This window comes from Phacochoerus africanus, chromosome 14, assembly GCF_016906955.1.
Source record: "Phacochoerus africanus isolate WHEZ1 chromosome 14, ROS_Pafr_v1, whole genome shotgun sequence".
Taxonomy (NCBI): domain Eukaryota; kingdom Metazoa; phylum Chordata; class Mammalia; order Artiodactyla; family Suidae; genus Phacochoerus; species Phacochoerus africanus.
The window spans coordinates 59461678-59693792 of record NC_062557.1 but is presented as its reverse complement, the minus strand read 5'-3'; the positions used below and the strand labels follow the sequence as shown (position 1 = coordinate 59693792).

The 232115-nt window shown below is 62.3% G+C and overlaps 10 protein-coding genes and 1 long non-coding RNA gene across 24 annotated transcripts; 4 read left to right on the top strand and 7 right to left on the bottom strand.

Moving 5' to 3' along the window:
• The first annotated feature begins 9903 nt into the window (after positions 1-9903).
• SLC5A10 (solute carrier family 5 member 10) lies at positions 9904-60093 on the top strand. Its single transcript, XM_047758477.1, has 15 exons — positions 9904-10042; positions 13048-13119; positions 13297-13401; positions 13746-13805; positions 14406-14510; positions 18149-18254; positions 18474-18554; positions 19776-19981; positions 25139-25274; positions 53300-53407; positions 55540-55690; positions 58902-59070; positions 59202-59417; positions 59615-59672; positions 59785-60093. Exons 1-15 carry the CDS (start codon positions 9929-9931, stop codon positions 59889-59891), a joined length of 1794 nt encoding a protein of 597 aa, XP_047614433.1. The 5' UTR covers positions 9904-9928; the 3' UTR covers positions 59892-60093.
• FAM83G (family with sequence similarity 83 member G) lies at positions 19949-45494 on the bottom strand. Of its 2 annotated transcripts, none has more exons than XM_047758475.1 (5): positions 44877-45494; positions 33782-33949; positions 27509-27633; positions 25683-26904; positions 19949-20494 (listed from the first exon to the last, which is right to left on the bottom strand). In XM_047758475.1, exons 1-5 carry the CDS (start codon positions 45399-45401, stop codon positions 20093-20095), a joined length of 2442 nt encoding a protein of 813 aa, XP_047614431.1. In that variant the 5' UTR covers positions 45402-45494; the 3' UTR covers positions 19949-20092. The 2 variants fall into 2 exon arrangements, with proteins under 2 accessions (XP_047614431.1, XP_047614432.1); XM_047758476.1 differs by lacking the exon at positions 44877-45494 and adding an exon at positions 34325-34510.
• Positions 60094-60096: 3 nt separating the features above from the next.
• On the bottom strand, positions 60097-80426 carry GRAP (GRB2 related adaptor protein). Of its 6 annotated transcripts, none has more exons than XM_047758486.1 (5): positions 80205-80426; positions 74606-74703; positions 70571-70693; positions 63102-63270; positions 60950-61285 (listed from the first exon to the last, which is right to left on the bottom strand). In XM_047758486.1, the coding sequence occupies exons 1-5, from the start codon at positions 80280-80282 to the stop codon at positions 61100-61102; spliced, it is 654 nt and encodes a 217-aa protein (XP_047614442.1). In that variant the 5' UTR covers positions 80283-80426; the 3' UTR covers positions 60950-61099. The 6 variants fall into 6 exon arrangements, 5 of the variants coding, with proteins under 5 accessions (XP_047614440.1, XP_047614443.1, XP_047614442.1 ...); XR_007131931.1 differs by having other exon boundaries at positions 61195-61285; positions 61847-63270; XM_047758484.1 differs by lacking the exon at positions 63102-63270 and having other exon boundaries at positions 60097-61285.
• Positions 80427-94082: 13656 nt separating this feature from the next.
• LOC125113963 (uncharacterized) lies at positions 94083-95006 on the bottom strand. The gene is made up of 2 exons (XR_007131650.1): positions 94820-95006; positions 94083-94343 (listed from the first exon to the last, which is right to left on the bottom strand). It is a non-coding gene; the product is annotated as an uncharacterized LOC125113963 (long non-coding RNA).
• A 2215-nt stretch (positions 95007-97221) lies between these two features.
• On the bottom strand, positions 97222-105698 carry LOC125113911 (proline-rich protein 2-like). The gene is made up of 4 exons (XM_047756833.1): positions 105254-105698; positions 105101-105202; positions 104781-104838; positions 97222-97375 (listed from the first exon to the last, which is right to left on the bottom strand). Exons 1-4 carry the CDS (start codon positions 105696-105698, stop codon positions 97222-97224), a joined length of 759 nt encoding a protein of 252 aa, XP_047612789.1.
• Positions 105321-168759, top strand: EPN2 (epsin 2). Of its 5 annotated transcripts, none has more exons than XM_047758984.1 (10): positions 105336-105496; positions 141149-141915; positions 143161-143331; positions 156135-156247; positions 157345-157437; positions 157919-158093; positions 161557-161730; positions 161921-162007; positions 164570-164782; positions 166336-168759. In XM_047758984.1, exons 2-10 carry the CDS (start codon positions 141321-141323, stop codon positions 166632-166634), a joined length of 1920 nt encoding a protein of 639 aa, XP_047614940.1. In that variant the 5' UTR covers positions 105336-105496; positions 141149-141320; the 3' UTR covers positions 166635-168759. The 5 variants fall into 5 exon arrangements, with proteins under 5 accessions (XP_047614945.1, XP_047614940.1, XP_047614943.1 ...); XM_047758987.1 differs by lacking the exon at positions 105336-105496 and adding an exon at positions 123688-123736; XM_047758988.1 differs by lacking the exon at positions 105336-105496 and adding an exon at positions 127724-128005.
• A 735-nt stretch (positions 168760-169494) lies between these two features.
• Positions 169495-178123, bottom strand: B9D1 (B9 domain containing 1). Its single transcript, XM_047758990.1, has 7 exons — positions 177994-178123; positions 176590-176658; positions 174363-174474; positions 171765-171861; positions 171326-171388; positions 169989-170056; positions 169495-169778 (listed from the first exon to the last, which is right to left on the bottom strand). Exons 1-7 carry the CDS (start codon positions 178054-178056, stop codon positions 169636-169638), a joined length of 615 nt encoding a protein of 204 aa, XP_047614946.1. The 5' UTR covers positions 178057-178123; the 3' UTR covers positions 169495-169635.
• Positions 178124-178681: 558 nt separating this feature from the next.
• LOC125114991 (tryptase gamma-like) lies at positions 178682-181753 on the bottom strand. The gene is made up of 5 exons (XM_047758691.1): positions 181622-181753; positions 180466-180610; positions 180139-180386; positions 179665-179825; positions 178682-179175 (listed from the first exon to the last, which is right to left on the bottom strand). The coding sequence occupies exons 1-5, from the start codon at positions 181662-181664 to the stop codon at positions 178954-178956; spliced, it is 819 nt and encodes a 272-aa protein (XP_047614647.1). The 5' UTR covers positions 181665-181753; the 3' UTR covers positions 178682-178953.
• Positions 181754-192157: 10404 nt separating this feature from the next.
• Positions 192158-196696, top strand: MAPK7 (mitogen-activated protein kinase 7). 3 transcript variants are annotated; one of them, XM_047757116.1, is made up of 6 exons: positions 192158-192790; positions 193346-193511; positions 194103-195181; positions 195281-195870; positions 196155-196288; positions 196396-196696. In XM_047757116.1, exons 1-6 carry the CDS (start codon positions 192559-192561, stop codon positions 196550-196552), a joined length of 2358 nt encoding a protein of 785 aa, XP_047613072.1. In that variant the 5' UTR covers positions 192158-192558; the 3' UTR covers positions 196553-196696. The 3 variants fall into 3 exon arrangements, with proteins under 3 accessions (XP_047613072.1, XP_047613074.1, XP_047613075.1); XM_047757118.1 differs by having other exon boundaries at positions 192159-192790; positions 196399-196696; XM_047757119.1 differs by having other exon boundaries at positions 192703-192790; positions 193351-193511.
• A 121-nt stretch (positions 196697-196817) lies between these two features.
• On the bottom strand, positions 196818-199537 carry MFAP4 (microfibril associated protein 4). Its single transcript, XM_047757120.1, has 6 exons — positions 199450-199537; positions 199202-199280; positions 198878-199032; positions 198371-198467; positions 198094-198276; positions 196818-197953 (listed from the first exon to the last, which is right to left on the bottom strand). Exons 1-6 carry the CDS (start codon positions 199453-199455, stop codon positions 197706-197708), a joined length of 768 nt encoding a protein of 255 aa, XP_047613076.1. The 5' UTR covers positions 199456-199537; the 3' UTR covers positions 196818-197705.
• Positions 199538-213775: 14238 nt separating this feature from the next.
• RNF112 (ring finger protein 112) lies at positions 213776-223585 on the top strand. Of its 2 annotated transcripts, XM_047757115.1 has the most exons (14): positions 213776-218343; positions 218520-218560; positions 219116-219398; positions 219494-219700; positions 219979-220107; positions 220220-220324; positions 220712-220762; positions 221015-221071; positions 221150-221224; positions 221320-221437; positions 221590-221756; positions 221832-221885; positions 222007-222081; positions 222235-223585. In XM_047757115.1, the coding sequence occupies exons 1-14, from the start codon at positions 218290-218292 to the stop codon at positions 222703-222705; spliced, it is 1887 nt and encodes a 628-aa protein (XP_047613071.1). In that variant the 5' UTR covers positions 213776-218289; the 3' UTR covers positions 222706-223585. The 2 variants fall into 2 exon arrangements, with proteins under 2 accessions (XP_047613071.1, XP_047613070.1); XM_047757114.1 differs by lacking the exon at positions 213776-218343 and having other exon boundaries at positions 218454-218560.
• Positions 223586-232115: the final 8530 nt, after the last annotated feature.

Genomic DNA, 232115 nt, shown 5'->3' with positions numbered 1-232115 from the left:
AAAACTCCCATGTGACCTTGGTCGTAGCAATGACTTTTTAGATATGACACCAAAGGAATATTCCCTGAAAGAAATAATTGGTAAGCTGGAATTCACTAAAATTAAAACTGCTCTGTGAAAGGCACTGTTAAGAGAGTGAAAGACAAGCCATGGGCTGGGAGAAAATCTTTGGAAAAAACACTTAACTAATTAAAAAAAAAAAAAAACTGGTAAAAAGAACAATTAATCTCAATAATAAAAAAGAAAACAACCTGATTAAAAATTGAAGACGCCTCACCAAAAATACACAGATGGCAAATAAGCATATGAAAAGATGTTCTATATCATATGTCATCAAGGAACTGCAAATTAAGACAATGCGATATACCACAAACTTATTAGGCCAAACTCTGGATCACTGGCTAAATGATCCTAAATGCTGATAAGGATATGGAGCAATGGCGCGCCTTCATTGCCAGTGGGAGTGCAAAATGACCACTTCGGAAGACAGTCTGGGAGCTCCTTACGAAACTGAAAATACTCATTGTGTGATCAGTCATGCTCCTTGGTATTACCCGAAGGAGTTAAAAACTTATGTCCGCATAAAAACCTGCACGTGGAATTTCATAAGCAGTTGTATTCATAACAGCCAAAACTTAAAAGCAACCAAAATGTCCTGTGGTAGGTAAATGGATAAATAAACTGTGGTATCTCCAAACAATAGAATATTATTCAAAACAAAAGCAAAGCAGCAAAGAGAAATAAGTTATCCATGAAAAAATGTGGAGGAAACTAAAATGAATCTTATTAAATGAAAGACAATCTGAAAAAGCTGTATACTATTTGATGATAACTATATGACTAGAAAAGGCAAAACTATGGAAACTAAAAAGATCTGGGATTGGGGGCTGGTGGGGGGGATGGGGGGAGGAATAGATAGAACACGAAATATTTTTGTGGCAGTGAAAATACTCTGTGTGATACTATAATGATGGATATATGTCATTATACGTATGCCTAAATCCATAGAATGTATGGCACCGAGAGAAAACTCTGAACTGTGGACTTTGAATGGTGGTGATGTGCAGGTGCACATTCACCCGTTGTGACCAATGTACCTCTCGGCGGGGGGGGGGGGGGCCGGGGGGGGGGGGGGGGTACTGACAGTGGAGAGACAGTGCATGCGTTGGGGCTTGGGCCATATGGGAGATCTCTGCACCTGCTGCTCGATGTTGCTTGGAAAACTGCTCTGAAAATAAAGTATTTAAAAATAAAAAACCTTGACAAAAACTCTTAGACTGGTTTGACAAAAAACTGGGTGCCATGACGTAGCCGAGTTGGCTTGTAAAATTAGCCATCACATTGGGATATTGATTGTCATTCCCAGGGCAATCACAAAGATAAAAATGCACAGCAAAAGAAAGGAAAAGAGGAAAAAATTTAAAAAAAGAAGATCAAAATAGTAGACTAAAAATACCTGTGTAACACCACAAAGGGAGCAGTGAAGGAATGGAGGCTGAAAAAAAGATATGACGTATGGAAATTTGGCTGAAACGAGTGCTGCTTTGCTAGTAATTATATTACTGTAAATTAATTGGACTTTCCAATCAAAAGAAAGACATTGGCAAGATGAATTTTTTTTTAATGATCCAAATATACATAATACAAAAGAATTACTTTGTTTCCAGAAACACAAAGGTGAAAGTAACAAGTTGGGAAAAGATACACAATGGAAAGAGTAACCAAAAGAGAATTGGCTATACAAATATCAGAACAAGTATGGCGTTCCTGTCGTGGTGCAGTGGTTAACGAATCTGACTAGGAACCGTGAAGTTGTGGGTTCAATCCCTAGCCTTTCTCAGTGGGTTAAGGATCCAGCGTTGCCGTGAGCTGTGGTGTAGGTCACAGACTCGGCTCGGATCCTGCGTTGCTGTGGCTCTGGTGTAGGCCGGTGGCTACAGCTCTGACTCGACCCCTAGCCTGGCAACCTCCATATGCTGTAGGAGTGGCCCAAGAAATGGCAAAAAGACAAAAAAAATTATGTATCAGAAAAAGTAGAGGAGTTCTGTCGTGGCTCAGTGGTTTAACAAATCCAACTAGGAACCATGAGGTTGCGGGTTCGATCCCTGGCCATGTTCAGAAGGTTAAGGAACTGGCGTTGCTGTGAGCTGTGGTGTAGGTCACAGACGTGGCTTGGATCCCAAGTTGCTGTGGCTCTGGCGTAAGCCAGTGGCTGCAGCTCTAATTAAACCCCTAGCCTGGGCATCTCCATATGCCTCAGATGTGGCCCTGAAAAGACAAAAGACAAAAAAAAAGTAGACTTTAAGACAAAAATTCCCACAAAGGACAAAGAAGGACATGTGATTATAAAAAGGTCAATTCATTAAAACAATATAAAAACTACATACGTGGGAGTTCCCGTAATGGCACAGTGGTTAACGAATCTGAATAGGAACCATGAGGTTGCGAGTTCGATCCCTGGCCATGTTCAGTGGGTTAAGGATCTGGCATTGCCGTGAGCTGTGGTGTAGGTTGCAGACATGACTTGGATCTTGTGTTGCTGTGGCTCTGGCGTAGGCCGGTGGCTGTAGCTCCAATTAGACCCATAGCCTGGGTATCTCCATATGCTGTGGGAGTGGCCCTAGAAAAGGCAAAAAGACAAAAAAAAAAATCACATATGTGCCTGACAACAGAGCTGCAAAACACGAAGGAAAAACTGATAGAATTGAAGGGACGAATAGACAATTCAACAATCGTTGGTGATGGTTGGAGACATCAGTGCCCACTTTAATAATGACAACTAGATAAATGGTCACTAGGAAAATAAAGGACTTAAATAATGCAGTAAACCAGTTAGACCTAATGAACATGTAGAGAACACCCAGCAAGAACAAAATACGTATTCTCAAGTGCACATAGACCATTCCCTAGGATAGATCATACGATAAACCACAAAGCAAGTCTCAATACATTTTAAGTGACTGAAACCAGGAGTTCCTGTTGTGGTTGTGGCACAGCGGGTTAAGGATCTGGTGTCTCTGCAGTGGCTTAGGTTGCTGACCAGGTGTGGGTTCGGTCTCTGGCCTGGCACAGTGTGTGAAGGATCTGGCATTGCTGCAGTTGCGGTGTAGGTCATGGCTGTGGCTCGGATCCCATCCTTGGCCTGGGAACTTCCATGTGCTGCATGTTTGGGGAGAAAAAAAAAAGCGCCTGAGATCATACAATGTATGTTTTCTAACCACAGTGTAATGAAGCAGAAATCAGTAACAGAAGGAAAACTGGAAAATACACAAATACATGGAAATTAGCGAACATATTTTTAAAAATTCAGGATAAAAGAAATCAGAAGGTGCATTAGAAAATACTTCGAAAGAAAATACTTTTAGATGAATGAAAATGAGATTGTGTGATACAGTAAAAAATACTCTTCCGAGAGAAATGTATAGCTTTAAATGGCTACATCGAAAAAAGAAAGATCTCACATAAATAACCTAATGGAACCCCTTAAAGAACTGAAGATAAACCCAGAGTGAGCAGGAGGTGTAAATGGCAACAATTAGAGATAAGCAAAATCGAAAATCGAAAAACAATGGAGAAAGTCATGAAAGCAACAAAGGATCTTTTGTTGGAAAGATCAACAAAACTGACAAACTGTTAGCTGGATTGACTAAGGAAAAAAACAGCAAAGACTCAAATTCCTGAAAGCAGAAGGGCAGTGGGGCCATTACTACTGAGCTGACAGAAGCAAGAAGGATTAATTAGCAGGAAGCACACCAGCAGACTGGATAACCTCGATGAACTGGACACGGTCCTAGAAGCACACAAGCTGCCGAAACTGACTCCAGAAGGAACCAAGTTTGAACACACCTGTAGCAAGTGAGGAGATTGAATTAGTAACCACAAAAATTCCGACAAAGGCCCCGTACCCAGTGGCTTCACTGATGAATTCTGACAAACAGTTAAAGAATCAATACCAACTCTTCCTTCCAAAAATTCAAGGGGAGCGTCACGGACCAAATGCATCCTCCCAGAATTCCTCTTTGGAGGCCCCCAACCCCTAAAGTGACTGTATTTTGAGATAGGACCTTTGTGGAGTAATTTAGCTTAAATTATGAGGTGGTAACGTTGGGGCCCTCCCCCCTCCAGTAAGATTAGTCTTTTAAGAAGATAGACTCTCTCCCTCTGGCTCATTCTGCTCTCTCCCCCTCCATCCCCCCGCTCCCTCCCTCCCTCTCTGGCTCTGCGTTACCTGCTCTCTCTCCCTCCTCCCCTCCCCTCCCTTCCCTGTCGGGACAGGTGCGAAGGCAGCCCGTCGACCAGAGAGAAAGGGCGCTCTCACCAGGAAAGAAACAACTGGCCCCCTGTTCTGGGACTCCCAGCGTCCAGAGCTCTGAGAAGACAAATGGTTTTTGTTGCCACCCCGGCTGTGGTGTTTTGCCATGATGGCAGCCTGAACTAAGACAAGGAGAGGACACTTCCTGACTCCTTCTGTGAGGCCAGCAGTACCCTGATGCCACAGCCAAAGACATCACAAGAGAAGACAGCGTTTCCGGGAGAAGGAGGCGGCCCCATCTCTTAGGCACACAGATGGGCCCTCCTCAGCAGGCGCTAGCAGATCACGTCCAGAACCGTAGTGACGACTGTGCCCTGCTGCGTGCGGTTTACCCCAGGCATACAGGGGTCTACGTTAAAAAAAAAGAAAAACTCAATGTTCCAGCCACACTACTGGAACGAAGAGGGGATCCCCACACAATCGTCACCATTGATGCCAAAGAAGCATTTGAAAAACAACACATTTTAATGATAACAACATTCAGACTCACAACACTTAGGTTTCTCCGCCTGGGAGGAGTCCTCTGTGCAAACCCCACAGCTGAGATTGTACTTGACGGTGCGAGACAGACTCTTCCCCCCAACGCAAGAGCAGGGAAAGGAAGGTGTCGTCTCGCTCCGCCTCTGTTTGTCCTTGTGCGGGACGCTCCAAGCAGGGAGATGAGGCGAGAAACGCAAGTCCCACAGACTGGAACGGAGGACGGGAAACCCACTCTGGCCTCAGATGACATCGTCTCACCTGTAGAAAATCCTGAAGAACCCTCACCCCAAACCCAGTAGACGCCACGTTCAGCGAAGGCGCAAGATGGAAGACCGACCAGCGACCACCAGCTCTTTCCATACGCTGGACATTGACAGCCTGCCGGTGGGATTCCTCTTGGAATGACAGCCAAAGGACGAAATGCTGGGAGTGTCGCCATTTTAACGATACTGTCTTCCAACCCAGGAACAGGGGGTGGGTTTCCATGCATTTAGGTCTTGGATCTCTTTCAGAAATATTGTGAAAATTTCATTGGGTGGCAGCTCGTTGTCGTTTTGATCTGCGCGTCCCTGACAGCTGGTGATGGTGGGCATCTTTTCACGTTGCCCTTTGGGCATCGCTGTATCTTTCTTTGAAAAATATCAATTTAGGTCTTTTGCCCATTTTTAAGTTGAATTTTTTTTTTTAAATTGTCTTCTTAGGGCCGCACCTGTGGCATATGGAGGTTCCCAGGCTAGGAGTCAAACTGGAGCTGTAGCCACTGGCCTCCGCCACAGCCACAACAATGCAGGATCTGAGCCACATCTGTGACCTACACCACAGCTCACGGCAGCACTGGATCCTTATTCCACTGAGTGAGACCAGGGATTGAACTCTCATCCTCATGGATACCCGTTTGATTCATTTCTGCTGAGCCACGACGGGAACTCCTGTAGGAATTATTTTTTGGATATTAATCCCTTATACAGATTTGTAAATATTTTCTTCCCTTCTGTAGGTTGTCTTTCCACTTTGTCGATGGTGTCTTTTGATGTGCAGAAAGAAGCCTTTTAGTTTGATATAGTTCTCTTTGTGGGTTTTTGTTTGTTTTTTTTGTTTTATTCCCTAGCTTTAGGTGCACATTCAAAAAAATCATCGCCGGAGTTCCCTTGTGGCACAGTGGGTTAAGCATCTGGCATTGTCACTGGAGCAGCTTGGGTCGCTGCTGTGGCTCGGGTTTGATCCCTGCCCCGGGAACTTCTACATGCCATGGGAGCGGGGTCAGGGGGTGCTATTGGGGTGAACCAACCAAACCCAAAACCACCAAAACATTATTGACAAGACCCACGTCAAGCTTTTTTCCTATGTTGACTTCTAGGAGTTCATGGTTTCGGGTCCTACATTGAAGTCTTTAATTCATTTCAAGTTAATTTTTGTAAGTGGTAGAAGGTAGGGGTCTAGTTTCATTGTTTCAATGTGATTTTCCAGTTTTCCCAGCACCATTTATTCATTTGTTTATTTTACCTATGTGGAAAGTAACATATGTCTTTTCTATGAAAGGACATCTTGGTGACTCCGTTTTGCTCCGGTTTCAGCTGAGACGCCCTCCACCAACCCCCGCCTCTTTCCCTCCTCTCCCAGCAACAGTTTGTGTCACTTAGCCAACCGGGGAGAATGTGCACCCTGCCCTGACCAAGGGTAAGGGGACGGGTACATCCCCTGCTTTGGGGATAAGTAGGGGAGGGTCTTTCCTGCTTTGCATGCGCTTCCTGGAGCACCCGTGCCTTCTGCAGAAGTAAAGAGCCTTGTCGAGATCTCCCCGTGTCCACGTGTCTCACTTGCCGACGCTGACGGCCCGAGCCAGAGTCACTTTATTTCCCCAACGTCTATTTATTTATTTATTTGCTTTTCTAGGGCCGCATCCGCAGCATATGGGGGTTCCCAGGCTAGGGGTCTAATCGGAGCTGCAGCCGCCGGCCTACACCACAGCCACAGCAACGCCGGATCCGAGCTGCGTTTGCAACCTACAGCACAGCTCACGGCAACGCCGGATCCTTAACCCACTGAGCAAGCCCAGGGACCGAACCCGTAACCTTTTGGTTCCTATTCAGATTTGTTTCCGCTGCACCACAGCGGGAACTCCACAGCACCATCTATTGAAAAGACTGTCTTTTCTCATTAAATGTTCTTGGCTCCCTTGTTGAATATTATTTGTGCATGTTTGGGTTTGTTTCTGGGCTCTCAGTTCTGTTCCACTGACATATTTAGCTGTTTTTATGCCAGTATCACACTGTTTTGATAGTAGAGCTTTATAGTATGGCTTAAAGTCAGGACGTGTGGTGCCTCCAGCTTTGTAGTTCTTTCTCAGGATTGTTTTGGCTATTTGGGGTATTTGGGGTTCCGTATAAATTTTAGGATTGCTTGTTCTACTTATGCAAAAAAAAGGCCTTGGACTCTCAATAGGGATTTTGCCCTGAGTCTGCCAATAGCCTTTGGAAGTGCCGACGTTTTCAGCACCGTCACTCTTCTCTCTGTGAACACAGGGCTCCTTTCCCTTTATCTGCATCTCTTTCAGGCTCATCAGTGTGTCGTAGTTTTCAGAGTTGGGATCTTTCACCTCCTGGGTTAAGTTTATTCCTAAGTATTTTATTGTTTTTGTTGCTATTGTAGATGAAGTCATTTTCTTTTTCTTCTCTTTTTTTTTTCTCGGCTTTTTGCCATTTCTTGGGCCACTTCCTGCGGCACATGGAGGTTCCCAGGCTGGGGGTCGAATCAGAGCCGTAGCCACCGGCCTCCACCACAGCCACAGCAGCGCGGGATCCAAGCCGTGTCTGCGACCTACACCACAGCTCACAGCAACGCCGGATCCTTAACCCGCTAAGCAAGGCCAGGGATCGACCCCGCAACCCTGTTGTTCCTAGTCGGATTCGTTGACCACTGCGCCGTGACCGGAACTCCAGATGGAGTTCTTTTCTTTATTTACTTTTCAGATTATTTGTTGTTACTGTGTAGCAATACTACTGAGTTTTGTGAGTTTTGTGTTCTGCAACTTTACAGATGTTGTTGATTAGATTTAACAGGGGTTTGGGGGGGCGTGTTGAGGGTTTTTAAATGATTTTTATTTTTCCATCACAGCTGGCTTACAGTGTGCTGTCAGTTTTCCCCTGTGCGGCAGGGTGACCCTGTCACACATCCGTCCATCCCTTCTTTTGCTCACGTTCTCCTCCATCCCGCTCCGTCTAAGTGACTGGATATAGTTCCCAGGGCTCTGCAGCAGGACCGCATTGCTTATCCAGGGCTTTTTATACATATACGCATGTCGCCTGCAAATGGAGACCGCTCTACTTCTCCCTTTCTGGTTCTGAAGGCTTTAAGTCTGTTTCTGGCCCGGCCACTACGGCAGGGCCTCTGGTCCGTGTTGGACGTGGTGGGTGAGCTCCCTTGTCGGGCTCCTGGCCTCGGGCTTCCCTGCAGAATCTTCCCTTTGTCTCCTCCACAGCCCCCTCTCCCTGTGCCTGTCGGGCAGCTCCTCACGGCCTCCTTTCCCCAGGCCTTTTGATCAGAAGGTGGCGGGGGTTGGCGGGGTTGCCTCTACGCGGTTTGTGTCCCTCTGAGACCCAGGCTGAGAAGAGCGGACCAGAGACTGCTTTCAGCTGCCGCTGCTTTGGAGGAGCAGTGTTCTGAACCTGGACGTTATCCAGGTGGGTGCTTGCAGGCATGATACTTTTCTAGCAACAGCTTGGGCGGTAGAACCGTAGGAGAGGCTGGTCGGTTGGAGAAGAGCCCGCCTGACTTTGCTGGAAGCAGTGACGGAATTCTTGCTCCCTGTCTGGTCGCACACGTGAGGGTTAATCTTTAAACCCTCCGCCTTGTCTCCTCAGTAACAGGCACGGTCGGTTTCACAGGCCAGGGAGTTCCCGGTGCTGGCCGCTCACTCATTAACACTTCGGGGAGGGCTGCGGGTCCCGGTTAAACTGTGACTGCTTTGCCAAGTCACGGGCCGTGTCGCTGAACCCCATCCCGCTGTGCACGCCGATGCCGTTAGGGAGCGAGCATCTGAGCGGGAAGGACCCGGTACAACCAGAGCCATCAATGCTACCAACAGGGGGCACTGGGGAGCTCCCGTCATGGTGCAGGGGAAACGAATCCGACTAGGAACCATGAGGGTGCGGGTTCGTTCCCTGGCCTCGCTCAGTGGGTTAAGGATCTGGCGTTGCCGTGAGCTGTGTTGTGTAGGTCGCAGATGCGACTGGGATCCTGCGTTGCTGTGGCTGTGGTGCAGGCTGGTGGCTGTGGCTCTGATTTGACTCCTAGCCTGTGAATCTCCGTGTGCCATGGGTGCGACCCTAAAAAGCTAAAAAACAACAACAACAAAAAAAAACCAGGGAGCGTCTGGGGTCAGAGGTGGAGCCGAAGCCCAGTCCTGCCCCTCAAGTGGCCCTGCAGTGACGGGTGGCCAGCCTCCTGCTCTGCCCCTTGACGCGACCCACATGGCCCACTCTGAGCACACAACGGGACAACAGGCAGAAAAGCCAAGTGGTTCCCGCCCCCTGGCAGGTGCTTGCTGGGTACTGGGTCCCTCCGAGGTCCTGGACGGCCGTGGGCCCCTGAGAGGAGGGTCGGGTGGGGCTGGGCCTGGTCAAAAGAGAGCAGGAAATTGGGCGACAAGCCTTTGTGGTCCAGCAGGACGTAAGAGGAGCAGGACTGTCATGGCTAGACGTGGACACGAGACGCAAGTCACCATCCCCAGTCCGCCTCGGTCCTCGTGGCCCGATGGCTGCAGAGGGATGTGCCGCCATGGCAGCGGCGTCCCCAGCCCTCCAGGCCCCTTATCCCACGGACACGCTGGGCGAGCCGCCCGTTCGGTGATGAGCCCTTTCTTCCCGGGACTCCTGGCTGCCTTGAGTGCACGAAACTCCCTTCCCTTCCCAGGCCTCCCCTGAGGTTGGGGAGGCCCCTCCCCAGCGCTCCCCACCGCGGCGGGAGAGCTGCCCTTTGAAGCCGCTTCCCGCACACGGCCGCGCCACCGTGGGCTGGAGATGCTGCAGTCAGCTCGGTTTAATCATCAATTGCCTGCCGCCCGCCTGCCTGCCGGGAAGCGCTTTCTGCCCTGGCCTGGGCCTCAGGCCCTCAGTCGGAGCTGGCCCCTGCTGCAGGATGGCGGCCGACAACTCCTCCAGCGACCCCCACGCTCCCGGGCCGCAGCTCAGCGTGGCCGACGTCGTCATCGTCGCTGTGTACTTCGCCGTGAACATGGCCGTGGGCGTATGGGTGAGAGGACGGTGGTGGCTCCGGCCAGGGCAGGCGCCGGGGGGCGGGAACCGGCCGGCGCGTCCCCGGGCATCACACCATCTCCCTGGAGACGGGGTGCCATCTGGGCCCTCCTCCCAGCCCGGGGAGCTTCGTGGGAGGCCGTGGCCAAGCCCCTCTCCCTCCGGCGGCAGCTGCTCAATCTCTAGACGGAGGAGCAGGAGGGTCTGTGGGGGCAGCTGAGCGGGAGCCCTGGGGGCTTCTGGGCACCCACAAGCTGGGGGCCTGGGCACAGTGCCCTATCTTCCTGGCCTCGGCCCCGGTGTCACACGTGCTCATGGGGTGAACATCTCCCCGCAGGACACGTCACAGGGCCTCTTGGCTGCACCCACACCAGCTGGGCCAGCCTAGCCTAGTCCGCAGGCCGTGCTTCCCACCATTGATAAGAGAGGAGTGATTAGTCATCAGACTCCGGTGGCCATGCCCTCTGTACAGGCACTGGCACATCACCTGTCCCCCACTGTCCGGGGCAAAGGCCAGCCCCGTTTGCAGGTGACCCCCTGCCTGGTGAATCCCAGGGCCCTGCACAGAGGGGAGGGGCTCCTTCCTCTCCTAGCGCTGACCTTGGTGGCTTCCCAGTGGGAGGTGGACACAAGCCAGCAGCCTTGCATTTGCAGAGGTCAGGCTCCTTGTCCTTGTCCCCAGGGCCCTCAGGCCAGCATCCTGAGCCCTGGCCATGGCCTTCCTCTCCTGGGGAGGATGAGTCCCCTTTCCCGGCTCCCCTGGCCGGGGCCTAAGCCTGGGGCCCAAGAGCAGGAGCCTGGCCATATCCGCAGCTCCAGCTTCCAGGGCATCGCTTGGCTTTCTGGGCCTCAGGGTCTTGGTCTGTAAGGCAGATGTGTCACCTGCGGGGGCCCAAGTCCCGCGTCCCTGAGTGGGGGCAGGGGCCTTCCTACTTGAGCGGCCCAGGTGTAAGGGCCCCGCTGCCGCCCTTGGTTCTGTAGCGGGAGGTGTGAGCGCAGGAGGTGGAGCAGAGCCGGGAGCAGCAGCAGCAGCTTTGGAGTTAATGCAGTGAAGCCCAAGCAGCCCCATGCTGGCTGTCAGGGGGGCCGGCTCCGCCTGTGCTCCTGGAGCCCTTACCTAACCTCCTGGGCCCCTTTCCTCGAACACACCACGCGGTCTGTATAGCCCACATCTCACGGCTGTTCCGAGGAGCACAAGGCATCAGGGGATATGGACATCCGATGTTCCTGGGCGCGCTGGGGTGGGGGGCGCAGAGGGGGCCCGCAGTGGAGGCTTCCTGGGTGCCGAGTGGTGAGAGCCAGGTGCTGAGGGCCCCCAAGACCTGGAAGAGCGCTTTCCTGGCCAGCAGGCCAGCACGGTGGGGGGTCTGTTGCAAGTGCACCTCTAAGAGGGTGTCCTGGGCGTCAGAGGCCAAGCCCTCTGGCACCTGTGATTGGCCGACAGCCTTGCGGCCCAGGTCCCACCCCTCCCACCTCTCCCACTGCAGCTGGCACCACAGGCAGTGGGGCTTCGGGAGGTCTGACTGTCCCTCCAGGCAGACCCCTACTGCTTCCTGTAGCAGGAGGAGGTGCTGCTGGCCGGGGGCCAGGAGCTGGGCCCCGTGAGGAGGGGGCTGGGGCTGGGCCCTGCAGTGGTCAGACGGGGGTGCTCAAGACCCAGTGCAGACAGAGCCAGCTGGGCAGGTGCAGTCTGCAGAGGGGCTCTGAGGGTGGGCTCGGGAGGGGCTTTACAGAGGCCTTCCTGGAGGAGGGACCTGGAGCCGAGCCCTTGCCTCTCTTAGCATATCTGTTAATGAGTGAGAGAAAACCCATGTCAAACGAGCTCAAACGGCCATACTGAAAAGTCCAGCAACAGGGAAGGCTTCAGGTTCGGTGTGCTCCAGGGAGGCGATGGCTGCACGTCCCTGCGTTCTCTCAGCGCCCAGCCCTGTGTGGCTTTGTCCTCAGCCTCGTTTCCCTGGTGGAGTGAGATGTCCAGCCTGTCAGCTGAATCTGGGCTCAAATCCTGACCCCACTGCTCGCTGGCCAGCTGTCCTCCTCCTCTGGCAGCCTTGGCGTCCTCATTGCTAACATGGGGATGGCCACAGTGCCTACTTCATGGGGCTTTGTGAAGACCGAACACCTCACACAGGTGAAGCGCTCAGAACCAACACTGCCCCTCGGGCCCTCGGTGAATGTTAACTAGATCTACGTGGCCACTAGCAGGTCCAGGGCCCCAGCTTCCTCGCCCCTCCTTGGAGGCGAGGGGCAAGCTGCACTCTGCATCCTCTTAAGCCCATGACCGCCCAGACCAGGAATGCCATGGGCTCTGTGGCTTGGATGACTCCGGACCCCTGGAGCTGGACATTGGGTCAGGACCACTCAAGCCAGCTGCTGCGAAGGGAAGTGGAAATAAAATAGGCAATTGGCGATGCCCACTCTATCGTTGAAGATGAGCAGACATGTCAGGAGAAAGCAGGGGCTAAGAGCAGAGCTGCTCTGGAGGTTGTGCAGGGCACAGTCCACACAGCCGGACGTGGCCATCCTGCCTGAGACTGCTAGTCCTCAGACTGTGTGGCATTCCGTAGGCTGGACGACAGGCACACAGAGAGGAAGTTGGCAGGCGGCGCAGCTGAGGGAGAGGCAAGCCGCCGCCGAATCAAAAGCTTTGAGTGGCGGCAGACAGTTGAGCACAGCATCACTGGGGGGAGCGGGGAGGAGGCAGGAGGATCCAGCCCTGCCTGTGGATGGACGCGCGTCGGGCCAGGTGTCCCCACGGACTCCTTGTCCTGCCTGGGATCCGACAGGCACCCCTTTGCTCATCCCTCCAGCGGCTGATGAGCATTTGGGCCGCTGTGAACAGCCTGTACAAGTTCTGCTCGAGCACCTGCTCCCAGCTCTCCGGGAGGAACAGATTTCCTAGGTGCTGGGCTAATTTGTGCGTTTAGCTTTTTGGGGAGCCACCAGTTCTGCAGTCCCTCCAGCTGCACACAAGCGCCCCAACTTCTGCCTCTGTTCTTGCAGTCTTCATGCCGGGCCAGCAGGAACACAGTGAGCGGCTACTTCCTGGCGGGCCGGGACATGATGTGGTGGCCGGTGAGTGCACCCTGACTCCTCCCACTCCTTCCGGTGGTCAGCCGGCGTCTGCGTCCCTGTGGCCTCCGCACCCAGGGTGGGTCCCCAGGCTGGGGGTGGAGGGACAGGGCGCTGGAGGTGGCGGGCAGGGCATCCGGGTGGGCCTGCAGCCGGTGCCTTTTCCTCTCTCTCGTCCAGATCGGAGCCTCCCTATTTGCCAGCAGCGAGGGCTCGGGTCTCTTCGTCGGACTGGCGGGCTCGGGCGCGGCGGGCGGCCTGGCGGTGGCAGGCTTCGAGTGGCATGTGAGCCCGCAGAGGGCAGGGGCGGGCCGTGGGGGTGCAGCACCTTGCCAGGCCCTGGATGGAGCGTCCTCAGCCAAGCCCTCCACGGCCAGAGGGGCGGGTCCCAGGCGCAGGGTACAGCCAGCGTCCCGCCGGTGGCGTCCCCGGGGAAGCCGGGAAGCCGGTCCTCGGAGCGCCAAAGGGCACGTGGGGGGAGCCGTCGGGCTCGGCCCAGCCATCTGCTCACAGGGCTGCAGGGCGGGGACCGGGCTGCCGCAGGCTCTTCCGGCAGGTCAGGCCTCCAGACCCCTGGTCCCCTCCGCGTCTCCGTGCCTGCTGTCCTTACTCTGGCTCTGCCCCCTCAGGCCACGTACGTGCTGCTGGCCCTGGCCTGGGTGTTTGTGCCCATCTACGTCTCCTCGGAGGTGAGTCCGCCCCGCGGCCCCCCGCACGGCCCGGGCCTTGGCTGGAGGGCGGTGGTGCCGGGCGGGGCCCCGGCTTCCCTCACTGGCGGCTGAGTGAGCCCATAGCTCTCGGTTCCGGGCTTGCTGTTAGTCCAACGAGCATTCCCGTCGACCCGTGAGGACAGAGCCCCCCGGGCCTTGAGTGAGGGTTTCCGCTGCCCCTGCGTGCTGCATCGGGGGCTGATGCGCCATCCACCCCAGCACACAGGCTGCACACCTGGATGGCACCCCTGAGCTCCCCTGTCCTTGACTCTGCCGCTCCCTCAGCCCCAGCTGTGCGGACGCCGGGACTCCGCTTCCCGGATCTCTCCGTGGGTCAGCCACCTTCCCCATCCAGCCAGCGCTCCCTGGGATTGTCGCAGTGGCCTCCACACGTGTGCTCTGTCCCCAGCTGCAGTCCCGTCTCGGCCTGCCCCTCTCCTGTCCGTGCCCCTCGGCGTGTAATCAGAACTCTTAGCCTGAACGTCCAGCCCCGGTGCCGGGGCCTCGAGAGGCTCTCGGCCTTGAACACTGGCCCTGGGCTCTCAGCACGCTTAGCGCCTGTCCCCGTGGCCCCGGCAGATTGTCACCATGCCGGAGTACATCCAGAAGCGCTACGGCGGCCAGCGGATACGCATGTACCTGTCTGTCCTGTCGCTGCTGCTCTCCATCTTCACCAAGATATCGGTGAGCCGCCCACCCCTGGCTCGGGGACCCGCTGAGCCTGAGCCCCTGCTGTGGGGCCCTCAAAGGGACCCGACCTCCCCGACCCAGCTGGGGAAAGCGAAGCCCAGAGAGGCACACCAGTTACCCAGGTCACACAGCTGGTGCAGGGCTCCGAGGTAGGCTCAGCACCTGGGGACGCTGAGGGCAGACCACAGGCCTGGAGATTCTCGCTTTGCTCGGGTTCTGGATACAGGGTGTGGAGGTTCCAGCTCAGGCTGGCACCCAGTGAGCCAGAACTGCCCACTAGGGGGCGCCCAGAGCCCTTGGTCTGAGGCTGTGTCAGAGGTGGTCAGCTCCGCCAGCGCCAGCAGTAGGCTGACCCTCAGGCCCGGCCCCAACCCCCGACCCCCTGGCACTGGGGACCCTCCTTTCCCTTGGGGCCGGGCCTGGTCCTGCTGAAAAGCTGGCCTGGGCACGTCCTGTCCATGGCCCTGGATCACAGGCAGGGAGAGGAGGCTGCGAGGGCAAGGAGCTGGTCCCAGGCCTCTTGGGTGCGGGCGCCTGCCTGTCTGAGGCCGTGCAGCCGCTCAAGCTCTCGCTCTGCGAGGGCTCCGAGGTGGACTCGCCACGTCCCGGGCTCCCCACTCTGGCTGAGCGAGCCGGGGTGGACCCAAGCCCGGGGCTTTCCTCATGAGGACTGGCCTGCCTGCCCGGTGGCAGCCTGGGGGCACCCAGGCTGGTGCACTGGGAGGCAATGGAGGGGGCTGGGGGCATCCTCTGCCGCCGCCCCTGCAGCCCGGGAGCCTTGGCTGGGCCGCCGCCTGGGCGTGGGCCTCGGGGTGTCAGCAAGCAGGTGCTGCCTTCTTTCCTCCACGGGCCCCTCCTCTCCTGACCAGTTCTGCCTATAGGCTGCAGCACCGACCCCCCAGATGTGCAAACCTGCCTGTTTGTCGAGCACCTACTGTGTGCGGGGCCTGGGGGCAGTGACGGTGAACCCACTTCTAGCTCTCGGGGACCTTTGGCTCCAGGCAGGTGAGCTCGGCAGGCAGAGCCGTCCAGGTGCACTGACTGCCACAAGGGTGATCCCAGCAGCAGACCTGGGCTGAGGTCTGGACGGACAGAGGAGCAGGGGCCTGACTTGCTTTGCAGAGAGCGGTCTGGCCCTGAGGGGAGCCGGCGGGGCTGCAGCACGCGGTGCCTCGGCCCTGGGAGGGCACGCGGCGACGGCTGGATGGCGCAGGGCCTCGGGCTGGGCAGTGGAGACGCGGACACCTCTGGGCTCCCTCTGAACAGGCCCAGTGCAGGAGGGCCCAGCGAGGGGCTTATAAAGGGAGGCCCGGGGTGGAGACAGCAGGGGCGGGCGGGGTGTTTGGGGAGACCCACAGTCACGGCCAGCGGGTTGGGGGCAGGGAGTGCGGCCAAGGTGAGAGATTTCCAGAAGACTGAAGGGACAGCGATGGCCTCTGTGGAGACGGGCCAGGTTGGCGCTCGGGGGGCACGGGACGGTTTAGGGACAAACTCGTGGTAAGTGCTGGTGCAGGGCCCAGCCCAGCTTCTCTGCTGCTCGCAAAGGGCGGGAAGCGGGGTCCCTGCAGGGAGGTGGTCAGTGCAGGGCGGCACGTGCCCGTTGGGAACTTAGGGTCGTGAGAAACTGCGTGGGCCCCGGGGGATCTGCACGGCCCGCAAGTCAGCTCAGCCCAGCTCCCTCCGCATCCTGGGCTCAGGGCCCCTGCAAGCCTCTGGGATGGTGCTAGGAGTGGGGTCCGCCCTCCCCGGAGCCCCCAGGGTCAGCCCCACAGCCCGCGGCCCTGCCTCATGACTGACTGGGGGGCTTTGGGCCCTGTGGCCCCCGCTGTGGAGGGGAGGGGCTCCCTCAGATGTCTGCCCTTCCCCGGCCCCGGGGGTGTGCAGAGGCCAGCAGGGCTGGAGGGGGCCGAGCACAGGGGCCTGCATCTCCACTCCCGGAACCGTGTCCGTGTTACAGACAGGGTGACCCCGAGGCTCGGGAGGTGGGGTGACCCACAAAGCAGGGACGCAGACACAGGCTGTGCGGCGCTGGGCTTGCGGCTCCCAGCTTCCACCAGGCTGGAGCCGGCCTGGGCCTGCAGGAGAGAGCCGCTCACAGAGGGAGTGGTCAGGTGGGGCTGGGGGCGCCGCGGTTCCTCCCGTGGCCGCAGCGAGCCTTTGCGCTGCCGTGTAGGGTCCTGAAGGGAGGCAGCGCCGGGGTCCCGCCTCCACACCTCTGCCCGCGCTGTTCCTGGGCTGCCGGACTGTGCCCCTCTTCGGACCCGCTGCCCTGGAGGGACGTCCCTGCGGAGTGGAGCAGCCGGGCAGGACGTTGGGAAGGCTGTGTCCTGAGCAGCGAGACGCAGAGCCTGGGAGGCCCCGGCAGAGGGCCCGGGCGAGCCACGGCCTGGAGGCAGCAGGGCGCCAGGGCAGAATGGCAGCCAGTCTGGGGTGACCAGTCACCTGTTCTTAAAGGGACGCTTGGCCAGAGCCTGAAGGCCAGGCCCACAGACCAGGCTCCCCTCCGGGAGCGGTCTTGAGCGGTGGCTACAGGACAGCCAGATGGGAGGCAGGGCTGCTACTTTCCAGAGCCCCTCTGCTCCCAACGCCTGGCAACTGCTGTCTCTGGTAGCTGCCAGGCCTGAGCTGGGGAAGCCCCTTCTCTACCTGGGTCTCAGTGTCTCCTCTGCTCCGAGGGCAGGGCGCTTGGATGGCCCTTCCTGCGCTGACCTGCAGCAGCTGTGGGCTTCTCAGCCTGGGCTGGAAGGAGACCCCTGCTCACCCCACACACACACACACACAGCCAGAGTGGGGGGCCAGAGCGAAGGGCCACCATTCCCTTGGAAGCACCTGTAAGAGCCCCCACACTGGTGGGTCTCCTCCCAGGAGCGGCGGGGCCTGGAGAGCGTGGTCTTTGGAGTGAGACCCGGTTCCCATCTGGGCTGTGAGCCCCTGGGCCTGAGGCTCAGCAGAAGCAGGGGGTCCCCAAGCCTGGCTCTGGGGAGGGCTGGTCAGCTCCTAGCCGGGCCGGCGCCCCTGGGCCTTGTGCACGCCGTCCCCCGCACAGCAAGCTCAGCAGACCCAGGGCCTTGCCCAGGCTTCTTGGGAGCCTCTTGGCCCCAAAGGCAAGCCCAGAACAGCAGGTTTGCAAGCGGAGGGGGTGGAGCCCCGGCTCAGCCCGGGGTTCCCGCAGCAGAGTCCTACACCCTCCTTCCCAGGCCCCCGCTGCACGGTGCTGGGGGTGGGCCTCTGGTCTGTGAGGCCCATCCCAGCACTGAGGTCGTAAGGCTCAGCCCGGGGCTGTGACTCTTGTCCCTCGTGTGTCCAGTCCAGCCCCTGGAAACCAGCCTCAGCCTCAGGCATGGTCCTGGCTTCTGGGCACCCAAGGCCTGGGGCTCCTCCTTCTCCGTCCCCAGGCAGAGGGCTGGCCGAACAGCAGCGCTCTCCCTGGCGGGCCGGGGCCTTTGTCGACATGAGCGAGGTCTCTGCGCCCCGCCTGTCCGCAGCCGGGACCTCCTCCACCTCCCGGCAGCCCCCGGCGGGTGGGGGTGTCCCCTTCCTCGTCCGCGAGGCGTCAAGGCTGCAGGGCAGGTGGGTGGCACCCGGGCCCTGCATCCCCGGGGCCTCTGCACAAGCTCCCCTCCTGTCCCCAGATTGACCTGTACGCGGGGGCCCTGTTCGTGCACATCTGCCTGGGCTGGAACTTCTACCTCTCCACCTGCCTCATGCTCGTCATCACCGCCCTGTACACCATCGCAGGTACGGCGCCCGCCCGCCGGCGGGGGCGCGGGTGCGGAAAGCGCGAGGCCGGCGGGCGGCAGAGGGCCACCTCCTCCCACCTGGGATGTGGCCGGCGGGAGGCAGACGGTGGGCTTCTGAAGCTGGCCCTGCGGCCTCGGCCTCGGCCACAGCCCACCCCCCGGGACAGGGCGGGGGCGGGAGGCGGGGCCCCTCCAGCTTCCTGCTGTCCTCCCGCAGGGGGCCTGGCCGCCGTCATCTACACGGACGCCCTGCAGACGCTCATCATGGTGGGGGGGGCCGTGGTCCTCACGGTCAAAGGTGAGCGGCTGGGGGGGGTCTGGGTGCTGCCCTCTCGGGGCCCAGGGGTCGGCACTCACGAGGTCAGGTGGGAGACAGTCAGGCCCCGGCCGGCCTCCCGGGGCACCCGCCGCCCCATCTGTACCAGCTCCGGGCCACTGGCATCTGGCTGCAGAGCTGACTCCAGAAGTGGGCTTGATGGCGAGGTGGGGCTGCAGGCGGGGGTGCAGACATTTCGGAGGCTGCAAACTGCCTGGCGTCTGCCCCCGTTGTTTAAAATCACGTGACAGAGGCAGGGGAGGAGCGGGGGTCAGAAGGGCGGGAGAGCCGGTCTGGGAGCCAGGGGCCGCCGCAGAGGCAGCGAACCCCATCCAGCGAAGCGGGCGAGCAAAGCAGGACGACCCCATGGAGGGCGGCCAGAGGCCTTTACTTTCCCTTCCGGACTCAGATCTAGGACCTGGTGGCCGGGTAGGTTCCATCCCTTGCCTGGTGTTTGCTCGGCAGCTCTGAGAGCTCGCGCTGGCCTGGGCTCCAGGGGGCCTGGAGTCTGGGCACCGGGCTTTCTGCTTGGGAAAGGCGGGGCTTCTGTGAACCTGCCTCCTCACAGCCCAGGGGCCCGTCCCTGGGACCTATTGCAGGAGAGGGACCCGGGCAGCCAGGCCCATCTGGAGGGGCGTGGGGTGGGCACAGCCCCCGAGGCAGGCAGGAACCGCGAGGGGTGTGGTCCGGGCCCGAGCGGCTGGCGCTGTGGCCTCGGTGGTGCCCCTGCCCTCCCGGGACTGTTTCCCTTCTCGGTGCCCCCCGCCCCCCACCCTGAGCCATGCTCAGCTCTGCCAGTCAGGTCCTCCAGAAGGCCCTGGGTCAGGACGCTGGTCCTTCAGATGCCTCAGCCAAGTCCTCGGATGCCGAGGACAGACGTGTTGGCTTCTTTGAGTCGACAGTCAGAAGCCTGGCAGAGAAGCCCTTGCCTGAGGCCGACGGACACCCAGAGGCCAGCGGGACACTGGGTGCCCACATGCAAAAAGCTCATTTAATATTATTATTTTAAATACAAATAAAACAGTCCTTGGAATTCCTCTTTGAAAACCCCCCGCCCTCCATGCCTTTCCAGACACGGGGAAAGGGGAGGTGGGGAAACGTCGAGTTCGAGGCATCAGGAAGTTGCTTGTGAGACGAGGGCCATGGGGGCGGGAATCAGGCCACCAGCCACCGACCAGCCCCCCCCTCGCCCGCCCCCTCCAGCTTTCCAGCAGATCGGCGGGTATGAGCAGCTGGCAGCTGCCTACGCCCAGGCCATCCCCTCCAAGACCATCCCCAACACGACGTGCCACCTGCCGCGGGCAGACGCCATGCACATGTTCCGGGACCCCGCCACGGGGGACCTGCCGTGGACCGGGATGACCTTCGGCCTGACCATCATGGCCACCTGGTACTGGTGCACCGACCAGGTGAGCGTCCACGCCGCCGCCCCCGCCTCCCTGCCTTCCGGGGGGGGGGGGGGGGGCTCTGGAGGTGCGGGCGCCCGTGGGCGGGGAGGCTCCCAGCCCGGGCACGGCGCGCTAGGGGTCCTTGGGGTCCTGGGGGGCCTGAGCCCGCCGCTTCGAGTCGGATGAGGCCCACTGGCCCGCGCCCGTCCTGGCCTTCAGGTGCTTTGCCTGGGACAGTTTAGAGTACGGGATTCCGAAAGGACTAGGATGCTCCTCGGTGGCCCTGCCCTCGGCCAGGGGGCTGGCGTTTCGGGCCAGCCTCGGGCTCCCGGGACCCGCCAGCGTGCGGGGCACCGGGCCAGCCTTGGCCTGCCAGCGCTGTGGGCCAGCCACGGCCGGGCCCGCTTTCCTGCTGGAGCTCTGGGCGCCGTCGGCAGCGGGGCGGTACCGCGGGGCTCCTGGGGTCCTCAGCGGCCGCGAGAAGCCGTCTTTGTCCCTGGCCCCCGAGACTCCGTGGTGGTGGAAGCGCAGGCCCTGGGAAAGAGAGAGCAGAGAGCGTGAGAGCTGGGCGCCGGGGTCTGCCTCCTGCCCTGGCACCCGAGCCCGAGACAGGTTTCTTCCGCGCTCCTCACGTGGCCCGTGCGAAGGTCGTGCCAAGGCAGCTCCTGGGCTTCCCCGGGCCCCTCCCCTCTTCCGCCCACCGCAGGGGCCGACGGCTGGGTCCTGGGTCTATAGAGGCTGTACCCCGGCCCGGGCCAGGCTTCGGGGCTTCCTCCAGAGTCCGGTTCTAGTCGTTCCCAAGGACCCTCTCTGGGCAGAAGCCCCCGCCCGGGCCACTTCGGGGGCTGGGGGCAGCTCTGGGCGGCACTCGGGTGGAGGGGGCCTCGAAAGCCTCAGCGCTGGAGCCGCGGCCCTGAGGGCTCCACCCGGGGAGGAGCAGCCAGCCTGAGTCGGCCTGAGTCACTGTGGGCCAGCCCTGTCCACTGGCCAGACAGGGAGGTCCCACCCGTGAGGGGTGCTCTGCGTCTCCCCAGCGAAGCTGCTCGCTGGACACCCTCCTGGGCTGTGACGGTGAAAAGCGGGGCAGGCCTGTGTTCCCAGCCAAGAATCCCTCATAGGCTGCGCCCACAGCAGGGCTCTGCCAGCGCCCCTGTGAGGACTGAGGGCCAGCCTGGGCTTGGGTGGGGGGGTAGGGGCTGGTGAAAGGCGGCAGGGGGGCATGCTGGGGATGCCGGCCCGCCCAGGGCGCCTCCCGCTCCCTCCCTGCTCAGCGTGGGGCTGGCGCGGCGCTGGCATCTCTGGGCGGGTCGGCATTGGGGAGATTTTCCCATGAAGGCCCAGTGAGTCAGCACACGGCCTGGCCTGGAGGTCAGGGCTGGATGGGCCTTGCTTCCTGGGTGAGAGGGTCACCTGGGAGGGTGGAGGCTGTATCCCGCTGACCCAGGGGATCCAGGGGCCACTCCTGGTGTGGCCTTACGTCCCCATTCTCCTCCCGCTCGGGCTGGGTCTGCCTGGGGGACCACGGGGCCTCGCACAACGCAGGTACCACCCTCTGTGTCCTGGGGGCGTGGCGGGACTGTCCCCAGCCCCTGGCCAGGGCAGCCCTCAGGGATGCCCACAGTGTGGTCAGTGCCAGGCGGCAGCTCTGTGTGCTGGGACCATGGGCACTTTTCGTTTTCTTTAGGCTTTTCAGTATGTCCCAGCTCATCTATGAGGTGCAGGTGACACTCAGAAACCGACAAAACCAATGAGACAGGAAGCAGGAGGCCCAGTGGGCAGAGGGCACTGCTGTGCCGTCCCCACCCCCACAGCTGCTGTCAGACGTGGGGCAGGCGGGCACACAGACCGGAAGGGTCAGGGGTCCTGCCTGCTCCACTGCTGCACATTTTGTCACCTGCCCTTGCGACAGTTTCGGTCAGGCTGTCTCCAGGCAGCAGCTGGGTCAGTCCTAACAGAGGCCACAGCTCTCCAAGCTCCTTCCCCGGGGCCGGGCAGCGTCACCTGCCTGGCCTGTCACCTCATTCCCCCACGTTCCCAGGGGCTCTCCTGTTGCGTCACAGCTGGGCCACTTCGAGGCGTCCCAAAGGGAGGCGCCAGGGTCCAAATGCCACTGGGCCAGCACTGCTGGACCTCTGACCTTGGTGACTCGCAGTCAGCCAGGCGCAGCCTCACCCAGGCTTTGCAGCAACCCTGTGGGTCAGTGGCCATACCCCACCTGGCAGGTGAGGACACAGTGGTTCAGGGGGCTCAGGTGGCCAGGCAGCAAGAGGGAGCTGGCCTCCGACAGGGCCAGGCGGGGCCTGTGCAGAGAGGCTCTGGGAGGCAGCCACCACTGGTGCTGCAGGGCAGGTCCTGGCCCTGCTCGCTGGGGCACCGGGCCTCAGCTTTCCCAGCTGTGGAATGGGTGACGGCTGCTGCCCACCCACCTCCCGGGGCGGGCTGCCGAGAGCACGGTGTGAAGTCACGGAAGACGTGCTGGACTTAGGGAAACTCCTCTCCCGTGAGGACACGGCCCCAGGCTGTTGTAACCACAGGACATCAAAGCAGAAGGGTCCACAGAGAACCACATCTGGCCCCTCATTGTCCAGCTGGGAAGGAGGCCCACTGGGAGGAAAGGACCTGTCCCAGGTCTCAGGAGCTAAGGCACCCCTGAAATCAGCCTGTCCTCACAGCCCAGGCTGCCGGCCCTCGCACCTTGTCATTCGTTAAAAAGAAAAGCAAAGGCAATTTATTCTGAGCTTGCTACAGCGAGGGCGTCAGCCTCTATCACTCACACTTGGCACAGAGTCAGAGGCGGGCAGAGGAGGGGACTTTATAGGGGCCAAAGGGGAGCCTCAGGAGGCCCTGGTGGAGGCTGGTGGCCTGGGGACGCAGAGGCGGGCGAACTGAAACGGCGTGATTGGTCGGGGCTGCGAGGGCGTGTCTGGCTTTCTCTGATTGGTCCTAAGGTGAAAGTGGGGACAAAAGTTCCAGAAGCTGTCAGTTATTAATTAGGCCCTGGCCATGTGGGGCTGTTAGAGAAGCTTTCCTGCAGCCCCCTGCCTTCCTGCAAATCTGACAGCTGTTTGTGGTCGATACAAGGTGGCTTCCTGGGCAGGTTGTGGGTCGGAGTTCGAGTTCTGTGTGGTCCAGCCAACGGCCACGTGCTGTCGCGTCTCTCAGGTGACCTCTGTGTGGGAGGCTGCGTTCCCTGGGTCCAAGACTCCGCCTTTGTTACGGTTCTGAATCTTTTTTTTTTTTGTCTTTTCTATGGCCGCACTCACGGCATATGGAGGTTCCCAGGCTAGGGGTCCAATCGGAGCTGTAGCCGCCGGCCTACGCCTCAGCCACAGCAATGCCAGATCCGAGCCACATCTGCGACCTACACCACAGCCCAGAGCAACGCCGGATCCTTAACCCATGAGCGAGGCCAGGGATCGAACCCACAACCTCATGGTTCCTAGCTGGATTCATGAACCGCTGCGCCACGACGGGAGCGCCACGGTTCTGAATCTCGAGGTGAATGCTGAAAACAAATGGCTGGTGGCCCAGTGGGTTAGAGATCGGGCATTGTCACTGCAGCGGCTCAGGTTGCTGCTGTGGTGTGGGTTCAGTCTCTGGTCCGGGAACTTCTGCATGCTGCGGACATGGGGGGAAACTGCATGTACGCCTCCATCTTAAGGGGTAATCGCCTCTGATCCACAGTTCCTTTATAAGAGAGTTTACCTTTTTTTTTAGGGCCACACCCACAGCATATGGAGGTTCCCAGGCTAGGGGTGAATCAGAGCTGCAGCCGCCAGCCTACACCCCAGCCACAGCCACAGCCACAGCCACAGCCACGCCAGATCCGAGCCACGTCTGCGACCTACACCACAGCTCATGGCAACACTGGATCCTTAACCCAGTGAGCAAGGCCAGGGATCGAACCGGCAACCTCATGGGTCCTAGTCGGGTTCTTAACCTGCTGAGCCATAGCGGGAGTTCCACGTTTACACCCTTCACAGCATCTTGTGAGGCCTTTCCGTGGGTCTCCGAAGAAGCCCGTGGCACTTTCTCTGAGGGGCTTTAGATACAAATGGGCACCGAGGAGCCTCTGAGAGGGACAGTAACACAGACCCTCGCAATTCTTAGCCCCTACAAAAACCGCTTTCATGAAAGAAAAGGGTGTTTCGAGCGCAGTGACGGGAACAGGCTCATCCCCAACTTGCAGAGACCCTGGGCCTCTACCCTTGCTCCAGCAACACCAGCTGTTCCCAGCCAGCAGACATCAGGGGGGCAAGGAGCAGCTCACAGCTGGGAAGGACCCCGTCTCTACCCAGGCCACACCGGGAAAGAGAGGCCACGCCGAGAACGCCTCTGATAAAGAACGGCCACAAAGCACCATCCCCAGCTGCGTGCTTGTGGTCACGTGAGCCCAGGTTCCTCCAGGTGATGAGAAGGCGCTGAAGGACCAGCCAGGCAGCGGACGGGGGAAGGGGGGTCTCCAAGCGGACACCAAAGAAGATTCTAGTGCGTTTGCTTGGCCGCACCCTCCTCCCTCCCTGCCTGATTTACCAGTAAAACTTCTCTCTGAGAGCTCGCTCTGACCTGGCGCCCGGTAACTGTTGCTTCCCCAGGAGCTGCGTCCAAGAGGGAGATGCTAGCAGCCAGCTGGCAAAGGAGGGCGTTTGGGACTGAGGTTAAAATCGCAAATAATTACAACTTGCAAATTGCGAGAGGTGATTTAAACCGCAGAAGAGCAAAGGGGAAATACTTCTATTTAAAAGTGACAGATCGCACAGCTCTGTGACTGTATGAAACCCCCCCTGAATTGTATCCTTTACGTGGTGGACGGCCTGTGAGTTCTGTCTGGGTAGAGCTGTTTAAAGTCGCACTTTTTAGGAAGCAGAGTCGTAGCGTCAGCTGGCAGGTGCCGACTCCCCGCGCTGCCCCCCCGCCAACCCTGCAGATCTGCAACCCGAGGCCACGTAGGGTTTGCCTGAGGAGTTGCCCCACGGCGGCTCCTAGCATCCTTCCGCTGCTGAACGCAAGCTTCCCAAGTCCAGGTCTTAAGGTCCGGACCTCTGCCAGGGACACAAAGCACAGCTGGAGCCAGTGTCTGCCCCTGGCAGGGGCACGGGCGTGCCGGAGGTGGGGCTCTCCCTGAGGCCCCCCGGGGCCGTTCCGTGGGCCTGGGCTCACTCCCCCTCCCGCCCCCAGGTCATCGTGCAGCGGTCGCTGTCGGCCCGGGACCTGAACCACGCCAAGGGGGGCTCCATCCTGGCCAGCTACCTCAAGATGCTGCCCATGGGCCTCATGGTCATGCCGGGCATGATCAGCCGTGTGCTGTTTCCAGGTAGGACGGGCCCCGGGCGCTGGCGGGGCCCCGCAGCGGGAGGCCAAGGCAGGGGCCAGCTGCCTCCCAGCCCAGGGCAGCCACAGTCAGAGGCGCCCCCACGGGGCCTGACCCGAGGCTGGGCGAGACCGCCTCCTGCTGTGCGGCCTCGGGCTGAGGCAGAACATCTCTGTGCCGCCGCCGCCGCCCGGTCCCAGCACGCGTCTGCACCCTCTGGAGTGTGAGGTGGGTGTCCTCTCAGCTCCCGGGGGCTGGCGCAGGTGGCCTTTACAGGACGCCGGGGCTGAGGGTCCCAGGCACTGGTGACGACCTGCCGCGTGTGCAGCCCCGTCCGGCTGCCGCCGCCCCCCCCCCCCCGCCCCCGGGGAAGGGTGCCCGGGACCCCCGTGCGCAGGGACCCCGACCCACCTGTGCCTCCTTGTCCGCCGAGCGTGGGGCCTGCATCCTCGTCAGAGTGCCCGCCTCTTCTCTCTCCCGACCCTGGGCCCACGAGGAGCCCCCTAGGGGTCCGGCAAAGGTCCCCCGTGTCAGGTGAGGGGCACTCAGCTGTCGGCGGGGGGGCTGGGCCGGCCCGTTGGCCACCTGCTCTGAGTGGCGCCTTCGGAGCATGGCTGAGCGCTCCGTCACCTCGAAATACTCGTCTGACACAGAGGAGGAGGCCACCGAGGGCCGCCGGGGGCCAGGGCCTCGGCCAGAGCTGCCCGAGAGGCTGTCCTGGTCACTGAGGGTCACGTAGTCGTCGTCGTCGTCGTCCTCCTCCTCCTCCTCCCCATCTAGCCCATTGGGGACCGCCGCCCCCCGGCCGTCCGGGGCATCCGTGGACAGCTGCCGCTGCAGGGGGCCAGGGCCTGGGCCCGCGGTCCTGGGCGGCCCAAGGTCCGTGCTGTGCTGGGGCGCCTCCTCTTCCGGGCTCCCCAGGGCCCAGCCCGGGCCGCCGCCATCCTGGGCAAGCAGGTCCGCCACGGGGACCGTCCGGGGCTTGGGCACGGGAGGCCGTGGCTCGGCGTCGCCCTGGGGGAGGCCGTTCTGGGCGGGCACCCCGTTCGCGGGGCCGGCGCTGGAGTCCTGGCTCTGCCGCCAGGCCTGGGAGGTGTCGCGGATCTTGATGCGGTTCATCTGGCTGGGCTGGGGGTTCCAGATGTTGGGGTCGATGATGTTGATGTAGCCCAGGATGTCGCTGCCGGGCTCCGGGTCCGGCTCCACCCACGTGGGCAGGTACTCGAACATGTTGGCTCGCTCCAGGTCCAGCAGCCCCGGGTGGATCGGCGGGGGTGGCTCCGGCAGCTCCGCCGGCCGCTCGGCCGGCTCCGGGCCCCGCGCCCCCGGGGGCCTCGTGGCCTCCTGCTTCTCGGAGGACGTCTTGGCGAGCTCGTCGGCACTCTTGGCCTTGACCAGCGCGTACTTGGGGTTGACGAGCTTCTTGGCCATGGTGCCCGAGGGCACCAGCGGGACCACAGAGGGCAGCACGATGGGCTCGGGCTCGGGCTCCTTCTCCATGGGGACGCCCTTGAGGCTGACGCTGTGCGACGTGAGGTACAGCTCCTGGAACTGCCGGTCGAACACCTCCACCACCTGGCCGGACAGCACGGAGATCACGTTCCGGTCCGTCCTGGCCGCCGACCACGTGAAGCTGCAACACAGGGCGGGCCGCCTGCTCAGGCTTGGGGCCCGGGCCCCGGCCCCTGCAGCGGGCCTGAGCCAGCCCCCAGCCCCGTGCACCCACAGGCCAGGGTCCAGCAGACTGTGGCCACAGAAGGGACTGTGGAGAAGTGGGCAGGACACAGGGCACCAGCCTAAGGGGCAAACCTGATCTGGGACCTCCTGCAAGCCCCCTAGTCTGAGCCACTCCCCGCCTGCGACGAGCTCCTCCCGGGTGCAGCCCGGCCAGCTGGTGGTCATCAGTGGCTTTGCCACTGCCCACCCCGAGTGGCCCCTGCACGGCGGGGCTGGCAGAGCTGGGCCACGGCCGACCTCATCCTGGCCCAGCCCTGAGGGCGGCTCCCGGGGTGACCACCCTGTGGGCCTGGCCCCACCGAACCTCCAGGTCGCTGACACCCGAGTCTGGAAGAGCAGCCTCTCCTCGGATAAAAGCCCGCCTCTGCCTGCTTCCAAGACGGGCGGGCAGTGTGTGGGCGTGCCCAGCCCCGCTCACACCCTAGCATTTTGGGGACCAGTGAACTGGAATAACTGAGGCGCCACAAGGCAGGATTAAGGGCAGAAAGCCAGAGAGTCACCTGTAGGAGCCGCAGATGGCCCGGTCTCCGTCCACGAACATGAACTTCTGGGCCAGGGCGCCCTTGAACTTGGTGGCCGAACGCGTGAAGAACTCTGTCCCGCCGCTGCTCCGCACCCTGAGATTCTGCGTCGGGGGCGGGAGGCCGAGTTAGACGAGCTGGCACTGACCGCCCCCCGCCCCCGCCCAGAGCGTGGAGGTGGGAGCTTGAGCCCGGGGCCTGGAGAAAGGGCTGGCATGTGTGGGGACCTCAGGCTGTGGCTACAGTGGGACCTGACACTGGAGTGGGGGGGGCACAGGGTGGTCCTGGTGTGGCCTGAGGGGTCCACAGAGCAGCCCTGCAGGACCAGGATCCCACGCTGGAGGGGGACAGGCCAGGGGAGGCGCTGGGGAAGGCTGAGCTGACCGGAAAGAGCAGTCCAGGCTCAGCAGGACAAAGGCCTGGCGGCGAGAGCGGCGGCCTCTTTGAGACCCATGGGGCTTCGGGGGAGGAGGGTGGGTGACGGGGCCTGCAGAGCGGGCCCAGCCAGAGGCTGATGAAAGGCCCTGCGGCTGCTCGGGGCCTGGCATGGCCGGCAGAGGGCAGCAGGGAGCCAGGGCACCATTTAGAGCAGGAGTGGCGAGTTGAGGCAGCACATCAAGATGGGTTTTGGCGTCCAGAGGGAGTGAGGCAGGGGGCGGAGAGGGGACCCCTGTGCCAGGAGGAGGCGGGCCTGAGTCCAGGCAGGGGCAGCGGGAGAGAGCAGAGAGCTGGAGGCGGCCTCCACTCCAGCCCGCAGCCCCTCTGCTCCTGAGCCCGTGGCTTCTGTGACAGGCCCAGACCGCTCGGCTTGGGGCAGCCCTAGGGCAGTGCCCTCGGAGGTCGAAGGGCAGGGCCTATGGATGCCCACGGCCATCCCGTGGGGCCCAGCTCAGAAGGCAGGTGAACCTCTGCTCCCAGCCCAGCTCCCCGCGCCCCCTCGGCAGCTGCCTGTCTGCACACAGCCAGCTCAGCAGGAAGCTGGCCTCGGCCCAGGACAATTAGTGCCCGTGACTTTGTACCCAACACAGAGCACGCTGAGGGACCAGAAGCCTGAACAAAGATCCTGGAGGCGGAGCAAAGCAAGGCCTTCCCGCCACCTGCACCCGACCGCAGCCCAGCTCGCGGCTTCTGTGGGTTCCTGGCCCAGAGCGCCGCGTGCTGGGCCGCAGGCCGCCCCTCGGCTCAGTTCCCCTCTCACAGCGCCCGCCCCACCCACCCCAAAGCCTGCCCACCAAGGCCTCGGAAGCTCACACCTACATCCCCCCAGAGGGGCGGGGGCGGCCTGGGCGCGCCGGATGCTGTGTGACTCTGAGCGAGCCTCTGGGCCGCGCTTGGCCTGCCCGCACGCTGGGGGCTGGCCGCCAACTGCAGGCCCCTCCACCCTGGGCTCAGCAGCGGGCGGGGCTGTGTGCTCCCGGGCGGGCCCCGCCCCACGGGGCCTGGCCCAGATGAGGTAACGTCTCGGGAGCCAGGCCTGGGCGAGCAGAGGTGGAGGAGCCACAGGGTCCCATTGTCCCTGCGCCTGGCGCCCCCAGCAGAGCAGGCAGCAGGCCACAGAGGACATGTGGGGTGCTCTGGGCGGGTCCCCACAGCCTCTGGAGCTGGCTTCCTCCTGTGTGGGGGGGGGGTCAGGATGGCCAGGCAGCATTTCCCTGCTCAGGGCACTTCTGCCCCAAGCGTGTACGGGGCAGGACGCGGTTGGACCCGAGGGCTGGGGTGGCCCCAGCACCCCGAGCCTCCACGGAGCCTCCTGTGCTCACACCGGGCTGGTGGGAGGCCAAGGGACAAGCCTAGTCAAGTGGGTCACTCTCGGGCTCTGGTCCAACACGACCCCAGTCCTGGCGTGGTTACAGGCGGCAATGGGTGCGGCCTGGCCTCCCCACACCTCTGCGTTCTCGTCTGTGAAATGGGCCTTCCCCCACCCGCCGCTGCAGGGCTGCTGTGCTGTGCTCGGGACGGCCGGGACTGAGCGGGCTGTGCTGCGCAGCCTGACAGGCATGTCGTCCTTTCTGCTTGAGGGGCAGCGCGGAACCGGCTGGGAGGACCGGAAAGCATCTGGAGCGGTGTGGACTCAGGCCCAGGGAGGCCGGCAGTCAGCCGTTCGCTGTGGTCAGGTGCCTCGGGGGCGGAGGGACTGGCCCAGGCCTCCTGGTGCCCGGAGTCCAGCCCCCGGGGACTGAGGACAGCCCGCAGCTGCTCGCTGGTGGCTTTTTCACCCTCCAGGGGCCTGCTGGCACCTCCTGGGCCTGAGGAGGAGTGGGGAGGCCCAGAGACCTCCCTGGCCAGGCCTGACCGGTGACAGTGAGATCAGACCAGCTTGGGCACAGACAGCCTGTGTCCCCATGTGCTGGGCGCCGGGCCAGCCTCTGCCCTCCTCTCTCTCTGTAATGGGGCAGGTGACCAGCGCACCCTGGCCTCCCCTAGGCCGTCCTGAAGCTGGGATGGAAACACCGCTGGCGGCGGGGCCGGGGGGCTCCTGGCTCCTCCCTGGCCCAGGCCGCCAGGCACTGCGGCCTTCTGGGCGGGTGGATCTCTGTCGGGGCCGCCGTGCGCCACAGGCTGTTTAAAAGCCTCCTGCCCGCCACCCACCAGACTCCTTCCCGGTCACAGCCATTGCTGACGTCTCCGGACAAGGCCAAGGGTCCCGGCCAGGAAGGCTTTTGGTTGAAAAGCACTGCCCTGGGTCCATTCTGGAGCCAGGCCGGGGTCAGGGAAGGCAGGTCGGGAGAGGCAGGGCAGGGCACCAAAAGGGGGCCGGGGCTAGCTGTGCAGCCTGCAGCCTGAATGCCCGCCCCCGCCCCAGCCAGCGCCCTCCCCCGGCCACGCTGCCTGGCCCTTCCATGCTCATCAGAAACGGGTCCAGCCTTTGCCCAAGTGGCTGCTGGTTTTTCCAGTTTGGCTGCACAAAGCCGACTAGCTTTTCACATCAGCTGAGCAGGCAGCTCACAGCTCTGCGCCCATCCTAAGCTGTGAGCCTCAAGGCCCAGCCTGGTTCCCACCCGCTCTGGGCCTCGCTCAGCACGGTCCAGCCCCTGGTGTGACGGCCCTGGGCCTATTCCCCACCGGAACACGGGCACTCGTTTCCACACTTCCTGCCTGAGGAGTCAGGGGCCAGCAGAGCCGGTGGGCAGAGGCGCCTGGGGACAGCTGGGCACCGGGAGGGGCTGGCGACGTCCTCCCACCTCACCTGGAAACCAGGCGCGGGCTGGCCTGGGCAGCACCGAGGCCATTTCCAAAACGTGTGGTGTGAGCTCTGGGCTTCAGGCTGGGGGGCTGCCTGGAGGGGGAGCTGTGGGGGGGGGGGCGGTCCCCAGCCAGACCACAGCTCAAAGGGGGACAGGAAGCCCCTTGGCGCTCAGACCAGAGCCGGGGCCTCATGGGAGGGGCTGCGCCGCCCCCGACCAGAGAGATGGAAAGGGACTCGTTACCTAGAGCCCGACCCCCACGTGGCCGCCGCGACTCTGCACGGCAGCCCTGCCAATGAGTGACAGTCCTTCCATTTTTCAGACGAGGTAACTGAGGCCCAGAAAGATCACTGTCTCTGCCCAGTGCTACAGGGCAGGTGGCAGAGCTGGGGCCCAGGCCTGGCTCCTAGCGTTGCCCCCAGACTGTCACCTGGTACCCTGTGCTCACCAGCATGACCCCACCAGGCAGTGGCTCCCCCTGGGCCCACAGGGCCTGAGGGCAGGTCGCTGCAGAACCGGGCAGGGGCGGCGGGGGCCAAGGGCGGGCCCAGGGATTACCGGCAAAGGAAGTGCTCCCGAGACAGGCCCAGGCCCGGCCGGCCTGCAGGCAGGGAGGCAGGCTCTCAACAAGGTGACACTAGGCCAGGGCTGGGCCCACAGGAGCCTCTGGCCACCTGCCCAGGCAGGGAGGGGGCGGGCTCAGGGGTGAGAATGAGGCGGCCAGAGTCCCACGTGCTCTTCCTATGCTTTCCGGCCTTCCCACAGCATCCAGCTCCTGGGCAGGGCACCCTGTGGACCTGCCACCTTCCCCGGGGCAGGTGGGTGGCAAGCAGGAGAGGCTGAGCCAGAGACCCCCCCAGTGCCAGCTGCCCCCACCACGCTTCAGGCTGTAGCCTCATTTCAACCCTCATGCCCTCTGCCCAGGGTCAGGGTTACCGCCAGCAGCCATGCTCCTCCCCTCAGCTCATACAGCGCCTTCGAGCCACTGTCTCCTCCGCTTTCATCCTCAAGCCACGGCAGGAGGCATCCTACAGCCACGAAGCGCTGGGGGCGTGGGGAGGTGGGGCCCCATGCCAGGGGGTCAGCGGTCAGGACACCAGTGGGGGCAGCACCGGGCGGCCCCGCTGGCAGGTGCAGCCTCGGCCAAGGACACTGGGCCCCAAGGGTGTGTGGCCCCCTGTCTGTGCCAACCTCCCATGACTGGCTTCTAGGTTCAGCCCCGGCTGGTGGAAAGCCTCCAGGCAGGTCCCAGCCTTCCTCGGGCCTCGGTGTCCTTGTCTGTCCTGCGGTCGCCTGGTCTGGGTGGTCTTAAGGCCCCTTCCAGCTCAGGCATTCCAGGCTCCCGTGGCGTCCTGGGGCCACACGCAGATCCTAAGGCCCCTGGCTGGCCCGGGGAGCCCAGGGTTGGGCAGGGTAGGAGCCGGCCTCCCGAGGAGGGTACCGGGCAGCCCTCTGGGCCACCTTCCCAGCCCTGCCCCCCACTCCCTAGGGGCTCCCGGACAGTCCCAGGAGTTGGCACCTGAGATTTCCACGGGGCAACAGGTGGGGCGAGGCCTCTGGGGTGGCCACGCGGGGTTTGGAGCCCCACTCACCACGGACAAGCCCACTCCCTGCCTCTTCGCCCACACACCTAGGGACGCAGTGGGGGGCGGCAGGGGCGTGCAGATGCCCACTGGGCAGGGCAGGGTCACAGCGGGGCGGGCCGCTCGGTCTCCAGCACAGGCAGAGGGCTGGACGGAGAGCCCTGAGCTGCTGTGACCTGCTGCCCACAGGGCTGAGGCCTCTGCAGTCACCTGGCAAAGGGCGCCTGTCACCCCGGGGCCTCCGGGCATGAGCTGTCTGCCCGGGAGTTGATTCTTGGTGCTAATTACACAGCGGGCAGCGCAGCCAGCGGCCGTGGGGCTTGGGGTCAACCCACCAGGGAGACCACATGAAAAACCCCCGCCAGCCCGAGGCTCGCGGCGGGGAGAGCTCAGAGCCGCTTGAAGGGCTCGGCTGGGAAGGGGTCCTTGACGGTGCCTTCGTTACAAGCGTGGGAGCCCAGCCCCGTCACCCAGCCTGGCATCGCCCCAGGAACTCCGACCTGTCGGAGGCTGCGCTGGGCCAGAGGGCATGGCGCCGGCCCCCCACGCTCCTCATCCTTCCCTACTAGCCACGTGCGACACCGGGGCACGTGCCGCCGTCCCCGGATCTGCAACATGGACTGGCCGCCCTTCCCCACTGGCTGCTGTGAGGGGACCACGTCAAGGGCCCAGGACAGGAGCTGTACGAGAGTCAGCCGTCGTGGGCACACCGACCTGTGCTGGGGGTGGCGCTGCACGCAGTAGGTGCCAAGCACACAGCAGGTGCCAAGCAACGACTGGGCGGAAGAAGGGCTCCCTCTACCCCCAGGCAAGGCCCCGAATGCCAGGGCATCTGCAGAAGAATCCAGCCACACGGGCCGCCTGCCCCTCCGCTGGACCGATGAGACCTGGGAGGCCAGAGACGGGCGGCGGCGTGCTGCAGGACACACAGCAAAGCCGTGCGGAGCCCAGGCCCACCCGCCCCTGCACCTCGGCTCCACGATGTCCTCCCATGGACAGCCCTGCCCACTGCCCATTTCGCCTCCAACGCCATCAGAGCAGCCCTCCCTGTCCTCAGCCCAAGGGAGCACCCCCTGCTGGAGCCAGACCCTATAACCCGCAGGCGGACACTACACGGAGACCCATTTCGGCTTCAACCCCAGAAAGGACTCCCTGGGAGTCGGAGCCCTCCGGTAGGGCGTGAGCGGCCAGAGCCGGGGGCGAGCACCCTGGCACGGGAGGTGTGCCAGCAAGACAGATGAGCACTGCGGCACGGGCTGCTTCGACACAACCTGTCGCGCCTGGCGAGGGCCTCAGCGCCGGGTGGCGGGAAGTGTCCTGCCCCTCGGGGCATCCAAGCAGAGGCCACGGGACCCCTTGGTGGAGGCCTGAGGACCGTTGGACGCCACGCGCCTGGCTCTGTGCCCACAAGCCTGGGGCTCCCCCCACCCCATGCCTGCCGCCCGACCGCATGGCGGCTGGTGACGCGCGGCCCGCCGGCTCACCTTGAGGTGGCCCGGGTGCATGCGGGCCCGTGCGCACATGTGCAGGAAGTACTTGACGCTGCTCTCGTCCACGATGATGTACACGGCCACCTTCCTCTTGAAGCCAGCGTCCAGCAGGTCCTTGAAGATGTCCACGTCCGTGAACACGTCCATGACCACCGCGACCACCTGCGGGCGGCGAGGAGAGCAGACGGGCCGTCAGGCGGCGCCGCGGCGGCACGCCCAGCGCCCCCGTGCCGGTCCCCCCCGGCGGGCGCCCACACCGGCCCCGGGAGGTGACGGCCCCCAGGTTGCAGGCGGCGGACGCAACACGCAGGACACGAGGGTGGCGCCGGCTGGAGGAGGGAGCTGTCGTGACACAAGACCGCAGCAAACGAGGCCCGGCGGGCGGCGGGCGGTGGGCAGCGGGCAGGGAGAAAGCGCGGAAGGAGGGAGCTGTGGGAGCGGCCGCCTTGCCGAGAGCGGGAGTCGGGGAGGCCCAGCGCTCCCAGGCCATGGGGCGGCCCCCCGGCTGGGCCCGGCGTTTCCTGCTCACGACCCGACCTGGGACGCTGAGATGAACCAGAGGCATCCGCAGCCGGGAGGACAGCAGCAGCCCGGCCCGGGCGCCGAGGGGGCCCCCGGGCTGGCGTGGACGTTGGCAGGTGCCCTCGCTGCCGCCTCTCCTGTCTGGTTTGGACAGAGCCCAGACAGCACATGCGCCCTTCCTGTCATCTGACAACATGTGCCACAGCAGCTGACGTCAGCCCCCGGACGTCAGGGCGGGGCCCGGAGGTCAGAGTGCACCTGTCCCACTGCAGCCCGGCTGCTGCCCACCGCGGGCAGGGACACGCCCAGGCCTGGCAGTGGGGACATTGTCCCCGGCCGAGGCAGGAGGGGAGGGCCTGGCCCTCAGTCTCTGCCCTCCCCTCCCCGTCGTCAGCCCAGGCCCTCTGTGCTGACTCAAACAGAAGTCCCCCCGCCGCCCGCCCCCAAGGCCGGTGCCGTGGCAGGTCCTGGGTCTGAGACCCCCCCCGGAGGAGCCTTAGGCCGTGTGCTGGGCCACAGGGTGAGCTGGGCACAGTGAGGCTAGAACCCACCCGGGCCCTCCAGGGAGCCAGGCTCACCCTCGCCCCTGTAGGAGGTGGCCTGGCCGGTGGCCTGGGACCTGGCGGGGACATGTCTGCACACTCGGGTGAGCTCACCCAGCCGGCCCCTGCAAGCCCATGAGGGCTCCTCCCGGGCCCCAGGCCTCTGCTGACGCTGCCTGCACACCTGGCACCAAAGCCTGCTCTGGGGGCTCCTTGTGCCCTGCCTTCCTCAGACGCCATCTCCGTGTGGCCCTGTGACACCCAGCTTCTCTGGGCAGCTTTCTCATGGGGAACCAGCCGGGCTCCTTGGTGGTCGAGGCCCGGGGTCTCCTCCAACAGCTTGCCGTCTTTGGTCCCTGGAAGGATGCTTCAGGCAGGGCCAAGGACAGGCACAGCCTCGGTCCACAGGGGCTGGGACAGCAGGGGAGCCCCAGGGGGGCAGGCGCCAGCACCAGGTGGGGAGACGTGCTTTCTGACCCGAAATAGGCAGGGGTCTCGAGAAGGAGTGAGCGCCCCATCCCAGGAGGTGTTCAAAGGCCAGAGACTGTTTGGCGAGGGGGCAGATGAGAGGCCAAATGAGGTATGAAGTCAGAGCTGGTGGGTTCCCAGGGACCTTGGGCTTCACCAGTCAGGGGTGACGGGACTCCTTGCCCAGACAGACCTCACAGCCCCGAGGCCGCTCCAGCCTCCTGCGGGAGCCTAAGGAGGCTGTCACACCTCTCCCGGGAGCAGGCCTGGCTCCAGGCTCTGCCCACCGTGGCAGACACGGCCTTGGCCTGGACCCAGGCTGGGAGACGTGCCCCGGCAGGGCCAGCCTCACGTGCACCTTTCCCACGTCACCCTGGCAGGCAGGGTGCCTGGGCCAGGAGGAGGGCTTGGAACAGGTGCCAGGTGATGCTGGGGTGAGGAGGGGGCGTGGTGCCCCTAGGGGGGCTCCAGGCTTATCCACGGGAGGCTACAAGGTCCTTCAGAGGCCTCGAGGGACCTGCGTGTCCGTCTCTGGTTGGTATGTGGAGAGCGGGGGCAGAGGCTAGAACCCAGGACCCTGTGCCCACCTGCTGCACCTTCTGTCCCGTAGCCGTGGCCCCGGCCGGTCCCCACCGAACACTGTGAGGTGCCAGTTGTTTCACCCATTCTGCAGATGAGGCAACTGAGGCACGGAGGGACCCTCTCACTTGCTTAATTATCTGTCTGGGTGGCCTGGCTCGCTCACGCCTCGTCTGAGCCCCGTCTGCCACGCGCCTGCCCAAAGGAGCAGGTCGGGGCCCTGGGCGCCGCGGTTCTGGCCTCCACCGCCCCACCCACCTCCGCGCACCAGCACGGGCCCCCGGCGCCCCCACAGCTGCTGCCGAGACCCCGGGACCACACAGTCCCGCTGGGAGCAGAAGTGCGCTCACGAGGCCAGCGGGCAGAGCAGGGCTGCGGCGGGGAGAGGAAGGGCTGAGACGGGGTCTGCACTGGCCGCAGCCCATCCTCCCACAGGGGCCCGGACCCCCTCGGCCCCGCCCTCCGCACCCCTCAGCCACACACCCCGTCCTTCCGGCCGGGCGCCTTCCCCTCCTCCTCCCCGTCCTGCGAAACCCAACGCAGATGCCACCACAAGCAGGTGCCACGTCTATGTCAATGCCGAAGCCACAGCCACCCACCGAGTGGCATGTCCTCTCCCCAAGGCCTGGACCTGTGAGCCAGTCAGAGTGGGCAGCCTGCCTCCCTGCCACCCTGCGTGCCCACCCTCCAAGGCCACGGCCGCGCCTGCCGGAGGCTCAGCGTGCGCTGGCTGGGGTCCCTCCCCCCACAGGGCTCCCTGGCAGACAGGCAGGCCCCGCCGCCCTGGAGCCCAGGGGCCGCCGCAGACACGGCGCATGGGGGCAAGTCCTCGGCTCGCGCTGGGCCACTTTCAACACCAGGAAAGGCAGGAGGCGGGTCTGCACCTCCGGGCCTCACCCCAAGGCGCTGAGGGACACCAGACTGCCCCGGGACGCCACCTTGGTTTCCATGATAGCAGCGCCCACCTGCAGGCACGGAGCCCGCTCGGCGCCGAGAGCCGTGCCCAGCAGATGACGGCGGTCGTGCCGCTGCCCTCGCTGTACCACCCCTGATCCTCCAGACCCAGAGCACCCGCGGGTGGACGGACGGGCGTCATCAACATCTCTTGCTTACCCCTGTGCCAGCGGGAAGGGCTCACGGGAACACGGGGCGTGCTGCACCCTGTGCTGAGCGGGGGACGATGCCTTCACCCCCTGGGCTCCCACTTCCGCTTCCAGCTATGACGGCATGACAGAGCCTGCACTGCCACCCCACCCCTCCTTTAGCCATAAAAACCAGGCAGAAGCTATGAAGCCACGGCCAACAGGCAGGGCAGCATGTCCAGTGACCCCCTGGGAGAAGGGAGACAGGTGAGGTCACCTGCAGGACTGCCCCCGCCCCCTCCAGGCCGGGGCACAGGCAGAGGCCCTGCAGAGTCCGGCGGTCTCCCTGCGTTGAAGAGACAGGGTTTGCTTAGAGCCTGGCCGCCAGAATTTTCAGGACAGAAGAGAAGAGAGGGCTGCTGAGAGAGGGTGCCTTTGGCTGGAGGTCCAGCAGCACACGCCAGGAGGAAACTGGAACAGAACCAATGGAAAGGAGCGGCTGGAATGGTGGCCAGTGCCCACACAGGACCAGGAGTTGTCTACGTCCCCCAGCCAGGGTGCAGGCCCCTCTGACACTCAGTGCCCACAGGAGGACCCGCAGGACACACCTCACATGGTGGACAAGGATGCCAAGCTCTCTATAAAAGCCAAACAGTAAGTGTCTCGGACTTCGCAGGCCGCATGTCTCCGACACACCCTCAACTCTGCTGTCACAGCATGAACACAGCCGTGGACAGCTCATAAAGTACCCGTCTCTGTTCCATTAATTACAGAAGCAGGCGGTAGGCAGCTCTGGCCCATAGTTTGCCACCCCCTACCCTGGGCTAAATCTACTCTGTTCCCACCTAATAAAGCTTAATAGCCTCAGAAGTGTCACGCTGCTGCCAAGCAACCTAACTGCACCCAGAACAAAGGTCAAAAATATTTAAAGGAAAAATCAAAGCTCCCACAGCATCAAATTCGGCATGTCTAGTATCGGATCAAAAACTACCGGACACACAAAGAAACAGGAAAATAGTGACCCACATGAGGGGGAAAAAAAAAAATCTATCAAAACCAGCACGGAACGGATGCAGAAGTTAGAAGCGGCAATGAAACATCAACAGCTATGAAGGTGTTCTGTCAACAAAGTTACTTAAAGACACGGAAGATGTTTTAAAACAAACAAACACCAAGTTGAAACTCAAGAGGTGAAACAACTCAGCAGCCAAGGTGAAAAATAAAAGAACAATGCATTGGACGGGATTGACGGCAGATTCTACACTCTAGAGGAAAAGACTGCGGAACCCGAAGACCTGTCGGTAGAAATGATCCAGGATGACCCTGAGAGGAGACTGAATAACCGAAACCAGAGCGCCCGTGAACTCAGGTCGCCTCCAAAGGCCCGGGACCTGTGGAACTGGGGTCTCAGAAGGCGCTGGGGTGGAAGGCGGGTGGGTGGGGAGGGCCGGAGACCATTTGAAAAAGTGGTAATAATGCCATTTCCACATGTGATGGAAACTCTCCATCCCCGAGTCGCAGAAGCCTGATGAATTCTAGGCAGAAGAGACGTGAGGCGAACACACCAAAGCACGTCGTCGTCCCACCGCTTGAAATCGGTGACAGAGAAAGTGGCCCGAGGGAAGGACCGTCCTGTTTGGAGGAGCGAAGACAAGTGGCATCACCGCGAGCCGGAGGACGCGGGAGCCCGGCGCTCCGGACCCAGGGAAAGCAGCTTTCCAAGCCAAAGCCGAAACAAGGACCTTTGCAGGGACACGAACGCCGACTTTGCCCGGGCCGGCCTGCATTAAGCTGTCACCTGCACGGACGCTGAGGGGCTGCAGCGGCCCCCCGCCCACTGGGGTGCCTGCGGCCTGGAGACCGGAGCGCGCCTCTCCTGCCCCGGCCCCTCCCGCCCCGCAGGACGGAGCAGGCCTGGCTGCTGGGCCGGAGCCCTGGTGCGGGCAGGATGGGAAAGGCCGGGGAGGCCTCCTGGGCAGGCGGAGAGGGCGTCGGTGCACGTGGTGACAGGGCCTTCCCAAGCAGGGCCGGCTTGCTGACGCTTGCAGGGCTGTCACTTTTCCGGGGGGTGGCCACCATCCCAGGGCCACCCAGCCAGCGGGTGGCAGAGGCCTCCCGTCCCAGTGGGGACCCAGCTGGGGCTCCACCCACCACCCCCGGGAGCCCACCCTGGGTCCTGCGTCTGGAAACAAACCCCTGACCATCAGCACTGCCCAGAGAGCAAGCACCCAGGGCTATGCCTTCAGGGGGGGGCAGCAGTGGGGGGGTACACGGCAAAGCCCTCCCTTTGCTGTCACACGGGGAGCTGGACTGAAAGACCCGCGGTCCCCCCCCCCTCCCGCCGGCCAGGGCTCTGGCACCCTCCCTCTGCACTATTAAGACAGAAGCCTCATTAAGGCCAATTAAAGGAGGCTCAGGCCTCTTGAGCGCCAAATGGGTGCAGCGAGAAGGGGTCAAGAAGCAGAGGCGGGTCCCACCCAGAGCCGCCTGAGCCGGGGCCCAGCCCAGCCCAGCGGCGTGGGCCCTGCCCCGAGTCCCCGGCCGTCTCCAGAGGAACCTAGCCAGCCTCCTCGCCACAGCTCAGGAATGCTGCCGGGACCCGAGGCTGGCAGAGCGTGGCGTCAGGTGACCAGGAGGACAAGCCCCTCCCTCGTCCGGCCAGCCCCCAGGGGCCTCGGAGCCCCCAGGCCCCCAGGCCCCCAGCCGCAGGATCCAGATCACCCACAGCAATCAGAGGACAGCACAGGCCAAGGATTTTCAGGATCTCAGCATCAGAAATCCGAAAGTGCGTGAAACCTTAGCTTCTCCAGGGTCCAAGAGCAGCACAGGCTGTGGGCTGGTGGAGCATGCTGACTCCCAGGGACTGGCAGGAAAGGACTCCCCCAGGGTCACAGAGTGAGCCCAGCGGGGTGGAGGCTGCTCCATTCCCCCGAGCCCCCGCCTGGGCCCCCAGGGAGGGGTCACCGCTTCTCAAGCCAGACCCTCCCAGGGAGAGGCCGTCAGGACAGGGCTGAGGGCGGGCGGGGGCAGAGCCCTGTATGGACTGACCGAGCCCGACAGCCAGAGGAGGAAGGGGCCGAGGGTCAGAGGCCAGGCGGCTATCTCGGGGCAGGGTTGGCTGGACAACAGCAGGGCTAGGGCTTAGGCCTGGGCCCCGGGATGCCACCACCCCATGTGGCATTTAACCTGCGAAGGTACTTGAGCCGAGGGATCACTCGAGCGTCACGAAGGTGGCAGGTGCCGGCCACCAGCCAGGCCCTGCCAGGACGTGGGGGCGAGGTCCCAGGAGGGGGCGGTCCTGCCCCACAAGGAGCATCCTCACAGCTGCTACCTCCTTAAGACAAGGGCCAACCCGCATCTTTACAAATGAAGAAATGGGGGCCCAAGGTCAGGCAGCCAAGGCGAGGGTGAGCCAGCAGCCTCTGAGGGGACCAGCCCCGCCTCGTCTGGCCCAGGGGGAGGACCCTCGGCTGCAGGACGAGCCTGCAGCCCAGGACCCTGGGGGCCCCCTAGCAGGCCCTGGCCCACTCTGAACCTCAGGGTCCTCGTCTGTGATATGAGTATGAGGACGCCCTGACTCCTGGGGTGTGGGGCTCCCTGCCCGGGTGCCCCGGGAGCCTGGCAGGCACCCGGCCCAGAGGTGCCAGCCCTCTTTCCTGGCACAGCTGCTGCTGACTCTCCCCAAACGCAACGAAGACGCAAACACCGTTGGGCAGGAGACCTTTAGAAAAGACAGGGGTGATACCCGGGTTGCGTCATCAGATGCTCCCCCGCTGGCAGGTGGGCCCTGGGCCAGGAACTGCCAGAGCGGGCGAGAGGGACTCCCCAGACCCGCTGCAGGAGGCTGGGCCGGCGCCGCCCCTCTGGGCTCCACGTGCCCCAGGGGACAGCCGACTGGGCCACCCTTGGGCCTCCCATGGCCTTGAGGCTGGGCTGGTACCATGGGCGCGGGGACAGCGAGGGCCCCTCCTGGGCTGCAGGGGCCTTGGTGCCCACCGCCCTGTGTGCCCCAGGCCTTGGTGCAGTCAGGCTTCTGCCCCGGCCGGGACCTAGAAGTCTGGGGGCCTCAAGGAAATGCTTCTACTGCTGGGGGGCCAGCAGCGAGGCTCCTGACGGGCAGAGTCAGAAAGAACGGCCAAGACGCTGCTTCTCCAGAGGGAAGGGGGCTCCGGGCCCGCAGAGCTGGGTTCCGGGCCGGCTCCTCTAGGTGTCGGCTCTGTGACAAGCCGTGTGTCCTCTGTGAGCCCCGCCACGCCTCAGGTTCCTCGTCTGCACAGGGAGGGCGACCCCCCCGCAGCAGAGCCGGGAGGGCTCCAGTGCAGGTGAAGTGCCCGCTCAGCACCTGGTACAGCTGGCATTTAGTAACTGCCTCATTAAGCTCTTCTCTTCTCCTGGAGCCAAGCCGTGAGCCAGGCCCTCAGCGTGGGAAGGCAGGCCTGACAGAAAAGGCGTGCGGTCAGTCGGGCAGCCCAGAGCCTGGGCCGGTCCCGTCCTGCTGTGTGGCCTTAGGCAAGAAACCTAATGTCTCTGGGTCTGGCCCTGGCCTGGCAGGCAGGCTGGGGTTCTGGTCCAGCCTTTGCCATGCTCCCTCGTGCTCCCCAAGCTTCCTCGCCTGCGCCCCCCCAGGCCCCTGCCCCTGGGCCCCCAGTGAAGGGGTCGTGGAGGGGAGGGGAAAGGCAAGTTGCTAGAACACCAGGACCCTTTCCAGCTGAGGCAGCGCCCCCCCCCCCCAGCTCCGACCCAGCCTGGCCTCACCCCTCTCGCAGAGGCTGCAGCTGCCTAGGCGTGATGCTACAGGCCCAGGCTCTGGTATGCAGCTGGAACCCCATGGCAAGTTCACCCCCGGATAAATCACTGGTTCCCAGGCACTGGGGGAGGGGCGGGCCGATGACCTTCCATCTCTGGGGCCTGCTCAGGGCCACAGAGCTGGTGGCGTCAGACTCGGGACCCGTGAGCCTCTGTCCCAGAGGCGTCTAGGAGGCCAGGGCAGCAGGGTGGCAGAGCTGAAGGGATCCTTAATGGGCTTCCGTGCCTGTGCCCATTTGACAGATGGGATGACTGGGGCTCAGGGAGAGGCTGGGGCTTGTGCCAGGTCACACAGCGGCCCCTGGCTCCTGGCACTGTGGCCCAGTCACTCCATTCAGATCTCCTGGGAAAGGGGGGACCCGGCGTTAACGTTGACGGGAACACAGCTGCTGCTGGCGGCAGAGCTGGGATGGCTGAGTATACGCTGTGTCACTTCCCTGCCCCGGGGTCTGCCTACCGTGCTGACAACAGGCCAGCTGAGGAGCTGGTGGGCTGGGCCGCCCTGACTCAGCGCCAGCAGCCCAGCCCAGACGCCCCGGTGGGCAGGCGGCCAGTGTTTTGGCCAGGCAGCCGGATCCCCACCCCAGCGGGGGACAGGAGGCCCCTCCCCGCACTGATACAGGGGGCGAGAGGAGGATGTGAGGGGAGGGGGGAGAGGTGATTCACTGGGAGAGACAAGGTAGGGAGCGCTCCGGGCGGCTGGGCGGGCAGCTAGGCGGGCGCCCGGCAAAGTGCGCCGTCAGCATCCGTCAGCATCCATCAGCGTCACAGCCCGGCCCCCGGGAGCCGGGGAGGTGGGGGGTGGCAGGTAGCTCGGATAAGCAGCCCTTCCCTGCCCTGCCTGTCACTGTCCTGTCAAGGCCAAGGCAGGACAGGCAGGGGACCTGTCCTAGAATCTGAGGACAACGCAGGCCTGGTGCGTCCCCCACTCCTCCACCTAAGAGCTAACCAGGGACCCTGGCAGGGACTAGCCAGTCGGACCTCAGCTCCTACAGCTGAAAAACAGCAGATAACGCTACGTGCAAACAGCAGCTATTTTTATCAGAGTGGCCGAGGCTCAGCCGTTTAGGCCACGGGTCCCGGGAAGGATGTGGCAGGGAAGAAGCACGTGGGCTGGAAAGCAGGGGACTGGCTCCCCACGATGCCGTCGGGTGTGAGCAGATGCACGTCCTCCGTGCTGCGGTGTGTGTGCCCGTTTGAAAGAGCGGGCACTTGGCCTCTAGCGCCTCTGAGGCCCCGTGTTGGGTCTGCAGCTCTCTGCTGTCTGAGTGGGCAGTGGTCTCAGCAGCGAGCCCCACTCTGGGAGGGATGGAAGCAGGGGGCAGAGGCTCCCCTGCGGGGGCGGCAGGGGACACCGAGATTCAGACCTGGGAGGCTCTTCCTCCTGGCTGTGTCACCCGTCACGGCTGACGCCAACAGTCTTGTGGGGCTTTTGTGGGGAGCAGATGAAGTTAGGGGTCGCGTGGGACTGTGGGGGGGGGCTGGGTCTCAGTCCCTGCCAGAGAGATGAGAGATGCAGGGACGACGCCCAGCCTGGCCCTGGGCGCCCCGATACAGCCCCGTCGCTGGGCCAGGCCGTCTGTCTTTCTGTCTGGGGCAGATGGACTCTCCAGCCCTTTCCTCTCCCCACACAGTCTGGTCTGGGGTCTGCCTCGTCCTCCTCCTGCTGGGGAGGGGGGCCCGGAGGAGGAGGAAGCTGAGCACAGCGGTCAAGCCCCCTGCCCAAGGCCTCGGTTTCCCCATTTTGCAAAAGGGGGTGGAGGCTGGTAATGGGATCCCAGCAGGCCCTCCCAGGGGACTGGGTTCCACCACCTCAAGACAGGCACCTCTCTGCCCCATGGCAGGTGTGGGGCGGGTTATTCAGCCCTAACACTGTGAAGGCCCCTCCCCTCCCCCTCCTCTTCCTCCACCTCTTTCTCACGCCGTCACCCGATTCCATCCTCCCAGCTCTTATCCCCGCCACCCCCATTTCACAGACCAGAAACCTGAAGCCCCAAAGCTGCCGGGGATCAGGCCGAGAACCAGGCTCCCCGAGCCAGCCGGCCCCCTCAGGGCAGGGACTCCACCTTTCTGGAAACTTAAGCCATGACCACCTCATTGGCTCCTGACCCACTTCTGGTCTCTGCCCAAGAGCTCCCCTCGGCCCTGTCGGTCAGCCGGGATGGTCCCCAAAGCCACCACGTGGTCTCACGCGAGGCCTGGCACCCCGCAACCCAAGGCCAGGACACAACCCGCTGACCACTCACTGCTCTCTGCGGAGCCGCGACTGGCTTCAGCGCCCTCCACACAGCTCACCAGACAGGTGTCATCGTCATCCAGGCCGGGCTCTGACGCCAGGAAAGAAGCAAGGGCCTGGCTGTCAGTACAAGCGGCGCGCACCCCTTCTCAGAGTGTGTGTCGGCGTGTGCCCACACCGCACGGCTAGGCAGGGGTCACTCCAGAGGAGGTGCAGGCGATGCTCGCAGCCCCTTCAACCCTATTTGGACTCACTCCGCTTCCACCCCGAGGACTGCACCATCGCCAACACCCCCCCATCCCAACCTGGAAAAGTCCTGCCATTGCAAAGCTCATGAAGAAGCTCAGAGAGGGTGAGCCACTTGCTCTCAGTTGCCCAGCACAGCCAGGACACAGGCACATTTGAACTTGGATCTCCAGGCAGGCGCAGGCGGACTCAGGCTACTTCTCAGTCCACACCCCAGACTGTCTCCACCACCCCACAAACCGATGCCAGAGAACCCCTAGTGTGTGCAAGAGGGAGTTTCCTGCTTCTCGGGCCTGAATCAGAGCCATCCTGAGGGACAGTGAGAGAAAGCTGTCTGATTCGTCCCCCCACCCCACCCCACCCCACCCCACCGCACGCTGCACCTTCTTCTGGGGAACCTGCTCACCAGGTCTGGGGAGATCAGAAACAACCCCCCAAAACGCACAATGGCCCTTTGCGATGGGGCAGCCCGCTGTCACCTGCCAGAGGACTGGGCCCCCTGTCCCTCTGCGAGGAGGAGAAGGAGGGGCCCACACAGGCAGGAGAGACAGGAGCGGGCTGGGCTCTGAGGGGGCGCCCTGACCCAGCTTCCGCCCCCGGGGACTCACCTTCTGGGCCTGGCTGATCATCTTTCGCACCACCTCCTTGATGTGGGCCTGCCCGTCGATGGGGGGCTGCATGTAGACGCTGGCCCGGGTCACGCCGCGGTAGGCGATGGTGTCCGGCCAGCCCAGGTCCAGCTGCGGGATGGAGCGGTCCGACTTCTGGGGCCAGTACTCCAGCGAGGGCAGCGGCTCGGCCTCGGTGGGGGCCCCGTCTGCCGCGCTAGCCTCCTCGCCGCCCTGGCCGCCCCCGCTGTCCTCCGGCCCGCGGGGCTGGCCGCTGGCGCGAGGGTCCTCGGAGCCGGGGTCGTACACCTCGATGGTCTCCAGGATGCGCCTGAGCTCCAGCTCGGAGAGGAAGTCGCGGATGTTCTCGCGCTTCAGCACCTCGTAGAAGGCGTCGGGGCCGCGGGCCACCAGGGCCTCCAGCGCCAGCCGCTGCTCCTCGCTGTAGAAGAACTCGGGCTTGGACTCGCTGGAGCGCCAGTTGACGTGGCTGTCGTCCAGACACTGCACCTGGGAGAAGGCCATGGCGCGGCCGGCCGGCGGGACGCGGACGCTCGCTCGGCGGGGGCGCAGCGCGCTCTGGGGCTTCCCGCCGCCGCCGCCGCCGCTCCTCTGCGCTCGGGAGCCTGCGGGCGGGGCGCGCCGGGAGGGTCAGGTCAGAGGGCAGGCGGGACCGGGGAGGGGCGGCGGCGCGGAGGAGGGGCCGGGCCGAGGGGGCGGCCCGCCCTCCGCGCCGAGGGCCGGGGCCTGCGGGGCGCCGGGCCCCGCGTCGCCGAGGGCCCCTGGCGCTGCCCGAGGTCCTGGGCAGCTGCTGGGGGCCACTGGGGCAGGCGGAGACCACCCCCCCAGACGTTCCCAAGAGTGGGAGACCGGAGTCTGCCCTCGGACGGCCTCTGGCCCCGCTCGGCGGCGCCCCGCATCCCGAGGGCTTCCGGGAAGGGCCCGGGGGTGGGGGGAGGGGGTCGCCAAACCCCCGGGCGTCGCGGAGGAGGCTCCCGGCAGCGCGCGCGGGTCGCCCGGGGTCGGAGGCGCGGGCCGGGCCTCGCTTACCGGGCGGCGAGGGCGGCGGCCGGTGACTAAGTGCCGCCCCGCCCACCCCGCCGCCGCCACCTGCGGTCACGTGCGGCCGGGGGCGGGGCCGGAAGCTGATTCACCCCCCACCCCCGACGGACACAGACCTGGGGCGAGTGTGGGTCTGACTGCTCTGCTGCCACCAGCCCCAGGTGGCCGAATTCTGAACCGCTCAGACACCAAAGTCCAAGAGGTCCTGGAACATTGCAGTCCAGAGAGGGACAGTGTTCTCCCGGAGGACACTCAACAAGTCAACAGCCTTGGCGCACCCCCCCCCCCCCCGCCCCGCCTCTTGATGACCCTGGTCCAACCCTGTTTGTGTCCAGTTTCCCAGGTAGGATGCAAACTCCGCACAGATGCTCTGCTGTCCAGTTGTGGAAGTGCAGTTGGGGCGCTGGGCTGGGAGTCCCCAAGGCAGCTGTCCCGCAGCCTCAGCAGCCTTCACAGAGCCTGCTGTGGACAGAGCCGGTTCTTGTTCTAGGTCTCAGCCCCGCTCCCTGCTGAGAGGGCCCCCACCAGCACCCATCCTGCGTGCTGAGCAGCGCCCCGTCTGAGTCTTGGGGGTGGGGAGCAGGTGGCTGTGGGCTGAGGCCAGGCCCAGCTCTTGGCCCCGCGTCCTCGGGGCTTGGGACCTTGGTCATGGGGGTGTGTGGGGACCACATCTGAAAGCACGCTCCCAGGGCAGGGACAGCAAAGCCCATTAAACCTGGTCCAACAACAGCCCCCACCCCATCACAGGCTGCAGCCAGTCAGTCAGGCACCCAGCCCACCCCTTCCCGCCCAGCCCTGGATGGGGCTGCTCTGTGCCTGGCTGGGATTGGGGCCCTGGGGACACTGCTCTGTGCTGCTGAGGCCCCCCCTCGCCCCGCCCCCAGGACCCTTACTACCGCCTGTCTGTCTGTCTCTCCTGGGTCTGCCGCCCCAGCATCCCTGCGGCCCTGTCACCGAGCCCTCAAGTCCTGCCCTCCACCCTGGCCGGTGGGGGGACTTCACCCTGTCTGAATGCGGCGCCCCTTCCTGAGCACAGCCACATAGGTGCCCCCAGCTCCTCCCACTTACACGCACACACACCTGCATCCTCCCCACCCCACGTCGGAAGCAGGGGAGTGGAGGCGGGGGGGTTCCTGAAGGCTGATTTATAGTCTCTGCCGCTGGAGACCCAGACGAGGCCCTCTCTGGGCCTCCGCTCTCCTTTTGTCCTTCCCTCTGCACAGAGGCCCTGGGCTCACGCAAGGAGTCCTGGCTCTCAGCCGAAGGGCCTCCAGCCTTCCCCTTACCTTTCCATAGAGGTTCGCAGGAAGCTGTTAAAAACCCAGCAGAGAGCTAGCATGCAGCCTTCACCCAGTTCCCCCAACGGTGGCGTCTTGCCTAACGACCGTGTGACGACAGCAAGCCAGAGAGCTCGTTGAGAGTTCACCAGTTGTGTGTGTGTGCGTGCACATCCTCGTCACACGTGCAGGTTTGGGTAAAGCACCATCAGATGCAGAGCTGTCCCTTTGCAGCCGCACCTCCGTCCTTAACCACGGCAACCGCTCCCCTGTTCTCCTCTGGTGACTGGTCCAGGTGGGTGTGTATGGGCAGCTTTCTCTGACGGACTGGTACTCCGTGGTGTGCCAGTCTTTAGCATCTTTAGCGTCCACGTGTAAGTATTTATCTTTCTCTGTCTGACTTACTTCACTCGGGGTAACACCCTCAAGTTCCATCCACGTTATTGCAAATGGCAGGATGTCTTTCCTTCTCTTGGCTGCGTGATATATCCTTATACATCTAAATGTCGCATCTTCGTTAATCCGTTCATCCTAAGTGTCGAAGGCCTTAGATTGCTTCCATATCTTGGCTGCCGTGAGCACGGGAGCGCAGATGTCCCTTCGAGGTGGCGATTTCATTTCCCTGAACTGTATAACCTAGATGGGGTTGCTTGATCCCATGTAGTTTTTTTTATAACTTGTTTAAGGAACCTCCATGCTGTTTCCCTAGTGGCTGCACCAGTTTGCAGCCCAACCATCCGAGCACCAGGGCTCCCTTTTCTGCACATCGTGGCTGCCTCTTGTCATCGCTTCCCTCTCTGCTGATGGCCGTTCTGATGGGCACGCGGTGATAACTTATTGCAATTTCCCCAATGGTTGGCGATGCTGAACAGGTGCTTTCCATGTACTCGTTGGCCGTTTGTATGCCTCCTTTGGAAAAATGTTTGTTCAGTTCCTCTGCTTATCTTTTTTTTTTTTTTTGTCTTTTGTCTTTTTAGGACCGCACCTGCAGCATGTGGAAGTTCCCAGGCTAGGGGTCGAATCAGAGCTGCAACTGCTGGCCTCCACCACAGCCACAGCATCGCAGGATCCGAGCCTCATCTTCAACCTACACCATAGCTCAAGGCCACGCCAGATCCTTAACCCACTGAGCGAGGCCAGGGATCGAACCCACCTCCTCATGGATGCTAGTCAGGTTCCCTAACCACTGGGCCACGATGGGAACTCCTCTCTGCCTATCTTTAAATCACATTTCTGTGTTCTGTTTGTAGGTTTTTGTCTTCGTTATTGAGTTGAATGAGATCTTTACATATTTTGGATATCAACTCCCTGTCAGACATACAGTTTGTAAATATCTTCTCTCATTCTGTAGATTGCCTTTTCATTTTGTTGATTGTTTTATGTGCAGAAGCCTTTTAGTTTGATATAGTCCCACTTGTTTGGGGGTTTTTTTGAGGGAGGATTGGTTTTCGCCTTTTTTTTTTTTTTTTTTTGCTTTTGCTTTTTGTGTCAAATCCAAACAAATCATTGCCAAGGCCAACGTCAAGGAGTTCCCACCTAAGTTTTCTTCTAGGGTTGCTGGTCTTTAAGCCTTTTTTTTTTTTTTTCTTTTCCTTTAAGCCATTTCGAGTTGATTTGTGTGCGTGGTGTGAGAAATGGGTCCGGTTTGTTCTTTTGCACGTGGCCGCCGAGTTTTACTACCACCATTTATTTCAGCGACCGTCCTTTCGGAGTTCCCGTCGTGGCGCTGTGGTTAACGAATCCGACTAGGAACCATGAGGTTGCGGGTTCGATCCCTGGCCTTGCCCAGTGGGTTGAGGATCCGGTGCTGCTGTGAGCTGTGGTGTGGGTCACAGACGCGGCTCGGATCCCGCGTTGCTGTGGCTCTGGCGTAGGCCGGTGGCTACAGCTCTGATTCGACCCCTAGCCCGGGAACCTCCATATGCCTCGGGAGCGGCTCAAGAAAAGGCAAAAAGACAAAAACGATAACAAAAAACCCGAGAGAGACCGTCCTTTCCTCATCGTGTGTTCTTCTCTCCTCTGTCGTAAATCACTTGCTCATCTGTGCACAGGCTCGCTGCTGGGCTCTCTTTGCTTTTCCTTTGACCTGTGTGTCTGTTTTTGTGCCCGTATCACCCTATTTTGATCACTGTAGCTCTGGGGTTTGGCTTAAAGTCAGGAAATGTGGTGCTTCCAGCTTTGTTTTTCTTTCTTAACATTCCTTTGGTGACTCAGGATTTTTTTTATGGGTCCAGGCAGGTGGTTTGGGGTGGTTTTTCTCTATTTCTGTGGAAACCTGTGGAGATTACAGGGACTCTGTAGATCACTTTGGGGCCGATGGACATTTTACCAATATTAATTCTTCCAGTCCAGGAGCATGGCTTATCTTTCCGTTTTTCATGTGTCTTCTTGAATTTCTTTCGCTGGTGTCTTACAGTTTTCAGGGTACAGACCCTTCACTTCCTTGGTTAAATTTATTCCTAGGTGTTTTATTCTTTTTTATGCTACTGCAAATGGCCTTGTTTTCCTAATTTCTCTCTCATTGCTAGTGTAGAGAAACGCAGCTGAGCTTGTGTATGCAACTTGTTTCCTGAAACTTTACTGAGTTTGTTTCTGCAGCTTTTCTTTTCATCCTCTTCACAAGTGTTTTATACAGAGCAAACGCTTCAGTTCTGATGAGCTCTGATTTGTCAATCTTTAAGTTTATGGATTATGCTTTTTTTTTGGGGGGGGGGCCGCACCTGCGGCATATGGAAATTCCCAGTCAGTCAACAAACACAGCAGAGGGGGTCGAGTTGTAGCTGTAGCTCCCGGCCTACATCACATGCACAGCAACGCAGGATCTGAGCCGCATCTGCGACCTATACCACAGCTCACGGCGATGCCAGATCTTTAACCCACTGAGCGAGGCCAGGGGTCGAACCTGCGTCCCCATGGATGCTCGTCAGATTTTTTAACCACTGAGCCACGACGGGAACTCCTGGATTACGCTTTTGATGTCAAGTCTAAAACCATTCGCCTTGCCCTAGGTCCCAAAGATATCCTCCCATTTTTGCTCCTAAAAGTTGGATAGTTTCACTTTTAAATCTGTGATCTGTTTTGAGTTCATTTTGCAGTGAGGTGTGAGTTTAGGTTGAAGTTGAGTTGTTGGCCTAAGGATGCCCCCTGAAAGGACAGAGCCTCCTACAGAGAATTATTAACCAGGATGACACAGTAAGGGATTGAGAGAACTGGACTCAAACCCGGGTCTCTGTGCTCTTCCCCTGCTCCCTCCTGTGGCATCAGCATCTGGACTGGCTCCCAGGAATGTGCCAGGCCAGCCTGGGGAGTGGGGAGCACCTCGAGGACCCCTCAGGGTGGTGTGTCCAGTGACCATCTTGGAAGAGGGTCATTCAGTCAGTCAACAAACACAGCAGAGTTTGCTACACATTAGCCTGTGCTGAGCACTGCAGGGGTCCAGGCTCCTCCATGGGCCCCATGGTCATGGGCTATGGAGAGGCAGGAAGGACACAATCCACAGAGTTATTGGTGCCTTGGAGTGTGTGGCCCCAAAGCCTGGAGCTCCCCGACACTGTTCCCACAGTGAGTTGGAGGGATGGGAAGGATATTCCAGCAGGAAGGAGTCGTGGTCACAGGGGCCCAGAGCTGGGGGCGAGGGTGACCGATGGGCAGAAGACTATAGAGGCAGTTAGAGCCCCATGACTCTTCCTGCAGAGGCTCTGAACGGGGGAGCCTGGCAGACTGGTGGTTCTAGAAGTTCCTTCAGATGCTCACGGAGAAGGTGGGCTACAGAGGCAAGGTGGTGCAGTTCCCCAGTCCCCAAGCCCGATGGCTGGACTTGGCGTTGGCCGCGGGGAGGGAGGACGTGGGGGACAGGGAGAGAGCCGACCTCCGGCTTCTGGTGTGGACCCTGGCTGGGTGGGTTTGCTGGTGTCAAGGTGGAGCCCAGTGGGGGGCTCCGAGCCTGCAGACTCAGGTACTCTGCCAGGCCAGAAGCCCTCCCTGGCCTGGGGCTGCTCATGCCTAAGTTGGCACACACGGGGGACTTTATTTAGGCGGTGACATTTCTGCCCCTGTCACAAAGGAGAGGTTGTCTGTTCTTGCTGTTCAGCACACACTTAGGCAGGCAAGCCAGCAGTGCCCCATCCTGGGAGGCTGGAACGGGCTGAAATAGGCTGAATAAACTCAGCCAGGATCTCCTGACTCGGGCTTTTTGGGCCATTATGTGGCTGTGACTCCTCACCTGTCCCTCCCCAGAGGGCTGGGTCATCTAAGCGCCAGAGCCAGCCAGTCCAACCCCAGAAGCTGTCAGGAGGGGCCAGTCACTTGCCCTCTGAATGCTGGACCCCAGCGGCCCCAGAGTCCCAGGGGACCTCAGGCTCTATCCTGAGTCTGACTCTGTGTCCCAGGCAAGTTATACCCTTTCTGGTCCTGAGTTCTCATCTGCACAACCGGTGGGCTAGAGGTGGAACGGTAGGGCAGCTGGATCAAACAGTGCCTGAACTCCTCCATAACCCTTTCTGGGATCCTTTCTCCCAGTTCCTCCTCTCCTTCTGTGCCTTTCTCCTTTCTCCCAACCATTCACTCGTTTCCTCACTCATTCACTCACAGAGGTTCACAGAACCTCTCCTCTGGGCCCAGCCCTGAGCTGGGCGATACCTGGGAGAGCCAGTATCCCAGAGATCCGAAGCCAGTGCCCGCCCTTGGAAGCTCCCACATACAAACAAATGACTGTGATTCAACCCTAGGCCCTTGGGAGGAAGCTGGTCTGCCGTGGGAGGCGGGGGGTGGGCAGGGGGCGGGTGGCGGTTGCGGAAGCCTTGGAGGACTAGCCCCTGGCCAGGGCCACGACGCTGGAGGTAAACAGCATAGGGACAGAGCACCAGGAGGAGGAGACGCTTCTGCAAAGGCACGGAGGTGGCAGCGTGCTGGGCGTGTGTGAGAACACACAGGCGGGTCAGGGTGGCTGGCACGGGCAGCTGGGTGGCAGAACCTGGGACCAGTTGTCAAGGGCCTCTGATGTCCCAGGAAGGCTTTTTTTCCAGGACGCTGCAGGCTCTGGGGTTGGGGAGGGAGGGGTTCCTGAGAAGTAAGTGGCTTGAGCAAAGCCGCCACCTTGGGAGGATGGAGAGGATGGGGGGCAGGGAGGAGCTGGTGCCCAGGTCCCTGGGAGGAGTGTGCAGGCGATGGGGGCAGATGCCACTGGCTGGGGGGCCGGGGATGCACTGAGCGGGAGGGACCTGGGGCTCAGTTGAGGCTGCCCTAGCAGAGGAATGTGGGCCAAGGCCCGGGCTGGCAGGGAGGGCGTTGCTGCTCCAGCCCCGCTGGGCCGGAGGAGGGCATCTGAGACCCTCCACGGTGGGTTGGGCATCTCAGGAGGGACACTGACCTAGGAGGGCCCGGTCCACGCAGAGAACGTGAGTCACAGGTGCCTGCCGCAAGGACAGGGCCCCACACGGGCCCCTGTGGCCGAGCGGCTGCATTCCTGCCCCCTGTTCTCCTCTCTGAGTGCGGGGCGGGCCACTCCTGTTCCTGAACTTTCCCCATCACGGCCACCTCTCATGTGCTTGCTCTGCGCATTCCTCCGCGGGCCCTGCAGAACATCCAGAGGGGCAGGGGGTCAGAGGTGTCCAAAGAGCATTTCCCGAAGGAAGAAGAGCACAGGGGGTGGACTCTGTACCCTCCCCCAGAGCTGGGCGCCGGGGGGCCTCCTGCCACGACCCGGGCAGTGCTCCAGTGGCTGGCGGGGAGGCCGGGCTTTGGAATCCAGTCCGGGTCTGGGCTGAGGCTCAGGACAGACAACCCTTCCTCCTTCACTCAGCGGGCGAGGCTGGGCGATGCTCCAGCCCCTGGGCAGCGTCCGCAGCCAAACCACGACCCGTCTTTAGTCCTTGGCGCCCCGGTGGGCCAGGGGAGGCCAGGGACCAGAACTTGTGATGGGGGGTGGGGGGAGGGAGCTGCTGGGGAGGGGGCGTTATTCCAGATGGAGGGATGACTTCTGAGCCGCCCACGGGGAGGGCAGTGCTGGCAGGTGCAGCCAGCTCCTTCCCTTGGCCCAGAAATGGTGGGACAAGCATGGAACGCCGGGTTATTCTTTTCACGTAGATGATGTGGGCTGCGTGGTGCCGTCCGAGTGCCTGCGGGCCTGTGGGGCCGAGATTGGCTGCTCCAACATCGCCTACCCCAAGCTGGTCATGGAGCTGATGCCCACAGGTGAGGCTTTGGCGGGTCTGGGGAGGGACCCTGGGGACCATGGAGCCACTCTGGGTCCAGGGTGATGCCGGGCGACGTCCAGCTGGGAAGTTCTGCTCAGAGGGGAAGAGAGGAGGGTGACGATGGCAGAGGGTGCACACGGCACCCACCGCGCACCGAGAACCCTGGGCGCTCTCAGCATCCTGTCCGCTTGGAGGTGGGGAGGCTGAGAGCCAGGGCGACCTGGCCGGGCTCATGTGGCAGGTGAGCTGCAAAGCTGGGGTCTGAGTGTGGGTGGTCGGCGTCCAGGGCTTGTTCTCCTAACCTGGGCTGCCCCGCCTTCGAGAAAGGCCGCCGCTCTCCTTTTCGAGGCCTCCTGGGCACCAGGCCCTCTCCAGACTGCTCCTCGTCTGAGGCTATGAGGCAGCGTTTTCAGCTGTGCTTTACCCGTGGGCACACTGGGGCACAGACAGTAGAAAGTGACTTGTCCAAGGCTTGTAGCTTGTGGCTAAGACACAAACGCCAGCCTATCTGGCCCCAAGGCCGCTGGTGTGACTTTGCTCCAGCCCACCACGAGTCTGCAGCTTCCCATCCCTGAGACCCTGCGGGCACCTGCGAGAATGTGGGGCTGGTTTTGGCCCTCTCCACGTTCCCTGCCAGTCTGATGTGGGGTGGTGAGTTCCCTGTCACAGGAGGTATGCAAGCCAGGGGTTCGGTCCCACCTAAACCGAAAGAGGAGATGACTTTCCGAGGCCCTCTGCAGCCCGGTTTCACCTCCGGATTCCCAGTGTCCCCCATGGGCGCTCCCCGGCCCCGCCCTGCTCCCTCCTCCCTCCCAGCGCAGACCTGGGCTCTGCCACTCTCACTGGCTGAGATATTTGGGGCAGGTGCCTTCCCTGCCTGCAGCTTCAGTGTCCTCATTTATAAATCGGGGATAATGACGCTTAGCCACCCTCAGCAGCGTTGTTGCTGGGATTAAACCCAGCAGTGCAGGAAAACGGCCCCACACAAGGCTTGGCCACACCGTGGGCTTCCCACCTGCCGGCCTCGCCTGCCCCTTCTGTTCTGGGGGCTGCCTGAGCCCCCAGCGCTGACCCCATGACCCCTCTCCAGCGCTGTCCCCTTGAGCTCCCTGCCTGAGAAGTGGGAGGCGCGTCCGCCTCCCTGAGCCGGAGAAGGAGGGTGGAGAAAGGTGTGGAGGAAACGGATTTAACTCACCTTCCTCTGTCAGCCTAAGGGAACAGAGAGGGCCAGGGGATGCTTGGAAGTCACACAGCAGGTCAGAGGCGGAACCAGGGCTGGGCAAGCAATGACACCTATAAGGCTGAGGCCTCGGGGAGGCGGCTTTTCCTAGGGTCGGAGGTGGGGGCATGTGGAGAAGTTGGGGGAGGGCTGGAGGCAGCCGGGGATCTGCGGAGGTGGCGGAGGTGCTTCGACACCTGAAGAAAAACACCCGAAGCCTTGGAGACAGACTCAGACGGAAGCCCAGAGAGGGGAGGCTACCAGCCTGAAGCCACGCAGCACGAGGCCTCTGTAGCCTTAGCACCTCTCAAGCCCACAGCCCCTAGAAGGCTTCGCACGGCAGGGCCTCGCCCACAGCGAGTGGGCCCCTCACTCATTTTCCAGCCAATGACCAGATGGATTTTTCTCTCCTGTCTGGGCGACCACGCCTCCTCTTGCACGGAGCTGACCAGACAGGGGACCCCCGTGCCTGCCAGGGCGGCCGCACGCAGGCAGTAGCAGGAAACCCCAGGCCCTGGGCCCTGCCCAGGGTGGGGCCTCCAGACTGAGGGTCCCGGCCCCCCCCAAGGCCTGTCTCTGGACTGCTGTGCGTCCTGGGCAGCTCTCTGCCCCTCTCTGAGCCTCCGCCTCAAGTGAAGTCTGGGTGGGAGAGTGTTTGGTCAGCTGGAAGCTCCTGGTGGCCCGCAGCCCGCAGGGGCAGGCCGCAGAGGCAGGAGTCCCACAGTTGTCCCCAGCCTCCGTGTTGGGGGTCTCCGCCCCTCCCCCGACCCCTCCTCCCTCCAGGTCTGTGCACAGGGATTTGCGAGCGGCCAAGGCCGCCGGAGGGGCTCAGCCAGAGGGCCCTGGGCAGGGGGGCTGGCGGGGGCCGGGAGCCCAGGCAGGGTCACAGCGGCCCCGCGTTGTCCCCCCAGGTCTGCGGGGGCTGATGGTCGCCGTGATGATGGCCGCGCTCATGTCCTCGCTGACCTCCATCTTTAACAGCAGCAGCACCCTCTTCACCATGGACGTCTGGAGGCGGCTGCGGCCCCGCGCCGGCGAGCGGGAGCTGCTGCTGGTGGGACGGTACGGGCAGGGGAGGGGCAGGGACGAGGGCCTCCCCGGCCACAGAACCAGCCTAAGAGGCCCCACCAGACTGGGCTTTGAGGGATGCATAGGAGTTTGCCGATTGGAGAAAGGACGATGCTGGGAGAGAGAGGAAAGAAGCGGCTGGAACACCCTGTCCATGGCACCTTCTCCATGGCTCTCCTGCCCCCCCCCCTTCACAGCCACAGCCCCCATCTCGACAGCACCTCTTGTCCCTGAGGGAGTCTCGGCAGGGTGGCAGGGTGGCGGGTGGGGTCCCCTTCCCTAACCATCAGGAGATCTTCTTTCCCACATCTGAGCCCCACCCCCACCCTGATGGCTCCCAGCTGCCCCAGGGAGGGCCGGGGCCTGGGCTCTGGCGCGGCCACAACCGGGCCATAGTTGTCCCTCTGGCCCGGTGCCCCTGGCCCCGCAGAGCGTCTGCACATTTCCTCCCAGCCCTGCTTGTCCCCTCCTCAGTCACCTCCGTGACTCACCCGATCTTTCCAGACTCTGCTCTCTCTGCTCAAGTGGCCCTCCTCCAGGCAGCCCTCCCTGATAGCCCTGACTAAGGAACGAGCCCCCTCCCCTGGACGCCTCCCACAGGAGCTGTAGCCTGACTGCTCCCACAGCGCCTGTGGCCTTTGTAGGTCCAACCAGGGCCCTGATGTCCCTCCCCATGGGGGCAGGGGGGGCCAGTCTGGCCTGCCCTCCAGCCCCGTGCTCGGCCGAGTGCCTTTGGGTGTGACCTGGGCGATGGGCGAAGAGGAGTTGTGCCCCCTCTGGGGTGCCACTCGCCCCGCATTGCCCCTGCTCTGCCAGCCTCTGCTGCTGGGCTTGGCCAACCACACCCCCTCCTCAGGGCGGGGGCTCCCAGGGCTCCAGGCAGTCGTCCCAGTGACGCAGAAGAGCAGCCTGTGTCAGGGCACGCCGGCGGCAGGTGTGAGCTCGCAGCAGGCTCGCCGCCTCCTCGGGAACAGGGAGCCTCTCCCGCGGCTCGCAGCGGCCCCCGTGTCAGTACCCTGACCGCCCATCCCAGCCAGGGGGTGCCTGCCCCATCTGACCCACTCCCTCTGAGCCCCTCCACCCCTCGCTTCCCGGGAGCTGGGGCCCCGACATCCCCCTGCCCCAGGGTGTGCCTTGCCCCCGCCCCCGCCTGGACCTGCAGCCCTCCGTGCCCCCTGCTGGTCCGCGTGCCCGGCCTCCTGCTCCACCTGAAGCCTGAGTCCGGAGCTGGTCTCCCATCTACGCCCTTGACCTCCTTCCCACCCCGTCCACCCAGGGGAGCCTGCCCCGGGCCCTGCCAGCCTGCCAGGGGCACGTGCTGTGTGATGCCGGGCAGGCTGCTCACCCTCTCTGGGCCGCAGTTATGTTGGCTACCAGGTTGGTGGGGTGGAGGGGGCTCAGTGCTGGGTGCTGGGCCATCTTGAAGAAGCAGGACGCCCCCAACACCTCCGGCCTCCTCCTGCCTACAGCAGCACCATTCAAGCTGCGTTTCCAGCCCCGTAGGCTCCTATCTCTGGAGCCTCAATCCAAGGAGGGAAAGAGTTTGGGGCGGAGGGCACAAGAAGCCTACGGAAGATGCTGGGAACCCCACTGGTCTCCTCGGGCTGGGGGACATGGCAATCTCATGCCTGGAGCCCCTATCTTTGCCAGCCCCCAGCCTCCCTCCCTGGTACCCCCTCCCGCCCCTCTGTCTACCTCCTCTTATTCAGTCCACTGGTGCCAGACGTCCCTGGTGTCCTGCATCGAACTGGACAATTTAAGGGGTCCAGAAAGAGCTCAGAGCCCCCCAACCCTTGAGGACCCACCCCCTGCAACTGCGGCTGCAGCCCAGGGACAATAGAAGGAGCCAGGCGCCCTGATGGCCGAGTGGAGGGATGGGGGCTCAGGAGGACTTCCTGGAGGAGGAGGGCCTCGAGCTGGGCCTTGGAGATGAAAGGGTTTTGCTGGGGGAAGAGTTGAGAAGGACATTGCAAGTGGAGGGATCGGCCTTGGGTTTAAGGTCCCTCTGGTAGCCCGGTGGTGGCCGAGTCACAGGAGCAACCGAGAGGCCAGGAGCAAGGCCAGGGCCCCGCCCCCACCCTTCCAGAGATGCTGAGTCGGGGGTTGGATGCGGGGCCTGTGCGAGGAGGGCGCGGGCGGAGCTGTCTTTGAAGAGGGCCGCGCCTGGCCGCCCGCCAGGCGGAGGGTTAATTAGCCTGAGTCGAGGGGGCGCCTCCTTCCTCCACCCTCTCCCTCAGGCCTGGAAGGAGAGGCGGGCGGGCGGCCGGGCAGGCGAGCGGAGGACCCATCCCAGCTGCACACGTGGCCTCTTACTCCTGCTGCCCACTCTGGGGTTCCAGGAGGTCTCACCCATCACCCACCACAGGGACGGGAGCGCCCAGCAGACCCAAGACACAGGCGGGAGGCAGTCAGCCAGAGAGGGGCAGATGGACACCTTAGCCGGGTCCCACATGCTTACAAGGCTGCAGGGCCCCCTCCTCCTGGCAGCCCTCCTAGACTGAGGCTTCCCCTGGGCTCCCTCAGCACAGTCCTACTGGGGTGACAGGCTCATCTGTTTTCTTGGCTCCACTCTGGGTGCTGGGCAGGGGCCAGGCCCCCGCATCCCAGCGCCCTTGCTGCTGAGGGGCCCACGCCCAGCAGGAGGCAGGCAGGAGCTGGAAGGAGGACCCCATGCGGGGGAGGGGGGGAGAGAGGGGAGGGGCTCCACCCGAACCCAGAGCCCCAGGGACCAAGGTCTCCCTGCAGGGGCTGCGAGTCCACAGCCAAGAGCTACAGGGGGTGGGGGAGGTGCCCGCCAGAGGCCTCAGCTCCTTCGAAGGCCCGCCTGCCCCAGAGGAACCACCTGGAAGCCAGTCTGGCCTGAGTGTAGGGCTGGGCTCGTGTTTCTCGAGCACCCCTGTGTGCCAGGGTGCCACTAAATGGATGGGCCGGCCTGTGCCTCCAGCCAGGCGTGGGGGACAGGCAGTGGGCGCCTAGAAGCCGGAGACCCTGGGACCCCCGGGATGAGGGGGGCCAGGCAGGCCGAGTCAGGGGTGGCCCCCGTAGGTGGCCAGGAGCCATGGGAGGGTCTGGAGCGGGCAGGACTGGCCAGCCCCTGGAGCAGCGGGAGGAGGGCTGGAGCTGGGGCGGCAGGGGACAGGTGGTACGCAAGCCTTAGCGACCAGGAGGGGGTCTCGAGGGGTGGCCTGCCTGCTGCCGCCCGCAGGCTGGTCATCGTCGTGCTCATTGGCGTGAGCGTGGCCTGGATCCCCGTCCTGCAAGGCTCCAACAGCGGGCAGCTCTTCATCTACATGCAGTCGGTGACCAGCTCGCTGGCCCCCCCGGTGACTGCGGTCTTTGTCCTGGGCATCTTCTGGCGGCGGGCCAACGAGCAGGTGGGTGGGGGTGGGGAGAGCTGGGGCAGGTCCAGCCCGGGGGCGGGGGGGGGGGCGCGCTGGGGTCACTTCCCCGCTGCCTGGGCCGTCCGCTCTTGGCCCCCGCTGCCCTGCCTCCTCCTCCTCCCCAGGGGGCCTTCTGGGGCCTGATGGTGGGGCTGGCGGTGGGCGCCTGGAGGCTGGTCCTGGAGTTCCTGCACCCCGCCCCGCCCTGCGGCCACCCCGACGTGCGGCCGGCTCTGCTCCGCATGGTCCACTACCTGCACTTCGCCGTGGCGCTCTTCGTCCTCAGCGGGGCCGTGGTGGTGGCCGTGAGCCTGCTAACACCGCCCCCCGCGGGCGTCCAGGTAAGCCTGCCCCGACCCCTGAGCACTGAGGGGCGGCTCTGGGCCCCTCCTGACCCCTGGCCCGCTCTGCCTCTGGCTCCTGACCCGTAACCCCATCCGGCCCCTTTCGAACTCGGCTGCCCTCTTCCCCTCCTGACTCTGTCCTGTCGGGGCCCATTCCCGTCCCGCAACCCCCGACCACCCCCCATTCCCTGCAGATCGAGAACCTCACGTGGTGGACCCTGGCTCGGGACCGGCCCTCAGGGGCCAAAACAGGTGTGTGTGCCCTGGGTGCCCCCCTCACTCCCACCCCACGGCGGGGCTGGAGGCCAGGGCGCCCGGTGTGATCCGGCGACCTTCATCCCGCCCGTCCTCGCACCCCCTGCAGGTGACGGCCCGGCATCCCAGAAACGCGCCTTCTGGGCCCGGGTCTGCGGCCTCAATGCCATCCTCCTCGTGTGCGTCAACCTCTTCTTTTACGCCTACTTCGCCTGACGCGGCCCCCCCGGGGCCCCGGCTCCCACCAAGCGCCCTGAGGCCCGGGGAAGGTGGCGCCCCTTGGTGGGTCAGTGCCCAGGGCCTTGCTGAGCCAGCAAAGCAGGAGCCCTGACCAATTAAGGAGGAAGTGGGAGAAAAAAAAAGCCTGTGAAACTTCACAAATAGTCATAATTGGAGGCAAATGAGATTTTGATGAACAGCCTCAGACTCACTGTTTTTATTCTGGGTTCATGGGCCCAGGTCAGAGCAGCCCAACCCACCAGAGCTCGGGGCTGGAAGGGTCTCGGGCCCCAGCCCCCCGGGTTCCTCCCCACCCCACCTGCTCCTGGAGCCTCCCCTCCCCGGGCACAGCTCACCGCCCCTCCACCGGCCTGGCATGCAAAGCCCCTTCCGAGCTCCCTCCGTCTGCCTGGGCACCAGGGACCCCGGGTCCCAGCAGGTGCTGCTTGGACCTCCTGCTGGTGGCCCCTTCCCCAGGGACACCCTGCCCTTCCTCCAGCCGGGGCCCCACCGAGACTGCCTACCCCATTCTGGGTGCTGCTGGCCCTCCAAGCCCAGCTCTGGCCTCCACTGCCTACCGGGCCTGTAGCCCCCTACTCTTCCCGAGGCCCTGGGTCTGTGCCGAACCTGGGCCTGAACAAACAAGCAGGTGCAGCCACGTCTCCCAGGTGGCCACGTCCAGGGCTGGCCCCTCACAGCCAGTCTGCCCTCGGGGCCTCCCTGACTTCCTGCCCGCCGTCCCTCAGGGCCTCCGTGCCCCACCAAGTGTGTCTGGGGCAGCGGGGCCATGGAGGCCGGCAGGGACCCCAAAGGCTTCGTGGGGCTGCCCAGCAGTCCATCTCCACCTGGAGTCTGCCCAGCGAGTCCAGGACACGGTGTGCAGGCCCTGGCCACCTCCCCAGCAGCCAGCCTTTGGGGCTTTTGGATGGAGGGGCAGGCGGGCCCCAAGGCGAAGTCACCCACCCAGCCGTGGGTCCTCGGCTCGAGCCCCAGGTGGGTGGGACCTGGGGGAAGAGGATGGCCGGGCCTGGGGCTCCCCCAGTCCGGGGGCCAGGGACACAGCGTGGGCCCATCCCAGTCTGCGTGGAGCGCAGGAGGCTGGGTGGGCGGTCTGAGGCCCTGGGCTGGGGGCGCCCGTGTCCTCTTTCTGGCCCTCAGCGCCCGGTGGACCGGCGTCTGCCGGCCCCGCCCCAGGCCCTCTCCCGTCACAGGTGCACCGGCTGGACGTAGCTCCGAGGGAAGAAGCCGACGCGCCCGCAGAGTCGGCCCCGCCACCAGCAGGGGTCCAGGCGCTCCAGGACCTCGATGATGTCACCGCGGCGGAAGCTGAGCTGGGAGGGGTCCTGGGTGGAGAAGTCGAACTGGGCCTGGGCATAGCAGGCCCGAGGCGGCTGCGGGAGGAGGAAGTAGTCAGTGGGGCCCTTTGGGAGCCCCCGCTGGGCTGTCCCCACGGAGGCCCCAGAGTGATTCGACGGGTGGGGGCTTCCAGGAAGCCCTGGGGTTGAACCCACCTCTGTGTCCAGGTCCAGGCGCAGGCCACCCCACCACGGGCCTCCTGCCTCCTCCCTCCCGCCTCCCGCATGTCTGCGGCACAGACCCCGCGCCAGCACAGGACCAGCCACTGTCCCAGTGCCCAGCTGGACCACCACGGCCGGCGGTCAAGGGACCTGAGTCCTGGGCCTCAGGGTGGGACTTTGGGTGGGTCCCTGCCCAACTTGGGGTCTCTTTCCAGATTCTGCAGCAGCTGTGCTAACTTTTGACTCCAGGCTCCAGGAGCACAGGGATGGGCCTTATAAACTGTCAAGTGCTATGTAGCTGGGGGCAGAGTTTACTGCTCTTGCCACCGGCCAGGCTCTGAGGGGGAGGATGTGCCTGTGCCCTGGTTCCAGTCCTAGCTATGGCCCAAGGTGACCTTGGGCCAGTCCCTGTCCCTGTGGGACTGGGATCCCCACCTGCAAGTGGCAGGTGGACAGGGTCTCTTCGCAGGCACATCAGCCTGGCGCCGTGACGGTTGTGCCCAGCGCCCGGCCTTGCCTGCCCACCAGGCTCTCTGCTCTGAGCCTGCAGAATCTTATCCAGGACAGGCGATAGGATCCCAGACAGGCTGTAATTAGCGGTTCTCTGCCCAGGAAGGAGGAGGCGGCATGGGTCCCAGACCTCCGCAGTTGCCCACAGGGTGGGTGACGCCAGGGCCAGGCCAGGGCAAGGCAGTGGGTATGGGGGAGCCCTCCGGCGGCCCCCAGCTCCATCCTGGCCCCTCGTACTCCCCAAGGGCAGAGCTGGGAGGGATGGGGGTCTGGGAAGCAGAGGGATCCCCGAGACTGAGCTGGGAGCTGCCCAGGCCCCAGGACCAGGCTGAGTGGGCAGAGCAGGCTGTGGGAATGGGGCGGGGCGGTCCTCCTGAGGCGCTAGTTGACCCTCTGGCATATCAGGTCCCAGGCTCATCCTGCTGGCAGAGGGGACACTGAGGCCCAGGGGAGTGAAGAACCGGCCCTACGGTCACACAGGGCGGGCCAGCAGGGTCTAGGAACAGGGCAGGACTGGAGCGGCAGCCCCCCATGCTCCCGTGCTCTGCAGAACCCGAGTTCACCGGGCCACCCAGCATCCCGACCTCCAGCCCCGGGCCTCACCGACTCCCCCTCCCAGGGTAAACACGCTGGGGAAACAGCACATCGGGGCTAACGACCCCACTGGCTGGTGTCATCGTCCTAATGAGAGAGCTGGCCCCTGGGCCCCTTGATGAAAGAGCTGGCTGGCAAATTGCTGTTATTGCGAGGACGAGGGGCGGCGACCCCCTCCACCCTCCAGGACCTCGCCCAAGATCGCTGGCGCTGCCCCACCCTCGCCCCAGGCCAGCTCCTTGGGAGCAGAAGCCAGCCCTGACCCTGCCGGCAAGTGGCCTTGGCTGAGTCACGTGGTTCCTGAGCCTGTTTCCTGCCTGTGCTCCGGGGGCCAGGAGGCTCCCAGGAGGCTCCGGACCTCCACTCACTCCACGAACACTATTGAGCACCTGCTGTGAGCACCTGCTGTGGTCCAGGGGCCGAGGACCAGCCAGGCTCCGTCCGCCCCAAGTCGCCCCCTGCTCCTTCCTTTCCCCGCTCCCCCACCCGGTGTAGCGTCCCCAGGAGGGAACTTTACCAGCGGGGCAGGACTCCGCTCCTGACACCTGGGGTCCGGGGTCTGGCCTGCCCACGGCCGCCCACCCACCTTGACCACGGACTCCTCATCCCGCAGGAACACCTGCCGCTTCTTGGCGATCGTGGTTGTTCGGTAGAAGGCGACGAGCTCGTTCAGAGAGTCGAACTTCTCCTCCCACAGGTGGTACTTCCCCGGGACCTCACGCAGCACCTTGAAGTGTTGCACCTGGTCCCCGTAGCTGGGGGAGAGGGCCCAGGTCACCGCAGATGGACCCACAGCAGCCGGGGCCCTGCCCCCTGCCCACCACCCCCACCGGGTGGGCCTGGAGCCGGGAGGGGTGGGGAGGGGAGGGGGTCCTGCTTCCCACTGACCGGCTCCAGGAAAGACGCAGTCCGTCCCCCTGCAGCAGAGCGCGGAGTTAAAGGTGCCGGCCCTGGACCAGGCCGCTTCCTTGCTGTGTGACCTTAGGCAAATCGCTTAACTTCTCTGAACCTCAGTTCCCTCGTAATAACACCTCCCTCCGGGTAAGCGCTCATTTCCTGGCACCCTTCAAGGTCCCTCTGAGAGCGGTGATCAGCCGGTACCTCCTCCACACAGCAGCCCCTCAGCCTTGACACCCCACCCGCCCCTCCCAGCCCTACAGCCCCTACGGCCCCGAGGACTGAGTCCTACGGCCATCCGGACTCAGAGCAAAGGCTCAGGGGTATGGGAGGCTTCCTGTCCTCCCCACCCGGTCCCCTGCCCCCCCACCTCAAGAACCTTCTATGGCTCCCCATTGCCCTCAGGATAAAATCTGAAAACCTCAGTCTCAAGTTCTGGCTCTGATGACACCTCCAGCCTCTTTCCTTCAAACACCCTTGGATGCCGTCAAGGAGCCCCTTCTCACCGCCCAGCCTCCAGCCCAGCCCACTGCCTTCCCGCCCAGCCCGGCCCAGCGGGGCGGAGCCTGCCTGGGGTTGGGGGGGGGGCTGGGCACGAAGACTTGCCTGCCCCCTTCCCACCTTCCCACGCACGGCACGTTCCACGCCAGCCCAAGCCGGGCAGGACTGGGGCAGCCCGAGTTTCTGCCGGCCCACTGTCCTGGGCTTCCAGGGCCTGCGCAGGGGTAGGGACGCTGCCCACCCCCGCTGCTCGTGGTTCATTTCGTCCCCCTGAGAGCCCCGGGGCTGGTCTGCTGCCTTGCTACAGGTTAAGATGAAAGATTTAAGCTCGAGATGCGTTCCAGGTAACACCTTCTGGTCTGTGTGCCTCTGGGGTGGGGGAGGGGAGGGGTGGGGGGTGGGCCCCCCACCTGCCCAACTCAAAGGTCCACACCCCACAGAACCTCTCCCTCCCCTTTTTTTTTTTTTGCTTTTTAGGGCCGCACCAGCAGCATATGGAGGTCCCCAGGCTAGGGATCGAATCAGAGCTACAGCCGCTGGCCTACACCACAGCCACAGCAATGCGGGATCTGAGCCGTGTCTGCAACCTACACCACAGCTCACGGCAACGCCAGATTCTTAACCCCCTGAGCGAGCCCAGGGATCAAACCCACAACCTCATGGTTCCTACTCAGATTCATTTCTGCTGCGCCACAACGGGAATTCCTCTCTCTCCACTTTCCAACCTACCTCCAGGCCTCTGCATAGACAATTTCTTCCAAATGCTCCTTAAGTCAAACTCCTACTCATGCTTCAAGGCCCAGGTCCAATGGCCCACCTCTGCCAGCTGCCTCAGATGCCCTCGGTCAGAGTCTGGGGATTCCTTGGGTTCCTCAGCCCCTTGTACATCCTACTTAGAAGCTGCTGTTCGCAATGCTTGCCTGCCAGACACCCAAAAGCAGGAGGCAAGGAACAGGCCCAGGTCTAGCCCCGATGGGAGGGGCTGGACTCAGGGATCAGAGCGCCGAGGCCTGGACCCCCCCCCCCGCAGGCTCCGAGCTTGGAACCCGCCTCTCTAACACGTGTCTGCTCTCAGGGCCACCGGCTCCCCGCACAGAACAGAGGTCAGGAGACGCCCGAGGCTCTGTGACCAGGCCGAGCCACCGTCCCCAGCCCAAGACAAAGCTACTCATGTACCATCAGCAAGCGTGGTTCCCAGGTGACTAAGCCGCTGTGTTGCCGGCTGTGGGACATGCGTGTCCACGTGCCGAATGGAAGGAGGGGCACTGCCCCCCGCCCCGTCTGGCCGCCTCGGCCCTTGAGGCTGCCCCCGGGGCCTGGGGGTGTCTCTTAGCAGCGGGCGGGGTCGGGGGGCAGGGGAGGCAACCAGCAGAACAGGGACCCCGACTCTCTGTTCAGGGAGAAGGAGAAGCCTGGGCTGCAGGTGGCCCTGTCCTCCGGGGAAGGGCGAGGCCAGGGGTGAGCGGTTTGCAAACACCTCAACCCCAAATGAGCACAACTCCGAACACTTTGGTGTTTGAAGGTGACCTTCCAGTTACCCAGAAGGTCACCCAGACCCAAGGGTTCGATGTGAGAAGAAGCCAGGGAGTTCGAGAACCTTGCAATCTCGGCGTCTCAGACCTGGGAAGCCCTTCTGGTCCAGCCCGCAGCCTGTGGTGGGAGAGCGGGGCCCAGAGGGAGGGGACCCTGCCCAAAGCCGGGGACGGCGCCGCAGGCAGTACGGCTGCGTCTGTGACCAGCGTGGCCCTCCTGCTGGGCCAGCCCCTGTCCTGACCTGCGACCGCACCTCCTTGGGCCAGGCCTGAGGACCCGGCACCTGGGCCGTCTCCTCTCCCAGCCAGCCTGTCTCCCACCCCCCAGGCCCGGGTCCCTGTCCAGATGGCCACTGAACTGCCGGGATGGCCTGGTGCAGGCTGCCCCGCTGAGCTGGAGGAGGGAAGGGCGGCCTGAGGGGCCTGGCCTGGGCGTGGCCAGAAGCAGGAGGGGCGGGGGGGGACACACCTGGAGGTGCCACACGACCACGAGCGGAGCCTGGGGCGTGTGCGCGTGTGTCTGTGCTGTGCCCCTGGACCTGCACGGGTGTCCTGCTCTGTGGGACGCCCTGGACTCTAGGTCCCTCTCTGAGCAGCCATGGGGGTGTCTGTCTCCCTGTGTGACCCCCACACCCACCTGCCCGGGGCCCGAGGGCTGGACGGACTAAGTCAGGCCCGATGCTACCCGGTCCTGCTCAGCAGGTTTTTCTGGCCTGGTGGCGGCAGTAGCAGAGGCAGTGGTGGCCATGGTGGCCGCCCAGGGCAGATAAGCAAAGCTGGGGTAGGGTCAGGAGCCCCCCAGCCCCCGCCACCCATCAAGGCCTGTGACCCGAGCGGAGGCCTGGGTGCTACCTGCCCCACTGGGTCATTTGCCATCAGGCATGGCCCTTCTCTAGACTTTTCCCGTCCATGAGAAGGGAGGGGCGGCTGACCAGCAGACGGAGATAAAATCAAACTGACCTTGGCAAGTGGTGGAGACAGACTCCCCCTGGGACTTTGGGCCTCAGAGAAGGAGAGTGGAAGGGTTGGCCCTGTCCCTCGGGTCACAGAGGGTCACTGGGCTCGAGCTCTCTGCTGTTTCTGGCTGTGTGACTTCGGGCAAGCTGCTGCATGTCTCTGGGCTTTGGCTTCTTGCCTTCCCACTGGGCTTCTCGGGTCACTTCCTCCTTGTCTTTGCATAAAATTCTGCCCCCGCCACTCCTTTCCTGCTTCCTTTTCCCAAGAACCTTTATCATCTTCAAAGATTTTAGGCTCTTTACTGATATTACTCAATTCTGTACATAACACGAGCATATGCACAGGTGCATGTATATAGTTGCCAGCCCCCCCCACCCCCCGAGAACGTGGTGCCTGAAGGACAGGGAGCTTGTTCCATTTGCTGGTGGCCGAATCCCAGCACCGGGCGCAGAGCCCGGCATAGAGAAGGGGCTCAGTGACCCAAGGGGCAGAGCAAAGTCGTCATTGACCCCAGGGCCCCTCTGGCCTGAAAAGAAGCAAAACGTCTCACTTGGGAACAAACCACCCTTTCCGAGAGAGGAGCCACGGCAGCCCGTGCAGAAGTTACCCAGCTGTGTGCCCCAGCCCTGCCCGCTCGGCACCCGCTCAGGCATGCTCCCGGAGGTGGAGGGGACAGCCCTGTGTAAACTCATAAAGGACAGCCAGCCATGGCCACTACCCGTCAGCGAGGCGGAACGGAGCCCCAAGCCCCACCTCTGACAGCTTCATGGGGCTTGGCGGGAGCATGCGGGAGATGCCACATGTGTGGGGTCAGAGTCCCCAAGAGCCCAGCCAGCAAGGGCGGAAATGCCCTCACACGGATCCTGCTGCCGTCACCCGGTCCCCGGACTTCGTGACATCCAGGGTGACCGTCTCCCCGTTGCCGACGAGGGGCCGGATCTGCTGAGGTTGCCCAGCAGGTCCAGAGCAGGGCCGGGACGAGAGCTGGGCTCACCGCCCCCACGTCCCACGGGCCCCTCTCTAAGAGCCCGGGGCCGGTGGGGCAGGACGCGTGGCCCCGGGAGGGTCAGCGGGAGGGTTCTTTCTATAGCTGGCTTGGGGGAGCATTTACCATGTGCTGCAGTCACAATAAGCACGTTACAGGGTTGGGGGTGTTTTGCTGTTCCCCCCCACACCCCAGCATGAGGAAGTTCCTGGGCCAGGGGTCAAATCCAGGCAGCCAGTGACAACCCTGGATCCTTAACCCACTGCACCACCAGGGAACTCTGTACACGGTTGTTCGTTTTACAGACAGGAAACTGAGGCTGGGGGGAACCTGCCTAGAGCCGAGATTCTTGCTCACAAGTCCACTGTCCCAGCCACAGACACCCTGAGTCTGTTTCCTGCTCTGAGCCCTGTCCGTTGGTTCTCCAAGGGCCCTGAAAAGGCCCCTGAGACATAAGGGACCCCCCGGGGGACGGGGGGGCAGGACCCCCACACCCAGAGGGACCAAACCAAGGTGGGAGGGTGCCACCTGGTGGTGCTGTGCACACACTGCAGCTGCCGGGCCCAGGAAGCTCCTGTGTGTTCCCACCTGGGGGGCGGCTTGGCCAGGATGCTTGGGGGAGGCATGTGTGCTGGGGTTTCTCTGAGGGACACTCCCAGCCCCCTCTACCAAGACCGCTTTGGTGCTGGCTCTCTAGCTCGCAAACGGCTCCCTGGAACTAACTGCCCATCGCCCCTCCTGGTCGGACAAACGCATTGCCGTCCAAGCCCGCCCTCATTTCTCCACCTCCACGTCTTCGCACATGCTGTTCCCAGCGCCCGGCCTCTCCTCTCCATGCACCAAACTCCTACTTGTGCTTCAGGGCCCAGCTCAGATGTCGCCTCCTCCACCCTGTGCATTGAACTTTCCTCAGCCAGGTGTCATGGAGACCCCCGGCTCCCACACTCCCTGGGGTGAGTCCCCCGTTCTGCCCTATGTGCACACAAACACACGCACCCCAAGGTCGAGACGGTTGGGCTCACCTTGTGCCCGTGGGCGGCGGGGCTGCAGGCACAGGGAGGCGCCAGGAGAAGGCAGGGCCGAGGCACCCGTGGCGGAAGTGCAGGCCGTGGGATCCACTCACAGGGGAGGGAGAGGCGGGGTGCGGGTTCAGCTCAGGCTGCGGAGGCGGCCCGGGGAGTCCCCTGGGCTGTTTTGCCGGGCGACCCTGGGCTTTGGAGCTGCTCCCAGGAGCCACTGAAAGCCAGATCAGCCCGCCTGGCAGGTGCCATTCCCAGGAGATGGCAGGGCCCTGGAAGCCATCGCAGGGAAAACCCCCACTTCCTGCTTCCGTAGGGGGCCCCCCCAGACAGTGGGGGCTGGGCTGGGGAGGGAGGGTGCCAGGGGGCTCCAGACACCACGACCCCGGGGGTGGGAGATCAGGACCAAGAACTCCCGTGCCACCCCCCTCACGAGGGGACGCCCGCTTTCAGGATGCAGGAAAGAGGCTCAGAGAGGGGAAGGCCACTGCCCATCCAGGACAGCAGCCTGTTCCCAGGGGAGCAGAAGAGCCCGCGGCCAGTCCCAGAGCTGGGAGGGGAGCAGGTGAGTGCTGGGATCCCAGCAGCACTCCTGGCCTTGGTGCCCCCCCCCGCCCCCCCCCCGGGCACCTCCGGGCCCAGGCAGGGAGGCGCCCACCTCTCAGGCCCAGTAAGCAGACCGTGTGCAGGCTCCACGAGCTCCTTGCAGGACGGTGGCCACCTCACCCATCGCGGGGCTCACAGCGGCCTGGGGCGCCCGGAAACCGGAGCCCAGCCTGGGCAGAGAGGCCGAGGATGCCGCCCCCTCCACTGCCTTGAGGGTCCCCTGCGCCCTGTGCCCTGGCAGACTCGCCCCCACCTTACCCGCCAGAGCGACCCTATGTCTGCTTATCTTTTAGAAAATCACCCAGCCACGTGCTGGGAAGCAGCCCAGTCCTAGGAAAGCGGCCAAGCCATCCCCGCGAAGCCACAAAGCCCTGGGAGCTGCCACTGCCTGCAGAGGCCTCGCTGCCCAGCTCAGCCTTTGCCACGCCCTTCCTTCCAGCTGCTGCTGTGCCAGGCCCAGTGCCCACTGCGGCCCTGACAGTGCTGCTGCTGGGGGTGCCCACCTCACAGACCACACACCTGCTGCCTCCCCAGCCCCGCAGCCCCCACCCAGGTCCCAGCCACCACTGTGGTTCCGCCTGGCTCCTCCCAGGGCCCTGGCAGCCTCCCTGCTCACAGCAGCCAGAGGGTCCCAGACAAACCATCCCCCGACTCAGCCCAGCCCATCCCCCACTCGGTCAGCCCGTCTCTCTGGCCATGACATGTGACACCCCCACCCTTGCTGGCTCCACCCCAGTCACCTCGGGGGCTTTGCATCTGCTGTTGGCTCTGCCTGGAAGCCTCTCCTCCAAGGTGCTGACTCCCCGTCCCAGGCTCAGGACTTCGCTCAAACGCCACCTCCTCTGAGGCCGCCCCACCCACCCGACTCCTGGTCTCCTTTCATCATTTGTTCACGCTCTTTCTCCCCCGCTAGGACATAAACCCACATGGGCAGCAACTCTGGTTTCTTCACTGTCATCTCCCAAGTCCCTCGAACAGGCTGGCACGTGGCACGCAGCTCCGTGAAAAGTCCTTGAGTTGCTGCGTCCAGACCTACGGTTCGGGGCCCCGGGAGCAGGGAGGACGGACCAGCCGGGCCCTGGCCCCCCCCATCCCCACCCCTGGCCTCCAGCCTCATTCCTCCACGGCCAGCCATGTCCCCTGGGAGTGGCTTCTGTGCTGTCAGGAGGCTGCCACCAGCTTCAGTGCAGCCACGGTTCTGACGGCTCTGAATAATGACCCCTTTATTACTTGAAATAAGAGCGGTTGAGTGACTTGCCCAAAGTCGCACGGTCAGGAAATGGCAGAGACTCTGAACCCAAGCAGCCCAGCCCCAGAGTCCATCTTATCAGCTGTGCCCACGCCCGGGGAACCATGTCCTGGGTGCCCTGCTGCCCTCCTGGCCCCACCCGCCACCCTAACCTCCTGGGGACTGGCTGCTCTGGGGACATGGCTGACCCCTTGGCCTGGGTCATCCCGGACCCTGTGACGGTCACCTGCTTCCAGGAGCCCGTCGTTCCCTCCACACTCTGCCGGACTGGCCCTGCCCACCCTCCTTCTTGCCCGGCTCAGAACTCACTTCACCGAGACGGAAAACTCCCCTGGGGAACTCTCGCTCTCCCGGACCAGGAAGGCTCCCGGGTGGTTCCGCTTCATCAGAATCTCTTCCGCCAGCTGCCGGGAGATTCTGCCCGAGTACCACCTGCAGAGAGCGGCCAGGTGAGGTTACCTGTCTCCGTGCCAGCTGCCCACAGCATCCCGAGATGCAGGAGGTACAATGGCACCCACTTTTCAGAGGACCCCTCCCCCCGAGGTGCGAGAGGCAGGGGCTGGGGCCCAAGCCCTGCATCCTGGCTCCTGTGCCCAAGCTGTGCCCCCACTCCGGGCAAGCGCACACCCCTACGGGGACAAAAACCAAAGCGTGGTGAGCCCTGACCCGCCAGCCCCAGCGGAGTGCTTCCATTTCACGTGGTTGATTCTTAAAAGGGAAAACATTCTTTTAAAAGATGACCAAAAAAGGAGCAGCTCTGATCTGGTAAGGAAGGGTCTCTCCCTGGGCCTGCTTCACAGATGCACAGACTGAGGCCACCTAGACTTTTCCTCACAGGGTCAAACCAAACAGAACTGGGTGCCCAGGAAGTCGGGCAGGCCCTGGGGCGGGGGCTGGGGTCCCGCTTGTCTTCCAGCTCTGCCCATCCTGCTCTTCGGGCTTGCCCCCCCCTCAGAGGGGCCAGGTGGTCCCCCACGGGCTTCCTAGCCCCTGGGTTTTGGCCCAGCCCCTGTGTTGCTCGCACGGGGAAACTGAGGCCCACAGCCACCAGAGTTCCCCTGGGGGGACCTCGGCGCCCTGGGGCGGCCCGGAGTCCCCTTCTCTGTTCTGCTCCCCTCCCCTCCTTCAGCAGAGGCTTCCTGAGTCTGAGCACAGCCTTGCGGTCGTCGGAGGCGGGACTTTTCCTGCCGTATCAGGATGTTGATAGCCAGACCTCAAGCCAAGCCCAGAGGCGCAGGTGCAGGCGGACCCGCCGCCCTGCTCGCTCCGCCGCCCGGCCCCGAGTCACACGATGCACGCGTCCAAACTGCGATGACCCGCGGAGCAGGTGGAGAAACCCCCAGCCCGGCTGCCCCTGCTGGGTCCCTGGATCTGGCCAGAGGGAGCGCCGGTCACGGTCACGGTCACTGGCGCTAGCAGCTCCTTCCTGCACACTTTCCAGCCCAAAATAAAGTCCCCCCCGCCCCCGACGTGGCAGCTCAGGTGCTGCTTCCGGGCAGCCCACAGACCAGACCAGCTGACTGCTGCCCCTAAACTTGTGGGGACCTGGGCCCATCTCACGGCGGGTCCCTTGGAGGGGAGGCGACAAGGTGGTTGCCCAGGGTGGGGGCCCCAAGGAACTGCTGCGTGCTGGGCCTGGGTCTCTGGAGTCTGGGAGGCCTGGATGCGGCCTCCAGGTAGAGGCTCCGGGGGCCCTGGAAGGGGCACAGGCGCCAGTGCTGCTGTGGGGGCGGGGGTCCAATGGGGCCGCGGGGGCGGAATTTCCTGAGCCCTGGATGTCTCCAAAGAACCCGCAAAACCCCACAGGAGGCATGAGCGTGTGGGCGGTTCCCACCCTCAAAGCCTTTTGCAACCACAGCCTCAAGGAGGCCAGCCCTGCCCCCACTGGGTCCTCAAGGCCGCAGCAAAGCCGGCATGTCGGAGGCCCCCAGACCCGGCTCCCCTCCAGGCGGGGCCGCCTCGCTCAGTCCCCCTTTCACTCAGTCCCCCGGGAAGGACAGGGATCCCCCTAAAAGTTGCAGGGCAAGTCTCCGGCCTCAGACTCTCTTGCCCCGGGCGCCCCGCCCGCGGGCCCACAGCACTGGCTGCAAATCCCACGCTGCCTCTCGCCAGCTGTGTGACCCCAGGCACGCCACTCTACCTCTCTGCGCCGCGGTCTCTGTACCCAGGAGATGGGGACGAGAGCACCCAGCCTGCAGGTGTTCGCTGCCGCTGCTGCTGCGACCTCCCACGCGTCACCCCGTCTGCTCCGCTCCTGGCCGCACTCACGCTCTGCCTTCCAGGCCCAGCAGACCGTGCCCTCCTCCGGGAAGCCCGCCTCCACCCCCACCGGCTGCAAGACTGGGTCAGCACCTCCGTGGGGCCCACTCTGGGAGTAGCTTGTCTGCATCACGCGTCCCCTGGGGGCTCCATGGGCAGGTGGGGGTGATAGCGGCTCTCAGGGAAGGAGCAGACACAGGCCCCCTGGGACCCCTGCCCTGGCGCCTCCCCAGCACCCTGGAGCCCGCTGGGCTGAGTCAGGCTCTGAGCAGGAGTTCCCCGCTGCTATTTTGGGGTGGGCCGGGGCAGGGCGAGGTTGGCCAAGAAGGCACCTGGCCCGGCCTCAGGTGGGTTGGCTGGGGGCCTGAGCCATGGCCCTGCTCTGTCCCCCATGCAAGTGGCCGGAGCCGGGGCTCCAGGGCCATCGACACTGGAGCCTTCCATGGCTCCCTGCTGCCCGGGTGGAGACCCGGCATCGCCCTGACAGGCCCAGCCCCCAATCCTTCAGCTTTTCTTGCCTCCCGAGCAAACGGAAGGCGCTGCTTGGGCCTCTCAGCGGCCTCCCGCCTCCCAGCCCCTGGCCTTCTCGGGGCCCCCGCCTCCACCCGGGGTTCCCGCCGTGGCCGCCGGCCTGATCCTGGCTGGGCTCTTTCTGTCTCTCTCCCTTTAGGGCAGAAAGACTGGAAGGCCAGGGGGTGGGCACCTCCCCACAGTCACTCAGCCCAGAGGGACACTGCGGGCCTGGAGCCCGGGGCCGCAGCCCCTGAGGGAGCGGTGGGTCACCTGGAGCCCAGGCAGGGACCTGGGTAGGTTGAGCCTTGCGCAACACAGGAAGCAGAGGTGGTGGCAGCTTTGGAAATCACTCGAAGACAGATAAAGAGAAAATAACCTCCAGGCCCCACCCTGGCCCTGCTCCTCCCTCTGCTTCCACCCCACAGCCGCACGCGCGTGCGTGCGCGCGCGCGCACACACACACACACACACACACACACACACACACACACACACACGTGTCAGGGCTCCCAGCCTGCCTGGCCCTGTCACCTGCCTCCACATCTGACTGAGCCCCGCCCTACGGCCCCACCACCCTCCACCTGGCATTTGAGGCCCTCCTGCCAGTCCTGCTGCCAGGGGTTCTCCCATGTTGCTCTTTCCCCTCTCCCAGGAATGCCTTTCTCTGTTTTGACTTAGCAAACTCCTACACATCCTTCAAAACCTCGCTCATTGCCACCTCTTCTGAGAAGCCCTCTCTAGTTAATTACCTCAGTGCTGACTACCTTCCCTCGTCATCCTGTCTCTCCTGCAGGACGGGACTGCTCTGAGCAGCATCTCATCATGTGTCTCCAGCAGCACCCAGGCTGGGTCCCCTGGAGCCATGCCCAGGGTTTGGTGCATGACAAAGAGGCTATATCTTGGGGCCACCTCAGCCATCCCTTCACACATACCTAGTCTTTTCACAGACTGTGGGGCCGAGAACAGGGCATCCAGCGTTGAAAGACTGACTGGGGGCTTCCCTAAGCCGGTGGGTCCAGGCCTGGGGACACTGGGCCCCACACGTGACTCTTGCTCCAGCCCATCCCAGACTCTGCTCAGCCAATGTCCAGCTGCCCCCCACGCCGCTGCCCCAAAGGCAAGGCCCACAGGTCTGCCTCCTGCCCCTCATCCAGCCCCCCATCGCCCCTCACTACCCACCCCTGCAGGGGCTGAGCCAGCCCCTTGGGGAGCGCTCCTCAGAGATGCAGGTAGAGAAACAGGAACAGAGAGAGCACGTGCCGGCCTGAGGCCACACAGCCGCTGGTGGCCCGGCCAGCTGAGCGCCAGGGCCCTCCTGCACACTCCCTGGCATTCCAGGTCCTCAGGGCTGTGGCCTGGGCGGCCCCGACGCCACCCCGTTGGGCAGGTCTTCCCCTCTCTGTCCCCCCACCTCCACTCAGGGCAGAGACCGGGGGCCCCAGACAGATGGGGCGGGGGTGAAGCCTGGCGGGCAGCTCGGCTCGGCCTGGGCCAGGCTGCGTGGGGACGTTTGGCCGCAGGGTGACGGCGGGTGCCCTGAGGCCCCGGGGCGGGCAGAGCTGGGTCACTCACGGGTGGGGCTTGACACGGATGTAGTTCTTGGGCACGAAGCCCTCTGCGCCCCGGAGCTCAGCCTTGTACCAGTTGTGGTCATCTTCCATGTTCAGGATCTGCCGTGGGAGAGACACAGGCACCGGGTCACCACGGAGGGATGCCTGTCCCCTGCCCAGGGCCCACGCCAGCCCCGGGGCCTGCCTCCGGGTGAGGGCAAAGGTCACAGGGCCGCCCGGGGCTCCTGGGCGCCCAGGGAGGACAGCTGGGGACACGAGACCCCGCACCTGGGGTCCCCTGCCGAGACCCCGCACCTGGGGCCACTCCGTTCCCGGGCGGTGGCCTCGAGCATGCCCCCCCTCCCCCGGCATTTGACGCCAGGCCCTGAGCCGGGGGCAGGGGGAGGGGGTTCGAGGTCCCCGCCTAGTAGTGGTCACCTGGGGTCACTTGCATGGAAACAGCCCTCACTTCTGGGGCCGGGGGTGGCGATCTGTGGGGGGTTCAGGCACCCGTGAGCAAATGAGAGGCCTCTGGGCCGGGACGAGGCCTGGCGCGCGGGTCACACGCTCGCCCTGGCCCCACACCCCGCAGGTGGCCGAGAGGAACCGAAACCGGAGCGGGGGTGGGGAGCGGGGCCGGCAGGAGGCTCGGGCCAGCTTGCCGCGCTTCCCCTGTTCTCAGCCGAGCCTGAGACCGACATCAGCAAAGGCCACTTCACAGGGGAGGACACAGGCCCAGGTGGGGGGGTGCGGGGGGAGAAGCAGGGCCACGCAGCGGGGGGTCTTGAGACCCGCCCCCCCCCATTTCCTCCCATTCGTCCTCCTGCGTTGTCTCTGGGCACCTGCCCAGGGGCCATCGCCCCGTCAGTCCTGGAGCTCAGCCCCCAGTGGGGACATTTGTTGAGACAAAGACTCGAATGCAGAGCAGCAGCCGCGGGAGACCCAGACAGGCGGGTCGTGCCAGGAGGAGGCGCGACATTCCCCGGGGCCCAGACCCCACCCTTGCGGGCAGGCTGCCCTCCCTTGTGTGTCTGCCGGCCCGTTGAGCCCCTTCCTTCCTGCCCCACAGTCTGGGCAAGGCCAGCGGCCCCGGGGACAGACAGAAGCAGGTGGCTGACTCAGGAAAACTCTTGCTGAGAACAGAACAACGCAAAACACAAAACTGTCCCCACTTCACGGGACGCGTAGGGCGTCAGGCCCACTGACAGAGTGAAGACTTCAGGCCCTCGGCCGCTCGCCTGCCCCTCGCGCCCCATTCTTGGCCTCAGTCTCCTCATCTGTAAAATGGGCCCCTCTATGCCCTGCACTGCGGATGGCAGTGTTTGGTGAACTGCAAAGTCCCGGGCGGGCCTCTGAACGTCATCCATCCGTGTTTTGCTTCGTTTGGGGTGTTCGTTTGTTTGTTTTCCTCTCACCTCTGCTCGAAGGAAAGACCCAGGAGTGTTCCTGGAGCTGACCTGTTCAGCGCCCCCAGGCCGTCTGAGCCGCAGGGTTCCCCATCCTCCCGGTTTCCCGGTGAAACCCACAGCTCGGCCTGCCGCCAGCTTTGCCCCCGCGCTGCCCTCCTCGTGTGTGCTGTCCTGTGCCACTGTCCCCTGGCCCTGTGACCAGAAACACCCGCCATGTGCCAGCTGCTGTGCCCGGCCCAGGGACTCAGCAGGCAGCAAGGAGACCACGTTTTTGTGGGCAGACGCGGACAGTAACCAAGGGAGGGAACGACAGACAGGGGATTTAGCGCAGTGGTGCCTGGGTGAGAACAGACATCCGGGTGAAGACTGCCCGCTCTAGGTCAGGCGGGCGTTCGAGAAAGGCCTCTCTGAGGAGGCGACCTGGGAGCTGAGGCTCGTGTTACAGGAAGGACTAGACATGCGAAGAGGTGGGGAACAGTGTCCAAGGCAGAGGGAACAGCCAGAGCGAAGGCCCTGAGTAGGGGGCAGGTGCAGTCCCTGGAGCAGGGAGGCCAGTGGGTCTGCGCTGAGGAGGGGCAGTGCCAGGTGGTGAGCGGAGGGCGAGCAAAAGGTCTTTTCTCCCGGGAGACAGCGCGGGTTTTACTTTCAAAGCCAAGAGGAGCCGTCAAGGCCCCTGGGGGGTGGGGTCAGGCCCTGAGTCAGGGCTGCTTCTTGGGGACAGGGAGGGGCTTCCGAGCAGGCCCAGGAGAGCAGCGGGGGCCCTGGACTGGGGTGCTGAGGAGGGCTGACGGGCTGGGTACAGATGGCGACGAAGGAGCCGAGGCAGCCCAAGGGTCCGCCCGAGTGCCAGCAGGTGGAACAGCTGCGGGGAGCAGGTGGGGGAGCTCAGGGTGGGCTGTGTGGGGCCCGAGGTGGCCGGCTGTCCCCAGGGAGGCTCCAAGGAGGTCGTGGGCTCCCTGTCTGGGTTCTGGGGGCCTGGCTAGGTCCGAGAAGGGAGGGGGGTGAAGCCTCCACCACCACCCATCTCCCCCCTCCAGCTGGGCCCCAGAAAGGCCTGCCCCGTGGGGAGGGGCCTCGCTCCAGGGCAGTGACTTTTGGGACTGATTGTCCCCGATGCTCAGGAAAATACGCTCGGGACGGACAGGCCGTGGGGCTCAGCCGCCAGCCCCCCGCGCTGGCCCTGGCCTGGGGGCGGGGACGCAGGGTGGCATCACGGTCCCGTTTTCATGGTTACGGAAAGCAGACCCCAGACTGGCATGAGGTGGGTGCAGCATCCTGGGTGTGTAATTTAAGGGAGCTCCGAAACATGCAGGGATCGAGATAAACAATGTTTTAAGGCAAAAAATGTGTTAAAAAATGAAACACGGCAAACATTCTGAATATGGTCATGGGGGAGCGTGGGGGGCGGGCAGCAGGTGGGCGTTTTCTGTACCACCTTCTTGGTTATTCCGTAAATCTAAAGCTGGTCTCAAAAACAGTCTTAGTTAAGGTTTTAATTAAAATTTTAAAAGGAGTTCCCGGGTGGCTCAACAGGTTAAGGGTCCATGTTGTCACCACTCTGGCTTGGGGCTGACCCCTGGCTCCAGAACTTCTCCATGCCATGGGCGCGGGGCAAAAAAATTACTGCAAGGCATTCCTGTCGTGGCTCTGCAGTTAACGAACCTGACTGGCATCCATGAGGATGCAGGTTCGATCCCTGGCCTTGCTCAGCGGGTTAAGGATCTGGCGTTGCCGTGGGCTGGGGTGTCGGTCACAGAGGCAGGTCAGATCTGGCGTTGCTGTGGCTCTGGTGTAGGCCGGTGGCTACAGCTCCGATTGGACCCCTAGCCTGGGAACCTCCATGTGCCGCCAGTGTGGCCCTAAAAAAAAAAAAGCCCCCCCCCAAAATTGCAAAAAATCCATCAAACTCTGAAATCAAGGCAGGATTTGACCCGGCACCTGCAGAGTGGCCAGGGAGGGGGACCCCCCCCTTGCATGTGACCCTGGGAGGGGTGCTTGCTCATCTCTGTGCCATCTGGGAAAGGCAGAGGCATGGAGAGGAAGGAAGGGCGACCTTCTGCTGGGCACGGTGCCCGGCGCTGACGTGAGCTTATCAGGCCATCGTGCGGTTTTTCTTCTCTAGGCACAAATCCAGTGTGTGAATGTCTGTTTCCCTCTCTTCAAACTAACGTCTGCGCGTGAGCCTTGGCTCTGGGTGTACACACACGTGCGCGTTCTGCGCTTTTGCGACTTAACGTTGCTTCAGGAGCAGTTTTATGTCAAACGCCGCCCTAAAGAGTGGCAGCAGGGCCTGTGGAATATTTTATGCCATCGCCGGTGGGTGGATTCCACCCCCGCCCCCGCCTGATTCCTCTTCTCCTTCCCCCTCCGGCCCCACCCTCCTCCCCCAGCTCGGTGCGGGGCTCCCCTCTTTGCAGAGACCCCATCGAAAGCTGTCCCCTGCCCTCCCCCACGGACCCTCTGCCGTCACCTCCCCTGTGATTTCCTTGTCCCTTTGCCACCTCTGGACACCTCTCACCCTCTGGAATGTCAGGGCCAGGAGGGCAGGGACAGGCTTGTCCCCTGCTGTACCCTCGGCACCTAGGACAAGGCCTGGGGCAGAGCCGGGGCGCAGCCGCTCGACAAGTGTTTGTTGAGCAAAGGAAAGACAAGGCAGCCGTTTCCTGGGTCATTCCTTGAAAGGTCCCCTCCCGGTCTCCAGGGACACAAGGGGCAAGTGCCCCTGGGGCGGGGGCGCATCCCTTCCGGCTGGCACCTCTCTCCTTGTCCCGTTCTTTCCTTGGGCCCCCAGGTCTCTCTGGGCACCTGCTCCACGCCAGGCACGGTTTTCTATCCCTGCCTCGTGAGCCTGGCCAGACGTGGACCCAGCAGCCGTCGGCTCCAGTGAGGTCTAGTGGGGACCCCGGCTCCCCCGGGCCGGGTCGTGAGCTCAGGCTCTGGGAGGGAAGCGGGCCACCATGGCCTCTACAAGGGCGGCCTTGGAGACCCCACAGGTCCACCCCATCCACCCCGCCCATCGCCCCAGCCTGTTCCAATGTCCCCCGTTCCTCTGCCGCCTGAGCCCCAGATCTGGGTTGAGACCCCGAACTGCTCTCCAATTAGCAAGTGAAGCCTCTAAGCTAGACCTAGACTTCAGAGTCTCACGCCCTGGCTAGATGGCACTGATACCAAGGCTGCCCTGTCCCCAGCTGGCCACGCGTCCACAGCACCCCCCCCCACCAGCCAGGGGGACCCAGGCCCAGCATCCTGGCCCAGAGAAGGGGGGCTTCCCCAGGAAGAGACTGTTCTTCTTGGAACCATCAACCTCCCGACCCCAGACCAGCCCACTCCGTCTCCAGAGGTTTGGAGCTCAGGCGCCAGGTCAGAGGAAGGGGGCTCCCGTCTGACTGCGTACCAGGCAAGCCCAGCCACCTGCCGTGGCCTCGTTGTGTCCCCTGTGACATGGGGCCTCCACTGCTTAAAGGGCCACCGCTGGGCTGGGACCTGGCTCTGCAGGTCAGCACACAGGAGACTCTGTCCCCTCCCTCGCTTGAAGCTTGGAGTCCAGACAGGGCCCCAGGCTCAGAGGTGGAGAACGCCCAATCTCACGCCCACTGTGCTGCTGCCCAGATTGAGGCTCGAGCAGGGGACTTCCTGAGTGTGACTTGGTGGCAGCTCCAGCACCCGACTCGTGGCATGGCCGCTCCTGAGTCAGGCGCCTGAGCTCTGCTCCCAGATGCCCACTTGTAAGAAAGACTCTTCCAGCGGGCGCGCCTGGAACCCATGTGCTGCTGTTCCCCACAGAGGCCCCCGCGCGGGGACGAGGCTCATCTTCCCATTTCCCACCTGTGGGGCGCCTGGCTGGCCCCGGGTCACAGGTGTTTTTGCCCCGTGGGTTCGTGGGTGTGCTTAATTTCCTCGCTCTGTGTCTCTGTCTGCCCATCTGTCTGTCTGTCTCCAACTGTCCTTTCAAATTCTCCCCTGGGAAACTGGCTACGATCTCCTCGAGTCCTCACTGGCCCCAAAGGGAGGATCCCTGAGTGTCTGCCCATTTCCCAGGTGAGGAAACTGAGGCTCAAAGCGGGGAGGTGGCTGGTCCAAAGTCACAGAGCAGAGAACCAGCGAAGCCGGGCCCATTTCCTCCAGACACCTGACTGTGTTTGGGGGCCTGTCCAGGCCCCGATGTTAAGCCCCCCGCCCCGTGCGGGGCCCGCTCAGCTCTGGCCGCCCTACCTTGAGTGTGTCCCCCTTGTTGAAGGCCAGCTCGTCGCTCTCCGTGGCCTGGAAGCTGTACAGGGCCACCGACTCCATGCCGCTGTCCCTGAGCCCCGGCCGCTGGGCTGCGAGCGGGGCCGGCTGCTTCCTGCTTCCTCTGCAGTCAAGGACTGGCTTCCTTTGCTGTGAGAGCGTGTTTGTGCTTTTGAAGCCGAGACTGAGACTTCCCCTGACAGAGAAACAGGAAGCAGAGATGTCCCAGGACAGGGGGTGCAAGCCGCGGGCCCGCCCCAGACCCGGGGGAGTCCCCTGGAAGTCCGCCTCCTGTGCCCACCTCACAGGTGACAAGACTGAGGACCCAGGGTGGAAACGCTGCGAGGCCATCCCAGCTCAGGCCCCGTGTCCTGTGGGCCCAGCCACCCCCATCAACTTGCCCATCTGTCCTCAAGGGTCTTTTTTTTTTTTTTTGGTCGTTTTAGGGCCACACCTGCGGCACATGGAGGTTCCCAGGCCAGGGGTTGAATCAGAGCTGCAGCCGCCGGCCTCCACCACAGCCACAGCAATGCAGGATCTGAGCTGTGTCTGCGACCTACACCACAGCTCCCGGCAACGCCGGATCCTTCACCCAGTGAGCTGAGCGAGGCCGGGGATGGGACCCGTGTCCTTATGCTAGTTGGTTCATTACTGCTGAGCCACGACGGGAACTCCCTGTCCTGCAGTTTCTAAACTCCATGCCTCCCACGACCCCTGCCTCTCACCCCCTGCTGCATGGACCCCATGCTCCTTGCCAGAAAACCCGGCCCTTCCAAGCCACCACCCCAACCCCGCCTCTGCATCCTTCCTTATTCCCCTTCCCTCCACGCAAACGTGGGCTCCAGCCGCAGCAGGGGGGACACCCCCACATCCATGTCATCCCCCCGCCTTTCCACATGGCTCTCCCTCTGCCGGGCGCTCTTGTCCCCTTTCTCTTCCCAGAAGACTCCTATTCATCCATCCAAGCCCAGCTTAGAAGGTGGGATGGCATCTGAAGGTCAAAAAGGACAGCCCATAAATCTTGACCTTTCCTTCCTTAGGTTTGCGGGGGGCCAGTGACTTGGGTGCAGCGATTCTGTGACAGGTGCGCGAGCCCCGTGGGAAAGAGGGACGTACAGAGGAGCCGGCAGGTACCGGCCCTCTCCAGGGACGGCGGGAGGCCCGGGCCCGGGAGGGGAATCAGGGAGGAGCCCGCGGCGCTGGACGGGGATCGGACCACGCAGGGTAAAGTCAGATCGGGTCTCTTTCTATAAACAAGGGTTCTTCCTCCTCGTGGGCATCAGTAGGTTATGCTTTCATACCTCAATGCATCAGGGTTCCTTGCTGTCATCATTTATTTCTTTTTTAAATAAATGGTACCATCAGCTTTTATTTTATTAAAAAAATTTTTTTTATTACTCAGGTGAATTTATCACATCTGTAGTTGTATAATGCTTGGGTTATGGGATGGAAATCCTGTGAAATTGGATTGTTATGATCATTATTTTATTTTATTTTATTTATTCTTGTCTCTTTGCCTTTTCTAGGGCTGCACCTGCGGCATATGGAGGTTGCCAGGCTAGGGGTCTAATTAGAGCTGTAGCCTCCAACCTACACCACAGCCACAGCAACACAGGATCTGAGCCACGTCAGTGGCCTACACCACAGCTCACGGCAACCCAGATCCTTAACCCACTGAGCAAGGCCAGGGATCGAACCCGCCACCTCATGGTTCCTAGTTGGATTCGTTAACCACTGAGCCACGACGGGAACTCCTGTCATTTGTTGCTGATGCTCACACTGTCCCAGACTGGCCAGCGAGACTCCTTCCAGATGCCTCCCGGTCCTCCTGGCACAGCCCCCATAGTCCTCTGAGCACTTCCCGCCGTCCCGACGGTTCCAGGCTCAACCAGGTTTGACATTTTTCCAGGTAAAAAGTTAATAAGAGGGCGCTCCTGCCGTGGTGCGGTGGGTTAAGAATCTGACCAGCTCAGCTGAGATCACTGCAGCGGCGTGGGTTTGATCCCCAGCCTGGTACGGTAGGTTAAAGATCCAGTGTTGCCCCAGCTGTAGCTCGGATTCAGTCCCTGGCCCGGGAACTGCGTATGCGGCAGGTGTGGCCGTTTAAAAAGAAAAAGTGTTGATAAGATGCAGGTGATTCTAAAGGATCTCAAGATAAAAGGTTTAGTTTTTTTAAAAAGTTGACGAGAAAGAAGAGGAAGATGCAGAAGCCGTGGCCTTTCTGGAGCCCCAGATGTCAGCGGGCCAGATGGGGCAGCGCCCAGTCCCCCCCCCCCGAGGCCCCCCCAGGCCCCCCTCGCCTCACCGCCAGCCCCTCCCCTCCACTGCCCGAACCCCAGGCCCACAGGATGTTATAAGGCCCTTCTTTCTGGCTTGGCTCCGTTGCAGCTGATTCAAAGCCTCAGAATGGTGCAATCGGTGTGGAAGTTGGGGAGGTGAGTTGGGGGGGTTGGGGACGGGGGGGGGTGGGGGGGGTGGGGGGGGGACTGGGGATTGGGGGAGGGAGGCGGTGTCCAACCCTCCTGAATCTGAGGCACCTGCAGTCGAGTGGGGAGGGCCCCTCTTAGGAAGCTGAGTGTGTGTCCTCTGGGCCTGTGGGCCGGGTGGCTGGCTTAGTCTGTGTTTTTCAAAGCACCAATTCGGTGCCAAGTCCTGAACTCAAAGGTCAGCGGCTCTCCTGAGGGCTGGTGGCTACAAAGCGGCAGGGCTGGGGCTCAACCCAGCAGAGCCGAGCCCAGGCTGCTGTGGCCTGGGTGCCGCGTGCCTCCGTGGAGCCGGGCTACAGGGGGGCAAGAGGGCTGGGATGGTGTGGGGCGCTGCAGTCCCCATGGGAGGGCACACATGCCCAGCTCCCAGGGACCAGACAGGCCCCCACACATGGGACTTGATTGGGCGGGCCCCTGGGGGCCTCGAGTGGGGGGCAGCTGGGAGCAGCAAGTCCGTCGAGGGTGGCAGCTGGGTCCCCATGGGAGGCCCCTCAAAAGCCACCCCCAGGACGAAAAATCACTGTTGGCCACTGGCCACACTGGGCCAAGGTGGAACCAGCCAACTAAGACTGTCTCCGTCCTTAGGGCCTAAGGCCCTTTGACAGGCTGATTACTGCCCAGAGCCAGCCAGGTCCTAGTCCTTCAGGCTGTGAGCCTTCCCTTAGGTGACAAAGGGACTTTTGTGGATGTGGTGAAGTTGGGGGGGTCTCCAGGTGGGGAGGTGGTCCCGGGCTATCCAGGTGAGCCGAGAGCGTGATGGCAGGTGTCCTGTGAGAGGACGGACTCGCAGGTCACAGGACTGGAGGATGAGGCAGCCGCTGGCTTGGGGGACAGAGGGTAGGCCGGCCGCTCTGGGACCTGGGAAGGTGCGAGGGACCCTCCCCAGAGGCCCTAGGAGGGACCAGCCCTGCCCCCACCTCCTCCTGGGCCCAGTGATGATAAGCTGGGGCTTCTGGCCTCCGGAACAATAGAGAATCATCTTTTGTTGTGAAGCCACTGAAGCTTGTGGTGACTTGTCACAGCAGCCACAGGAAACAGCCCCCCCTTCTTTCGGGGCTGGTCCAGGGCTGAGTCAGAGAGGGCAGCTTGAGACCCCAAGGACATGAGGACGGAGGAGGCCACTCCCTCCCATTCGAGGCCCGGAGCTGGGGTGGGGGCCCAGGGGACCTCGAGTCCACGGAAAGCTGGAGCTGCGTCTCTATGAGACCGGACCAGACCCTCGGCTGCTCCAGAGACGCCGGGGAGGGGCTTTGGTGAGCAGATAACGTCCCTCCCTGAACAGTCATACTGGGCGGGAGGGGCGATCGTCCGGAAAGTTTTAACAGGAGAACGGAGAGAAAATGGAGCTGTCCTCTTGTCACCCATTCAGGAACTGCTCCCTGAGCCTCCGTCCAGGCCAGCCACGTGAAAGGCTTTGTGCATCTAATGGTGACAAGGACAAAATAAATGCCAGCACCTCCGCCTTCAGAGATGGAGACCCAGCAGGACAAGCATGAGGGTCTCACTGATTTGCTCCCAAGAAACTGGTGAACAAAACGAAAATATTTAACGTTTCTGGAGGTGGTCCAGAAGGTGGACAGAAATGAAGAAACATCTGTTTAAGAACATTTTTGAACCTTTGGTAAGAAAAGTGAGACTGTGGTATTTGAATCAAAATCCCTCCCTCCCTCCAGCTTCCTCCCAGCACCCTGGCTCCAACTCTCCCCTGGGACTTGTGTCAAGTACACAGGCCCCTCCCCCAGGTCAAGAACACAGGGCCCTCCCCCAAGGTCAAGAACACAGGCCCCTCCCCCAGATCAAGAACACAGGGCCCTCCCCCCAGGTCAAGTACACAGGCCCCTCCCCCCAGGCCAAGAACACAGGGCCCCTCCCTCAGGTCCACAGCTCCCAGCAGGGCTTTCTTCCTGGAAGGAGCAGGATGTCAGTGTTTCCCAGGCAGCCCCAGCTGCCTGTTGCTGAGGCTGAGACTGGGCGAGCTGGTGGAGAGGTGGGGCACCCCTCTGGGGGAACCGAGGCTCCACCCTGACTGCCGTGGGCTGAGCTTCCCGGCCGCCTGGTCAGCCTGCCCTGGCTCGTGAGGTGGTGGCTCCTCGAGGCACCTCCAGCTGCCGCCTCTCCTCTCCCCATGGTGCTCAGCACCTCTTACTCAGAGGAATGCTCCACCTTGTTCCCTGGCTCAGAGGTTTTGCCTGGAGATAGAAACCAGCCATAAAACAACAGCTCCTACTCTCTTCCCGAAGGGACTGACCTCATTTGCAACAGAGAGTGAAGAAATGCAAGCCCCGAGTTCTCTGACAAACAGTGGCGGTTCTGGGGGAAGGCCACAGAGATTCGAGATACAGGCTAGTTTTCAGGAGGGAACTGGGGAACGATCCAGGTAGCTGGAGCCCTTCTGGGCTCAGGATACATCATCAAATATGGATCACACACTGTTCCTTCAGAGGAGCCGGCATGTGACTGGATTCGTTGGTAGAGCAATTTCTGACCCCGGGGACTCTGGGCTTTTTCCTAAGTGGTGCCTCCCTGAGGAGGAACTCCGGAGGCTGAACACCACGGAGACCTCACTGAAATAATCCCCTTGTCAGGAGTTCCCATGTGGCATAGCAGACATGAATCTGACTAGGATCCATGAGGACACAGGTTCGATCCCTGGCCTTGCTCAGGCTCAGTGGGTTAAGGATCCAGCGTTGCTGTGGCTGTGGTGTAGGCCAGCAGCGACAGCTCCCATTTGACCCCTAGCCTGGGAACCTCCACATGCCATGGGTGTGACCTAAAAAAGCATAAAATAATAATAATAATCCACTTGTTGCTAAACAAACAAGCAAATAACAATAGCAAAGTAGGGAAACCCATACCCAGAATTGCTACAATATATGATCTTAAATGTCCAATTTCATATATATATGTTTTTATGTATAAAATAGTAAAAACAGGAGTTCCTGTCATGGCACGGTAGTTAACGTATCCAACTAGGAACCATAAGGCTGCAGGTTCGATCCCTGGCCTCGCTCAGTGGGTTAAGGATCTGGTGTTGCCGTGAGCTGTGGTGTGGGTCACAGACGCAGCTCAGATCCCGCGTTGCTGTGGCTCTGGCGTAGGCCGGTGGCTACAGCGCCGATTAGACCCCTCGCCTGGGAACCTCCATATGCCGTGGGGGCAGCCCTAGAAAAGAGAAAATAAATAAATAAATAAATAAAACAGTAAAAACAAAACAGGAGAGCATGACCTATACTGGGGGGGGGGGAAACACTAGGCAACAGAAACTCCCTGTGAGGTCAGATTTATATAAAAAGACTTTTTAAAAGATTTATCATAAAAGGACTTCAAAACAGGCATGTTAAATATGTTTACAAAGGCTTAACACTAGATATGGAGCTTATGCAAATTAAAGGATAGAGAGGAAAAAGGAAGAGCGCCTCAGAGAAATGGGGGACACTGATAAGCATCTCGCCACACACATCATGGAATTGCCAGGAGCTGAGAGAGGAAAAGAAGCAGACAAAACATGAAAAGACCTGCCAAATATATTGGAAATCTGTAACCTACACATCCAAGAAGCTGAACAAACTCCAAATAACGTAAATACAAAAAGAGCCACAAAGACACAACATAGCAAAAAGGCTGAATTATCAAAGTCAGGGAGAAAATCCTGAAGCAGGAAGAAAACTGACTTTGTATTTACAGGGGAACCGAATAGGATGAACAGCTGACTTCTCAGCATAAACCATGGGGGACAGAAGGCGGTGGGATGACACCTCCAAAATGCTCCAAAAGCTGACATCCAAGAATCCTACATCCGGCAATGCTCTCTCCTCTCTTTTCCAGAACGAAGGTGAGATCAATATTTTCCCAGGTAAGCAAAAGAGGATAAAATCTCACCATCTGCAGCAATGTGAGTGCACCCTGAGGGCATCATGCTCCTTAAAATAAGTCTGATAGACAGACAAATACCAAATGGCATGATTTCACTTAGATACACAATCAAAAACCAAAACTCAAAAACAAATAACAACGACCACCCCCCCCCACACCCCGGCCAGTCTCAAAGATACAGAGAACAGATTGGTGGTTGCTACAAGTGAGGGGTTGGGTGTTGGCAAAATGGGTGACGGAAGTTAAAAAGCACAAACTTGCAGTTACCAAGGAATCACAGGAAAGAATGTCAGCATGGTGACAATAGTTAATCGTATTGTGTTGCACATTTGCAAGTTCCTAGGCGTAGACCTTAAAATCTCCATGGCGAGAATAAAAAAAAAATATTAAAACGGTCACTCTGGGCGTTCCTGTCGTGGCGCAGCGGAAATGAATCCGACTAGGAACCATGAGGTTGTGGGTTCGATCCCTGGCCTCGCTCAGTGGGTTAAGGATCCGGCGTTGCCGTGAGCTATGGTGTAGGTCACAGACACAGCTTGGATCTGACGTTGCAGTGGCTGTGGTGTAGGTGGGCAGTTACAGCTCCAATTAGACCCCTAGCCTAGGAACCTCCGCATGCTACGGGTGCGGCCCTAAAACGACAAAAAAAAAAAAGGGGGGGGGGCACCCTGGAGTTCCTGCTGAGGTTCAGCAGGTTAAGGGTCTGACGGCAGTGGCTCAGATCACTGCAGAGGCACGGGTTCATTCCCAGCCCAGCACAGTGGGTTGAGGATCCAGCATTGCTGCAGCCGTGGCATAGGGCGCAGCTGTGGCTCAGATTCGATCCCTGGCCCAGGAACTTCCATGTGCCAGGGGTGGGGAGGTGCAGCTGAAAAACACAAAACAAACAAACAACAGCATTGAGCGATCTCATAGGAGAAAGTCTAGATGACTGCATGGTTCCGGTCACATGACAAGGAGACCAGTGGTTGGCAGGGGTTCAAGGTGGGGGGGCGGGGGGGTGAGTACACAGGACCCTGGGATGGGGGGCAGTGAACCTGCTCCATACGAGACGTAATGGTGAATTCGAGTCCCTACACGTATCTCAAATGCAGAAGGTAGATCACAGAAAATGAACCGTAATGTATCAACTTTATTTGATAGTTACATGTCAATATCAGCCCTTCCCTGGCAGCAGAGGTCCCACACTCCAATGCAAAATTTTAATGGGAAAATGGGGCAGGGGGTGTGAGGGGATATGTGGGAATTCTCTGTACTTTCTGCTCAATTTCTCTGTAAACCTAAAACTTCCCACCGAAATCTATCCATTAATTAAAAACTACGCACACATACAAACACATCACTAGCTGTACACAGGGGCGGGGGGGGGGGGAGAATCACTAGCTGTACACAGGGGCGGGGGGGGGGGTGGAGAATCACTAGCTGTACACAGGGGCGGGGGGGGGATAGCACGGATCATGACCCCAGCTTTTTTAAAAATTAGAGTACAGTTGATTTACATGTGCCCTGACCCAGTCTTAACAATTGCATCTGTCCATGGATTCATTCATCCTGGAGAGATGAGTGAGGCTGTGTAGGGAGAATTCTAGGACAATATTTATGACGTGAAAAATCCCTCTTAAGAGGTTCTGCTGCTTGTTTTCTTTGTACTGTCTAAATTGCTTTTTTTTTTTTTTTTCTCACCGGCGGCATATGGAGGTTCCCAGGCGAGGGGTCTAATCAGAGCTGCCAGCCTCCACTACAGCCCCAGCCACGCCAGATCCAAGCTGCGCCTGCAACGTACACCACAGCACCCACTGAGCGAGGCCAGGGATCGAACCCGCAACCTCAGTCGGCTTTGTTTCCACTGCACCGCGACGGGAACTCTGCAGTTTCTTCCTTCCTTTCTCCCTCCCTCTCTCTCTTTTTCCTATGGTTTAACCATGTCATTCCTCTGTATCACGCGCCAGCTATAAAAAATTCCTTAAATCCTTCTCGCTCACAGCCCTTGTTGGAGGTTCACAGTTCCAATTTGAGATGAAGCTGGGGAGGGAAAGGGGCTCATAAACTATATCTTATATTCAGGTTATCTGATCTTTACAGATAACCTGTTTTACCGGGGGAGGGGTTAAAAGGCAGCCCTGGGGAGCCGAGGAACCGGGGATCGAACCGAGGCTGCCGGGCCGCTGCCGCTTCTCTGCCCGCGTCCCTGGCAGCCCCTCCGTCGGCATCTGCCGGCGTGTGCGCCTGCCCTCTCGCGGCGACTCTCTGAACTGCAGGCCGCCTTCCTCTAGAGAAGTGAGGCGGGGCCTATGGGGGTTGGGGGCTAGGGGGACGGAGAGGCGGGGGCAGAGCCACCCTGCCGGGGGTCCCACACTGGGGCCTGGGCCAGGCCAAGGTCCGAAGCCTTTCCCTCGCGTCGTTCTCCTGCCACTCTCGGATTTTCACCCCCCCCCAATCCTCAAACTATTACTGCTTAATAAAACTTAAAATTGTTCCATGGACAGCTGTAGCTCTGATTGGACCCCTAGCCTGGGAACCTCCGTGTGCCTCGGGGGCAGCCCTAACAAGACAAAAGACAAAAAAAAAATTTTGTTCCATGAACAGATGGCTTTTTTTGGTTTGTCTTTTTAGGGCTGCACCTGGAGGTTCCCAGGCTAGGGGTCGAATTGAAGCTGCAGCTGCTGGTCTACCCCACAGCCTTATCCCACTGAGTGAAGCCAGGGACGGAACCTGCATCCTCAGGGACACTAGGTCAGGTCCTCAACTGGCTGAGCCACAGCAGGAACTCCCCATACTGCTGTTCTTAAGTGGAAACACCTGTGTCACTTTACACATCATAACAATGAAACTGAGATAAAAATGAGAAAAGGTTATGAAATGCTGTTGGAGACTGTTTATCACCAAAAAAAAAGTGCATGGCCCGCTCTTTGTTCAAAAGGAAGACTAGGAGTTTCTGTTGTGGCTCAGCCAGTTAAGGACCCGGCGTTGCCCTTGGTGAGGATGCCAGTTTGATCCCTGCCCATCCTCAGTGGGTTAAGGATCAGCGTCGTTTGCAGCCACAGCGACAGCTCCCGTTCTGCCCCTAGCCTGGGAACCTCCACATGCTGCAGGTGCGGCCCGAAAAAGAAAAAAAGGTATGTTAAAAGCGAGATTAACCAAGTATCAGAAAAGCATTTTTCAAACACATCTTAATATTCCGACACAGGAGAGATGCAAAAATGAGGCAAACATTTTTCAGAAGAATACCCTTATTTTTCGGATGTTTTCTATTTTATTCAATCTACCTTTTTTTTTTAAATGCTCAAAGGTGGGTAGATGCACACATGTAAAAAAGTGTTGGTGGCAATCGAAGCTGGATTGTGGTACATGGGGACTCACCCTTTTTTTGTGCCTATTCAGAAGCTGCAAATTAAAAAGAATATTTAGAGGCAGCTGGGAGGCCACGCGGCCAGGGTCGGGGTGGGGTGGTGGGAGGCTATTAGGAAGAGAGCTATGAACGTTCTAGAACATGTATCTGTTGGGCGTTGATGCAGAGGCCGTGTGCTGGGCTTGGAGAGGTACCACCAAGCTGCTTTTTCCCAAGAGGCCGCACCAGGCAAGAGCGAGCTGTTATCACAAGTCGTTAAAACCACCCTCTGCCATTCTGACTCTCCCCAGGTTCCCTCATTTTGTAATTGTAAGGCTGCATTCTTTTGCTTAAAGAGGCCCTCCTGGGAGTTCCGGTCATGGCTCAGCGGTTAATGAGTCCGACTAGGAACCATGAGGTTGCGGGTTCGGTCCCTGCCCTTGCTTAGCGGGTTAAGGATCCGGCGTGGCCGTGAGCTGTGGTGTAGGTCGCAGACGCGGCTCAGATCCCGAGTTGCTGTGGCTCTGGCGTAGGCCGGCAGCTACAGCTCTGATTCGACCCTTAGCCTGGGAACCTCCATATGCCGCGGGATTGGCCCAAGAAATGGCAAAAAGACAAAAAAAAAAAAAAGGATGCAAGTTCAATTCCTGTCCTCACTCAGGGGGTAAAGGATCTGGCGTTGCTGTGGTATAGGCCGGCAGCTGTAACTCTGACTTGGCCCCTAGTTTGGGAACTGCCACATGCTGCGGGTGCAGCCCTAAAAAAAAAAAGCCAAAAAAAAAAAAAGAGGGCTTCCTACTTTAGGAAGGTTCAGACCCAACAGAAGGTCAGAGGTCAGAGGCCCTACAAACTGGGAGCAAGCTGGGAGCCCAGACAGGGTCCTGGGAGGCCCAAGGGATGAGCTCTGAGGTGGGTGGGGGGGTCCAGATTGGAGACACAGGTGGAGGAAGGAGGCAGGTGAGGCGGCACTGCTCTAGTCCAGGTGGAGGCTGTTGGGGGCCAGGAGGAGCGCAGGTGTGGCTCAGAGTCCCGTGGGCCACAGACCCTGCCCAAGCCCCTGTGCTGGGCGGTGGGTCCGGGAGGGACTCCGGGCGAGTTTGCAGATGTGGGGTGTTGGGTGCAGGAGCCTGGGGTGGAGGCGATACTTAGGAACCCTCGGGGCCCAACTGGCCGTGAGTCTAGAGACTCTAGACAGAGGTCACCACGGGACTTCGTGCAGCGGAGGTGAGGCCTGGGGCGCCTCGACAGTAACAGGCCGGCGAGAGGAGGAGGAACCAGCCGAGCAGCCGTGGGGAACCGGTAGGAGAGACGCCGCGGGCGGTGAGCCTGCTAGGCTCCGACGTCTTCGCCTCCAGCCCCGGACCCAGAGCGTGGCCTCCGCCGCCGTGGGGCCCCCACCCCCTCTTTCTCTACAGCTGCTCTGTTTGGGTCCTGAGGCCGTGACTTTGCCCGTCCTGGGCTGTGCAGACTTCTCAGGGCCGGGTTCAGCGCGAAGCACCCGCGGATGCTCCGGAGATGGAGGTGACTGGGGGACGGGTTTTGCAGACGGGGAAACAGGCTCGGGAGGGCAGCGATGTGCTGACGTGACTTGGAGGCAGGGCAGGGGCTTGGGCAGGGTCTGTGGCCTCAGGCCCAGGCCTCTGACGCTCTTGCCTCGTTCCGGTCTCGTCTCGTTTGGGGGCCTGGGCCCCGGGCGGGGCGGCCACCCCGGCGGGCAGAGGGCGCTGCGATGCGGGAGCCGCCGGCAGGGGGCGCTGCCGGCGCGCGTTGGCGCCCGGGGCGGGCGGGCGGACCCCGCGGAGAAGGGGCTGAGGGTCGGCGCCGGGCGGGCCGGGGAGACCCGGGCCGGAGCGGGCTCCCCCGGAGCAGGAAGACCCTTGCCAGCCTGCGAAGGGGAGGCAGGCTCAGGGCAGGTGTCCCAGGAGGTGACTTTTGAACTGTGTCCCGAACACTGAGGGGGAGGTGGCGCTGGCGAAGGGCGGGGGCGCAGGTGGAGGGACGTCGAGGGCCCGGGCGGCTCCCCAGGCTGGGGAAGCAGGGCACGCCTCGGCCGACGGCGGCCGGGGATCTGCTGGGACCACACGAGTGGCCCCCGGAGCTGATGCGCTCCGGAGCCGCGAGGAGGGGAGGCCCCGTGCCCTGTCCTTAAAAGCCCTTAGCTTTTCCGCGGCTGATTTGCCTGGGACAGGGGCGCTCCCGCACCGGCCCCACCCCGCCCCCGCCCCGCCCCTGTGCCCCCACCTGCTCTGAGCCATCTGAGCAGAAGGCCTGCACCGTGGGAGCCATCGCCTGCAAGGGAGTGCCCAGGGCCTACCCAGCGCCCTCTCCCCTGCTCTCCCTGGAGGGGTGATGATGGCAGAGCCGCTCTCCTGCCACCGCCTGGGGTCCCTGCAGGTCAGAGGTCGAGGCGCTGCCTGCCGGCCTGGGAGGTCTGTGGTCACCGGGGGGGAGAAGCTGAGGTGACCGCCTCCTGAGCCTGGAGAGAAGTGGGGGGCAGGCTGGCAGGGGCTGCCTCTCCCCAGGCCTCAGGCTCACCCCCTGGAGAGCAGATTTCTCAGGATGGTGGGAGGCTCCTTCCATCCTGGGTCCAAGGCCAGCAGAAGGACTGGCTCTTTGGGTGCCCCGCCCTCCCGCTTTCTGCAGGGACAGCTTCCAGGGACCATGTCGGCAATGAGGACAATGAGAATAATAGTGATTTTTGTGTGTGTGTTTTGATGTTTCTATATTCGGGGATCTTTCCTAAGTGCTGTATGTGTTTGTTAGAGAAGCTAATCCCACAACAGTACCGCGAGGGAAGAGCAATGGTTGATCCCTTGTTTCCAGGTGAAAAGCCTGAGACTCAGAGAGGGAGGTGGCTTGTCCGGAGCCACACCGCAGGGATGGAACAGTCTGGCTCCAGATCCTCTGGGCCCCTAAGGCCCCTCGAGTGCCTCGGCCACATGCCGAAGTTAGAGATCTTGAACTTGGTCCTGCTCTGAGCAGAGACACACGTGGCCCCAGACATTCCCCCCCCAGGCAGAGGGACCCGGAGGGCCCACGGAGGGGGCGCCCTCCAGCCAGGGGAGTGCTCAGCTGGGTGTGGGCGTCAGCCCTGGATCAGGGGATGGTGCCCGGCTGCCGGGCCCTGGCCCTGGCAGGGCAGCTGTGGGCTAAAGTCCTGCCTGTGTGTGCCACTCTCTGCTGTGTGACTCCAGCCAAGTCACCTCACTGATCTGTGCCTCTGTTTCCCCTACGGGGGAGGATGGATGGCGCCTCCTTTAGAAGCTCGCCGCAAGGATTAGATAAAACGGCACACAGAAAGCACTCGATGGCTGCTTCGCCCGGCGCTCCGCTTGGGTGCCCGTCTCTCCGGGTCCTGGAACCGCTGGCCTCCCCTTCAGCAGAGCGGGCAGTGAACCTGGTCTCGAGACTCAGAGACCACAGAGCAGCGCTTCTCGATGCTTCCACTGGTCCTCTGGGTGGGCACGGTGCTCAGATCCGCTCTGTGAGGGACACAGAGAAAGGTGCCCCCCCACCCCGGGGGGGGGGGAGCGGTTTGCTCTGCAGCCAGAGAAGGAATGAAGAGGGCGCCTGTGTGCTCGGAGGAAGCTGTCTCCGCGTGACCCTGGTAGATATTGTTCACGGGGCTAAAAACAAAACCAAAGTGCCAAAGAGTGTATGGTACACGCTCACACTGGAGCTGAAGCGGGCCGTGAGGACAGAGGATACAGGCAGATGTGCCTCCATATGCATCGAATGTCTATAAAGCTGGGAGGTTTTTTTGGTTTGTTTTGCTATTTTAGGGCAGCACCCGTGGCCCATGGAGGTTCCCAGGCGAGGGGTCTACTCGGAGCTCCAGCTGCCGGCCTCCACCCCAGCCACAGCCACGGCCACAGCAGGTCTGCCCCGCCTCTGCGACCTCCACCACAGCTCGTGGCAACGCCGGATCCTTAACCCACTGAGCAAGACCAGGGATCGAACCCGCCTCCTCACGGATCCCAGTCGGGTTCCTTAACTGCTGAGCCAGGAAGGGAACTCCTCCTCTAAGGTTTTTCCTAAGGTATTGATTATTTACTCCTCAGGAGAGGAACTGGGTGCCTGGGGTCTGTGGTTAAAGGCACCTTTTTGCTGCACACCTGGGAAATACATAAAAGGGATGGTTTGGGGTGTTACCTCCCTGAAATAAGACCAGGGAAGGGAAAATAAATATTTTAATTCAGGGGCGCAGATTCCGACACCAGCGAGAAATATGAATATGTGTGTTGGTCACCTGTGAGCCATGAGGGAGTGGTGGGGACTGAGGCCAACAGTCATGTCCTGGGAGGCCCTGCTTGGTGTCAGCACATTGCTGCCTGCAGACGTGTGTGCAGACGTCAGAGCTTCTCATCTCCAAGGAGCCCTGGAAGTGGGGTGGCCGTGGGCGAGGCAGGTGGAGAGCGCGGCCCAGGGAGCGGCGGGCTGGAGGGAGACGGGGAAGGGTGGTCTGGCTCATCTATTGTGTCCCCAACCCCCTCCCCTGCTGCCTGCCACTTAAGAGAATGGAAAAGGGGGCGGGCTCCCTTTCCCAGTCCCTCTTGCAGTGGGGAGTTGTCAGGTGACACGGTTCTGGCCCATTAGGACTCTTTTTTTTTTTTGGCCACACCTGCAGCACATGGAAGGACGTTCCCAGGCCGGGGATTGAATCTGAGCCGCAGCTACAGCAACACGGGCTCCTTAAGCCACTGCACTGGGCCAGGGATCAAATTGTGCCGCTTCCACAGTGACCCAAGCCACTGCAGTGGGATCCTTAACCCCACGCCCCACAGTAGGAACTCCCTAAGGAGTCTTTTTCTGGCGGAGGGGGAGGTTCTGGCAAATTCAATCTCTCCCGACCAGGGATTTACACAGATCAACTTACCCCTCACCACAGTCTAGTGAGCTAGGCCCAGGCTTACCCCCTCATGTGGAGGCCCCTGAGGCCCAGAGAAGCAAGGCAGCTCGGCCAGAGGTCCTCCAGCCACCGGCAGTGTGATAGGATTTGAAATCAGAGAGCAGTTGTCCAGCCCGTGGTGGACTCTGCTTCCTTCTTGGGTCTCCGGTGTAAAAGGGGACACCGCGAGCCTGCCTTCTGCGGGTGTGGCCCCAGAGGCAGTGTGATGTGCCAGTATGTGCCAGTACCGGGAGCTGGCGTCTGCTGGCCCAGCAGCCGGGTGACCACGCCCTTTGCAGCCCGAGGTCCGAGCCCCTCCCCGCTGGGGCGGAGGGGGGCTGGTGGGCGGCCCGCCCTGATGGGTGAGGGGGGCAGGTGGGCCGAAGGGTGCAGCCTGGCCCTGGAAGCAGTGTGACCCGCTGGCCCTCTGGGCCTGTTTGCTCCTCTGTCGTGAGGACAGCCCTTCTGCGGCTGATGGGCTTGCAGTGACCTAAGCGTGGAGGGAGGGCCCGGATCTCCCCTCCCCTCCGGGCTGCCCCCTCCCTGCCCTCAGGTCGGCCCAGGCATTTCCGGGCGGCCTCAGGAAATACCAGCAACCCCCCCCAACACCACCCTCCCCGCCCCTCCCCTACCTCCTTCCGGCGGCGAGGGCCTGGCTTCACCTGCTGCTGCAGCGCTGGCCTTGGCTCAGGCTCGCTGCACACCGCGCCTGAGCCTTCAGCAGAGTCCGCGCCTCCTCCCCCCTCTCCGTCTAGCTCTTTCTTCCTTCCTCGCTTCCTGGGAAAAGGCGGATGTGGTGCAGGGCTGGGGTCCTGGTAACTGGGCGGCTGCACTCACCAGGCAGGGCGACTGAGAAAAATGGTGGCAAGATTCTGGAAACCCAGAAGAGAAATCAGGGAAGCAATCAGGGAGGCCTGCCTGGCGAAGGTGATATTTAAGTCTGGGCCAGAAGACCAAGGAATTGACCCAGGACAAGTGTTTCAGAAAAGAATTCATTTATTCAACAAGCATTTATCGGAGTTCCTGTCGTGATGCAGTGGAGATGAATCCGACTAGGAACCATGAGGTTGCGGGTTCGATCCCTGGCCTCACTCAGTAGGTTGAGGATCCGGCATTGCTGTGAGCTGTGGTGTAGGTTGCAGATGTGGCTTGGAACTGGCGTTGCTGTGGCTCTGGTGTGTAGGCTGGTGGCTACAGCTCCGATTAGATCCCTAGCCTGGGAACCTCCATAGAAAAGACAAAAAGACAAAAAAGCAAGAAAAAACAAACAAACATTTATTGAGCACCTCCTGTGTGCCAGGCCCTGAGGTTTGGCAGGAGGCAAGATGAGTCTGTGCTTTCACAGCGTTTGCAGTGGGGGAGTCAGAGGAGGTGGCACAACCCGGGCTCAGGGCTCCTGAGGAAGAGGAGGGAGGGGAGGAGAAGGGGTGCCGCTGCCAGTCCGAGGAAGGTGCTCTGTGAGGGCTTGCTGCCCTAGAGGGCCTTGCGAGGCTGCTGAAGCATGATCAGTGGTCACTTAAGCAATGAGGTGGAAAGGGGTTCCCGTGGAGGGAACAGCAAGTGCAAAGGCGGAAAGTCAGGACATTGCAGGAAGGCCCGGCTGCTGGGCAGTGGACTAGAGCCAAAGGCCATTGAGGATCAGGGCACGGAAGTGACCTGCCCAGAGTCACCGGTGGTGGAATGCAGGGACAAGAGCTCAGCCACAGGTGTCTCCCTGGCTTGTGACCGCTGCACGGCCTCCAGGAACAGCGGTGGGCCAGCCAACTGCCGGCGGGAGAGGCTGCCCTGGGGGAGGCAGCAGCGGAAGTCACCGGGGGACGGTGGAGCCTGTGGTGGCCGTGATGTGGTTTCCCCAGGGCGCTTGTGGTGAGAACCTGGGTGCTGAGACTGCCTCCTGTGGCTTCTGCACCCACAGAGCCCTCACAGGGGCTCTGTTTCCCAGAGCCTGGGCCAGGAGCCCAGATGGGACATGGCTCAGTCTTGGGAGCCGTCCCGTCTGGGACGCTGAGGCTGCTCTCCCTGTTTTCGAGAAGATGAAACTCAGGTTCAGGGAGGGATGGTGGCAGGGCCAGGACCACACAGCAAAAGGGCTGTGTCTGGTGTCCACGACTGTGGGCTCCTCATCCCCCCCCCCGTCCCCAAAGATTCCTGGGGTCACGGGCGAACAACTTTCCGTTTGTGTCCTCGTGGGCTTCTGGAGGCGCCAAGTGCCAACGTTCAGTCGGCGAGTCCTCAGCCGTGACCGCGCCCAGCCTGTGTCCCTCGTCTCCCTGGTGAGATGGGATCGGGGGGGTGCCTTCTGCTTGGGTTGACGTGAAGGTTAAGGAGATGAAAGGGAGGCGCTCAGGAGAGGGGCTGCAGGGTGGTGTCCATGTGGGCGCCACACCAACCCCGTGCAGTGACCCTGCCCGTCGTTGCCACCAACCGTCACCCGGAGGCAGCCACTTCAAAGGTGCGAGAGGCTGGCGAGGTTTGTGGGTTGCCCACAGTCTCACAGCTGGTGAGGGGGGGTGTTGGGACTGGAACCCGGGCTAGACGGCTCTGGGTCCCCCGCTGTGGATGGGGCAGCTGGACCTCAAGCCTGCAGGGGAGGCGGAGAGGAGGGCGCCGACTGAGGGGTCAGGAGTGACACAGCTCCAGAGACAGGCTGGAGGCAGTGGACAGGGCATCTGGGGGTGGGGTGGGGGTAGGCAGGGCAGGGTGGCTCTCGACTGATTCTAAGTGTGGTGCAGGGTCCTTGGAGGGGCTGGGGGGGCCCCACATCTCTTTTGTCTCCCCAGTGGCCCTTGCCACCTGCGGTGAGGAAGCCGAGGCTCCAAGAATCCCTGTGTGTGTTGCGCTGCAAGGGGACCCGGCTCCCAAATCTGTCCCCTTTGTGAGGCTGCTGGCTGTGGCTGGGGCACCTCCCCGGCCGGCCGAAGTCAGCGGGCCCTGGGCTCAGGGGTCTCCCCCCCAGGGATGGCCTGTCTTCCATTTTTACTCCACAAACACACTGGGACCTCACACTCCGGGGCCAGAACCTTGCAGAGGAAGAGACGCAGGTGAGCGAGGCCAGTCCCAGCCTGTCCCAGCCCTCCCGCAAGAAGCTACTGGAGCACAGAAACCGGAACCCACACTGTCACCAGCGGGGCGCAGGTGCCACCATGCCCGCAGCAGCCAGCCAAGGGGCTCCCAGGGGAGATGCCTACAGATCCTAAAAGCCTATCCGCGCTCAGCCAGGCTGGCTGCAGAAGGAGCCTGGGGGTGGAGGGGGAGCTCCAGGCAGAGGCAGCAGGACCCGAGACAGGAGGGGCTGTGGCGCCGGGGCAGCCCCTCCCCCCACCCCGGGGCTCAGGGACCTGGTGCCTCCCGTGGGGAGCCCCGGGAAGCTGAGGCCGCCCCAGGGAGAGGCCTGGGCGGGGCTGGCAGGTCCCAGCTGGCCAGCGCGCCCTCCTGCCCTTGTCTGGGTGTGTGGGCGGCTCGTTCGGCCACTCAGAGGAAGCGGATGGAGATGCAGTTTTATCCGCAGCTTTCTGCTCAGATAAGCACATTTATAAAAAATAATAACAATATGTGCGTTCCGACCTCACCGTCTATCTCCTTTGGATTGAAGAAAGAGGTGGAAGGCAGGGGAGGGGGCTGCAGCGGGGAGAGGAAATAAGGAAGGAGAGAAAGAGGCAGAAAAAGCAGAAGATGGGCGGAATGTTTTTCTGGCCTAAGCGGCCCCAGCCTCTGCGGCCCCTGGCCTCCTGCCCTCTTTCGCGACCCCCATGTCCTGGCTTTTAAACTGCTGTGTCTTTAGTCTCCCCGCAGCCTGGCGGCCCCTGGTACAAGCCCATCTCAGCTTGAGTCCCAGCTTCACAAGGAGGGGCTCAGAAACGGATGGTTGTGGGAATGAGCAGAGGTGAGTGGGTGGAGAGGATGGAGGCAGAACCGGTCTGGGTCACTGGATAGACCGGTATATCCTGCCGCGCTACCCATCAGCCCGGGCCTGGGGCCCCTGCCCGCCCTCTTGGCATTCGTCCAACAACGCTGTGCCCTGAGTGCATGGTGGCCCACTCGGCACGGAGCCCTGGACCAAATGCCTTCTCTCCATCCTCTCAGTCCTGAGAAGCAGGTAGGGGCCATGGCATTGCATCGAGTTGTCCTGCCAGCTTAGTCTTTTATGACCTTGGCAGTTTTGAAAAGTACTGGCTGGGTATTTGCAGACTGTGTGCATGCATTTTTTTAAAGGATCATTTTAAAAGATGTTTACTAAATCAAAAAATAATGAGAGTTCTCCACTGGAGCTCAGTGGTAACGAAACCTGACGAATATCCACGAGATTGTGGTTCGATCCCTGGCCCTGCCCAGTGGGTAAGGATCTGGCATTGCCACAAGCTGCGGTGTAGGTTGCAGACTTGGCTTGGATCCTGCCTTGCTGTGGCTGTGGCGTAGATTGGCAGCTGCAGCTCCAATTCGACCCTTAGCCTGGGGTCTTCCATATGCTGCAGGTGCGGCTCTCAAAATGAAATAATACCAATAATGTAAAAAAGAGAGGGGACGCAGAGAAAAAGATGTGGAAAACAAGAAGGGGAGAGAAGAAGTGAAAGAGAAAAAGGCTCAGGAGTTCCTGTTGTGGCTCAGGGGTTAATGAATCTGACTAGCATTCATGAGGATGTGGGTTCGATCCCTGGCCTTACTCAGTGAGTTGAGGATCTGGCGTTGCCATGAGCTGTGATGTAGGTCACAGATGTGGCTCAGATCTGGTGTTGCTGGGGTGTGGCGTAGGCCAGCAGCTACAGCTCCCATGCTACCCCTAGCCTGGGAACCTCCATATATGCCACAGGTGCAGCCAACCCTAAAAAAAAAAAAAAGAGGAGAGGAATGGGAGAGTTTGAAGTTTCTGTCAAAAGAAAACTTTGGAGTTCCTGTTGTGGCTCTGTGGTTAGTGAACCTGACTGGCATCTATGAGGACACGTGTTTGATCCCTGGCCTCGTTCAGTGGGTTATGGATCCAGCACCGCTGTGAGCTGTGGTGTAGGTCGCAGGCGAAGCTTGGATCCTGCATTGCTGTGGCCCTGGCTTAGGCCGGCGGCTACAGCTCTGATTGGACCCCTAGCCTGGGAACCTCCATATGCCGTGGGAATGGCCTTAAAAAGCCAAACGAAAAAAAAAAAAAGAAGAAGAAGAGAGATAGAAGAAGGAAGAAGTAGAGAGGGCCACTTTCCTGATGGTTTTAGCTAAAATCCTGGGGAAGGCTCTTATTGGCTGGGGTTAGGTCATGTGTGCAGCCCTGAACCAATCACGATGCACCTTCTCATTGGCCAGCCAGGGATATGCCCGCCTCTGGACTGCTCGTGAAATAATTCATGCACGATGTTTAGTTCCTGTAGCTTGAAGAAAACACTTATAAGTGGCCTGTTTGGAATGTTCATCGCTACAGGGGAAAAAGCCGGACAAGTCACGGTCGCTGAAAACTAGAAACGTTGGGTCATAGATGGGAAACTCTATATTGAGGTAATGCTGTTTTAGTTGCAGTTCCTGCCCTAGGGAAGAAGGCTGAGGCAGGTCAGAGAAACGTGTCCTTGAGGCCTGATGGAAGCTTTGGGAGCAAGGTGTTATGCAGCCTCAACAGAATTATCGGTTTATTGGTTGATTTAGTAAATACTGCAAATGTCAAAGCCTGGAGCTGTCCAAACATGAAATAAAAACTGTTTGGAAGTGGGGTGGATGGCTGTTACTGTGAGGTCTGGGTTCCCAGTCAATTGGCCGAGGGAGAAGAGGGAACTCACCTGAGCTGAGCGGTGGGTCTGCCTTATACCTCCTACCACTTGTTCCCCTCCCCTTTTTGCTTTTTAGGGCCACACCCGCGGCAGGCATGTGGACGTTCCCAGGCTGGGGGTCGAATCAGAGCTGCAGCTGCTGGCCTACACCACAGCCACAGCAACACCAGATCTGAGCCTCATCTTCGACCTACACCACAGCTCATGGCAATGCTGGCTCCTTAACCCACTGAGTGAGGCCAGGGTTTGAACCCACATCCTCATGATACTAGTAGGTTCTTAACCTGCTGAGCCACCGTGGTAGTTACCTGTAACTGTCCCTTGAAGGGCCTAAGCTAATCACCCTAATTCCTCATCAGACTCCCTGCAGTTGGCTCAGAGATGGGCAGGTGACTCAAGGTTTTCCAATCAGAGCAAGTCTTGGGTTTTATTTTGCTGGTTGGGAGAAAGAGACACTCTACTTCCGTCTATTGATGTGACGCATGGATCTGCTACAGCCAACTTACATTAGTCAAGACATTAGCCAAGGAAAATTATGATGTGCCTAGTAGGTATATGTCAAAGACATGGACCTGGAATTTGGCTGTACTTGGAAGCCCTAGCTCTGGAGATTTTAGTTAAATGAGCCAATTGATTCCAATGATCATTTAAGCCAGTTTGAGCTGAGTTTTCTATTGAAATAGTCCCAACTGAGGTATTCACTTATGTGCTAAAAAGACTAGGGGAAGCTTCAGGCACGGCTGGTTCAAGGTGCCCAAACAATATCAGCAGAAGTTTATCTTCTCTCACGTCTTACCCCTTCCAGGTTGGCTCTCCCAGGCTTATCTCACACTCTCTCAGCAATGTGATGGGAGAGGAACTCCTCTTTTCCGATGCTTTCACCCCAAGTCGTGGTCTTCAGTCTCTCTGGTCCATCTTATCATGTGCCCATTTGCAAACCAATCACTATGGCCAAGAGAGACGCTCTGATTGGCTCAGCCTTGGTTATAGAGCTGGAGGGGAGAGGAAATCTCCCTTCAGCCTGTCCAAATTCCTCTCAAGAATTTGGCTTTGGACTCAGTCAGGCCTGGGGCTTCTAACATTGCCATTTTTAAGCTGTGTGATCACGGGCAAATAGCTGGATCTCTCTGAGCCTCCATCATACAGATAATGATGGGTTGTTATGAAGAGGAAAGGAGGTAATCCATGCAAAGCATTGCACAGGGCTCACTGCTGTGTTGTTCTTGTTATTATTACTACTTCCTACTCCAGTACCTCCACTTCCAGGAAGTCTGCCCTGATCACTCCTTCCCCACAAACTAGAAGGAAGTTTCCTTTGAGCTCTCACAGCCCTTTCTCTTACGATTTCCTATGTGATTTCAGTGTTTTAGCTTCTGCCTGTGTTCACTTCCAGCCCTGAGGGGTGAGGGGGGGGGGGTGGGCTAGCTTTGTCTCTGCATCTTAGGAAGAACCACTGCCAACACTGGTCTAGGACTTCTGTGGTTTCCAAAGCATTTCCTCCTCGGCTTTTTCCTTCTGAACCAGTGTCATCCTGCAAGGTGCGCGGGGTCCTTACTCCTGCATCATAGGGCAGGACCCTGAGGCCTGGAAGGAGCGGTGCCAGGCCCAGGTCACGCAACAAAACAGTTAGTTGTTTGGGGGCTCCCAGCATAGGCTTGTCATGCTGGACAAACATTTGAGTCTGGAGTCCAAACCCTGAGCAAAGATCCCGGAGAGCTTTCTGCATCTTTTTTTTTTTTGTCTTTTTAGGGCCACACTTGTGGCATATGGACGTTCCCAGGCTAGGGGTCTAATCGGAGCTGCAGCTGCCGGCCTCCACCACAGCCACAGCCACGCTGGATCCTTAACCCGCTGAGCGAGGTCGGGGATCAAACCCGCAACGTTATGGTTCCAAGTCGGATTTGTTTCCACTGCGCCACGGTGGGAACTCTTCTTTCCGTATCTTTATTAGGAGACTCTTTTCACTGGCTCCCTGCCCGTGGCACCTCCCCCTTGAAGCCTTCCTTCCTGAACCCAGCGACATCCCTGCCTGCCTCGTTCTGCTTCTGAAACCCCCCCACCTGCCGACCAGCCCTGGTTGCTCTGCCCCTGCTGGGCATCTGGACCCGACCTCCAAATTCTGGGAAGGGTGGATAGCGTGCCTGCCCCAGCCCCGTGCCCTGGGACTGCTTTGGGCTCGGGCAAAGTACCTGGCTTTTCCAGCACCTTCCTCTGCAAGGCTGCTTACATGCAGAGCCTGGGTTTGAACCCCAGCCCTGCCTTGTGCTGCCTGTTTCCTTATCTGTAAATTGGGCTTAAAATTTCAGCAGCTGACCTCACAGGGTCTTCAGGAGCAGGAGTTGAGAGAGGCCAGTGAGAGAGGGCGAAGGCAGGAAGAAGTGACTTCGAGGAATGCAGGAATGTCCCCTCTGACCTTGCATGGGGCGGGGGGAGGGGGGCGCGAATGGTCTTCCGGCCTCCGAGGCCCTCCCCCACCCCCTCAGTGAATCCGCTCTCAACTCACTTCCTGGGCTGGGGTTGGCTCGTCCTCTCTTTCCTAAACATCTTATCTCTGTGGCCACAGGGACTCGAGAGTGGGCGGCGCGGGGGTGCCCCCCCCCCCCCCGTCTCTCCAAACCTCACTTTCTTCCGTAAAATGCAAACCTGAACCACACTCACCTCGAGGGGCTGGGGTGAGGTTGGGGGCCAGCGCTGTTCGTGTGGCAGCATCTCGCCACAGGTGGCTATTTCAATTCATCAGTTAAAGAAGGTCTTTAAATAAGTGCAGCTCCTGGGAGTTCCCGTCGTGGTTAACGAATCCGACTAGGAACCGTAAGGTTGCAGGTTCGATCCCTGACCTCGCTCAGTGGGTGAAGGATCCAGCGTTGCCGTGAGCTGACACAGCTCGGATCCCACGTTGCAGTGGCTGTGGCATAGGCCGGTGGCTACAGCTCCGATTCGACACCTAGCCTGGGAACCTCCATATGCCATGGGAGCGGCCCTAGAAAAGGCAACAAGACCAAAAAAAAAAAAAGATTAAAAAAAAATGCAGCTCCTTGGTCACAGTAGCCACATTTCAAGGGCTTACATGTGGACAGGGCAGCCAGACAAAATTTCCAGCCTCCCAGAAAGTTCGAGCCCACACCAGGCACCCATTATGTGTTGGCAGAAGTTCATCTGAAGCCGCAAGCTCTCTGAGGGTGGGGCCAGCAGAGAAGGTGGGGACTGGTTGAGGGGCTTCTCTGGGAGGGTGGACCAAGTTCAAAATGGGGAGCTCAGGCTCTGGCCTCAAGGTAGGGCACTAGGGCTTCATCACGCCCCTGGCGGAGAAGGGACACCCAGCAGTGGGAAGGGGCAGTGAACTGTCAGAAGGGGTTTCGAGTCTTTAGAACTATCAGTGTTGGGCTTTTTTTTTTGGTCTTTTTGTCTTTTTAGGGCTCCACATGGCATATGGAGGTTCCCAGACTGGGGGTGGAATCAGATCTGCAGCTGCTGGCCTAAACCACAGCCACAGCAACTCGGGAACCAAGCCTCCTCTGGGACCTACGCCCCAGCTCACAGCAACACTGGATCCAACGCTGGATCCTGGCCTCACCCGCTGGGATCGAACCCACAATCTTATGGTTCCTAATCAGGTTCATTTCTGCTGTGCCACAGTGGGAACTCCAGTGTTGGACTTTTCGAAGGACTAATGGCCAGTGGATTTGCAGTGTTAGGGCCTCTCTCCTACCCCCTGCCCGCCCTTCCAGAAGGGCAGTGACTTGTCTTAGCGGCCTTGGTAAGTGAGGGCAGAGTAGGACTTCTGGACACGGCATCCCTGAAACCAAACCTTGGCATTTTGTCGATGCCTCCCAGGGCCTCCTTGGAGCACAGGCGGCAGGGGGGTGCTGTGTGCCAACCCAGCAAGCCCAGATCCCTCCCAGACCCTGCGGTGGGGCATCTCTGCTGACCCCACCCTGACTGGAGCAGCTGTGAAATGCTGGGCACCTCTCCAGGGTCCGCTCTCCTCCGGGCCTAGGGCATGGCACAGAGTAGGAGTCTTGGCGGCACTGGCTGAACCAAAGCAACGGGAGAGCGAGGCCCTGGAAAGGGCGAGCCTGCATCAGAGGGTCTACAAGCCCCTCAGGGGAGGGCGGTGACCCCGGCCCCGCCTTTTTAGGGCACAGCCTCGCCCTTCTCAGCATAATCTTTGTGTGTGTTTTATTGAGGTCAGATACATCTGAAGGGGACATTAGTGAACAGTGACCACACGTACCTCAGCACCCGGCAGCCCCGCCTTCCGGCTCCACCTCCCGGACCTGGGGCTCTTCCCCAGCTCTCACTGCAAGGGGAGGCGCGTTTTAGCGCAGCCTGGGGGCTGTGTAGGGGGGTCGGGGGCTGGAGAGGGGTGAGTGGAGCTGCGGTGTGGGGGGGATTTGTGGGGTCTCAGTGAAGTTTGCCTTGTGCCTGGGTTCAGGTATGACTTTGCCAGGGTTTCTGTGGGGGTTTGGGGTCGTTGGGACGCGGGTTTGGGTTTCGGGGGTTGCTTAGACTACTGGCGCATAGGCTGTGGGGCTGTGTCGTCTGCGTGGGGTCGTGGGTACCCTCCGTGGGTGGGGAGGTCTTGGGGTGAGGGGGCGCGCCGCGTTCGGGCCCGCTGGGCCGGGGCTTGGGCGGGGCCAGCAGGCTCGGGGGCGGGGCCAGGGCTGGACGATGGGGAGGGGCCTGAGGGCGGGGGCGGGGCATCCGCGCAGCACGAAGGCGGAGCCGCCGGGGGCGGGGCCCGGGCTGGGCGGAGGGGCGGGGGCCGGCGGGCGCGCGCACGCAGCCGGCGCGCCCCCTCCCGGCCGCCATGTTGGCTGGTGAGTGGGTGTCAAACGGAGCTGGACGCGGCGGCGCCGGCGGCGGCGGTTCCGCAGGCTCCCGTCGCTCCCGTCTGCCCAGCGCTACTGGCTCCCGCAGCCGCGCACCCGGGTCGGCCCGGAGAGGCAGGAGCACAGGTGAGCCGAGGCCCGCGAGGCTCGGGGGCCGGAGCGGGCCCAGGGCGCGGACCCTCCCCCTCCCAGGGAGGACGCCCCCAGAGCACGGCCCCTCCCCCCGGAGCTTGCACCCCGCCGCCAGAGCGGGGTCCGCACCTCCGGCGGGACCCCTTCTTGCCCCACAGGCTCCGCCTCGCCGGCTGGAGCGCGGCCCACTCCCCATCTGGCTCCCTCATTCCGTTGCAGGGACCTCCCATTTCCCCTTCGGGGGGCTCTGTCTTTCACATCCTCGGGGCCTGGGGTACCCCCTGCTCCCACCCCAGATCCGTGAGCCCCTCCAGGCCTCACCGTCTACCTTTCAGCCCGGAACAACCCCACCCCTCCTCCCCGGGGCACTTTGCTCCCTCCCCCGGGCCAGGAGCCCCTTCCCACCGGGAGTCGGGGGAGGGGTCCTCTGGTCCCCTGGCGGGGATGCCGGCGGTGCCCCTCTCCGGGCTGCTGCGGGCCCCCTCCCCTCCCCGGGGACCAGGCTTTCCCTCCCCGCCCCCGCCCCACGGCACAGCGGGGACGGGGGCGGCAGAGCCAGGCTCCAGCTGCCTTTTGTTCCGCGTGGGATGGCAGAGACCCCGCCCGGCTGTCCTGCTGGGCTGGTCGGGGTGGGGGCATGGGTGCGCGGGGCCGCCTCTTCCAGGAGACCCTTCCTCGCTCGCGGCGGGGCGGTTCCCCAGGAGCTCAGCGCCCTGGGAGAGGCCGGCCCTTCCTAGAGGAGTCTGAGCCAACAGGTTTTGTTTGTGACCCGGAGTTGGCCCGGTGGCTTTGTGGGGGCGGGGGGCGGCGGCCTTGCCCTCCCCAGGAACGCCAGCGGAGAAACCCATTCCTCCGCCCAGGGGTTCCCTTTGCTGCCCTGGGGAGGCATCTGAGCCTGTGCTGGAAGGGAGAATGGAGCTTGGCCATCCTGAGAGTTCAGATGGGGGGAACGGAGGCCCCGGAGAGACCGGCCCACGGTCCGGAAGCCATACCTGTCAGTGCCCGGGCTGGAAGCCTGGTTTCCTGGGCGCTCCCCGGGGTGTTTGGGGATTCTTTTTCGAGAGATGCTCAGCATCACCCCCTCCTCTTTTTCACCCTCACACACAAAAAATGGACAGTAAGAGATGAGACGCGTGAGTTCTTTCTTTCCTCTCCACCTCCCGCGAATGCCCGTGAAAGAAGGGATTGGTACCAGAGGTTAGAATGACTGCAAAAAATGAATCTTAATTTTGAGGCCCCCCCCTCCCCCCGTTATCGAAGATAATGAGGATTTGGCAGCACACTCGTGTGTGCCTCAGCTGTAGATACGGGCGGTCGGCGCTGACAGGTTTCATGCTTGGAACCCCGCACAGCAGTGATGGAGTTTGCACTGATAATTAAGTTTTCATCTGTATTTAAAGGAACCTCAGAAGGGACTGCCGTGAGTGAATGGCACTTGTTCCAGTGACTGTGGTGGCGGCGCCGGCGCCGCCCGCATCATCTCCTCTCTTATTTATCCGTGGTTTTAGTTTGCCGTTTTTAAAGCTGATTTGCTGCTTTAGCTGTAATGTTGGGTTAGCCATCCCTAACCAGTGCCCCCAGGTTTTTCTTTTGTAGGCGGTAAATGAGCTCTCAGCTATCAGAGCGCTTGGTGAGATGCAGGTTTCTCGCTGGCACAGTTTGGGGCTGCGTTCCGCGGGCCCCTCCCCGGGAGCCGGTTTGGATGGTGCTGTGGGTGCGCCTTTGTGCCTCCCTCAACCCCGAGCCTGGCACAGTGGGGGGCTCTGGGAAGAGCACGTGCCTGAGGCGTGAGAGAGGCTTCACGTGGCCAACCTAGCGTGGTCCAACCTAGCCTGGTCGATGGTCTTGAAACATGACCTATCGTTTGCCGAAGTTCCTTCTAGAAACATAGCTGACTCTTAATGTAACCGCCTTCCACACGAGACGCATGTCTCCCGAGCTGGGATTCTGATGAGGACCTGTTGTTGAAAAGTATTTGGGACTCTGTTTTACTTTTGTGGCTTGGCTTTTCCTGAACCTGAAGAGTGGGCAGGTCCTATCATTATTTAGGTTTCATTGGGAGAAGGCGTAGCTCTCAGTTCTCGGTGGCCTAGAGTGCCGAGAGATTTCTGCCTGGGGCTGTGGTCCTTGTCACTGCGGGAAACGTGGTCAGGTGGTGAGCGCTTTCTGGCACTTGTTCTCGGGGGTCGCCCAGAGCCTCCTGTCGGCTTGGTGGGGTGTGGCTGAGCCTGGTGGTTGTGGTTTTTAGGCCTGAGTACCTGGTGACCTTGAGCCTTGGGGAAACCAGGGCTTGGATTCGGGGTTGAGGTTGGGGAGGAGCCGAGGACTTAACCCGTCCTCTCTCGCACCTGCCACCGGGGCCTTCAGCTCCCGTGTTCTGTTTGAACCGCTCTGCCCGGGCTCAGCCACCGACAGCGCCCGCGGCTGGCCCTCCAGCTCTGCTCCCCGAGCCGCACCGCCTAGACTTTATTCTGGAGCCCTCAGCACGTTGTCTGGGTACCTGGGTTCTTGTGACACTGTGACAGCTCTGCGGCCAGGGGTGCCCCTGTCGCTTTTCCTTCTCCTGGCCCGTGGCGGGTGCTGGCCGAAGGTCTCCGGTGTGACTGAGTAGCCCTGGGGGGGGGGGCAGGGAACACACTTACTGATTCCGGACGCCACTTTCTGTCTCGCTCTCGCACCACCCGCTGCTCTTGGTCCCGCGGCCGCGTGTCAGTCTCAGGGGCATCGGCCCCTTGCGCGGGTGCGGGGCCCGAGGCGGGGAGCGCGAGTCGCGAGCTCGAGGTCACCCGGTCAGTAGGCGACGGGGCTGGGTTCACACAGGGCTGTTGGCTCCCAGGCCCTGTGGCTGCTGTTACTTCGTCTGCGACACTGGCGCAGGCGAGGGGACTGGCTGTGGGGCGAGTGGCGCGGGCGACCCGGTTCCAGTGCTAAGGAGGGAGGTGCCTCCCGCCAGATGTGTGGGGAAGTGACTGTTTATCTCCGCCTGCTGAGCTTTTGGAAACGGACGGCCTTCCTGCTAAGTTTGTCCGTGGAATTTTCCTTGGTTTTAATGAGCTTGTTGGAGGTGTCTGGAGGTAGAAACTCGGAGAAGCGAATTCAGTGAGGGTCCCCGGAGCGGGAGGGTGTGGTTGGGAGCACCTGTCCTCGGGCTTCTTGCCGAGACCAGTTTTCCGGGTTCCTGATGTCTTGAAAGGCAAGGCTGTGTGAGCAGACGTGTTTGGCGAACGTGACTTTGTGTTGTCTTCGTGTCCACGGGTGACGCCGGGAGCCCCCCCATCCCTGAGCAGAGAACCCGAGGCCCCGAGCGCTTAGGTCCCCTTTGAGGACCTGACCCGGCCAGGCCTCAGACCCCGGTCTGGGTGATTCCCAAACCCGGGTGCCCCCCCTTCCACCAGCTGCTGCAGAGAGCCCCGCGTGTAACCGGCGCTCGCTTAAGTTAGAGGATACACGTGTGAGCTGGGAGGCCCCGGCGAACACGGAAGGCTGGGCATCGTGAACGAGGAGCTGTCGTTTCCCAGCGTTGGGCTCTGCGAAGGCACTGAGGTTTGAATGTCCAGCGTTTAGTGGGCCCCTTGAAGTGACAGGCTAGCTTGGGCTCCCTTTAGTGAAAGGCCTGGCTCCCCGGAAGCAGGCCTGCAGCGTGGTTACAGGGCTTCTTGCACACACGGGGGTTTTTTCCTGGTCACTCGCCGTGCTCCGCACACCCAGGCCCCAGAGCCGGCTCTGCGCCTGCCAGGGGTCCTCCCGCCCTCTGGAGACAGGACGGGCGGCGTGGCTGTCTTCCCGCTCGCAGCAGGCGTAGGGATCGGGTGCGCAGAGGGCCGTAAACAAGGGAGTCTGGGTGTCCCCGTCCCGGCCCCCTGGCCAGGAAGTGGATGGGGGAACAGCAGGCGCGCCCTGGGGCATGGCGGGCCAGCCGGGCTGATGCCTGATCGGGGTTTAAGAGCATCTGTGATGGATCACGTCTGACCGCAGTCTTCATGCTTCCTCTCACCCCCACCCTTCCGAGGAGGTGTTCTCACCCTGTCTCGCAGGGCACCACATGGCACAGTTTGGCTCCGAAGGCCACGTGACAAATAGCTTTGGAATCAGGTGTGGGTACAGCTTGGCCTCCTGGCTGGATGGCTTGGGGCCCTTGAATCACGGAGCTTTGGTGTCCTCGTCTCTAAAGAGGGCCAGTAATAGCCTCTTTGCAGACAGACGAGCGGTGCTTCTCCGAGGCCGCGCGTCGGCCTCGTCCAGCGGGCCTGTGAGCCACACTGCGGCCCCACCCCCGGGGCTCTGATTCAGTGCCGCTGGAGCGAGGCCTGAAGATGGGCGTTTTCTGCCAGCGATGCTGATGCCGCTGGTCCTGGGACCAGACTCGGGAGCCCCGGCCCAGAGGACAGAGTGCAGAGGCACGTGGGGTGTCGGCGCTGGCCGTGCAGGGGACACTCCAGAGCAGCAGGTCTCTCCTGCCTCCGAAATGCTTCTGAATGTTGCTCCGGAGATGGAGGCAGGACCCTCGGGAAGGGAACTTGGTTCCCCGGAGCCGCGTCTTCGCTTTGTTCTCACGTGATCATCCCTTGGGCCGCGGGCACAGGCGTGGCCGCTCGGCTTAGTCTTCACGAAGGAGCCCTCAGCCCCCGTCGAAGAGGCGGCAAGTCCAGGACTCTTTGAAAAGCCGATTCTTCCTTCCCACACGTCAAGCAGGATGTTCGCTGCCAAGGCTCTTTGGACAAGCAGCTGGGAAGGTCAGGCCCCGGCGCTGGTCACAGGGCGGCCACCGGCGTGAGTGGAAGTCCCTCCTCCCTCCAGCAGTTCAGAGTAATTTAACGTCCTTTGGCATTTAGAGTTTAGAAAACATTTTCATTTTCCTCCAGGGGCAGTTCTCAGCCAGTCCACCACATCAAACACGTGGGGTCTTTGGCGTGTCCCCTGTGTGCCAGGCCCTGTGTGGCTCCTTTGATGCCCAATATTTGTTGTATGTCATCTTCTTCCTCCAAGGCCTGTCACTGTTTCTCTTTTGTCTGTGCAACATCTAAGACTCAGAGGGGTTCGGCAGCCTGCCTCGGGCTACACCGCCAGTCGGTGCCCCAGCTGGTGTCTGCTGCCACCTGTGTCAGATTCAAAACCACGCTGTTTCCGTGGCCTCCCCCTGCAGCTGTGGCAGGTGCTCCCGTCCCCTCACTGTGCCCTCACAGCAGCCCTTGTGGGGCAGGCGCTTCCCAGGGAGCAGGGCTGAGGCTCGGAGGGGTCAGGCTGGTTCACGTGCACCCACCCGCTGACTGGCCGGACCTGAACGCCGTCTCACGCCTCAGGAGGCTGTTTCCGTGACACCTCACCTCCCTGGCCAGCGGTGCAGAAGTCAATTCTGAGACCCAGAGCTGCCTGGATGTGTCGCGCAGGGACCTGGGGGACCCCCGCTGGACTGCTGGGAGGAAGTCTGTGTGACCGGGAAGGTTTGTCTGCAGGAGCGGTGTTAAAATAATTGCCCTGATCGCTCTTTGCGGAAAGGGCTCTTTCTTTTCCCTCTGGGGTCCTGAGGCTCTGCACTTCCGTTCTGTAAACGTGACCTGTGGGAATTGGGGCCTGAAGAATCATCTGGTCGTGCTGTTGTTAAAATGTGGTCAAATTCGGAGGTCCCGTCATGGCGCAGTGGTTAACGAATCCGACTAGGAACCATGAGGTCGCGGGTTCGATTCCTGGCCTTGCTTAGCAGGTTAAGGATCCGGCGTGGCCATGAGCTGTGGTGTAGGTCACAGACACGGCTCAATCCCGCGTTGCTGTGGCTGTGGTTCAGGCCGGCGGCTACAGCTCCGATTGGACCCCTAGCCTGGGAACCCCCATATGCCGCGGGAGCGGCCCAAAGAAATGGCAAAAGACCAAAAAAAAAAGTGGTCAAATTCATGCCGAAAAGTTTGATCGACTCTAAATGGCGCATGTAAACGGAAATAGGAAGCCGCTACTGTCCTTCCTCAGCAGGCAGTTAATGCGTGACTTCTAGAAAATGGGTCATTTTTCTGGTCTTACCACGTGTGAGGAGGCTGGGGTGTGTTCCCTTTCCCAAGGCTTGAAAGTTGCCAGCAGCTCCCAGCCGAGGGTTGGGAAAGGGCCATGTGTCGGTACCTGCCCTCTGCTCCTGGGAGGCCCTGGAGGTTTGGACAGGAATTTGTTGTTCCGGGAACTCTTTAAGAGGCCAGGGTGATGACTCCTGGCGCGAAGAGCTCCTCTCCAGCGTCTGGCCCCTTCCTCGGGCCCCTCCTCCAGCCTTGTGGCCGTGAGGGGATTCTGACACTTCTCTTGAAAGCGCGTCCTTGCCTAGCGCCTCTTTGATGCCCAGCGCTGCCGTGGGCCTGTTGACGGTGCTTTGGGCCCACAGGTTTGGGAAAGAGACGATCAGAGGAAAGTTTGTGCCACTTTATAAGGGGCAGTCAGCTGGTGCGGAAGAATGGGCATCACATCCGGGGCAGTTGCACGACAGCTGGGCAAATATAAATACCTGCCGTCAGCGTCAGCCTGGAGGCTGTGCAGCACGTGGCCTCGGGGCCAGAGCGACGTGAGGTGCTGTGGCTTCGGCCACCAGGACCTTGGTCCCCCCGAGAAGACAGAGCTAGTGTTTGTGGAACGGAAGCTGGTGGCGCGCTGAGTTGTGGCTTTGTTTCTTGGTTGAGACGTCAAGAATGGAGAAAAATCTGGAGTTCCCGTCGTGGCGCAGTGGTTAACGAATCCGACTAGGAACCATGAGGTTGCGGGTTCGGTCCCTGCCCTTGCTCAGTGGGTTAAGGATCCGGCGTTGCCGTGAGCTGTGGTGTAGGTTGCAGATGCGGCTCGGATCCCGCGTTGCTGTGGCTCTGGCGTAGGCCGGTGGCTACAGCTCCGATTCGACCCCTAGCCTGGGAACCTCCATATGCCGCAGGAGCGGCCAAAGAAATAGCAAAAAAAAAAAAAAAAAAAAAAGAATGGAGAAAAATCTGGAAGAGTCGGGGAGAAGGTGGGATTGCAGCTGGGTCTGGAGGACCAGGAGCTAGGCCTGGGAGCAGAGGCAGATGGGACAGCGGGAAGTGGAACTGGGGTGGCCTTGGGCGTGTGTGTGTGTTTCTCGGGGCGGGGGGGTGGCTGCTGCGTGGCGTGGGCTCTGGAAGCAGCTCTGCCTGGTGGATGCCTTTCGAGAGGACCGAGATGGCCGCTGGCCCTGATGAGGCTGAGGCCTTGGGATTTGGTGGTGGTGGCAGCAGGGAGCCCAGGTGTGTGTGTGGGGGGGCTCTGTCAGAGGCCCGCAGGCGAGGGCTGGGCCGGGCTGGCTTCAGGAGGCTGGACGGGCCACTGTTGCAGAGCCCGCGCAGGGGTGTGAGGCAGAAGCCCTCCTGTGTGCGGAGAGGCGGTGCCTTGGCCCGGCGGGGCCTCACTGCCTGCTGGGACGCTGGATGGGACGCCCATCGAGCTTGTAGCCTTGGCTGCACCTGCAGATCACGTGGCCCAGAGAGCTTTTGAAAAATGCCTGTGATGGGGCCCCACCCCATGCGGCGGAGGGGGAGCCAGTGGCTTTTTTAGAAGTGCTCCAGAGGATTCCGAAGCTTTGTGTGGGCTGAGAAGCTGAACCGTCTGATCGGGGAGCTTCTGGGAGGGTCAGGGATTAGGAGGGAGAAGGCTGGAACCGGAGAGAGCAGGAAGCCTTCGCAGTCACGTGGGAGGGTGCCGGGGCCCTGAGCTACTGGCCAGCCACTGTGCTGGGCCCGCGGAGAGGGCGCGGCGGGTGAGCTGGAGTCGTGCTGGAGGAGGTCGGGGACAGTGGGGTGACACCCGGCTGGCTGCCAGGTTCGCCTCTGAGCCGCCTCGGGGGAGGGGGGCTGCTTCGCAGAGGGCGCACGGGTGAGGGCAGAGGAGATGCCACCCACCTGTTGGGGACTTCCCTCAGCAGCGTCTCTCGCGGGCCCTCGGCCGCTCCGTCCAGCCTGGGAGCCAGGCTCCTTCCTGTGCCCCTGATGCTACGACTGCCGCTGACCCTGCTGGCGAGGTTGGAAGCTACGTTTCTTTAACGTAATTATACCAGAGATGGTTGTAATTCAGACTTCCTCACTTTGGCGGGTTCACTTTGCTGGCCGGAGATTAGCGTGCGGTTTTACCTGGTGCATTTCTCACAAACCGCAAAACCGTAAGGTACGGCGTTTCCAGAAGAAGTTGGTTGCTAGTCCACTCGTTTGGTCTGCGGTGTGCATCGTGCGTTCTAGGCTGGGAATACACACGCAGTGAGGAGTGAGTTCTGCCTTCAAGGGGCTCCTGGTCTGCCGGGGGTGGGGCGAGGGGGCTTCTGACACGGGCCAGGTAACGTCAGCCCGAGGGAGACGTTGAGAAGGTGGTGTCGGACCCTGAGAGTGACCCTGGGTGCCAGAGAGGGAGCGGCGTGCGAGCAGAGTCTTGAAGGAAAGGCGCGAGTTCCGGGGCGCGGGCTGCAGGCGGGGGTGGGGTGGGGGGGCGCCCAGAGGGGAGCGGCGGGCTCTGCGAGCCAGGCGGGCGGCGTGGAGGAGGAAGGGCTGGCCTGGCTGTGTGTGTGTGTGTGTGTGTGGCCCTCGCTCGCAGCTCTGAGTCTTTGGCAGTGAGCGGGCAGGGCCCTGGGGCCTCCCCCGGCCTCTGCTCAGAGCAGCTCTGCCCTGGTTGAGCGAGGGGAGCGGGAAAGGCTGATCTGAGCAGTGTCACTCAGCTGTTCGAGACAAACCAAGGCGAAGTCGTTGCTGTGGTGCCGGGGAGCCACCCTGGCGGTGCTGGAGGCTTCCCCAGACCCGAAACGCCGGAGAAGGTGGAGCTGGAAAGGATTCTGGCCCTCTCCCCCTCCTCAGTGCTGGCTTCTCAGGTCCCAGGGTGGCATCGGCAGCGAGCTCATGCCGCCGCGGTTAGCAGGCCCCGGGGGAGGGACTCCTTCCAGCCCAGCAGCTCTGTTTTCCAGAAATCCCTGGCGCCCTTGATGAGCAGATTTGTCAAGGTGAGGGTGCATGTGAGAGGGCCCCTGGGTACCCAGGAGCCCAAGAGACGGCCCGGCCCTGCCCCTCCGCGGGGTGAGCTGGACAGACGTGGCCGGGCTGATCCCGCGGATGCGTGTGGCTCGGGTTCTGCTGTGTCTGTTAAAAGTTCAGCTTGGTTGCTGTCTTAGTTTCCTGTGGCTGCTGTAACAACTTAACCGTGAATGCAGTGGCTCAAAACAACACGGTTCTCTGGGTTAGAATCCCTGCTTGGCTCTCGCTGGGCTGAAGTCCCAGTGTCATCAGGGCTGGTTCCCTCTGGAGGCCCTAGGGGTTCTGTCCCCTTGCCTTTTCCAGCCTCCAGAGGCCCACCAGCCCTTGCCTCTTTCTTCAAAGCCAGCGGTAGCCGGTCCTGTCCCCGTCCTGTTCCTCTCGGGCCACGTCACTCGGACACTGGCTCTTCTGCTGCCTACTTGGGCTTTGAGGTCCCTGGTTCACCTTGAGCCCCCCAGATAAGCCAGAACGCTCTCCCTGTTTTAAGGTCAGCTGATTAGAAACCTTAATCTCATTTGCTGCCATGTCACCGGAATTAGGATGTGGGCATCTTTGGGAAGCCGTTGCTCTGTCTGCCCCAGATGCTAGCTTGAAGATCAGGAGGCCTTGCATAGCAGTCCAGGCTTGCAGCTTCATTGACAAATCAGAACGCTGGGCAGCCAGGGCCCGCACTGCTGCCTGGCAACCCTGGGGCAGTGCCAGGCTCGGCGCCGTCTCTGGATGGGGCTGTGTGCGCCCGCTCTCCACAGCCCCCACCCCTCCCGTGGTGCCCACTCCCTTCCCTTCAGTGCCTGGGCCCTGCTCCGGGGACCTAAGGCCTTACCCATCCTGTTGTGACACTGCCCGTGTTCGGGGTGCTGGAGCTTGCCTCCCTCCCTCTCCTGTGCCCTCCTCCTTGTTCCTGCACAACTTCGACCACCCCCGCCTCCTCCAGGCCCTCGTCGCACAGCTGCCTCTGCCTGGCACACAGCCTGGCCCCCGTCCATGCCCCCCTCTCTGACTCAGGCTCCGCATTCCAGAGCATCTCTGCTGCTGCTGCAGGTGGTGGTGTTGGCACCATAACTCCTTGTCTCCTGTCCCCTCCTTTCCTGGCGTCCAACTCAGGTGCATCCTGGGGCCCTCCGTCTTCCGTCTCGCAGCGTTCGTGTAGAGCAGGTCTGTGTAACGCACCTTCAGAGCAGTGTCCGTGAGGCGGGACCGCACGGGCGCGTTTAGCTGAACATCTGCGTTGTGCCCTGTGCTGTCCTAGACTCTGGGAACACGGCCAGGCTGAGGTGGGATGGCTGCAGACCTAGCGCTGGGAGGGCGAGAAGGCGAGACGAGCCCACGGGCAGTTGCAGTGTCAGCCCCTCCTGCCTCTCGGGCGGGAGGCCCTGGCCTGCAGGTCCGGGGAGGTTCTGGGGCTCAGCCGAGGTGTGTCGGCGGAAGCTCCCCCCGTGTGCAGACATCGCCTGGACCCCAGCTGATGGCAGGCATCTCGGAGCCCCAGATAGCAGAGGGAGGGGCCAGGCCAGAAGCCGCTGGGTCCGATGGTCTGAACTGGGGCTCTGATTATTTCTGGGGCGCCCTTCGTGTGGCCCCTCGTGGCTGGGCCTGCCCCAGGTGACCCCGTGCGGGGGGCACAGGTGGAGGCGCAGCGTTGAGCCCCTGGGTTTGACAGTCTAGGGGCATCTCGTTCTTTCTCGGCAAAGACTGTGATCCAGCCGGTCAGAGGTCTTTGGAGACTTGGTGGAAAACAAGGCGAAACTTCGCGTCATGGAGGATGTCCCGCTCAGCAGAGCAGCCTAGCTCGGTGAAGCCCCAGCCGGCTTCGGCTGTGTTGATCCAGGTTCCTCCCCGCTCCCTCTGGGTGCTTTCGAAGCGAATCCCAGCCTTGCCTTCACTGGTAAGCGCCTCAGTGTGTATCGCTCACAAATACAGACTTACTTTTAAGTGAGGACTGACCACCAGCGGCCCGCACTCTGATGTTTGTGTGCTCTGGGTTCAACGTTGAATGTTTTTCAGTGTGGAATAGTGATTATCTTTATACAAACGCTTGATGCGGATTGAATTTTGTTCGCAATTTTATTATGATGAGACAACGAGAGTTTTGCTATTTTAATTTTTGGGGCAAGAGCCGTGTCACACTTGACCATGGCAACCATTTTAAAGTGTAACACGTCCGTGGCATTGAGCGCAGTGCCAGTGCCAGTGCCAGGCAGTCTCGCCAGCACCCAGCTCCCCCGGGAGACCTGGCCGCGCAGCAGCCGCGCCCTCCTCGCCCTCTCCCCCACCCCCGGCTGCCAGCAGGCCCCTTCCTGTCCCCGGGTTTGCACACCGGGAACCACGTGGCCTGGGCCGTCCTCTGCGCCTGGCTCCTCTCACTCAGCGTCCGGCCTTCCAGGGTCGTGTGCGTCCGGGCTTTGTGCCTCTGTATGAGCGATGCTCCACGGTGTGGGTAGACCATGGCTTGTTTGCCCGTCTCTCTGTTGCTGGACGCTGGGCAGCTGTGCACAGCCGCTCCTGTCACCTGTCGGCGCGCAAGTTGAACCGTGCGGCGCGTGGATCAAAAGGAGCATATCGCGTAGGAGGGCAGGCGGGTGACGGCCCCTCGCCTCCACTGATGCAGCGCACACGCTTCACATGGCTCACCGCCGGGGACGCGCAGACCCGGGACGCGGCCTGCACGGAGGGTTGTGCTCGGGGCTTGTCGGTGCCCAGCTTTGTGGCTGCGGGTCTGGGGGCGGACGCTGGCCTCTCTGAGCCGGGCAGTCGTAGGACTTGCTCCCTGGAGGGGTCGGCGCCTTTACTTACCGCGTTCCTCGGTGAGACAGTCAGGGCCGGTGCCCCGGCGTCCTTGTGGCTGTGTGCCGAGTTCGGGATGGCTGGTGGGGTACACCGATGCCAGTGGGGAGACGCAGGGCTTCTCTGGCCTGGTTTATATGTGGGCCTTGGTTTCTGTTAGGGGTGTATTTCCAGTGAGGGGTTAGCGGGCAGTCCAAGGGGCCACCTGCTGGCTGGGTGCCCCTGCTGCTGGTGTTGGGAGCACGCTGTCATCTGTGTGGTGCTGTGTTTCCCCCCGGAGAGGTATTCACCACAGGCCCCCGGGACAAGGAGAGTCTTCTGTGGCTCTAGTTTATTTCTGTCTTGTGGACGGTGTGAATCCTCTTTGCTTTGGCCACCAGGAAGCTCAGCTCAGGGCCAAGCATTCATCCCAACTCTGGCGTGGCCTGGACTTCAGGTTCCTTCTTACTTTGTGGCCCAGTTCCCCTCCCCCTTTTGTTTCCCAGGTTTCTTGTCACTTGCTTTTCACTCTCCCCTGGCTTTCTCCAAGCCACTAGTTCTCAAATGCTCACATCGTCCGGGTGGTTAATTGCTCTGGGTGGGGCGTGAGCCTGAGCCTGAGCCTGTTTCCGGAGTGCCCTGGAGACTCGAACTGTGGTCCGGCTTGAGAACCACTGCTGCAGGCATCTTTTTAGGAACAGGGCAGGATAAATAGATGAAAAGGATGGAGTCGGGAGGACAGCGGGAGGGTAGGCGACCCAAAGGAAGCCCAGCAAAGAGGATTATGTAGCTCTTGGCGATTTTCCTGTCAGTGGACCCAGTGGGAAAGCTCTCCTTGGGGTGGAACCACAGAAGCCCCAGCTCGGGGGCTGGGCAGGAAGGACTGGTGCTGCAGAGGTTGTGCCGGGAGGGGCTCAGGCTGCAAAGCATCGGGCCGATTTTAACAGAGACAAAACCAAACCCACTGTTCCTTCTCCCTCCCTCCAAAAATCCTCGAATGTGTTCATTTAGTTCTTTGACTTTGAACAAAATCTTGTTACCTTTTTTTTTCTCCTCCACCGTCAGATTATCAGTAGTTTCCGGCGATTACCGCCAGCCAGCCCAACCGCAAGAGACAGCCCAGCATAGCCTTGCCAAGCTGGGTTTCTTTTTTGCCCCGAGCCTCGTGGGGGAAGTTCAGGATGCCTGTTTTCGTGGTTCTGCAAGAAGATTTGAAGAGTTCGTTGAGTAGGAAGGACCAAAGGAGAGCCTCACCTATGGCCTCGTCACTGTAATCACGGGTTGTTTTTTTATCATTCGGATGGATCACGGGTCGCCTCTGTAGTTGTGTCGTGATCCTGACAGTCCAGTGTCGCAGGCGTTCCATCCCACAGCCCACGCACCCCTGTTCGTGTTGTGGTTTCTTCGCCCCGCGTGGTTGGTTGTCTGGTGCCAGGGCCTGTGTGGCCGTCGCGGGATGGCGCGCTGCTGCCACTTGAGTGGCTGCCCTGAGACGAGCCAGCTGCGGGTCGGCCCTTCGCCCTTGCTGTGGGCGGGCGGTGGGGTCCGCAGCCCCGAGAGGCCTCAGGAGGGGACCCCTGTGAGGTAGGGGCTTCGCCTTACCCGCGGGGCTGATGCGGCCCTTGATCGGGGGCGGGGGGGGGGGGGGGGGGGGCCCTGACCGCGGGTGGCTGCCGGCGCTGCTGCCGAGATTGGCCGTGGGGGGGGGCGGGCCGGGCCCGTGGGGAGGCCCGTGGGCCTGAGACTGAGCACACTGCGCCTCCTTGGGCTCGGTCCCTCCCGCTCCCCGGGCCCCGTTGCCCCTTGACGACGATGGGGAGAGACGGGGACCATGTGCCGTCGGGCCCTCCCGGTTCCGGGACGCTCAGCTTCGCCTTCCGCACCTGCCGCTCCAGGTGAGCGCAGCAGCCGGGCTGGCAGTGGCTCTGCCGTTGGAGGTGAGGTCCGGTTGGCTGAGGTGAGGCGCTGGTGACGGGCAGTTGATGGCCCAGAGGAGAGAACAGGCCTTTCCGCAGGAGGGCGCTGGCCTGGGGCACCGGCTCCGTCCGCCCCAGCCTGGCTGTAGGTTCCCCGGTCACCGCGCTGCCAAGCCAGCGGCTCTGGAGCCCTTGGCCTGGATGCTGCTTGTGCCCTGACAGTGCCCTCTGCGCAGCTCTCCGGTGCTGGGATGCCTGTCCCTGGAGGGTGGCCTGGAGCGCCTGTCAGAGAAGGTGTGCCTGGATTTGCGGGCAGCTCACAGGGCCAGCAGGCAGGTGGGGAAGAAATCCCTGGAGTGGGAAGTTAAAGGCCCTAAGGAGGGAGGAAAAGACCTCGGTTTAAAACCAGGAAGGGGGGGAGTTCCCGTCGTGGCGCAGTGGTTAATGAATCCAACTAGGAACCATGAGGTTGCGGGTTCGGTCCCTGCCCTTGCTCAGTGGGTTAACGATCCGGCGTTGCCGTGAGCTGTGGTGTAGGTTGCAGACGCGGCTCGGATCCCGCGTTGCTGTGGCTCTGGCGTAGGCCGGTGGCTACAGCTCCGATTCGACCCCTGGCCTGGGAACCTCCATATGCCACGGGAGTGGCCCAAGAAATAGCAACAACGACAATAAAAAAAAAGACAAAAAAAATAAAATAAAACCAGGAAGGGGGAAACCAACACTGTCTCGTGTGTTTGTTTGTTTTTTATTACTCAAAGAATTTATCGCATCTGTAGTGATACTGTCTTTTGGAAAGAAAAATCTCCTTCATTCTGCTTTCGTTTGTTTTTGTTTGTTTTGTTTGTTTTTTGCTTTTTAGGGCCGCACCCACACCACCTGGAGGGTCCCAGGCTAGGGTTGAATCAGAGCTACAGCCGCCGGCCTGCGTCACAGCCACAGCCTTGTGGGGTCCGAGCCGCGCCTGCTACCTGTCGCTGGCCTCCAGGGCCGTCCCTGCGTGGCCTTCTCTGCACTTAGGGGCTGCGGTCACCCCCTCAGCCACCCCTCGTGCTCCACGCCCAAGGCACCTTCTGTCTGTGTCCACACGAGCGCTTCGCTGAGGGCTGTGTCAGCCTGGCAGCCGGCAGGTGCTGAGGGCACACCTGCCGCACAGGGGGTGCCGGGGCTCTGTCCCTGGTGGGGTGAGGCCGGGCCCCGCTGGGCCGTCCCGGGAGAGCGGGCTGGGACCACGCAGCCGGCTGGGGAGCAGGTGGGGTGGGTGCGTGGGCGCCGGGAGCCCCTGGGCTGCCGCTCACCCTGGGGCTACTCGCGGTGCCGGCGTCTGGGCTTTTGGCCAAAGGCTTTGATTTTTTTCTTTTTGAATGAGGATGGGACTGCAAAAAACAATGCTGCGCTCTTTCGAGCAGGTGATGCGTTCACGTCGGTCTAGAATGAGAAGGTGTTGAAGCACGTTCTGGGAAATCTGGCCTTCACCTCTGACCTCTCACCTCTGACCTCCCCACCCCACCGCCTTCTCCCGATAGCAACCCTTGTAGTAGCGGCGTCTTTGTGCAAACGAAGCAAGAGCAAGTTTATGTTCGTGTCTCTCCCTCTTTGTTCAAACAAAATGCGGCCCATGTCGTGGGGCCCAGAGACTTTGCACGTCGCACCCGGAGAGCCACTGTCCTCGCTGAGCGCTGCCGCGGCGCTGTGATGCTTGCCTTCTGTTCTGTGCTAAATGCTGACCCCAGCACAGAGGCTCCCGGCGTTGTCCCCTCTCCCCGTGCTGTGGCCTTCCACACGCGTCTTCCCGCCTGCACAGGGGGTGTGCAGGTGGCATGTGCCCCAGGGAAGGTGCTTGGGTCAGAGGCTAAACGCGTTTGTCGTTTTGATAGACTTTGCCAAGGCCCTCCTGGGATTATCGTGCTTGGCCTCACCAGCAGAGGGGAGAGTCAGACTTTCGGGTTTTTGCCAACCTGACAGGTGTGTGACACCGTGGTTGGGTGGTAGGTGTGTGACACCGCAGTTGGTAGTAAGTGTGTGACCCTGTGGTTTTGGTAGTAGGTGTGTGACCCTGTGGTTTGTGACCCTGCGGTTGGTCGTAGGCGTGTGACCCCGTGGTTGGTGGTAGGTGTGTGACCCTGTGGTTTGTGACTCCGTGGTTGGTCGTAGGTGTGTGACCCTGTGGTTGGGAGTAGGTGTGTGACACCATGGTTTTGGTAGTAGGTGTGTGATTGTGTGGTTTGTAGCAGTAGGTGTGTGACACCGTGGTTGGTCGTAGGTGTGTGACCCTGTGGTTTTGGGAGTAGGTGTGTGACCCTGTGGTTTTGGTAGTAGGTGTGTGATTGTGTGGTTTGTAGCAGTAGGTGTGTGACACCGTGGTTGGTCGTAGGTGTGTGACCCTGTGGTTTTGGGAGTAGGTGTGTGACCCTGTGGTTTTGGTAGTAGGTGTGTGACACTGTGGTTTTGGGAGTAGGTGTGTGACACTGTGGTTTTGGGAGTAGGTGTGTGACCCTGTGGTTTTGGTAGTAGGTGTGTGACCCTGTGGTTTTGGGAGTAGGTGTGTGACCCTGTGGTTTGTGACTCCTGTGGTTTGTGACTCTGTGGTTGGTGTGACCCTGTGGTTGGGAGTAGGTGTGTGACACCGTGGTTTTGGTCGTAGGTGTGTGATTGTGTGGTTTGTAGCAGTATGTGTGTGACACCGTGGTTTTGGGAGTAGGTGTGTGACCCTGTGGTTTTGGGAGTAGGTGTGTGACCCTGTGGTTTGTGACTCCTGTGGTTTGTGACTCTGTGGTTGGTGTGACCCTGTGGTTGGGAGTAGGTGTGTGACACCGTGGTTTTGGTCGTAGGTGTGTGATTGTGTGGTTTGTAGCAGTATGTGTGTGACACCGTGGTTGGTGGTAGGTGTGTGACCCTGTGGTTTTGGTAGTAGGTGTGTGACACCGTGGTTTTGGTAGTAGGTGTGTGATTGTGTGGTTTGTAGCAGTATGTGTGTGACCCTGTGGTTTTGGGAGTAGGTGTGTGACACCGTGGTTGGTCGTAGGTGTGTGACACCGTGGTTTTGGGAGTAGGTGTGTGACCCTGTGGTTGGGAGCAGTGTCTTAGCATCCTTTGCATTTCCATGGTGTCAGCTCTAACTTCTCCTTTTTTTCATTTCTAATTTTATTTTATTAATTTTTTTCTTCATTGGTTACCCTGCAGCATATGGGGTTCCCAGGCCAGGGGTCAGATCTGAGCTGCAGCTGCAACCTAAGCCATTGCTGTGGCAACGCTGGATCCTTAACCCACTGTGCCAGGCTGGGGATCACACCTGCATCCTGGCACTCCCAAGATGCCACCTGTCCTGTTGTGCCACAGCAGGAACTCCTCTAATTTTCTTGATTTGAGCCCTCTCCTTTTTATTATTGCTATTATTATTTTTGTCTTTTTAGAGCCACACCCATGGCATATGGAGGGTCCCAGGCTAGGGGTCGAATCGGAGCTACAGCTGCCAGCCTGCACCACAGCCACAGCCACAGAGGATCCGAGCCGCGTTTGCGACCTACCCCCCAGCTCAAAGCAACGTCAGATCCTTAACCCACTGAGCAAGGCCAGGGATTGAACCCGCATCCTCATGGATGCTAGTCAGGTTCGTTAGCCGCTGGGCCAGGACGGGAACTCCTGTTACTTTTTTCCTGAGCTTGGCTAAAGGTTTATCTTTTTGAGGAACTTGCTTTCAGTTTCATTGCTGTTTTCTACTTTCTTCATCTCTCATTTATTTCTGCTCTCATCTTTCTGATTTCTGTCCTGCTGCTAACTTTGGCTTTTGTTTGTTCTTTCTCTAGTTGCTTTAGGTGTAAGGTTAGGTTGTTTATTTGAGATTTTTTCTTGTTTCCCGAGGTAAGATTGTATTGCTGTAAACGTCCCTCTTGAAACTGCTTTTGCTGCGTCCCATAGGTTTTGGATTTTTGTCTTTTTTTTTTTTTTTTGCTATTTCTCGGGCCGCTCCTGCGGCATATGGAGGTTCCCAGGCTAGGGGTCCAATCAGAGCTGTAGCCACCGGCCTACGCCAGAGCCACAGCAACGCAGGATCCGAGCCGCGTCTGCAACCTACACCACAGCTCACGGCAACGCCGGCTCCTCAACCCACTGAGCGAGGCCAGGGACCGAACCTGTAACCTCATGGTTCCTAGTCGGATTCATGAACCACTGAGCCACGACGGGAACTCCAGGTTTTGGATTTTTGTGTTTTCATTTTTATTTTTCTTTAGATATTTTTCAATTTCGTCTTTGATTTCTTCAGTGACCCTTTTTTTTTTTTGATCTTTTAGGGTCACATGGATGGCATATGGAGGTTCCCAGGCTAGGGTTTGAATCGGAGCTGTAGCCGCCAGCCTACACCACAGCCACAGCAACGCCAGATCTGAGCCGCATCTGCAACCTGCACCACAGCTCACGGCCACGCCAGATCCTTCACCCACTGAGCGAGGCCGGGGATCGAACCCGCAACCTCATGGTTCCTTCTCGGAGTCGTTTCCGCTGCGCCGCGACGGGAACTCTGTGCTTCCTCATTGATCTTCTGACTGGCTGTCTGTGCGTTGCTGCAGGTGAGGTGTGAAAAGCCCCACTGCGGGTGTGTGGTCGTCTCTTTCTCCTTTGTGGCTCTTAGCAGGTCGCCTGTGTTGGGTGCTTATCTGTTTACAGTCATTCGTTGGGTCTGCTTTTGGAGCGATCCTTTGATGGTTACGTAGGGTCCTTCTTCGTCTCTTATAACAGCTTTGTTTGTTTGTTTCTGGCTTTTTGGGGCTGCACCAGGGCACATGGAAGTTCCCAGACGAGGGGGCAAACGGGAGCTGCAGCCACCGGCCTGCGCCACAGCGGCAGCGGTGCAGGATCTGAGCCGTGTCTGCGGCCTTCGCCACCGTCCGTGGCGGTGCCGGATCCTCCCTCCGCTGACTGGGGGCAGGGGCCGAACCCACATCCTCATGAGCGCTGATCGGGTGCGTAGCCACTGGGCTAAGGCAGGCACTCCCTTGTGTACTTGTGTATTTTTTTTCGGGACGCCTTTTGAGAGGGTCTTTATTTTAAAGTCTGTTTGGCCCGACGGGAGGGCTGCTGCCGCAGCTTTCTTCGGTTTCCGCCTGCCGGTGGTGCTTCTGTCCGTCCCCCCGCTTTTTCCGTCTGCGCGTCTCCCTGGACCTCATCTGTCTTCTGCAGACAGCGTATACATGGGTCTGGTTTTTGTGGCTGTTCAGCCCGTCTTTGTCCTTTGGTAGGAGCATTTAATTTCCACTTAAGGTAGTTACTGATGTGTATGTTCTTCCTGCCGTTTTGCTCCTTGTTTTGGATTTTAGTGCTTTTTGTTTTGTTTTGGTTAGTCTTTTTGCGTCCGTTCCTCTCTTGTTCTCTTGTGATTTGACACCTATCTCTAGTGTTGTGATTGGATTGCTTTTCCTTATGTGTGTGTGTAGCTGTTGCAGATCTTGGTCCGTGGTTTCCGCGAGGTTTTGACAGAGCAGTCTGTGTGTGTGTGTGTGTGTGTGTAGACACGTATTTGTCTATAGAAGATTTTTCTAGTTGCTGTCTCCTAATGTCAGACGCCGCTCCACTGTCCTGCACCCACACCGTCTCCCGATGGCTGGTTTGACATCACCTTTGTGTGCCGCCGACTTCCTACCTTTAGTGTACGTGCGCCTTTGCCGGTGAGCTTTTTCCTTTGCAGTTTTCTTGTTTCTGGTTGTGGCCTTTCCTCTCCCACCCGGAGAAGTTCCTTTAGCCTTTGCTGGAAAGCTGGTTTAGCGGTGCTGAATCCTCTTAGCTTTTGCTTGTCTGTAAGGCTTTTGATTTCTCCTTCAGATCTGAATGAGAGCTTTGCTGGGTAGAGTCGTCTTGGTGGGAGGTTTTTTCCTCTCATCACTTTGTGAGGACGTCGTGCCACTCCCTTCTGGCCTGCAGAGTTTCTGCTGGAAACCAGCTGATAGCCTTGTCTGGGTTCCCTTGGTGTTTGTTTGTTTGTTTGTGTGTTTTGCTTTTCAGGGCCGCGCTTGCAGCGTATGGAGGTCCCCAGGCCAGCGGCCCAGTCGGAGCTGTGGGTGCCGGTCTATGCCACAGCCACGGCACCGCCAGATCCTCGACCCACCGAGGGAGGCCAGGGATCAAACCCGCAATATCGTGGCTCCTGGATGGATTTGTTTCCACTGCGCCACAGCGGGAACTCCAGGGGTTCCCTTGTGTGTGGCTGGTTTTCTCTAGCTGCTTTTAATATTTGCTCTTTGTCTTTGGTTTTGGTCAGTTTGGTTAATACGTGTCTCAGTGCGTTCTCCTGGGGTTTGTCCTGGATGGACTCGCTGAGCTTCCTGGGCTTGAGTGAGTGCTTCCTCGCCCACATTAGGGAAGGTTTGGGCTGTCGTCTCTTCACATATTTTCTCCAGCCCTTTCTCCTTCTCTCTCTCCTCCTTCTGGGACCCCTAAAGTGGGAATGTTGGCGCACTTCACGCTGTCTCGGCGGCTCAGACTGCCCTCACTTCTTTGCGTTCCTTTTTCTCGACGCTCGTCCGTCTCCCGTCTCACCCACTCCTTGGTCTGCGCGCATCCTCCGTGGATGACGCCCCATGTGCTTTTCTTTTCGCTTCTGCCGTATCGTTCACCTCTGTTCTTTGCCATTCTATGTCTTTGTTAAGCATTTCTTGTAACTTCTCCATCTGGGCCTCTGCTTTTTCCCCTAAGATCTTGGATCATCCCTGCTGTCGTCGTTCTGAAGGTTTTTCGTGTAGGTTGCCTATCTCCACTTCACTTAGTTGCTCTTCGGGGGTTTTGTCTCGTTCCTCTGTCTGTTTCATCTCGTCTGGCTCTCAGTGTTTCTGCTCTCCTTTCCACAGGCTGCGCAGTTGTCTGTCTCCCGGTGGGTGCAGTGGATCCGGGGGCTGATGCACGATTCCTGATGGCAAGGACTGTGCCTGCCCACTGGTGGGTAGAGCTGGGTCTTGTCTCTGGTGGGCAGGGCTGTGTGACGAGAGGCAGCCGTGCGCCTGAGGTGGCTGTAGGCAGCCTGTCTGCTGGTAGGGGGGGGGGCTGTGTCTGCTCCCCCCCATTGGTTGTTTGGCCTGGAGTGTCTCAGCACTGGAGCCTGCTGGCCGTTCTTCCAAAAGAGCAGCCTGCAGGGGAGCTCCCGTCAGTGATGGTTCCCTAAGGGCCTCCGCCTCCAGTGTCCTGTCCCCACAGGGAGCCCTCGCCGCCCCCTGCTTTCCCAGGAGACCTTCCAAGACCTGCGGTAGGTCTGACCCGGACTCTGACGGAGCCCCTGCTGTGCCCCGGGACCCAGGGCACATGCAGTCCTGTGTGGGCCCTGCAAGAGTGGAGTCTGCCCCCTGCCCCCCTGGAGCTCCTGTGCACACGCCCGCTGGCCCTCAACGCCAGGTGCTCCGGGGCTCCTCCTCCCCGTGCCAGGCCCCTGGGCTGGGGAACCTGACGTGGGGCTCGGAGCTCTCCCTCCTGGAGGAGCGTCTCTGTGACAGTTCCTTTCCAGTCTGCGGGTCGCCCACCCGGCGGGTTGTGGCCTTTGCTTCTATCACAGAAGCGTCCTTCCTGCCTTGGCATTGGGGCTGCTGCTTTGTCTTTGGGTGTAGAGTAGCTGTTTTGGTAGTTTTCAGTTCATTTTGCCCATGGTTGTTCAGCAGTTAGTTGTGATTTTTGTTTTCAGGAGAGGTGGTAAGCTTGAATGTGTCTATTCTGCTGTTTTGTCCAGGATTTCTCCGTAGAGTTGTTTTTTTTTTTTTTTGGTTTGTTTTTGGCTATGCCTGTGGCATGCAGCATGCAGAAGTTCTGGGGCCCGGGATCAAACCTGTGCCCCAGCAGCAACGTGAGCCACAGCAGTGACAACTCAGAGCCCGGGAGCTCCTTGGTACAGTTTGTTTGCTCTCATTTTTGGCTGCTTTGAGGCATCCGGAGCTCCCAGGCCAGGGATCAGATCTGAGTCGTAGCTGCCACCTAAGCCACAGCTGTGGCAATGCTGGATGCTAACCCACTGTTCCCAGCTGGGGAGCGAACCTGTGACCAGTGCCCCCAGATGCTGCTGAACCCATTGCACCGCAGCATATGGTTTTAATTTGCCTTTTTCTAAAGTGTGAGCTGATCAGGCTGTTACTTAAGGGCTGTTTACATTTTTTGGTGGACAGTTCTTTTCCCATTTTTGTCTCAGGTCACTGGCTGCTTATTTCTCAATTTCTGTGAGTTATGTTTTTGCAAGTTTCATTCATCGTGTTTTGCGTCGTAAATATTTTTTCAGGGTAGGAATTATTCTGCCCTCGCCAGATTCTTCTAAGTACCCCTACCCCCGCCTCCTGTGTTTAAAGATTCAGTCCGGTCTTGGAACGGAGTCTGGTCCTACTGGGACAGAACCAAGACCTCGGCTTCCTTCCAGGACTTTCAGCAGATCGGCCACAGACGTGTTTTCAGCGTGAGCACACGGTGTGGATGTGTCTGAGTCTGTGTCGGGGCGGGGGCGCTGCTTGGTGCCGGGAAAACAGCCAGCCCCTCCCATCTCAGCTGCGTCTGCCTCGAAGGCTGCGCGTCCAGTGGTCGCCGCCGTTGTTCGCGGCCCGGCTGCCGGAGGCCCTGTTTCTGTTGGTCCCAGCCCTGTGGACGGGTGGTTTGCGTGCCGTGCCGCAAAATAAAGTCCAGTCACCTGAAATACGGAGTTCAGCGCCTGAGTGTGTTTAGAGCCGCACGGCCGCCGGCAGCAGCTTATTTCACCGCGCGCATCCCCCCCCAGAAGCCCAGTACCCATCAAGCCGTCCGCTCGCCGTCCTCGTCCCCTGGCCTCTGGCCGCCTTCGGTCTCCTCCGTCTCCGTGGACCTGCCACGTCTGGACGAGCCGCGTGAGTGCGGGCACCTGCGGCGGGTGGCCTTGCGAGTCCGGCTTCCCGCAGCGGGTTCCCGCAGCGCAGCGTGTGGAAGCCGGCACCTGCTCCTCCTTCCTTGGGGGCTGGGCGGCGCGTTTTAGTCCTCGCTTTACCTGCCGCTTCCTCTGGGGCAGGGAAGCCCTGCCTGTGCTCAGTGCTGCTCGGGACCCCGGGACCGCGCGCGCGGCCGCTGCTTGTCCCTGCCGTTGGGTAGAGACCCAGGCCTCCACGAATCTGCCCCGCGGGGCGGGAATGTGGCGTCACGAGTGCCGGCCGTGGCGGGGACCGGCTCTGAGCGGGTGGGGAGCACACTTCCGTCACAGGCCTGGGAAGCGGTCAGCTGGAACCAGTGCCCAGAACCGGTGACTGCGGGGAGAGAAGCCGCGTCCGGAGCCCGGGAGGGTGATTCTCTCTGGAGGGGGTCCCTCGGAAGGTCTGCGACTCATGGGCCCGCCGTGAAAGCGTCAGGGAGCAGCTGAGAAACGGGTGGGGTCTCGGAGAGGGCAGGGCCGCCGTGCGGAAGTGCCCCCCGCTCCCGAGGCTGAGCTTTCATGGCAGGTGCCCTGGCTCCGGGTCACCCAGCCCTCCTCTCCCCGGGAGCGGGCGTCCTTTGCGGGCTGCTGCACACAGGGGCCTGAGGGAGATGGCAGCTGTCCCTGGTGAGCTTGGCCAGCGGCGGCCGAGCCCGCGGTCGCGGAGCAGTCCGGCTCCCCAGGCCCTGGTGGGTCTTCCGTGGGAGGCATAGCTGTGCCGAAGGCCCCGCTGTTCTCCCGGCGGCCGAAGGCGGGGCGCCCTCTGGGCAGATCTGCATGTGTGTGCAGTCGTCTGTGCTGGAAGTGAGCTCCTTCATTATTATTTTTCCAAAGTGGGACAAAGGCAATGTCAACAGTGTTTGAACAAAAGCATTTGGCTGATGGAGATGAAACCCAGAGGAAGAGACCAGCTGTAGTTTCTTTCGGGCTCTTGTGTTTGGCGTTCAGCAGTGTACTTCCAGTCTTTTAAGAATTAAAGAAATTACATGGTGCGGGAGCCGTGGTTTGTTTCTGCTTGTTCCGCTCCGTGTGACGTTGACTCAGCCCCCCGCTTGCCCCGAACAACGGCCTCTCCTGTTGGGCTTCCTCCCCGCCGGGTGTGGGGGGACCCGCGGGCCGCAGGGGGTCCGTCCGAGGCACGTGGGGACCCCGTGGTGGCGGGGGGGGGCCTTCGCTGCCGCCCGCGCAGCTCTTTTAGGCCGTTGGCGGCGGGGCTGCCAGGGCGCCACTTGCATTTTCCAGAGGAGGCCGCAGGCGTGGGGGCAGCCTTCTCTCTGCCAGCCGTGATTTGGAAAGCGCAGCAGCATCCTGGGCCGCGCTTCCTGTTCCGTGAGAGTGTTCGCGGTCCTGGCCAGGAAGCGGGGTGAGGGGGTGGAGAGCAGCTGAGCTGGGGGCGGCGTGCGAGCAGGTGGGGGTTCGAGCCATTCATTTCTGTGGCAGATGTGTGCCCGGCACCGTGCCAGGCCCTGTGAGGCAGCCTCAGTGTGCAGACAGTGGGGGCCTCTGTCCCCAGAGCCCGCAGTCTAGAGGTCGTGGGAGGAAGGGGCCGGGGGGCCGGAAGCGCGGGCGGCCTCGAGGCCTCAGGCGCCTGCAGCCGCAGCAGGTGGGGGAGCCCAGCAGAGGCTCCCTGGAGGGCAGGGGACGTGGGGGTGGCAGGCGCAGTTTTGAGCCACAGAGGCCCTGGCCACCGTGTAGCAGGTCTGGGGGCGGTCCGTGTGCCCCCACGCCAGGGTGTTCGAGCTGTTCGTTGGCATGATTGGGGGGAGGAGCCGCCGCCCTCCCATCCCGAAGGCTTCGTCTTGCCCCGTCCCCTGCAGCCCTGGAGGTCGGCATCCCCCTGAAGCCGCTCGGCTCCCCTCCCTGCAGCGGCTGGGTCTCCTGTGCTGTGCCCCTCCTGGCCCTTCTTGGGCTTCAGCAATGGCCACGCACCTGCTTCTGACCCGTGCCCGCCCCGGCACCTGCTCTCCCTCGGCCGGCTCCGTTCTCCGTGCCTGTCCTGCCGGCACCTGTGCCTCCCGCTACCTTCGTCCGCCGTTAAGCTACTTGTCCTGCCTCTTTCCTCCTCCTGAAACCCTCCCCACCTGGACAGCCTGTGCCTCGGTGTCCGCCTCTGGCGTGGGCTTCTGCTCCCTTCCTCCCCCCGCAGCCCCCCCCCCCCGCTGAGGCTCCATCAGGACGAGGAAGCCCCCCCCTCGATGGCGCCACCTCTGCCCCCTGACACGCAAACCCACTCCAGTGGCTTTAACGGCAGCCGTGTTTCTTTTAAGTGGTAGGCGTTGACTGTTACTCATCTGAGGAGTTTTTTATCTCGGTGACGTCCTGGCCCCTCTGGCTGCTCCTCGAAAGCGAACCAGGGAGCTTCTGTGTGCCCCGGCCTCCCGCCCGCTCCTCGGGGTCTGCTCGGGAGACCTGAGCACCCATGTCCCCACAAAGGCCGAGCGCGGAGGTCACAGCAGCGTTATGCGTGGTGGCCAAGTGGTGGCAGCGCCCCTGTGTCCTCCAGCTGGTCCGGGTAAAGGAAGTGGTCTGTCCTGACGGAGACAGCTCCTCTGCCCTGCTGGGGAGAAGGCACCGCCGGGGGCACAGCGTGGGTGAGCCCGAAAGTGTGCCGAGTGAAGGGACCAGGACGGAAAGCAGGACCGGCCGCGAGGAGCGGCGGCGAGAGGCCCGGGTCGTGACCACGGCCTCTCAGGGGTTCTTCCGGGGCAAAGATGACGTCCCAGTGGTGAGGGGTGGGCAGCACGGGGGGGATACTCAGTCCTAAGCCTGCGCCGCACCCTTCGAAGTGGTGAATTTCGCAGGGCGTGGATTACATCTCGGTAGAAACGGAAAGACCCCCCCCACCACCACCATGGCAGTGGTACCCGATTTCGTGCGTGTTAATACTTGATGCAGGTGTTTGAGTTTAACCGTGCAGTGACTAGGAGAAAACCTTCGTGCCGCCGATAGCGGGGATGGAAGGAGGGCCCTAAGAGCCCTGGCACGGGAGGCGCCCTGCCAGTGGGGCCGCCGTCCTGCTCCTTGGTGGGCACGGGAGCAAGTTGGCACGTCCAGGCTGCTTAGCCATGGAGGGAGGCCCAGGCCCTGCCTTTGGTCCTTCCGTGTCCCTGCCCTCAGGCAGGCAGACCTTCTTGGGAGCTTCGGGGCACCCGGCTCACCGTCTGTGCGTGTTGTCGTGTGTGGGGTTGTCCCCGATCCAGCCCCGAAGCCGCGTGGTGTGCTGCCCTGCCGGCGTCCTTAATCCGCCCAGGCTCTGAAACGTGCTGTCAGACGTGTTGTTATCGCTACTGCTCCTCTGTCTGCGCTGTGATGATGAAATGGTGTCATGAGGCAGAACAGCACCAGCCACGAACGGTGTTTGTAACGTGCACCGTGAGGTCTGCTCCTGGGAGCAGAGGCTGGGACGCTTGGCGCGTGACCCACGACGTGTGTGCACACCCGCGCTGCTCCCGACGGCAGACACGCGCTCGTGCGGGCGCCTGTGGACCGGAGAGTGAGCCCAGGCGTGTGGGACCTGGTCCTGGGCGCCTTGTCTGTGCCTCGCGTGTGGATGGCGCTGGCCCTTCCGCGGGTGCCGGCAGCACATGATCAACCTACGGGCACGGGGGGCCGAGGGGGCCTGGGGCCGGCGCTCCTCTTCTGGGGCCGACGGACGTCAGAGTCCAGCCCGTGTCCCAGAGCAAATACAGCGCTGGGCATGTTTCCAGCTTCGGGGGAGGAGCGAAGTCGTATTTTTATTCTGAACCAAAAAAGGAAGTTTACCTTTCCGCTCCAAGAGTGTTTTTCTTGGTGGCATTTTAGGTGAAGTCTGTTTTAAAGGAAGAGTCAGAGTTCTTAGGTTGTCACAGCCAGTGTGGCTGCTTTAGCAGAAGACAGGGTTATAACCAGAGACCCTCTTTCTTAAGGCCTGAGTTCTGAAGAGCACATTTTAAAGTCGCTGCCTCATTTGGCTGCCCGCGGGCCCTGACCGTCTGGGGTGGGGCTTTCTCGGAAGAGCCTCGGGGCTCACTTCCCTTGGCGACACTGGAAGGAGCCCGGGCGCCAGGGTCTGAGCCCCGTGCAGCGCTGCACTGCCTGCGCCCGCGTCGCCTTCTGGCTCCAGCACTCGGTTTGCCGAGCTGGGCAGGATCCCCTCTGGCCAGTTCAACAGGAGGGAGGGGACCGGTTGCTTCTCTGCCATCTCCCAGCCTCTTGGGCCCCTAAACGGGAGGGCCGCCCGGGCCTGCAGACTCGCTTTCCTTTGTTCACCCTTCTCGTGACTTGGAGCGGGTCCGTCCGAAGGCTTGGAGGATGGACTCAGAAGCCAGAGACCTTGGGTCAGCCCCGGTCCTCCCACTTGCCGGCGTGTCCCTTGGCCAGACACCCAGCCTCTCCGTGCCTCCACTTCCTGGCCTGTGACACGTGGCACTGCGGAGAGTCACCCCTCGTACCGTCTCCCGACGGACGGCTCGGTGAGAGACACCCTGGCATGCAGGCAGGGCTCAGCCAGGAGGCTCCAGCTTCTGTTTCAAGAGCTTCTATTTCCGGGCGCAGTCCTCAGCCTGGTCTCTGACGATCGCTCTGGTGTCAGAGCGAGCACATCTCAGGCCTTTTTGGAAGCGCCAGCTGCACGGGAGAAGAGCTGGCGCTTGTATGTGCGGTCGGGAACGGGCGTGCGACACCACCTGCCAAACGGACAGGCCCCTCTGCCCTCCTGACCCGGCCGCGCGGGCCTCCGCTCCGGGGCGCCGTGGCCTGGCGGGGTGGGCCTGCCCGCAGCGCAGGCTTGTCTGCGGCCTGTCCTGTGTCCTCGGCTCTGCGTCACGAAGCGCTGACAGCATCGCTGGGTTGCACCAGCTCAGTGAGCGGAGCAGCTGGGCCGAACCGAGCGACGGAGGCCCAGAGGGAAGGACCCGGGACACGGGCCGGGCGTGAGCTGCGAGTCTGAGCGGTGGGTTGCCTCTCACGCACTCCCTGGGCACGCGCTGGGGCGCTCACTGGGCGCGGGGTCCCCCTTAGCGAGGACGCAGTGGGCCACGGGCAGACCTCCCTCAGGCGCTGTTCATGAACAGGTGGGGAACAGCCGGGAAGAGCCGGTGTAGCCACAGCCCCGTGGGAGGCCGACCGGGAGCCGGGGCCCAGCCTGGGCGCCGGGGGCACGGAGAGTGACTTTCCGCATGGGGGATAATTGGCTTATCTTGTGCCCTTTCGCTGAAGTCGCCTGTCAGCTGGTCTCTGGGGGCTCTGCCGACCGCACCCCCTGCTGCCTTGGGGGGTTGGGACAGGGCCAGCCCGTGATCCCCTCTCCCAAAGAGCTACATGGGGGAGTCGGATGTGGCCGCCAATTCCGCTGGTTCGAGGGCCGAGGTGAGCAGACGGCGCCCTGCTCCCCTGGCCATTGGCTGGTCCTTCACAGCGTGCAGGGACCTGTCCCTGACCCGCCGGGAGGTTCCACCTGGCAAGCATCTTGAGCTCCTCTGGAGAAAAGTGTCAGGTTGAGCAGGGTTTGGCCGCGGGGTCCACAGCCCCCATTAGCTTCCGCTGTCCTGCTGGCTCCTCAGCCGTGGCAGCAGCCCAGCACTTGGCACCATCGCAGTGGCCTGCCAGGCCGAAAGTGCGCATGGAATCATGGGAATTCTAAATCTTCCCGAGGAGCTCTGCTTTCCCCCCGTGTCTCGAGCTGGAAAATTCTAGTGAGCAGACTCATCTGCCGCTGTGCCTGCCCAGTGGGGGCTGTGAAGCCATCAGATGCCCCCTTCTGTGATCCCCAGTCTCCGGTGGCGTTGCCATCTGCCATTAGCGGGTATTTCTGGTGGCAGAGTCACAGCACGTTAGAGGCGGGGTCTGGCCCCCGGGCTCTCGTGCGCAAGCTGCCTTCCTCGAGGACAGAAGCGTTCCCAGGGCTGCTCTTCCTGCTCCCCAAGGGCCCCGGGAAGCCCTGCCTTTCTGCCCCACGGAGCCCACAGGCCAGGAAAACGTCCACCGCTAGGCTTGGCTTGTCGCCGGAATTCTAGCCTTGGTGGCTGACCTGGGGCTGGGGCTACCCGTGACACCACGGAGACAGCAAGAGGGCCTGGGGGCAGAAGGGCTCGTGCAGAGTGTCTGGTCCCTGTCCCTGCCTCCCGGCCCCTGGCTGTGTGTGCCCTGCCGTACCCGCCGCAATGCTGGCTTCCTGCAGGGCTTGTGGAGAACGCTGTCCACGGGAGTTGCTGTTGGGGCTCAGCGGGTTATGAACCCAGCCAGGATCCATGAGGACTCAGTTGCATCCCTGGCCTCGCTCCATGGGTGAAGGATCCAGCGTTGCCGTGAGCTGTGGTGTGGCTCGGATCTGGCGCGGTGGCTGTGGTGTAGGCTGGAGGCTACGGCTCCGATTCGTCCGAACTTCCATACGCCGCACGTGCGGCCCTAAAAAGCCAAAAAAAGACCTCGTCCGGGACGGGTCATTTGCAGAACTGCCTTGCGGAGCCTTGCGGAGCGGCCGGGGTGGGGGCCTCAAGGAGCTCCCTGTCCCTCGTGGCAGGCCCCTGCATCCGCCCGGTCCAGCTTTCGGGGTGTGATCCTCGACCCTCTAAGCAGGGGGAGCTTGTCACACCCCCTTTCTCAGGGGCTGTGTCGAACGGCCAGAACCCTGTCTCCCAACCCCACCCTGGCTTCGCTCGGTCTCTGGAAAGACCGCACTTGGGCGTTTTGTGACCCGCGCCGCAGGCTGCCCTTCCCAGAGGCCAAGTGATCGGCCCCGCTGGAGAGGAGACGCGGGGCTCCCCGCGCTGTCTGCTTTTAGGAAGACCGGGTTCCCGTTATGCCATCGGCTGTCTGACCTCGCTGGCTCCATGGCCGTCGTGGCGGGGAGGAGCCCCCGGGGCTCTTTGGTGGGGGCTGGAGGGGGCGGGGCCGTCCGTCCCCACTAAGGCCAGGTGACCGGCACCCCGGGGCTCGTCCCCGCAAAGGGAGAGGCCAGTTTCCCTGTGCCTGCGCTGTCGGCGCCCAGGGGCCTCTCCATGTTTGCTTTAGGAATTCCGGACGTGTCGTTGAGCCCAGTCTGGGGCTGGTGGGTAAAGTCTGACCCCTCTGCCTGGCGAGGACCCGTTAGGCTGTGGTGCTGCGTCCCCCCGTCCAGCGAGTGGCCTGTGCAGGCTCTCTCCCTGCTGGCACGTGGCTCATGGTGGCCCTTTCTCCCTGGGCCCCTGCGGTCATTGTGGCGAAGAAAGCTGCACTGACCGAGCTGTCCCACTGTGACGGGGCGGGGGGGGGGGGCATGTGGGCTGCTGTCGTGGGGCACCTTTTGGGCGGCGGGGAGGAGAGTGAAAGCCAAGTGGGTCCCACCTCGGTGTTGGTGACTGTCACACAGTGAGCCTGGATGTCACCCAGGAGCTTGGAAAGGGTGTCGCGTCCCGAGTGCTACCCTGGCTGTCCCAGCGTGTCCCCTGGAGATTCTGGCGTCTGTGGTCAGAGGCTCCACCGCGTGACAGACACCACAGGGGAGGGGGCAGCACCCCACCACTGTGCTCCTGTCACCTGCCGTGAGACAGTCGCAGGAGGCCCCCAGACCAGATGGGGTGAGCTTCGGTTTGTCTGGTGGTGCCTCTCATTGTGACTGGGGGACCTGTGGCGGTTGGGTTTGCTGCTCCTCCCTCGTAGCTGGTCCTGGTCCCTGCCAGTGATCCTCCATCCCTGGAAAGCCACCAAAACCACTGTGGCGGTTTGGCGGAGGCCCTGACCGGCAGGGCCAGCTGCTGCTTGGCGCCAGGCCGGCCACGCCCCCGTCACAGACGCGCCACTGTCACGTGGGCTCTGACCAGTGACCCACCTGGGCCCCGAGGGCTGCTTGCTCCTCCCTCCGGAGCCCTGGGCCTGGAGGAATTTCCCCGCCCGCCCCCGCCCCGCAGGCCCTGGACCAAGTTGTTACCGAATTCTTCCTGCCTCCAGGGGCATCACCCGAGCCTTGGAATTTTTTGTTTGTGTTTTTAGCGTTGTTCTGTTTGCTGTTGTATTAGTCTGTTTCTAGTAGGCACTGTCTATCGAATTCTGGTTGTGTTTTCAGATATGCCAGAACTTTTCTGCCCCAGCCTGTCCCCTGCAAGTGGGACAGCTGCTGCGTTATGGTCACCATTACAAGCTGCCCTCTAGAGAGTGAGGATCCCAGACTCTGGCGGGGTCCCCTGCACTTTGAGGAGGGGGGAGCCCCACCCTGCTCCCCGGTCGGGCCTGGGCCGTGGCTCAGCCGTGGCTGAGGGCCTGGCGGGAGTCCCTGTGCCTGTCCTTGAGGCTCTGCCTGTGCTTTGGCTGTTGCTCGGGGCTGTGCACAGTTGCTGTGTGGATAAATGGCTTCAGGTGCAGGCGGCCGTGGGTTCAGGCAGCGGTAGTCTGGCCCCGGCTCCGTCCCTGGGCTCCTTGCTTCTGCGTTGGGTTCAGCCTCTGGGAAACCTGGCCCTGCGGGGACCTGAGGCTGCTGAGTTTCCCCGTGGTTTGGGGGCCTCCCCAGCGGGGTCTCTGGCAGCCTAGGCTGGATTGCCCACGGTGGCTGGGCCCGGGTGCGCTGATGGCCGGGGCTGGGCCCGCTCCCCGCCTCTTCCCCACGGGAAGCCCGGGCTCTGTCTCGGAGAAGGGACAGGATGTTGGGCAGGTGGAAGCGGCAGACTCTGTCTCCAGGATGGAGTGAAATTCGGCTTAAGGAACCACCCCCAGGGCTGGGCACTGACTGGAGGCAGGAGTGTTCCTTTCCATACCGAGCAGATGGGCTCTTGCAAAAGAGTTTAAATTACAGTCGATTTATGGGACTGTGCTGCCTTCTGTTGAAGTGATTTAGTCATACATACTATCTACACGCTTTTAAAATTCTCCTTTCTGTTATGGTCTATCCCAGGAGACTGGATAGAGTTCCCTGTGCTTTGCAGTGGGGTCTCGCTGTCGTCCCAGATCTGGTAGTTTGCATCCGCTGTCCCCAGACGCCCAGTCCCGCCTTCTGCCTCCCGGCCCCGCCCCCGCCCCGCCTCCGGAACAGCAAGGACCGGCCCTCAGTCTGTGCAGCCATCAGACCGGCTTTTGCCGTGGCATCTGCAGAGCTCCCGCGGCCTTTCTGGAGCCTGACAGATGTGCGTGTCACCCACAGGGGGGCTTCCCCAGGCCAGCCGATGCTCAGCGTCTTTGGGGCTGGTTGGCCTTTATCAGCTCCGTGTGCTTACCAGTGGTTGTCTCATGTACAGCAGAGACTCTGATTCTTGGAGCCCCATCATGACTCGATGGTTAACGAGCCCAGCTAGGATCCATGAGGATGCGGGTTTCATCCCTGGCCTCTCTCAGTGGGTTAAGGATCTGGCGTTGCTATGAGCTGTGGTGTGGGTCGCAGACGTGGCTCAGATCTGGCATTGCTGTGGCTGTGGTGTAAGCTGGCAGCTACAGCTTTGATTTGAACCCTAGCCTGGGGACTTCCATGGCCCTAAAATGCCAAAAACACCCACAGCCTGCTTCTTTTTTTTCTTTTTCTTTTCTTTTTTTGCCTGGAGTCTGTGGAAGTTCCTGAGCCAGGGACTGAGCTCACAGCACAGCAGTAACCCAATCCACAGCAGCGACAATGCCAGATCCTTAACTCACTGAGCCACCAGGGAACTCCTGATTCTTAATAAACGTAATTATTACTGCAGTTTCAAAATAGGCTTTTCAGGGAGTAGAGAGGTGTGGTCGGGAGCCCTGGTCCCCCCGTCCAGGGAAAAGACTGCCTGTCCTCTGGCTGCTGGCCCAGCTCTCTGGGTGGGTGCAGAAAGATTTGTGTGTCTTGAATAGAAAATCTCAACTTGAAATCATTTTGTTGTCTTTGTCCAGAAATATTTTAAGTTGTAACAGAATTGTACAAACGTGTGTGCGTCATTTACCGCAGCTTGTGAGATAGTCCCTATTAATACCCGGTGATGGGACTAGATTTCCGAGGGCATCTCTGGCTGCTGATGTTCCTTTGGTTGTCAGTAAGTAACTTAGGAAAATAAGGCCTCTTATTTATTTTATTTATTTTTTTTTTCTGGTGGCTATCTTGGCCTAAACCCTTGACAGTGTTTATTTTTCCTTGCTTTGACAGTCCCCTTCCCCGAGCCACCTGGCCTGGAGGTTCTTAAAGGACTGGACGTTTGTGAGTGAGCCCAGGTCCCCAGGCTTGAGTGACGAGCCGGAAGGGCTCACGTGGTCCTGTTTTCGTGTCCTTGGCCTGGGCAGGCTCCGCTGGCCAGAGTGGAAGGCAGCGGGCACACAGGACCGGGAGTCTGGACAGCGGAGCCTGCCAGTTAGGATGGAGCAGAGCTGGGGCCCTGGAGGGCTCCGGGGCCTGGCGGGGACAGGCAGGTGTTTGCTGGCAGGAAGACATCTGGGCGTTTCCACCCGGTCCTGAGGTTGAGGGTGAAGCTTTGAAACGCGAGAACGCGATGAGGTCTTCGGGGTAGGGGGGTGTGGGGTGATGGAGCCTCGGGGCCCACGTCCTCCTCTGGGGGCCCGCGCAGCCTCGGACCCGCGTCGGGCGAGGCGTGTGGCACGTGGACCCTGAAGATGGTTCCCGAGGTGCCCTTGGGGCCCCTTCTCCCATCTCGTCCTGTGGGCCACTCTTCCGCAGCTGGGGACCCGCAGGCAGCCGTTCACAATGTCTGCTCCTTTTCAGAACAAATATTTCATGAGCCCTGGAGGCTCGGGGGCGCCCTGGGCCCGACCAGAGGGCCAGAGGGCGGACAGAAGCTCCCGAGGCCTTGGTCCTCCCGCGGAAAGCTGGTTCTCTTCGTTAGGCCTGTAGTTTGTTCTCGGGCCTCATCAGAGCTGCCCCTGCCCTTGGAGGAGGGTGGCTGGGGACGTCTGCAGCGCCGGACCCCAGGCCACCTGCTTCTCGAGGGGCAGGACAGTCCCCCCTGCTTTGTCCCCAGTGGGTGACAGGTGGGGTGCCAGTGTCCCCTGGCTCGTAAGGACACCGAGTGTCTCCAGGGCCCCGGAGGGCGTGTTCTTATGGGGTCAGAGTGCTCCTTCTCCTGAGGCCCGTCCCGGGTCCTGTGTGGCTGTGGGTGTCACCGTGAGCCAACAGCCTAATCACGCTGGCTGGGCGGGTCCGTCGGAGCATCTGTCCCGGGTCCTGGGAGGCCGGCCAGGCAGGGAGGGCGGCCTCTGGGGTTCTGGGCTGCAGGGGAGGCTCCCGACGCCCCCGAGGCTGGGAGGCTGCGTGGGCTGGCAGGTGTGCCGAGCGGCCTCCTATTTGTGCTGCCCTGTGTGAGGAGCGGTTGTTGGTTTCCTGTCCCCTCCGTTTCCTTATGGCTGAGGCCCGGGGTGAGGAAGGCGGGCGTCTGTTCCTCTCGGGCGGCAGTGGCGCAGCCCAAGGGCCACCCCGGGAGGAGGGAGCGGGTCCCCGCAGGCCGCCCTGGTCCGCTGCCCTCCTGACCAGGCCTCAGCTTCCCGTCTGCACCTGGGGAGGGGCAGCCTCCCCGGAAGGTTTTTGGAAGGTTTTCTGCCAGCGCGGAGCGAGACCTCCCGGCTGGAGGCCGCGGGGGGCCGGGGGGCGGGAGGTGGAAGGGCCCCCTGGGCGCCTGGGCGCCAGCTGCGCTGCTCTGGCTGGAGCAGCCTTGTCGTCCAGGAGAGGGGTCACCGAGGCCGCCCCTTGCCCTCCGCCCCTCGGGTCTCCCCCTCGGAAGGCCGCCCTGGGGGTTGTGTGTGCCGCCCTTTCCCTGCCGCCTTGGCAGCGCCCCGCCGGCCGAGGTCTGGCTTTGCTTCCTCAGATCCCCCGTGCTCACCTCCGTCCCCTGCCAGCCTGTGCCTTCCGGAGGGAAGGGACCCTCTTGTTCTGTTTCGGAAACGCATCGCAGTGTTTCTGTCCACGTCAGGCGCGGTGCCGGGTGCTCACTGGTGACCAAGCCAGATGGGGTCCCCACACCCTGAACCTCCTGCCCGGAGATGTGGCCTCGCTCCAGCTCCATAGATGTTTCTTCTCGGGAGAGGGGGTGCACGTGTTTGTGGCAGAGGGTTGGGTGCGCCTGTTGATGTGTAGCCCTCAGTTTTCTTTCTGAAGTGAGGAAATTGGGCTGTTACTTATTTATTGTCTTTTTAGTTCCGCACCCATGCATGGCACAGGGAGGTTCCCCGGCTAGGGGTCGAATCGGAGCTGTTGCTGCCGGCCTCCACCACAGCCACAGCAATGCCAGATCCGAGCCACGTCTGCGACCTATACCACAGCTCACGGCAACACCAGATCCTTGACCCACTAAGCGAGGCCAGGGATCGAACCTGTGTCCTCATGGATAACAGTCAGGTTTGTTTCCATTGAGCCACGATGGTAACTCCTGGAACCAGATTATTTATAAGGCTGTATGACACGGCTCCGGCCAGATGTTGGAGGCTTTTGAAGCCAGTGGGGAGGCCTGAGCTGTGCCCCCACAGAGGAGTCGGGAGCCTTTAGGAGAAGCCAGGAGACGAGGTGGTCATGGAGAATCCCCGCAGTTGGCAGGTGGTGCCCAGGCCGCTGTAGACGGGCACATGGGTTAGATAGACCGGAAATGAGATGCTTTCTCACTCCCAAAGCTAATTTAAAATCCGTCAGCCTGGAGTTCTCGTTGTAGCACAGAGGAAAGGAGTCTGACTAGGAACCATGAGGTTGCAGGTTCGATCCCCGGCCTCACTCAGTGAGTTAGGAATCCGGTGTTGCCGTGAGCTGTGGTGTAGGTCGCAGACGCGGCTCGGATCCCGCGTGGCTGTGGCAGTGGCGTAGGCCGGCAGTTGTCGCTCTGATATTAACCTCCTAGCCTGGGAACCTCCATGTGGCACGGGCGTGGCCCTGAAAGCAAAATAAAGACGTAAAAACCAATAAAAAAAAAATCCGTCAGCCTGACTTTGCCCCGCATCATGGTCCTTGTAGCCGGCTTTTGCCAGCCCGTGACAGTGCACCCGTGGAAGAGTTTTGGTAACTGAGCAGTGGCTTCAGTGCCGCTGCTCTCCTTCCGGAGGCTCACACCTGAGTGGAAGCTCGAGCGGTGGGATCGGTCCGGCCTGCGTCTTGAAGGGGCATCTCTGGGTCCGCGTGGGCCTGTCGCCCTGGCTGACCGTGCCTGCCGGCAGAGGGGCTGGGGCACGCTGACGCCTGCGTCTCTCCCTCCAGGTCATGGCTTCCGGCTTCTCGGACCCGCGGCTCCGGCAGAGGACATGACCGTCTGCGCCCCCGCCCCAGACCTGCTCCAGAGGCCGAAGCTCGGCGGGGCCCCAGCCTGCCCGGCGCAGGGCCGCTGCTTCCGTCTTTGAAGGGCGCGGCGTCCGGGACGCAGGAGCCCGAGATGGCGACTTCGTCCATCCGGCGGCAGATGAAGAACATCGTGAACAACTACTCGGAGGCCGAGGTCAAGGTCCGGGAGGCCACCTCCAACGACCCGTGGGGCCCGTCCAGCTCCCTGATGACGGAGATCGCGGACCTGACCTACAACGTGGTGGCCTTCTCGGAGATCATGAGCATGGTGTGGCGGCGGCTCAACGACCACGGCAAGAACTGGCGGCACGTGTACAAGGCGCTCACGCTGCTCGACTACCTCATCAAGACGGGCTCCGAGCGCGTGGCCCAGCAGTGCCGCGAGAACGTCTTCGCCATCCAGACGCTGAAGGACTTCCAGTACGTGGACCGCGACGGCAAGGACCAGGGCGTCGGCGTGCGCGAGAAGGCCAAGCAGCTGGTGGCCCTGCTCAGGGACGAGGAGCGGCTCAAGGCCGAGCGGGCGCAGGCCCTCAAGACCAGGGAGCGCATGGCCCAGGTGGCCACTGGCACGGGCGGCCGCCAGGCCCCCTTCGGCCGGGGCTCCAGCCAGCCCAACCTCGCCACCAGCTGCTCGGAGCAGGAGTACGGCAAGGCCGGGGGGTCGCCGGCCTCCTACCACGGCTGTGAGTAGTGGCCCGGGCCCCGGGACTGAGCCAGGGCTCGCCGCCGCCGCCGTTCCGGCGGCTGGCAGCCGGCGGGGCGCTCTCGGTCTGCCTCGAGCTTCCCTGACAGAGGCTCCGCGTGGGCAGGGCTGGCCCCGGGCGGAGGCGGGGCGCAGAGGGACCAGCCTGCTGCCCGGCAGCGGGGGCTTGGTGGTTCTGGGCGAGCTGCTTTCTTTAACCTCAGCCGCAGGGCCTCTCCCGTCGGGCTGCGGGTCTCCTGCCCGGCCCAGTGTCTGCTGCACTGGAGCATCTCAGGGGAGGGACTGTCTCTGGGTCACCCACCGCTGCGGGCAGGGCCCTCCCCAGCCCGTGGACGAGAGCCCGCGGGGAAGCGGCTGCATGGCTGGGTCCATGCTGGGTGGGGTGGCTCTGGTGTCGCACCGTGCATGTCTGTCCCTCGGGTCTTTGCCCAGCGCCCGGAGACGCCAGGGAGCGGAGTGGGGGCGGGACCTGATGGCCGCCGGTCCAGGAGCCACGACAGCATCCGGGCCCTCCACCGACGTGGCGCCTCGGCCGTGCGGTGGCGGGAGAGGCAGCCCTGGGGGCTGCGGAAGTTGCATCTTCTGGCTGTGAAGACGGAAGCGCGGTCTGCACCCTTTGGTTTTGGAATGGGTGCCCCTCTCAGCGTGAAACTTGTTGTGTTCGGAGGAGGTGGTTTGCCGTCTGACAGACCCCGTCACCCTTGCTCAGGTTGCAGGCCGCTTCCCGTGTCAGGAGGGGTCGGCCGGGCGTGATCGGGCCGCCCGGTCCAGGAGCTGCCAGGGTTTGTCTGGCAAAGAAAGAGGCCAGTGTTTCTCGTCCCACGTCAGCTCCTGATTCCCTGCTTAATTTGAAGGGCTCTGCTGGGGCAAAGGTCGTGACCTTCATGACAGGTGCAACCTGCATCCCCCGGGGGCTCCGGGGTTCAGGCCCCGGGACCCGCCCCTCTCCCCACCTGCCGTTCGCGGTCGTTGTCCTTGCGCGTGGGGCAGCCGGAGCAGCGTCTTGCCCATGCAGGTGTGGGGAGGAGGCGGCGGGCCTGCTGCTCTGCCCGATGATGCTGCCGCCGGCCCGGAGTCCTGGTCCCTCTGGCCTTGAGCGTGCGCTGCAGGTTCAGGGTCCGCGTGTGGTGACGGCTGTTGGCGCCGCCCGGCCTCTGCTGCTCCCTGTCCCTCTAACGGCCTATCTTTCTCTGTGTGTGTGTGTGTGTGTGTCCCTGCCCCGCAGCGCCCGAGGCCTCGCTGTGTCCCCAGCACCGCGTGGGCGCCCCACTGGGGCAGAGCGAGGAGCCGCAGCCGCCGAGCCAGCGCCCCCCGCTCCTGCCGCACCTGGGGCCGGCCCCGCGCCCCGACGGCGACTGCTCCCAGCCCTGCCTCGCGTGTGACCGCGCAGCCCGAGGTGGGAGCCGCTGGGCAGCTTGCTGGGGGTGTGCTCGTCCATCGGTACAGCCAATTCTCTCCCCTGCCTCTGGGCCTCGAGGCCCGGCTCCCTTGCTCCCCGGAGCCCAGGCCGGCCCACGCCACTGGCCGCAAGTGCTGCCCAAGGCTTAAGAGGGCACCCGCTGTTTGGGTGAGGCACGGGGTGACTGTCCGGGCTCTCCCTATGGCCCCCCCACCCTGGAAAGTTGGGGGGGTGCTGCCATCCACAGCCCCGGGTTTGGTAGACGCCAGCTGGCAGGCTTGTGCAGCGGTAGTGCCTGCTGAGGACGAAGTGGGGGTGCCCTTGCTCCTGGGTTCACTGCCCCCGCTCCTGAAGGCCCGTTACCGCGGTGAAGAGAGAGTTGGCTGCGCTGGCAGTCGCGGGTCGTGGTCGCGGGTCGTGGTGTCTGAAGGTCCTAACTCAGTGCGGAACTGAAACGGTCAACGCTGCATCCTGGGCCGACCCAGCTGTTGCCGGGGCGCTGAAACCAGGTTGCACTGCTGTCTTTGGGAAACGCCCGGTCTGCTCTGCCTTGGTCCCGGGGCCTCCCCTTCTCTCCTGCCCCCACTGGAGGGGCCCCGCCTGAGAGCCTCCATGCGGCTCCCCGACCAGGAGGCGGCCCGGCCGCCCTGGAAACAGTTCCCACTCACTCCTGCCCACTGACGCCGCGGCTGGCCTGGTGTCAGTGGTCTGGGGTCTTTCCTTCGCCTCCCCCCGCCCCCCGGTCTGTCCTGGACGCGGCGGGGAGGACCAGCCTCGCGCTGTCGCCTCCTCCCTGCAGGGCCTTGGGGCTGCCCCGCTGGGGCCCCCGCGCTCCCAGGTCCTGCCTGCCTCTCAGCAGCTGGTGAGGTGTGTTCGTGTCCCGGGCCCCCAGCTCTCCTGTGCTGTTTGCGTGGTGAGCCCAGCTCCCCCCCTCCGCATCTGGCACGTTGTTCTGGCCACAGCTCACGTGAAGGTCTCGGCTCCTTCGGCTCTGGTAGAAATTCGGAGTGAAATGAGGGAGTGAGCCTGCTTTCCCACAGTTTCTGGTGCCCTGGGTGAGTTTGGGCAGATAGGTTCCGGGGGTGCCTTCCCCTGCCTACCTCACACTCCCACGGTGAGGCTGCAGGGACCGTGTGGTCTGGGCCCGGGCGGGGCTGCTCTGAACACGCCGGCTTGGACTTTGGCACTGAGAGGTGGCACCGACGCCGGCCTGGTGAAACACGGGCTGTGATTTAGGCGAGACCTTGGTGAGGGCGCACCTAGGAGCCCAGGCCCCGCAGGGGAGGCCTGGTGGGCAGGGGGAGGGGTGGGGGCGGCAGGCAGCCTGGCACCGTGGCTGCAGCTGGGTCCCCCAGACCGTGTGGCAGGAGGGCTTCCTGTCATGAGCCATGTCCGTTTGGTCCTCCCGGGGCTCCCCCCCCAATGCAACCGTGGAGCTGACCTCGAAGACCCCAGACCCCGTCCTTCTCCTCCAGTGCGCCGCCGCGGTTCAGCGCCAGCTCTCGGGTTGGTGTCCTCGCTGTTGGCCTCCCCCTGCCTACCCACCTCCCTCTTCTAAGTGATGCCCCGATCCTGGCTCTCAGAGGGCACCTGCACGGTCCAGCCCAGAGCCCTGGACATGGCAGACCACGCCCTCTGCCCGCTTAGTCGGCTGCGTGGTGCCCCCTCACCCCCCGTCATGGGGAGGGGCTTACATCCCTTGTGGCGTCCTGAGTGCTCTGGAGGGGGCAGCCAAACCCAGCCTGGGCAGGGGCAGTGGGCGGGTGGCCTGAGGGCCGGGAGGGCCCAGGACACACCTGGACGGCCCCCTGAAGGTCCGGAGGGGCATCCCAGGCAGAGGACGGGGCAGCTGGGCCTGGGGGTGGGGCGCAGGGGCTGCGGCGCTTGCGGCTCCTGCGCAGCCGGGATGGACCCACCTCCGTTGTGGCTGGACGTCCTGGCCCTGGCTGCCGTGGGAGCGTTGCCACCCTTCCCTTGCTGAGCTTTTCACCTCCCAGCACAGGGCAGCCTGGTGGGGGGCCCTCTGCGAAGCTGGGAGGCAGGGCAGGGGCTCGAGGAGGAGAAGGCCGAGGGGGACCCTCTGACGGGGGCAGGGGGGACCAGGAGGGAGACGACAGCGCCTGGACCTGATGGGGCCCAGGAGGCCTGGGGATGTTTTCAGGGCGAGCCCAGAGGACCTGAGGCCCGGCTGGGTGAGCAGCTGTCCCCTGACGTGGGGGTGGCCGTGAGTGGAGCAGGAGGCGTGGAGGCGGCTCACGCTCTGGACCTGCCCGGTGGCCACAGGACCTGGAGGGCAGCGGGTGCGGGTGAGAAGGCCGGGGCCTGGGGAGAACCCCACGCTGGGGGTCCCTGAGCTCTTTGGCCTCTCCTGGAGCTCATGTGCATGGCTTCGTGACCCGCTGTCCTCCCCGCCCGAGGCCATGGCCTTGGGCCTGTGCCTCGCCTGGCCTGGCCTGGCACGGGGTCTGTGCTCAGGACCACCGCGTGCAGGTGAGGCCGTGGGGCCCTGAGGAGGCCTCTCGGGCTTAGACCACCGGACAGGGCAGCCGACGGGGAGGGAGCTCCGCCCGCGCTCCCTCGCGCACGCCTGTCAGCGGGGCCTGTGGAAACTGCAAAGTTCTGCCTCAGAGGCGGCTCCGGGGTCACCGTGGGCCCTGGAACGTGAAGAGCGGCCGGTCCTCTGACGTGGACGCTCAGGGTCAGGGCCAGACCTCCCCCAGGCTCCTTCTGTGCCCTGGACTGCCCTCTGTGGAGAGAGGTCTGCTGAGGGCAGGAAGGCACCCCCGGCTTGGGGTCGGCTCCCTTCGCGGAGCTGAGTCGTCTCCGGGCGAGAGCCACGCTGGCCTTGCTGCAGCACCAGCGTGCCCTCTGTCGCTGGGCAGGAGGGCAGCTGCCGGCTGGCATCCTCCTTCTCACAGAAGAGGAAGAAAGAGGAAGAGGACAGAATGGAAGCCTGGTCGCCCTGGGATTCCCACGGGTGCGCCCGAACCTACCTGCTGTCCCAGAGACAGATGTGCAGTTGGCCCAGCTGTGTGCGGCCACCTGCGGCTGCTCTTGGTGGCACCTGCGGCCCTCTGTGTGCGGTTCAGGCCTGCCCTAGGGTCTTGGCGCCGCCCTGGGTGGGGAGCCCTCGCGTGGCATCCACAGCGACTCGCGGTCACTCCCCGCGAGGGTGCCCGGTCCTTCCTCTGCCTGCTCCTCTCTGGAAAAGACTGGGCTTGGCTTACTAACCACCTGCAACGCTAGAGGAGTAAAAGATCGCAGGGGCGAGGGGGCAGGAGGGGACGAAGGGCACGAAATAAGATGAGGCCAGGGTCACAGGTAACCGCCGGAGAGGGGTCCAGATTTGACTTTGAACTTCTCTGCCCCCCGCACCGAGTTTCTAGTTGCTGGACCAGAGTCCGGGTCCAGGGGAGGTCTGGGGAGGCCAGGTGCTCACGGGGCAGGAGGAGGAACGGGGCCTGAGGGCGCCCGCATGGGCCTCTCTCCTGGCTGCGTCCCCACAGTGGGACCTCGGGGCGGTCGCCGTGCCAGGGCCTGTGAGGCGCCTGGACGCTCTGTGCTCCTTGCACGTGTGTGGGAGGCCCCGCGGGCAGCAGGCTCTCTGGACCCTCCGTGGGTGGGGGGGCCTCTGGCCCCAGCCTTGCCAGCCAGCCTGTGGGGGTGGAGCTGGATCGTGTCCACGCGCCCGTGTGCACAGGGCTGAGGACGTTGTCATAAGAATTAGGCACCTGAGAACGTCGGTCCTCTTAGGTCTGTTTTTGCAACTGGAGAATGTGGAAAATACATTTAGTTGTTTAAAAAAAAAAAGTTGGGAGTTCCCGTCGTGGCGCAGTGGTTAACGAATCCGACCAGGAACCATGAGGTTGCGGGTTCGGTCCCTGCCCTTGCTCAGTGGGTTAACGATCCGGTGTTGCCGTGAGCTGTGGTGTAGGTTGCAGACGCGGCTCGGATCCCGCGTTGCTGTGGCTCTGGCGTAGGCCGGTGGCTACAGCTCCGATTCGACCCCTAGCCTGGGAACCTCCATATGCCGCGGGAGCGCCCCAAGAAATAGCAACAACAACAGCAACAATAACAACAACAAAAGACAAAAAAAAAAGTCGAAACCCAGATGGCATGTCCCTCAGAAGCCCTCCTGGGCTTGGACTTGGAAAAGCTGGGGCTGGGGAGGCCTCCTGGGGGCACGGGGAGTGGAGCTGCAGGTGCGGGCATGGGGTGAGAGGGTGGCGCCCGGCCAGGTGATTGCGGGGGTCGGGAAAGGCAGGGACAGCCAGCTGGCGGGGCTGTGCCCCTGTCTCCGGGTCACCCCCGGCTCTGGGCTCCGTCTCGGCACATCGCTGGCAGAGGGGCTGCCCCAGGGGTTCAGTGGCATTGTCTTGCTGGAGCCGGTGTCCCGAGTGTCCAGGTGGGCAGTGGAATCAGGAGGCTGGTGTGCAGCGCCAGCGGGCCTTCAGATGTGGCGGTTTGGCGACATGTCTGTCCACGGGTCGGACGTCAGAGGGTGTACGTCCGCCTGGACGCTTTTCTTCCAGGGCTGTAGCTACGTTGTGGATGCGTCTTTGCACCCCTTCTTTCCGTGTCGTGAGGTCACAGCGGCTGCCTGGGGGTCGGGAGCCCCCGGTTGCGCGGCTTTGCCTGTGAGTGGCCAGCCAGCAGGTGCTTGCTGGGAAGAGGAAGTGCAGGCAGAGCAAGCCCGCGCCCTGAAGGCGCATCCAGACGGGGCTGGACTGCAGGTCAGAAGAGAGTCCACGAGAGCAGCGCTCCGCGAGAGCCGGGCTGATGCGACGTCGTGGGTCGTGCGGAGCAGGACAGCGTCACCCGAAGGTTGCTCGCAAGCTCTTCAAAGCACGGGCCTCAGAAGGTTGGCACATCCTCCTGCTCATTTGTAAGCCGGCAGTTGCCAGGAGCAGCCCCCAGCGGCAACCGAGGCTTTGCCCGCCGCGGGCTTCTGGTCAGGGGAGGCGGCACCCGCGTGGAGCGGGTTCTAACCCTGCACGCAGCGGTGCGTGCGGCGGCCCGAGGCCTAGGCTCCGGATTCCCAGCAAACGCTGCACCTGCTCCTTGTTCTCACCAACGTCCCTCCCGTGTGCGTTTTTCCTGTTGCCACAGGTGCACTTGGCTTCCGAGGTTAGAGGGGGTAGGTGGCTCGCTGCTGCAGGCCTGAGCGCCCCTCCACGGGGGACAAGGACACTGCCCGTCCCGGGCACCTTCCTGTGCTAACGCTTGGCGCAGGCCCTGCCCGAGGGAGGCTCCTGAGCGGGTCTCTCCTGCTCCCGCCCCATCGGGCTGGTTTCAGGTTCTCTCAGTGTAAATAAATAACCAGGTGTCAGCGTCCTTGGGGGGAAAGCCTGCTTTTGTGAGGGTTCTGGAGGGTGACCCTAGGTAGCGTTCCCGACACGAGGTTAGCGGGAAGCGCCAGGAAACAGCCCTGCCTCTTGAAACACCGCACTGGTGCGCCCGACGGACGGACTGGGCTCCTGCGCGCCCACTGTGGGCGCCGTGCTCTGCTGATGGCCTTGGAGCCCGGAGAGGGTGCTGACGTGTTTTTAAAAATAATTGCCAGTTTAATAGATGAAAATCACCCTCAGAACGCTCCTCTTAAAACTGACTTCCTGCCTGCGTTACTCTAAGAAACTGCCACGGGCGGTTAACCCCGTCTGTGATCGAGTTAGGAAAGAACATTGGTTGAAGAGCGAAATTTCTTCACCTCCCTCTGGGGCACCTGCCTGGAGAGCCGTGTGGTGCCCTTGCCCAGCCCACCCCCCCCCCCACCGGGCGTGACTGTCGCAGAGGATGTGGACGCGGCTCCAGGGACACGTGGTCCCCTGGGAAGGCATGAGGAGACACTGCTTCCTGTTTCGGAGCAGCCCCTCCTCCCGGCCCCCGCCCCGGCCGACTTGTCCTGGAGAGAGAGGATGGCACCTGCAGCCCCACGAGCACAGCGCACATCTGCCTGCTTTCTGTTTTTTTTTTTTTTTAATTTTTTTGCTTGTTAGGGCCGCACCTGTGGCACACAGAGGGTCCCAGGCTAGGGGTGTAATCGGAGCTACAGCTGCCGGCCTCCACCGCAGCCACAGCCACGGCCACACGGGATCCGAGCCGCGCCTTTGGCCTGCGCCCCAGCTCACGGCAGTGCCGGGTCTTAACGTCCTTAACCCACTGAGCAAGGCCAAGGGTCGAACCCGCAGCCTCCTGGTTCCTAGGCGGATCCGTTTCCACTGCGCCACGACAGGAGTGCCACAGACCTGCTTCTTTGCACACACACAGGATGGGCTTTGTGTCACGGAAGGGACACGGCTCGGTCTCGCTCCCCCGCCTGCGGTCGGCTCCGCCCCCGGCTCCACACCGGTAGCCCGAGGCGGTGGCACCAGCCTCTCACCATGGTGGCCAGTGTGGGAGGTGTGCCCTTGGAGGTCACAGCTGTCGTTTCTCTGGAAACTCAGCTGGAAAACGGACAGACCGGTGTCTCAGCCCCTGCTCTGTGTGGGGCAGAGAGGGAGCGGGACCTCCGACCTCTGGGGAGCGGTCCGGGCGGGGAGACGGCTCCACTGCAGACAGAATCGTGGCTCGCAGAGGGTCCTCGGGGCCACGGCACTCCTGGCGCTGCTCCAGGTGCCCAGGGGGCCATGGGGGTCCCCAGTGAGCCAGGCCAGAGGGCCCCTGCTGGGCCACGTCCTGCTGGGGAGGGCGGCCCTGGCGCTGTCCCTCTTGAGGGAAGGAGGAGCTCGGTCTGACGGCAGGAGGGAGCCAGAGGTACCTGGGACCCTTGTGGGCAGCAAGGCAGGTGCCAGGGAGGGTGACAGAGCGCAGCCGTGGGGAGTAGGGAGGAGGGGCGCTGGGAGAGGCTGTGACCCGGGAGCCGAGGGCCGCAGAGCAGGGGTGCCAACGCCACGTGTGGGTTGTGTTGCCCTTTGGAGGCCGGAAGCCCCACATCAGGGTATTGGCAGGGCCGTGCTCCCTGAAACCCGCAGGGGGGCATCCTGAGCATCCCCCACCTCGGGGGAGTTTTCCCGACAGGGCTGCTGGCGGCCCCCTCCATCTCCCTTGGCCACAGCTGCTTCACCCCACCCCCGTGTCTGCCCCTGCGGCTTCTCTGCTCATAAGGATCCAGGGCCACCTGCTCCAGTGTGACGCCGTGTCAGCATTAACCTGCAGCAGCCCTGTTTCCAGCTAAGCTCCCGTTCCAAGGTCCCGGGGCTCAGGGCTGCCCCGCCCCTGGTCGGAGGAAGATGCTCCGTATGCTGAGCCCCCACGTAGAGCAGCAGCATGGGCTGCTCGTGGTGGAGGGTGAGGTCCAGCTGGCCAGGGTCAGCACAAACCAGGCTGGACAGGGCCACGCGTGTTCTTTTGGGGCCCCGCGACGGATGGTCCAGGAGCATTTCCAGGTGTAGTAGAATCTCAGTTGTCCAGACGGCCAGGGCCCTCCTGTCATAGCCCTCTGAGCGCCCTGCCTGCATCCGCCTTGGGGCCCTCCACCCTGTGGCGAAGCCCCCCCCCCGCGCTCTGCCTGGCAGCCTTGCTGCCCGCAGGCCCCTGCTCGTGTCTCTGTCAGACCTGAACACAGGACAGGCCTTCCCTGCCCGGTGTCTGTCTCACTGGAACAGAAGCTCCAGGAGAGCTGCCAGCGTGGTGTGTGCTGGTGTCAGGGCCCCAGGGCGCAGAGCACCTCAGGGCCCTGCACGGACAGGGGGTGGCCTCGGAGACTGGCTTTGTTTGAGCCCTTCTCCTGCCAGCTCTGAGCCCCGGCCCCCTCTTCCGTGGGGAGGACTCAGGTCAGCTGGGGACCCTGCTGAGCCGCCTCTAGGCCTCGGCCCTGGTCTTGAGTCGGGCTGAGGGCAGGACCCCACCTTGCCCAAGGGTTTGGAGAGATGCCAGCTAGTGTTATATGGCCGTCAGGTGGCAGGCGCTGGGCCGGGGCGCACTCAGGATGCCCTGCCGAGGCCTGGGTCACGGGTCGAGGCCGGGCGTTCAGATGCCCCCCTCCACGGGGCTGCCGCTGTTCCCCAGCCTAGGTGGGGCCCTGGCAGGAGGGAGCCACGCACAGCAGGAGTGGCCGGGGTCCCGCAGGCGCGTGAGGAAAGCACGCACATGTGCACACGTGCGTTTACCTTTTCTATGGACTCACAGGAAAACGTGAACAGCTGTTTCCTCTGGGGAGAGGAGAGGGCAGGGTGGAGGGAGGCCCTCACTTCCTTTCACACTGGAGTTCGAGCTCTGGCCACTCCCCCGTCAACCGGCCACCGTCCCACGCGACAGACAGCAGCGGGCGGTCTCAGCTCGCCCCCAGCTCGTGTGCCCGTCTGGCAGCTGTCCCGATAGCGAATGTCTACACTGAGCCCCTGGGGTCCCACGTCACTCGGGGAGGGGGTCCTGTCCCCTGGCTCTGCTGTCCCCACGACCCTGATAGGCTGCAGGGCTGGACAGCCTTGGTCTGGGTCTGTCTGGCCGCCGCTTCGCCCTGTACTTCTGGACTGGAGCCACGTCAGGTGTGCCGGGACCCGGGGTGATGGGTGACAGGCAGGGCGTGGCTGCGTCATAGCGCCTCTGGCCGAAGGTCACCTGGCGGCTTGTACTCTGGTGCTCTTTGCAGCTGGCACCCTCTGGCTTTTCCGTAGCCCAGGGGACTGAGCTTGCTTTTCTCATAACTTGTCGCCTCTGCCCACCCTGTGAGCTGGGGGGTGAGGACCCTGGAGAGTCTGCGTGGGCATGTCCTCCATGCCCAAGGGTCGCCCTTAACTCGGGAGGTGGCCTATGGGGCACAGGAAGGTGTCACCAGGTTCAGCAAGACCCAGGAAGCACGAGGAGGGAACTTAGCTGGGCTGGGGAACTGGGCACTGGGCAGGGGAGAAGCAGTCCCAGCCCTCGCTCAGGGTCAGCAGGGACAGGAGGGCAGAGACCACGGCCTCCCCAGAAAGGACTGGGCCACTGTGAGATGGAGAGCGGAGTACCCGCCACAGCCCTGCCTAACCAGTCTAGGCTGTGGGAGAAGCGGAGAGCGGCCCTGGGCATGGGGGCAGCTGTGTCGTGGGCACTCCTGGCCCCTCCCCCAGTGCATGTCACAGATGAGGAAGCAGAAGCACAGAGGTTGGCCTCGCTGCTGGTCAGTGGCAGGGCTAGGGCTGGGGCCAGGGCTGGAACTCGGTGTCCTGTCATCCGGTGGGCATGGGGTTGGCAGAGTGGCAGCAGGGCTTGGGCCCCGAGGCCTGGTGACCTGGCATTCTTGCCAAGTTGTCAGAGGAGCCCACCTGCAGCCCACGAGCCCCGGGCTTCACCGGGCGTCACCGGGTCCCAGGTCACTGTCCAGAGCCCCTGTGGGGAAGCCGGGCTCCCTTCAATCAGCGTGCATGACTGCAGACAGAAGTGCCTTTTAGGAAAATTGCGCAACGGAGCCGATGAGAAGCAGTTTCTGTGTTTCCGTTACCTTGACTGCTTTGCTTGCTTCTTTCGAAATTACCCGATGTCGGCCGCCTGACACTTTCTTTCAGGGGCGCAGCTGGGAACCGCCGTCCACCTGCAGCACAGGGCCGGCCCGTCCTGGAGCAGGCGAGTGGGCTGCGTGCGGGAAGCACTGGGAGGTGTTCTGGTTCTCTTCCTGAGGCTCCCTGTTGGCCTGTCCCCCAGGGAGCGGCCGGAAAGGGTGGACGGGAGGCCTGCTCTGCCCGTGACCCTCAGGCACGGTTGGCAGAGCTTCTTGCTCCTCCCTGGGGCCCCCTGAGTGATTAGCGCCTGTCCTCCTTCCTGCCTGCAGGGGGCGCCCGGGAGCAGGTGGCCCCAGGACGCTTGCTTCTTCCTCCGTCCCCGCTAGTCGTGGGGCTCCTCGGAGCAGGGCCCGGCCCAGGCCCAGGGGTCGGAAGGGTGCATTCAGGCCTATCTCACAACCCTCTCTGTTCACTGTCACGTGCACGGGCACAGGAGCCCCTTTGTGGGGCCGGGGTGCCTCCCTCGCACCTGGGACCTCTGTGTGCGGCTCAGCTGACACTCGCTGGCGGCCGCGAGCCTTGGCATCTGCGCAGCTGAGAGCCCTGCATCCGTTCATGAAACCACAGCCTGTAGGGGAAGACCCTTTGTCTGGCTGCACACGGATGTGGCGAGCCGCTTCCGGCCGGCCGGCCGCACAGTATCCCGCTGTCAGCTGAGCCGCCGCCGCCACCGCCGCAGGCGCGCACATTTGCATTTGAAGCCAGGCTGGCCTCGCAGATGCGCTGCCGAGAGGCCGAGAGAGAGGCGAGAGGCACCGGGGACACTTCTCCAGAAGGTCCCCGCTCTGAGCCTGGCCCCGCTGAATCGGCCAAGTAGCCGCGTCCCCGCCAGGACGGGGCTCACTCCGCTCGGGGGGGTGGGATGGGGTCTGTCCTCTGTGTCCGCTCACGGTTTCCTTTTGGGAGTGAGGAGGGGGCCAGATGTGCCATGTGTGTTATAAACGGAGGGTTTGGGCAGCGGCCTCCGAGACGGCTCATCGAGAAGGAGGCTGTGAGCTCCCACCGCGGCGCAGCGGCAGCGAGTCCGACCAGGAACCATGACGTTGCGGGGTCGCTCCCTGGCCTCGCTCCGTGGGTGAAGGATCCGGGACTGCCGTGAGCCGTGGTGTGGGTCGCAGATGCGGCTCAGATCTGGGGTTGCTGTGGCTGTGGCTGTGGCCCGCAGCTCCAGCTCCAGTTAGACCCCTCGCCTGGGAACCTCCATGTGCCGCAAGTGTGGCCCTAAGAAGACAAAAGACAAAAAAAAAAAAAAAAGAATGCTGGGCACGGGCAGCCTGAGTGGTTGTGATCTGGGCAGAGAGCTGCCTTCCTCAGGCCGTCTCCCCAGCTGTGACCCCCCCCAGCGCCCCCCTGCAGCCGTGCCCCCCCCCTCCGTCCGATCCCTTGTTCCCAGCAGTCTGCTCTGCCACCTGCCATGGGAAGAGGTGACGTTTGGGAAGAAAACCAGCACAAACGTGCTTTTCTTCGGCACGTCATGAAGAAGCGGGGTTGTCGCGATGGAGCTGAGGACTTTTTGTGGCTCTCGCTTTATTTCTAAAGAAGTGCTTTGGAAATTGGGGTGATGCACTAGGCTGGAATCTGACTTGATTTTATTTCGAAAAGTGTGTTTGTGTTTTTGTAACTGCGGCATTTTTTGCTCTTGACCTGTTCACTGGCTCAGAGTAGACAGGAGGCTCTTGGTTGCCGGCCTTTTTTTTTTCCCAAATGTTCCTTTTGGTTGATGATGAATCATCGTGAACACACTGTGCTTCGGGCCGTGCGATTGTTCCAAGTGAAATCCCACTGCTGTGTGTTCTGTGTCTCTTCTGCGCTCTTGGACAAAGCGGGGCCCATGACAGCGCCGGCCCTTGCTGCCTGCGGCCCCACCTGCTCTGGGGTGGATTCCTCGGGGCCCTCCCCGCATGGCCTGTCCGGTCATTCGCTGTCGCCAGAGCACAGCATCCAGACCTCCCCCCCCCCCCCGCCCCCGTCAGGACCCTTCCTCACCTTTTACTTTCTCCTAAGAGGCCCGCTCAGGTTGGGGGTGGAGCGAAAAGCAGCGTTTGGGGGCGGCCTGGGGTTGGGTCTGCTGCACCCGATGTGAGAGCGCCGGTGGGAGTACCGCCCTCGCGTCTTCCCGGCCGCGAAACGGGCTTCTGCTTCTGTCCCTGCCCGTGTCCCTCCATCCGCTTGCTGGGTGTTTGCCAGCTGCTTTGTCAGACTCTGGGGGCGGGTGTGACAGTGAGCAGCCCAGCCTGGGCCTTCCCCTGGGAGCACCTGCAGCAGGACCCGCCGCACCGCGGGGCAGATGCTCGTGGACCCGACGGGAAGCCCAGCCCTGGAACCTGGAGGAGCAGCAGCTTGCTCCGAGGCCCAGAGGGAGGTGGCTCCACACCTCCTCGGACGGCGGCCTCGGGGACCCTCTCCTGGGCTGGGGGCAGGGGTGGGGGGGCGCACACCCGGCTCCTGCTCCCAAAGCCCCGCGTCCAGCCTCCGCGGCGCCGGGGCTCCCGACGTGGACAGCAGGATGCCGGGCCGGCCTGGCCTTTCCCGCGTGGGGCGGCCCGGCCTGGCCTCCGTGGGGCTGTGTCAGGGTCCGCTGGTAATTCCCATCTCACCCCTTCAGGAAGAGCTGGCTTCCAAGTGTTTAAACGCACTCGGTCAAGAGCTTCAGCAAAAACGTCCCCATATGTTTTTTGCTTCAGGTCAGTGTGCAGTTTTACTTGAAAACTTTCAGGATGTGGAATTCCCGTGGTGGCACGGCAGAAACAAATCTGACTGGTATCTGTGAGGATGCGGGTTCGATCCCTGGCACTGCTCAGAGGGTTCAGGATCCGGCGTGGCCGTGAGCTGTGGTGTAGGTCCCAGATGCAGCTTGGATCCCGTGTGGCCGTAGCTCCGATTCAACCCCCAGCCTGAGAACCTCCGTATGGCCATGAGTGCGGCCCTAGAAAGCAAAAAATGAAAAAGAAGTGTCAGGGTCACTGCACAAATGGCCTTCGCTTTCCATGGTCCCTTCTGCCAGGAGATTCAGAGTGAGGGTCTTCCCTGCCCGGGGTCTTGCGAGGCGTTCCAAGCCCTCCGAAGCCTTGTTCTTCTGGAGGGTCTTTGCTCCGTCTTCTCCGAGCTGTGCTGTCCCGGGAGCTGTGCGCCTCTGCCCCGGGCGCAGAGGAGGAGGCCTGGCGCCGGCTGTGCCGAGGGCTCGCGGGCCTGTGACGTTGGTTTGACCCCTGGAACTTGGATGGCCCTGTCGTGGCCCTGCCCGTGGGCGTGGGCGTGGGGAGTGGGCTGTCTGACGGGCGACGGCGGTCCTTGCCCGCGCTGACCCTGCCTCCCCCACAGCCACCTCCCCGCGGGTGTCCTCGGAGCTGGAGCAGGCGCGACCGCAGACGAGTGGCGAGGAGGAGCTGCAGCTGCAGCTGGCGCTGGCCATGAGCAGAGAGGTGGCCGAGCAGGTGAGCATCCCCAGGTGCCACCCGGGGCTGCACCCGTGTGTGCCTGTGTCCCTGGGGCCCCGCTGAGTCACATCAGGAAGGGCTTTCAGGACGTGCTTCCGGGAACCCTGCAGCCCCTCCACGCCCGTGCGGGCCGCGGGCCGCAAGGTGGGTCAGGAGCAGCTGGAGCCTGAGAATAAATAAGACGCAGCGGCGCCCAGACGACGTGCAGAAGGGTGGGCGCTCTTGCGCCCAGTTCCCACGGAGCAGGAGGCGCGGAGCCACGGGAGACCCTTCCCAGGCGTCGGCCCTGGGCTGGCTCTGGTCCCAAGGGCAGGGAGGTGCATTGGACCCGAGGGCCCCCCCCCCCAGAAGTGGTCCCGAGGGGTGGGCGAGGGGTGGATGGAAGCCAGTGTCACTGTGACTGCCGCAGTCAGAAGGTCATGGTCACAGAAGGTCCCGCCCTGGCTCCTCCGGCCGCCTGGGACGCGCAGCCGGACCTCCCTGTGGATCCTGGCCCTGCTCTCGGGGCCGGGGGCGCAGAGAGGCCCCCGGGGCAACGGCCCCTGGTAGGTCAGTACCCGCGTCTCACAGTCAGATCCGGCACGTGTGTTCCTGTGTAGTCGGTCCGCATCTGGAAGCCAGGACAGCCCAGTCTCTCTGTGGGTGGTGACTTTGCCCTGAGTAAATGTAAATGCAGCACAAGGGATCCTTTCCATTAGAAACCATAGCAAACACAGACACTCGTTTTCCGGACGCGCACGCAGCGGGCTGGGGGTGGCTGTGGCTCCTGTCCTCTTGGGAGGCCCTTCTGGGCTGTCAGACTCTCGGGTTCCGTGAGGAGCCAGGTCGCTGCTCCCCTTAGAGAGGGTTGCAAAGCCATTTTCATGTGAGAAGAGGCGTTTTAGAGGAAGTATTTCCTTTTTCCCGTTCGGTGGTGCCTGCAACCGCCTCGGTGGGATCAGAAGTGAGTGGAAGCCACACGGCGGGCAGGGTGTCTTCGGACCCCCCCCTCGAAGCCCGCATAGCGCAGCTTTGATCTCCGGCGCTGGCTCCGAGGGCTTGGCTCTGGAGCGGTGTGGGTGGCCGCCAGCCTTGCGGTCCCTTGTCCTCTGCAGGAAGAGCGCCTCAGGCGGGGCGATGACCTCAGGTTGCAGATGGCCCTGGAAGAAAGCCGCAGAGACACAGTGAAAGGCCCAGCAAAGAAAGAGGTGAGCGCCCCACGGGGCGGGGCTGGCTCACGTGGCGAATCAAGTGCCCGGAGTCTCCTTACTCTGTGCCGGGCTTCCCGCCTGGGACCGAATGCCAGGCGGCTGCGGTGGCTTTTCCTTCCACGCCCTGGTCGTCCCATCAGGAGACAGAGCCCTCACCCCAGGCCCCGGCCCCGGCGCTCCAGCGGCTTCCCCTGGGGGGTGAGGGCGGGGTGGACGGCGCTGGCAGCGGGGCCAGGGCGGGTCTGGGGACAGCATCTGGGGAGGGGGCCCTGAGGAGCATGGACAGAGGGCAGGGCGCTTGGCCCAGAGGACTAGCTCCGCGTGGCTGGGGCTGGTCTTGACTGGGACTCAGCGATGCCCCGGGGGTGGGGGCGGGGCCGACAGAGGGGAGCTGGGCCTTCCAGAAGCTTCCGCGCCCGGTGCAGGCCACACGCAAGGCCAGCAACGTAAACCTGCCCCTTCTCTCCTTGTCAAAAAGCACGGCTGCCACCCGCCGCAGACCACGCTGCTGGACCTGATGGATGCCCTGCCCGGCTCGGGCCCTGCTGCCCAGAAAGCAGAGCCCTGGGGCCCGTCCACCTCAGCCGGCCAGACCAACCCCTGGGGCGGGCCGGCAGCCCAGGCCAGTGCTTCGGACCCCTGGCCAGCATTCGGTAAAGAGCCCCTGTTCACGCCCTGCTGCCCGCTGGAGGGGGAGGGCTTGCAGGGTGGGGGCGGGGGCGGCGGCGGCGGCGGCGGGTTCCAGGTCTCCGCAGCCCCTCGCGAGGGCCGTGGGTCAGGCTGCACTGCGTCCCCCTGTGAAAGGGTTTCCACTTTGGTCCTTTCTCCCCTGCTTCCCACACACGTCCCACGGGGCTCGTCCTTCTTCCGGGACGGGTGTCCGCGCTCTCGGCCCCAGAACTGCACCCCGGACGGAGAGACTGCAGTACCCAGCCCGGGCCAGCCGAGTCACGTGGCTGTCACTGGGCAGGGATTGGGCGGTGCTTGACCCACCTGCCGATGCAAAGGGGACCTGCTGCCTGCAGTTCTCCGTGGCGTTTAAAGCCGCAGTAAAGCGGTTTGCTGGACTGGGCGCTGTCGAGTTCTGCTGGAAGGAGAGGCTCTGCTGGGAGGTTTGGAACACGAGTGTGGCGCCGTGTGTTTGACCTTGGAGATCTTGGGCGAGGGGGCTTCCTCCTGCAGGGGTTTCGGGATGGTTCCTGCTCAGCCCGCCCTTCTGGGGGGCCTCTGGGTGCCTGGGCCCCAGTGGCCGAGGCTGGTCTCTGGACGTGGTCTCATAGCATTGAGTGGTTGTCGTATGCCACGTTCCCTGTGTCTCGAGGTCTCTGTTTCCCCAAACTGGAACTGTCTTTTGTATTCAACTCGGTGCCCTGGAAGCTCGCCGGGGGCCCCGAGCTCCGTCCTGGCTGGTGTGGGAGCAGCGCATGTGGCTGGGCTCGGGGCGGCTCTGTGAACGCATCCTGGTGCGGGATTGGCCAGGCCACGCGGGGGCCCGCTGTGCTCGGCAGAAGGCTGCGCTTGTGCTGTGGGTCCCCGTCTGGGGCCTGCTGGTGTGAAATGGGCAGCATCGGAGTGGGGCCGACCCCTGGACGGGTGGCCTCAGGGCCTGGGTGGAGCCCCGCCAGTGCCCTCGGCTCTCCTTGTGGGCATGGACGGTGGGCCCTTCTAGACAGTGGGTCGGACTTTGTTTTTCAGTCTGAGAAGAGTTCTCATGTAAAGTCTCGGGTGGGCTCTTCCTTAGGAGAGACCCTCAGTCCCTTTCAGGACCGTGACGGGACCAGTACACCGGGTGGGTGGTGTCTGTGCCCAGGAAAGAGCGTGTGAGCCCGGGAGCCTGAAGAGTGCTGAATCCGGAGCTGCGCGGGGGCGGGGGCTGGGCCTGGGCTGCTGGGAGGGAGGCGGCCTTTCCTCTGCCCTCTGTCGTGGTCTGTGGTCTGTTTAACCGACTGACTTGCCAGGGGTGTGTCTTACCTGGTTGGCACAGAGGAGATGTGTGGTGGTTTTTTTTTTTTTTTTTTTTGTCTTTTTGCCATTTCTTGGGCCGCTCTCACGGCATATGGAAGTTCCCAGGCCAGGGGTCAAATCTCGCAGGATCCGAGCTGCGTCTGCAACCTACACCACAGCTCACGGCAACGCCGGATCCTTAACCCACTGAGCAAGGGCAGGGACGAACCCGCAACCTCATGGTTCCTAGTCGGATTCGTTAACCACTGCGCCACGACGGGAACTCCCAGGGATGTGTGTTTTTAAAGCTCTCAGACACCTGCACCTTGGTCTGTGTTCAGAGCTCACGCGTCTGGCGGCACACATCCGTACCCCGTCCCCTTTTGTGGTTGAGTGACTCCGTCTTGGAGAGAAACCACGTCTTGTGTGGCCATTTAGCAGTAAGGGAAGATTGAAAGCTGAAACCTGGGCATCAGATGTTTAAATGGTGACACTGAATTTTAAACATCAAGAACCTGGTTGGGCTCATCAGAGCACATCTGCGGTGGCCGCTGTGGTTCACGGATGCCACTCTGCCATCTTTTGCCACTTGCCAGTCCAGGGCCATCTTCTCAGTTCTGATGCACGTGGCATGCATTCGTACCAGTGACCGGGAGTGCAGACCATCAGAGCCCAGAGAGGCTGTTGGCTGCAATGAAGTCACACAGCAGGCGAGGGGCGGGCTTGGTGCTCAAGGCCCCCAGCCCGGGGATGTTCCTCAGCCTGCAGCATCGAGAGAGAGCCCGTTTTCACGTGCTTGCCTTTCCCCTCCTTGCTCCCTGGGCCAGAGTCTTCCCCGCGGTTGGGGTCCGAGCTCGTGCAGTGTCTTGTGTGTGGACACCTCCTTCTGCGCGCCCTGGGGAGTTTCTGGGTGTCAGCACAGGCGGTGCCGCCTGCTGTTCCCCAGCCTCTGTGACCTCCCTGCCCTTGGCAGCCCAGGCTCACTGCCGGTGGCCCCTGCACTGGCTCCCTTCATCCCAGGCTCTGGGCGAGGCCCGGGGTCAGGTTACTCCTGAGTCTCTGGTAGAACCTGCTAGTGTGCGTTTGGGGGGCCAGCCCACCACCCCGAAACCCATCCCTTCATAAGGAGGAAGGTCAGAGTCTCTGCCCGAGCACTGCTAGCTGCACCCTCTGGGTGCAAGAAATGCTGCTTGGAAAGCCGCCCTCGGGAGCGAGCCCTGCCTTCTTTCCCCGAAGAGGGCGCCGGGGGGAGGGAGGCTGAGCCGCTAGGAGCGCGGCCCCCGGGCTGGGCAGGGCTCACAGCCTGGGATTCCGAAGGCCTCTGCCAGCGCTGCCCTCCGCGCCCCGGCCCGCGCACGCCGTAACCCTGGACGTGGCCGCCTCCCTGTGCCCTGGAGCCTCCGTGAGCCGGGCTGGGGCGGCAGCGGGCACGGCGCCTGTCTGGGCTCTGAGAGGAGGCTCCTTCTGCACTGTTCGTCCTCTCCCGCTCACGCTGCAGGCGCCCGTCGGCCGTGTGGCCCGGCCTGGGCCTGCCGAGGCCCTGCGGGCAGAGCGAGGGCTCTTGCGGGAGGCGGCCCTCCGTGTCCGGGGCCAGTGGGTGGCCTTGGAGTTCACAGACGGCCTCTGCCTGGCGGGGCAGCTGGACCCCTTGTCCGTGCCCGTCCTCACTCAGTATCGTGTCCAGTGACCTCCTAGCTACTCTCGCAAGCACGGCTCAGGTGGTCCTGGCCGGGGAGAGGTGCTCGCCTGTCCTCAGGGGCCCCACTGCTCCCCCCATCCCCCACCCCCGCTCCGTGGTGAACAGAGCCGTTGAGGGAAGGGCCCGTGCCCTGGTGTGGGGCCGGTTGTGGCCGCCTGGGGTGCCCTGCAGGAGGAGAGGAGGCACATGGTGTGTTGTGTGCACACGTGTGTGCAGAGCTGATTCTCCAGGGACACTCGCTTGGGTGTTGGCGTCACTGCATCCCTCAGGGCAAAGCCAGGTTGCGGTCACCCACCCTTTGAAAGCCTGCGCTGCTAAAGCCGCTCCCCCACTGTGGCCCAGGCGGGTGGGAAGGTCCCTTCTCTACGGCCCCGTCCAGCTCGCTCTCCCCACGTGGCCCAGGGTCCTCTCCCTCGCTCCGGCTGCCCAGCACCTTCTGGGGGCATCTCCGAGCCGCCCCCGCTTTTCCACAGGTGCCAAGCCAGCTGCCTCTGTTGACCCATGGGGGGTGCCCGCTGGAGCCAGCACACACTCCGTCTCCAAGGGCTCAGACCCCTGGGCCGCCCCGCAGCAGCCCGCCCCCACTGCCGGCAAAGCCACTGACGCCTGGGCTGTGGCCTCGGCCGCCAGGCCCACCTCCGCCTCCGGTGAGACCCCTTCTGCTCCTTGGCTTGGTCTGGGGTGGGACGGGAGGAGCAGGGGCAGGCACGCACCCGTCCTGCGTGGGGAGGCCCGGCCGCTCCTGGTGCCCCCCGCCCTGCTGCCCTGGGGAGAGATGCCAGCCCACCTTCGGAGAAAAGGCGTATGTCCCCACAGTCACTGCCGCTCTCTCTCCAGGGGCCTTCGATCTCTTCAGTAATCTGAACGGCACCGCTAAGGATGACTTTTCTGAATTTGACAGCCTCCGAACTTCGCAGAAGACGGGTACGTCGAGGCGGTCGTGGCTTCCACGGCGTCCCGTGCGCTCGCCCAGCCGGGCCGTTGGCGTTCCTGCGGGAGGGAGCGTCGGCTTGCCGAGCCTGGCAGCTCCGTGCCTTCCCTCGGGTCTGGTGGGGCGAGGGGCCCAGGCGCGGGAGTTCACGGCCGTGACTGTGGTTGAGGCCCCATCACCCGCCCCTCCTGCCGGGCTGTTTCCGGGCTCGGCCCGGCCCCCGTCTCCACCGCCTGCTCCTCCCAGCTCCCCGGAGGCACTCCCTCTCCCAGAACCGCCCCGCTGCAGGTAGACTGGGGACCCACACAGGGCGGGGTGCGGAGACTGGGCCGGAAGCCCTCTTCACACGGCCCCGTGGGGCTGGGGACGGAGCCCTCGGCCCTGCCCTCCCCAGAACCCGCCTCCCCGCCGCCCGGACCCCCTTCTCTCCTTTCTCTCCCCTCCCTATCCCCTCCCTGTCCCCACCGCCACTTGGCTCGCTTTTCCCCAGCAGCAGCCACAGGCTGTGGGCTGGTCTGAGGTGGGAGCAGCCTGGGCCTCTCTGCTCGGGGGCGGGGGGGAGGGCGCAGAGGCCCCGGGGCTGCCGCTTCCCGGGGCCCTTCTTGTGCTGCAGTAAAGGCCACACCATTCCTGGGTCTCCTCCACGGGCCGGAGGTCAACCTAGCTGTCCTGTCTGCTTCCCGGGCCCCCTTCCCTGTGCCTGTGAAGACCTCACCCCAGGTCTGCAGGTGTCCGCACCTCAGTGGGTCGGGAACAGTTTCTGGAGGAACATGAGAATCATCTCTCAATATGCGGGTTTGACCCCTGCCCTCGTTCAGTGGGTTAAGGATCCGGTGTGGCCGTGAGCTGTAGTGTAGGTCGCAGGTGTAGCTTGGATCTGATGTTGCTATGGCTGTGGTGTAGGCCGGCGGCTACAGCTCCGATTCGAGCCCTCGCCTGGGAACCTCCACATGCCGTGGCTGCGGCCCTAAAAAGTAAAAAGAAAAGTCATCTCTGAATCTTGCATCCGCGCTGGGCCGCTGTGTTTCCTTTCGGTACTTGCTCTGAACGGCGCGTGTGGACAGCCTCTGGCTGAGCTTGTATTTGTCCCCGCCGCTCCTGTGGCAAAGCAGATGCAACATCTTGTGACATTACAAATCCTTGAGGGAGTTCCCCAGTGGCCCAGTAGTTAGGGAGTCAGCATTGTCACTGCAGTGGCCCGGGTCACTGCTGTGGTGCAGGTTCCATACCTGCCCCAGGAACTTCCACATGTCATGGGTACAGCCAAAAAAATCCTTTAGAAGTGGCCTTGTGGCACCCCCGTGTGGCTGAGCGATAAGTTACTGTGAGTGCGGGGAGGGCGTCTCGGGGGGTCAGGTTGTGCTGAAGTAAGCGACGTGGCCGCATGCGCCCCCGCTCAAAGCCCTGTTCACACGCGGCGTTATTTCCCCCCGTCAGGTTCCTAGAAATGGGGCTGCTGAGTGGAGAGTGCGACCATTTTTAGGGACCTGTGTCCCCGTCACCATCTCGCATCTTGGCAGAGCAGCCCCCTGCCCCTGGGCCTGTCTCGGCACACACCCTCTGTTGGCTGAATTTTTAAAAATAATTTGCTCTGGAGTTCCCGCCATGGCGCAGCAGAAGCGAATCCGACTAGGAACCATGAGGTTTCTGGTTCCATCCCTGCCCTTGCTCAGTGGGTTAAGGATCCGGCGTTGCCCTGAGCTGTGGTGTAGGTCGCAGCCGCGGCTCGAATCTGGCATTGCTGTGGCTCTGGCGTAGGCTGGCGGCTCCAGCTCCGATTCAACCTCTAGCCTGGGAACCTCCATATGCTGCTGGTGCAGCCCTAAAAGGACAAAAAGGACAAAAAAAAAAAGACCAAAAAAATAATAATTTGCTTTTTTCCTACTGTCAAGAAATTCATGTTCATTGTAGAATATTTAGAGAATGAGAGCATTGGGAGTTCCCGTCATGGCACAGTGGAAATAAATCCAACTAGTATCCGTGAGGATGCAGGTTCGATCCCTGGCCTTGCTCAGTGGGTCAGGGATCCCGCGTTGCCGTGAGCTGTGGTGTAGACCACAGACTCAGCTTAGTTCCCGAGTTGCTGTGGCTGTGGCTGTGGCTGTGGCATAGACCAGCGGCTGTAATTTCCGTTTGGCCCCTAATCTGGGAACCTCCTCCATATGCCGTGGGTGCAGCCCTAAAAAAAAAAAAAAAAAAAAAAAAATAGAAAAGGAAAGCATTAAAACATGTAAATGACTCACGTCAACCCACTACCCCAAAAGAACCCCTTCCTGCTTGTGGAGCTTGTGCTGTTCTGTTCCGTCGCTGCTTCTCTCACCTGGCAGGTGGCCTGGCTCTGTCCTCACCAGGCCCTGGCCCTAGCGTGGGTCTGGGTGTGCCCACCCTGCCCTGCTGCCTGCCAGCCCCGGTCTGGGGCTGTTGGAAACCACGCTGCAGGGAACACCCCGTCCTCAGGGCAGCTGCGCAGGTGGCCGGGAGGTGCTCCCGGGTCAACGTGCCGGTCTTGGGCCCCGCGCGCCACACACACCAGCCCGCGTGTCCTTGTTTTGCAGCCAAGGTGGCCTCTCCACCAGCCCAGAGCAGTGGGACCGCCAGCCCAGACGCCCTGGAGTCTCAGCCCCTGACCGTCACCTCAAGCAAGCCCAGCAGCGCCCGGAAAACGCCCGAGTCCTTTCTGGGCCCCAACGCGGCCCTGGTGAACCTGGACTCGCTGGTGACCAGGCCAGCCCCGCCGGCACAGTCCCTCAACCCTTTCCTGGCACCAGGTAGGCTTGCTTCCTGGGCTCCCTCTGACCGCCTGCCCTTCCTGGGAAGGGCTGTGGGGCAGGCCTGGGGGCGCTGACCTCTGCGGCCGCTTGGGGGCTCCTCCCCAAGGGCGGACCAGCAGCCGCACCTCTCTGGGGCCCTGGGGATGGGCTGGAAGAGGCCCCTGTCCTCTCGGTGGGGGGCCGCTGAGCAGAAGCTGCTCCTGGCCTACTGGCCCAGCCAGGGCGACTCTCTAGGCAGCACTGGTTCTGGGTCAGCTGAACGACAGTGCTGGGGCCGGGGAACTGGGCCCCCCAACCCCCCCTCCCTGTCGGCCGGCTCTGCCCCGTCAGGGGCTGCCTGTGGGCTGTACGACAAGCCCCACCCTCCCGCTGGTGGCCGCCCGGCCCCTGCCCGGCCCCCGCCCGGCCCACGTGCTCGGGCCCTCAGCTGCGTGAGCTGCCCTCTGCTGCGGAGCCGGTCGCCTCTGCTGGGACGTCGCCCTCCTCTTCTGGGGGGAGCGGTGCTCGGACCCCCCGTTCAGGCCTGGTCAGGCAGCCTTCTTCCTCTAGGGAACCCCCCCCCCTTCCCCAAAGGTTTCCCAGGAAGGCCTCGGGCTCCCCAGGGACAGGAACGGGTTACAGTTTGACCTCAGACGTGAGGACTCAGCAGGGCTGAGGTTGGGGACCCGCAGGCGAAAGTGGGGTGTGTCGTGCCTGGGTCCTGAGATGGGTGGGGTTGTGGTGGCTTCTCGGGGGTGGCTCCGGGGCAGAGCTAGATCAGAACCCAGATCCCTGCTGTGGGCGGGCGCGTGCGGGAGCCCTGCTGGCGGGCCGTGGGGGCGCCGTCAGGCCGCCAGGGCCTCTCCGGGCTCTGCCCCGTCCTCTTCCTGCTCTGCGGTCTGTGTGCTCGTCTCTCGCTGAGGGTGAACTGCGCGGCTCCCTCCTAAGGCCACGAGGCGTGGCTGATGCGAGAACGCTGGGGTGTCCTGGGGGAGAAGGGGCGGCGTCTCCCGCGGGAGACTGGGGTGCCTCCCAGCAGCCTTTGTGAGCAGGGCGGGCTGTGTGGAGCCCCAGGGCCAGCAGCTCCCATGTTTTTGGCCGCGTGTCGTAGGTGTTTTTGCTGAAAGGGGAGAAGCCTTTCTGATACGAGAGACGGTGTAGAAACACATCTGGGGAGGATGGAGCTGTGTCCGCTTATGACCGCAGGACTTCTCAGAGCCTTTGTAACGCCAGGGTCCCAGAGTGTAGCGTGGGACCGCAGCTCTCGGCCGCACGCTGTGGTTCCACCTGCCCGGCGGCTGCCCTCTCCCCCAGCCCCTGCGGAGAGCAGTGCTGGCCGTCGCTGCCGAAGGAGGCTGGGGCGCCGGCCTGGAGGAGGCGCCTGCCCACCTGCCGGCCGCCCGGCTCTGTGACCTCGGCCGCTCTCTTGGTCGCGTGGCCGGAGTCTCCCCCTCTGACATGGGGCAGGCCGGGCGGGGCGCCGCCGAGCGCCGTGGCTGTGCTCTGCCAGCCCACAGGCCTGGGGCTCCGCTGCTCTGACCAAGGCCCCCACCGCCCCGCTCTCTCCCCAGGTGCCGCGGCGGCCTCGGCCCCGGTCAACCCCTTCCAGGTGAACCAGCCGCAGCCGCTGACGCTGAACCAGCTGCGGGGGAGCCCGGTTCTGGGGAGCAGTGCGTCCTTCGGGCCTGGCCCCGGGGTGGAGCCCGTCGCCGTGGCCTCTGTGCCCTCCGCAGCCTCACACCCAGCTCTGGGGCCCAGCGGTCCTTCCCTGACCCCCCTGGGCCCCGTCGCCGTGGGCATGGTGGGCACCATGGCCGTCCCCCCGTCGGCAGCGCAGGCCACCGGCACAACCAACCCGTTCCTGCTCTAGTGCTCGGCCCGGCCCCTGTCGTGGGGTCCCAGAGTTGGGGGGGTGGGTGTTAGGGCTTCCCCGTCCAGCTTCCTCATCAATGGGTGTCCTTGCAGCCCTGGCCCTCCGTCTGGGGGTGGCGGGCCCACGAGGTGTCACCTAGCCCACGGGCTCTGAGCCTGTCCAGCCGCCCTGGCCGCCACCCCGGTGCAGCTCCGGCCCCTGCGGAGACCCACGGGCTCCCTGGGGCCCCGGACAGGGAGGCGGCGGTGCGCGTGCCGGCCCAGCCTCAGCCCAGGGCCTCTGGGACCCCACTTGCCCAGGACTCGGCCCCCCAGCCCAGCCCTCGGGACACCCCGGCGCCGGGTGCGGCCGGGACGGGGTGCCGGCTCCTCAGACCCTGACCCTTCGGGGAGGCGCTTATGCATCACGTCCTTTTCTTTGACTCGTGTGTGAGTTCGACGCACTCGCCACCACCGTGGAAGAGCTCGAATGAAGTCCACTAGCGCGAGCTTTAGACTAACCTGAGCGTAACCCCGCCACGTGCTCCGTGCTTGCACACGCCTGCGCACACTGGGTTCAGTGCCGTTTCATATTTGAGTTTGCAGAACTACCGAATAGTCTTTTTTTGGCTAATATTTTTATAACGTGGTTCTTATTTAACTGTCTAGTTTGGATAGGACTTACCCGGTCTGGCTGAACTAAGACATTGGCAGTGTCCTGCGAGTGGTCTAAATGCTCTTATTTATGGTTTTGACTCTGTAAGAAAATCTAAATAGGAAGAGACGGAAAATGCCTTATGGAAAAACTAAAGCAAATTCTTTATAGGGAAAAATACGGGAAGTTGATGACACGTAAAGGGTGTTTATTTTGAAGACACAAACTACCACAGTACCAAGAGCTCCCGGCCTCGCGTCGCCTCTTCCTCCCCACCCCTGTCCCGTGAGTCACCAAACCGATGGACTCGCAGCCTTTGGGGCTGGGTCCTGCGTGCGAGGCTGGTTTTCATACTCCTAGGCCAACGTCAAGAAATTTAAGACCAAGCCCGACGTGGGGACGTGACGCACCGGGTTTGGCCTGCCAGCTCGCGCCGTGTCGGGACCGAAGGCCTGTGCGCGGCCAGCGGGGCCTGGGACGGGCAAGACGTCTGGAGCCCCGTGTCCGTGTCCTCCTCTGTCCTGGCCACGCTCCGGGTAGGGGTGGGGACAGTGTGGGGATGGCACGACCAGGAGGGAGGGGACAGCCCCGGGCTGAGGGTGCGAGGGGCCAGGGCTGGCCGCAGCCCACCTGCCTGCCAACTCGCGACACACGCGGCGCCGTAGCCGTAGTCTCCTCTGATGTCGGGGAGGAAGAGACGCCGCGCCTCCCGCAGGAGCCACGCGTCACAGACGGGCCCTAATCGTACCTCTCTCCCCTGCTCTCCTCGCCCCCCGCCACTGCAAAAGAGTATTAAGTCACAAACTAAAAACCAGAGAAGACGTGCTTCTCCCCAGAGAAGGGACTTGCCCCCCCCAAACCCTGGGTCTGGGCACCTGGCCTGGTGGGCGCCTCCCCTCGGACACCAAGGGCAGCTGAGCCCTGGGGCCCCTCGGCCCCTCTCTCTGGTTCCAGATCTGACCCCGAGCCCTGGGCACAGGCCCCTAGAAATGCCGAGGATGCCTGGGAACTGCCCCGGCTGCTCCCTGGCCCAGCCTCGGCCCTGCCTGCGCGGGGGCCTGGGGCTGGACAGGGGGCTGCACTTACTCCCGCGGCTCTGGCCCTCCACAGCGGCCGGGGGAGGACACTCCCAGGGAGGCGCCGGGACCGTGCTCCTGGCAGTGACTCCTAAGAGTCACGAGCCTGTCCCAACCCGACCTTTCAGTGACTTACAGCCACTGGGCCACGAAGGTCCAAGCAGATGCCCCCAGCCCCGGTCTCAGGCCCGTCCCCAGGCGCCCTGTCCCTGTCACCCGTTGCACTGATCATGAAGCCACTGGCACTGCCATGCACGTGGGACACGTGCCATCAAGGCCCCTCCTGCCAGGCACCGTGGTAGGGGTGTCAGCCAGCTGTTTCCTCAGTCCCGGGGCAGGTGGCTGGTTTCGAGCTTGTGTTGACTCTTGATACTTATTTACTGTAGAAATATAATTTATCATTTGTATCACGACGTGGTTTCTGGCTGTGTCCTTCCCCCACCTTCATCAACCCCGAGACGCTGGCGAGGGGTGGGTGGGCTAGAGAGCCTGCTGCTCGCGTGAGCCTCTGCGCGTCAGGCGAGGCGGGGCCCCGGGGACGGTGGGCGGGGGTCAGGGTCGTGGCAGGGAGGGGCTGAGGACGCGGCTGAGCTGGGGGAAGGCTCATCAGGCGGACAGTGCTGAGCCGGGGCTGGAGAGGACCGGCAGCGTGGCCTGCCGTGCCTGGTGCGGCCGGATGGCCTGTCCGTGGGCAGTGCCAGGGCGGCAGCGGGGCAGGGGGTGGAGGCACTTTACACTCAGAGAGGGCCAGGATCCTGGGAACTTTGCTGACGGGAGAGTGAGGCAGGGCAGGGGCTGGGGGCTCTGAGCAGCGTAAACACGTGGGGCGAAGGCATGACCTGAAGACAGCCAGGCAGTGGGTGGTGGGAGCCTGGGGTCACCGGGGGTGCTCCCGTCAAATCCTGCTGAAGGGAGGGCACCGGAGCAGCTCTGTGTGTGTCCAGAGGGCTCGCCTGGAGCTGGGGGGCGGTCAGGGGGCCTGGCACGGGCTCAGGGCAGATGGCACACTTGCCAGGAAGCTGGACCCCCCCACTGAGCTCTCAGCCCGTTCTCTGGGCCGCCGGGGGCCTCTCCTCCGAGGGAGGCTGGCGGCCACGTGGCACGGCCAGTGTGACAAGTGCCTGGCGCTGAGGAGGGACACGCGTATCTCAGGGCTGAGCCTGCAGAGGCGCAGAGGAGGCTCCCGGGCACCGCCGAGGGCACTCGTGAGCAGGCGACGCTTTATTACACCCCGCCCCACTCCGCCCCTGCTCAGGCAGACAGGTAGGTGGCCGCGCCCTCCAGGGGCGTCACCGGGGGAGGCCCTGGGGCGGGCTGGGCCCCAAGACGCCGCGTGTGTCCGGAGGCCCGGTGTCATAGCCCAGCTTCCTCATGTCCTTGGTCACCACGTTGAAGAGGAGCGTGACAAAGCCCTGGGAGCGGACGCGGGTCACTGGGGACAGAAGGATGGGGTCAGCCAGGCCGCTTGGGGCGTCTGCAGCTGCTCTCGTCCCCTGGAGAGCAGGGACAGTGCCTGGCCTTGCCGCTCACTGGGAGAAGGGGCTGCCTTGGGACAGAGCTGCGCCCTGCTCCCTGCTGATTCTCCGGGGCCCCCCCGCTCCCCCCAGCGCCAAGCTGCCCGGGGTGTGGGGGTCGAGCTTACCTTCCCGGCCTTCCCCTTGAGCCACCACCCTGGGGTCTGTGTACTCAGGCCGCCGTCCCATGAACCAGCTGGGAAGACAGACAGGAGGACAGGGTGAGCAGGGCCCCGGGCAGAGCCTCCCCAGCCCCTCTGCCCCGCTTTGGCTGGATGCCAGGCCTCCCCACTCAGGCCTCCACGGGAGTCACTGGGACACGAGCGCGGGGGGGTGCGCAGCCTAGACCTGGAGAGGACCAGAAAGGTGACAGCAGCCGGGCTAGTGGGACCCCCGTCCTCCCTGGGGGGAGGGTCCCGCCCCAGAGTCCAGCAACCAACCTGGGCTCCCCTCCGTCCGTTAACCGAGTGGCACCCAGGACAAGTCACTTTGAGCCCCGGTGTTCCCAGCTGTAACCGGGAAATAAAGGCGGTCGCTACCCCACAGGTCTCCGGCCACAAAACACGAACTTCTCAGGGAGCCGGCGGCTGGGTGAGGCCCCCGCACCGCCCAGGGCCTGGCACCTCCGTGCCGATGCCGGCACGGGGCAGGCCGTGGGCAGCAGTGAGGGAGACCTGCCCCCAGGCTGTGGGGAGGACCTGCTGGGAAGCAGGCCCCACGGGCAAGGGCCCCGAGCTGGCAGAACGTGCCCCACGGCCCAAAGCAGGGGTGTGCAGGGCGTTTCTGAAGTGGGGTCTTGGGAAAACCTCTTTTCTTTTCCCTTTTTCTTTAGGGCCGCACCTGCAGCAGATGGATGTTTCTAGGTCGAGAGGAGAATCGGAGCTGTAGCTCCCGGCCTGCACCACAGCCACAGTAACACGGGACCGGAGCTGTGTCTGCGACCTACACCACAGCTCACGGCCACGCCAGATCCTTCACCCACGGAGCGAGGCCAGGGACTGAACCTCGTCGGGTTCTTAACCCACTAAGCCCTGGGGAAACCCTTCTGCCATGTGGAGACCATCGGAGGCAACGGGTAGTGGCCCCGTAGGTGCCAGGTCCTGCTGAGAAAGTGAGTTTCTGTTCTCTGAAGCCACCAGCTCCGTGGTGGCTGGTTACAGGGAACTGGACAGGCCAGCGGGTGGAGGAAGCACGCCTGGGGGCAGAGGGCCAGTGGGGCGCTGGTTCTCGGGGACGGAGCAGCGGCGGTGCCGGAGCCGCTTACTCAGGGACCGCCGCGGTCGGGGAGCCTCTGTCCATCCAGCCCCTTCCCCAGGTGCCGTCCCCCAAGCACACGTGGCCTCAGCCAGGCAGGAGCCCCTCCGCCAGGCGGGGCACCGCCCTGTAACTGCCCGCCTGGGGTTGTCACCCCTGCCCGGGGCGGGGGGGGGGGGCAGCGCGAGGCAGGGCCGGCGGCCGAGCTCACCTGGTGAACCTCTGCAGCCGAGACGCTGACTCCGGGACGAACATGGGCACGGTCCTCTTGTGCCTGAAACAGGAGTGGTCGCCGCCGGCTGAGCCGCGGGCCTCGAGAGGCGTGGGCCCGCCGGGGCCTCGGGCCAGGGGTGGGCGGGCGGTCACGCGGTCCCCGGTCAGAACCAAGGCGCCCGGGCGGCCCTGCGGAGCGAGCCTCTTTTCGAGGGTTGGGAGGACGCCGGGCACCGGGGTGCCTCCTGGCGCCGCCACCCTCCAGCCCTGGTGGGGATGCCCTGCCTCCAGGGAGCTCCTGACCACCCCCTGCTGTGGTCCCCTGCCTCCCCCCGCAGGGATGGAGGCGCACATGAGCCCCAGACGCCAAGGGCCCCTCTCGGGAGGCCCCAGGACACGCCCCGCCGTCCCAGGGCCCAGCGGCCGGGGAGACCTACCGGCCGGGGGAGAAGGGCACGTGCGCTGCCCCGTAGCCTCGGACCACGTCATTCCCGAACACGTCCGGCCCGTACACGCTGAGCACGATCTGGGGCCCTGGGAAGGACGAGGCAGGTCAGGGCTTCGGCCCTCCCAGGAGCCGGGGGTGGCCAGGGCCCACGCGCGGCCCGGAGGCCCGGGGTGCTGCCTGGATGGCAGGGCTCGACGAACCCAACCCGCAGCTGGGGACCCAAGCGTGACCCGGGCAGATGGTCTGCTCCCGGGACCTGCTCTTGTGAGGGGCGGTCAGACTCAAGTGCGTGCCACACGGGCACGGGGGTCAGAGAGAAAGCAGAGGCCTTAGCTGGAATTGTTCTTCCCGAAATACAGCCGAGCCCTCGCCTGCTCCTCGGGCGCTCGGATGCACCCCCTGCTGCGGGGCGGTACCTGCTCCACCGGCCGGTCTTCTCGTCGGTGTGCAGCCGGTGTGAGCTGCATGGCTCGGCTCGTCACCCTTAGTGATGGCTTTTGCTGAACAGATGCCCTAAGTTCTGACACAGCTGAACGCGCGGACCTTCCCCCGTGGGGCCCTTTGGTGCCCCCGTGGAATCTTCCCGGAGCCTCATCACTGGGGACTCTGTGCATCCAATGGGACGCAGGGAGCAGCCTCCCTCTTCTTCCTGGTGTATCCAGCTGTGCCAGGGCCACGTCCCAAGACCCTCCTCCCTCCCCACGGGCTCGCTTCTGCCCTGGGCTCCTACGGGTCTGTCTGTCTGTCCTGGTGCCACGACTGTCTTAGTGACTGTGCTTCGTAGTTAGAGCTGGACCTCTGGCACACTGGGGTACATCGGCATGACTGAAAAGGACCTACTTGTAAAATGTCAATTCCCCTTTTCATGTAGAATACATGTTCTATTTTCACATGGAAAGCAACTGATTTTTGTATACTGCTCTTATATTTGGCAGTCATGCCAATTGATTAATCCTAATAATTGCTGCCGGCTCTTCTGGAAATTCTCCATACATAACGCCTTGTCATTCATGGGCGAAATGGTTCTGGTTCTCATGCCTTTGAATTGTGCGCTGGTGGTGGTGGTGACGGATCTGAGAGAACTCTTTCAACGCTGCACTTAAAAAACGTGACGTCTGCTCTGAGCTTGCGTAGGCAGCCTTATCAGATGAAGGACTTTCCTTCTACTCCCGGTTTGCTTCACGTTCATCACGAATGCATGCTGAATGTTTCTTTTTCTGCATTTATGGGGGTGGTGGTGACTCTTTTTAAAGGAGTGAATCTCTACTTTTTCCTTTGGCTTTTTAGGGCCGCACCCTCGGCACATGGAGGTTCCCAGGCTGGGGGTCGAATCGGAGCTATAGCCGCCGGCCTACGCCAGAGCCACAGCCAGGCAGGATCCGAACCCCATCTGTGCCAGATCCTTAACCCACTGAGCAAGGCCAGGGATCGAACCTCATGGGTGCTAATCAGGTTCATTATTGCTGAGCCACGACGGGAGCTCCTGTAGTTGAGTCTCAGTGTTTGATTTTAGATGTACACAAATGCATTACTTCTGGAACAAACTCTCCTTGCTCATGTCACCCTCTGGCATCCTGCTGACATGTCACCCTTCTGGTATCCTGCTGACTTTGCTGTGTGACCGTTCTGCCTGCGGCCCGGCCGCAGGCCCAGGGCGGGGCTCGGAGCGCCCGGCCCACTGAAGGATCTTCCAGCTCCGTGGGTCCCTGGCCCAGAGCGGCCAAGGCACGTCTCCGTCAGCCTCTCAGTCACCTCGCCGGGGATCAGCCAGCACTCGCAGCTCCACCTCTGTCCTGGGTGTTGGCTTGCCGGGTCGCCACCACTCTGCAGCTCTGCTGCCTCCAAGGAGCTGTTTTCCGGTTTTGCTTTTTAATATTTTATTCGCCTTCCCCAGCTGGTCTCAGCAGATTGGGCCACATCTCGTGCCCTGTTCCAGGAAGCCTATGGAAGTTTCCTACTCACGGATGGTGACAACAGGATGGCGGCCCTCGCCCAGGAGGACCGCCAGGCAGCCTGGCACCCGGTCAGCCCAGTCACACCCAGCGTGAAGGCCTGGACTGTGGCATCGGAGGGACCTGAAATCAAATCCATGCTCAGCTGCCAGAGGTAAAGCTGAAGCAAGGGATGGCGGCTCTGAGTTGCCGATGCCTGACGTGGGAGAAGCGGAGAAGCCCCAGGTGGGATGGGGAGGCTTGGCCCAGCCCGTGGGGGCAGCCACAGCCCAGAGCAGCCGCCCCAGGCTTTGCACACGGCCGGCGCTTGTTGCGTAAGAGTGATCCCTGACCACCAGTGCTCAGCAAGCCCCGCCGACCAGGGGGCAGAGGGCGGATGTGGGCCCGGCAGCGGCCGCGGAGGAAGGGACCTGGAGGGGCAGCAGGGCAGGGGCTGCCAGGGGAGAGCCCTGGGCCAGCCCACCCTTCGCAGGCAGGTGCCATCCGGGGCTTCAGGCAGAGGTCGAGCTCGCGCAGGTGGGCGGGAAGGGGGCAGGGGAGGGGCAGTCGCCGGGTGGCTGCGAGCACGTCGCGAGGCTGGTCCGGGGCCCAGGTGATGTGCGGCGGCGGTGGCAGGGCGAGGGCCGCAGACTCACAGCCGTGGGGGTTGGTGCTCTTGAAGGTGACGTCGATGGGGAAGTTCCACACCAGCGCGCGCCTGGCGTCCCGGCTCTTGGACGTGATCTGGGAGATGCCCTCCTCCAGGCCCTGCGAGGACAGGGCCAGTGACGCGGGCGTCCCAGCTCTCGGCTGCCACGCCTTCCCCGTCCCCGGGGTGGAGACCTGAGAGGTGCCCTCCCCCAGCCCGTGAGGACAGGGACAGTGACGCGAGCGGGCCGGCTCCCGGGGTGGAGGCCTGCCTTCCTCCAGCAAAGGAAGCTGAGGGACGGGGAGCGGCTGCCAGCCAGGCTCTCTTCCCTCAGGGCCACCTGGCCCTGTGCCCGAGTTCCACCCGCGCCTCCGGGGGTGGGGGTGTCCCCCTCAGCCCGTGCCCGCATCCTACCTCCTCTGCCTGCCCCCCCAGCTTGTTCCCAGCAAAGCTTCTTCAAAGAGATGCGGACACGCACCAGCTCCAGTTCCTTCTCGGCTTTTCATCCCTGAACCCACCGCACCCTGACCTCTGGCCCCCACGCGACCAAAGTGTTTCTGTCACGTCACCAGGGGCCTGGCTTGCTGTGTCTGCGGCCCTTCCCTGTCCCCATGTCACCGACCAGCCTTGACACGACTCCTGCGTGCCATCCGGGCCCCGGGCTCTGCCCCCCGCTCTCCCTGCTTCCTCCTCGGTCTGGAGCGGCCTGAACCCCGGCCCCCGGGCACCCTTCCCCGGCACCTATCATCTCGGCTTACGCTGTGCGCTGATGCCCAGCCCGTGTGTGTGGCCTGGCCTCCAGGTCAGCGTGGCCGAGGCTCTGCTGCTGACCCCACGGCCCCACCAGCCTTGGCACAGGCCGGCCGGGCTCTGCAGGTACTGCCAGGTCTGCTCCAGCTGCGGGCTTCTCAGCCAGCGGCAACTCTGCTTCCAGCGGCTCAGGCGGTGTGAACGCCTGTCTCTCCTGCCCACGTCTGCCCAGGGGACAGCGGGTTGCTCCTGTCTCTGTGTCCCCCACTGGCCCTGTCCTCAAATTGCACTTGAAGTGCAGCCACCTCTCACCGCCCCACCTGCACCAGGTCCCCACCACCGCCCTCGCCTGCTGGGCCTCGCTCTCCCTGCTTTGTGCCCCCAACTCTCCTGTGGACGGGGAAATTTTTTTTTTTTTTTTTTTTGCTTTTTAGGGCCACACCCTTCACATATGGAGGTCCCCAGGCTAGGAGTCTAATTGGAGCTGTAGCTGCCGGCCTCCACCACAGCCACAGCAACAGCACATTTGAGCCGAGTCTGCAACCTCCACCACAGCTCACAGCAACGCCGGATCCTTAACCCACGGAGCAAGGCCAGGGATCGAACCCGCAACCTCATGGCTCCTAGTCGGATTTGTTTCCGTTGCACCATGACAGGAACTCCTGATCAGGGATTTTTAAAAAAACCCAAGTCAGACCCCTTTTTCTCTCTGATCAATGCTTCTGAGGGGGTCCTTGCTCCAAGATGCCCTGGAGACCTGCCTGGCCGAGGCCCCGCCACCTCTGGCACTGGCCACACTGGCCCCTCGTTGTTCCTTGAAGGCTCCAGCTCCCCTGTGCTCCCCCTGGCAAGTTCCTCCCACTGCCCTCCGCGAGCTCGCACCTCACCCCTGCGGCTCTGTGCGCAGTTACCATCTCGGGGAGGGTCCCGGCCTCTCCCGCATCCCCCGGCTCCTTGGCTTCATGTCCCCTCAGCGCTGCCCCCCCGCCCCCAGCAGACTGCGGAATTCACTGCTCAGTGTCTGTCTCCCCCTCCAGCAGGGCAGCCAGGCAAAGCGGGGCTGGCCTGGCCTCGTTCCCACGGGTCCCATCCTGAGACCCTCCAGGTACCGCCCAGGGCGCACAGGGAACAGGCTCAGAGAGGCTAAGCTGGGTCCCTGCGTCCTCAACCCGGGACCCCGCACACAGGAGAGGTGCAGGCTGAGCAAGGACGGACCAGCTGAGGGTCTGCCACTCGGCCGCCTCCAGGCCAGCTCTCTCGGGTCTGCGTGTGGCGTGGCCCACGTGTCCCTCTCCGCAGCCAGGCGCGAGTCCCAGGGAGGGGCACATGCTGGGGCCAGCGGGGTTGCTCTGCTCCAGCTCCACCAGGAGCGCACACATGCTTGCGTCTCCCCCAGACACAGCCAAACTGGGAGGGAACGGGGGTGAAGGAGCCTTGGAGACCCCAGCAGTCGTGGCAGCTGGGAGGCTAGGGGCCCAGCTTACCGCTGTGGGCGCCCAGTCCTGGCCGTACACGAAACAGTACTTGCAGTAGAGGTCGTCGTACTCGGGAAACTGGAAGTAAACACACAGGTTCCCTTTTCAGGGGCGCGTGCCTGGACTGGCTGCGTGAGGCAGGTGCGCCACCAGGAACCCTGAGCGCGAGGCACCTGCGAGGGGCGGGGGAGGCTGAGAGACAGCATTCTGTCCACCCCGAGTTTTCTTGCTCCCCCTTCGGGGAGGGTCCAGCTTGCAGGCTGTCCTTCGGACCACGTCCTGGCTCCTGCAGCCCCCAGGGCTTCCCTCCCTCACAGCACTGCCTGACTTTCTTTCAATATATTTTATTGACTGTTTATTTCTACCACCTCCAACAGACTGTGAACAAGGGGCAAATCAGCGCTTTCCGTGTCCCCAGCTCCTGGCCCCAGGGGTGGGTACAACAGGGGTCTAAGGAAATGGTGCTGAGGTGAAAGGTGCTACCAGGACCCAGGGCAGAGGCTTGGGTGGGGCTGATGACCTGCCAGAGCAGGGTCCCAAGCAGAGTGGGAGGAAGAGTGGGGACGGGGTGGCTGCTGGGAGCACAGGCACCAGGTGAGGGCCCCCGAGGGGACAGAACAGGAGTGGGGAAGTTGGTCTTGGGTACTAGGCCAAGGAGCAGCGTGGACAGGGTGGGAGCATGGGGCAGCATCGTGGCGGAACAGGAAGGCAGGAGATGCCCACTGAGGTCCTGGCAGAGCTTTACCTAAACTACCTCAGCCCTCACAATACAATCACGTTTTTAAAACAGCCTCGAAGGTCAGGCTAGCAAAGCTTTGACGTCAGACAGGCCGGCCTTCAAATCCCAGTCTTGCCCCTGCCTTTTGGGCATGTTTTCCCACGTGTAAATGGGGATGCGAGCCTTGACTGCGCGATGCTGGGCACGGAGTCTGGCTTATACTGTGTCCTATACACAGAAATAACAAAACGGTTCCTATGACGAGGAGGGTGGATGCGGGGGTAGGTCCCTTCCCTTCCGACAGGCACACCGACCCCCCCCCCCAGGCCTCGGCAGCCCAGCGCCATCGCTGCCTCGGATCGAGCAGGTCTCCTCCCTTCCAACCCACGTTCAAGGACCTGAGCGTCGCGGGTGCGGGGCCTCGCTGCGCACCGACCCGCACGGATCGCCGGAGGTGGAGGCCCCTGCCCCGGACTCCCCGCGAGTTCGGCCGACTGTGGCCTCGGCCTCGCTCACCCCCAGACCTGTTTCCACACCGCACGGGGGACGGAGGGTCCACGCGTCCTCGCGCCAAGGGTCTCCCACGCGGGTTCCCTCGCCTTCCCCCCCAGGCTTGGCGTGGCTCCGCGGGCCGGCCACGGGGGCCAGGGGTCCCAGAGGGACAAGGGCGGCCCGTGGGGTCCACGGCCGCTCACCTGGGCGCTCTCCACCTGCCCATTGACCATGACCAAGAAGACGCTAGGCCCCGCGGCCGCCATGGCAGGGCTGCGCTCAGTTGCTAGGAGGCGCCGAGTTGCCCTGGAGACGGACGGTGTAGCGCGCGGGACAAGTTTCTCGGACGCAGGAGCTTCGCGAGGGCGCGCGCGCAGGCGCGGGCGGGGCGGGGCGGGGTGGGGCGGCGAGAGGCGGGGCTCCGCGGCGGGAGGAGTTCCCCGGGGCGCGGGGACGGTCGGCGCAGGGCACCCGTCGGAGTCTGACGGGTCATGCGCCACCCGGTCTGTCGCCGGATCCGGTTACTCCGCGGGGAGTGCGTGTCCACTCGTACTTCCCCTCTCCAGCCCGGCCGGAGACGACAACCAGCGCGCGTGGGGCTTAAGGGCGAGGCCGCCATGGACCGGGTCCGGGCCCCGGTTACGAGAGTCCCCATGCGACCAGGCAGCTTCCTGCGTCAGGTCAACGGATGCTCCCTCGTGGCTTCTGAGACCCTCGCCCCCAAAAGTTTATTAAACAAACCGTGGAGGGACCTCGAGAATCCTTAAATCCAAGCTAGCGCTCCTCCGAGTGAGACGAAGCGAGGCCGGGACGCAAGCCATGGAGGGGCCGCACCTGGTCCCTCCGGCACCTGCGCCGGGCTCTGCCAGGATCCTGGCCGCCCCGGGCGGTCCGTCTAAAGCACCCATCACGGTTCGCATTTGCACATTTATTATTGTCAGAGCGCTGGCTAATGCTCACCTCACCCCCCAGACTCCATGAGCACAGGGGCTGCAGCAACCTTGTGTAGGGAGCATGTGGCAGCTGTGGACCGACTGAATAATTGAATACATCTCCGTTGCACAAAAGAGGAAGCAGATTCAGAAAGGAGGTGACTGGGACACCATCGCAGCAGCAGGTAAGGAGCTGAGCCAGGTTTCAAACCCAGAACTCCCTAAGGACCCTCACTGCCTCCTCTGCCTGGTCCTGGGCTGGTCCCAAGAGTGCATCTTGGCTGAGGTATCGAAGGTGGCATTGGAGACCTTCTCCCGAATCCAAGAAATGAGGGGACAGGCACGTGTGTAGACCTCAGGGAGGCCAGGCCGGGAGCAGGGACCCCAGGTCATCACACCCTCCAGCCGCCAGCTGCTAGCTTGGAAGCAGACCAGGGGGCTCCCATCAGACACCTGTGTGGGGGAGGGAAGGCGTGGTCACGGCCAGCCAGGCCCACGGACCCCCCCATCCCACCCAGGTGAGCAAAGATGCCAGCATTCACACCTCCGGGGCGAGGCGGGCCTGGGAGTCCGCTTCCCCAGGCCTGGGTCACCTGCCTCCCCCGCCCCACCCTCTCCCTTTGCAGTTAAAACGCTTCTGCACAGATGCTCCCGCCCTCGTGCAGCTCTTCGCTTCTCGTTGTGGCCTTGAGGTGTCACACAAGTCGGTTTTTAGCACCATGCTTGCGGTTGCCAGGCAGCCGGGGGCTCCCAGTAGTTTCAGCCTCGCACAGCAACGGAAGGGGGAGCCTCCCCTGGGGGCGGATCTTGGGGTGGCCATGGGGTGCAGATCGGGGAGGGGTGGGAGCCCAAGGGAGAGTGAGAGGTGACCAGGTCTGGTGACTTTAGGAGGGTCTGCAGGGTGTGTGGGGGCACGTCTCAGGTCCCGGCTGAAATCCTCACCACCAGCTGGGCTGGGCCGGTGGGGGCGCTCGTGCACCGGGAGCCCTTGGGCAGGAGGGCCTGCAGGTCAGGACAGTTGAGCTGGAAGGTGTTTCTGCAGGTGTCGGTGTGCAGCAGCCTCAGGGGGGTGCTCTCCAGCCTTGGGGGCGGGGCGTGGGGGTCTGCACGGGGCGGCATGGGGCAGACCCTCAGCAGCTTGGCCCCAGAAGAGCCCCCGCTGGGCTTCCCGTCCTCCCCATCCTCCTGGCCCCCAGCCCCGTCTCATACAGCTCCATCCTCTGTGGGACTCTCGCTGTCTCAGGGACAGGCCCACTGAGATGGGGGACAGCAGCCCCAGGGAGGGGCCCAGGGAGGGCCCAGCGCCCCTGGAAGGCGTAGCAGGTGCCAGCGCCCCTTCTCGTGTCCCCATGCAGGGCCCCAGCTCCACCCTGGCTGTCTCCCTGGCCCAGCCCAGGTACCTGCTCCTGTCCTTACCCAAGTCAGGATCAAAGCCTTGGGCCCAGCAGATCCGCCCCTGGGGCCGGGTGGCCAGAGGGATAGGCCATATGGCACTGCTGAGAGATGGTGGCCTTGCCAGCCGAGCCAGGGCCAGGGCACCAGATCCCGAGGCCTTGGGCCCTCCTGGGGACAGGAGCAGCGCCTCCACGCTGGACTTGCTGTCACAAGTGTCCAGCGCCAGCCGATCTGGGCCCAGGGTCACACTGAAGAGGGCCAGCGGCCAGCTGTGTGGAGTGGGAGATGACGAGGCTTGGAGCGGCCCTCCCAGAGCCCCTGCCACCCCCTCCCTGGCCCTGCACCCACCTGCCAAAGCAGCTGGCACTTGTCAGCACCCACTCTGGGGAAATGAGGGCCCCCTCACAGCGGTACCGGCTGTCCAGAAAGATGCTTGCCTGCCAAGGCCACGTGGCCGGGCCCTTCCTGCTGTAGGCCTCCATCAGCCTGGGCCCTGACCGCCCAGGGGAGAGGGACGCATCTCGGCTGAGCTGGGCCCCAGGGTCCTGGACGTTTGTCTCTTTGCTCCCTGCCCCCCATCTTTCCACTGGGGTCCTCGCTAACCTCTGAGCCCCAGCACCCACCTCTCAGCCCTCCAGCCTGAGGTCAGACGGCCTGCACTGGATTCCCGTGTGACCTGCAGAAAGTTACTTAACCTCTCAGTTTCCTCATCTGCCCGAGGGTTGGTGAGAGGATTAGATGTGGTAAAACACAGGTCACCTGCTTGGATGAGGCTGAACCAGCGCATTGTTATTCTTCTTCTTCTTTTTTTTTTTTTTTTTGGTCTTTTTAGGGCCACACCCGCGGCACATGGAGGTTCCCAGGCTAGAGGTTGAGTTGGAGACACAGCTGCCAGCCTGTGCCACAGCCACGGCATCATAGGATCCGAGCTGTGACTGCAACCTACACCGAAGCTCATGGCAACGCCGGATCCTTAACGACCAAGGCCAAGGTCGAACCCACGTCCTCATAGATTCTAGTCGGGGTTTGTTACCAATGAACCACAGTGGGAACTCTAGCTCCTCTTCCTACTGAGAGCAGTTCCGAGCATATGCATGCCTCCGGGTTTGCACATGCTGTTCCCTCCAGCTAGCATACCATCTCCCACCTTCTCAAGTTGGCGAACTCCTATTCAGCCTTCAAAGCCCATCACTAGGAAGCCTTCCTCGTTCTCCCCCAACCCCCCTGGAAGATTGCCTGCCTTTCCTGACCAGAAGCCTGTACAGCCCTCCTTGCATTTCTCTCAGGATGGGGTGGGGGCTCCCTCCTGACCGTTAGCTCGGTCCCACCCTCGGAGAGGTTCCCCCCCAACCCCCAGCCCCCTGTCACCATCTTTGTCCTTCATGGGGCTACCAGTCTTAGGAGAAACCGGACTCTCAGCCCGCAAGGGGTGGGTGGCCCCCGCCACCAGCTCCCTCCCTGCCTCCCTGCCCATCTCGTTAGGGCCCCTGCCCTGGCTCCTTACTAAGCAGCAGCAGCAGCAGCGGTGGCAGCAGCACGGGCAGCATCTGCAGAGCCGGCCCTGGGTCTCGGCCCCACTGGGTCTGGCCTCCCCTCTGTCAGCCCAGGACTTTTAACCTCTCCAGCACGCCCACCCCCACCCCCAGAAGGCCCATGTCACGGGCAAAGGGGAACTAGCCTGGGGAAGAGGAAGCCGGGTCTGCACCAGGGTGCGGGCAGGGGGCAGGCGTCCTACGGCCAGGCCTTGGCCCCTCCTGGTGCCCAGAGGCCAGCTGGCCGACGTCAGTCACCAGTCGTCCCACCATCCCTCTCCTCACACCCCTCAAAGCTCCACAGCCCAGAGCGGGGGCGGGGCGCGCTCCCTTTACCCTGCAGTTCTGGGGGAAATGCCAGGAGCAGCCTCTTCCAGGAGTTAACCAGCAGGGGGAGCCAGGTTCCCATCTAAGTGCCACCCCTCACTCGCTGTGTGACCTTGGGCTAATGGCTTGACGTCTCTGGTTCGCAGCTTCCGGGAAAACGGGGATGGATCCTAAGACCCTGACCCCACGGGGCTCAGCAAGTGGTGATGCTGTGACGGGAGCCCAGCTTTGCTTGGAGACGGCCAAGCTGAACTGCTGGCCAAATTCTGGAAAACATTGTAGGTCTGTAAAAACTTCAGTTTCAATCCACTGGGTATAAACTCAATATCAGCCAAAGCCGGGCAGATATGGGAAGGGAGCCGGGAGTTCACGCTGGCCGAATGGCGTGGCAGTTAGGCCTCGTGATGGAAAACTCAGTTGGGGCTTAAATCAATGAAGGGTGCCTTGTCTCAAACATGAAGACAGCCCAGAACTGGCACCGGCTCGGCCGTGCCTCCAGGGCCGGGCTTCCTTCCATCTTCCCACCCCACCTCCTTAGCACATGGCTTTTGTCCTAAAGACCGCTGATGCGGCTCCAGGCACAGGCCCCCGTTCTGGGCTGGAAGGGGGAAGCCGAGCATCCCTAGCAAGACCTCACGTGGGACAGCACATCACACACAAGCCGCTGGTCGGCGGGGGGCTCCCCCACAACCCATGAGCCAGGACGCAGTCTCAGGGCCACTTCCAGCTGCAAGGGAGTCTGGGAACTTGAGCTCAGGAGGGCAAGGGGCAGAACGAGTGGGAGCGGCCAATTCTCCAGGCCCACGAAGAACCATGCTTGCCTCTGTTGATCTGAGCAGGCACCCCTCCCGTCTAGCACTTGTGTCCCTCCCATGTGGAAAGACACGGCTTCCGGAAACACAGCCATTCAGGCGTGCAAAGGGGTAACGAGGTGTGCTTCGTGCCAGGCAGCTGTTGAGGGTGGGTGGCACTTCAAATCCTGAAGAGCTTACGTGGCAAGGCACCGGCCAGTCTGATCAGATGCCCAGCTGATCAAAACATACACCCAACATACATCCCCAAGGATGCCTGCTGGCGGCCGGGAAGCCACAGCGGCAGACAGCAGCTGTGCCCGTAGGCGGCTGCGAAATCTCTTACCTTCCCTTGAGGTCTAATTTTGCCATGGCGGGTGAATTTTTAGATGATGCTGTGTAGGGCGCAGAAAGCCCGTTTGTGGCGCTGGTGTATCATCTCTCATCTTTGGGTCAAGCCGTGGCAGATGTAGGACTCACTGGCTGGTGGGGGGCTGGGGGTGGGGGTGGAGGGGGCGTGCAGGCCGCTCTCCATGGTCCTGGACAGAGGGATCCTTCCTGGGCGCTCAGGAATCTCAGCCCGGGAGAGAGACAGGGGTTTGAGGGAAGGAAAAATAGGGACGGGGTGGAGGGAGGGGCTCCCTGGGGAGAGAGGCTGCTGAGAACCGGGAGAATTGAGAACAAAGTCGATTTTTTTTTTTTGTCTTTTTGCTATTTCTTGGGCCGCTCCCGCGGCATATGGAGATTCCCAGGCTAGGGGTCTAATCGGAGCTGTAGCCACCGGCCTACACCAGAGCCACAGCAACGCGGGATCCGAGCCGCGTCTGCGACCTCCACCACAGCTCATGGCAACGCCGGATCATTAACCCACTGAGCAAGGGCAGAGACCGAACCCGCAACCTCATGGTTCCTAGTCGGATTCGTTAACCACTGCGCCACAACGGGAACTCCCGAAGTCGATTTTAAATGAATCAAAGCCTGCCGGGTATGAAAGGAGACTGAGGGCGATTTTTTTGGGCCCCGAGTTGAGACTAGGCCACGTAAGTGTCCCCACGTGGTCGGGAAGAATCTGAGTGGCATTTGCCTCATTAAAGTCACTTTTCTCCATTTCTTACTTGGTGAAAAATGGCTGATTTTTTAAAAACGCTGTTGCAGAATGAGTTACGCAGGAGTTACGCTTCTACGTCACGCGGAGCTGGTAGTGAGTCCTTTTGGCCGTTCTGGGGTGTGTCTGACAGCTGCGGATGTTCTTCTCCCAGCAGGGGCGGCTGGACGGTTCCGGTTCCCGGAGAGCAGGCGCTGTCGCTTGCAAAGCGCTCTCCCGCCGCCACACTCGGCCGCTTGGTCCCCACAATAGTCAGGAGGTGAAGTTCACTGCCCCTCCCGGGGTGGGGGGGGCAAAACCCCGAGGCTCAGAGATGGAGAGAGCCTCACCGTGGTTGCACAGCAGAGGGGGAGGAGAGCTGGGCTGGAATCCCTCCCTGCCTGTGTCTGGCTGGTTCCTGGAGGGGAGGGCGCAAGGGGAAGGATCCCGTCGGATGGGTTGCTCGTGGGCGTCTTGAATTGGCTCCAGCCAAGCATACAAAATGACCGTCAAGCTCACGGGAGCCAAGCTCACTGAGTCGAGACCACTTGCTCAGCAGGCATTTAGTGAGCACCTCCTGTGTGCCTGGCACTGGGCTCAGTGCCTGCAGTGAAGTGGGAAATAAGACAGGCACAGCTTTTGCCCTCATGGAGTTGACTTTCTGCTGGGGAGACAAACAGATACATGATTCGTGATAATTTGGGAGGAAGTAAGTGCCATAAAGAAAGAAGTAAAGCAGAGAAGATGGCTGGAGAGTTGGGGGGGGTGGTTTACAGCTGGTGCCCAGGGAAGGAGGAGGGGGCTGGAGAGCGGGGATGGTTGTAGATGGTGCATAAGGAAGGCCTTTCTGAGCAAAGTCCTCAAGGACGTGAAGGGGCGAGTCGTGCATGGATGTGGGGTGGAAGTGCCCGCCCCACAGTGTGTGCAAAGGCCCCGGGGCCCGATGTGCTGAGGAGCAGAGGCAGCCTGGCGCCTGCGTGCCCAGCCTCACGCGGACACACCAATGAACTGTGTGCTCCCCTGCCTCTAGTGATGTGCTGCCAGCTTGAAACCCGCCACCACGGAAACCGGCAAATGCTGAAATCCCAGGGCACTTTGTTCTCCCATCGTGGCGCAGTGGGAACGAATCTGCCTCGGAACCGTGAGGTTGCGGGTTGGATCCCCGGCTTGGCTCAGTGGGTTAAGGAGCCGGCGTTGCCCTGACCTGTGGTGTAGGTCGCAGACGCGGCTCAGATCTGGCGCGGCTGTGGCTGCGCAGCACCAGCGTCGGAGACAAGTGGAGAGAGCACCCAGGGCGGGTTTTGAGCTGCGGAGGGCTGTGGATCGACCCGGCTTTGACTGGGTCTCTGGCCACCGCGTGGGGCGGGGGCGGGGGCGGGGGCGGGGTGGGGGGAGGCGGTGGAGGATGTGGTCGTCCAGGAGGGCCGCCAGGTTTCGCCAGTGGAAATACAGGCTGCACGTGGGACATCCAAAGCCAAAGGAGCCCTCACGGTGCATCTGACGGTCAAGCGCAACCGGGTGCCTTGTGTTTCACCGGCAGCCCGAGCCGTGGGTGCCAGGCCGGAGGAGGTGGACGGCAACGCTGAGAGGCTGGCCCGGTCCCAAAGGGGCCTCCCCCAGGGCCCCTTCCTCCTGGGGTGACCCTGGCCCCTCCTCCCCGCCGGCCCACCCCCAGCTACCCTGGACCTGCCCCGCCTGCCTGCCCGTCCGTCCGTCAGCCGGTTCCTCGGGGCTTCCCAGCGGGTCTGCGGAAGTCAGCGGATGAGTGGAGGGGTGATCTCACAGGAGCCAGCCGGCCGGCCCCTCACCACTGCCACTCCCCCGTCTGCCCCTGCCTGGCCGAGCAGGGCCTCGCAGGCGCCGGGTGGACCCGACCCCTGAGACGCGGGCACTGCTGCAGACACGCAGCCTCATCTGTGTGTTTGGAGAAGTCACTCCGGCTGCTGTGCGGAGAGTGGGTTACAGAGGCCAGAGAGGAGGCCGGAGAGGACAGCAGCTCAGGAGACAGCGCTGGGGCCGGGACTGTCCGCCTGTCCTGCCTGCTCCCCTCCTCCGCTGCTCCGGGTGCAGTGGCCGCGCCAGGTGCATCCCGCCCAGGGCCGGGCACTCGCTGTCCCCTCCGCCCCGTCTCGCAGGGCCCGTTCCCACCCCGTCGAGGCCTTGCTCCAGGGTCACCGTCTCTGTCCTGCCTTCCCTGCGAGTTCCATGTGTTTCTGTGTCGTGACTGAGTTTTATCCGGGCGTAATGGACTCACAGTGTGGGTTTCGGGCGTTCGGCAGAGAGAATCGTCATCCGTACAAGCCTGTGCCTTCCTTCTCCCACCGAGGTTATGACACACTGGCGAGTGGGTGCCCCTGTCCTCTGCAGGGGCTTCCCTCACCGTCTGTTTTGTACGGTCGTGTGGAAATACCACGGCTGGTGTGAAATCACATGCTCCTCTGGACGTCGCACTTCCCACGTCTGTGCCCGGCCGTCTCTCTGCTGGTGCCTGTCACCTTCTGAGACGCCGACCCCGGGTGGGTGCCCTCCTGCCCAAGCCTCAGTTTCTCGAGAGCAGGCATTTCACCCATTTTGTTCCTGCCGCCTCCCCAGCACCCGGGCAGTGCCCGACGCGCTGGGTATTTGGTGACGGAATGAATGACTGTGGTTTGGGGTTTGGGGCCTGCTTTGAAAGTGCCAGCTCGGTGTGAGGGTGACACGAGGGGCCTGGGTGGGGTGCCGGAGAGTGCGAGTGGCCCCAGGAACTGGAGCACCTGCAGGGTGTCCCCGGGAGGTGTCTGGGGAGCACGGGAGCTGGACTGGAGCAGGGCAGAGCCTGGGGAGGAGGGCCACGAGAGGGGACAGGCAGGTGGCATCCCCCTCACAGAGGACAGGCAGGCCCAGTGCGGGGACCACAAGGACCCCCCCCCCACCAGGGGCATGGGTACCCCGGGTGTGCAGAGTGTGGAAGTGGGTGCTGAGAAAGCACAAGCGGCCCAAGCCGAAGCTGTCAGGCCAGGAGGTCAGCCTGCCCGCAGGGGCCTTGGGCGGCCGGGGGCAGCCACCCCCCTGCAGGCTTCCTGCTGTCCCGTCCACCAAGAGCACACTGCAGCCAGTCACAGGCGGCCTTGGGGAGTAGCCCCCTGCCCTCAGGAGACCGAGCCGTGGCCCCTGCCCACGCCCGGCTCCCCTACTCTGTGTCCCGTGGGCAGTCCTGCCCTGCATCCAGCCACGGCCTTGCAGCTGGGCTTGGGCGGCGCTCCCGCCCCATCCCTCCTGGCCTGGGCTCAGCTCTCCAGGTTGGAGGCGCTTTCAGACAGAGACCTGTGGGGGTGGAGCCAGCCTGGGACTCTGGGTGTGGAGGCCAAACAGACCCACGAGAAGCCCTGGAGGGAGGAGTGTGTGTGTGTGTGAGTGTGTGTGTGAGTGTGTGCATGTGCGTGAGTGTGCGTGCACGTGTGCGTGTGCGTGTGTGTGTGTGTGTTCGTTCCTGGAGCGTAGGTCCCAGTCATGCGTGCATCTGTGTGTGTCCTTGTGTGCACGCGTTTGCCCGCGTGCGCAGATCTGTGCCTTTATGAATCTGTGTTGCAGTGTGTGTGTGTGTGTGTGTGTGTGTGTGTGTGTGTGTGTGTGTCCCCGCAGCCCTGTGTGTGGAACATGTGTGCGTAGCACTGCCCCATGCCAGCCTGTGCATGTCACAGTGTGACTGTGTGTGACCTGGAGGGGTAGCCAGAGCTGGCAGCCAGCACCTGCCTCACTCCCAGCCCGGCCACACTGCTCGTCACCTGGAGATACTGGCTCTGGGCTGGCGGGGGCCTTGGCGCCCGCCACCTTTGGGAAGGAGTGTGGGGCGCCCAGGGCTGGGGGATGTACCGGGGAGACCGCGGCCCAGAGTAAAGGATCCAGGGTCTCAGCCCCCAAGGGCCCCTAGAAGAGTTCTGCCTTGGTCTTTGTCACCAGGGCACCTGCCACTGGCCCTCCCGACCTGTAGATGCGGCTTTGCCCCTTCCACCTGTGAGCTGCCCACCCGGTATCTGTTCTCCACTTCTTCCTGACAAACCCTGATTTGGGGGCAGCAATGTGCCTTTCTAAGCCTCCCTCGCAACTGGGGGTGGCCATGTGACACAGTTCTGTGTAAGGGGATGGAAGTGCTATGGGGGGGGCTACCAGGAAGGTGTTTGCTCTTGTGGTGAAAGGGGACAGATGTGGCACTGTGTCCTTCTCCCTTTATCCTGCCTGGAGCATGAATGTGATGGCTGGAGTGCAGCAGCCATTTTGCAGCCATGAGTTAAGAGAGGCAAAATGTTGCGAAGATGATAGCAAAGCGGAGGGATACTGCCTTAGCTCCTGACAGGCTTTATCAAGCAGCCAAACAGAGTTCAACAAAGTCCTTTGGATTTCTCGTGAGGTAGGAAAAACGAATCTTCATGTGTTTAGGCCGTGGTTGGTGGCCTACGGTTATTTCCAGCATGATTGTACCAGGCGGAAGCCTGGGAGAGCCAGCTGCCCTGGCTTGCCCTGTCCCTCCAGCCTGTCCAGAGTCCTGTCCACTCCAGCCTCTGCCTTTGTGTGGTTAACAGCAGGCCTGGAACCACTTATAGCTGAGACCAGCTCTGTGCTCACCGGATCACTACCTCACTACACAGAAAGGGAGACGGAGGCTTATCTAAAGCCACCAGCCGCGGGAGTCGTTGCGAGGGCTCGTGAAAGCAGTTCTGGTGCCCAAACGCCCCTCACCACCCTGTCCTCCTAGTGCCTGAGGGCCCCGCTGAGAGCAGCCAGTGTTCTTTGCAGGTTCATCCGCTCTGCGGGTGCCCTTCTTGGCAGGGTTCATTCTGTCCACAGGGCCCAACGGGTTACCCTCTCTGATGGCGGCAGGAGCGGGAGGGCAAGGGACCAGGAGGAGCTACAGGCTGACAAGCATCTGCTCTCCAGAGAGTGGGCCCTGGAGCAGCTTCCTTGGCCTCTGCAGACGGCAGCGGGTGTGAGCTGCGTCTGGCCGCACCCCAGCCACTCACGAGTGACTCACGGCTGCATCAGAGGGGCGTGTCTGTGTCGGGAGAGGGGACTTGGGTACAGGAAATCCCGGCGGCAGGGGGGCCGGGGAGCCCTCCCTCTCCCACCCCCGCTGAGCCCACTTCTCAGCTGTAAACCAGGACTCCGCCTGCAAGAAGGTGCAGGGAGGGGTTCACACCCCCGAGACACGGCTCCGGTGCCCCTGGGTCTGGGGTGGGGCGGCCACGGGAGTGACCATGGCTGGGCCAGCGCCTCTGAAGGGCCAGGCCAGGGCCTGGGGCTTTCCTGGCTGTCATTTCTTAGAGCCAGGAAGGTCCGACCGTCCCGCTTGCAGCCCGAGGGCAGGGCCTCTGCCCTCCCTCTCGGCCCGTCACCTTATGTGACCCTCTGCCAACCGCTTCCACGCAGGTCCTTCTGTCCTCGGATGTGCCCTGCGCTCCCCCCGCACCCTCTGCGGGCAACCCTGGACGTGCACACGGCCCGGAGGGCTGAGCCCGGGTCTGGAAACGGGTGGTTGTTGTGCCCCCGAGGGCTGCCCTTGGCCTCTTCTTCCTCTTCTCCTCCTTTTTTGAGACATGCCCTCCCAGCCTCCCTGTTTCCTGCTCTCGATAAGGTGTAAGAACAGTGGTCCATGAACAGCGATACATGCCGTGGGACCGTCAGCCTTTGCTGGGGAGGCAGTCGGGGAGCCATGGGGACTGGGGTGAGCCGGAGAGCCCCCCCTTTCAGTGGTGGGGCTGCTGCCCGGTTACCGTCCACTAACACCTTGTGGAAATGCAGCTTTTGTGGACAGATCTGACTTTTCCCACAAGAAACCAGACATCAGGATTTTGAGGGGATGTCTCCCCCTTGTTAACATGGGCAAACGATTTCAGGCTTTTTATTTATTTATTTATTTATATTTTGGCCTTGCCGGTGCGTGGGGACATTCCTGGGCCAGGGGTGGAACCCATGCCCCAGCAATAACCAGAGCGGCAGCAACGCCGGGTCCTCCTGTGGCTCATTCCTGCGCACTGCTCGGGAAAGAACCCGAACTGGTGTCACTTCCAAGGACAGGAATGTGACGTCACACAGGAACATCACAAGAGTGGATTTCCCGCTGCGGCGGCGTGGCCGGTTAAGGGATCTGGCGTTGCCACCACTGCGGCTCAGATTCGCTCCCTGGGCCGGGAATGTCCATGTGCCACGGGGTGCGGCCAAAAAAGAAAAAAAAAAAAATCGCAAGTGCAATACTCTTTAACTTGGCATACTCCCACCTCTGGGTATTTTATACGCTCAGAATGAGGTGTTCGGGATAATGTTATCGTCGTCACATGGTTTGCCATAGCAAAAGTTTTGAACGACTCTAAATGTCTGAAAAAGAAAAAAAAAAATGTTGACACATGCCACAAGGAGGACACTTGAAAATGTTATACCGAGTGAAAGAAGTCAGGCACCGAAGGTCACAAACATACGATTCCATTGACGGGAAGCATCCAGAATAGGCAAGTCCCGAGACAGGAAATAGATCAGTGGCTTCCAGGGGCCGGGTGAGGGGAAATGAGTGACTGATGGGGTTTTTTGGGGGGTGGGGTGACAAAAATGTTGTGGAATCAGGCAGTGGTGATGGTTGCACAACTCTGCGGACACACTAAATCCACATACTGAACTGTACGCGGTATATGTTTTATGGTATGAAAATTGTATCTCAAAAAAGCTGTTAAAGAGTGAGAGATCCCCCTAGCTTTGATACTCAGTGATCATCAGGAAAAGAGTAAATGATTTGTTATCTCTTGTCAAGGGGAGGTGGATAAGAATGTATATTAATGGAGTTCCCGTTGTGGCGCAGTGGTTAACGAATCTGACTAGGAACCATGAAGTTGCAGGTTCGATCCCTGGTCTTGCTCAGTGGGTTAAGGATCCGGCATTGTCCTGAGCTATGGTGTAGGCCACAGAGGTGGCTCGGATCCTGCGTTGCTGTGACTGTGGTGTAAGCTGGTGGCTACTGCTCCCATTGGACCCCTAGCCTGGGAACCTCCATATGCCACAGGTGCGGCCCTGAGATAGCAAAAAAAAAAAAAAAAAAAAAAAAGGAGAGAGACCAAGATTTTTTTCACTTGAGTATTGTTTGAGTTTTGAGCCATGTGAAACAACTTTTTCTCAAAGTAGTCAGTTGTCAAATGCAGCGAGCTCATAAGGCAAGGCTGAAGAATGTTAGTTAACTGATGACTTTGGAGTTCCCTGGTGTCTCAGCGGGTTAAGGATCCAATGTTGTCACTGATGTAGCTTGGGTTTGATCCCTGGCCTGGGAACTTCCGCATGCCTCAGGCGTGGCTAAAAGAAAAAAAAAAAAAAGGTGATTGATGGCTTTTCCAGGACGGAGTCACGGTAGAAGTAAGGCAGCTCATGGTGCATTCAAAAGTGAGTGAGAAACGGAGTTGTTGCCAGAGAATGCCTGTAACTTGTCTACCCCTCCTAGCTAAAACATGCAGAGGAAGCACTTAAACGATTCAGTTTGTAAACCTCTTCTGATACTTTCTGCTTTATTCCCGGATCAGACGGGACGGTCACACAGCCAGCCATCAGGTCCCCCGCGGCCTGGGGCGCCGCATCGGCTCGGGCCCCGCCCTGCCCTCTCCGGGCACAGCTGACCCTGCGGGCCTGTCTGCTGCCCCGCAGCCCCGGCGCGGGAGTCGCTGGACCCAGCCACCCTGCGGAGGGGTCGCGCCCGAGGCCGAGGCCCCGGGCCGCCGGAAGCTGAGCGGAGAGGACCAGCCACCGGAGGACCGGGGTCTCTGGTGGGATGTGGCCGACCACCGGCTACCTGGGATGACAGATTCCCAGCGTTGGGTTCCCGGGACCCACCGGGGAAACGGAGGACGTAACCCCAGGGGTGGAAGGTAGGGGCTGACAAGGGAAGAGGCGCCTAAAGGAGGAGGACGTCCCGATGCGGCCGCCAGGGTAACATCCGGTCACCTCATCCCCCCAAGCTCCCCGGACCAGCCGCGGCAGCTGGGCGCAGATGCCCCTGCCCGTGGGGAACGCGCGCGCAGGGGGCGGTGCCTCCCAGTCTCGCGGCGCCCGGGGCTCCCAGCGCGCATGCGTGCGAGGCCGGCGCCAGGCCGCAGCGCCCCCGTGGAGCGCCGAGTGCCTGCTGGGCGGCTCCCGCCAGCGGACTGGCCGGCGGTGCGCGCGCTGGTGGAGGCGGGGCTTCCTCGGCAGGGGGGCCCGGATTGGCCTCAGCCAGTGGAAAGGGTGGGCGCCTCCGCCGAGGCCATCCAGGGATTGGCCAGAGACTGCGGAGGCGTGGTCTCGGGGGGCGGGGCGGGGACCGGCCCGGCAGAATGCGCGCCGCTGAGGTGGTGGTGGAGGCGGCGGTCTAGGGAGCGGGAGGGTCTTCGGGTCCCCCACCTCCCGACCGGGGGCCGGGAGGCCGGGGACCCCAGGAGGCGGGGGCCCGCGACCTCCAGGGCTCGGGCGGCGTCGGGGTGAGGCGCCGGGCGCCGAGCGTGGCCCGAGAAGAGCGGGCGCCCCGCCCCTCGCTTTCTTCCTGGACCGCGCCTCGCGGCCCCTCCCCCACCGCCGACCCCGCGCCCTGCGCGGACCTGAGCCCGGAGCCCGCGCGCGCGGTGGGGGACGCGGGCTGCGCGCATCGCTCGCTCGGGCCGGCCGGGTGCGGGGCCCCTGAGCCCGGCGGCGGGCCCCTCTTCCCCAGCGTGTCCGCGCAGACGCCATGGCCGAGCCCCTGAAGGAGGAAGACGGCGAGGACGGCTCCGGGGAGCCCCCCGGGCCGGTGAAGGCGGAACCCGCCGGCCCCGCTGTCTCCGTGGCGGCCAAGAACCTGGCTCTGCTGAAGGCCCGCTCCTTCGACGTGACCTTCGACGTGGGGGACGAGTACGAGATCATCGAGACCATCGGCAACGGGGCCTACGGGGTGGTGTCTTCCGCGCGCCGCCGCCTCACGGGTGAGCGCCGGCGGGCGGGCCGGGGTGTGCACACTGGCGCTGGGAGCCCCGGGGGCCAGGCGCCCAGTGCCCGCTTGTACAGGGCCCAGGTCTCTGCAGCCCCGGCGCGGTGGGTGCCAGCGCATCGGTCCGCTTCCTCCTCAGAAAGTCGACCGTCCGGGTGAGACCAGGGTGCAGGTTTCCCGGAACGTGTTCCGGAGCCGAGGCTGGCGCAGGCGGTTGGCGGTGCCATAGCTGAGGGCAGAGATGGGCCGAGCAGGGCGGTAGCACGGCGTTGGAGTCTAGACTCTACTCCTTGCCGGCTGGCAGCGCCGCCCGCAGGGAGCCCCGGGCTCCACGTGTCTCCGTGGGCTCTGAGCACCTGCCGGGGGAGAGGAGGAGGGGCAGCTGGTGGTGCAGGTGCTGTGCTGAGCCCAGGACCGGGCACACAGCAGGTGCTCGGTGGAGGGAAGCTGTTGTCCCTTGCGTCTTAGAAGGGAGGTGGTGAAAGGGGCCGCGTGCCACTCCGCAGCTCCGCCAAGGTCCCTTAGGGCATCCGCTTTCCCTGTGCCCCAGGCCAGCAGGTGGCCATTAAGAAGATCCCTAACGCTTTTGACGTGGTGACCAACGCCAAGCGGACCCTCCGGGAGCTGAAGATCCTCAAGCACTTCAAGCACGACAACATCATCGCCATCAAGGACATCCTGAGGCCCACCGTGCCCTACGGCGAGTTCAAGTCTGTGTAAGGAGGGGCGGCGGGAGGCAGAGCGGGCACCTTTTCGGAAGGCTGGGGCCATAGCGCTCAAGTTCCGGACCTTGTGCGAGGCAGGCTGGGCAAGCTCCCGCCATCCCAAGACCAGGGCTCCCTTGGGGCTTTGCCAGGGCCACCCGAGATTCCTCCGGAAGAGTGTGAGGTAGCGCTGCGTTGGATGGCAGCGCGTGGGCTGGCAGAGGGAAGCCCCGCATCCCGCATCTGCCCCAGCTACTCCCCTAGCAGACATCACTAATCAATCACAGACGACGGAAGCCCTTCCCGTCTCCATCACCGTCTTCCATGGGGCCACTACCAGACTTCCCCCGACAAAACCTATTGGCCAGGCTGGTTTAGTCCAAGCCCCCCTTTTCTCTGGTGGCGACACTAGGTTTAGAGGTAAAAGTAGTTTTCCTTAAGTTCACGGGAAGTTGTAGGACATGTAGCATCTTCACTCCACCTGGGTGGCACCTACAGCACCTGAGAGTCAGGCCCCACCCGTCTGGAGCTGGGAGAGCTGGGTGCGGATGGGGCTGGAGCGTCACCAGGACCCCCCGCCCCCCGCCTCTCCCCTGCCCTCAGCTACGTGGTCCTGGACCTGATGGAGAGCGACCTGCACCAGATCATCCACTCCTCGCAGCCGCTGACGCTGGAGCACGTGCGCTACTTCCTGTACCAGCTGCTCCGGGGCCTCAAGTACATGCACTCGGCTCAGGTCATCCACCGCGACCTCAAGCCGTCCAACCTGCTGGTGAATGAGAACTGCGAGCTGAAGATCGGGGACTTTGGCATGGCCCGCGGCCTGTGCACCTCGCCCGCGGAGCACCAGTACTTCATGACCGAGTATGTGGCCACGCGCTGGTACCGCGCCCCCGAGCTCATGCTCTCGCTGCACGAGTACACGCAGGCCATCGACCTGTGGTCCGTGGGCTGCATCTTTGGGGAGATGCTGGCCCGGCGCCAGCTCTTCCCGGGCAAAAACTACGTGCACCAGCTGCAGCTCATCATGATGGTGCTGGGCACCCCGTCGCCGGCCGTGATTCAGGCCGTGGGGGCTGAGCGGGTGCGGGCCTACATCCAGAGCCTGCCACCTCGCCAGCCCGTGCCCTGGGAGACCGTGTACCCGGGGGCCGACCGCCAGGCCCTCTCCCTTCTGGGCCACATGCTGCGTTTTGAGCCCAGTGCCCGCATCTCAGCCGCTGCCGCCCTCCGTCACCCCTTCCTGGCCAAGTACCACGACCCGGATGACGAGCCCGACTGTGCCCCGCCCTTTGACTTTGCCTTTGACCGTGAAGCCCTCACCCGGGAGCGCATTAAGGAGGCCATTGTGGCCGAGATCGAGGACTTCCATGCGCGGCGAGAGGGCATCCGCCAGCAGATCCGCTTCCAGCCTTCCCTGCAGCCTGTGGCCAGTGAGCCCAGCTGCCCCGACGTTGAGATGCCCAGTCCCTGGGCTCCCAGTGGGGACTGTGCCATGGAGTCCCCTCCGCCGGCCCCACTGCCATGCACCGGCCCTGCACCTGACACCATTGATCTGACCCTGCAGCCACCCCCGCCGGCCAGTGAACCAGCCCCTCCAAAGAGGGAGGGTGCCATCTCGGACAACACCAAGGCCGCCCTCAAGGCCGCCCTGCTCAAGTCCCTGCAGAGCCGGCTCCGCGGTGCGTGGCAGCGGCGGTGGCTGGCTGGGGAGTGGGGCTGAGGGCCCCCCCCCCAGACTGGACGGGCTCTTAGTGTCGCCCTGCCTGTCTTCCCCACAGATGGCCCCAGCGCCCCCCTGGAAGCTCCTGAGCCTCGCAAGCCGGTGACAGCCCAGGAGCGCCAGCGCGAGCGGGAGGAGAAGCGACGGCGGCGGCAGGAGCGAGCCAAGGAGCGGGAAAAGCGGCGGCAGGAGCGGGAGCGCAAGGAGCGGGGAGCCGGGGCCTCGGGGGGCCCCTCCGCCGACCCCTTGGCCGGGCTGGTGCTCAGCGACAATGATCGCAGCCTGCTGGAGCGCTGGACTCGCATGGCCCGGCCCCCGGCCCCCGCCCCAGGGCCGCTGCCTGCCCGGCCTCCCAGCCCACCCTCTGGCCCCGCCGCCCAGCCCGCTGCGGCCCCGCCGCCGCAGCCTGCCTGCCCGGCCCCGGGCCCCGGGCCTGCGCCTGCTCCACTCCAAACCGCTGCCTCCTCCGGCCTCCTGGCCCCGCCGTCGCTGGTGCCTCCCTCTGGGCTGCCCGGCCCCAGCGGCCTGAGCGTTCTGCCTTATTTCGCCTCCGGCCCGCGCCCTCCAGACCCCGGGGGCGTCCCTCAACCCTCCACCTCAGAGCCCCCCGACGTCACCCTCGTGACCCAGCAACTGTCCAAGTCACAGGTGAGGGCGAGGCCCGGCCGTGGGCACACGCAGATCTGAGCCTAGGGGGAGGGTTTGGGAGGCCCTTGCTCTGTGAGAGCCGAGCGGCAGGCGGGGCGCCGTCCCTCCCGATGGGTCCCCCTTGCTCCCAGAAGGAACTCGGGTCTTTGGGGGCACCAGCTGCTCAGCGGGTGTCAAGGCTCGTGCCATCACCCCGGGTGTCCCGGCAGTGCTGGGACGGGCGCCCTGCAGACCTGACAGCTCTGGACGGTGCCTGCGTTGTAAGTTGCCATCGTCCCCTGCAGGTGGAAGACCCCTTGCCCCCCGTGTTCTCGGGCACCCCAAAGGGCAGCGGAGCTGGCTATGGCGTCGGCTTTGACCTGGAGGAATTCCTCAACCAGTCTTTCGACATGGGCGTGGCTGATGGGCCCCAGGACGGGTAAGTGCTGGGCCTCCGCTGGGGCAGGGGGTGCGGCTCCCCGGGCCGGGGGCCCCTGCCTGTGGGACAGGCTGACGGCGCCTCTGCCTCCCTACCCTCCGTGTCAGCAGCCAGGCAGACTCGGCCTCGCTCTCGGCCTCCCTGCTTGCCGACTGGCTCGAGGGCCACGGCATGAACCCCGCTGACATCGAGTCCCTACAGCGTGAGATCCAGATGGACTCCCCGATGCTGCTGGCTGACCTGCCCGACCTCCAGGAGCCCTGAGGCCCCTCGTCTGTGCCTTGCTGCCAGGGGCAGACCCAGCTCCAAGACCCCTAGGGACAGTCCCCAGGCCTCCGGGACCCACGGGGACAGTCCCCAGGCCTCCGGGACCCACGGGGACGGTCCCCAGGGCTGGAGCCGAGCCCAGCCGGGAAGCTCAGCTCGGTTCTCCTGCAGGTTCATCTCACACCCACCCTGCAGCCTTAAGCAGCCACCTGAGCCGGCATGAGCCACAGCAGGAGGGGAAACCTTTATCCCCGTGCGATCCTTCTCAGTATTGTATTTTTATTATTATTATTATTATTATTATTACACAGTTTTTGCCATCAGAGTGAAGCCTGTGAAATACAAGGTTCCTTTAGCGTCGTCTGCAGGGCGTGATTTTGGAGCTGGGGGCAGGGTGCTGTCAACGGGGCACCAGACGCGCTGCCTGCACTACAGCCAAGGCCAGGTCCCTCGGGTCCTGAGGTTTATTGAGACCGCCACTCGCCACCTGCCCTGCCCCACAGAGGCGGCCCTCTGCCCTCACATGCTCACAACCGCCCCCCAGGGCAGGCAGGGGGACCTCGCTCCGTGCCTACCTTGGCTGGGGCTGCTGCGGGCTGGCCTGCGGTAGCTGTAGCGGAACACAGCTTTGGGGCTGTGCTTGCTGCCCGGGGCGGGCAGGCGGGGGCAGCGGGGGTCCCTGGGCTCACTGCTGGGGAGCGAGCTGGCGGGAGGAAGGTGAGGACGGGAGATACTCTGCCAGCCGGCGGGACTGCTGGGGTGTGGCGGCGGCCTGGCGTGTGCTCAGGGAGGGCCTGACTGCACCGGCCAGACGAGCAGGCCACGCTCCGAGGTGGGCCGCAGGCCCGCAGCCTGGGAGAGCAGCGCCCGGCCCTCAGGCTCTGGGACAGGGTCCAGGTCCAGGCCGCTGGCTGTGCCGCTTGGAGGAGGCCTGGGGCGCTGCCGACAGTGTCGCCTCCGATTGGGGCGGGGGGTGTGTGTGCAGAGGCCAGGCCGAGAGCAGGACGCCGTGGGTGTGACGGGAACGGTTGGGCTGGAGCCACAAGGGCCCCTGGGCGAGGCCGGTGCTGGGAGAGCAGCAGCAGCAGCAGCACCAGGTGGGAGGCTGAGGGCGGGCGGGCTGGCAGCAGGTGCGGCGGTGAGGCCGCCCTCAGGCCCGGCGGATCTTCATCTCCGTGCGCTTGAGCGAGTAGTAGAAGCCCTTCCACTGGGCCCAGTTGATGCCGTTGGCGTAGGAGAGGTGGGAGCCGCCCAGGTAGAAGCCGTTGAGGTTGGCGAAGTGGCAGCTGCGGAACCAGAAGGCGCCCGAGGAGAGGGCCGCGCAGTTCTGCACGAAGAGGTCCTGGTCCCGGTCGAAGGTGGAGAACTTCTGGCCGCTGTGGTAGGTCAGGGAGTCGCCTGGCGGAGGGCGGGGGGGGCCCAGGGGCTGCTGAGGCGGGCGGCAGCCTGGGGACGGGGCCCCTCCAGAGCCAGAGGGCGGCCAGCGCCGCCGCCTCCCCCCCCCCGCCCCCCGCCCCGCGAAGGCCGGCCCGGGGTACCTGCCCCGCCGTCCTCGAAGTCGGCCACATAGAGGGTGTAGCCGTCCTCCTCGGCGCTGACGGCATTGGGGGAGATGGAGAAGTCGTGGTACTTGGCGAAGGCCGTGTTGTTCTCGAAGTCCTCCAGGTCCACCCTGAGCTCGTACTTGTGCTTCAGGGTCAGCAGGTGCAGGTTCTGCAGACCTGGGGGGAGGAGGGGCAGCCGGTCAGCACAGCCCTGGCCCGGCACCCCCCCACCCCCCGCCCGCCCGCGCGCGCGCACGCGGGCCCTGCTCACCCAGCCAGTACTCCCCGTCGGCGCGGCCGAAGCCCAGCTTGTAGTCATTCCAGCCCCGGAAGAAACTCACGGAGCCGTTGAACCTCTTCTGGAAGACCTGGAGCAGAAAGGATGGGCCTGAGAGATGGAGGGCCCCGGGGGGGCACGGCCCCCGGGACGCCGAGGCGGTTTGGGAAAGGACCGAGCTGGGGGCCAAGACAAGGCACGTGCTGGCACCAGGCCCCCCCGGCGAGGGGAGTTGTGGAGTTGAGGCACTTGGGGCTGAGTCCGGGCCTGGCTGTGTGACCTTGGGCAAAGCACGGCGCTTCTCTGGGCTTCAGGTCCTCACTGCTGAAAGGTTCTTTGCTCCCAGGCGCACCCTAAGCCCCCAGCGGTGAGGGCGGCAGCCGTCACAGACTCTGCTGTGAGCGTTGGCCCCACTTGAGAGCAGCGGGCCCAGGCACGCAGCGGTGCGGCCGGGTTGCACAGCCGGGGGAGGACCAGGCCTCGGTGCCCCCCGCCACTCACCGTCCACTTGCCCCCCTCGGTGGTCATGTCGCAGAAGACGGGCACGGGCAGGCTGGGGCCGGAGGGGTAGATGAGGTACACGCCGTCTATCTGGTAGCCCTGGGCGTAGATGTCGTCGCAGTCCAGGGGCTGCTGCGGGCAGAACTTGTCCAGGGCTGGGGGGGAGAAGGGACTGGGGCGTCAAGACCCCCTCAGCGCCCGCCGTCTCGGGGTCGTGGGGGGGGAACCGCCTGGCCCGGCCTGCAGAGCAGAGGCGGCGTCCTGCGGGGGGGCCCGGGCCTGACTCCCAGATGGGGTGCTCGGGGCGGGCGGGTGGCAGCTTACCGTCTCCCCGGATCCCCAAGGCCTGGGGGGCGCAGCGGTCAGCGGATATGAGCAGCAGCAGCGGCAGGGCCAGGAGGGCCTGGCGACAGGAGAATGGGGTCACCCCAGCCCCCCCTGCCGAGAACCCCTCATCTGCCCTGCCGCCCCCCCCCCCGCCCCGCCCTCTGGAAACCCCACTGTGGGACGGGCCTGTCCGGCCAGGGCCCTGCCGTGGGGTGGGCTCCGTCCCCCAGCCCGGTGCCCGGTACCTTCATGCTGCCGGTTCAGCTCCGAGCGGCTGGGCGGCTGCTGCCCCAGACTGCGCCCCAGACAGCGGCTGCCCGGAGTTATGCGCTGGGCCCCGGCCAGCGGGCCGGCCCGCCCCTGCGGCTGCGAGGCCCCCGCCCCCCGGCCCCTCACCAGCTCTCTGTCTGGGGGCCCGTCTGGGGCCGGGGGGCGGGCCTGCGCCAAGGGGCCACCCGTGTCTCATTAGACCTGACGGGGCCAAGCCCCCCGCCCCCCGGGCAGACATCCCCCGGCTGTGGGCTCAGACTGCTTCCCCAACCCCTCCACGCTGCCCCTGGACCCGCGGCCTGGCCCCCAGCCCCTGCCCCGGCCCCCTCAGGCCCCACGGCCCCCCCCTGCACGCATCTGTTAGTCGCCTCTCCGTCCCTGGCTGGATTTCATTAGCCGTCGGAGGCGGGGTGGGGGGGTGCTGAGCGGCCGTGGAGGGTGTGGGGATGTCTGGGTCCGGGGGAGGGAGGCCCTTGCAGGGAGCGGGGGAGGGGGGGGGGCGGGGGGGGGCGGGGGCCGCAGGGCCAGGCGTCTCCTGGCAGGGCTGGGACATTGCTGAGCCGTGAGCACAGCCTGTAGGCGTCCAAGTGCCGGCCGCCCAGCCCGAGCCAGGGCCCCTTCCAGCCCCTTCCAGCCCCCCCTGCTCAGGCCCCCTCCTTTCTCCTCTCACAGAGGCCGCCTCTGTTTCCTTCACCTCCCCCACGCCTTCCTCCCCGCACCCCCCTCAGCCCCCCCCACCCCCAGCAGTGTCCTCAGCCCTGGAAGGCGCCCCCCCCCCCGCCCCGCGGAACCCCCAGCCATCTCCCCCTCAGGTCCCGGCCTCCCCAGGACCCCCCGCCCTTCTGCACAGGCTGCCAGAACGGTCTTCCTGGGGGGCCGCTCTGCACCCCCAGCCTCAGGGCTGAGGCACGCTTCTCACCTTGGACTTGAGAGGAGTTTCGCGTCTGGCTCGGGCCTGCCTCGTGGACCTAGTTCCTTATTGCTCATGACTCAGAGGATGCCCCAGCCCCTCAGACTCCACGCCCTGGAGCCCCCCCCATCCGAGAGGCTTCTACCCGCGGGGCGCTGCCGTCTCCCCCCTTGGCCTGGAGCGTGGGGTCAGGGTCTGCATCTCGGGGCCGCACCTGCGTCCGCTCACGGGTCCGCGGCCTCCTGAGCACCTGCCTGTGCTGGCTGCCCCGGGGTGGCTAACGATGCATCAGAAGGTTCTCGAGCACGTTGCACATGTTGTGAGAACTTTTGCGGGGTGTTGGGGGGCGTGACTGAGAGGTGCAGAGGCTCAAAGTAAGAGAGCAGCGCTGGCCCCCCGCCCCACCTCATTCCCGAATCCAGGGACCACTTGGATGCACCCCATTCTGTAACCTGGAGAGAGGTGCCCCTTGGTCGATGGGCCATGTCCGGGGGGAAGGGGGCAGGCTGCCCGCATTCAAATCCAGCTTGTGCCGCCTGTTAGCTGGGTGACCTCGGACAGGTGACCTAGCCTCTCTGTGCCTCAGCTTGCCCCTCTGTAGAAGCAGGATAGCAAGTGTCTCCTTCAAAGGCCGGCTGAGGATTGGGTCATTCGCACCAGGTCCCCAGCACCGTGCCCACAAGGGGTTTGGTAAATTTGCTGTCACCGTCGCAGAGACCGTCCTGGGAAGGGACCGCCCTCGGTGCAGTTTTACCCTTGGCTGCGGGAGTCGTGTTTGCCTTCCTCTCGAAACCCTTTCTCCCCTTCGTCCTGAGAAGGACGGTCCTGATCTTGGGGAGGCGTTTGGCCAAGAAGATGCAGATGTGGAAAGGCAGCAGCTGCTCGCTCTCCCCGCCCTCTGTCCTGTCGCTGGGCTTGATGGCTGGCGCTCCGGCTGCAACCTTGGACCGTGAGGATGAGGCCCCTTCGGGGGGGCGGCGGCAGCGGGGGTGGGGGCGGTGATCAGGGGGTAGGAGCTGGGTCCCCTGGACTTCGTGAGCGGATCCAGAACCCGCTCCGGATTGCCCTTCTCGGGGCCTCTCCTGCAGCAGAAAAAGAAACCTCTATCTAGTTTAAGCCTCTGTTGTTTTTCCTGTTACACACACACAGCTGAATCTAATCCTAAGACAGCTCTCTTTTCAGCCAGTGCCAGCTAATTTTAGCCCAGGCTACAGAAGGGAAAATAAGGAAAAATCAGCCATCTGAACAAATAATAACATACGTCCTGAGTCAAGTATCAAAGTCGTTGGCTGAATACAACTAAGAAGCATGGGAACCCACCCAAGCCAATCAGAAAAACCCCAAAAACAAAAAAGAAAGGGAAAGAGAGAATTGAGCAAGACAGTAGCAGTCATGTTTGGCCCATTCGTTTTTTTCTTAAAACCTGAGTGTGTGCGCGTGTGCAGGGCTGGCACGCTGCTTTCTGGATGTGGTTGGGGGTTCGTTTAATGCTTTCGGGAAAGAAATACGGGCACAGGTACCGGGAGTCCGCTCTCCCTCTGAAGCTACGGCCTGAAGGCGACCCTCGGACGTAAGAACAGCAGCGAGGGGCAGTCAGTGGACGTGTTTCTGGCTGCCCAGCATGGGCATTTCTTCCTGTGTTTGGGGGTCCCCTGCCTGGAAAGGGGGTGCAGTTGGTTGCTCGAGCTGATCTAGCGCACTGCCGAGGGCTCCACTTTGGGAGGCGCTGACTTGAGCAGGAGCGGGAGGAACCTGTCCTCGGGGTGGCGGTCACCCCGGAGGCCCCAGCGTCCTGGGTCTCTGGCCGCTTGGTGGTGGCTTTGCAAGCAAGATGCTGGGTCCCGTGGGCACTGCCTGGGCTGCGAGCCCTGAGCCTGGTGTGCCCTGCAGGTGGTTGCGAGTCTGAGAGACCCCACCTGCTGCACGTGCCTGGGAGACCGGGGTGGGCAGGAGTGAGGGGCTTGTGGGGGACAGGCTGTCAGGGTGCTGCTGCCCACTGGACGGGCCCGAGGCGTCGTCTGCTGAGGAGCCCCATTCCAGGAGATGGGGCTCCCCTCCCAGGGCCTTGCTGGGGTCAGGTGCCACCCCTTGGCGCTGGCCTCTGCGCACCCCCTTTCTCTGTCCTGTGCCATGCCCAGGGCGACGCGGTTCCTACAGCCTCTGGCTCCCGGCTGGACTTGGCCCATGGGAGGCCCTGGCAGGACAGGGGACGAGAGGTTGGGGTGTTTCTCGCTGGCCTGTCCTGCCCAGGCCCGCGGTTGTGGTAATGGCTGTGCCCCCTCCTCACCCCGGTGACAGCTCCTGCTGTAACCCCCCCTCCCCGATCACCTGTCCCCTGTCCCTTCCCTGCAGCCTCAGTGGCCCCAGGAGTGGCTTCCTTAAGGCCCACACCCAGGTGACGGGGCCATCACGAAATGCCTTTAAAAACAGAACAGCTGAGGCTGCCTTTGTTTCCTGCCAGGACCCTGCTTGACCCACAGCCTTCCTTGGGTTTTGCCTCAAAGCCCAGCAGCCTTGGAATGACTCGAGCACAGCTACGGACAGGGCCCCGCGGTCTCCCACAGAGACTGGGTCTTCTCGTGGGACTTGCCACCTTTGGCCCGAGGAGGCAAGAGCGGGGAAGGGGAGGGGGAGAAGCCTGGGGAGGGAGGAGGGGGAGGCAAGGGGGTGCGGGGGAGCCGGGCTGCCTTTTTGGGAAGCGGGGAGTCTGGCTGAGCTGCTGAAACCAGGCCCCTCCTCTGGGGCTGCTGCTGCCACGGGAGGGAGGGCAGTGGGGGTGACGGCAGCTGGCAGAGGCCAGGGCCCTGGTGGTCCTTGCAGGACCAGGATGCGGTGTCCCTCGGGGTCCCGGAGGTGGCGTCAGCCCCCCACCCTGGAACCCCTCTAACTTACCTCCCTCAAGGCGTTGACTCCAGATGGTCACATTCAGAGGTCCTGGGGTCAGGGCTTCGGCGTGACTTTCAGGGCGCACGAGCCAGCCCATAAGCCCTGCGTGGGCAGCAGTGGACAGACACACAGCCCCAGCCTTCTGGAGCCAGAGAAGGTGACAGGGGTGGGGACAGCGGGGTGAACGTGGGCGGGAGGGGCGGCCACATGGGGGAGGAGACAAGGGCCTCCGGTGTGGGGTCCCGTCCCTCAGTCCTGTGTTTGTCTTCCTGGAAAGGAGGAAGTTGGGAGGGATTTGGGGGCCCCCTTTTTGGGTTGGGGGCAAGTTCAGTGGCTGGAGCTCCAAGTGTGGCCAAGAGAACCTGCATCGTGTGTGGGGCCGTCGATGCGGGGCTCAGACCAGGGAAGCTGCGCCGAATCCTTTGGGGTTGGAGGGTCGGGGATTCGGGCCACTGGGGTTCATAGTTTTATTTCTGCGGACGCAGGGAACAGGGGAGAAAACTCAAATGGAAGTTTGGGGGTTTGTTCTAAATCGAATCACCGCGGCACATCTTGGGGCAAAGGATACTTGAGGGCCCTTGCGCAGCGGGCAGTGCCCGCCCTGGTGTCCGAGTCCTCGCATTTCGTCGTGTGGCCGCTTGGTGGCCCTTCCATGTGGGAGCCTGTGTCTTCCTCCCGAGAACGTTCTTAGCTGTTTCCTTCCGTCTGTTTTCTTCCTGGTGTGTTTTTTTTTTAATTTTACGGCCACACCTGCAGCATATGGAAGTTCGCAGGCCAGGGACTGAATCCGAGCCGCAGCTGCAGCAACATCGGATCCTTAACCCGCTGCACCGGAGTTCCCATCGTGGCTCAGCACGTAAGGAATCTGACTAGCATCCATGAGGATGTGGGTTCGATCCCTGGCCTCACTAGCGGGTTAATGATCCGGCATTGCCATGAGCTATGTTGTGGGTCGAAGACCCGGCTGAGATCTGGTATTGCTGTGGCTGTGGTGTAGGCTGGTGACTACAGCTCCAATGCGGCTCCTAGTCTGGGAACCTCCATATGCCGTGGGAGCAGCCCTAAAAAGCAAAAAAAAAAAAAAAAAAAAAAAAAGACAAAAACCCCACCGCACCAGGCCAGAGTTGAACCCACACCTCCGCAGCGACCAGAGCTGCTGCAGTTGGGTCCTTAACCCACTTTGCCACGGTGGAACTCCTCTCTCTGATGACTTTATTGGTTGGCTACCAGGCGACCCAAATAAATTCATCCTTACTTGTTCTTATCTTTTCTCTAACATTTCATTTCTGTTCTTCATTCTAATTTCTGTGCACTCTTAATGTCCAGCTCTCCTACTGACCTAAAAAAATTAGCAATCAGGAGTTCCCATTGTGGCTCAGTGGTTAATGAATCTGACTAGGAACCATGAGGTTGCGGGTTCGATCCCTGGCCTTGCTTACTGGGTAAAGGATCCGGCGTTGCCGTGAGCTGTGGTGTAGACCAGCAGCTATAGCTCCGATTCGACCCCTAGCCTGGGAACCTCCATATGCCACGGGTGCAGCCCTAGAAAAGGCAAAAAGACAAAAAAAAAATTAGCAATCATAGTATTTTTATTTTCCAGTTCTTCCCTGTTTTGATGATAACTTTTTTTTTTTTGCCACCTGCGGCGCACGGAAGTTCCCATGCCAGGGATCAAACCAGCACCACACCCATTGCCGAGGCCATTGCAGTGACAAACAGGTCCTTAGCCCACTGTGCCACAAGGGAACTCTCTTGTTTTGATGATTTATTGGGGGTGTTACCGAACCGAACTCAGGTCTGCTTGCCCGCTGTGTGGCAAAGCCTGTCCGCGGGCTCCGGGTGGTGCAAAGGGCGGGACAGCGTGAGTTGCAGGCCCAGCAAGGAGACCGGGCAGCTCGTGCTCACAGAGGGCTCCCAGGGGAGGGTCTGTAAAGGCCACCCTCGGGCTGAGGGTCGCAGGGGCCCGACCCGCCTGGGCCCCGCTCTCCGACTGGCTGGAGGGAGCAGTGTGGTGTTTGCAGACGCCGTCATCGCCCTGGGGTCCCAGCCCGTCTGGGGTCTGCGTGCTGGAGGTCAGCCTGCAGTTCCTGCGCCCCCCTGGTGGGCGTCTCAGTGCCCGCAGGACAGCTCGCGGCCGGGCTCGGGTCCGATCTGCAGCCCGCAGCGGGGAACGAGAGGTCCTGCCTCCGTCTTCGGGCCAAACTTGTGTTCTTCGGCCTCGCTTTTTCCCCTTTGTTTCTGCATCTTCTCACTCCTGTGATTAAATTTCTTCTTTGGAGGTCAGGCCAGGCCGAGGAGGCCAAAGGTTTTCTGCAGACGCGAGGCGGCTGGGGGACATGGGTGGGGTGTGTCTGTCCTGGGAAGGCCCCATAGGGTCCTGCTTGGTTACAGGGGTGTAATTTACAAGCTGTCAAGCCCACCCCCTGTAAGAACACAGTTCAACAATTATTCCTTAAAAAAAAAAGATGTGGTTTTTCCGAGCACTTTTGGGTTCCCAGCAAAACTGAGAGAGAAGGCACAGAGACCTCCTGCCATCCCTGCCCTGACCTGGCACGGCCTCCGCCAACGGCGCCCCCCCAGAGGGGACATCTGCTGCGTGTCTGTGAACCTGTAATCGCCCAGACTCACCGCCGACGGCAGGTCAGGCAGCTCGTGCAAAGGCCCTGAGTCGGGAGGTGCCCTGTGTTTGAGCGGCAGGGTGTCAGCTGGCTGGCCGGGCTGCGAGGACACATGGGGACACAGGAGAGGCTAGAGGAGGTGGGGCAGGTCCTTCGGGGCCTTGTAGATGCCGGAAGGACGGCCTCGGCTTGTGTGTAAACAGCGGGAGGCGGGGTGGGGGAGTGCTGTGACCGGTGCCAGGACCGAGCCTCATTGTCCCGAGGCGGAGCTGAGAGCCTGTTCTTTTTCCTGCGAAGGGAGCTGCTCCCGAAAAAAGAGAGCCTCTGTGGGGGGAGGAGGACCTCGCTTCACGCCCCTCCCTCCCCTTCCCCCACCACTGTGTTGTGGGGGGAGCGCAGGGCAGGCACCCTGCCAGCACCCAGCAGACTGGGGCTGGGCAAGGGTGGGGAGGGCCTGTGGGTTCCCCAGGGCCCAGCTCTCCCTGATCCAGCAGTGGCCTTGCCAGAGGGTGTCCTGTGACCTCCCAGGTCTGTCCTGGCTGGCCGAGGGTCATCTTGGCTCTTGCAGGGGGGTGGGGGTGCCCTCTGATCCTGGCAAGCTGAAGGCTGGTGTGGGGAGGGGTGGGCTGGGCCCGGCCCGCCCTGGCGTTTCTAGTGAGGCAGAATCCAGGACCAAGGTGCACCAGGCGGGTGGAGGGGGTTTCTTTTCACTGTGCGGGGCTGCAGCTCAGCGAGCTCCCTCTGGGCTACGCTGCTGTGTCACCTCCTGGGTCAGGAGGCAGGAGGCTTCCAGCGCTGGAGGGCCCAGCCCAGCGCAAGGGAGACGCTGTCTGCCTACAGCGGCTCCGCTTCTTCCTGAGCTTCCCGGAACCGGAACCAGTCATCGCTCAGCCCCAAAGCTTCTCGCATTTTTATGGTTCCTTGGAATGGCTCTCAGTGTCACCTGGAGGCTCCTGAGGGTCTCCCGGGCCCTTTCCCGCCACTGCCTGAGCTTGCAGAAGGGTTTTCACGGCCACCGTGGTGTGTCATTTGTGCCCCCTGCCCCCGGCGTTCTCTGGAGGGAGCGGGGAATTGGCTGAGCCTGTGGCCACAGGCTGAACAGAGACACAGACCCCCAAGCCCTCCTCCTCCCTGTTCTCTGTGCTGGAAAATCCTTTTTTTCCCCTTATTAGGGCCACACCTTTGGCATATGGAGGTTCCCAGGGTAGGGGTTGAATTGGAGCCAAAGCTGCCGGCCTACGCCACAGTTCACAGCGACGCCGGATCCTTAACCCACTGAATGGGGCCAGGGATCAAACCTGCGTCCTCATGGTTGCCAGTCGGATTCGTCTCCCCTGCGGCCCATCGGGAACTCCTGACGTTCAGTCATTTTTAGGGAGACGTTGTTTCTGTGAGCAGGTGTGTTGTTATTTTCAGTGAACTGCTAAGTACATGTGTTGGGATGTCAGTTTTCCTTTCGGACAGTGGACGGGCCGCGGGCTCCCCGGGGGGCCCGTGCGTGTCCTTCCCCCCGCCCCCGCCCCGTTTGCCTACCCGTTGGCCTGTGGTGGGCATTCGGCTTGTTTCCAGCCTGGCCATTGTGGATGAGACTGCTGTGGACGTGTGTGGACGTGTCTTCATGGACAAAGCCTGGCCCCCCTGGCATGTGCCAGGGGGTGGCCGCACTCACTGAGGGTGGGGGTGGGGAGAGGCGGCTGCCACCGTCCACAGCGCTTGTGCCGCTCACGTCAACGGTGTCATGGGAGCGTGGCCCTGATGCCCCTGGGTTTGGTGGCTGTGCTGGGTCCGGCACTGGCAGACAGTGGCTCCACCACAGGGTCACCCTGGCGTCCCACCAACGTGCACAGTGGGTGGCTTTCTGCGCAGGCGCAGCGTGTACCCCCGAGGGGCTGTGAGCCGGGCGAGCAAGGGGACCCGCCCCCTGGGGAGTCCAGGAGGTCCGAGCAGACACCTGAGGATGCTGGAAGCTCCAGAGAGCAGGCTGGATGGATGGCAGGGGGCGCAGGGACGGCCGAGGGGCCTCTGTGGGCTGAGCTGGCTGAGGCTGAGGTGTGGGCAAGGAGGTGGGGGCTGGGGGACGCGTGGGGGGGGGGGCAAGCCGTGCCAGGGGGACCGTCTGACTGCCCTCCGGGTGACAGAAACCTGCCCAGTTTCCAGCAGAAGGGGGACACCTGTTTTTTAGATGTTTATTTTTCCTTTTCAGCTGAGACTTTTGGTCTTGAGAAGGTCGTAGATGCACACGCAGCTGTGCAAAGGGACAGAGGGAGCCAGGGCGCCTCACACCCGGGTCCCCCCGTGGACTCCTCGGAAAATGGTCCTTCGTTTCCACAAGCGGGAGAGCGCCGGGCGGTCAGGATGCCGGGTGTTGCCAGGACCGCTGGGTCCTTGTGTGGCCCCTTTACGGCCACACTCACGTCCCTCCCCCGACACCTTCCTCAACCCTCCAGCTGCCACCAGTCGCTCTCCATTCCTGTTCTTGTTGCTTCAAGAACGCTGCGAAAATGACTCACACTGCAGCCCTGCGGACCTGGCTGTTTCAAACCCGAGTTTCCGTCAGTTCTCGGGGGTCGCTGTGCGTCAGGAGGCCCTCCCGTTATTGCCAGGCGGCCTCCCCAGGTGGACCTGTGCTTTGTTCAGCCAGGTCGTTTCCAGCGTTTTGCTGTGTCCTGTTACGAACACTCGTGCGCAGGAGAAACGCCGCCCAGGGGCGCGATGGCTGGGTGCTGTTGAGTTGCATGCTTCGGTTTTTTTTTGCCTTTTTGCCTTTGCTAGGGCCTCACCCCATGGCACCTGGAGCTTCCCAGACGAGGGGTCTAATCGGAGCTCTAGCCACTGGCCTACACCACAGCCACAGCCACGCAGGATCCGAGCCATGTCTGCGACCTACCGCACAGCTCACAGCAATGCTGGATCCTCGACCCACTGAGCAAGGCCAGGGATCGAACCTGCAACCTCCTGGTTCCTAGTCGGATTCATTAGCCACTGAGCCACGACGGGAACTCCGCCTGTTTCATTTGTGACGAGGGTGCCGGCTCGTTCTCCAGCATGGTCGGCCGCCCGCTGTGGGCGAGTGGTCCCGTGTCTGCGCATCTGTGCCCACATTCGATCGTGCCATTGCTTTGTACTTGAACCCTTCTGATGGACCCGTGGGGGTGGCTCCTTGTGCTTCCGAGGGTTCCTAACAGCCAATAACGTGGAAGGTGTTTTCACGGGCTCCCGTGCCAGCCGTGCGTCTTTCGCAGGCAGACGTCTGTGCTGGTGGCTTTTGCTCACGTTGGGATTGCGGCGTCTGCTCTTTCGCTGCCGAGGTCTGAGAGGTCTCTCGGCGTCTAGACAGCAGGCCTCAGTCAGATCTGGGGCGGGCAGATAGATTCTCCACTCTGTGACTAGCCTTTCCACCCTCTCAGCAGGGTTGGTCTTTCATAAAGCAAACATTTCCCATTTTGACCAAGTCTGACTTAGCCATTTTTTTTATGGATTGTGCTTTTGGTGTCCTGTCTGACAACTTTGCGGCTAGTTCTCGGTCCCAATGATGTTCTCCTATTTTTTTTCTTTTTTTCATTTTGCCCCCACGGCATAGGGAAGTTCCCAGGCCAGGAATCGAATCTGAGCCGGAGCTGCAACTTAAACTGCAGCTGCAGCAACGCCAGGTCCGTGACCCACTGCACCGGGCCGGGGATTGAACCTGTACCTCCACAGCAACCTGAGTCGCTGCAGAGACAGTGCTGGACCCCTAAGTGGCTGTACCACATTGGGAACTCCTCTCGTTTTCCTAAAGGTGTAACAATTTTGCATTACGGCTGGTGATCCAGGTTGAGTTATTTTTGAATGAAGTGTGGGGCTTAGGTCTAAGGTTTGGTTTGGTTTTGCCAATAGATAGACCCCATCGCTCCAGCATCATGTGTTGAGTTATTTGTGTACCTTTGTAAAAAAGTCAGTTGGCTGTATCTGTGTTTCTTTTGGATATATTTGTGCTCAATGCAACAGGGAGAGAAATGTATTTATATTACATGTATTTATATTTCTCCCTATCTATTCTATTGACCTGTGTGTCTATCTGCCTGCCAATACCCCACAGTCTTTTTTTTCTTCTTTTTGCCATTTCTTGGGCTGCACCCACGACATATGGAGGTTCCCAGGCTAGGGGTCGAATTGGAGCTGTAGCCGCCGGCCTACACCAGAGCCACAGCCACGCGGGATCCAAGCTGCGTCTGCAACCTACACCACAGCTCACGGCAACGCCGGATCCTTAGCCCAGTGGGCAAGGCCAGGGATCGAACCCACAACCTCATGGTTCCTAGTCGGATTTGTTAACCACTGCGCCACAACAGGAACTCCCACACAGTCTTGATTACTATAATGATATAGTAAGTCTTTTTTTTAGGGCCGCACCCATGGCATATGGAGGTTCCCAGGCTAGGGGTCCAATCAGATCTACAGCTGCCAGCCTACACCACAGCCACAGCAATGCAGGATCCGAGCCACATCTGCAACCTACACCACAGCTCGCGGCAACGCTGGATCCTTAACCCACCGAGCGAGGCCAGGGATCAAACCCGCAACTTCATAGTTCCTGGTTGGATTCCTTTCCACTGCGCCACGATGGAAACTCCTGTGTGTGTCTTAAAACTGGGTAAACGCCTCTGTCTCTCTTTATTTTTCTTTTTCAAAATTGTTTTGACTCTGCTGGTTCCTCAGCCTCATGGATGCTAGTCCGGTGCGTTAACTGCTGAGCCACGACAGAAACACCTCTGTTCCTTTCTCTTTGGTGCATCTTTTTCTTTCTGTCGTTAGCTTGGGGAATGCCTATTGTTTTATCCCAGCTACTGCGGATCCCACCCCCGGAGCCTTTGCTTTCGGCTATTGTACTTTTCAGCCCTCCAGTGTCCACCCGGTTTCTCTTTACAGCCTTCGCTGAGGCGTCTCTGTTTCCATGAGCTCCCAGTGGGCTGCTGCTTGTTGAGGCCTCTTCGCGTGGCCGCCCAGCAGTCGGTGACCACCTAGTTCAGCATCTCTGTCGTCTTGGCCTCTACTGACTGCTGTTTTCATTCATTCGCTGAGAGGGCTTCCTGGTTCTCGACGAGGTGACACCTGGATGGCTTTGACGTCTCATCACATTACGTTGTAACTGTTTCTGTTTCATTTGGTTCTTGTTTTTTGCTTTGTAGGGCCGCACCCACGACACATGGAAGTTCTCAGGCGAGGGGTCGAATCAGAGTGGGAGCTGCCAGCCTGTACCAGAGCCACAGCAACGAGGGATCTGAGCCGCGTCTGCGACCTTCACCACAGCTCACGGCAAGGCTGGATCCTTAACCCACTGAGCGAGGCCAGGGATCAAACCCGCCTCCTCATGGATACTAGTCACATTCATTACCCCTGAGCCACAATGGGAACGCTTTTAAGACACTGTTTAAACCTGCCTTGGCACTTTCTCTGGCGCCCCCTGGCAGGGGAAGGGTGCTGCCTGAGGATGCAGGCTCCTCATGCCACCTGCCTGACACCCCAGGAGGGGCTGTGACAGCTGAGTGGGTTGAGTTTGGGCTTCCCGGGTGGCTTTCACTACTGCTTTGGGGTCAGGAGAGCGCTGGTCACTGGAGGGAAAGTCCAGGTGCCCTACTTGGCCTCTGCTGGCGTGGACGGGGTGGGGCTGCGTCCCTTCTGCAGTGTGTGGCTTGAGCGTCTGTTGTCTACAAGTTCCCGCCTTGCCAGGCTGTCCCTCCCCTGGTTTGTCGGCTAGGGAGACAGGCTTTTACCGGGGCTGCTTTTGTCAGCGTCCATGGGTGCTCGCAGGCTGCCCCTGTGCAGCCCCTGGTGTGGAACAGGCGAAAAGAACACCCAAGGCACAGAGTTCCCACTGTGGCGCCCCAGAATCAGCATCATCGCCTGGGGAGCTCTGGGGCGCAGGTTCAATCCCCGGCCCAGCACAGTGGGTTAAGGATCCAGGGTTGCTGCAGCTGCAGCTTAGGTTGCAACTGGGGCTGGGGTCTGACCCCCGGTCCCGGAGATACATAGGCCGTGGGGTGGCCAAAAAAAAAAAAAAAAGAAAGAAACTCCAGGGCACCCACCCCCGCCTGGCTCCTCGGGGCCCCAGCGCTCGCTCTCCCCTCTGCCTCTAGAGTCTTCTCTCACCTTCTGCCTGTGTCCAGGGCTTAGCGGTCCTCGCACAGGAACAGGAGAGGGCGCACCGCCTCCGCCCCCGGCCCCGCAACTGGAAGCCACTCAGCCCAGCGGTGATGCGGTGCTGTGTGCCCCAGTCCCTGTGCCCGGCGGGCTCCCCTGTCCCAGGAAGGACTCCCTTTGATTTCCTTTCTTTAAAACCCTGGCTGGCTGGGCAAGGAGGGTGGGTTGGCAGGAGGCTGGGGAGGGAGCGGCGGCCGCTGGCGGAGAGCAGAAGCACATTCCAGGCTTCGGATCCCGCCTTTGTGACCTCCGGGGTCAGCTGATCAGTGCCCGTGACCTCATCTCACTGCACGCTCGTTTGGTCAACAAACAGGCTGTGGTGGGTCTCGGGGGCCCGGCTGCTGCGCTCAGCCCGGCCCGGGGTTTGAGAGAGGTGGGCAAAGTGTGTGTGTGTGTGTGAGTGTGACAGACAGGGAGGGAGGCCGGCAGAAGCCAGGCTGCCTGCCTGTGCCCCGGGCAGCCTCAGTCTCCTCGTCTGTACAATGGAGCAGTATCTCCACTGTTTTCCTCCAGGTCAGGAGGAAGCGGGATCCTGTTGGTTGAAGCCTTCAGCGTGCGCTCATTCTCATCAGTGGATGAACGAGCTGATGGCACGTTCATCTGTGGGCGTCGGGCACGAGGCCCCCCCCCCCGTCCCACTTCCTTAGGAGTCTCCTGGCTTTCTTTTCTTTTTCGGTCTTTTTGCCTTTTCTACGGCCGCTCCTGCAGCATGTGGAGGTTCCCAGGTGAGGGGTCGCATCGGAGCTGTCATCGTGGCTTTCACTTGACGGAGAAGGGGTTAGGCCCTGGGACGGAGGCCTCGGGGTCCAGGCGGGGAGCGCAGCTCCTGGGGAGGTGCGGGCCCAGGGAGGGGAGCCCAGGCTGGCATTTATGGAGCACCAGCTGCATGCAGGCTCTCCATGATAACCCTGCCCGGGAGGAACTGTTGTCTTTGGTTTTACTGCTGGGAAACTGAGCGGACGGGTGGGGCAGAATTGGTGTCTGAACCTGCCCAGTACCCTGCCGCTGGTCCGGTCCGCGCTGGGGGGTGGCCTGGGCCTGGGCCCACGGGCCAGTGGAGGTCTGGATGCAGAGGCTGGGCGCGCAGAGCCCGGCTCCGTGCAGTCTGGCTGGCCGTGTCCACCTCGGGGGGCCTGGGGGGCCGGGTCCAGCTGCGCATAATCTGCGGGGGGCCGTTTGCTCCTCAGGGGCCAGCTGGCCGCGTCCCTCGCATCCTGGCCACCCGACCGATGCTCCAGACCCGTGGGGGCTGGGAGTCCCAGTCGGGTGGCGTGGGGGAGGGCCTGGAGCCCGGACAGCAGCGCGTGAGGGTGGGTCGGCTGGCAGCCAGGGACTCCCAGCCGGTGTGAACCCCAGAATGGTGCTCAGGGGCCTTCCGGCATCCTTGATGTCGCCTCCTGCTGCCCCCAGAGCAACCCGTGCCCCCAGCCTGTGCATCCAAGCTCCGCAGCCCAGCCTCCTGCCCCCAGGTCGGAGTGTTGGCTTCTGTGCAGGCGGGTCCAGCTTCTGCGTGAGGACCCGTGACCCACTCAGCCTCCTGGTTGGCGGTGCGGGCTGTGAGGGTGAGGAAGTGGGTCTCTCCCCTGTGCCCCCTCCCCCCCAGCCCCACCGACGGGCCCCCTGCCACTGCCAGGGCAGCTCCCAAATGCGCCCCAAAAAGCCCGGTCTTGTCACCGCGCCCTTTTATGTCTGGGCCTGGTGTTCTCAGCCTGACCCCAGGACCCTCCGCGCTCCTCTCCCCGCCGTCACGCGCTCGCGGGCCACTCGGGTCCCGTTCTGGGCTCAGTGTGCGCCCTCAAAATTCATGCATTGCAGCCCTAACCCCGCGACGTCAGAGCAGGACTGTCTTTGGAGGCAGAGCCTTTAAGTAGGTCACCGTGCGAGAATGGGGTCACTGGGCTGGCCCTGGTCCAGAGCCTGGGTCCTCCCGAGAAGAGCAGGCTGGGACGCAGACGTGCACAGAGGGACGGCCACGCAAGGACACGGAGGGGGCGGACGTCTGCAGGCCAAGGGGGGCCTCGGGAGACCCCAAGCTGGCCGGCGCCTTCATCCCCGATCCCAGCCTCCAGGACGTGGGAAATATGGGTCTGTGGTTTAAGCCGCCCGTCTGGGTCCTGGGCGGGGGCGACAAACTCCTCCAGGGCCTGGGACAGGCCCCTAGCCCAGGGCCTCGCGTTCCGATCTCCGACTTTCGTTGCCAGCTGAATTCCTTTCTGTTTAAAGATCCATTGTAAACTTAGAGAACACGGGTCGCCTTCCAAGCCTGCTTGGCGGGGCCTCATTTATCGGCAGGCCAGAGCCTCTCAAACAGGGCGCTGGGCCTCCCTCTGCCTGCGGGCCGCGTCCCCGCTTCTCCTAAGGTCCGAGGGAGCCCTGTCCTCACGGGGCCTGCCCAGGCCCGCACACGAGGCGCCTCTGGTGCTGTCGCTGTGCCAGGAGGTCTGCCCACGGCGGGTGCCCCGTGTGTCTCGTATGTTCTGATTGGAAAGGGACTCAGCCTCGGTGGCAGGGGGCCGGTGCTGGGGGCCTCGTGGTCAACGACAGCTCCGCCCACGGGAGCCTGTGTCCGCAGTGTAACTATGTATTTATAGCTGGACACTCAGGATAAGTTCACGCTGACGTCTCATGATCAGGAACCGTGTGTGCTTTGGGCGGCCTGACAGTCTGCGAAGCCCAGGGCCCCAGATCCAGAGACAACCCCCAGTTTCGTCTTCATCGTGGGTGGCTGGAGCTGGCAAGGCTCAGGGTTGGCGTTGGGCGGGAGCGTGCAGCAGAGCCCTCAGCGTTACAGCAGGACGCTGGCGACGCTCTGGACGCTGTCCCCTGGAGGCTGGCTTACAGACGAGCTACCTGCCCAGAGATGCCCGTGAGAAGCTGCCGGGAGCAGCGAGGTCCCCTCGGGTCTGTCCGTGTGGGCAAGGCGGTGGTTCAGGGATGCAGACCCTGTCACGTGCCTCCTGCTCAAGGTCACTTATGGTTCCTAGGGTCACGCGAGGGGAGTCTGGGATCTGCCCGGTGTCCGTCCGTGCTCTGTGTTCTGCTGACCACACCCCGGACCCCGGACTCAGCCTCACTCCCCTGACCCCATCCTGGCCTGTGCACTTGCTGTCCTGGTGGCCGGCCCGCGCCCCAGCTCCTTTCCTGCATGGCAGCCTCAGTGGCCCCAAGTCTGTGTGAGGGGCTTCCCTGGGTCCCAGCGTCCCCTGGGCTTCGGCGCCAGCAGTGACCACAACGAGGGCAGTGGTCTGTCTCCGTGTTTCATGTCTGAGCCCAGCCTTGAGCTCCTGGGGCAGGGACCCCATCTGTGCCCTGTGGGCCTGGCAGTGGGCTCCGTGTTTGGTACAGAGGGAGCGTTTCCTAGATACCTGAGCACGGAGATGAGGAGAAAGGACGGAGAAGCTTCCTGAAGGGCGTCTGAGCCCACCTGGGCCTGGGCGCTGCGGGGGACCCTCTGTCTGCACGGAGCCCACAGCGCGAGGGCGGCGAGGGGGCGGCACAGGCCTGAGCCTACCCTCCTGGGCCTCGGCCTCCCTGCTGGAGGAGCTGGGCTGCCTCTGTCCGGGAATCAGCGGAGGCAGCTCTCGGCAAGACCTTGTGACCCTGAAGCTCTGAGCAGAGGAGAGGACTCCTGCTGTGAAAACGGGATGCGGGGGGTCGGGTTGGGGTGGAGGCTTTCCTCCTGCTGCCCGCGGGAAGTCCCTGGCGGCTGGCAGGAGAGGGGGTGCAGCCAGGGTCAGGGTTCCGGGTCCACACTGGCCTCTCCAGTGTCTGGACTGTGTCCCGCCCAGCGTGAAGCTCAGGGACCGGGCTCGGCGCCCCCCTCTGCTGGCTGCTTCCCACCGCCTCTGGTCACAGAGGCGGAAAGGACACACCCCTGGCCGGTGGCGGTGGCAGGAGGGCCACCCCCCTGGAGTGCGGCTTTCAGTCGCAGAGCCGTCTCAGGCCAGGGCGGGAGCCACCTCCACGGGAGGGAACTGGTGGCCCCTGGGAGGGACCATCCAGGAAGTGGAAGCCTGGTTTTCGCTCCACAAGAGCAGGGCTTCCCCAGCACACTAGGTCTCATCTTCGTCTTTATTGGAAATAGACGCCCGGCAGACAGGGCTGCTGTGGGGAGCAGGCCTCTCCCGCCAGCTCTGTTGTCCCTGGCCTGGCCATTGTCCTTCCCCCCAAAGCAGCCTGACCCCTGGGGCCGGGTCTCTGATGCTCCCTTGGGGGTCTGGCACAGACACACCTTGGTGAGGCTGGGTGGGCCCGGGCACGGAGGCAGCCGCGTCGGCCTGGATGCCATACTCAGGGGCTGCTGCCTCTGCTTCCTGTCCGGAGGCTCTTCCTGATTTTAGTTTGAGTTTGTTTTATCAGCGAATTCTAGTGGGAAACAGAGCCTTCACTGGGGATGTTGGGGCTCTGCAGGTTGCCTTCTCGGCTCCCATTCCTGGCCCTGGGCACCCCCTCCATCAAGAGGTCTGAGCGTGGGCTCAAGCAGAACTGGGGACCGCCGAACTGTCGCTGGGCATTTTGGAGTGGGGCAGGGCAGGCCCAAACCCCTCCTTGGGCTGAAACCCAGTGGGGACCCCTCATCTGCCCCCAAGCTCAATACGGAGCAGGTCCCAGCGGGAAGGTGGGTTTGGGTAGTGGGCCCGCGGGAAGGGGAGATTGGTTTTCAATCCAAATGCCCCCACTGGGGGTGCCTCGAGATGAGGGAACGGAGGCTCCAAGGGGACAGGGCGGCAGGCAACGTGCCCTGATGTGTCTAGCACCCAGGCCCCCCGGCCACCATCTGCCAGGGGTGTGAGGTCACGGGACTCCCTTGCGGACGGAGCGCGGTGGACGCAGCCCTGCCCTCCCGACTCTGCCACCAGCAAGGCTTTACTGCCGACCAGGGGCTCGAGTCCTCTCGCCGCGTCTCTGCTCTGATTCAGTCCACAGAGGGGTCCTCCGGTCCCTGGTTCGAAAGGCTGGGGTGAAGAAGATCCAGCCGGGGCAGCAGAGGGTCCCCGCCTGCTGTCTCAGGACAGGAACCCACCCCCACGCCTGCATCCCGGCTCAGGAAGAGCGCCCTTCATCTGGGCAGGTGGCCTCCATCTGTGGCTGTGACCCCTCCGGGAGCTGAGGGGCAGCCCCCGGCCCGGCTCACAGGCGCAGCTGCGAGGGAGCTAGGTCAGCCTGGGCCATGCCGAATCTGCCAGGGTCAGGTGCATGGGCCCTCAGACCAGGTCCAGCAGGACAAGCGAGGCAGGGAGCTCCAAGCAGAGGCGGCCCCTGAGCTGGGCCTACGAGGGTCTCCGGGGGATGGGCGGGCACTACAGGCAGAGGACTCGCTGAGCAAAGCGGTGGAGGGCGGGGAGGCAGGGCGGCTGACGGCAGTTGAGGCTGGTGGCCGCAGGCCGGGAACTGTGGCTTTTGAGCCGGTGGTAGTAGGGAGCCATGGCAGGTGTTTGAGCAGCATGAGGTCAGCCGCGCTCAGGGGTCCATGCTGGCCGCACACGATGAGGGTGAACGGGAGGAGCCCAGGTGAGAGGCAGTCAGAAGGCCCAGGAGTAACTGCCAAAAGCTTGGAGGGTGGAAGCCCCCAGGAGAGGAAGACTCAGTCAGCCGAGGCTGCTGGGGGAGGAAGCACGGGCCGAGTGCCGTGGGATGGCATCACAGTCCCTGTGCTTGGCAGCCGCGCAGGGCAGCGTCCGTTGTGGGAGGAAGGAGGCCCTCAAGACCCTGGGTCGGCGCCGGTTCCCACACCTCTGCCCTTTGCGCCCCCTGCCCCGCGGCCCCGGAACAGCCCCCTGGGCCAGCAGGGGCAGTGCCAGCCTGCCTTGCGCGTCTGCCACGCACCCATATGGCTTCCCTCTCCATCCGTCCTCCCCCGCCCTGTCCTTATCTTTCCCTTCCGTCTCCATGGCGACTCACCACCTCGGCTTGCCTGCATCCCAGCCTCTGCCAGGGATTCTGAGCCTGGCGGTGTCCCCTCCCTCCTCGGAGCCCCGGTTCCCGCAGTCCTGTCTCCGCCCCTGGGGTGAGTCCAGAGGCAGCCTTGTCCTTCCCGGCTGTCACTGTCACATCCATCTTCCAGCTCTGCCGAGCCGGCTCCTCCGGGGAGGACCACCCCCCCAGCCTCCACCTGCCACAGCTCGGCCAGCCCTGCCAGGAGAAAAGCCCCCCTCCCGGCCCCCCAGGGCCTCTCGGCCTCCTCTGTCTGCTCCCAGACCCTCTCCCGCAGCCAGCCTCCCATGCCGAGGTCCGCCTTGTCTGTCATTTCCTTTTGTCACCGGCTTGGCAAACAGGCAAGTCTTTGGCCCTGAGATGGGGGAGGTGGGGGGGCTGGGAAGGGGCCACCTGGGGGTGGGGGATGGGTCTGCGGAGGGGGAGGAGGGGCGAATGGAACCCAGGATGAAGAGAGAAGTCTGGATTCTCTTCTAAATAACGTTTTGGGGGTCCCCCCCACAATTTTCTCTCCAAGGAGAGAAAACGTAGCTTCATGGGCAATAGCAGCAACAGTTGGTAAGTGGCAGGGCCTGCGGGGTCGGGGGCCGGGCAGGAGCGCAGAGGCCTGCAGGGGGGGTGCCAAGCTGGCTCTGCCAGGCTGTGAGGGAGGGATGGGGGTCGGTGGGCGCTGCAGGGAGGCTGGTTCCAGCTCAGAGCTGGAATCTTCCCAGAGTCGGAGCCATCTGTCCACCACGGAGGCCCCCACCCTCTCCTTCTGGTCCCACCGCCTGGCCTGTTTGGGCCGCCGCAGTGAGGTGGTAGAGGCTTCTCTGCTCCCTCGGGGTCTGGAGGAGTCGGTGCTCCTGGCCCCCCGCGCAGCCGGAGGCCGTGGGAGAGGATTTCTGTGGGCATCTCCGGGCTCCAGGCAGGGCGCCGCACCAGCTCCATTTTGTCTGGTGGGGAGGCAGGTGCTGCCAGCCGCCCCTCCTGGACCGCTGCAAAGGGGCTGGACGGGGCAGGACCTGCCCAAGACGGCCCCATCCCGGCTCTCCCCTCTCGGGCTCGCTCTCACGACCTCGCCGGGGTCCCTGCACCCCGCATGCCGCTGTCCAACGGCCCGCCTGCCCCCAGGTCCCACAGGCCATTCCCCAAGTTGGAGCTGGGGCTGGGGTCCCGGCCCGCGGCACCCCGGGAGCTGCCCGCCTGCTCCATCTGCCTGGAGAGGCTGCGCGAGCCCGTGTCGCTGGACTGTGGCCACGACTTCTGCCCGCGGTGCTTCAGCACCCACCGTGTGCCCGGCGGGCCACCCTGCTGCCCCGAGTGCAAGAAGACGTGCAAGCAGAGGAAGGGCCTCCGGGGCCTGGGGGAGAGGATGAGGCTCCTGCCGCGGACGCCGCTGCCCGCTGCGCTGCAGGTGCCAGGGCGGGGATGGAGCCGGGGGGACGCGCTCCAGACTGGGGGGCCCGCACCCGCACCCCAGGTGCTCAGGAGCCCCCTCTCCGGGCCCAGGAGACCTGTGCTGTGAGGGCTGAGCCGCTGCTGCTGGTGCGAATCAACGCCTCTGGGGGCCTCATCCTGAGGATGGGGGCCATCAACCGCTGCCTGAAGCACCCCCTGGCCAGGGACACCCCGGTCTGCCTGCTGGCCGTCCTGGGGGAGCAGCACTCAGGAAAGAACTTTGTCCTCAACCACCTGCTCCGGGGCCTGCCTGGCCTGGTGAGGGCGGCCTGGGGGGCAGGAGGGGGGTCCCAGCCTGGCCTGGGAGGATGGGGCTGGGGGGCAGGAGGGGGTCCCAGCCTGGCCTGGTGAGGGCGGCCTGGGGGGCAGGAGGGGGGGTCCCAGCCTGGCCTGGGAGGATGGGGCTGGGGGGCAGGAGGGGGTCCCAGCCTGGCCTGGTGAGGGCGGCCTGGGGGGCAGGAGGGGGTCCCAGCCTGGCCTGGAGAGGACGCGGGGGCTGGATGGTCCAATGGCTGCTGTGTTTCTCTGCCCCGCAGGAGTCCGGCGAGGGCGGCTGGCCGAGGGGAGGGGGCTCCCTGCAGGGCTTCAGATGGGGGGCCACCAGCCTCTCCAGGGGCATCTGGATGTGGAGCCAGCCCTTCCTGCTGGGGAAGGAGGGGAAGAAGGTGAGGGGTCGGGGGAGGGCATTGAGCAGATGGACCAAAGGGCAGGGATGCTGCGGGGGTGGGGGCCGGCGAGGCGGGCTGACCCCTCGGTTCGCACCCCGCCCCCACTCAGGTGGCCGTGTTCCTGGTGGACACGGGGGATGCCATGAGCCCCGAACTGAGCAGGGAAACGCGGACCAGGCTGTGCGCGCTCACCTCCATGCTGAGCTCCTACCAGGTGAGGCCCGCCCAGCTCTCTCCACACCTGGCATCTCAGCCACCTGGCCCTCCGAGCACCAGGACCCCCTGATCCCAGAGGCTTCTGGGTCTGCGGTCCTTGCAGGGCTGGGGGGCCCCCAGTCCGCGAAAGCGGGAACGTGGTTTGTCGTAAAGGCAGGACAAGGTCCCTGGGGGCAGCCGAAGGTCTGTGCGCCCAGGCCTGGCGTGCCTTCTGGCCCTCAGGGCCGGCCAGCCCCGCAGGCTCGGGGGCCCGGGCTGGTCCCTCGCACAGACGGAGCCCCACGGTCTGCCCGGGGTCCCTCCTTAGCAGGGTCTTTCCAGTGTCTCTCTGCCTTCACAGACGCCCCCCCACCCCCCCTCCCCGCCTTGTTCTCCTTGGTTCCAGATCCTCACCGCCTCCCAGGAGCTGAAGGACACGGACCTGGAGTATCTGGAGGTGAGAGCCCTGGTCCCGGGGCTGCCGCCTCGTCCCTGCAGTAACCGCGAGGCCAGGGCCTGGACCAGCCGGCATCAGGTGTCCTCTGGCTCAGGCCCAGGATTTCGAGACCTGGAGCAGGGTGGGGGGCGAAGGCAGAGGGGTGGACCTCCGGGTGGGGAGAGGCGGGAGGTTTTGGAGCTGGGAGCCCCGCGGGCGGGGAGGCGGGGTCCTCGGGGTGGCCCGGCCGTGACCCTCTGTGCCCGTCCCCAGATGTTTGTCCGTGTGGCCGAGGTGATGGGCCGACATTATGGGATGGTGCCCATCCAGGTGAGATGCCCGTTGCTGGACTCGCCACCCCAGACCCCGGCCCCCTGGCTGCTGGCATCAGCACCCCTTTTCTTACAGCACCTGGACCTCTTAGTGCGCGACTCCTCCCACCCCGGCAAGGCAGGGCAGGGACACGCGGGTGACATCATGCAGGTGAGGGAGGGGCCGGGGCGAGTGGGCGGGGCAGGGATTCAGGGGGGCCGGGCGGGGTCCCGCAGAGCTCAGAGCGCTCTCTGCCCCTCTCTCAGAAATCCTCCGGCAAATACCCCAAAGTTCAGGAGCTGCTCCGAGGGCGGCGCGCCCGCTGTTACCTCCTTCCTGCTCCCGGGAGGCGGTGGGTGAGCAAAGGCCACGGAAGCCCCAGCGGTGAGTGTCCCCAGGAGCAAAGCCTCCCTCCCCCGCCCAGCCTGCCCGCCTCCAGGTGACCAGCCGGTGCCGCCCAGCCCGCCACCCCTTCTCCTCCAAAAGCTGGTCCCACTCCCTCCCGCTCCCCTCAGCAAGAGGACTCTTTTCCCCAGACACGGAGGACGACACAGGCCATCTCCGCGCCTACGTGGCCGATGTGCTGAGTGCGGCGCCCCAGCACGCCAAGAGCCGCTGCCAGGGCTACTGGAGCGAGGGGCGCCCCGTGGCCCGGGGGGACAGACGCCTGCTCACGGGGCAGCAGCTGGCTCAGGAAATCAAGGTGTGACAGCTCCCCGGAGCCCCAGGAGCCCCACTGGCCCCCGCGCCCCCTGACCCTCCGACGCTGTCTCTGCAGAACCTCTCGGGCTGGATGGGCAGGACGGGGCCCGGGTGCGCCTCTCCGGACGAGGTACGGGGCTGCGGGGAGGACGCACCGGGAGGAGGCGGGGGGGCACCTGGGATGGAGCCCGGGAACCGGCAGCGCCTGGCGGGGGTGAAGGAGGGAGGCAGCTGGGCTTTCCCGTGGACAGATGGCTGCTCAGCTGCACGACCTGCGGACCGTGGAAGCTGCTAAGAAGGAGTTTGAGGAGTACGTGCGGCAGCAGGTGAGCCAAGGGCCTAGGAGAGACCAGGGGTCTGGTGAGAGGGAGGCCGGGTGTCCAGCAGGTAGCAGCCCAGAGGTCCGGAGGGAGGGAGGCCAGGGGTCCAGAGCGCGGCACCTGGGCTCTGGTCAGGGCCCCTTCTCTCCTCCGTCACAGGACGTGGCCACCAAACGCATATTCTCTGCGCTGCGGGTGCTGCCAGACACCATGCGGAACCTCCTGTCAGCCCAGAAGGACGCGCTCCTGGCCCGGCACGGGGCGGCCTTGCTGTGCGCGGGCCGGGAGCAGACCTTAGAGGCGCTGGAGGCCGAGCTGCAGGCCGAGGCCAAGGCCTTCATGGACTCCTACACCGTGCGCTTCTGTGGCCACCTGGCCGCCGTGGGCGGCGCCGTGGGTGCGGGGCTCATGGGCCTGGCCGGCGGCGTGGTGGGTGCGGGGATGGCCGCAGCGGCGCTGGCTGCAGAGGCGGGGATGGTGGCCGCTGGAGCTGCGGTGGGGGCCACGGGGGCGGCCGTGGTCGGGGGAGGCGTGGGTGCTGGGCTGGCAGCCACGGTGGGCTGCATGGAGAAGGAGGAGGACGAGCGGGTGCAGGAGGGGGACCGGGAGCCCCTGCTCCAGGAGGAGTGACCGCCCGGGAGCTCCAGGGAGGGGAGGGGGGATGTGGCGGAGGGCCCCCCCCCGAATGCCCCTCCTCCCTGGCTGAACGCCCTGTCCAGACAGACAGACAGGCGGCCCTGCGAACCTGTGGAGGCCTCGGGCCGGAGGCAGCGTTCGGGCTGGGACAGCGTCTGGAGGCTCTTTCTGTTGCAGACAACTGCTAACCTGCCACGGTTCCCAGATGATCTGGGCCCTGTTGTCTCCCACCAGGAGCGTGGCCCCCTCCCCACCCTGGCTTTCTTCTGGGGTCGTAGGGGGCTGAGCGGGCGCCATCCCGCAAGTGTCCCCTCTCACAGATGGCAGCAGCCCCAGGATGGGTGAGCTCAGGGTTCAAGGCCAGGGGGCGCTGAGGAGGGGCTGGGGCCAAACCAAAGAGTCCGGCTGAGGTGGACAGGGGCCGAACCCCTAGATCAGACTCTTTCCAAAGCGACTGCAGCGGGTCGGAGGGCCCCTCCTCCCCAGCCCCAGGGCGCCCGCACGTGCGCCCTGAATGGGAACCCTGTATGTGGGCCTCGTGGCTGTGCCCTCTGCCCAGCCTGGTCGGCGCCCGTGTTCTTGGTGGACGGCCGTCCCTGCAACAGGTCACATCCCAAAGACAAACGCCTGCTGTGGCACTCTGAGCTGCGCTGACAGCCCCGTAACAGGTCCTGTGGAGGTCCCGCAGGGCACAGAGGAGGGGACACGGGCGCGGAAGACACCCCCTGAACCCTCTGTCCGCGTTGGCAGGAGACCTGGGTGCACCCCCCCAGCCAACCTGAGCAGGACAGGGAAGTCCCACGGGGAGGACTTCTAGGCTATTAAGCGGCAAAGGGCGTATTAAATGAAAAATAAAATGTGTGTGTGAATGTCAGCTTCCCAGTAAGTTACTGCGCTAATTCCCAGACTCAGCCTCCACGGGGCTGCGGGCTGCGGGCTGCAGGCTGCGGGAGGAGGGCCCAGGCGCTCCGTGACGGCGACCTGTGGACGGCAAGGGGGACTGAAATTCCGGAGATCTGGGAGCCGAGGGCACGGCCACCTTCCCAGGCCTGTCCCCTAGGACCTGGGGTTCTCTCCCCTGGTCTCTCAAGGTGAGTTTGCCGCCTGGCATCTGGCTGGCAGCAGGAGAGGGCGGAGGAGGGGCAGTGGCTGCTGGAGCCGGAGGCAGGAGGAGCAAGGACCGCTCCCTTGGGCCAGCCAGCCAGGCACGTCCCTGCCGCTCTGCTCCCAGCCCCCACCTCAGACTTATAGCAGCTGTGGCTACATCCAAACCCTGCATTTGACAGACACCAGCCCGCGGAGGGGGAGTCCCAGCTGATGCCCCTAGGCTGGCCGATGGCAGAAGCCAGGGAGCCCTGAACTCCTGATCCCTGAGCAGCCCTTCCCTGCAGAGGGTCAGCTGCGCTGAAACAGAGACGCTCCGCCCGCCAGGTCCAGCTAGGGGAAGCAGTGTGGGGGCAGGGGTGTGGGGCTGCCATCAGCCGGCTGGGGACAGCATAGGAGACCCTAGAGCTGGGCTGGCCGTGGCTCTAACTTCTGGGGTCGGGGCCCAAGCTCTGTGCTTGTCGAGAAATGTTTTCTAAAGCATCTCGCCATGTTGTTCCCTTGTCATCTGTGGACCCATGGACTCCAGAACCCCCCAGACTTTGAGGCTGGCAGGCTGAGGACTTGGGGAAGCCTCAGAGGAGGAGGTGGGGGGGCCGCCTAGCGAGAACCCCACCCCCAGCACGGAGGGCCCTGCAGAGGGCTGCTCCCCTTCTCTGTGGACAGAAGGGGAGACTCCTTGTGCCTTACAGCTTCCAAAGCATCTTCCAAACGTCACCCCCCAGAGCCTGGAAGCCACTCTGCGTGGTACATCAAGTACCCGGTTTTACAGACGCTCCCAGAGATGACGTGTCTCCCCCCCCCAAAAAAAAACGGTCAGAGATGAGCCAGGGCTGGGACACGCCATCTCGGATGCCAAACTCCTTGCTTGGTGAGCCCGCCTCCACCCCCACCGTCTCCCAGATCCGGAGACCGGGACTCCGGGTCCCAAGCCCACTGCTGCCACGTGACTGTGTGCGGCGTCCCGGCCTGCTGAAGCTGGCTGGCGTCTCTTCTTGCCGTCACTTCTGTGACAAGCGTCGGGGGTTGGAGACCTGGTGCTGCAGTGCCTGCCTTTGAGGCCACCCTTGTGCTAAGGACACGGCAGCACCACGAGACAAGGACAGCTGCATCCTCAGTCCTGCTGTGGGCTGGAGTCCCCCCCCCCCACCGCAGCCCCCACCCCGTTCACATGTTGAAATCCTAAGGCCCAGGGGTATGGTAGTGGGAGGTGGGGCTTTGGGAGGGGATCAGGTCTCAAGGGTGGAGCCCTCGTGTATGGGGTTTGAGCCCTCGTTAGGAATTAGAGTCCTGGGAGTTCCCGTCGTGGCTCAGTGGTTAACGAATCTAAGAACCATGAAGTTGCAGGTTCGATCCCTGGGCTTGCTCAGCGGATGAAGGATCTGGCATTGCCGTGAGCTGTGGTGTAGGTTGCAGACTCGGCTCGGATGCCGCATTGCTGTGGCTGTGGCTCTGGCATAGGCTGTCGGCTACAGCTCCAATTCGACCCCTAGCCTGGGAACCTTCTTAGGCCATGGGAGCGGCCCTAGAAAAGACAAAAAGGGAGTTCCCGTCGTGGCGCAGTGGTTAACGAATCCGACTAGGAACCATGAGGTTGCGGGTTCGGTCCCTGCCCTTGCTCAGTGGGTTAACGATCCGGTGTTGCCGTGAGCTGTGGTGTAGGTTGCAGACGCGGCTCGGATCCCGCGTTGCTGTGGCTCTGGCGTAGGCCAGTGGCTACAGCTCCGATTCGACCCCTAGCCTGGGAATCTCCATATGCCGCGGAAGCGGCCCAAAGAAATAGCAAAAAAAAAAAAAAAAAAAAAAAAAAAAATCAGAGTCCTGGGAGTTCCCGTTGTGGCTCAGCAGAAACAAATCGAACTACTATCCACGAGGACACAGGTTCAATCCCTGGCCTTACTCAGTGGGTGAAGGATCTGGCATTGCTGTGAGCTGTGGTGTAGGTCGCAGATGCAGCTTGGATCCCGTGTGGCTGTGGCTGTGGTGTGGACTGGCAGCTGTAGCTCTGATTGGACGCCTACCCTGGGAACCTCCATAGGCCGCAGGTGTGGCCTTAAAAAAAAGACAGAAAAAAGAAAAAAAAAAGAAAAGAAATGAGAGTCCCTGCAGCGCTCCCTAGCCCCTTCCACACGTGAGGACACGGCTGTCTCTGCAGTGTGTCTCTTGGCCCGGGTCCTGGACGTCTAACCGCGCACCTGTGAGTCATGACAGTGGATTAGAAGCGGCCTCATCTGTGGATTTTGTTGCAGCAGTGCCTTTTTGCTGTTGCCATTGACAAGAGGGGGTCTTTCCCGGGGTAAAAGCAAAAAATCCTTGGCTTTTCAATTCTGGTAGGAGGCTTATTTAGCCTTTAAAAACATTTGCATACGTACCAAAAGGACAGAGCAAGCATTTACAAATACTAGTTTTCTCTCAGAAAAGCCCTAAGAAAACAGGGGCGAGAAGAACTCTTTCCCTTTGGTCACAAGAAAAATCCAACCTTATCCTTATTTACCCTGACAAGGTCCCCCTGCTGTTGCTATTTTAGAGCAATGAGGTAGGCTGGGACCTGGGACCCTTTCCTGGAGGGCTTGCACCTGGACAAAGTCTCTTAGGTAACAAACAGCAAGAAAACTGCAAGGGAAGTAACACAATAACAAAAGAAAAATATCAAAAGTACAAGGGAGGTAACAAAAATACGAGGACACTAACCCCACGCAGGTGCCGTCGGGGCAACGCAAAGCAGCAGGATACAAACAGGCCACGAATCAATTACGGGGAGCAAAAGCAGGGTCCTGCGCATGCTCCCTGCACACGGCCCGCCTGAGCCGGCCCCGCCCCCCCGCCCCCCTCGCCATCTATGGAAGGACCGGCTCTCGCCTCTCTGATGGAGCCTGGCGTCGGTTACTTGTTTTTGCCTCTTGGGCTGCAGCCTGAGTCCCGGAAAAGTCTTACCCGTGTCGCCTCTGCCCTCTGATCAATTTCGACTGATGACAGAGTCTAAGGAGCCCAAAGCAGGCTGCTAACACACTTGGTGGCAACTCTGTCCCTGGGGCCTTTTGCCCTTCCACCTCCCGGACGTCCAGGCACCTCTGGGACCACCTGACGCAGCTTCCCTGCCAGCGGTAAGCGCCGCCTGCACCTCCTGCTTCTGCATCTCCGTTTGGTAGGTCTGCCTTCGTCACCGCGAGGCCTCAGCGCCGCGTTCAGGCCCTGCCGCCCCGCCCCTTGTCCCCCTCTCGGGGTCTCACCTCCTGGCGCATCCTGTCCTCCCGAGGGGTGGCTGTGGGGCGGCTACAGCGCCGCTCCTCCCAGCCATGAGACTGGCTCCCTCCGGCGGGCAAGACCACCTGGACAGGTGACAGGCGGGTGGGCGAGCTCGCCTGGGACCGTGCAGATCGTGGCCCTGCGGGAAGTCCCTGATGGACGCCTGAGCGGGCTGAGTCTGATCCGCCCAGTCTTGTCACCTGTACTTGCCTGCGGCCAAGAGACGTCCCGCGGGAAATGGGCTGGGCACAGGTTTCTCCATAAAGACACAACTGGCCGGTTTCCGGGCTTGCGCAGCAGTGGACAGGGTGGCCCTCCTTCACTGGCCCCTTCTGGAAGCAGGGCCTGGGGCCCAAAGAGACCTTGGCAGGGGACAGGTGGAACCAGCCGTCAGTCCCTCTCTCCCCCCACCCCTCCTCTTTGTGTCTTTTTCTCTGTCCCTTCTATGCCTCTTCCCTCCTCCTCCCTCGGTTCCCACGCTCTCATCCCTTTCATCCTGGAGACTCTGTGCTGGGTCCCCCTTTTCACAACCCCCAGCGCTTTTTGGCATTGGGTTCCCAGCTCCGGCTGGCACAGGGGCCGTTTGAGAGAGGATCTGGGCTGGACAAAGTCCTCCGGGGACCATGCGTGGCGAGACCTTCTCTTTACTTCTTGTCTGTGTCTTGAAGTTTCTGTTGCTGGTTCACGTTGGGTCTCCGTCAGGGAATTTAAAATGATCTCTGTTGGATGCGGTTTGGTCCATCCAGCCTTGAGTCTCCGCTGCCCTTTATGCCTCCAAATGCAAGACGAGCCCACATTGCTGGAGATCCAGCCTTTGAGCTACCTGGTAGGACTTTAAAGGATAAATCTGTTGATGAAAGTGTCCAAGGACCTGGGTTGGTCCCATGAACACCACAATTTCTAGTGATCTCCGCTGCCGTGTCCACCTTTCTCTTGGTGTTTTGCAGCCCTGGAAGTGGTCACCTATGCTACGGTGAAGGGCAAAGCCGAGAGATGATCCGAACCACGAGTGGATGAATTCGAAAATTCAGTCCACTGTGGGATGTGGGGAGACCTCTTTCAACGGACACCAGGATTAAACTCGTAAAACTTTCTCGATGAAACGGGCGGGATAATCTTGCCTTCGATTTGTTAAAACCAGACACCAGTTCTAACATGGAGTCACTGACGCTAAAGCTCCACATCACGAAACTGGGCTTAACTGCAGTTTCGGCCTCTCCCGGAAATGGGGTCTTAAACCAATGAATCAGCAATCGCTGCTGGGCACCAGTGAGGTCTCGTGCCTGGAGACCCCCGCCATCCCCTGAAGGATGCTGACCCGCAGCAACCAAGGCCTGCACGCCCTCTCCCCTCCGTCTTTCACTTTGTGTAGGTCCTCAGGCCCCATGCTGCCTGCTGGATGGGATGCGGTCTATAATTTATGAGTCATTGAAGACAGCCAATAAGAGCTTGAAAATGTCCTGCAGTTTGTTTCTTAACATAATCATCTAAATTCTCAGCTGGGGCCCCCGTAACCGAAGCCGGAGTAACTAGAGAAAAGCACCCAGATGTATCTAATGTAAGTTGGCTGTGACTCGGGAGCCTGAAGAAGGGGTGACCCCTGAGTTTTTCGGCCGGGCTGGGCCATGGGGGACGGTCCTGGAGAAACAGGGAAGAGAGGAACAGACGAGAGCCACGCGGGGTGACCTGGGGGGACTTGGCGAAACCTGTCCTGCCCTCTCCTCCCCTCTTCCCTCCACCCTTGGCGATAAGGCTGCTCCTTCCCTCCCAGTGTGGGAGGGGTCACCTCTCACGTGACAGTTGCACAGGTTTTGGGGGAGGTTCAGAAAGTGCTGTTTCTTAGAGTCCTTCAGCTTAAAATATTCAGTATGCCAAGGCATCAAATTTGGGGGCAGCATGTCCTGAACCCCTTCGATAAGCCACATGTAAAAGTTTCCCTTCTGCGGCACTTTTTTTTGGGGGGGGGCCCATGCCCACAGCCTGTGGTTCCCAAGCCAGGGATGGAGCAAAAGGCACAGCTGTGACAGTGCGGGGTCCTCAGCCGCGAGGCCACCAGGGAACTCCGCCCTTCTGCACGTGAATTTTACAAACGCACCCCTCGATGGCTGGCACCTGAAGACATTCGACTACAAATTATCCTCGAGTGTAATTTGGTTGTTACTCTAAGTCTCACCCAGTCTTGGCCTCGGGAGAGGGTAACTCTAGGGTCTAAGGACCTAACGTTCTAGGTGCCTTCCTTGTAAGACCTGGCACGTTTGTCCTGAGTTCCCTCAGTCGCACGGGTAGCCCTACGCTCCCAGGATAAGTTAAGTCCTTCCATAACAGTCCTTTCCCAGACACAAAGCGCAAAGACACCCTGGCCGTCACCCAGCATCAGAGCCGTGCTGTGAGGTACCCTTGGGCGGGGTGCAGACTCCCTTTGCAGGGCTCGGGTGGGTTGACGTCTCAAGGACAAGCCCACCGAAGGGCCATTTTCCATCTCATTGCAATCGAGAGTGGGATTGTTAGGGTGGGTCTGCCACGCTGAACTAGCGATGGGGCCTCAGGGCTGCCTGGCGCCAAAGCTCAGCGGTGCCTCCGAGACCTTGTGGGCGGTTTTTGTTCCAGCGTGAAATTATTTCCAAGAGCCCAATTCCAGAGTCCCCTCATTTCCACGGCAGCGGTGTTCCGTGTTTTTGCCATTGTCTCAAAAGACTACGTTTATTAGTCAAAGTATTAGCATCCAAAAGCACCAGCTCCATCGCGCCTGTCCTATTCCTGCAAGGATTGCATCTAATTGGTCTCTTTCTGTCCTTGGATGACCCCAAACGGGCTGCTTCGTAAACAGGTTCCAGGGGACCGGACTCCGAGTGTCATGGTATGAATTAGCACCGTGGCGTCTGCTTTGGGGTTTGGGTGTGACCGAGACCCTCGCCTTGACTGGAGCCGGGATCGTGTGAGCTCTCGTCTCAGCCAGGCCCTGATTTGTGTTGCCTCCGCTGTTTCCTTCTTAGCATCAGTCCTTTGAGCCAGCATCTCGTCTCTCGGTATCTGACCGCCCTGGATCTCCGTCCCCCGGCCCCCCACGCGATGTCCGATCACCCTGGCTGACCTTCAGCAAAGACACCTGTGAGCTGGGTTCAGCCAGGCTCCCCCGGTTCCCTGATATTTCCTGTTAGTCATTTTCCAGCCCCTGACTCCCACCCAGCTCCCACTTGTTGTATCTGGAACTGAGCCCAGTCTTTCCTACTGCAGGTTCCTACACTGACCTCAGTGGTCCTTCATTTATTTTATTCATTTTTATTGAAGTATTTGAAGTTAATTTACAATGTTCTGTTAATTTCTGCTGCACAGCAAAGCGATTCAGTTATAATAGGTATACGCTTTTTCTTTCCTGTATTTTTTGGCTGCCCTGTGGCATATGGAGTTCTCAGGCCAGGGATCCGATCCGAGCCACAGTAGTGACCCATGCCGCAGCTGCAGCAACACCAGATCTGTAACGCACTATGCGGGGCCAGGGATCGAACCTGTGTCCCAGAGCTGCAGAGACACTGCCAATCCCATTGCGTCACAGCAGGAACTCCAATATGCATTCTTTTAGAATATTCTTTATGTTTTTTTGTTTTGTTTTGTTTTGTTTTTTGGTCTTTTTGCCTTTTCTAGGCCCGCTCCCGTGGCATATGGAGGTTCCCAGGCTAGGAGTCGGTTGAATCGGAGCTGTAGCCACTGGCCTATGCCACAGCCACAGCAACGCCAGATCCGAGCCACATCTGCAACCTACCCCACAGCTCACGGCAATGCCAGATGGTTAACTCACTGAGCGAGGCCAGGGATCGAACCCGCAAACCTCATGGTTCCTAGTCGGATTCGTGAACCGCTGCGCCACAGCGGGAAGTCCTCCATTACGTTTTATCGGCAGGATATTGAATATATCTCCCTGTGCTCTATAGTAGGACCTATTGCTTATCCATTCTGTGTATCATAGCTTACACCTGCTAACCCCCAATTCCCACTCCGTCCTCCCCTGCCCCCCCTCCCCCTTGACAACCACAAGCCTATTTTCTGCATCCGTGAGTTCGTTTCTCTTCTGGAGATACGTTCATTTGTGTCATGTTTTAGAGTCTACTTATAAGTGATAGCATATGGTATTTATCTTTCCCTTTTGGACGTACGTTGCTTGGCATAATAATCCCTAGGTCTGCCCATGTTGCTGTAAATGGCATTATTTCATAATTTTTTTACAGCTCAGTAGTCTTCCATTGTATGTATGCACTGCGTCTTAATCCATTCATCTGTTCGTGGACATGTAGGTTGTTGCCATGTCTTGGCGGTTGGAAATCGGGCTGCTGTGAACATGGGGGTTCGTGTAGCTTCTTGAATAGTTGTTTCCAGGTATATGCCCAGGAGATTGGTGGATCACATGGTAGCTCTATTTTTAGTGGTCTGAGGCGCTTCCATACTATTTTCCAAGTGGCTGCACCAATTTACATTGCCTCCAACAGTGCAGGAAGGCTCCCTTTTCTCCACACCCTCTCTAGCCTGTGTTTGTTGTAGACTTATTAACGAGGGCCATTCGGACTGCCGTGAGGTGGTCCCTCATTGTAGTTTGGATTTGCATTTCTCTAATAATTAGTGAGGTTGAACATCTGGTCATGTGCCCATGGGCCATCCTTATGTCTTTGGGTAAATGTCTATTTAGATCTTCCACCCATTTTTTGGTTGGGTTGTTTGTTTTGTTGTGGTTGAGCTGTATCAACTGTTTCTATATTTTGGGAATGAAGCCTTGTGGGTTGCATCATTTGCAAATATTTTCTCCCATTCTGTAGGGTGACCTTTTTTGCTTTGTTTATGGCTTCCTTTGCTGTACAGAAACCTTAAGTTTGATTAGGTCCCATTTGTGCATTTTTGTTTGTAGTTCTATTACCTTGGGAGACTGAGCTAAGACAGCATCGCTGTGATTTATATCAGAGAATGTTTTGCCTTTGTTCTCTTCTAGGATTTTTATGGTATCGTGGGTTACGTTTCATGGTGTGAGGGTGTGTTCTAACTTCATTGGTTTACGTGTGACTGGCCAA

Bases quoted from the DNA above. Each gene is read 5' to 3' on its own strand.
- MAPK7 (XM_047757116.1), top strand. From the start codon at position 192,559: ATGGCCGAGCCCCTGAAGGAGGAAGACGGCGAGGACGGCTCCGGGGAG. The intron at 192,791-193,345 runs GTGAGCGCCGGC...CCTGTGCCCCAG, and splicing joins CGCGCGCCGCCGCCTCACGG to GCCAGCAGGTGGCCATTAAG. The intron at 195,871-196,154 runs GTGAGGGCGAGG...CGTCCCCTGCAG, and splicing joins AGCAACTGTCCAAGTCACAG to GTGGAAGACCCCTTGCCCCC.
- B9D1 (XM_047758990.1), bottom strand. From the start codon at position 178,056: ATGGCGGCCGCGGGGCCTAGCGTCTTCTTGGTCATGGTCAATGGGCAG. The intron at 170,057-171,325 runs GTGAGCTCGGCC...CTGTCTTCCCAG, and splicing joins CGGCTGCAGAGGTTCACCAG to CTGGTTCATGGGACGGCGGC. The intron at 169,779-169,988 runs GTAAGCTCGACC...TTCTGTCCCCAG, and splicing joins TCAAGGGGAAGGCCGGGAAG to TGACCCGCGTCCGCTCCCAG.
- GRAP (XM_047758484.1), bottom strand. From the start codon at position 80,282: ATGGAGTCGGTGGCCCTGTACAGCTTCCAGGCCACGGAGAGCGACGAG. The intron at 74,704-80,204 runs GTAGGGCGGCCA...CTCCCACGGCAG, and splicing joins ACAAGGGGGACACACTCAAG to ATCCTGAACATGGAAGATGA. The intron at 61,286-70,570 runs GTGAGTTCTGAG...CTCCTCCCGCAG, and splicing joins GAGTTTTCCGTCTCGGTGAA to CCGCCTCGGGCCTGCTATGC.
- FAM83G (XM_047758475.1), bottom strand. From the start codon at position 45,401: ATGGCCTTCTCCCAGGTGCAGTGTCTGGACGACAGCCACGTCAACTGG. The intron at 27,634-33,781 runs GTGAGCCGGCGG...CCCCCGACGCAG, and splicing joins TGCACCCGGGCCACCTCAAG to AATCTCAGGGTGCGGAGCAG. The intron at 26,905-27,508 runs GTGACTCTCTGG...CCTGTGTTGCAG, and splicing joins GCCATCTGCGGCTCCTACAG to CTTCACGTGGTCGGCGGCCA.
- LOC125113911 (XM_047756833.1), bottom strand. From the start codon at position 105,698: ATGGGGAGTGGGCCGCGCTCCAGCCGGCGAGGCGGAGCCTGTGGGGCA. The intron at 104,839-105,100 runs GTACCCACGACC...CTCCCCTTGCAG, and splicing joins GACCTCCCCACCCACGGAGG to TGAGAGCTGGGGAAGAGCCC. The intron at 97,376-104,780 runs GTGCTGAGGTAC...CCTCCCCTGCAG, and splicing joins CCGGAAGGCGGGGCTGCCGG to GCTTGAGGTCCAGCTGCCCC.
- RNF112 (XM_047757115.1), top strand. From the start codon at position 218,290: ATGCCGAGGTCCGCCTTGTCTGTCATTTCCTTTTGTCACCGGCTTGGC. The intron at 219,701-219,978 runs GTGAGGGCGGCC...TCTGCCCCGCAG, and splicing joins TCCGGGGCCTGCCTGGCCTG to GAGTCCGGCGAGGGCGGCTG. The intron at 221,225-221,319 runs GTGAGGGAGGGG...CCCCTCTCTCAG, and splicing joins ACGCGGGTGACATCATGCAG to AAATCCTCCGGCAAATACCC.
- MFAP4 (XM_047757120.1), bottom strand. The intron at 199,033-199,201 runs GTAAGCTGCCAC...TCTCCCCCCCAG, and splicing joins CTTGGGGATCCGGGGAGACG to CCCTGGACAAGTTCTGCCCG. The intron at 197,954-198,093 runs GTACCCCGGGCC...GCCCTCCGCCAG, and splicing joins CTTCGAGGACGGCGGGGCAG to GCGACTCCCTGACCTACCAC.
- SLC5A10 (XM_047758477.1), top strand. From the start codon at position 9,929: ATGGCGGCCGACAACTCCTCCAGCGACCCCCACGCTCCCGGGCCGCAG. The intron at 13,402-13,745 runs GTGAGCCCGCAG...CTGCCCCCTCAG, and splicing joins TGGCAGGCTTCGAGTGGCAT to GCCACGTACGTGCTGCTGGC. The intron at 59,673-59,784 runs GTGTGTGTGCCC...CACCCCCTGCAG, and splicing joins GCCCTCAGGGGCCAAAACAG to GTGACGGCCCGGCATCCCAG.
- LOC125114991 (XM_047758691.1), bottom strand. From the start codon at position 181,664: ATGCTGCCCGTGCTGCTGCCACCGCTGCTGCTGCTGCTGCTTA. The intron at 180,387-180,465 runs GTGGGTGCAGGG...CACTCCACACAG, and splicing joins AGTGCCAGCTGCTTTGGCAG to CTGGCCGCTGGCCCTCTTCA. The intron at 179,176-179,664 runs GTGAGGATTTCA...TCCCCCACACAG, and splicing joins CCGGCCCAGCCCAGCTGGTG to GTGTCTGATGGGAGCCCCCT.
- EPN2 (XM_047758984.1), top strand. From the start codon at position 141,321: ATGGCGACTTCGTCCATCCGGCGGCAGATGAAGAACATCGTGAACAAC. The intron at 141,916-143,160 runs GTGAGTAGTGGC...CCTGCCCCGCAG, and splicing joins GCCGGCCTCCTACCACGGCT to CGCCCGAGGCCTCGCTGTGT. The intron at 157,438-157,918 runs GTGAGCGCCCCA...CTTGTCAAAAAG, and splicing joins AAGGCCCAGCAAAGAAAGAG to CACGGCTGCCACCCGCCGCA.